The sequence below is a fragment of the Diplotaxodon limnothrissa genome, linkage group LG7 (assembly GCF_057381915.1).
Source record: "Diplotaxodon limnothrissa isolate DT_005_m linkage group LG7, D_limnothrissa_male_GT1.1, whole genome shotgun sequence".
NCBI lineage: Eukaryota > Metazoa > Chordata > Actinopteri > Cichliformes > Cichlidae > Diplotaxodon > Diplotaxodon limnothrissa.
In genome coordinates, this window is record NC_140602.1 from 68114016 (window position 1) to 68385209 (window position 271194).

At 42.9% G+C, this 271194-nt stretch overlaps 10 protein-coding genes across 12 annotated transcripts; 4 read left to right on the forward strand and 6 right to left on the reverse strand.

Moving 5' to 3' along the window:
- Positions 1–26468: 26468 nt before the first annotated feature.
- foxl1 (forkhead box L1) lies at positions 26469–27812 on the reverse strand. Its single transcript, XM_085358800.1, has one exon. It carries the CDS (start codon positions 27639–27641, stop codon positions 26469–26471), a length of 1173 nt encoding a protein of 390 aa, XP_085214926.1. The 5' UTR covers positions 27642–27812.
- Positions 27813–35827: 8015 nt separating this feature from the next.
- acd (ACD shelterin complex subunit and telomerase recruitment factor) lies at positions 35828–38351 on the reverse strand. The gene has a single exon (XM_085358801.1). The coding sequence runs from the start codon at positions 38176–38178 to the stop codon at positions 36499–36501; it is 1680 nt and encodes a 559-aa protein (XP_085214927.1). The 5' UTR covers positions 38179–38351; the 3' UTR covers positions 35828–36498.
- Positions 38352–39335: 984 nt separating this feature from the next.
- gan (gigaxonin) lies at positions 39336–56014 on the forward strand. The gene is made up of 13 exons (XM_085358802.1): positions 39336–39443; positions 40123–40346; positions 40470–40584; positions 40677–41027; positions 41261–41329; positions 43478–43629; positions 47751–47872; positions 47976–48088; positions 49033–49182; positions 50639–50775; positions 52181–52315; positions 53320–53429; positions 53518–56014. Exons 2-13 carry the CDS (start codon positions 40162–40164, stop codon positions 53688–53690), a joined length of 1812 nt encoding a protein of 603 aa, XP_085214928.1. The 5' UTR covers positions 39336–39443; positions 40123–40161; the 3' UTR covers positions 53691–56014.
- Positions 56015–64829: 8815 nt separating this feature from the next.
- cmip (c-Maf inducing protein) lies at positions 64830–114989 on the forward strand. 2 transcript variants are annotated; one of them, XM_085360198.1, is made up of 22 exons: positions 64830–65263; positions 65415–65761; positions 91651–91776; positions 94921–94971; positions 96141–96302; positions 96442–96483; positions 96853–96915; positions 97021–97101; positions 98035–98138; positions 100811–100915; positions 101923–102378; positions 102474–102539; positions 105954–105980; positions 106074–106122; positions 106240–106347; positions 106444–106560; positions 107590–107730; positions 109098–109145; positions 109237–109383; positions 109487–109592; positions 109684–109754; positions 111017–114989. In XM_085360198.1, exons 2-22 carry the CDS (start codon positions 65438–65440, stop codon positions 111068–111070), a joined length of 2448 nt encoding a protein of 815 aa, XP_085216324.1. In that variant the 5' UTR covers positions 64830–65263; positions 65415–65437; the 3' UTR covers positions 111071–114989. The 2 variants fall into 2 exon arrangements, with proteins under 2 accessions (XP_085216324.1, XP_085216322.1); XM_085360196.1 differs by having other exon boundaries at positions 64830–65761.
- Positions 114990–116543: 1554 nt separating this feature from the next.
- plcg2 (phospholipase C, gamma 2) lies at positions 116544–164684 on the reverse strand. Its single transcript, XM_085358803.1, has 33 exons — positions 164651–164684; positions 146455–146646; positions 145131–145280; positions 144709–144802; positions 143765–143812; positions 142892–142976; positions 142692–142772; positions 142555–142598; positions 142384–142456; positions 136674–136775; positions 136283–136401; positions 136084–136169; positions 134997–135114; positions 134568–134736; positions 134384–134479; positions 133891–133977; positions 133284–133453; positions 130816–131016; positions 129954–130076; positions 129484–129664; positions 128781–128849; positions 128572–128681; positions 126122–126218; positions 125955–126027; positions 125533–125705; positions 124526–124628; positions 122305–122508; positions 118977–119116; positions 118729–118837; positions 118073–118237; positions 117225–117313; positions 116976–117139; positions 116544–116603 (listed from the first exon to the last, which is right to left on the reverse strand). Exons 2-33 carry the CDS (start codon positions 146636–146638, stop codon positions 116561–116563), a joined length of 3750 nt encoding a protein of 1249 aa, XP_085214929.1. The 5' UTR covers positions 146639–146646; positions 164651–164684; the 3' UTR covers positions 116544–116560.
- A 9596-nt stretch (positions 164685–174280) lies between these two features.
- Positions 174281–187167, reverse strand: meak7 (MTOR associated protein, eak-7 homolog). Its single transcript, XM_085358804.1, has 9 exons — positions 187113–187167; positions 184601–184753; positions 184062–184325; positions 183840–183984; positions 183528–183739; positions 179595–179781; positions 177310–177428; positions 176286–176465; positions 174281–174412 (listed from the first exon to the last, which is right to left on the reverse strand). The coding sequence occupies exons 2-9, from the start codon at positions 184745–184747 to the stop codon at positions 174287–174289; spliced, it is 1380 nt and encodes a 459-aa protein (XP_085214930.1). The 5' UTR covers positions 184748–184753; positions 187113–187167; the 3' UTR covers positions 174281–174286.
- A 19187-nt stretch (positions 187168–206354) lies between these two features.
- On the reverse strand, positions 206355–219031 carry cotl1 (coactosin-like F-actin binding protein 1). The gene is made up of 4 exons (XM_085358805.1): positions 218623–219031; positions 217711–217793; positions 210842–210999; positions 206355–206482 (listed from the first exon to the last, which is right to left on the reverse strand). The coding sequence occupies exons 1-4, from the start codon at positions 218697–218699 to the stop codon at positions 206372–206374; spliced, it is 429 nt and encodes a 142-aa protein (XP_085214931.1). The 5' UTR covers positions 218700–219031; the 3' UTR covers positions 206355–206371.
- Positions 219032–221926: 2895 nt separating this feature from the next.
- On the forward strand, positions 221927–227040 carry klhl36 (kelch-like family member 36). Its single transcript, XM_085360201.1, has 9 exons — positions 221927–222156; positions 222608–222685; positions 223113–223307; positions 223463–223585; positions 224587–224808; positions 224894–225199; positions 225391–225618; positions 225709–225866; positions 225972–227040. Exons 2-9 carry the CDS (start codon positions 222608–222610, stop codon positions 226693–226695), a joined length of 2034 nt encoding a protein of 677 aa, XP_085216327.1. The 5' UTR covers positions 221927–222156; the 3' UTR covers positions 226696–227040.
- LOC146629693 (aldo-keto reductase family 1 member B1) lies at positions 223794–234287 on the reverse strand. Of its 2 annotated transcripts, XM_085360199.1 has the most exons (10): positions 233914–234287; positions 232708–232884; positions 231469–231585; positions 230750–230827; positions 230354–230470; positions 228601–228713; positions 227936–228023; positions 227763–227846; positions 227420–227502; positions 223794–227347 (listed from the first exon to the last, which is right to left on the reverse strand). In XM_085360199.1, the coding sequence occupies exons 1-10, from the start codon at positions 234001–234003 to the stop codon at positions 227314–227316; spliced, it is 981 nt and encodes a 326-aa protein (XP_085216325.1). In that variant the 5' UTR covers positions 234004–234287; the 3' UTR covers positions 223794–227313. The 2 variants fall into 2 exon arrangements, with proteins under 2 accessions (XP_085216325.1, XP_085216326.1); XM_085360200.1 differs by lacking the exon at positions 231469–231585.
- A 1503-nt stretch (positions 234288–235790) lies between these two features.
- vps9d1 (VPS9 domain containing 1) lies at positions 235791–262662 on the forward strand. Its single transcript, XM_085358806.1, has 17 exons — positions 235791–235895; positions 237808–237880; positions 239687–239884; positions 240049–240220; positions 240432–240543; positions 244521–244583; positions 245818–245870; positions 246539–246626; positions 247000–247082; positions 248019–248167; positions 248385–248753; positions 248856–248985; positions 251053–251258; positions 252377–252461; positions 256103–256207; positions 258169–258285; positions 262146–262662. Exons 1-16 carry the CDS (start codon positions 235803–235805, stop codon positions 258278–258280), a joined length of 2091 nt encoding a protein of 696 aa, XP_085214932.1. The 5' UTR covers positions 235791–235802; the 3' UTR covers positions 258281–258285; positions 262146–262662.
- Positions 262663–271194: the final 8532 nt, after the last annotated feature.

Below are 271194 nucleotides of genomic sequence, written 5' to 3' on the forward strand. Positions count from 1 at the left end.
TCCTTCTTCCCGCCCGGCTCCTCCAGCTCTTCTGTTGGAACACCGAGGCGCTGCAAGACCAGCCGAGTGACAAAATCTCTCCAGCATGCCTGGGTCTGCCCCAGGGTATCCTCGCAGTCACACGCCCAAACCACCTCAACTGACTCCTTTGGATCCAGAGTAGTGTCTATATTCTGAGCCACCAAACTAATGACCAAGGTTACCCTGTTTCTACAGAAGAGCCCAGACATCATTTGGTGGAAGCTTTCAGTGACTGCTCACAGCTCGTGACCACAGGTCGGGGTAGGACCGATCAATAGATCAAGAACTTTGTTTTCTCACAGATTGCTGCACCTCACCAATCCATCTGTTATTCTCCTGCTCCCTCATTCCCTTGTGAACAGGAGAAACTTAGTGCAACATCAACAACTGATTTACTGCTGGAAATGTGACCAAAGTTCTCACTCTGGTTGTACGGAGTAGGCCCTAACAAGAGGCCAGATACCCCAAACTCTGAAAGGACCTCCCAGAGGGAAACCTGAGGGACTCTCCGAGTCCACAGGCTACATGGAGGCTCTGGCAGATAAGCATACAATTAAAATTTTCTATTTGTTTTGGTTACAACTTCACCAAAAATGGTGCTGCTGTGTTTTTCCCTTTTCTGGAACAGTGTGATTTTAATATTTTAGTCATAAATTTACATCACAGCCATTTTCATTGCATTTATTACTAAGTGCTTTTGAATTGCTCGAGGTAATTAGACCCACTGAGACTAAGTCATTTAAGTTAATTACTCCACCATGCAGAGCCGCCCCAACCTCCTCAAACACATGTAGATGTATAACTTCCATGCAGACTGGTGACAGTTTAAGGAGAATGGCAACAGAAAGTGTTTTAGGGAGGCAGTGGTTCCAAAAGGTTCGGTAGGCAAGGGCAGAAAAAATAGAAAACACAAACTATAGAGTCTCTCTCTGTGTGTCAACACAAACTGAAGATTTATTGCAGAGCTGTTGTTGCACTGAACAATTTTCTCCATATGAGGGTACATGTGTGTTTGTGTCCGTGCTGTAAACAGCATCAGTCCTGTTCTGGAGGACGTAATGATGTATCGAGCCCTGTGCCAGGAAACCTAACTTGATTAGCAGCTAATGTGGCCAGAACCGAGCCCATCAATCTTCATCACGGCCCCGCCCTCCCCACGGTGCTGAGTGTGTATTTGGACAAGTGTAGCCGGTTTATGTAGAGAGTGAAAAAATATAATAAACACTTGGATTAAAAGGCCTTTTGAACTGGCGAGCCCCAAACCGTGTGATTTAGCACCGAGCTGGGACTTGATTGCACATGAAACAGAGATGATGACACTTCCCAGAGTTTCAGCCGTATTTCTCTTGGTGCGACTACAGAGGCTTGTCAGCTCGGTCTAAAAATGAAGCATCGTGACAATATTTAAAATTAGCTTAAAATGCTCCGAGTTAATCCACATTTATCCCCCAAAGTAGCACAGAGACTCCGGCACACTGACTGTTAAAATCACTGCAAGGTGACAGAAACATGGTAACAAGGATTTTAAATGATTACTAAAAATCATAACGTGGAATGTAAACAGCAGTGCTCGGCTTGGTTTAAGCTGCTTTCACACGTGCGCTCCAGCCGGGATGATGGCAGAAGCAAGACTTTCAGAAAATGTTTTAAACCCTTGTTTTTTAAGGAAATATATTTTAAACAGTTTTATGTTGCAGTGCCCAATCGAAGTTACTTCAGACAAGACTAAAAATATCCACACCAGCATATATCACATCCCCTTCACTGCATTAGGTGTTGTATCATGGACTGTGGTTCCCTCTTTGGGTTTTAAACTTCTTATTCTTGATGTTGTTCTCTATTATTATTGAAATGTACTTGACTGGTGTACATTCAGTTTATAAGAAGCACATTTTCCTTAATAATTAGTTATTTGTATAAATAAACCTCTAATTTAATTTATTTCAGCTGCATTTTACTCGAAATTATTGCTTCATGTTTACTGAAGGTGAAAAATTGCTTCTTTCAGTGCAGACCTGATTACTGCCAGACCCACTGAATCAATAAATCACTTAAATAGAACCTGTTTTGACAAAGTGAAGCACGCTAAAAGATCTCAAAAGGCAACACATCACGCCACGATCAAAAGAACCAGCTGAGAAACAAAGTCGGTGACATTTATCAATCTGGAAAGAGCTACAAAGCCATTTCTAAATCTTTGGGACTCCAGAGAACCACAGCGAGAGCAGTTATCCACACAATGGTGGAAACTTGGAACACTGCTGAACCTTCCCAGGAGCGACCGGCCTTCCAAAATTACTTCAATAGCGCATTGACGACTCATGCAAGGGGTCAGAAAGGAACCCAGAACAACATTTAAAGACCTGCAGGCCTCACTTGGTTCAGTTAAGGTCAGAGGTCATGATTCAACAACAAGAAAGAGGCTGGGAAAAATGGCCTGCACGGGAGAGTTCAAGGAGGAAACCACTCTGCAGTGGTTAGCCTGAGACTTCTGGGAATATATTCTGTGGACTGACGAGACAAACAGTGAGCTTTCTGCAAGGTTTGAGTCCTGTTACACCAAACTAACAGCATTTCCTAAAAAGATCATCACAGCAGCAGTCAGGCAGGACGACTCGCTGTAACTGATGGAAACATGATGTGAAGTTGGACCCTTTACACACGTACCAGACACGGACGTGGTGACAGCACTTATTCATTTTGACATTCGGTTTTACTGGTTTTACTGTGGTTTTACAGTTGGACACAGACACTCCCGCTTCGCTGTCACGTCCGCTCTCCTTCCCTCCGACTGTCACTGTGAACATATAAAGAGTCACAATCACATCCCAGCACACCTGTTCACCCCGCCCCTGCGCCTCCCCAGGAGCTCGCTGCGTCACCCCTCCTCTGCCAGAGACCACACCCACGCCACAAATGAATTCTGGAGGATGTCCGCCCATCAAGTGCACTTGGCTTATGCACGAGGACAATGATCTGAAACTCAAAGTGTGGACTTAAATCAAGTTGAGATGCTTTGGCGTGACCTTAAACAGTCGTTCATGCTGGGGAAAAACCCAAAACACTTCTGCAAAGACTCATTACCAGCTATCAGAAACACTTGACTGCAGTTCTCAGTGCCAACGGTGGTGCAACCTGTTATAAGGAGCAGTTACTTTTTCACACAGTGCAGGGGGATTCAGTTGTGTTTTTTCTTAATAAGGGAAAATAAATGGAATTTATTCAGGTTATCATTGTCTAACATTAGATTATAATTTGTTTGATGACCTGAGAGTATGACAAATACTAAACAATCAGGAAGGAGGCATACACAAATCATACATTAAAGCTTATGAGAAATCGTTATTCTATATATACACACTGTGATGGACCGAGCAGTGAAGGAAACTTAGGCACAGGCTAAAGTCCAAAACAATGATTTTTTATTTAACCCAAAAAACATAATTGGTTAACTCATGCAAAAAGAATCAAAATCTTGGGCCCATAAAAGAGGTCAAAACAACAAAACTCTACTCAAAGCTGACAACACAACTGATAACTCACACAAACTGACCTAACTTAATGAAGGGGAAACTTAAATAGTGGCTGATCAGCCCACAAAAACAGGAAAAGGGGTAAAACACACAAAACCTAACTAAACCAAACATAATGAACTCCAATTCCCCCCCATGGTCCTGAGTTATGGCGTGAACCAATTTGTAGTCTTCCTTTAAAGCTCGCTCTGCCCCTTTACCACCTCTTGGCTCCTTAATCAAGGGACTGGAACAGCTGCAACTACGGTAACTCAGAAAACAAAAGATTAATCATACATAACAGTGTAAACTAAAATGTGCGCACTTATTTTAGAATGCAGCGTTATGTGGATATGTGAATTAACTAAACCAAAACCAGTTATTTATTGTCCTGTAAATAAATTCCTATATTTAAAGAAAGAAATGTGAATGCAATGTTACTTATAAGCCTCTACACTAACATGGTGGGTATTACCACTGTGTGTCTGTAAGTGCAGCCATCACACACACATACAAACATTGTAGCATAGTTCACTTCAGTTGAGTTTGTCCTGTGATCAGTGTTGGTCAAGTTACTTGAAAAAAGTAATTAGTTACTAAAAACTGATTACTTCTCCCAAAAAAGTAATTTATTGATTACTTATTTTCAAAAGTAATTAGTTACTTAGTTACTTTTTAAAAACATGATACACAACCTGAATACGTAATAAAGCAACAGACCTTTCAGACCAATTCTACTTTTTCTGCATAATCCATCATTTAAAATGTAATCAAATGGAAAAGTCTCTTTTTAAAACTTGTTCTATTAGTTTTAATCTTTTAACTTTATGCATCAAGCAAAAATTAAATTATATGCACCAGTCTTTGACTGGAAGAAATTGTTTAACATTTCAACCTATTTCCTGCAGATTCCAGCACATAAAATAAAACAATGGTTTGTGTTTACACTCACTCTTTCAAATAGTTGCGAGTAAAATGAATAAAATCAAAGACTCAGCAGCACTGAGTCCTGTCGCTCTTAAATCTATTGTCACCTGTTTAGCACGAGTGGGACGGGTGGAGGTTTGCCCGGTGCAGCAGCCGTCATGTCAGTGGGGGGATCCGGGGGTTTCTCTGTGAATGTCACATTCCCGTGTTTGCTCAGATTTGAAGTTTAATTTTTCGCTGTAGAAAGACGTTTTCTTCCCACGCAGTGAACAGCAGACGCTAATGTTTTTGTCACTTTTTACGGAATCAAACTCAAAGTAATGTCAGTACTTCCACGCTGTAAACGCTGCATGGTCGTACTCTGTCCTGCACTCCATATTATCCGCTGGTGTTCTGCACGTTGTCATGAGACACTCTCACAAACAAAATCATGACGGTAACGCAGCGTGCTTACAGGAAAGTAGCAGTAATCTAATTACTTTTTTTGCAATAGTGATCCCTTACATTACTTGTTAGTTGAAAAAGTAATCAGATTACAGTAAGCCGATCCTTGTAACTACACAGCACTTTAGCTGTTACTTGTAACTAGGGCTGCCACGATTAGTCGACTAGTCACGATTACGTCGACTATCAAAATCGTCGACGACTGATTTAATAGTCGACGCGTCGTTTGAAGCTTTGTAAGATCCTGAAAAACGCAGGAATAAGTAGCAGGATTTAAGAGTGTAATAACGGACTGAAACAGAAGATGGCAGCACTGCATGTACAAGGATACCAGCTGCCGTTAAACCCCGAAGAAGAAGAAGCAGCGTCCCAGAATTCATAGCGCAGCTTCCAACAATGGTGGCAGCTAGTTAGTTTTAATATTGCTCTTATTATTCTTTCTGGGTCACAAAATAAACATTTAACATATTTTCAGGCGAGAATGTAGCTGTGTAAACCTCAAATATCTGCTCAGTTTATCAAGACACCGCATATTTTCAAAAGCGCTCCGACGTTTTCGGAGACGTCTGTTACCCACTAGCTCGATAGCTAGCCGGGGGCTAGGCTAACTAGAGCCGTGAGAACACCGGACTCCCGGCAAATCTTTTTCAAACCCACCGCCGTCTTTCGCTACTCAGGTTAAACATGATATATGAGTCACTTGGATAACTTAAAAATGTAATTGTTTGGCTTTTTTTAGTATTTTATTTTGTAACAAGTGTCACCTGGCAGTTTGTTGCTCTCTGCCAGGTGATTGGCTGAAGAGCTGTGAAAAGGTAGTGGGTGTGTGGGGTGAAGTCAGCGCTCTTCTGTGGAAAAAACCAGAGGCAATTAATTCACTCAGGTGCGAGTGGGTATACTGTCGGTAAGAGACTTTTGCCATTTTTTGTTTGGATCTTTTGCTATTGCATGTGCCTATTTTTTAATGTGTCATTGGACTTTTTTAGTGTGACCACGAATTTTAATAGAAGAATTGATCAAGCCCTAGATCGACTGCGCGCAGGGAAACTGATCAATATTGTAGGTATATTGAGTGTTTGTTTTAGTTTCATGATTTTGAATGGTTTTATAAAATTGCTATTTTATTGGGTAATATTTTAATTGATAATGTTGTTTGTTTTTCAGCTGTGCTTTCTCTGCTGTCCTTTTTTTTTTGTTGTTCTTTTGATTGATTTGTAATTTTGTTTTGGTTAGTCCGTCCAGCCGTAGAGGCGGTTATTGATTGAGAGTAAGTTTTGTAAGGGCGGACTAACCTCTCTTTTGTTTTTTTTTATTTTAATTGTTTGTGCCACTTCCCTTTATCTCTCAGATCACAGGCCATACATAGCACTGATTCCCAGCTGCGCTGAGACCCGAATTGTTTGCAGTGTGTGCCACGATTGCAGTGTCACTAAGCGGGGTGTGACGGGTTGTAGTGTTATTTTGCACAGTTTGTGTGGTAAGTCTCATGTGCAGCTGGGATATCAGCAGGATGTGTTGTAAGTCCTGTTTGGAAACGACTGGTAATTTGTATGTTTAACTCATGTAATAAATAAATGATCAATTATTTCTTTGCCCCGTTTACTCATCCCTTGTCCTCGGTTACATTTTGGCGTTGTCGACAGGATTCAAGGGAGTGGCCATTTTGTTTTGTTATTTTGTAAGGACAGCAGGGACAGGTTTGTAAGATTGGAGAGAAGGAGCAGCCAGGTCTCGATCGCCATCATGGAGGGAAGCGAGCAACAAACAATGGCCCAACGTATACAGGAGTTGGAGAATGAACTTAGAGACTTGAAAACAGCATCTGTGGGTACAGAGAGGCCCTCTACATCAACAGGAGCTACAGGAAGTGAATCAGAGACTGAGACCCAATCCTGTGGTATACGTACAACAGGATAGAAAGTTGCCAACATTTTCAGGGAAGTTGGACAATATGGGCTCACTGACTCTAGATGAGTGGATTGAGCAAATGAGAGACTTTGTGCGCACGAGAGGCAGAACAGAAAAAGAGCAAGCTCAAATCATTTTTAACCATTTAGAGGGTACTGCACGCACTGAGATAAAGTTTTTGCCAAAGGAACAGAAAGAAAATGTTGAGAAAATTTTTGATACACTGAAAGAAATGTACAGTTGCTTAGATTCCCACATTTCTTTGCAACGCAGATTTTTCAATCGTAAACAATTAGAAGGCGAGTCCTTAATTGACTTTTCTCATTCCTTGATGGCCTTAATGGACCAGATTATTAAAACGGATGAGGAAGCCGCAAGAAAAGCTTCAAAAGATCTGCGTGATCAATTTTGTGATGGTGTTAGAGATCTGACATTGAGGATCAGGCTGAGAGATTTGATTAATGCCAACCCACAGTGGACGATTCGTGAGGCGAGAGCCGAAGCGACCAGGTGGATGGCACAGTATGAGAATCAGCCTTTTAGGTCTAGATATAATCAGTCTGTTTCAGTCTCTGCAGATATGCAAGCTTCTTGTGAAAGTGTCGATTCTAGAACATCAGAATATGCTGAGTTGGTGTCCCTTTTTAAAGCCCAACAGACACAATTAGAGTTGGTCATTAAGGCATTAAACCCACAGGAGGTGGCTGCTTCTAGCAATCACACTTCTCGACGTAGAAGGACGGTGAATGGTAAACCCATTTGTTTTAGGTGTGAGCAAATTGGACATATTGCCCGATTTTGCCCGACATTACCCAATTCTGATGGAAATCAGCATGAAAGAGCAGCTAGGGCTGATGGCCAAACTACTGGGGCGGCGGAAAACTAGTACCCACCAGTGCACAGAGCCACACACTGGTGGGAGGGTTGCAAGGCTCCAGTAATGTAGAACTCGGTCATCTAGTTGGTGAATGCTTGGAAGGGGAGGTTGATTTGGGTGGGGTTATTATTTCATGTTTGCTGGACACAGGGTCCATGGTCACAACAATCACAGAAAGCTCTTTTAAAAATAACTTTTCTCATCTCAGTGATAAAAAGCTTAAAGACTGTGGTTGGTTGGGACTTAAAGCAGCTAATGGCCTACAAATTCCTTATTCTGGGTATATTGAGTTGGATGTTACAATCCTGGGAATTCACCTACCTCGTCGAGGGGTGTTGATTGTGGGAGATCCAACAGATAGCCACATGGCACAGAAAAAGACATCTGTACCTGGTGTGTTAGGAATGAATGTATTGAACCCCCTTTACTCTGAATTGTGTAAACAATATGGTTCTGACCTCTGGGAAGCTCCAGTTTTGAAGACTGCGCCACGTGGTTGGAGAAGAGCGTTGAGATACTGCCAAATGATGGAGGCCATGGCAAATTCTCCTGAACCCCATCGTGTTAGAGTACAGGGTAAGAAGTCTTTCTGTGTTCCAGCTGGAACGCAAAGTTATGTTCCTGTTACCTGTCCAAAGATGCCTGTGAATACACCTATTGACCTCTTGATTGAACCCCTCGGGCCTGATGATGGTTTTCTCCCGGAAGGCCTATTGGTGTCTCCTTCATTGGTAAAGGGAGAAGGAGGGGAGGCTTTTGTTCCAGTTACTAATGTTGGTAAAACTGATGTCTATTTGACACCTCGTCGGGTGATTGCTACAGTTCAACTGGCCAGTGTGCTAGCAGAGGGTAACTCTGAAATACAGGTCTCTGTAAATTCACAGTGTTGTACAGCTTATATTTCCAGTCATACAATGGCAGACAATGCAGCGGAATTGGATCTGCCTGAATTTGAAAGTCTTGAGGAGAGCGAGAAACGGCAAGCAAAAGTTTTATTGCAGAAGTATAGCGGCTTGTTTGCCAAGAATGAGTTGGATGTTGGTTGTAGTAAATTGATCACTCATGAAATTCCTTTGATAGATGAAACACCAGTGCGACAACCATACAGGCGAATCCCTCCGTCTCAGTATGAACTGGCAAGGGATCATATCAAACAGCTGCTGCAAGCTCGCATCATCAGAGAAAGTAGTAGTCCGTACTCATCCCCAATAGTTCTTGTTCAAAAGAAGGATGGAAGTCTACGCATGTGTGTCGATTATAGACAGTTAAACGCCAAGACCAGAAAGGATGCATTTCCTCTGCCAAGGATTGAAGAATCCTTGGATGCTTTGACTGGTGCTCAGTGGTTTTCCACTTTGGACCTGGCTAGTGGTTATAATCAGGTGGAAATGGCTGAGAAGGATAAGATTAAAACTGCATTTTGTACCCCATTTGGTTTGTTTGAGTTCAACCGCATGCCGTTTGGTTTGTGTAATGCACCCAGTACATTTCAGCGCCTGATGGAGCGTTTGTTTGGAGATTGCAGACATCAGTCGGTGCTTTTGTATTTGGATGATGTGATTGTTTTTTCATCCTCCGTGCAACAGCATTTGGAGCGGTTGGAAGAAATCTTCTCTCGTCTGGATGAAGAGGGGCTTAAAGTGAAACTCTCCAAGTGCCAGTTTTTCCAGAGGCAAGTGAAATATTTGGGGCATGTGGTGTCTGCCGAAGGAGTTTCTACTGATCCAGATAAAATAGCTGCAGTGCGGGATTGGAAAACGCCCAGCAATCTAGCAGAACTGCGTTCCTTTTTAGGATTTGCTAGTTATTATAGGAGATTCATAGCTGGTTTTTCACGCATGGCTGCTCCCTTGCATAGATTGGTCTCTGCACTCCTCCCTCCAGGTAGAAAAGGTAGGACCCCCCCAAAACCGTTATTGGATTCTTGGGATTTGGAGTGTGAACAAAGTTTTCATCAGCTCAAGGCTGCTCTGGTTTCTGCACCAGTGCTTGCTTTTGCTGATTTTCAGAAGCCATTTACATTGGAAGTAGATGCAAGCTATGGGGGTCTAGGGGCAGTGCTTTCCCAGGAGTATGAGGGTAAATTGCGGCCAATAGCTTTTGCCAGTCGGAGCTTAAAGCCTACAGAGAGGAATATGAGAAATTATAGTTCCATGAAGCTTGAGCTTGTAGCTCTCAAGTGGGCCGTCACTGAAAAGTTTAGGGAGTATCTTTTGGGTCATCGTTGCACTGTATTTACAGATAATAACCCACTAAGCCATCTGTCCACGGCAAAGCTAGGTGCCACAGAACAGAGGTGGGCATCAGAGCTGGCCGCTTTTGATTTGACCATAAAATACCGGCCTGGGGCTCAGAATGCTAATGCAGACGCATTGTCCCGCCTACATGGAACTGTAATGGAATTGGATGGTCCATTATCTAATGATATTGGAGTGCAGTGTGAGATGATTCCCAGTGTTCAGGCAGAGATAAGTGTTTTACCTGGTTGTTCTTTCTCTGATCTCTGTACGTTACAGAAACAAGACCCTGTGATTGGTCCCTTCTTAAAGTATTGGGAGGTGGCCAGGTTGCCAGATTCAAAGGAAAGAGATGGTCTTGGTAAGGGTTCGAGGGAATTGGTCCGTCAATGGGGGCGGATGAAACAAAGGGAGTCTGTGTTGTATCGCTGCACTCATACTCCTGATGGAGTGAGGGAGGTTGACCAGCTGGTGCTGCCACAGTGTTTACAGGGCCGCGTCCTTCGTTTACTCCACGATGAGCATGGCCATCAAGGGGTTGAGCGTACACTGCAGTTGGTGCGCTCGCGATATTATTGGCCGCACATGTATGCAGATATTGAGAGATGGTGCAGAGATTGTGAAAGGTGTGTTCTTTCTAAGGCTGTTGTGCCAAAGATTAAAACCTTTATGGGTAGTATTTCTGCATCTCGGCCTCATGAAATTTTGGCAATTGATTTTACAGTACTTGAACCCTCAACTGATGGTAAAGAGAATATTTTGGTAATGACTGACATCTTTTCTAAATATACTCAGACTGTCCCTACAAAAGATCAGCGAGCCAGTACAGTGGCAGAGGCTTTAGTGAAGCATTGGTTTCATTTATTTGGGCCTCCAAGCCGTATACATTCTGATCAGGGGCGAAATTTTGAAAGCGCTTTGGTGCAACAGCTGTGTAAAATTTATAAGATAGAGAAGAGTCGGACGACACCCTATCATCCACAAGGTAATGGTCAATGTGAACGATTTAATCGTACACTTCATGACTTGCTGCGTGCCCTGCCTCCTGAACAAAAGCGCCGGTGGCCGCGGCATCTCTCCCAAGTCACATATGCGTATAACACCACAGTACATCAGTCAACTGGTATGACTCCATATTATTTGATGTTCGGGCGAGAGCCACGGTTGCCAGTGGATTTTTGGTTGGGTGCTGGCAGTGAAGTTGATGAGGACGTCACTCTTGAAGAGTGGGTACAGGAACACCAAAAGTCCTTGGCTGCTGCATATGATGTTGTGCAGCAACGGTTAGAAAGGAGAAGGGTTCAGAGAGATTTGAATTCCTCTAAATGTGCTAGTCCTGATTTGGAGCAGGGCGATTTGGTGTATATGAGAAACCACTCTGTAAGAGGTCGCAATAAGATTCAAGATTTTTGGGATCCCACGCCCTTTCAAGTAGTGCGACCTCCTCCTGGTCATGGCGTAGTATATTCAGTCGCTCCTGCTGGGCACACTGGTCCACTTCGACAAGTACATCGAACTGAGTTGAGAAACATTCCAATCAGGGAATTGGATGGAGACCAAGATAGTGGCCTACAAATGTCAAAACAGGATGATCTAACCGGAATGTTGGCCACAAATAACAGTATGGTTGATGAAGTGGAACAGATGTTTACAGAACAGGGAGATGGAGGCGATTCTGCAGTGTTGGAGGAAGGGACGTTGAGTCCCACACATGTGGGGGTGCCCCATTTGGATTGTTCTGGGGACCTAGAACCTGGGGAGGAAGATGTTGCCAGCTTGACGCAAGGGTCTCGTAGGTCAATGAGGAAGACTGCTGGACAGCACTCAAACCCATTTAAATTGCCACAATCCATTATAAAATGAGCAAAATTTTAAGTGTGCTCTCTTTTCAGCTCATCGTCGGGTCGCCGATGCCCTTTGAAGGGGAGGGTTGTAACAAGTGTCACCTGGCAGTTTGTTGCTCTCTGCCAGGTGATTGGCTGAAGAGCTGTGAAAAGGTAGTGGGTGTGTGGGGTGAAGTCAGCGCTCTTCTGTGGAAAAAACCAGAGGCAATTAATTCACTCAGGTGCGAGTGGGTATACTGTCGGTAAGAGACTTTTGCCATTTTTTGTTTGGATCTTTTGCTATTGCATGTGCCTATTTTTTAATGTGTCATTGGACTTTTTTAGTGTGACCACGAATTTTAATAGAAGAATTGATCAAGCCCTAGATCGACTGCGCGCAGGGAAACTGATCAATATTGTAGGTATATTGAGTATTTGTTTTAGTTTCATGATTTTGAATGGTTTTATAAAATTGCTATTTTATTGGGTAATATTTTAATTGATAATGTTGTTTGTTTTTCAGCTGTGCTTTCTCTGCTGTCCTTTTTTTTTTTTGTTCTTTTGATTGATTTGTAATTTTGTTTTGGTTAGTCCGTCCAGCCGTAGAGGCGGTTATTGATTGAGAGTAAGTTTTGTAAGGGCGGACTAACCTCTCTTTTGTTTTTTTTTTATTTTAATTGTTTGTGCCACTTCCCTTTATCTCTCAGATCACAGGCCATACATAGCACTGATTCCCAGCTGCGCTGAGACCCGAATTGTTTGCAGTGTGTGCCACGATTGCAGTGTCACTAAGCGGGGTGTGACGGGTTGTAGTGTTATTTTGCACAGTTTGTGTGGTAAGTCTCATGTGCAGCTGGGATATCAGCAGGATGTGTTGTAAGTCCTGTTTGGAAACGACTGGTAATTTGTATGTTTAACTCATGTAATAAATAAATGATCAATTATTTCTTTGCCCCGTTTACTCATCCCTTGTCCTCGGTTACATTTTGGCGTTGTCGACAGGATTCAAGGGAGTGGCCATTTTGTTTTGTTATTTTGTAAGGACAGCAGGGACAGGTTTGTAAGATTGGAGAGAAGGAGCAGCCAGGTCTCGATCGCCATCATGGAGGGAAGCGAGCAACAAACAATGGCCCAACGTATACAGGAGTTGGAGAATGAACTTAGAGACTTGAAAACAGCATCTGTGGGTACAGAGAGGCCCTCTACATCAACAGGAGCTACAGGAAGTGAATCAGAGACTGAGACCCAATCCTGTGGTATACGTACAACAGGATAGAAAGTTGCCAACATTTTCAGGGAAGTTGGACAATATGGGCTCACTGACTCTAGATGAGTGGATTGAGCAAATGAGAGACTTTGTGCGCACGAGAGGCAGAACAGAAAAAGAGCAAGCTCAAATCATTTTTAACCATTTAGAGGGTACTGCACGCACTGAGATAAAGTTTTTGCCAAAGGAACAGAAAGAAAATGTTGAGAAAATTTTTGATACACTGAAAGAAATGTACAGTTGCTTAGATTCCCACATTTCTTTGCAACGCAGATTTTTCAATCGTAAACAATTAGAAGGCGAGTCCTTAATTGACTTTTCTCATTCCTTGATGGCCTTAATGGACCAGATTATTAAAACGGATGAGGAAGCCGCAAGAAAAGCTTCAAAAGATCTGCGTGATCAATTTTGTGATGGTGTTAGAGATCTGACATTGAGGATCAGGCTGAGAGATTTGATTAATGCCAACCCACAGTGGACGATTCGTGAGGCGAGAGCCGAAGCGACCAGGTGGATGGCACAGTATGAGAATCAGCCTTTTAGGTCTAGATATAATCAGTCTGTTTCAGTCTCTGCAGATATGCAAGCTTCTTGTGAAAGTGTCGATTCTAGAACATCAGAATATGCTGAGTTGGTGTCCCTTTTTAAAGCCCAACAGACACAATTAGAGTTGGTCATTAAGGCATTAAACCCACAGGAGGTGGCTGCTTCTAGCAATCACACTTCTCGACGTAGAAGGACGGTGAATGGTAAACCCATTTGTTTTAGGTGTGAGCAAATTGGACATATTGCCCGATTTTGCCCGACATTACCCAATTCTGATGGAAATCAGCATGAAAGAGCAGCTAGGGCTGATGGCCAAACTACTGGGGCGGCGGAAAACTAGTACCCACCAGTGCACAGAGCCACACACTGGTGGGAGGGTTGCAAGGCTCCAGTAATGTAGAACTCGGTCATCTAGTTGGTGAATGCTTGGAAGGGGAGGTTGATTTGGGTGGGGTTATTATTTCATGTTTGCTGGACACAGGGTCCATGGTCACAACAATCACAGAAAGCTCTTTTAAAAATAACTTTTCTCATCTCAGTGATAAAAAGCTTAAAGACTGTGGTTGGTTGGGACTTAAAGCAGCTAATGGCCTACAAATTCCTTATTCTGGGTATATTGAGTTGGATGTTACAATCCTGGGAATTCACCTACCTCGTCGAGGGGTGTTGATTGTGGGAGATCCAACAGATAGCCACATGGCACAGAAAAAGACATCTGTACCTGGTGTGTTAGGAATGAATGTATTGAACCCCCTTTACTCTGAATTGTGTAAACAATATGGTTCTGACCTCTGGGAAGCTCCAGTTTTGAAGACTGCGCCACGTGGTTGGAGAAGAGCGTTGAGATACTGCCAAATGATGGAGGCCATGGCAAATTCTCCTGAACCCCATCGTGTTAGAGTACAGGGTAAGAAGTCTTTCTGTGTTCCAGCTGGAACGCAAAGTTATGTTCCTGTTACCTGTCCAAAGATGCCTGTGAATACACCTATTGACCTCTTGATTGAACCCCTCGGGCCTGATGATGGTTTTCTCCCGGAAGGCCTATTGGTGTCTCCTTCATTGGTAAAGGGAGAAGGAGGGGAGGCTTTTGTTCCAGTTACTAATGTTGGTAAAACTGATGTCTATTTGACACCTCGTCGGGTGATTGCTACAGTTCAACTGGCCAGTGTGCTAGCAGAGGGTAACTCTGAAATACAGGTCTCTGTAAATTCACAGTGTTGTACAGCTTATATTTCCAGTCATACAATGGCAGACAATGCAGCGGAATTGGATCTGCCTGAATTTGAAAGTCTTGAGGAGAGCGAGAAACGGCAAGCAAAAGTTTTATTGCAGAAGTATAGCGGCTTGTTTGCCAAGAATGAGTTGGATGTTGGTTGTAGTAAATTGATCACTCATGAAATTCCTTTGATAGATGAAACACCAGTGCGACAACCATACAGGCGAATCCCTCCGTCTCAGTATGAACTGGCAAGGGATCATATCAAACAGCTGCTGCAAGCTCGCATCATCAGAGAAAGTAGTAGTCCGTACTCATCCCCAATAGTTCTTGTTCAAAAGAAGGATGGAAGTCTACGCATGTGTGTCGATTATAGACAGTTAAACGCCAAGACCAGAAAGGATGCATTTCCTCTGCCAAGGATTGAAGAATCCTTGGATGCTTTGACTGGTGCTCAGTGGTTTTCCACTTTGGACCTGGCTAGTGGTTATAATCAGGTGGAAATGGCTGAGAAGGATAAGATTAAAACTGCATTTTGTACCCCATTTGGTTTGTTTGAGTTCAACCGCATGCCGTTTGGTTTGTGTAATGCACCCAGTACATTTCAGCGCCTGATGGAGCGTTTGTTTGGAGATTGCAGACATCAGTCGGTGCTTTTGTATTTGGATGATGTGATTGTTTTTTCATCCTCCGTGCAACAGCATTTGGAGCGGTTGGAAGAAATCTTCTCTCGTCTGGATGAAGAGGGGCTTAAAGTGAAACTCTCCAAGTGCCAGTTTTTCCAGAGGCAAGTGAAATATTTGGGGCATGTGGTGTCTGCCGAAGGAGTTTCTACTGATCCAGATAAAATAGCTGCAGTGCGGGATTGGAAAACGCCCAGCAATCTAGCAGAACTGCGTTCCTTTTTAGGATTTGCTAGTTATTATAGGAGATTCATAGCTGGTTTTTCACGCATGGCTGCTCCCTTGCATAGATTGGTCTCTGCACTCCTCCCTCCAGGTAGAAAAGGTAGGACCCCCCCAAAACCGTTATTGGATTCTTGGGATTTGGAGTGTGAACAAAGTTTTCATCAGCTCAAGGCTGCTCTGGTTTCTGCACCAGTGCTTGCTTTTGCTGATTTTCAGAAGCCATTTACATTGGAAGTAGATGCAAGCTATGGGGGTCTAGGGGCAGTGCTTTCCCAGGAGTATGAGGGTAAATTGCGGCCAATAGCTTTTGCCAGTCGGAGCTTAAAGCCTACAGAGAGGAATATGAGAAATTATAGTTCCATGAAGCTTGAGCTTGTAGCTCTCAAGTGGGCCGTCACTGAAAAGTTTAGGGAGTATCTTTTGGGTCATCGTTGCACTGTATTTACAGATAATAACCCACTAAGCCATCTGTCCACGGCAAAGCTAGGTGCCACAGAACAGAGGTGGGCATCAGAGCTGGCCGCTTTTGATTTGACCATAAAATACCGGCCTGGGGCTCAGAATGCTAATGCAGACGCATTGTCCCGCCTACATGGAACTGTAATGGAATTGGATGGTCCATTATCTAATGATATTGGAGTGCAGTGTGAGATGATTCCCAGTGTTCAGGCAGAGATAAGTGTTTTACCTGGTTGTTCTTTCTCTGATCTCTGTACGTTACAGAAACAAGACCCTGTGATTGGTCCCTTCTTAAAGTATTGGGAGGTGGCCAGGTTGCCAGATTCAAAGGAAAGAGATGGTCTTGGTAAGGGTTCGAGGGAATTGGTCCGTCAATGGGGGCGGATGAAACAAAGGGAGTCTGTGTTGTATCGCTGCACTCATACTCCTGATGGAGTGAGGGAGGTTGACCAGCTGGTGCTGCCACAGTGTTTACAGGGCCGCGTCCTTCGTTTACTCCACGATGAGCATGGCCATCAAGGGGTTGAGCGTACACTGCAGTTGGTGCGCTCGCGATATTATTGGCCGCACATGTATGCAGATATTGAGAGATGGTGCAGAGATTGTGAAAGGTGTGTTCTTTCTAAGGCTGTTGTGCCAAAGATTAAAACCTTTATGGGTAGTATTTCTGCATCTCGGCCTCATGAAATTTTGGCAATTGATTTTACAGTACTTGAACCCTCAACTGATGGTAAAGAGAATATTTTGGTAATGACTGACATCTTTTCTAAATATACTCAGACTGTCCCTACAAAAGATCAGCGAGCCAGTACAGTGGCAGAGGCTTTAGTGAAGCATTGGTTTCATTTATTTGGGCCTCCAAGCCGTATACATTCTGATCAGGGGCGAAATTTTGAAAGCGCTTTGGTGCAACAGCTGTGTAAAATTTATAAGATAGAGAAGAGTCGGACGACACCCTATCATCCACAAGGTAATGGTCAATGTGAACGATTTAATCGTACACTTCATGACTTGCTGCGTGCCCTGCCTCCTGAACAAAAGCGCCGGTGGCCGCGGCATCTCTCCCAAGTCACATATGCGTATAACACCACAGTACATCAGTCAACTGGTATGACTCCATATTATTTGATGTTCGGGCGAGAGCCACGGTTGCCAGTGGATTTTTGGTTGGGTGCTGGCAGTGAAGTTGATGAGGACGTCACTCTTGAAGAGTGGGTACAGGAACACCAAAAGTCCTTGGCTGCTGCATATGATGTTGTGCAGCAACGGTTAGAAAGGAGAAGGGTTCAGAGAGATTTGAATTCCTCTAAATGTGCTAGTCCTGATTTGGAGCAGGGCGATTTGGTGTATATGAGAAACCACTCTGTAAGAGGTCGCAATAAGATTCAAGATTTTTGGGATCCCACGCCCTTTCAAGTAGTGCGACCTCCTCCTGGTCATGGCGTAGTATATTCAGTCGCTCCTGCTGGGCACACTGGTCCACTTCGACAAGTACATCGAACTGAGTTGAGAAACATTCCAATCAGGGAATTGGATGGAGACCAAGATAGTGGCCTACAAATGTCAAAACAGGATGATCTAACCGGAATGTTGGCCACAAATAACAGTATGGTTGATGAAGTGGAACAGATGTTTACAGAACAGGGAGATGGAGGCGATTCTGCAGTGTTGGAGGAAGGGACGTTGAGTCCCACACATGTGGGGGTGCCCCATTTGGATTGTTCTGGGGACCTAGAACCTGGGGAGGAAGATGTTGCCAGCTTGACGCAAGGGTCTCGTAGGTCAATGAGGAAGACTGCTGGACAGCACTCAAACCCATTTAAATTGCCACAATCCATTATAAAATGAGCAAAATTTTAAGTGTGCTCTCTTTTCAGCTCATCGTCGGGTCGCCGATGCCCTTTGAAGGGGAGGGTTGTAACAAGTGTCACCTGGCAGTTTGTTGCTCTCTGCCAGGTGATTGGCTGAAGAGCTGTGAAAAGGTAGTGGGTGTGTGGGGTGAAGTCAGCGCTCTTCTGTGGAAAAAACCAGAGGCAATTAATTCACTCAGGTGCGAGTGGGTATACTGTCGGTAAGAGACTTTTGCCATTTTTTGTTTGGATCTTTTGCTATTGCATGTGCCTATTTTTTAATGTGTCATTGGACTTTTTTAGTGTGACCACGAATTTTAATAGAAGAATTGATCAAGCCCTAGATCGACTGCGCGCAGGGAAACTGATCAATATTGTAGGTATATTGAGTATTTGTTTTAGTTTCATGATTTTGAATGGTTTTATAAAATTGCTATTTTATTGGGTAATATTTTAATTGATAATGTTGTTTGTTTTTCAGCTGTGCTTTCTCTGCTGTCCTTTTTTTTTTTTGTTCTTTTGATTGATTTGTAATTTTGTTTTGGTTAGTCCGTCCAGCCGTAGAGGCGGTTATTGATTGAGAGTAAGTTTTGTAAGGGCGGACTAACCTCTCTTTTGTTTTTTTTTTATTTTAATTGTTTGTGCCACTTCCCTTTATCTCTCAGATCACAGGCCATACATAGCACTGATTCCCAGCTGCGCTGAGACCCGAATTGTTTGCAGTGTGTGCCACGATTGCAGTGTCACTAAGCGGGGTGTGACGGGTTGTAGTGTTATTTTGCACAGTTTGTGTGGTAAGTCTCATGTGCAGCTGGGATATCAGCAGGATGTGTTGTAAGTCCTGTTTGGAAACGACTGGGAATTTGTATGTTTAACTCATGTAATAAATAAATGATCAATTATTTCTTTGCCCCGTTTACTCATCCCTTGTCCTCGGTTACAATTTGTTCCTGAGTAAATCGGTTTGGCTGAGATTAAAGTTATAGTTTTTACACAGCTGAATAAACGTCAAGCAGACAGCTGATCATCAGAAGTGTGAGATGCTCGAGAATTTACTCCGGTGTCCTGTTATATTTTAGATAGCAAGGAGTTTATTAAACTTCACCGAAACAATCTGCAAATTTCATTAAAATTTAATAAACTATCATCTTGTCTTTATTTTTAGTTAGCACATACCTTAAACAGTTAAAGCTGTAAGCTAATGATAGTTATATAAGAGCAGATGCTGCTGGTGCAATAAGCTGTACGTTTTACCTCCAATGGATGATGATCTGATTAGTCGACTAATCGCAAAAATAATCAGTGACTAGTTGACTATCAAAATAATCGTTTGTGGCAGCCCTACTTGTAACGCGTTACTGCCCATCTCTGCCTGTGATTAAGTTGAACTTTTGCTGGCACTGAAACCTCAGTGTTCACACACATTTGCCTCCATCCTGGATAACTCCTGCGCACATGTCAGTGTAAAGGTAATATCTGAAAATGAAACTTTGCCATGATGTTGGTAACAAACGTAATAAAAACTGTTCTTTTCAAGCAGCTGGTGCACACAAAGGTTACAGAGTTTCTCCATCACTGTGCATGTGCATTTCGAGATTCATTTACGCGCTAATTAAAGATGAATTTCTTTATATTTTACTATATGGTAGTAATATTAGTAAAACGCATGACACCGACAGATCTAAATATTGTTAGGCTGTGGAGGTTTGTGTGAACAGAGTGGTCTGTATTATTATTTGGGTCCAACCCTGCTTTGGTGCTTTGATCAGCTCTAATCCCCGTCATATTAAACACATTCACATATGGAGAGCATGCTTGTAGGGTTACCATGATATGCAACACAGAACTGTGGAACAACACAGAAATGTTCCGTGTAAGTTAGCAGATACACACTTCAGAAAAAGCACTGCAGCCTGAAACTCCAGAGAAATATGTATTATTTTATTTGATTGAGACACCTTTGCACCACATTGATTTAATTAAAGATTTATTGAACTAGATTATTATTTGCCGCAATAACAACTGAGTTATGCAGTTTGGCTAAAGTCCTGTGTAGTTAGTGCCGTGTGAATCACAGTGATTACAACTCAGCCGGAGGAGGGAGGAAGAACATGTGAACCAAAAGTCAGGTCAACGGTTTTATAGTTGAGAAAAATTAGACATGAGGCCAGGGCGAGCCAATAGAAAACAAAGAAGCATTTCATAATTTAATGAGAACCCTATTACAAAAATATGTTTAACACTGGAGAGCAAAGTTGCTGTTGACACATTTTACTGTGAGGCTAAAGCAAATGTTAACTTGTTGGTGGAGGAAAGGTTAGATTGCTTCTTCCAAGTAACAAGTTTGAGATGAAACAAGCACAGTAAACTCTGCATGCCCATTTGAAAGAGAACTCGCTCAGGCAATAAAATCATTTCTGTTCAGTTTTCAGCATTTGTAAATTTTGCACTCACTTTCCTTGGACGTCTTCGTGGGCCGACCTGAAACCCTTTCATATAAATATGAGTCCATTTTGCTGCTCTGTCCTGTACGATGGATTATTAAACAGAACAGTGATTCAACCTGATGAAAGCTTCTACATTTAATGTTCTAAACACACCAACGGTCTGGTGGGTGTTTCTGCTCTGTCAGACAGGAAGTGATGCCTTCTCTTCTGCTTTGTTTGGATTCAATAAAAGGAAAAAATCAGTCCTGACCAAGGAAACATGCATTACCTTTATGGCTGGTAGAAAGAAAAAGAGTGAAGGAAGAGGACAGATTAAAGAGATTTTGACAATAAGAATAGAAATGTGAAGAACAATGTGTGACATGACAACAATCGAAAATGATTTAAGGGTTAGACTGTTTTTATTTCTTAGAATACACAGAGACAAAAAAAAAACAGAAAAGGAAAAACAACCTCAGAAACAAAAAGGACTTAAAATGACACAAAACAACAAAGATGTGAAAACAACCACAGACACAGTGATCACAAAATGTCCACAAAGAGACAAAAAAAATGCAAAACCACTTGAAACTGATGTAAAACAAACGCAAAGACAAAGACAGGGACCTGAAAAAGACACAAAAAAGTCAGACATCAAACAACCACACACTGACCAAAGTTAGCTGCCAAATAAAGACATGCAGATGGATGAAATAATGTGATAAGAAGTTAAAATGAGTGAAACAATTACAAAAAAAGACGAGTACAAACATAAGCTCAAAAAGCAAATGCAAAACAGATGAGCAAAAGAAAACTACCAGATTTAGTCTCAGAATGACCCACACACCAAAATGAGACAAAAATTGACCAAAAAAGGACGTCATAGACAAACAAAAAGACCACAATGATGTACAAAACACATAAAAAGCCATAAAGAAACACAAAACTAGACACAGAAGATACACAAAAACAAACACAACGGTATGCAAAATGAGGCAAGATGCATTTATGGAAACACAGAGCCGCAAACCACATGGTGGGATGATTAGTGGGGTTTTTCCGTCTGCGCTGTTCTTCTGGACGGAGTCACGAATCCAGTCACGATTTTATTCAATCTAAAGACGATGTCACTTTGACTGAAGGATGACATAAAGGACAATGACGAGCTCCATTCAAAAGAAATGTGTCACATAGTTGCTCTGATGAGCAAATCCTGCATAGTCCACAATCCTAAAGCCTCTCACAGGAAGGGACTGGAAGCCACCTCCAGGTCCCTGCTGCAGAGTTCAGCCCGGTGCCAATGCTGGCTCCGTGCATGTTAAAGATCTGTGACCACGGCCCATCAGCAAAGTTTGTTTTCTCGCATAATAAATAGAAGCGACAGGATTTCCCTTTTGTCTGAGTTGCTTTCTCAGGAGGATCTCTTACTGTTCAAACACTCACAGACACCATCAGATAACCAACATTTATTAATCTGCTTTGTTTTCAGAAGACTTTGGAAATCGCTGGAGGACGAGGAACCAGCGGAGCCAATTACGCTGGTTTATGTGTCGGTATGAAACGCACCCAGACCTCGGAGAGCCCGAGCGTCGAGTCCAGTCACTCCTCTTCTTTCCACTCCTCTCTCGCCATCTTTCCCTTCTGGGGTTTTCATCATGTTTTATTTACACGTCCGACCAAAAGAATCCTATACACAGGAAATGCTTGTGATTGTGAGTTCCTCTCCTCAAATGTGGGCAAGTTTATTTATTTCAAGCAAACATTCCTGATTTGCACAGCGCTAGCCTCAAACAGTGCAGCTTTTTCAGCGGAGTGTGAGTCTGAGCGGCGGGCCTATATTTAGACATGGCTGCTCTGTGTTTGTAATGATGCTGTCAGCACAGCGCTCTGATTTCCTGCAGGTGTCATTCTACAACAAGTCGCTCACAGACCCTCGTTTGGGACTTTCAGCACCATCAGACCTTAAAAGGCTTCTCATTAGCTATTTATGACTCCCGGTCCAGAGCAAACGCAGGGTTGTTATTCAGCTGTTAGCATTAGCGGTGAAACCAGGAAACACAAGCTGTGTCTGTACGTTAAACTCGTCACTTCTTCCAGGTAAGCTGAGCCCTGCTGAGAAGTAAATCCAGAAAATACGGCCTCTGTCACCGCCGTGACGTTCCTTGCACCCACGCCACGCGCAGCTGTTGTAGGTAGAAGTTATCAGCTAATGCTAGCAAGCTTGGTTATCAAGCTACGATCATAAACTGTTTGGGGGCAACACGCGGACACAAATACCTGCACCTCACAGCAAGTCATTTTATTTGTCAGATAATTCAGTAAAATGGTCCAAAAGGCTCCGGCAGCACAAACACCTTCAGGACATTCAGTTCAGTGACTCGATGTAGTTTTTAATCCAGGCTGTAAATGTCTTTATTTCTGCTGTAAACATGAACATGTTACACGGGAGTTGCCTCATTTTTGAGGAGACGGCCTCAAGTGGACATTCGAGGAACTGCAGTCTTTGGCACTTACATGACCTTGTTGCTCCTGCAGGTATGAAGCCAGTGACTACGGTCAGTGCACAGTGAAGAAGACTTATGAGGTGATATTTCACAATAATTCTAACCTTATTTTAAATCTTAGATGTTTGCACGTGAGGTGTTTTATTTTTTAAAGGCGGGAATGCTAAATACACTTTGTTTCAGTCTAACATGGATAAAATCAGGCTGCAAGGATGAGAGATACTTGTGAGAAGTTTGAAATACAAGAAGTCTCTTTGTCTCCATAATTTAAAACGCTTCAGCAATAAATGACACTTTTGTTTCAAAAGCTGTAAATTTTCAAGTGAATAGCAACCTTATAAAAACGAGTGCGTCAGCCACACGTCACCCAGCAGACAGGAAGCAGGACAAATGCTGCGTCCAGCTTAGTCACTGTCGTACCACCTCTGAGTGCGCTACGGACTGAAGCGTTTAGAAAATCAAGCAGGTTGCATTTTAATAACCGATTGCAATCATGGCAGAAATGTGTTCGTTTCCAAACACTTTCCAGGATGTGTTATATTAGAAACCCCCCCCCCCCCTCCCCCCAACCACACACACACCAGAAAACGCCCTTCATTTTCTGTCATTAAAAAAAAAATACAGATCAAAGTTATTATGTTACAAATTGCAGGATTCCAAAGGACTGATGTCCTTATTATCTCCACAGAGGGGTGGAGATAACAGGGCTGATTCTTCTTCTATAAGTTTACTCAAAAAGTTCTTGATGCATTTGAACATCTGAAGCTGCTTTTGGAGAAATGTAGAAGTGATTAACTTTTGTTGTTGATCCAGATCCAGATTTAATTATTTTTGGAAGAATTCCTCCATTGAGAGAGCGCTCAAAATTTCTTGAATTGAAAGAAGAGAAAGTGGAAGAAATCATTTTGATATTCCTGAGGAAACAGTCACACTCCAGCCCGGATCTGTCTGGATGCAAGGAGGGAATTTACAGCCTGATGCAGACTGCTCCAGCTTGTGTATTAATGGAGCAAACAGACATAAGATAGATTGCAACAAATGATGATAATTGTTTTGTATAAATATAGAATTAAATAAACATGAGGCTGTGTGTTACATAATTCTATATGAACACATGAGCATGAATAAAATAGCTGGAGTGTGTTGAGCTGTTAGTTATGTGAATGCTTCAGCGTGTCGTTGCGTTTACCTGCATGGAATCACAGCTGCTGGTTTGGAGAGGAGTCATAAGTCATAAGTATTTTACACTTTTATGATTTAGTATTAATATTTCAGCTTTATGGTGAGAATTTGTTTTGTTCATTTGCCTTTCGTGCTGTTTGAAGTTTTAGCTTTAACTCTTAATGTAATAATATAAATGAGAAAAAGGTACCAGAATTAAAAAATACAAAAAGTTTAAACATGAGAAAATTATTATATAGGATTATTACTGTTTTTGTTGTTTGGTTCCTTTGAGATTTAGATTTTTTTATTATTATTTACTGTGATTTTTACAAACTCATTCTTGATGTGGAAACAGTTGAACCAAAAAACGTGTTTCTAAATGTTGTTTGCAGGTGACCTCAGACATGGTTAAAGGCCCAAGGAAAGCTGATAAATGGACGTTGAGTTTAGGTCATGGTCAGCGCTGCAAACAATAAAAACATGCCGTTTCTTTTTGTAGTCCTAGATTTGGTGAATTTGACAGCTGCAGCTGAAACTCTGGATTATGTGAACTTCAGTAAAACAAAGATTTTCCCCATTTTCACTGACGGATGGTTCCTGGTTTTCTGGGTGTTGATTAAAACACACTTTGAAACACAAACTTAAACAAATAAGCTCAGCAGAAAATAAAGCACTTAAGGTCTATGTATTTAACCTAAACTGTGCTAATATATCATCATCATTAGGCTGAAATGGTAAGTAAACTGTGGACTTTTGGGGGCGCCTGGGGGACCTGGTGTTGCCACCTTGCACAGGGTGTACCATATGACTGATTGCACTGATTTAAGCAGGTATTTAGGAGAACACCTTCACACACAGATCTGTGTGGCTGTGCCAAATATATCCACACGTACAGTATGTATAAATACTGGTAAATTACTTTAAGCTTCACCTTCACAAGGTCACCATCCAGCCTGGACTGCTCTATAATCAAACCCTTTGTGGGCAAAAGCTGAAACCGCTGGTTCCAAACATAAAATGATCTAAATGCTTCAGACTCTGGATGAATGCTGGATGTGGAAGAAACTATATGGATGTGTCTCTTACTGATCATAATCATGATCTACAATTGTTTTCTGTGCTCGGCACTGTTCATATGAATGCTTCCTCCTCCACCTGGAAGCCTTTTGATTCCTTTTATCACATCGCACTGCATTTCATTGCGGTCGATAATCTTTTCTCACCGTATGAAATGCAAAGGTGGGCCGGTCCTCCTCAACAAATACCAGGGAGCAGCACAGCATGATGTTTATTTATAAAGCTGCCCTCCAAAAACTGCCCGGCTGCCTCTGCTCTCTCATTCCACTGAAATAAAGCACCATCACCGCACATTCTTACTGCCGCTCAACTTGGAAAAACATGATTTAAATACTTTGCTGTGTTCACAAATATGAAGTTACATTCTCTGATTTCCCCAGAACATTTTCATGTTTTTTTATTAATTGAATTTTTATGAATTCTGTAAATGCACAATGTATCTCTCTGTTCTCAAACGGTACATGTTTTTGATTTCAATGAAACTTTGTTATAATTTTTTAGATAAGCATCAACTTTTAATAATGGAATGTCTGTCTGTCCTTAAACTACAAGGCAGTGTCCAGTTTTTCAGTTCTGTTGCTGCTGATGTTTCCGTTGGTGAAAGCCCTGATATGGGTTTTATTTCATTTTTTAAACTCATAAACTTTAATGAAAATGAACAAAACCAAACACGTCGTCTCATTTTTCTTAAAACAACGGGGGGGAAACAAAGGTGCAGTTTTCCAGCAGTGTTTCTATTTATTCTTTCGTACCACAATTTAAAATAAATCACGTCAACATTTTTGGCTAAATTTTATTTTGCAGTAAAATAAATGTTCAAATCCAGAGCAGAGTGGAAAATAATAATAGGTTTTGGTTACATCATTACTGAGTACTAAACTTCATATTGTACGGCATCTTCAGGCCCAGTCACGACAATTAAAATTCTTTTTTAAATTACGCACTGTTCTTGCTTTATGGGGTTTCACCATCATGAGTAAAGTGTAGCATATGAGAATATCCGTAAATATTTACATGGCAGGGACGACATCCTTTTATTGTACTGAGCATTATGTTTTGTGCAGCCATAATTTCTGAGGAGCAACAGATTTGGGAGGAAAAAACTGAATATAATCACAAACCTGAAAATGACGCATGCGTAAAGATGAAGATAAAAGTCTTCTTGACGCTCTTTGTTCATTTTTGTCCGAACTTTAAAGTAGATGATGGCAGAGATCTTGTTTCGTGTCTCTGCGTGTAAAGCTAAACACAGACTTTACACTTTTACGCGTTTGGTGCGTAAAACGCACGAAAGTCTGCCGGTCATTTAAAATGCAGCACTTTGTCAGGGTAGGACAGCGACAAGTAAGAGCAGAAAGGGAATCCCATCTGATACAACTGATGCTGACGCGCGCCGAGGACCACGGACGCGCTGAAAGCCGGATTTTGGCCCTGTGCGCATGTCTCGGCCGGCAGGCCGAGGATGCTGCCTCGTATTTCGTCCTCGCTCTTCGCTAAAATACTGTCTATGCTGAAACCTTTGGATTTGTCCCTGCTCAGTGTGTTCCCCTTCGGCCTGTCTGGCGCAGGTACGGCCAAGTTTGTGTTTCCTGCGCAGCTGACGGTGCAGAGAGGACCTCTTTCTCTTTGGCTGAACGCAGACTTCCTCTCCTCTGATTTCGGGTCAAGGGTCTCGTCTGGGAGATGAGCGTCGTCCGTCCACAGCGCAGCGCGTTTCGGCGCGGAGCACGGCTCGGGCTGTGGGGCGTGAAGCTCCCTGCCGGCGGCCTGACTGCTGTGTTGGTTGGGGGGCACTTTAAGTCTCTGCGTGGAGGGGCTCTGCGGCTGTTCCGCGTGATTCAACTCGCCAAGAATATGTTTCCTGTCTGCGGGCGTCCTCGCCTCCTCCTCCTCATCCCTCGCGGGTGCTTCTGTTACCCTCGAGCCAGCTTGATGTTTCGGGGAGGTCTGAGGGTCCCTAGGTTGCCCGGGGGCCTTGGTGCGCTTGTGCCCGGTGGCCTTGGAGTCCAGAGCCTCCTGCTGACACTTCGCCTTCCTCTTCCTCCGGCGGTAGTTGCCGTTTTCAAACATATCCAGACACTTGGTGTCCAACGTCCAGTAGCTGCCTTTGCCCGGCCGGCCCTTCTCCCGGGGCACCTTGATGAAGCAGTCGTTCAGGGACAAGTTGTGACGGATCGAGTTCTGCCAGCCCTGTTTGTTGTCGTGATAGAAGGGGAATCGGTCCATGATGAACTGGTAGATGCCGCTGAGCGTGGCGCGCTGCTCCGGTGCGCTCTTGATGGCCATGGCGATGAGCGCGATGTAGCTGTAGGGCGGCTTCTGCGGGGGCTCCTGGCGGGCCGGCACGAAGCTCAGGGCGGTGGGCACGACCCCGCCGCTGTCGCCTCCGTACAGGTAGATCAGCGGGGGGGCGGACAGGCTCAAAGCCGAAGATGTCACACCGAGCGACGGCAGACGGCCGTGGTAGAGAGTCATGACGGCGGGAAAGCCGCAGTGTGTCCCGGGGAAAGTTGAGCCTGCTCCCGCAGCTCCACTCCTCCACTGACTGACTCTCCAGCCTCATGAGGGCCCCAGAAAAATGTTAATAATTGTTGTACGTTTGCTGTGTTATGTTGACTTTGCACTGGGAAATAAATTGTCCATCATAAACAGTCGGTGCTGCTCTTAGCCCACCCACATTAATTAAAATTTCATTGCGCTGAAACTCCCTCATGTCCCCCTCCTCTGCCCAACAACCAATGAGGTGCCGGGTTATTCCCTCATCTGTTTATAGAATTAGTCGCTTGATAAGTCTGCCCACCCAGGTTGAATCAAGCTGTGTTTATTTGGAAAAATTTCCGGGCACCCAATACATAAACGCACTGATGTGCTGTTTGAAATATCACGTCCACCCCTGACGCTCAGAGTTGCTCACACAGAGAGAACAAGCAAACATTGCCGAGTCCTTTCTGGGAGTTGCTGTGAGTTCACTCGAATGAAAACAAAGTGTATAAAAGGGAAAATAACTTAAACAATTTCTCTTCACTCGTGTCAGACTCTCGTTTTGCTTCCAGTCCAACACAAATGACGCAGAGGGAACATTTCTGCAGCAAACTTCATTTCAAAGAATATCTGAGCGCATAAATCAGGCATGGCTGACAGTATAATAATAATGATCAGCTTAACAGGAATATAAGTACTTCAGGCTGACAGCTGCTCTAAAACGATTGACTGGGTTTTGTAGGTGGTGGCGTTAAAAAAAACAATTATATGATTAGCTCAAAATTTGCAACTTATTGCGATCAGCTAATGTTGAGATTATTTTTATTAAAACATTTCTTGATACCAAGCAGTAAGGTACAAAGACAATATTATTTTTATTTTTTTATTGATTGAAAGATGACACAAGAACATGCGGGCATGCTTACACAAACAATGCATAAACCTAGGGACCTTAATATATTACAAGATTAACTTATTACACAAATATACAAATCGCATTTCCCAAAAAGAAAAGGAACAAATTATTTTAATTTGCCTTTGTAATGTGTTCAGTTTTCAGTCCACTGTCGATTCTTCCAGTTCATGTCTGTCTTGTATAAAACCAGGGGCGATTCTAGAACCAAACTTTTAGGGGGCTCAGCCCCGGTCATATTGTCATGCATGCAGTGCCTCGCAGTTAATATAAACAGCACATGATGATTGCAAATGTAGTCAGCTTTTTTCACATTTGCAAGCTTCATTTCAACGAATCGTGACAATGTTACCATCAAAACAAGCATAATTACTTAGATCTGGGTCTAAAACTAATTCAGTATGAATAATCGCACATTTCAAAATTATACACCAGTTTTATCTCGTACCCTTTATTTACCAAACCTGAGGCAAAGGCTCAATCATGCTGACCAGAGCTTTCTGAAGTAAGTTAAAGCTGCTGTTGAACATTGACAGATCACATCCTCTGACTTACTCTCACCTGCACTTGGAGCTGTAAACGAACACTGAAGCTCAATTCGACCAAAATAGGAATAAAAATCGTTAACAAACTAAAATTATGAAGTACACCAGCTCCTTGGGTGGTAACTAGTGATGTGTCAGCAAACTAATGGCCCTAAAGAAACATTATAAGAGTTTGTGAAATGACCTCTTCATTTTCTTTCTGCCACAGCAACAAAAACCTCCCCCCAAAAAGTCGTATTTATTCCTGACAAACCTGCTGTTGAAGCAGCAGCACCTGTGTGTGAGTGCACTGTAACATCATTACAGCAGCAACACCGGACATTTAAACCTGTTTTTATTGGATCCTGTCTCCAGTAGACCAGCTGCCAAAATATAATATCAGAAGACATATAAGATACATTGTTATTATTGCTACTCCTTCTATTCTATTTTAATGGGTGGTATGATCAAATGTAGGGGTGCCTGAGTGTCCCAAAAAACATCTAAACTCACCTAAGGTAAAACTAAATTTAAAGCTCCGTGTTTGGTGAAGCCGCAAAACTCCAACGCTCGATAAAGTGTTAATAGCTACAGAAGTTAGCAAAACACGATAAACATCTGGCAGGCTAAAAGATGGGCGTGGCTTCGGGATCTGACGTTATAGAATGACCAGCAGGGGGCGACCCCCACCACCACCTCCAGTGCCAACCTCCCCACGTCAAGACTTTGTTATGTTAAATAATAATTTTAAATAAATGTGATGTTGAAAGATGATTTTGTACCAATAAATAGAATAGAATAGAATAGAATTCAACTTTATTGTCATTGCACATGCACAGGTACAGGGCAACGAAATGCAGTTGGTTTTGAAACATGTTAACATATTATGAATATTTTTACAGGTATTTGATCCATGTCAGGTCGCAGAAAAGCCGGTGCCGACCCCTGGAAAGATCAATGGTGCATCTCAGGGGCAACACAGAGACAGGCATCACACTCTGACATGATCCGACACTTGTTTGTCTTTCCTGAACAACTTTGCTTTTAAACTGAACTCCTTCCTGGGAGAATGGATCTTAATTTGCTTCTGCTAACAATCGTCAACTTTAATAGCAGGAAATGAACTCGGCATATCATTCTTTTCCGTCTCTGTGTTTTTGCCACATTTTCCAAGTAACTCATGTATTTAAGAACAGCATAATAAAACTGGAAATTCTGCTTTTCGTGTGCCACTCCAATATTTTTAGTGGCCCTCATATGGCCACCCCAATGAAAAAATTCCGGAGGCGCCCCCGATTCTGTTTCACATTTCTGATTATTTAAGTTCATCACTGTATTTTCAGCCTTATCATTAATATTCTTTTTTACATTCAGGTACATGTATTTCCTTTAAAATTCTAAATTTTGTAGCTAAGTGATAATTTTAACAAGTGAGTCTCTTTTTGACGTGAAGTAAAATGTAAATTTTGTAGTTCATCTTCTGGAAATTATCATTTCAACGTGTCAGACATCCGTCATCAGTTTAAGGAGGCCGGTGTAGGAGAACCACGGCTCGCTGTTCTCAGTCATTATGAGGTCTCCTTCACACCTTCCTCTGACCTCATAGGGTTTTCCATCAAGGAAACACTGATTAGGAAAAGGATGTGGGAAGATTTTTGTATCTTCTTTTCTTATTTCATTTATTTCTTTGTTTTGTTTTGTTTTGTTTTTGAGTATCTGACTATGACCCAAGACCCACGTGAAAGTCAGCCTTCAAAGTAAAACAGGAAGTAACCAAACGCTCACACTAAACATGAAGATAAGGGGAGGTGAACACAACGCTCAATGAAAATTTCAAATTATATAATAATGGATAAAGAGTGTATTAATTTAAAAAAATCTGAAGGGCTCAGAGAATTAAAATAGCAACGTATAATCATATAAAACAATTGTGTAAGTACTGAAATGTCTCCTACAGATGTGACCAAATCAACTCTCTGCTCTGTGGAAAAGTTCTGAATGAATATTTGTTTTCACATCGACTGCAGCTTCTTCAGGTTCTTTTCTGACCGTGTCCGTATGAAAGTGGAACAAAATGAAACCCGACTTTAATTGTCCTTGGAGAAGCTTCGTGGAGCCACTCGGGACTGTATTGCCTTACAAGGACAACATGGACAGTGTATTATTTGTAGATGTGAGCATGATGCTTTATATTATGTATTTTCCTGTTTATAGGTCAGAGGAGGATTATAACAACTTTACAAGTGCGCACAGCTGGCTCCTGCTTACATTAAGGCCTTGGAGCTTTCAGTGGATAAACTCAGAAGTTGGTCTTTTCTCTGTTTCTCTCTGAGCAGACGGTGATTCATTAGCAAATTAAACTAAACTAACATGAAAGTATGAGACGAGTGCGGGCCACGGCGAGCGGGATTCAGGATCTGACATTTTAGTGGAAATTCTGCAGGACGCATTTTGATATCTACAACTTTATGTTCGAGCAGCAGATGCACGAGCATGATGTTTTATTAACAGTGATGTCACCCAGTCGCCCAGCTGTTACAACCTTTATTTGAGAGTTCACAAAAACAGCACTGTGTGTCCAAAGATCAGGAGCATTGACTCCCCAAACTCAGTGTTGTAGGGTCGCTTTATTAGAAACAGATTATTAGACGTGAGGTGCCAGAGCGCTGACTTGTTTTTCCTTTCTGATTGCTTTCTGCTTTCTTTACGATCTTTTCCATGTCAGGATTGTCCATGACACAGTTTCAGCCAGTCTCCCAGACCTGGATTAAGCCTAGTCCCAGACCAAAAAGAGATTCCAGTGATGATCTCAGACTGAGATTAGCTTTAATCTGTATTTATTTGGGTTTTTGTAAAGATTTATTCTAGTGCATTTTATCCTTCATTGCTGGAGAGAACAAGGGGAACAACATGCAGGAAATGGCTTGTGTTGCTATGTAGTTGCATGTTCATCTTTGCTATAATATTGGGTGTCTTTGCAGACACTTTGTATCTGTTCGCAGCGGTTTTTCACCTGTAGGCTGATGAAACTGAAGGACGAGAACAGAAAAAAACTAGAATGAATCTGCAGGAAGTCAAAAAGCACCTTAACGACCACAAGATTTCAGAAAACACATCTTCAGTGGACAATTCCAAACCACAGGGAGAGCAAAGACGGTAGAAATGACAAAGACTGAGGAGAATGACGCAGATGAAATACTCTTCTCAGCAGAGGAGTGAAATAAGGAGTGGGTGAAGTCAGTCAGTCACTAATGAGGGAGGGGAAAAAAGAATGGAAGCAAAAGCACTGAAAGCCACATGAAGATCTAACCTTCAAATTAAAACAGGAAGCAAGATGCCAAGACCTCACAGACGAGGAGGCTCACGAGAGAAGAAACCATTCAGCAAAACAAAAGCTGTTGTTTTTACACATAAAAAAAAATCGAAAGCTTTTAAAACTTCAAAATGAGAAAAAGAAGCAAAGCTAATACAGGAAGCACCCAGAGAGGAGGCGCTGTCTCTTGCAGTATTTGCTTTGAAGGCTAGCACGGTGACACGGTGGTCAGCACTGCTGCACAGCAAGAAGGTCCTGAGTTCAATTCCACCATCAGGCCGGGGCTTTCTGTGTGGAGTTTGCATGTTCTCCCCGTGTTTGCGTGGGTTCCTCCCACTGTCCACAGACATGCAGTTTGTGGGGGTAGGTTAATTGATTAATCCAGATTGCCCATAGGTGGGAATGTGAATGGTTGTCTGTCTCTATATGTTAGCCCTGCAACAGACTGTCCAGGATGTAACCTGCCTCTCGCCCTATGACAGCTGGGATAGGCTCCAGCAACCCTGAAAAGGACAAGTGGATGGAAAAGTAAGTTTACATTTTTCTTTTTAAACGTACTTTAAGAAGTTGTACTTTGTAGAGAGGGGGAGGAGAGGTCAGAGTTCAGATGTTACATAATATTTGGGCTTTTTGCCCATTGTTGACCAATAAATCATTAAGTTGACCTTGAAGACCTCAGTGGAGTTAAGCCACATTTTAAAGCACAGGTAGTGAACTCCAGTCCCCAAGAGCCGAAACTTTTAAATGTCTCCCTGCAACAACACACCTGGATAAAATTAGTAGGTCATTAGTAAGACCTGACTGCATGCTGAGGTGGCAGTTCAGCCATTTAATTCATGTTACAGCAGCTCATGAATGAATGAATATGATGCAATAAAAGTACTTTTAGAAGTGCATTTTTCCAAAAACTTACATTTATGTAAATTTACTTGAGCAAGGTTAGGGGTTGCCACCTCAGCATGCAGCCCAGTCTTGCTAATGACCTCCTAATTTTATTCAGGTGTGTTGCTGCAGGGAGACATTTAAAAGTGTCAGGACATCGGCCCTCGACGACTGGAGTTTGACATCTGTGTTTTAAAGGATTGTTAACACGCCCCCATTCTAAAAGGTCATTCGTTCAAAACACAATGACGCAAACACAAATGCTACCAAATACATAACCTCCTCGGTGGAGCTAATAAATACCAGGATGTGTTGTGTGTCTTTTCTAGTTACTTTGCATCTATTTGCAGTGTTGCATTTGTGTCATTTTCCTCACTTTAGACATTTTTGTGTTTTTGAAAAGAAAACGTGACCATTCTTTACACAGTGGTTATACAGAAACTGCTGTTAATCTTCCTTTTGTTCTTTCTTTCTTTCACAAATTGCTGTAAACCAAAATAAATTGTTTCTTTTCTCACCTCTTATTTGCTTATACGAGCAAAATGAGCTTTTTATGTCGTCTTCAGATAATTAAAAACAATCTAGAACACTCAGTAAAGTTTAAAAAAAGGTGTTGATAAAATGCAGTTTACTGAATGGTTGTGTGCATAGCCCTCTCACAGTTACAGCCTCTGGTTGTTTGTAGACACCAGGGGGAGACAGTTATCTCTTTTTCATCATTTCAGTCTCTTGGGGGTCACATTGCACCTTTTTCTGATCATTTTTACTCTGTTTACACTCATTGGTGCATCAGCTTCTGTTAATATTTCTCCTCACTTTGGTCATTTTGAGGCTTTTTGTGCACATCTCTTTTCAGTTTTCTCTGTACCAGGGCTCCTTGACTTCTTGTGCCTCTGGGTCTGTATCCTGTTCAGTCATCCTTTCCTCTGTTGAAACATCCCATCATCTGATTTATTTGGCACCTGTTAAAATGAACAAAAACTAACCTCTACTGTTTCCTGCCGAGTTGGTCCTCATGCACAGTGCGATGTTTGGAGAAAGTCAAACACAGCTTATCAGCACAAACATATACCGACTGTCAGCACGGTGGTGGCGAGCTGATGATTTGGGCACCTTGATGTCACTGAGTCGACCACAAACTCCTCTGTATGCCAAAGTATTCTAGAGGCTGATGTGAGCCCGTCTGTCCCACAGCTAAAGCTTAGACCAGAAGAATCGACCTGCTGTAAGGGCCCAGAGTCCAGACCTCAGCCTGACTGAGATGCTGTGGTGGGCCTTCAGATGGCTGAAGCCACGATGTAAAGAACAGTGGACCAAAATTCCTCCACGATGATGTGAGCTGTGGTCGTGCAAAAAATGATTGCTTCAGATTATTACTGTCAAAGGTGGTTCTACAAGCTGCTGAATTGTGGTGCTTACTTACTTAGTTGTGTATGTTATTTATTTATTGGTTGTTCTCATTTCCTTATTATCATAAACTGTTCAGTTCCTAAAACTTCCATACAATGGCAACATTGTTTTCTTCTTTGCCTTTTCTTTTAGTGACAGTAAATACTCACGTATAGGAGGCACAGCTCTGCAAAAACTCAGGTTTAGTCTCGACTGAGAGAAATGTGAACTCCCTCCTCTGCCTACCAGCATCACTTTGTGAGGTTTTGATTAGTTCACTTCACATTTTTTGCTTTGACGTGCGCATTACTGAACCGCTGCATCAGCTCGACTTTAACAAGCACGGTCTTCAGCGACACCTCCTGGACAAATAAAGAACAACTCTTTTACCTTTAACCAGGAAATCAGAATATTTGATCAGAAATAAACACGGAGTCTGATTTTCAGGATTATGAGCCTTCATACTGATGAAGAACATGAAATATGGCTGCATGAGAGCCTGGATCGATACTGAAAAGCTGCCAAGTTTAAAAGAAAGAAAAATATCTACTAATGCAGCTTTACTAGTTTTTTGTTTTCTACAAATATGATGACTTTGACTGAGGTTTGGGTCCAAGAATTCTACTGCAGGTGAGATAATAAAGCTGCTAACTGAGCTTCTACTGTTAATACTGCTCCAATCATCTCCACACTGAACAATGAAAAAACACAAAAGCACAGCTCCAACGATGCTCTGAGACATGAGGCGGTTCTATGGAGAAAACTACAAACATCCTTTTCATTCATCTGCCAAGTTTTATTTTTCTTTTATCAATTTTGTCTGAAAAACAGAAAACTGAGGGGGGGGGGAGAGAGTTTAAAACGCAGATTTTTACTCAACTGTCACAAATATTCATTTATCAAAATGTGGAACAATCAAATATTTTACATTTTTGCTTTCATGGATAATCAAACAGCTGCTGATGACTTCTGACATCAAACTAATGTCAGCTGAATATTGCAGCGTGTGACATTTCCATTAATCACAGACAGGAAAGGTCTGAAATCACAAAAGAGAGCAAAGCCACAACCTCTGCACTTACAGAACATTTAACAGCAAATGATTGAAACGAGACTCCAAACGTGTTTTATTTGGACATTTTAGCATCTAGAGGCTGAGAAAATATTCATTTTTAACCCGTGACAGCGTCACACAGCATGAAACACAAGCATGGTTTCACAGTGTGTGACGAGTTTGTGCATCGGTGTAAGCACGGCGTTCCTGCTCAGGTGTAAAGAAAACTGCCGTTTGGCTTTATTTCGGTCAGTAATTGTATTTATTGATGATTTAACATTGTTATTTGTGTAGAGCTCACCAAAAATTGTTAAACAAACATCGACCGTGTGTGCAAAACATTTTCGGTGCGGTGTCTTTGGCATTGCTGTCATGTGCTTTTGTGAAATGCAAACCTCTTCTGTTTGCAAATTTTTATACAAAATATCAGGAAAAAAATAAATCAAATTAAGTTTTAACTTCCTACAAGCCAAGGTGATGTCTTATATGCTCAATAAACCAAAATCAGATCAGTTTCTCATTAAATTAGGAAGCTCTGACTGAAACGCCAGCACTTTGTTTTTATTTTGTTCTTGGAAAATGAGGAAATCTTCATAAAAGCTAAATAAATAACAGCTGTAAATTCCCTCATCAGCTGATGTGGACCTTCGTTTGATAAACCAAACCATCCCAAACAGAAATGGCCATCAGAGCGGCCTGAGGACACCATCATAACCGACAAACTGAAGCAATACCAGAACAGAACTAAAGACAGACGAGAGGTAAACTAGGCCCGCTCACGCTACGTTTGCAGGATTGTCTGTCTGCTTTGGAGTCACGAGATACTTCACAGCCCAGTGCAGCAGAGATTCAGTCATTCTGAAGCGACTGAAGTCCTGCAGATTCTGTCCACACACGCGGTACGAGTAAGAGAACGGCCTGCCGTCGCGATGAACCTTTGGAATTTTTCTCGGGACACTCCCTGAAGCCCGTTTAGGACTGCTGCCGTCTTCGGCACTGGAGCCTCCTACCGAAGTGTCAAAGAGCCACGATGGAGGACTGCTGCTCAGCTCCGCCTCCTTGTCCTCCGCCAAGGTGGAGGTGTCGAGGGCTTCTGGTGTGGACTCGCTTTGCTTTCTCTTAACTTTTCCGTGTCTTGTCAAAGTTGTCTCCTCCCTTTCTCGGTCCACAGGTGGGAGGCTCTGCTGTGCTGTCCAGGTGCGATGATTTTCCATTTCTGGAGCAATCATGGAGCCTGAAGCTGAACAAGAGGAAGTGGCAGTGGTGGGGAGGGCAGTCAGCTGTTTCTGGTAGGGTGGGAAGTAGCTGGACTCCACCAGGTGGGCAGGAAGCTGCGTGCTGGTGGCGGGATCAGGCTTGGATTCTGCAGCAGAGGCGGGGTGCGGCGAGATGCTTGGTGTAGCTTCTGGAGATGCATCCGAAGAAGATGAGGAGATACAAGGAGGAGAAAATATGTTCCACGGGTTGGACAAAGGCTCGTCAGTCCCACCTGTGATCACATCCTCGTGGAGCAGGCTGTCCTCCATTGGAAGAGATGAGCTGTCACTGGATGCACAAACTCCTTGTACAGCTGCTGGTTGAACTATCTGCCAGTGTGTATCATCAACAGAGGGCTGCGTGGTCTCTGGAGGGTTGCAGACTTGCAGTATATTCTCCTCCTCCATCCTCTCTGTGCTGCTTTCAGCATTTTTTAGAGTCTGGACCTGCTGAGAGTCTTCTTCTGGGATAAGGAGATATTTCACAGGGACACTGAAACACTTCTCTCCCTTATATCTGATCCTGTCCACATCCCAGCGTGTGCTAGAGCAGGTCTGCGTGGAGTGACAGGTGGAGGTGGAGGTGGAGGGCTGCAGGCTCGCGGCGCGTCCCCTTGTCAGCTTCTCCCTGACGTCCTCCAGCACAGCCTGCAGACAGTCGTGCTGCCACTCTCCCAGCAGCTGGGATAGGTCAAATTCACACTGGCTCTTCTGAGAGTCCTCCTGACCCAGCAGAGCTCTCCACGTTTTACAGATCTTCATCCTGACAGAGGACAGGGTGGTGCAGCAGGGAGTGTTGTCTTTAACTGGACCTGCTGCGGTTGTAGCTAGTTCTCCGACTGATAGGAAGAACCTGCATTTAGTCTGTTCTGAGGCCATGTGGAACTGCAGCCGGTAGTCCTGGATGCAAACCGTGCTGTTGAGTAGGCTGCTGAAGCACTCACGGTCCTCCTGCTCCTGCAGATGCTCCCAGGCTGACGCCGTGAGGACGGCTGGGATCTGGAGTACCCCATCAGACAGGAAGAGCAACCCGGTGGGGCCCTCGGTGTTCCCCGCCTGGGACTGGGACATCTGACCCACACCGATGACATGAGCCTTCAACCTGCTGCCCACCTCCTCCTGCTGCTCTTCCTGGCTGCCGTAGCTCAAGATGAGCCGCTCTATCCATGGAGACAGTCTGTTCCGCGGAAGCCGAGGCATGTCCGGAGTTTTAAACCGTACCGCAGAACAGTTACGAGACTCAGTCAGGAGAACACTCCCACCACATCCTCACTGTAGTGACAACTTTAGCAGGGACTCGGTGAAGTCCACACACTCGTCTCTCGCAATGTCGCCATTTATATTTTAGCCACGTTAGCTGGACACTCGCTTAGCTTAAATATTTGATCAGCGTTGTAACCTCTGTGCACTTCCGCTCTGCGCGTGTCTGCAGTCATGGCGGCGACAGTCAAGTTACCGACAGAGAACAGCAGCTCCTTCAACATAAAAGCGCAAAAGTTAATCGTTTTATTTTTATTTCGAACGATAACAAGAAGATGAATTATATATATTAATCATTAGTCATATTAGTTATATTAAATTATATTAAACCGTCGAAGCCAAATACTCGGGTAAAATAGCGAGTTTATGCCTTTAATAATATGTATAGAAACTTTGACTGACATCATTCTGTCGGGGATAGTTTTTTTTTTTTTTTCGACCATGAGCCACGTTTTACGACATCCGCCATTATGCTTTCAGGCATGAATCCAATAGCTGCAAAGAATTTCCAGCATTACCCTCCTGGTTTCGGGTCGCCTTCGAGCATTAAAACTAGCCGGCCGTTTTACACAAACTGAAGTTTTTTTGTGCTTCAAACTCGTAGTTATTGTGTGGAAACACGTGACAATAAGGGAATGGGTGTGGTCGTAAATTCTAAACCGACCAATCAGCGTCCATTACGAAAGTCAGAAAAAATAAAAGACATTGCGAAAACTAAAATAAAATACATAATGAAATGTAACATGTTTTTTGTCTTTAGAAACCAAATGTACATATTTATATCGGTTGTTTGATTCACAGCTGTTCTGTTGCTGCACACATTTTAAACTGCACGCGTTCCGCCCTGATGCTCCGTTCAGGTGGTGTCGCCAAAATACATTGCAAGCGGCTGTGTTAACTTTTTTTTTTATCTGTTTAAAGCAACCGAGGTGGTTTCTTCTTTATTATGAAAGCTTTCAAAACATAGTGGCTTGAAATATAAATAGATATGTTCTCCGTTGTACGTTCTCCATTATCGTCACATATATTCGAGATGGATGTCATATTTACCACATTTTCCCAAGATTTGAATGTAGCACAACACATGCCTTGACGTCTACTTCCAAAATTTTCGTCCTGAGTGATCAGAGAGGGTGGATGAGTAATTCATGTAGTGTAGGTACGCCCTGTGCCCAGAAGAGAAAGGTGCATTTTTCAGTCTTAAGGTGAGATACTTAAATTTGTAATCAGTAAAAGGAAAGGATGACACCTCAGGTTTTGCATGCACTGTAAACAGTCCATGTCGGAACCCCATGTAAACATATCTCCACAGTTTTCATTTACAAAAACATTTTGCTAAAATCATGTAACGATGTTACTTAAAAAAAAACGTTAATGGCGGCGTTGTCCTTCCTTTATCACGGGAAATCTTTATCGAGGAAATCTTTATCGACATGTCGGTTGTTTTGGTGCTATGCTAGCATTTACTGGCCAAACCTCATTTAGGAATATCAGTTCAAGTTTAGACTCGATACAGTCAAGATCGCTAACATATATAAATGTAAATCATTGGGTCCCATGGGTCCTCGGGTGTTTCCGTAATATTCGGCATTAAATTGATTCACTGAAAGCATGATATGTTTGCTACGTTTGGGTTTTGCTAACGCGGCCCGTTTACACTCGCTGTACTGGCAGAGGACTAGCCACTCCAGAGAAGTCCTTTATTTAAAAAAAAAAAAAAAGTTTCGCAATGAAGAGTTTATGTTGAGACTTTTAAAACTCGATTTTAAGAATGGACCACTTTTCTTTTACTTAGTGCCGTAAACTGTGCATTACTGTCATCGTATGTTCGACAACATTAGGTGGTACTGTTTGAAGAAGCTCAGTTTGACACTATGTTGGCAGGAGTGTGCTGTGCGTCCTCGGGCTGTCGCAAGCCTAGACATGCCCGATACTGCCTCCAATGAGCCCGGTTCGAAGGTTTCGGATCCACAACATTCCCAGAGACTCCTGAGAGTCCTTCGCACCTTTTGGCAGGAGCAAAGTTTCCACGATGCGCTGCTGGTGGTGGACGGAGAGGAGCTTCCTGTCCAGAAAAATATCCTGGCTGCTGCCAGCCCCTACATCAGGTCAGTCAGTCACAGCACATATCGAACTGTTTGTAAACACCAGCTAGGGACAACAAGGGCGTGTCCAGTTTTATTTAGTGGCAGTGCTATAACTCAGATGATTCTTGCTTTACTTCCTGTTAGGACCAAGCTGAACTACAACCCTCCAAAGGAAGATGGGTCTACTTACAGAATCGAGCTGCAGGGGGTCTCTATGGCCATCATGAAACAAATCCTGGACTATATCTTCAGCGGTGAAGTGAGTGGGGATGCTTTAAAAAGCAGAGTGACCTGCTGATATCCTAATAGCGTGTGGCTTTCATTGACTGTTCATATGTACCTCACACACAGATCACCTTGAGAGAAGAGACCATCCAGGACATGGTGCAGGCATCCGACCTTCTCCTCATGACCGACCTCAAGTCAATGTGCTGCAAGTTCTTGGAGAGCTGCATCACTGCAGAGAACTGCATCGGTATCCGCCTCTTCTCTCTGCACTATTGCCTCTACCACGTGCACTACGTCGCCACAGAGTTCCTGCAAACGCACTTCCGTGACGTGGCGCTGACTGAGGAGTTCAGGGAGCTGCCACCGGACCGGCTCTGCGAGGTGCTGTCCATGGAGAAGCTGAATGTGGGCAACGAGAAGCATGTGCTGGAGGCCGTGGTGCGGTGGTTCGCACACGACCCGGATGATCGCAGGGTGGGTAGCACTGGAAAATGTTCTCTTTTTTTGCAGAGATACCTGCAGCATTCAGAGGCGAGTCTCATTGTCCAGCTTTAGTTTCATATCAACAAAATACTGATGAGTGGTTTTTCTTATTAAATTCTAAACTACCTAACTATAAACACTTTTCTTTTTTATGCATATAAAACTGTGAAGGGCTGGCTCAAACTGAATAAAAAAAAAAACTGTTATCCCATATGAATTTGCAGGTACGCATGAAGGAAGTGATGTCTGCCGTGTGGCTGCAGGGTTTGGATCTCAGCTACCTGAGAGAGCAGGTAAACAGTCTAAATACTTCTTACCAGCTGCTACTGGCAGGCACAGGGAGACCGTGTTTGGATGTGAATGTTACACTGAAAACTGTTGTGTCAATTAGAGCAGGGCGATATGGCCAAAAATATTTATCACGATATATATTTGAAAATTTGCGATAACGATATAACTGACGATATAATTGATGCGAGACAAAATACAACTCCACAACATTACTAGCGCAAAAAGACAACCTTCCATTTATTTTCACTTAAACAAGAAGCTGGTTTTTATGTACATTAAAGCTTTATAAAAATGTAACAGTGCAAATGCAAATTCCTTGCTGAAAGTTTAACCAAAAGGCATTTCCAGTAGAAATGGGCTGACATATCCTGAGCATAACCATGTATAATATCCACTGAAGTTAAAAAGAGGTGCTTTGCAACATTAAACTGCAGTGTGCAGTACGTATTTTTCGCACCATAAGGTGCACGGGATTATAAGGCACATTAAGCGAAACAAAGCAGTCAGATAAATCAAACTTTATTAAACTCATTCTTCTTGCTTCCTCCACTTCTGTACCATTGATTCATTAATGTTGAATTCTCTGGCAGCTGCTCTATTCCCATGTTGTTGCAGTATATTAATGACTAACCTTGTATTGTGGATGGATTATCTCAGTTGTTCTTCTGACTGAAGTTTGGTCCGTTTACAGCATCCTGCCATGCGATTGCATTTGTCTCTAACTATCAGAAACCTTAACGTTAACTTTTTTAAGTGGAAAAGTGTTAGTGTTCGTCCTCCAGCTTCACTATGTTATGCTAACATAGCTGTGTCACTAGCGATCACGTAGCACATCATTATATACCAGCTAGCCCAACTTCAGTAACCCTACAAACGTCACTGCTGTTTAGTTTCCTGTCTTCATTTATGTTGGAAGTGATAGCAGAGCTGTACGTTTGATTTTTTTTCAGAAATCTCTCAGTCAGAACATGCTATATCATGCTTAGGTAACTAGCGAAACTAGCGAGCTAACTTCCGCTAGCTTCCTGCTAACTTCTAACTCCGTTAAATGTAATAACTTTTGTTTTCATGGATGCCTGGAAGTTAAACTTTATAGTTACACCTGGTAAAGCAGCAATGCTGATCGTTTTATTAAAGATGAAAGAATTTAGACAGTTTTTAACTCTCAGTGATGCTGCAGTGTTCGTTTGACCTGAAGGATACGGAGTTTAGGACCCAGATTACTCCCAGATTTAAGAGCATCTTAGTCCGACAATAACGACGGCCGCTTGCATGTTCTGCAAAAAAAGGTGCTTTGTCATGTATCTGACGGACAAACACCAAACCAGTTCCACATCACGGAAGTTGCACCATTTTTACAAACCAATTCTGGTTCATTTGTTTCACTCAACAATCGGCCATGTGCGTATGAAAACAAAGCCACTGCGCATGCGCGTTTTACTCATATTCTATCGCGATATTTCATTTTCCTATCGTTGCCTAACATTATACCGGTATTACCGTGAACTGTATAATATGGCCCAGCCCTAGTGTCAATGTAAATGTATGTCATGAAAACTTTAACAAGAATCAGGAAGTATATTCGATTTTATGAGCTAGGATTCTGATCCCAGCTTATCGTTTGGCTATAATGACAGCGTCACAGCTCAGGTTAAAGGCTGTAACAGCTGAAATGCAGGCTGAGGCTGCCTTTCTTCAACATTTCTCCCCGTGTTAGCAAGGCTAACTGACAAATGAACCATGGTTTTAAATCTGAGAAAACATCAAATGGCAGCAGAGAATTTCAGAAAAAAGTGGCTCCTGTTTTCAACATCTAACAACACTGAGCATTGATAACTGAGTATACTGATGAGTGCTGTGTGTGTAGTGGCTAAAACACACACACTTTGTCTCCTTCAGCCTCACCTGGTACATCTCCTCCACCTGCAGACATGGACAGTTTAGCTGTGTGTGAGCCAGTGATCCTCACACGCAGTCATTCACCATGAAAACTCTCCTGAAAAGCTTTTAGTGACATCCCAGTGCGGGAGGAACTGCTGATTACCACCTTTATGTGGGAAAGCTGTGGCTTACTCAGTCTGCTGTAAACATACAAATGCAATATAAGTTTTGAGCTAACCTCGCTGTGTGCTACCGTTGTATCCCATCAGGCCATGGGGGAGCCTCTGATGAGGGAGGTGATCAGAGAGTATTGTCAGCCGGTGCTGACGCAGGGTCAGCTGCAGGGGGAGGCTATGCTCGCTGCCTTCAAACCCAGAGGGTATTCTGAGTGTATCGTCATCGCTGGAGGTGAGGATCGCAAGTAAGTCGCACTCGCCAACTTTGTTTTGTTCTGTTTGGGCTTCATGCAAAGAAACAGAAGTTTATTTCATACATTTATTTTGGCTGCAAATACATTACCATTTATATGCTTTATTTATTGTACTGTATTCTTCAGTGTCGGCTGATGACGTCAAAACTGAAGTAACCTTAACTAACCGGCCTTAACTCGAGTGTAAATTGTGTAATTTTGTGCCATTCTGGAAGAATGACTCACGTGAAATAACCATGACGGTATTTTTGCCTGTGACTATGAAATGTTGGTTCCATGTGTCACAGTGTTCAACAAAGATAGCCTGGGACAAAATTCCGACACAGTCAGAATGAATGGATGACCATTTCACAGCTACAACCTGCGTCTACTGAGCGAAGAAAGGAAAGGTGGGGGTGGGAGGTATATCAGCACTTGTTGGAAGGAAATAAAAAACAGCTGACGGAGGGAAAAAAAGATTGAAGCAGTAAAACTGAGCTGAGCGCTGCAGCAGAAGCTTGTTTGTGTGCTGTGTCCTTCAGATGCTATCATGACTGACGCAGCATGGAAACAAAGCAGATAGCGTAGACTTTGAGATTCAGTTATCACCTTTGAACTTTGAATGCCTCTGAAATCTCACAGTGTGCTTCACTCTGTCCTGTAACCAAACCATCTCAGCTGAGATTAGTTCAGGTCATGGTGGAGGTGCGGTGGGTTGATGCAGTGTTTTTGTTTAATTACGTAAAAGCTCAGATACTTAAGGAAGCTAATAAATCTGATAAGACAATTTTATTGTGACTTTTTTTCTTTTTTCCTAAAAAACCCTGATCTGTACGACATCAGTGCTACTGCAGTGATTGATATGATGGCTGTATGAGTACAGACTCTGCGTGAGCGTTGATCAGAGTGAATGTGGGAATAAAAACTGTACAGATGTCTGCTTGATTTTGCATGCAGCGCTCTGCAGCGCCTACTAGAGGGAAGGAGTTGGAACAGGTTGTGTCTGGGGTGTGATGAGTGCGATGGCGTTGAAGGTGAAATAAACACTCCAGCTTCAAAAAGACTTTTCTGGCAGTTATTTCATGGTTCAGGCTTTGCAGGGTTAACCCCTCCTTAATATTTTGTGTGTGGCTCTATAGTGTACTGCAGGGGTGCCCAATCCCGGTCCTCGAGAGCTACCGTCCTGCAGCTTTTAGATGCATCTAGGGCTGCTCGATTATGGCAAAAATGATAATCACGATTATTTTCACTGAAATTGAGATCACGATTATTTGACGATATTTATTTCGTCCGCCAGAGCTTATATTATTTTTTTTTACATGCTGTAGTGCCATTTGTGGGAGCATTTCAAGTTGCTATACATCAATACAACTGTTATAGCCCATATTTTAAAAATGTGTATGCATTAAGTCCATAGTAACTACATTAATTGCAAAAAAGTGCAATAAACTACAAAAAAATTGAAAATCGTTTTTGTTTTTACATATATTTCTACTTGGAGAAATTTAAGAGGTTTATCCCTCAAAACTTTAAATACAAAAAAGTTGCAAAAAATAGTTTACAACAACAGGAAATTTATTTTGAGTGTCTTCATAGTTTTATTTTTGGAGATACAGCAATTTTTATATACTGCAGGAAAAACAAAAAAACAATCCTATGATGCAAATTTGCAAAGAATGTGCATGTGCATCAAAATAAACTATTTCCAGCAGTGCAATTCGAGTTCTAAGGCCTACAAGTAAAAAACTACATTTTCCGCAAAAATGACGTCACTTGCGATAGTTCACGTTGACGTCTTTTTCAATGTGGGAAGTGTTAAGAACAGCTGATCGGATCGGCAAAGCGTGTTTCTGGAATATTATGTTTTTGTTCCTGCAAGCTCTTTTTATGCAATTTTTGCAAAGCTATATGTGGAAGGAAACCGTGACCGAGGACAAGCTGATGGCATAAGATGTAAGTACAACTCCTCTGGTTTCATATGGAGAAAAATTTATTGTGCTAGCTTAGCGTTCAGGTTCTACAGGGATTTAAAAATAGTTACACAAAACGAGCATGCTGCTCTGACCGGCTTTAAAGGTTTAACAATAACAATGTATTGAATAATGACTTTAAAAAATAATATAAAATAGTGTGCAAATACTGATAACAGTGCAAATGTTTGCAATATAAGAAATAAATGAAAAATGTGAACTTTGCAGTGTTGCTCTGTGGTGCAGCTACGACACCATAGCAAAGTTTACACACTGTGTCTACTTGATCCACGTCTGACTCCGCGAAGCCATAATGTTTCCACACCACTTAAGTTTTTTTTTTTTTTACCTCTCTTTTCAACCAACGGCAGTCCACTCCTCTCCAAATAACTTCTGCTTAGCTTTCCGAGCTTCCCTCGGGTCCTCTTAATTGTTGTGACGCGTGTTCGAAATGCAGAGCAGTGCGCTTGATTTGCCACATGGAGCAGCGCGAGAGTAAAGCATGAGGGAGGGGCTAATAATCGGCTCAGTCATTTTTAATGATCGTTGAAAGCCCAGATCGTAATCGTGATTAAAATTCGATTAATTGAGCAGCCCTAGATGCATCCCTACTCCAACACAGCTGAATCAAATGGTTTGATCTCTTCAGCATGCCATCATGTTTGGCAAGGGCCTGATAACAAGCCATTCATTTGATTCAGGTGTGTGGGAACAAGGATGCATCTAAAAGCTGCAGGACGGTAGCTCTCGAGGACCAGGATTGGGCACCCCTGGTGTACTGGTTAGCACATTCAAATGGTTGATGGTTCGATTCCATCTGCATCTGACACACGGCCCTTTGGGGTTGTGTCCGGAAGGGGATCTGATGTAAAACCTTCCCAAATCCAGCGTGAGGTTTAGGGAGATTTCTATCTACTTGTATTTATATAAGTAGATATAAATACTTACTTTTTGTCTGGTTTCCTGAAAACTGTCAGAGATTTAATGAAAGTAAATACAGATTACTGTAACTTGTACAGGGAGAAGGAAATGATTTTCAGGCAATTCTTTTTTTCTAGTACTGGAGCTACAATTACTCTGCAACAGATCTTTCTGGCTTCAAACAAGAAGATCTAGTGTGTTCTCGTTAGTTGATTTCTAAAGGCTTTGTCCTAAGCACCCATTTAAAAGCTATATTGTTTTGTAGTTTTCACTTTGTTGGCCTACTTTTAAGATTAGGCTTCAAACTTTCCTTTTTGCTAAAGCATATAGTTAGGGCTGGACCAGGTGACCCTGAATCCTCCCTTAGTTATGCTGCAATAGACGTAGGCTGCCGGGGGATTCCCATGATGCACTGAGTTTTTCCTTTCCAGTCACCTTTCTCACTCACTATGTATTAATAGACCTCTCTGCATTGAATCATATCTGTTACTAATCTCTGTCTCTCTTCCACAGCATGTCTTTATCCTGTCTTCCTTCTCTCACCCCAACCAATCACAGCAGATGGCCCCGCCCCTCCCTGAGCCTGGTTCTGCCGGAGGTTTCTTCCTGTTAAAAGGGAGTTTTTCCTTCCCACTGTCGCCAAAGTGCTTGCTCATAGGGGGTCATATGATTGTTGGGTTTTTCTCTGTATCTATGAAGCGCCTTGAGGCGACTTTTGTTGTGATTTGGCGCTATATAAATAAAATTGAATTGAATTGAACTTATGCAACACAATCAATTGTTTGCAGAGAAATCATACTTTGACTGTAGCTCAGGAGGTAGAGCAGGTCATCTACTGATCGGAAGGTTGGTGGTTCGATCCCTGGCTCCTCCAGTCTGCAAGATACTAAAGTTGCCAAGTTGCTCTCCAATGCATCCATCGGGGTATGAATGTGTGTGAATGTACTTAGAAAGCACTAAGTATAGAGAGAGTGCTTGTGAGAATGGGTGTGATTGGGTGAATGTGGCATGTTGTATAGAGCGCTTTGAGTACTCCAGTAGAGTAGAAAAGCGCTCTACAAGTATCAGTTCATTTACCATTTAAAAATATGCAGTCTGAACAGGTCTGAACAGGCAGCCTGTTCTCGGTCTCCTGTGTGCACTTGGTCTTCAGTAAAAGTACCGGGAAGGCCGACTCACATCCTGTCTGAACAGAGTGAGGGGAAAACCTTTTGTCTGATCTGATGCGTTCACTCTGTGCAGAACCAGGAAGCCGACAGCTGCGTCGCGCTGCATGTGTCCTCTGTATGACGCCAACAGGCAGGCTTGGATAGAGTTGGAGCCAATGAGCGTCGCCCGCCTCGGCCATGGGTTGGTTGCTGCCGGTCAGTGCAGTCCACCGCACCTACATGTCTGTAATAAAACGCTTTGTGTTCAGTAAAAGACATTAGCAGGTGTGTCATTAGCAAGGCTGTCTCTGTTGGTCAGGGGGGTTTCTGTTCGTGGTGGGTGGAACAGATGAACACAACGCAGTCCTGGCCAGTGGAGAGAAATATGACCCCGACTCCAACACCTGGAGCCCGATTCCCCCAATGCTACAGGTAGGATCACGTTTCTGAAACAGTTACTCATGGAAACCCATAAACAGATAAACGGCAGAAGTAAACTCCTGTGTGAGTGTGCAGAAAAAGTGCAAAATAGGGATGCTGTATTAAAAACAGCAGAATGCAGTGTTTTGCAAATGTCATATGATACACTCTCTCCTTCTGCTCAGTGCAGATAGACACTAAACAGGTATGAAAACCATCATTCGTGCTGCTTGGCTACATAAATATTCAGTATATACCAGACGTAGAGCAGATATGTTGCTGCCATATTGTTTTATATTTGACTTCATGGCCATCAGGTGTCAGCAGTGCTGCAAAAATTCCCTGACAGCTGAAGGGTTAAAGGCAGATGATACACAAAGCGCACGATCGTTCTCCAGAAAAGTGATGTCATTCACTAATAAAAGTTTGCTGTCATTAGTAAGTTCCTGATATGAAGTAGCTGGCGGAAACATGCTGGAAGGTGAAGTTAGGGGAAGGGCCCCGACAGCTCCACCAGCAGATCATCAGCTTATTAAAGCTGCTGCACCGAGATGAATTTGGCACAGGAGCACTGCACACAGTCTGAAAACAATATAATAAATAATACACTTCAAGCCAGTCATGGGGTCTGATCCCACTGCTGCGTTTGTGTTGACACAGACAAACAGCTGTGTGAAAAACTGACGTCACCAGCGGTACTCTTCGTGGCTTTGGTATGCTCTAATAGCGTATCTGATTTAAGCTCAAGTCCCCCTTTGCAAACAAACCGGGCCACAGATCGCCCAGCTGTGCCCAGTTGTGCTTTGCACTTATGAAACATCTGAACTTGGAACTCAGACGTGGGAACACCCAGAGACCCCAGGAGGGTGTTTGTTTGTGGCTGAGCGCACAGCTGAGCTTGGGGGATGTTGTTGGCGGTGGTGGTTGATTATATTAACATCCGCTGACGTTCTCAGGCTCGTCAGAACTTCGGTGTGGTGGAGCTGGATGGTCTGATCTATGTTCTTGGTGGAGAGAGTGAAGAGCTGGGGCTGATCACCGTCGAGGTGTTCGACCCCTACTTCAATACCTGGAAAATGCAGACCAGTATGACCATGATCCGCAAGGTAACCCCCTCACCTATGCGCGCGCACACACACACACACACACACACACACACACACACCTCTACCTCGGGTATTCATATCATCTAATTGACATAATGCTTTCCCTAGCCCCTTACCCTAACCATATAAAACAAATGCCTAAACCTAACCACAACCTAACTATAACCCTGAAAAATGCCTTTAGATATATAAAATATCTAAATGGTATCAAATAAAATAAAAACAGACATTAAAATAAATAAATGTTGACGTAAGTGTTGAACAATTAATTAAACATAAAATTAACATGACAGAAATGCCCAAAAAGAAAATGTTAAAAGTGCAGAAATTGCATAAATAGAAGCAGGACAAATACTAAATGTTGTGCAAGCAAAGGAATAAAGTAAATACAGAAACAAATAAGGGTCTAAGGTGCTGCCCATGTAACTGCCAGGCTCAGGTTCTACTGTGGATTTTTGCTGCGTGTCATCCCGCCATTAAAACGATCAAAATAACACCATGAAATAATTGTAGACCACTTGTCTAAATGTGGGTTTGCTGAAGTGGTGCGACAGATCGAATCGATGCTTTTAGTGAGTTGGGTGTGGGTCTGGGTTATCAGTAGTTAGTTTTTTAGCATTTCTACAGCTTTTCCGTCTGAGCTCATCTGTTCTGCAGAACCGGAAGCTAACTGGCTGCTGAGTGTTAATGATGGGTGACAACGTCAGCAATTTGTCATCTTACACGAGAGTCTGAAACCACCAATCAGAGAGCTGCATGAGGTCAGCTTCTTGTTAAATTTGAAGGAAGGACCAGAAAAAGAGAACAGATGATGACAGTCTCACATTTAGCTTGGATGGGTTGTGAATGTTTCCAGTAACGTCAGCACTAGAATTCCCAGTACAATGCCCCTATCTATGTGTATTGGACTCGGTGTTTAGCTATTTTTGGAATAGGCTGGAATTTGACCCGTATTCCAGTTGGGAATGCTGTACCACCCGGAGCGCTTGGAACTACGGTTGTCGTCACTTGTGTACGCCAACGATTTATTGCTCAAGCTGGAATTCAACTCAAACTGATGGATGTCACTTTGATGACTGAATGTAAAACTCTGAGTAACAGGATTTGTCTATAAACTGTATATAAAAGATGACCTGCAGTTATGTCACGCAGCGATTCTGGACAAATTTATTTATATTTTTAAAGTGTGTGTTTGGGATTTGGTTTGGCAGCTGTATCCATACATGGGTTCAACACAAAGATCTCCTTCGATTCTCCTTAGATTAATGACTGGATGTTGGTGGTCTGTTATGACCCCGTCTTCAGCAGTAACTTCAGCAGAACAGCTCTCATTGTTCTGAAATGTTAAAAACAACAACAACATAAAATCAGTGACAGAAATATTTGGTTAGCTCGACGGCTGGACGACGCTTTGACCTCGTCTGATTTGTACGATCGTCTCCGTCTTCTCCTTCAGGTCGGCTGCTACGCCTCCATGAATAAGAAGGTCTACGCCATCGGTGGGGGCTCCTACGGGAAGCTGTTTGACTCTGTTGAATGCTTTGACCCCAAAACCCAGCAGTGGACGGGGCTGTGTCCTCTGAAAGAGAGAAGGTAAGCACAGCCTCTGCTGTCTGTGATCTTAAAACGTTAAAGTCGGTGTTTTCTCACAGTCCTGACGTTTTTGTTTTCTTTGCAGTCAGCTTGTTTTTTGGGGGGGGTTCTCTCACTGCATGCACACTTGCTGTGCAACACTTAACATTTAACTTCAGTGTTGTTGCTTTAATTTGGACTAGTTTATGTTGCACAACAGGAAATGAAACATAGCTCTATAAGTCACTGTCATTCTTCCCAATCTGGAAGTTTTATTTTCAGTTTGACTAACTTTATCTAACATCACAGCTTCACTGACTTGCTCAGCAAGTGTAGCTGTTGAGTCAGAACATTCAACACTGTGGTTTTTATTGTGCGTTAGTTGTGTCACACCTTCTCTTTCGTATTGCTGAATCCACACCAAGCATGCTAGACCCGTCTGTGCTACTCATGTGGATTTCATCCATCCACAGGTTTTGGTTTCATTATGCGCTGTTATGAGGGGTTTTTTTCTTCTCTGTGGGCGTCTGCAGAATTTCCTTATTGGTTTTTCTGTACTTTTTAAGCACCGCTGCTGCAACTGCGCTTTTGCCCACAGTATGTTCAGAATCTGCTGAGGATCCAACCCTCTCACAGCCGTGGCATTGTACTGAAATTCAACTAAAAAATGCTAAAAGGCAAAGCAATAAATTAAATAAATATATTTCAAGAGCTGGACCAGGCCTCTGCAATGTGACCCATGAGTTTACGGATTTTGGATCCTCAAACTTTTACCTGCCACCCTTTGGTTCCAGAAATGATTCTATGTAAGACAAAATGACATAAATATTTATTCATCCCAAAGTTGAGTGAGGGTCGAGTAATAAGCTGTCACTTAATGATAGCAAGCTGCTCGAGGCAAGCCAGGTTATTTGTCTCATTAAAAATGCTCCAAAAGGCAGCGATGGCACGAACCCAGTGTCACTGCGCTGAAACCACATTGGTCTCCCACCTTCCTCAGAACGTCAGTAAAGTTAACCACTGAATAAGTTCTGTAGTTAAAAACAGACGACCATAAATCCTCGAGTTGTGGAGAGAAGCAGTGTTTCTGTATTCTTGAACAGAGGTCCTCGAGGCTTCACGGGGTGTACGTGGTCACATGCATCCTTTTTTATAGCGTTAATTATTCAATTCAGATCAATTCAGTTTTATTTATATAGTGAAATATCAGCGCTTTACGTTTGTAAAGTAAAGACCAGCAATAAGATGACGCTCTGAGCCGGCACTTGGCGAGAGTGGGAAGGAAAAACTCCCATTTAAGGGAAGAGATCTCTCCCGTATGACCCTAATTTACTCGTTACTTATTATCTTTAAATGAATTGTTAAACTCATTGCATAGCGAGGAGCCCGCTTTACTGTCAACCCTCAAAATGTCTGTGCTGCTCAGGTTTGGCTCGGTGGCGTGCGGCATCGGTCAGGAGCTTTACGTGTTCGGTGGAGTCAGAAGCCAAGAGAACGACAACCCCGAGCAAAGACAAATGACGACCTGCAAGTCTGAGTTCTACCATGACGAGATGAGGAGGTGAGTCGTTAAACGTTAAAACCACAGACGCAGCCACAGTGACGTAAACTGTGCTGGCGCAATAAAGTGCTGTCATATTTCAGCGCTTTCCCAAGTGCTGTTAAACAGGGCAAGGAATTGTTAACAGTTTTATTTTGAATGCTTCCATTATTTAATTTGCACACAGAACTGAAAAGATTTCACAGAATTCTGGTTCATGGTTTCATTCAACGATCCGCTTTCGCCCTTCTCATTCTCCGCCATGTGCGTATGAAAACAAAGGCACTTGCGCGTTTCACCCATATTCTGTCGCCATATTTCATTTTCTAATCGTTGCCCAACATTATAGCGGTGTTACCGTGAACGGTATGATATGGCCCAGCCCTAGTTCTGTTGACCCCACAGATTTCTGATCGGGTCTTTGTGTGAGTCAATAACGTTCCCTTGTTGAGTCAGAATGACCCAGACCCAGTTTTCTTTCAAAATCTTCACGTCTTCCACCTTGATGAAATCCCCACTTCCACTGAAGCATCCCCACAGCATAATACTCCCATGACTACTACCGTGTTTCACTATGGGGACAGTGTTCTTTTTTTTCTTTGGCCTCTCCCTTTGGCTCTAGGTTCATCTCATAATCGTGCTTAATCGTTCTCCAGGTTGTCTTCAGCGCACTTCGTTCTGGTTTGAAGGCGTCTCTTCTGTTTTTCTTGCAGTCTATTCCTGTCCAGGAAACGCTGTGATAACTTTATATATCCATTTCCTGCTTTGTGAGCATCAACAATTATTTTCCTCAAGTCTAAATTGATTTCTTTTATTTTTGGCATCATGCTTTCTCCAGTGACAGCTGAAAGTCTTGTTGAAGCTTTTATTTTGTGTGTATTTGGACGATAGCGCTCCATTTGAACCTCACTTTTTAAACTTGCAGCACATCGTTGCACAGATGAGCAGAGCTGACCTTACAGTTTGCACGTGTGGCTAATCTTACGATTGCATTATTAAAAGAAAAGAAACATGTTCTGCTGCAGGTGGATGTTCCTGGATGACCAGAACCTGTGCATCCAGACCAGCTCCTCCTTCGTCTACGGCGCCGTGCCCATTGGAGCCAGTATCTACGTGGTGGGGGACCTGGACACAGGTCGGTGAAAACATTAAATACAGCTCTGCTGGGCTTTCAGGATGTTCAGTGTTTGATCCTGTTACCCTCTCGCTTCCTTTGGTTGCAGGCACAAACTTTGACTACATCCGGGAGTTCCGGCGCACCACCGGGACGTGGCATCGCACCAAGCAGATGTTACCCAGCGACCTTTCCAAAACGGCCTGTGCCAACTTGCGCATCGCCAATTGTCGACTGTTCCGCCTTCAGCTGAGTCAGGGCATGTTCCGGATCAGAATCTGAGCCGAGACGGCAGCCGGCAGCTCTGTCCCGGCTCCATGTGTCTCCACTTTTGCACACTGGTACGCTCTATCTGCTGTAGGTCTGAGTTTATATACAAACACTAAAGCGCTGTAGTCGCTACGCTTTGAAGATCTCGACTCCAGTCATTGGTTTATACTCACGACCCTTTTGATGTATATTTATTGTTGACCAAATGGGATGGACTTTAATCTGAACACATTTTTAGCTTTATGGGTTTTATGACATTTTTCTTATCTAAATCTATTTTCTTTGAAGTGTGGGATCCTTTTTTTACAACTTTCTTTTAAAGGACATTGCTCATTTTGAATGCTTTCTGGTTCTCGGTTACTTGGCGAGGGATTCATTATACACCAGTCACTACCCCTTTATTACACTAGAAATCACGCGGCACAGTTTTTGCAGAGGCAGCGAGGCCCGCTGTGGTGCCGCTTTATTAAAGGATCACTCTAGATCATTTCAAGGCTGCAAATATCCCATTATTATCACCGTTATGACGTTCCAGTTCATGATAACTTTGCACACGTCACCTTGTGGTAGAGATACGAGGGAAGGATGAGTCACACATGAAAGCAAAGTGAAAAGTTGCAGCAGGAATCAGCTGCCTTTTTGGTAAACGCATTAGACACTTGCCAGCTGACTCAGTCACATGCATATTAAGCCTCACACGCTGGTTTGTTTTACGTGTGTGTGGATGGATAATGTTCTGATTGGCATGTGCTGGTCACAGCAAAAACTGTGACCAGCACAGTTTGACAGTTTAGAAGAAGGAAGTAAAATGATTTTGTACAGGAAGCTGTAGGAGCACAGTTCTGAATCCACAACCAAAGATTTCACAAATGTCTCTTAAACTCCAGGAAACTGTCGACGTTACTGGAGGCCCTCGCAGTGCAGTTGTGTCCTTTAAAAACTATGGCGTGCAGCTCAGACGGTGTAGAAAAGCCACGTGGAATTCTCCAAACTATGCACGAACACGGGTGACTTGCTTTTGGCGACGGCACCTGATTTCCGTATATTCACAGAAACGTTCCCACGTGCTGATTTCAGCGTTTGCCTCTTGGAGCACAAACTCTTTAATGGATTATCACTTTTTATCTGAGCTGGTCCGGGCCGGTCCATTCTAAAACAGAGCACGTTACACTGGTGATTTACTGGATGTGCTGCAGCTTTGCTGACCTCTGACCTGGCTTTACAGTCAGGACAGTTTTGGCATCTCTTGACCCCGTTTGTTCTGTGCGAGTTACAGCTGCTGGTGTCTGTCCTGCACTCAGCGGCTGCGCTTACAAAATGCCCCGTTCATGCAGCGCAGTGTGCGTTAGGGCCGATCGCCCCGGGCCAAAACAACTCTTTCAATTTGAAGCGACGCGAGAATGTCAGGTTTTAAAGACTTGTGCAAAAACTTGCATTAGACTGCAGTTGGAATCACGTCTGTTTTATTTTGTAAGCTTATTATTTATCATAACATAAATATTTAATACTTCAACACCATAAATATAGCAACAGCATCAGTTCAAGCGGTAATTTGGTATAAACTGATATGTTGCAGCTGGTCGCCTTTATTTGCTGCACTGTTACTGGTTGGTTTGCTACACAAGCATTTGTAGCTCACCTAACAAAAACACTCCTGTTTTTTTTATTGTTATTTATTCCAAAATATATGCAAAATGTCATCTCATTTTTATTTTTGTTTGTTTTTTTGCTCTCTATTATTACCAAGCAGCAACCTCCAGGGCTGGAAAATGAAGCCAGTCCATCAGTATTACGAGCTGTGGTCTGAGGAGCTTGGAAGACTGAAGAAGCTTCTTGGAGGTGAAACATCTTCAGGAAACTTAAAGAAGTCCAAGCTCCTCAGACTACCGTGACCTGGATGACTGAGAACCTACACAGACATTAAGATCTGTGGTTCCTCGGATCAGTTCCTGTCAGTATCCAGACTCGCAGGTTAAACTGTCCCCATGCACAGCAGAAATAAATACGTTTACAGCCTCCTACACAAAGACAGTGTCTGTTTTCTATACAGGCGCGACTTCTCTGGCCCCCACACAGACCGACCTACCTGCTAGCTGTCTGCAAGGCTCCCCTCACCTGGAGCGGTCATGTTCCATGAATTGAAGCCGGACCTCTCGATGGAGGTTGCGGTGTCCATATCTAGACGTTCAGTTACCATTTATTTGCTCTCCATGTTACAAAAGTCTTCAGAGTCTGGGGGGAACGCTCTAGTCGCCTTCGTTAACACCTCTACACGTTTTTCTAATAATAAATTGTCAAACACAAGAGTTGATTGTTTCAATATGACAGTGATTCCAAGGGCCTAAATATTACATTTCGATAATGATCAACTATATGTAACAGTTGGCTAAAAATAGTTATTGGCTCAACAATAACGGATTAAATATCGAAATAATTTGCTACAAAATAATAAATAATGCACCTTCTGTCAATTCAAAGGGTTTACGTGTGAGGACGTCATAAAAATCACATTAAAAGGATTTAAACAGCCACAGATGAACAACCACACAGGGCACATTACATCGTGACATTATTTAACTAAATCTAAGCCAAAAAGCAGAAGCAGTGTGTGAAATCCTAAAGACGCCGTGATTCAGCAGCTTCTAGAACCACCTTTATGTCCCACCGCAACACCTCCGTCCGGTTGAGGTCTGGACTTTGATTGAATCTGCTTTCTGTGGCTGTAAAACAAGACCAAATCTTTATATGTAGAATTTTTGGACTTCAAATTGTGAAAAGTGAGAATGAAAATTTCCAAGAGAGACCTGCACAAAGGTTACAACAACTACGACACATAAGAAGTAAAAAACAAATACAATATTCCACACAGACAAGTGAGCAACAGCAGATCATTAAGAGCTACATTTCTGACAATGTCAGCTCTTTCTGTAGATTATTCCAGATTAAACGGGAATAATGCCTTTTTTCTCCGCTCTGTCCTGATTCTCAGGACGATCCTTTGTATGACGCTGTGAGAGCGAACGCTCTATTGGTTGTGGCTTTTGCACATATAAACACACAAATAAGAGGAAACCAGCACAGGCAGAGTCTGACCTCACAACCCAGGTCACTGCTGATGTCTTTCCTCCTTGGTATTGCGTTAACAGACCAGCAAACTGCCAAAGTTTGCACACTTGCAGATGATCAGTTAATCGAGTGCATCTGACTCTCAGTACCAGGCTGCTCAACCGCTTATTTCCCATGGAAGCAGTGAGGGTGCATCTAGTGTTTCACACGCTGCTTCTGCCTCAGGGTTTATTTTCGGTGAAAGAAACAACGACTCATTGTCACAACGTCGTGTATTGTAGTTTATCAGAGTTGGATTCATCAAATTTTAGGACCCGATAAGGAGCAAATGACTTTTATCTCCTGATATTTAAAACTTAAGAAGTGATAGAGGGTGTGCTTTCTCGTTACCATGACTAATTGCAAAATCGCTAAAAGAAATGGCAGGAAATGTGCAAACCTAAACACAGCTGGTGCAACAGGCTGTGAGGCACACAGACGAATATGAAGCAACAACTACAATGAAACGGTTTGTGTTTTGTGCTGTAAACGGATTGTTGACATCAGTGGTGTTAAAGAAAGAACGCGGGTTTATTTCGACCCGGACGTAAATGGGTCTGTTGTGGCCGCGTTTCTGCCTGTATAGACGTGAGGAAAGACGGAGCTGACAGAGGTTTTTAAACAGTCTGATTTTCATCATCTGACACATTTGTTTTGTTTTTTCACACTATCTGAAATTCATAAAAAGGCCATAATTGGACAGAAAGCTCTGATATGACAGCCCAGCTGTAACATTCCAGGGTGTCTTAACATTTAAAGTAAGTTATATGGTTTCCAAGCTGCTCCGTGTACGAAACAGCACTTGCTCTCGTGTGTTCGCACCTCATGACTGTCTTTGTTGTGATGTGCTGGAAAACATAAGGGAAAATAATGGCCGTCTAACCTGAAAATAACCAAAGCTGTGTTGTGAAAGAAAGAGGGAGTCTTGTTTCACTTTGTACTTTTGTAACTGGTGCATGAGGAAGTTTTGTAAGATGTTTCCCATGAGTGTCGTTCATTTACGTCAGAGGAATTAAAACTGTTGGTGGTCAAGCTGTATGTTTTTGTCTCATTTGCTTCTCTATTTCATTTCAGCCTCCAGAGAGAGCGACATGCTTAGTCACTTTCCTGCTGCTCATTTTGTATCGTGCAAAGAGATGCTGAAAGCTCCTTAATAACACCTTTTATTGCTTAGGTTGACTGCATTGCTCAATAGCACATTCGGAGTATTTGCATTGGTATTATAAGGCTGGTGTTTTTTCCTGTTCTGCATCCGATCTGTGCCTGACCAAGTTTTCTTACTCGAGATGTACGCGATGCACTAAAGTTCATTTCTAAAACACAGACGTGTGCGACGTGCTCAAATTTCAAAGTTGTCCGCATTCTGTTCGTGAGAGTTCTCAGTACAAACAAGCACCAAGGAGGACGGGAGGGTGAATCATGCCTGTAAATGTGCTGATTCAGCTGAGAAATGCTGGGAAATATTATTTGAAAGCAGCACAGAGAATCTGCAGAGCCTCGCTGCTTTGCGTACCAGCATTCTGTTCAGTTGCTACTCGGGGAAGCTCTCTGTCGGCAGCTTCGCTCAGAATCGCAGCCAAAGAGCGGAAGGTCTCATAATGTGGATGCTGCACCAAGAGCTGAGCATGAAAGCGAAGCTGTTGATTTACTGCTTGACCGATGGCCACGAGCTGTGATTAATGACCGAAGAAGATCGTGGGTAAAAGTGTTGGAAATGAGCTCAAAGTAGGCCCGCTACATCTGACCGCGATGCCTTCACGGGCACCTACAAGGTGAGCTGTTTCAGGCATGTCCACCTGGGAGGAGACCCCTGGGTAGACCAGGACACACTGGGGGGCTCGTGCCTCTTGGGGATGGCCTGGTGTCCCCCAAGAAGAGCTGGAGGAAGTGGCTGAGGAGAGGCAGGTTTGGTATCTCTGCTTAGACTGCTGCCTCCACAACTTACACCTGGATGCTAATGAAGGTAGAAGTTGATGCACAAAAATATGCAGGAAATGACATGTATGAGCTCAGAGCCTCTGTTTAATGTGCTTCAGCAAAACCTACACGCAACTGCATTTTATAGTAAACTCCCCAACTTTACATTGTTATTTATCTTCAGGCCACTGAATCTCAACTATTGGTACCTGCAGGGCTAGTTTAATTTAGGAGGGTAAAAATTACGTTTTCATTGTTTTGTTTTGTTTTTACTTTTTCACAATCTGTAATGACTGTGAATTTCCAGAGAAATGGGATAGTCTTACACGGCCAAGCGAGTAACCTGATCTCAGCCCAGTAAGAACATCTTTGTCAGGCATTGGGGAAAAAACGATCCTGAATGCAGTGAGAGCACAGAATGGCTGTAATTCCTGAAACAGTTCATGCGATTTCAGTGGAAACGGTCGTCAGATATTATTTCAAGATTATTTTCATTATTGCCGAGACAAACTCCATCCTTGATGGAACTTGCATCATTTCCTTTGTATTTTGTTTGAATTGATTTGATATACCTTTATTAGTCCCACAAGGGGAAATTATTTCCAATAAGACTACAGTAGACTCTGCCTGTTATAACTCGTCTCCTGAACAACACTCACCGGAGGGCCCGAGGTGTTGCAACAGGATGAGCTTTCCTTTTGAGGCACTGTTGGCAGTATGGTAGGGGTGGGGTCTCTACAAGAAAGGTGAGATGACCCAGGGGAAGCATGTGTAAACCTCAGAGGTGATACTGAGGTAGGCGTTGTGGTTTGGGACCTTTGGGAAGAGATTTTAAGCTCCTGCTCTCTCTTTTAACAGCCTTTCTCCTTCATAAGGACTCACTCGCTGCTTTGTTAGGTACACCATGCAATTATCTAATCAGCCAATCACATGGCAACAACTCGTATTTCAAGATTAAACCTCCTATCAGAATAGAGAAGTAATCTCAGTGACTCTTAACCTGACATGATTGTTGGTGCTAGATGGGCTGAGTGGTTCAGAAACTGCTGATCTAATTAATCATGTGTAGAGTTACCTGAGAATAATCTGAGAAATATACAGTAAGCGATAATTCTGGGTGAAAACCCTGCAAAATGCCCACTCGGGGTATGAACAGACCCCACTATGGCCCAGTACAGGTGTGAAATCTGTTTAGTGTGGACAGCCCACACTAAACAGAGAGAGGCTCACAGTGAGGGCCCGTGGCGTACCCACAGTATGCCCACATTATAGATGTGAGCTGCCCTACATTTTACACAGGTACGGAGGCCCAGACAAGATAACCCACACACAGCACAACTGTGGTTCAGATTAGTGGGGATATTTTTTTGGCATGCTTTGGGCCCCTCAGAAATAAATGAGCATAATTTAAATGCAGCAGCATGCCTGAGTATTATTGCTCACCGTGTCAGTCCCTTTATGACCACACTGTACCCATCTTCTGATGGGTGCGTCCAGCACACAGCGTCACAAAGCTCAAAGCATCTCAAAACTGGTTTCTTGAACCAGTTCTCTGCACTCCAATGGCCTCCACAGTCACCAGATCTCAAACTAGCGCAGCGCCTTTGGGATGTGGTGGAACGTGAGATTCCTGTCGTGGATGTGCAGCCGACAAATCTACAGCAACTGTGTGATGTCAACACGGACCAGAATCTCTGAGGATTCACCACCTTGAATCTGTGCTGTGAAGAAGGGCGTCAAGCCCGGCACTAGCAATGTGTTCATAATAAAGTATCTGTGGAGTGCATGTTCCAATCCTAATAAGGTTTTCTCATGCCCAAACCTTTTTTTTGTTCCCTGTGTATATATGAAGATGTGATCCCCCTTTGAAGTGTTTGAGGGATGAAAAAATGGTTATTTCCCACATTTTTAGGACATCTAACATCTTTTTTTTCCAGGTACAGGCTTGCACAGCCTATAGCTTGTTCAGTAAAATCAAACTTATGTCGGCAGAGTTTAAACGCTCTCTGAACCTTTGCTCTCACTGACACTTACATGTTTGTAAAAACACAGAAGCGACTGGTGTCGCTTTGTCTGTAATAACTTTCTGTCTCTTTGTGGTTTTTTGTAGCTCCTTTTAGTATCTTTGTGTCTCTTTGTGGTCACATTGCATCTCTGTGGGGTCGTTTTCTCTTTTGTCTTTGTTGTTATTTTAACTTTATGTTTTTTACGTGTCTGTTTGCATCATATTGCATCTCGATAGGCTGATGTTTTCTCTTTAAATTCCATCTATTTGTATTTCTCAATGCTGAAACTGAGTTCTGTCACTGTCCAGTAACAAATGCGTAGTTACTCTTACTTTGGAGCCTCATGATGTCATTAAGTACACAGAACACAATCGGGCTTGGCACTCTCTATTTTTTATGCCTTTTTTCTCATCATTTTCATCAGTGATATGTTCAGGATGTTGAATGTAATACTTAAGAAAAACCACAGAGATCACACTTAATCAAAGGGAGATTACCCATGATGGATAAATATCGCCACCCCCTCATCACCTGTGCATTTGTCATTCAAATACATGTTTGTATTTCTGCTGATTTGTATGATGCACAGATAAACGGCCTCTGTGGGTAGAAGTTCTGCCATGAATGTGACTAAACAGGTAACAGAGCTGAAATGCACAGAGGGTTAGGAAAATCAGCCATTGCCTTAATGTAAAGCATCTACCTGGGAAGCATTTTTTATGACCCACCTGTGTATGTGAGTAAGTGGAAACATGAGTCACGGTGACTGTCAGCAGTGGCTGGGGAGGCATGACTCCGGGGCTCGTATTGTTCAACATCCGCTTGGATGAGACATCTATGACGGACATTAGCAAGTTGTGGCAAGTTGATCTTTGCGATCCAAAATAAACCTGTCGGGGTCCAAAGCTGCTCTGGTGGCTTTTTTGATGGACGAGAGTAAAACCAAAGATATACAATATCCTCTGACGGCTGCAGCATTCATTACATTCCTTCGGATGTGGACATAATCCTGTTGGTTAGTCATTCTGCTGGGGCAAAAATATATTTAGTATTTTCATGACTAAATACATTTTTGAATGATAAAAATCATTATTTACTAATTTTCAAATATTAATATATTAATGTAAACACAGTAAAATAGCAATAAAATGTTTGGGTTTTGTTCTTAAAAAATTATGTGGAAATTCCGAACACAAAGCTTCCGGGAAAGAAAATGCAGCTTTGGGAAGCTGAAATAGGCACAATGCTACTTAAACCCTATTGGCTGGCATTTGCAAAGTGTTTTTAGGATGATACCTTAAGGTATATCTTCTGTTTGACCTGTTAAAACAGGCAGTTTCTAGCATTTTTAGACAGGTCTCACGTGTTCACGGTTTTAGTCCCTAACCCCTGCGAATACCAGGGGTCAACTTTAATTTGAGAAAGTCTATTTATTCTAGGCTTCTCAAAAAAACTAAGGGAAAACTTGATAAACAACAATAACTGGAAGCTGTCTTTTTGCAAACAATCAAGATGGATGATTGGATGACTGAGAACCGACACAGACACATATGTGCACTGAAGAAGCAACAATAAAACAACATCCAACGAGTGATAGTTTTGCAAGTGCTCTCCACGTACCATTGCTCTCATCTTGTCCCACCTCACTCATGTTTCTCTAGTTTTACCTTTTTGTCTGTGTCTTTGTCATATCGTAGCCAGTAGACTTTTATAAGATCATGCAAAGTTTGCTATGTCTTGCAGAACAGCCTCATATGGAAATTTCAAGTTATTTTCCGCCATGTGATTCAGCTAATAACAGAAGGATTTCATCATTTGTGAAGCCATGCTGAAAATACTCAGCAATTTGTGCATTCATGACCTGGTAGGTTAGTTGTAACATTTGTAGCTGAGGGCTTTAGCTTCCAGGTAACAAGGAAATGACATAATTCACGTAGATTACTGATTGGCAGCGCTAAGTCAAAATTTCGAGTTATGGATACTTTTTTTTAGTGGAGGCAACAGGCTTCCAAAGCCTCAAGAGTCTGGGAGAGATAATGGGAGATGGGCCGTAGAAGGCCATCAACCCAGCAGCAGGACTGGTATCTGCTCCTTTGGGAGAGGAGGAGCAGCGAGACCGCTGCCACAGCCCTATAAAATGACCTTGAGTGGGCTACTTGGATGCAGGTTTCTGACCAAATTGTCAGAATAAGACTCCACGAGCACAGGATGACGTCCAAACGTCCAAATGCCAGTCACACAGCACATGTGACAGATGTTATGGCACCTATGTAAATGTACATGCTTTTTGTAGCAGTTGGGTTTTTCAGTTCTCCTTTGTGGTGGCTTGTCACATTCTTGCTGATGAGACTCTTCGTCTGTCTTCGTCTGTCTTGCATGCTTTTGAGGCTATGCACAGATTTTAGATGAGGTTTCGGTTCAGGGACTCTTAGGGCCACAGGAAAGCCTTCAGCTTGCACCTGCTGACATATATAAATTCCCCTCTTGCCCCTGCAGGCAGTCTTTTATCCGTCAAGCTCGGGTCCTACCGGAGGCCTGGGAGCTTGAGGGTCCTGCGCAGTATCTTAGCTGTTCCTAGAACAGAGATCTCGGATGTTGTTCCCGCGCTCCGATTACCACTGGGACCACTGTTACTTTCACCCTCCACATCTTCTCCAGCTTCTCGTTTCCCTTCTTTCTGATGTTGCTGTCATCTGGTATCGCTACATCTATCACTACGGCCATCTTTCTCTGCTTGTCTACCACCACTATGTACGGTTGGTTAGCCATCACCAGTTTCTCCGCTCGATCACTCGAGAATGACTTCCATGTCATGGCGTTCCATGTATGCCCTGCCTGCTAGCATCTTGCACCCTGCTGTTATGTATACTTATTTTATGTTATGGAGCTTGTGCTCAGAGCTTGTTCCTGTGCTGCCATGATTAGTCCCTCTGTGCTGTCTTTCAGTTCAACTTTGTTCAGCCACTGGTAGGATTTCTCAATTATTAGCCACTTTAGTCACTTCTTCTATCAGATATGCTGTGCTCCCCTTTCTCAGGTTGCTGCTGCCTGAGGTATTCACTAAGCACACTATCAGTTGTGGCCATCTTCCAGATGTAGGCTACTCATGGATCTGTTGTTTCCTCCTGGACAGCGGCTCTGACACTCACTAGTCCTCAGCCACCTTTCTTCCACGTAGCACACAGTTTCAGGGTGCTGGATCTGGGGAGAAAGCCCCCATGTCAGTCAGAGTCAGTGGCTCCTATCTCCTCCTTTGGTCAGCTTATTATCCCAGCAGGGTACCTGATCACCGGCAGGGCTTAGGTGTTCATTGCCCAGATCTTGTTCTTCCCATGCAGCTGACTCTTCAGGACTTATCTGACCCTCTGCAGGTGTTTGGTGGTTGCAGCTTTCATAGCAGCCTCTTCATGATACTGATTCATTTTTGCAAAAGATTCAGGTTCAACACATACTGGAATATAATGCAGTGAAGCTCTCAGGCTTTATGTTCTGCTTTCAAATAATCATTCCCAGCTGCTGTCATATTATCATAACTGCTGAGTCTATACACTTAAAGGGATCATTTACTTTTCTGTCCGATCTGGTTTCAGAATTTATAACAAATGATATCCAACATATAGGCCTGTAAATACAAATTTCTTCATTTTATGTACATAATGTATATTACTTTAAAAAAAATCAATCCCTTTCCTTTCTGTTCCCCATTTCTGTTCACAAAGTTGTCTCTGAGAGCCACAGAAAACGAACCTCTGCCTTTGCAAATGGCAGATGCATCTAATCTGGCTGTGGGGGCAGATTTCGATCAGCAGCTCGGAGCTGTGTAAACTGCCCGTCGCCTGCACGCATCAGCCCGCCAGCGATCGTCTTTTCCTTCCCTGGAAAGTGACGACGCTGCATCATTTCCTCAGAACTGGGAAAAGAAAATGAGGATTCGCCTGAAGTCGCTGCGCCCTCCTCCATTTTTCTGCGCGCACGGGGGAGGAGGGTGAGCGAAGCTCGAGCGTGCGCCCTCGGCAGACACTCAAGCGCAAAAGACACACGGCTCATCCGCTCACCTCCCCATTGACGTCAGTCCGGTGTCACATGAACGAGCGAGGACCAATCGGCTCGGCGCTGCCGGAGAGTGCTGGCTGCTTTACACCAAGATAGGGGGAAAAGACTGAATAAAAGGAAACCGTGCCAGTTAGCTTGTAATGACCACAAAATCCCACGGAGGAGCCCACGGTCGCCGCCATTGGATACTCGTCCCGTTTCCTCGTGAATCCCGCACGTTTCTCGCTGTGGATTATTGCGTTTGGAGCCAGGGCGGACGGAATGGATAAGGCCATGGCCCTAACATATTGAGTAGCTCGTTGGTGGCGGTGGTGGAGGGGGAGGCGAGACGCGCACCGTGGAGACAATTTATGGGGCATTGTGCGGGGAGGAAAATGGTGGATTATTTGCAGTGTGTCACGAAAATCTCCCCACATCTGGATCTCCTGCCTTGAGACACTGATCGGTGGCGTTTCTGCGCCTGTCTACAGTAACCGAGGTCGTGTTGTAGCAGTTGGTTGGTAGGTAGGTACCCCCCTCACCCCCCACCCCCAAGCTCGATCTGAACGACCTCATTTTTAAAAAAAAATTATTATTATTAATATTGGTTTTTTACATATTCATGTCGGATTGTCGTGTCGTGGCGACGCGCTCACTCTCCCCTCCTTGAGAGCAGAAACTGTTGGATTACAGACAACTATGGATTTCACCAGCGGCGGCGGCGTTGAAGGCAGCGAGCCGCACAACAATCAGTTCTACCAGTGCGAGGAGAACAAGCCTCTGCTGGCGGACATGTCGGAGAGCAATAACAACACGAAGCTGGGCGCGGGGCCGTGCAAGAGGTCCCTGCATCACTGCAGCAGCAGCGGGATGCGATACAAGCTGCTCCATGAGGGGGACATCCAGGTGTGCGTGGTCAAACACCCCCGCACCTTCCTCAGCAAGATCCTCACCTCCAAGTTCCTGCGGAGATGGGAGCCGCATCACCTCACGCTCGCGGACAGCAGCCTGACTTCGGCCACGGTAAGGAACCTTCCGGCTCACTCACACACACACACACACACACACACACACACACACACACACACACACACACACACTTTCCTCATAATATGCTGCGTTTCACATTCCAGTTTTGCTGTTTGCCTTTTCGTGTCTGAACGCGCACCCAGATTACGCACAGTCTGCTGTTGACGCAGTTGGAAGAAGGCAGCCTGTCACTGCTTTCCCTCCTGCTCCTAATCTGGAACCCCTCCCCGCCACACCTCCATCACTTCTCCTCACCTTCCCGGGACCCTGCCGGCTTCCCAGGTGCCTCTCTCTCGCTTTGAGCTCGTCCTTTGACTCCGGGAGGGGTTGTTGCGTTTGGGTTTTAAATATTAACAGCTAAGATCTTCTTCCTTTAATGTGTTGGAATAAAAGCCATCTGTGGGGGAGGGGGGTTTAGGCTTTAGGTGTGTAACATGAAACCAGCTGAAGGTCTACTCCAGCAACCTGACCAAACAAAGCGCTGCTGCTTCCTGCCTGTCAGAGGGAGGCCAAGAGAAAGAGGATGCTCTGACGGGGTGACGTCTCTTTGGTCATGTGATCACATGGAGGCTCTTTCCTCTGCGGATGTGCAGGCCTATAGGTCCTGGTAATCAGCTGATTGAGCCAATGAAAACAGACCTGGATGGGATCTAATGGGATTGTTTAACCAGTAGACATAAAGGAGGAAATCCAGCAGCTTCCCCCTTTCAAAAGAAACAACATGGCCATTATTTTAGGAGCTGAAGAGCCTGGAGGAAACACACACTCTGTAATTACAGCATTAACTGCAACAGGACCCGCGTCAGTAGGGATCAGTTGTAATTGTTAGCAGAACAATTAAACCCTGTGATTTCCCCCTTCTGTTGTTATCATCTCGTGACATTTTCCTCAAAGCGTGTTTTATCAGCACACCTTGTTAAAGGCCCTTTGGACGTCTGCCTATCACACCCACGCTGGAGGAGTTTGCAGAACTGCTTGCTGCAGTGTGCAACACCTTGGCAGCTGTTATTATTTCAGAAAAGACTTTCCGATATAGTTGATGACTTTCTGAATTCATGCAAAATATCACATTCGAGAAATCGTAGAGCTTTCAGGGAAAATGGATATATATATATATACGTCACGGCTCAACTTTTGCCTTACACTGATTGTTGGTCGCCTTTTTGCATTATCTCATGGGCGTAACACAGCAAGTCCGTGACACCCTGAGATATGTGCGAGGAATCAGGGGTTATATGCAAGTGTTTTCATTTACAGGATGAGGTATCATGAAACTAGCTGATTAATAGAAAAATAACGTGCAGCTCTTTTGATAACGACTCCGTAGTTATTTGTGTAACCAGCCTCTGCAAAAGCAATTATTGCGGTTAATTCAAAGTTACCACGTTACTGTTAACATCAGAGTTGCCCCTTTCCAGGGCACCTATATGAATATGTCCTTAACGGTGTGCCAGGTTAAATACCCAGTGCCATCTTGTGGTTCAAAGTGGGATTACACAAAAATACATCCCATATTTTTTTTGTAATTATCATTATTTATTCATTGTAGCCTCAAATACAAGATTTGTAAGAACGGTACTGATGTATGATGATGAAATGATACGTTGTCCTTTTCTTTTCTTTGCAAGACACAAATCGCGAACACATTTTCCCAACGTTTGTTATGTGCAGATATTTACCAGTAATTAAGATATTTTGATCAATGCAGTTAAAAAAATAATTTTACTGTCACATAAACTTCCCTCTGTTCCTGACAGGGAAGTTGCAGAGTGCCCCCTGGTGGGCAAAAGATGTAACATCAACACTTACAACATGGCTGAAGGGTGTTTCTTTCATCTCTTCTTTACTTTTTACATTTTCATTTATCAGCTGTTATAAATGCAGATACTGATAGAGCGCTGCTATATTGGCCCCACTTGAATTATTTTAATTTAAATTGATATTTTGTTGGTATTTTGGATGTAAAGCCATAGCAGATGTTTCTTTAAAATCTGCTGATAACTTCAGAAAATGTTTGCAGTTTGAAGTAATTGTATAAACTATAATTTAGTAGCTGGGAGGTGTGTGGGGGGGATTTCTTCGGTTTTTGACTTTGCAAATTGTAAAGTTCCAACAACCCTGGGGTGCCTCTGTCAGTGCGCCCCAGGCTGGCTGTGGCTACAACGTAGCTGCCATCACCAGTGTGTGAATGTGTGTGTGGATGGGTGGATGACTGGATGTGTAAAGCGCTTTGGGGTGCTTAGGGACCAGTAAAGCGCTATATAAATACAGGCCATTTACCATATTATCCAATATCTTGTATATATTAATTTAAAGATAACAAAGACATTTAAACAACACTTGAAATCAAAAAATATTTGAAAATGAAAAACTAACGGTTTTTATAAATGTGTAGTACACTCTGTACTGGGCTCAGCCTTAGAGATGGGGTGAGGAGCTCGGCCTTTCAGGTGCTCCATAATGGGCTGGCTGTGGCTCAGCAGGTAGAGCAGGCCATCTACTAATCGCAGGATTGGTGAGCCAATTCCTTGGTTGCTCTAGTGTACGTGGCAAAGTATCCCTGGGCAAGAAACTGAACCCCGAGTTGCCCTTGATGCATTGATTGGAGTCTGAATGTTAGACAGTAAGCAGCTAGATGGAGAAAAGAAGTGCCTATATGAATGTGCGTAAATGGGTTCAGTCCATGTATCGTTATCATATCGAAGGGATCAAGCAGAGGCATCAGACTAAGATGCCTCCTGGAGGCCTCGTAGGTGAGGTGTTGTGGGCACCTGTAGCTGGGAGGAGACCCGGGACACGCTGGACAGGTGTCCCTCAGCTGGCTTGGGAACACCTCAGTGTCCACCCCAGAGGAGCTGGAGGAGGTCTGGGCATCTCTGCTTGGGTGGGTCTGGATATGCGTCAGAATACTGATTAAAAATAACCACACTGAGGGGTCATTGTCATTGTCTGTGACCCTCGTGCTTTGTGAACACTAGTCGTGAAACTATTGCAGCTGAGAATGCAAAAACAACCTGCAGGTATCAGTTAAGCCTCCACCTTTTCATGCAATCTTTTTAGTTTTATTTTCAAAAGCATTAAAAAACAATAATTTTCTGATTGAATCTTTTAAAACTGCAAACTAGAAGTCAGTTCATTTTGGACATTTCTGTCCTGCTCTGACAAACCTCCTGACTGCATGCTGTGTCGTCTGTTTTAATATGACATATTAGAAGCTTATTGGCTGATGTCTCATATGTTATCCTGTAAATCGCTCAGCAACAAACAGCCCTTCACTCAGCACCGCATATTTTCTTACCATACTGCAAATACCAAGTGGTGTCATTTATCACAAAATGTCTGTTAGCCTGCTTCGTTTCAGGAAATCTACCGTGTGACGTTAATGCTGCTTTGAATTATGTCACATGTGGCGTTTATTCAGAAATCCTCATGCAGCAGCGGTGCGCCTGCGAGCCGTCTCCTATTCTTTGCCCCCGTAGAGGCTGAAATCTGAGCAAACAGGGTTTTATTCAGGCCGGGAGCGTGAATGTGCACGTCCTCAGTGGAGTTTTTGTGCCCAGCGTCAAGCGGAGCCGGTATGTGGGCCGACGAACAATGCTGACCCATTTGCTCTGCGCTCTTCCAGCAGGGCCGCTTCCACAGAGCGTCGACTCTGCGTCTCCAACAACATCCCCACGCTCTGCAAATAACCGAGATGATTGTGAGGACAAAAAGCTCTGTGAAACTGAGCGCCGCTGCCAAGAGGGTTTCACCTGAATTAAATTAAAGTGGTTGCCATTTTTCTAAAATCCTTCTCATGCGTACACAAGTGTAGACAGTTGCAGTTGCTTAGGCTTTCACTCATCTGTTAAATGCTTTTTCTGTCTCTCGCTGAGTAGCAGGAGGGAGGGTTGTGACTCACTTTTCATTCCTTGCTTCGACAGACCTTCCTGCCACGGCTGTGCTCAGAAGCATAACCTACATCACATTTATGTAAGAAGGCTGCAAAGTGCAGGAAAGCACTTCCTATATCACGTCTCGCTCACAAAAGGCGAGAGATGAAAGGAACCTGATTATTTTGGGTTCATTTTAGATGGTGAGGTTGAACTTGGCATTTAAGAATCGCTATCTCGCATGTCCTGTGAAATAGGTGAAATATTTAGCAAGAAGCAACATCGCTGATCTATCTTGGTGTGCGTTGGTGTGACCCATGATGTCACTTTTAGAACAGATAAACTGGTTACATGGAACTTTATTTTTTCACAGCATTGTGCTGGACTGATTGAGTCGGAGCGTTGGAGACCATGTTTCCTTGATGGAACGAGAAAAAACAACAACAAAAGATGGAAAATGAACACAAATGCGCTCAAAATGACTGCACGAACACGCGACAAAAGAGCAAAAAGGACCGTAAAAGATGAAAAATGACCACAGCCTCAAAAAGACTGCAAAAGATGACCAAAAATGTTGTAAATGACATTTTTAGTCATTTTTAAGTGTCTGAAGAACAAACAAAAGGACAGAGGCAGACCTGAGGGACGTCCTGTTTCTCTAAGAGAAAACTAGTCTTGTAGGTGGTTTCAGGTGATTTGCTGTGTGGCGAATCCTAAAGTGTGAGCGGCTGAAGTCGCACAAACAGGTTTCACATTAATGAAAACACGTGCCTGTTATTCTCAGTCACTGTGTGGATGAGCCCGTGTGTTATTGTCACCTTGCTGAACGTGTTACACTTCGGATTAACTTTGAGTTGTAACACCTAACTCCTTCACGCCGAGGTGTCCAGCAGTGTCACGTGTGGGACGAGTGGGAGGCGTGGAAGTTTCACACTTGAGGGAGCACAGAAGAAACGGCGCAGAGCTGCATCTTTAAAGAAGACGTAGATCAAACTGATCCTCGACGACACAACTGCACTGCACGGAGCTGTGGGTGTGCAGCTCAGCAGCTGTTAGTGAGATGCTAACAGAGCTCTTAACACAGAGTCAGGCTCACAGTAAAGAAGTATTAGGACCTGCTGTAGCTTTACACTGACAATATAAATGATTCACCTCCATGAGTGAAGCAAGCCCAATTCCAAAACTCCTAAAGAGGACCTATTCTGCTGCACTCAGATCCATTTTACAGTGTAAAAGTTTAAAGGTAAACATGATTACATTTCACTAATTAGAAAACAGCAATTAGCTGCTGATTATACATTGAGAAAATATGCGTTCATAGTATTCTAGTTTTCATTTTCAGGACAGAAATTGTTTTTAAAAGTGTCACATCACTGATGCTTTTAGTTTCAGCCCAGCTGTTAGAACTCCCCTAGTTTCTTTAAAAAAAGGAAAGAAAAGTCAGCTAGACTTCCTGATGTGGTTGCTTAATGCGTCATTCAACTTCATAGAGCAGGCCTCAACGCCAAGCCACCTATCTCCACCATCTCTAAAGTAGGTCTAAGCAGCAGCTGATTGGTTATGATTTGTACAAAGACAGGAAACTCTGCTCTAGCCTCAAAAGTGATATCTTGAACCATTTTAAATGTGCCCCTGTTTTCAGAGATGCTTCTGCAGCGATAGATTTGATTACATCCAGACGCAGTCTTGAACTGCAGGACTGAAAATCCTGAACTTTTAATTGGATTTTTCCTTAAAAGTTAAAAAGTTTTGCACTCCTTTTCACGCAGCAACATATCGTACCGTCTTTAAGCTCTACACCTGGCTTGCATCCACAGCTGTGTCCAATTTAGAATCGGCGATTAACCTAAGAAGTCCGTGTTTGGTCTGTGGCAGGAAGCTGGAGTACTTTTAGAGAAGCCACCGAGGCACTGGGACATGCTAACTCCACACAGCAAGGCCTCCAGCTGGCCGGCAGTTTTGGGCCCAGATCCTTTTTGCTGTGCGGTGACGCTGCTAACCACGTGACCGCTGCCAATCCTGAAGCTTTTACTCTGAAGGTGGTGAAGAAAGCTTGTGCAGGAGAGTAGAGGATAAAAGTATACATCCAGATCAGCTGGTCACATGTTTTGCTCCCAAAAGCAGAAGGATCTTGTTTTTGCAGTTCTGATAATACAAAATGGCAAGAGAGTCCCAAACAGGTCTGAGCAGACCTCCCTGACAGGCCACCATACGTGTTCATACTTTAAAAAACGGATCCTCCCAGTCTGTGTTTGAACAATGCAGCCATTAGGCAAAGATCTGACTTGGAGTCAGGAATGATGGTGCTCCCTGCCATATTGATTTATGATATTTAGAATGGATTGGAATTGGACTCGTTCCCCTTATTCTGCCTTGTTATGTGTGTCAGCGAGTGATGGATAAAGTGAAGGAAAACAGAGAAAACCAAACGACAGAGTTTGTCAGGAGGGAGAAAAAAGAATGTAGACTGCAGCCAAGCAGCAGTTATTCTCTATTGTTTTTAGTCGTGTCTTTCAGGAAAACTGTGGGCTGTTTTTAAGGCAGCTGGGGAAGAAAAAAAAGAAGAAGCTGTAGTCAGTTCGGGCAGTGGGAAGTTGCACACAGTGCTTTTCTGTAGCCAAACGCTGTGAAACTTGTTTTCCACCTCAACTGAAATTTACATCCCCCCCCCCCCCGCCCGTTTGCATTTTAAGCTTTCTCTGATGTCACACAGCAGCGCATTGTCTAATCGTTTGCATGATTTAGTGGCTGATGCACAAATGTGTCACAAGATAACAAGCAAGAGCTAATGGATTGTTCATGTTGTGGAGGTAAGCATTAACGACACAGAGCTCTCAGTCCTCACTCCTTCTTTATTCGTCTCTCAACAACAACTGAGCATATCGCGCCACAACACACAGGAACACACTTCCTTTACACTGGGTGTGAGTGGAGCCCTCTAGTGGTCCACCACACATGCCCCCCCCGAACACCCAGCAGAACTAGTCCAGGATCCGGGGCTTAAGCAAACGGCCGGAACGGCTGAACTGGGGGGGTGGGGAAACGACAGAGGGCAACCCAGCCTGGGAGCGAGGCTGGCACTGGCGGTCAGAAAAAGCTGCAGACGACTCCGTTGATTTTGGGTCGCTCCTGGGGGGAAAAACAGAATCCATCAGCTCGGCGGCAGGTGGGCGGCCGCGGCGAGGGGCCTGGGCCGGGACCACCTGATCCTCTTGCATAACATATGCAGGCTTAAGCCTGTCAACAGAGACAACTTCCTCCCGACCGCCAAAGTCCAAAATGAAATGTTTGTTGCCTGGTTTAAGAACCCTGTATGGCCCGTCATATGGTGGACGCAGCGGAGTCCTATGGGCATCGTGCCTGACGAAAACAAAACGAGCAGAGTCCAACGAACTCGGAACAAAAGTGTCAGGCAGGCAGTGGTGCACAGGACCAGGAACAGGAAATGAGTCTCTTGGGGGGCGAAAAGGCAACAAAGAGGTATCGAAACATGGGGGAGGGCTCTCAGGTAAGAATTCCCCAGGGACCCGGAGAGGCTGGCCGAGGACCAGTTCAGCCGGGGAAACCCCGAGGTCTTCTTTAACCGCGCTACGCAATCCCAGCAAAACCCACGGAAGACGGTCGACCCAGTCGCCACTCGTTAAGGAAGCCCGGAGCGCGGCCTTAAGTGACCGGTGAAACCGTTCGCACATCCCATTAGCTTGCGGGTGGTATGCTGTGGTGCGGTGGACCTTGACTCCCAGGCCGTCAGCCATAGCAGACCAAAGCTCGGAAACAAACTGGGGGCCCCTGTCCGAGGTAATGTCAGCAGGGGGGCCGAAACGTGAAACCCACGTTGACAAAAATGCCCTGGCCACCGTCGCCGCCGTCGTGGACGCCAGGGGTACCGCCTCCGGCCACCTGGTTGTGCGGTCCACCACAGTCAAAAGGTGCGTGAAACCCTGTGACTGCGGCAAGGGACCAACCAAGTCCACATGAACGTGATCGAAACGCCTACCTGGGACACGGAAAGGTTCGAGGGGTGCCTGTGTGTGCCGGTGGATTTTCGAGCGTTGGCATGGGATACAAACCGCCGCCCATTCTTTCACCGTCTTGCGAAGGCCCGGCCAAACAAACCTGGCGCTGACCAGCTTGACCGAGGCCCGTACGCCGGGATGAGAGAGGGCATGCACCGAGTCAAAAACACGACGACGCCACGAACGGGGAACCACCGGGCGGGGGCGGCCGGTGGAAATGTCGCAAAGAAGGTGCGGACCGCCGTCCCACACCGGGGTGTCCTCCAGCACGAGGCCCGTTTTCGCTGACTGAAGGGCAAGGACGTCCGGGTCAGCACGTTGCTCGGCGGCCATGGCAGCGTAGTCGATGCCAACATACACCGGAGAAACCAACACACGTGAGAGACAGTCAGCGACGTGATTGGACTTACCAGCCACATGCTGAATGTCTGTAGTAAACTCTGAAATGGCCGCCAACTGGCGCTGCTGGCGTGCGCTCCATGGGTCAGAGACCTTGGACATCGCAAACGTCAAAGGTTTGTGGTCAACGTACGCAGTAAAGTTGCGACCCTCGAGGAAAAAACGAAAATGTCGTGTCGCGAGGTGCAGGGCCAGCAACTCCCTGTCAAAAACACTGTACCTGCGTTCAGCATCCCTGAGCGTACGACTGAAAAAGGCGAGCGGTTGCCAGAGACCTGAAACCCGCTGTTCCAACACCCCACCCACTGCCACGTCAGAGGCGTCGGTGGTCAACGCGATCTCTGCCGACGGAAGCGGGTGGGCCAGCAGGGCGGCGTCAGCCAGCGCAGACTTAGCTGCGGAAAACGCACGGACGCGTTCTGGCAGCCAGTCAACCGGATCTTTGGCTGTTTTACCCTTTAAGGCAGCATAGAGTGGCTGTAGCAGGTGGGCAGCTCTGGGGAGAAAGCGGTTGTAAAAATTTATCATCCCCAAGAACTCCTGCAGCGCTTTAACTGACGTGGGACGCGGAAAAACCGAAACGGCCTGGACTCTGTCGGGCAACGGAACCACACCTTCAGCGGAAATGCGGTGCCCGAGGAAATCCAGAACAGGCAACCCAAACTGGCACTTGGAAGGGTTGATGATCAGGCCGTGCGCTGCCAAACGCTGGAAAACCTGGCGCAGATGGGACTCGTGCTGGCTTGCTGAGCAGCTGGCCACCAATATATCGTCCAGATAAACAAAAACGAACGGCAGCCCACGCAAAACGGAGTCCATCAGCCGCTGAAAGGTCTGGGCAGCACCTTTCAGGCCAAACGGCATGCGCAAAAACTCGAACAAGCCGAAGGGGGTAATGACAGCGGTTTTAGGAACGTCTTCGGCGCGCACGGGAACCTGGTGATACCCCCGCACCAAGTCAATTTTAGAAAAAATCGATGTTCCCGCGAGATTGGCAGAAAAATCCTGAATGTGGGGGATGGGGTAACGGTCATTGTCCGTGGCATTATTTAAACGGCGAAAATCTCCGCATGGCCGCCACCGACCGTCCGATTTGGGCACCATGTGAAGCGGAGAGGCCCATGCACTGTTCGAACGCTGTACAATGCCAAGGCGCTCCATGGCTGCAAACTCTTCCCGAGCGACGGACAGTTTCGCGGGATCGAGGCGGCGCGCGCGTGCGAACACCGGGGGCCCGACCGTGGGAATATAATGCTCAACCCCATGCTTCGTTACCGTGTTAGAGAAATTAGGGACAGACAGCGATGGAAACTGTAAAAGCAAACGCTGAAAAGCATCCCCGGAGGTCACTACATTAGCTCGAATCAGGGGCTCGGCGGCCCGGGTAAAACAGGGTAGCGAAGAAAACGAAACAGCATCGATTAAACGTCTGTTAGCCACATCGACAAGTAGTCCATTAGCACACAGGAAATCAGCTCCCAAAATAGGTACAGAGCTAGCGGCAACAACAAAGTTCCACTGGAAATCCCGGCCATGAAAACAAACAGTCACCAACCTTTCCCCAAACGTTTTGATGGGAGAGCCATTAGCTGCAATGAGCTGCGGCCCACAGTTCGCTGCTAGTCCGTCGGCAGCGGTAGGGGGAAGGAGGCTCTTCTGGGAGCCGGAGTCCACAAGAAAACGTCTCCCGGAGCGCGAGTCCTCTATGAAGAGCAGCCTTTCTGTATTGCCAGCGGTCGCGGCCGCTACGGCGCGCTGGCGGGTCCGTTTCCCTGGGCCGTGAAAGCGCAAGGCGGCAGGCAGCGACGCGCTCTGTCGCCAAAACGCTGATGGTAGAAACAGATGCTCTTTCCGCGGCGACGGCGTGTAGCAATCCCTGCCGTCAGCAAGGGGGCGGATGCTCCGGGGGAGGCAGGTGGAGGCGTGGAAGGTGCCGCCGGCGTGTCCGTAGCCAGGGCGTGAACGTCGAAAGTGCGGCTAGCCAGGAGAATGCGATCCGCTTCTTCAGCCAGGGAGCGATAATCCTTCGCAGGCAGAAGTGGAGAGTTCGCGAGGACAGCTCTCACGGCGGCCGGTAGTTGGCGGAGGAAGAGGTGGGCGAAGAGGAAACCACCGTCATCTGGCCCGAGCAACGATAGCATGTTCTCCATGAGCTCGAGCGCAGTACCGCCACCTAAGCCTGACAGGTTGAGGAGCTTGTCGGCTCGTTCAGCGTCAGAGAGGGCATAGCGTCGAAGAAGCAGCTCTTTGAGGGCGGCGTATTTCCCTTGGGCGGGTGGGTCCCGGAGGAGCGCCATCGCGCGGCGGGTGGCCAGCGGGTCGAGCGAGGCCACCACATGGTGATACTTCGTGTCGTCAGCCGAGATGCCGCGAAGGGCGAACTGAGCCTCCACGTGTACAAACCATGACCGGGGGTCATGGAGCCAAAAGTCCGGCAGTTTCACCGCCACAGCGAACGTAGCTGAAACAGGAGGCGGAGGTCCGGCGGCCGCTGATATATCCATAGCGGGGTCTGTGTTATCTGCGGCCCGTTGCATGCTCGAGTCAGGGGTCACCAATGTGGAGGTAAGCATTAACGACACAGAGCTCTCAGTCCTCACTCCTTCTTTATTCGTCTCTCAACAACAACTGAGCATATCGCGCCACAACACACAGGAACACACTTCCTTTACACTGGGTGTGAGTGGAGCCCTCTAGTGGTCCACCACAATGTTATACTTTCCGTACTAGCATAGCTTTGTGTAGCAGCTGTCTTTAAGTTAACTCACTGAGCTGTCAACATTTTAGTCAAGTTTTCCTCAGCCTAAGTTTTTCATTAACACGTTTCCATCACACTTTTCACCGTAGCGCTGTTTGAGTAGTTTACCCAAGTTTACAACCAGACCATGAGTGCTGCTGGTGGCCAAAACCATTGTGAGGAGGTTCTCAGTGCAGCATCAGTTGCTAGCAATAAGGAAAATCACTATTGGCTGTCCTAAAAGTCGCTAGAAGTTGCTAAATGACCTCATCGCCTAATTTGCATAATTGGTGACCCGAAATAGGCACTGGCGGAGTTTCTTTTTTGAGTGCCACCTCACTGGCGCTCCTTACCATTGCCACTGGATGTGCGGAAGCGACGCAGGAGACGAGGTAACCGTGGAGGTCGCCTTTGTAATGTTCTTATTCCTCTATGAATAAAACATCAAGAATTGCTCCTGGTGCTAGCTTCAGCTAGCTGTTTATTATTCCCTCTACCACGATCACTTCTTCTTCTATTCTGTATATCTTATTGATTCCAGAGCGCCCCCTGTGGGTAGCTTCAACAATAGCAACTATCATTACAGCCTTGTCAAACTGAGACTCAGGATCTCTTGTTTTCCTCATGAGCTTCGCTCAATTTGTCGATCCTGCCCGCTACTCTTGGTGCCGTTGCGTGCTTTGGACCCGGTGGACTCCTGCTTGGTTCCTGTTGTGGGATCTCTCGAGAAGGGTTCTGCAAAACCCTCTCCTCTCCGACATCTGCGTTGGCGTGGAGTGGACCAAACAAACCTCCGACCTGTGGATCTGGTTGTTGCTGCCTCGGAAGCTCCCGAGCCAATTCCTCTCAGGTTGGGATTAATTAACGCCAGATCGGTGGCAAATAAGACATTCATTTTGAAGGAATTTTTCGCTTCCCATGCACTGGATTTTCTTTGCTTGACTGAAACTTGGATTCCACCCGGTGAGTTAAGTGCCTTTTCTGAATTACTGCCGGCTGGTTGTGCCTTTTTTAGTGTTCCGAGAGTTTCTGGTCGCGGAGGAGGGCTAGCTGTTGTTTTTAAGGCACATCTTGACTTTAAGCAGCTATCCCCATCAACACGCCACACCAGTTTTGAACTCTGTTTGTGTAAACTGGGCCACTCGTCTTCGCTGTTGTGTGCGATTGTTTATCGGCCCCCAAAATATAACAAGAAGTTTTTATCCGAGTTCTCAGAGTTTCTTGCTGACTGTGCATCACGGTATGACCAGATCCTTTTACTTGGTGATTTTAATATACACGTCTGCTGCCCGGGGAAGCCCCTGGCTAAGGACTTTCTGGACTTAGTGAACTCTTTTAACTTTATTCAGTCTGTTAAAGGTGCCACTCAAGAACGTGGTCACACACTGGACTTGGTTTTATCACATGGTTTATCTGTCCAAAACGTACTTGTCGAGGATGCGGTGTTCTCTGACCATATGCCTATTTTATGTGATATTGTTCTTTTTAATCCTGTTCTTAAGCGTGCTGTACCTGCTCGATGTTATCGTGCTTTTGGCTCAGATACTGCCGAGCGGTTTTCCATATTGTTTGACCAATTTATTTCTTATCCTCCTGAGTTGTCCATCTCAGATGGATTAGTTTCTTGTTTGGATTCTGCTTGTAAATCTGTCCTCGACGCTGTCGCTCCTTTTATATTCAGACAATGCAAGCCAAAGGCTAGTCCTTGGCTAACTGATTTTACCAGAGCCGCTAGAAAAGAATGTAGAAGATGTGAAAGACGGTGGAAAAAAGATAGGCTGTGCGTCTCTATGGAAGCTCTTAAGACTAGCTGGAAAGTCTATCAGAGAGCAGTAAAGGCTGCCAAGCACTCCTATTTTTCTCAACTTATTGCTGCCAGCTCGCAATACCTTCGTGTTCTATATAACACTATAAATTCTGTACTTAATCCGGAAGGCTATATTCTTTTGCACTCTTCTGCGGTTATGTGCAATAAGTTTCTTAATTATTTTGTGGAAAAGGTTGCTAGTTTGAGACCTCCGACTCTACCTATTGCTGACCCAGCCATGCATGGTTCTTGCTCAAGTCTGTTCTCTGCTTTTCTACCAATTGTTTTATCTGATTTAGAGAAACTTGTGTTGAATGCTAAACCGTGTGGCTCTCCAAATGACGTTGTTCCTCCCCGTTTTCTTAAAAAGGTATTTCCTATCATCGGACCACATATTCTGAACATTATTAATACTAGTCTTTTGTCTGGTCAAGTACCTAGGGAATTTAAGCATGCAGTCATACATCCTTTACTTAAGAAACCAGGCTTAGATAGTTCAGTCATATCAAATTTTAGACCGATCTCTAAGCTTCCCTTTCTTAGTAAGATTCTGGAAAGGATTGTTTATACTCAGTTGATGGACTACTTGAATGACTCTAAATTGTCAGAAATCTTTCAGTCCGGCTTTAAGCCATTCCACAGCACGGAGACAGCCCTCGTAAAAGTTATGAATGACATCCTGATAACGACAGACCGTGGTAAATATGCAGTGCTGGTCTTGTTGGACATGACAGCTGCATTTGACACTGTGGATCACGATTTGCTGATCTCCCGCTTACAGCACGGTGTGGGAATTACTGGTTCGGCACTTTTGTGGTTAAAGTCCTATCTTTTAAATAGGACATTTTGTGTTAAGTTGGGGTCGGCTTCATCCTCTGTGGCCCCTCTGCTTTGGGGTGTTCCACAGGGATCTATTCTTGGGCCGTTATTGTTTTCATTGTACCTCTTGCCCCTTGGCGCGATTTTCCGAAAGCATAAAGTGCCATTCCATCTATACGCAGATGACTGCCAGCTCTACTTACCTCTTAGTCATTCTGATAGTCTCCCAACTGGACCTCTGCTTGACTGCCTTACTGATGTCAAAGCATGGATGGCAAACAACTTTTTAAATTTTAATGATCGGAAGACAGAAGCAATTTTATTTGGCCCAAATCGTTCTTCTCATACTCTGGATGTTGATCTTGCAGCTTTGACTTCCCAACTAAAGAGTTCGATCACAAATCTCGGAGTTAAAATTGATTCTGCACTCACCTTTGATGACCATGTAAACGGGATGGTAAAATCAGCATTTTATCACCTCAGACGTTTATCAAAGGTTAAGCCCTTTCTTTCCAAGCGTGACTTGGAAAGCGTTATTCATGCCTTTATTACCTCACGTTTAGATTATTGTAATTCTCTTTTAACAGGGGTTGGGCAGGGCACTTTGTCACGCTTGCAATTAGTGCAAAATGCTGCGGCACGATTTTTAACTGGTAGAAGAAAATTTGATCACATCACTCCGATTTTGGCCTCTTTACACTGGCTTCCAATTGAATTCAGGATCCGTTTTAAAGTCCTTTTATTGGCTTTTAAATCTCTAAATGGTCTGGCACCTGTTTATTTGTCTGATTTGTTGAAGCCCCACGTCCCCACTCGTTCCCTTCGGTCAGCTGAGCAGTTGCTGCTTTCGGTCCCAAAGTCACGGCTGAAACTTAGAGGAGACCGAGCGTTCTCTGTTGCCGCGCCGATGCTTTGGAATAACCTTCCTCTCCATATTAGACAGGCTGCATCAGTGCCAGTTTTTAAGTCTTTATTAAAAACCTATTTTTATTCCCTGGCTTTTAACTCTGTGGGTAACTGACATTTTTATTTTATTTTATTTATTTTTTTATTTTTTTTTTTATTTTTTTATTGTTTTTTAACTTTATTGCTATGTCTATTACTATGTGCATATTAGTATTGTACAGCACTTTGGTCTACCAGGTGTGTTTTTAAAGTGCTATATAAATAAATAAATGATGATGATGATGATGAAGTAGTTTTAAAACTTTTGAGCCACAAAAAGTAACAGTGAAAGAAGACTATTTTTAACCATAGCGTTGTTAACAAACTACATTAACAATCAAAATGGTCATAGCAAACCTCACCAGAACAGCGTTAGTCGAAATCGGATGTACAAGATGGAGTTGATTTATTTTAGACAAAGAAAACTGTACATTTACTGCTGCTCCCACCCTGCATTACAATCAGCGCGGGAGCAGCGGCTTCGCTAATGCACCGTTCATTAGCGGTTTGAACGTGTAGGGGTGAACTCTGATGGCAGCTGGGGGGGGACTGCTGCCTGAGGACTATCTGCTGCCTTTGGTAAGGGCGAGGTGCCCACGGCAGCACCCGTGCTTGTTGAGTGTGAGAGCGATACTTGCTTTCACGTCAGAAAGTCGTTATAAGTCTCCAGTAACACCAGCAAAAGTCGCCAGATTTGTCGCTAGTCGCTTTTTAGAAAATTTTTGCTAAGGGGGTCTGAAAACTCACTAAATGTAGTCGCTAAGTTGGCAACACTGGTTGCTAGCGACCTCTAGCAACCACTCCCCAACCGGATAGGGAATGTGCATTTTTCCAACAGGGGGCAGATCCCTGCGTGACTGAGGTCTAATGTAACACTGAAGAGGCTAACACCAAAGAGTCAGCAGGTTGGAGCTGTTTCTGCTACCCCGGCAGTGTTTTTTCTTTTCATTTGCGGCAGTTTTTGACTGAACTGCCCAAAATTTGAAAAAGAAAAGTTCAGATGACATTTTCATCGACTTCATCCTCTCTTAAACGGTCGTGTGATTTAATGCACGTGTTGTTTTTTAACTTTATTCGTCCGTCTCCAGCTTCACGTGTGTGTGGAACATAGTAACAGCAGGCAAAAGTGGATTCAATGTGACGGTAAATGACAGGAGCATGCAGTAAAGACTCCCACACTGAGATGAAAGGAAACGAGTGCAAATAAATCAGCCAACGTATCCGTGCATCGTGTGAAGGTGCTGATGCAGAGTTTGTGCTTTGTAGCCTGGATTCCTTGTGCTGTATCTAATAAAACAAGACAGTAAAACGGCTAAATGTATTGATACGGACCAATAGGCAGATTGATAGACTAACCAGAGACAAGCCAGTCATTTCTTTGATTAATAAACTGCCTCTGAGTTTACTCTCTGCATCTCTTTACCTCGCTCGTACAGTGTTCTCTAGCTAAATAAAAAAAAAAAAAGAATAATGTAAAAATAAGCATGTGTTTTTAATGAGGGGGAAAAAAAACTCTGGAGTGCATTAAGATTGCAGTATTTTACCGTCAGCAGTGACCCTAGCTATTTGGAGCCAACATCAGATGAAATGACTGGTGAGAAGTCTGGTTAAAAGCCCAGGAAAAGGAAAAAAATCAGTTTTTCCATTCTAAACAGCTGTTGCTTCTTTGTGTTGTTTTTGGCTGCAGAAACCAGAACAGTAAGAAAAGCACGCATGCATACAGAATGACGACCAAACAAGCATTTGTTCGTCGAGTTGTAGGTCACGTGACCTCATGAACAAGTTTGTGTCAAACTCATAGAAGCGATGAGTGTCGTCTGCAGATGTGGAGGACGAGCTGGCAAAGAGGAGGCTGACGAAAACAATACTGGGGCTACGGTGCCGTGTGGGAAGCAGGAGTCACACGTGACGCCTTTAAAATGAACACACTGCCCTCCTCTCATTGGTGCCTTTTGACCTCATCTGCCATTACTTTACATTATGCTCCGCTGTGGACGTGAACAGCTGGAGTGACAAAAAGCTGCCCATCCAGAGCCTCACGCTCGCCGTCTAATGACAAAATTTGCAGACCTCAGTTCAAAGTTTCAACCGAGACGTGGGAACGTGACGCACATTTAGAAAACATTTAAAGTAGCGTTCAAGATTTATTTAACCTCCTTTTTATTTGTGAATGGCAGGAGGCAAGAAATCCCATTATTGTGCCGTCAACGCCAAATGCTTAGAATACGCAGGATCAAGTAGTTCACGTAGTGGTCTTGGAGCATCTTCAACAGAAATAAATGAGTGACTAAGCAAAAGAAAACCTCGGTAGTGTTTGTTGCATTGATGGTGCTGTGTACTGTACGTATTTCTGAATTAATAATACATTAATTACAAAGCTTCAACCAAGCATGTTCCTGTTGTTGAATCATCTGCACTGATATGAAAGATTTTTATTCATATAAGAAAAAAATCAGCCCTGAAACCTGATGAGTCAGAAAAACAAATCACAGGCTACACTTTCACAATATATGGCAACTTGATTTGAAAAAGCATATATTTAAACAAAAAAGTGGAGGGACGAATGCGTTTCAACACTGCTTTTATTCAGGAAGTGACTGCAGCAGTTTGGTTTAGTGTTTGGGGGGGTCAGAACCGGTGCCCGATGCCCCTGATGTATTGTCTGGCCTTCTTGCTGGTGACGTCTTGAGCTCATTCATCACCAGACCACAATGAGCAGTGAAGCCATGGCCTCAACGTCAGGGGCAGTATCGCAATCTAATCTTAAAACACAAAAACGCCACCAAGGGAACAAAACCTTGAAGGCTAAAGTGAATTTGAGTGTTGGTTCAGAACAGACTGTCAGGCAGTTAAATCGCTGCGTATTTATATACGAAATGACGTTACTCCTCAGTTTGTCTGCACGTCTTCAGATGCCATTAAAAGGTCATAAAAGAAGCTTCGAATCCTGTGTGTTAGGATATTTACAGATAAGTGTTAGGCTGGAATTCTAATGTGCTTGATCAGTGTTTAAGTTGTTGTCGTCATTAATGATATTACATTACTTGCCATGTTAGATTAGAGCCATAAAAAGGGATTCGGTTACACTGCTGCTTTACCTGCAGAGACGGAGAAGTCATCAGAGCATTTCTGCGCTGCCAAAGATAAACAGCCCTCTGAGTTCGGCATCCACATGCTGGTTTTGTTCATAGGGTGTGTAGCCTGCTGCACATTTACCTCAGTGTATTGACTTTACAGAGATCACTGTAGCATCTCCTCCACAACGTAACCAGCAACAAACTCATTAGTCTCTCTGGGTGACGGTTGAAGCTGCTGCAGTTTCGGAGCTTTAGCACTGACATTCAGCCAGAAATCAAAGTCGCTACAGGACAGTTTCAGTGCCACGTGAAGCCCTGTGCATTCATACAGATGGCATTATGTGAAAAGCGGCCCTGTACAAGAGTGCACCCTGCCTCCTGCGCCACAGCGGCTGGGATAGGCTCCAGCTGACCATGACTTGAGTAGGCGGAAGAAAGTGGATGAAAAGTATTTAGACTCTTTAGTGTGAGGAATAGCTGCTACATCCAGCAGGTAACGAGGTGCAATGATAGAAAGTTTGCAGTTTGTCGCAGGGATGCTGTGTGTGCAGTTAAGCAGGTCTTACATGTTACCTGCTAAACAACTTGTCAGTGAACCGTGCTGCGATCATATCTGCATTCTGACGTATCGCTCGCTCTGCTGCTCCAGTATTTCCATTAAATACCTGAACAGGAGAAGGATATTCAGCCACGCTTTTCACACTGTCTGATGTAACTGCGTGTCTGCGCTCAGGTCTGTTGTGTGTCACAACACCGAGCGTCGACCTGCTGCGGCGGGGAATAACGACAGCTCACGGCAGGCCTGTTTTCCACAGCAACCTTCCTCCACAGTCACAGCAACGTGTGCGTGTGCATGTGAGCTTCTCGAGTGTGATTTACAGTTTTGTTTGGGTTAACGTTCCGTTTGGAGCCGGAGTCGAGCCGCTCACGGAACCGCTGCCAGGAACCGCTACACCCATTATTACTGTGCTGTTTGTTTAGTTGTTGCTGCTTTTTGGTCAGTATATCCTGATGTCTCGCTGGTGTTAAACACACTCCCTAATACCGCTTTAGTTTTCAAATTAAAGGCTAATCATATCATTTGTGTGCTGAGCACATTCCACATACTGTTAGCGCAGGAATGAGGGTGAGGAATAAATCAGAAACAGCTTTCCAGGATCTATTTTTATCTGCTTGTATTTGAAAATGTGGCAACAGATGATGTTCTGGTCGCTGTCCCGTCCTAAAATGAACGGCTTGTAAAACTTCTAAACATATGCTCCAAACTTAAAGTGACACTAACCCGTTCCTGTTCTTGTAAACTTAAATATTACTGAAGAAAAAGAAGAGAATGTGCTCGTTTTTCTCTCTTTTTCTAAGAAAACTTGTGGTTTGTGGAGAATGTTTACACCCATTTTGTGCTTTTAGCCGAGCCTCAGGGGCACAAATGTGGCAGTAAAAACCGGTGTAGTTGTTTTGGAAAACTGACATTCCTCCTTTGACTTTTTGGTCTTCGAAATTATTTAAACTAGCAATTTATTATTTTTGTATATTGTATACTGAGAGGATATCAAAGACCTGTAAGACTGCAAATATATATCTAATGTAATACCAGGATTTGTTGCTATATAAATAAAACAATTAACATAAATGATGAAGATTTATGACGACTTGAATCAGTCATGTTTGTTAAATGCGATTCGTCTTGATGCTGGAAGCAGGAAGTGGACGTCCCTCTGTCTCCGTCCTCAGTCCTGCACATGCAAAGCTCTGCTCTTCTTTCTGCTGCAACACTGCGAGTTGCATTAATCAAGTGCAGCGTTAAGCTACACGTGTAAATATTAACATCTTCAGTGAGTTTGGTGCTGCTGTGTGCACACACTGTTCCCCCACATGCACCGTCCCGCGTTAAGTCTTTGCTGGAGGGGTTCCTCATTTCCTGCTGTAGCGACGCCGAAGCGCTCCTTGACTTTAAACGTTTCTTGGAACCGTGTCAAGCCGCAGCGCACCAAACGCTGGGGCGGCCCGGCCGGCCGGCTTGTTGACAGTGCGCCGCGGGTGTATTTACGAGCTGCAGTTTGCTCGTTCCTTCGCAAATGGAGAAGTGCAGCGGCTTATCGTTGAGGGAAGTGACTCTAATGCTTTGAGTCGAGCAGCTTTGCACGAGTTCTGCTGTGTGACTAAGCCCTTAAACAGAACACGTGACATGTTTATGTTAGCGTGTGATCAACCTGCTGGTCACGCTGAGCGGGGGTCTCTCCGTTACCGTAGCCGCCCCTCAAATCTGGGTCGCCGCTGAACGTCCATCTGCTCGGGAAAGGCTGTTATTGGTAAATAAGAGCACGCAGGAACACAGGATGTGAAAGGGTAATGTTTGCACGATGACAGGAACAGGAAGAAATGTGCAGCCCTCCAAAGCCTGCTTTTCCTCTTGCTATCTGTCTCCAGCAGGAGGGCTGCGGTTGTCAGTGTGTGTAGTGCACCAAATGGTGTTGACTGCAAGACGCCAATAAAGTTTCTCCAACCAGACTTCTCTCAGTTTCCTCAGTGTTTCTAGATACGGTGACATATCTGACATCCTGCGTCATTATATCCTCTGTTTGTCCTCATCTGTTGTCAGTACGCTCAGTGATATGACTTACGTGGAACAGCAGAAACATGAAGTGAAAAGAGGAAGGTGTGAGGGAGAGGGAGGAGAAGGTAAAGGAGTCAAAAGGAGGTGGTGAAAGTAGGTGAAATGGTTCCAATCCAGTGAAGAGAAAAAGTAAGAGGAAGCAGAGGAAGGAAAAGGAAGAAGGATTAGAAAGTAAATGAATAACCGATGAGAATGAAATCTGGAAAAAATGTATTGTGTCGTAAATGAAGGCAGAGAGAAAGGAGCAGTGGAGGATGTTGAAGGAGAGTTGTAAAAGAAAAAGGTGGTCGAGGTAAAAGGAAGTGGACAAAAGTATTCAGTCAGGGAGGAGAAATTAAAGATGGATGAAGTTGGAAAGAAAAGAAAGCAAAGAGAAAGTAAAGAATGAGATGTTAAGTGAAGGAAGTGTAGGAAGAGGGCTTTGTGAAGGAACTAAGAGACGGGGAAGGCTTTAGGAAATGAAAACAAGGAAAGGGGAAACAAGTTGGGAAACAAGACACAAGAGAAGGAAGTAAATTGGGGAAATGGTGAGAGGATGGGGGCATGAATAGGAAATATGTCAAATGAAAAACATGAGGATTTGTGGACTAAAAGGGGAGGAAAATACCAAAAGGTGAGGAGAACTGAAAAAAGAGTTGAAGGACGGAAGCGAGAAATAAGCTTAAGGAAGTAGGAGAAGCATGAGAAGGAAGGGGGGAAAGGAAGGAAGGAAGTATCGCTGGATGAGGAAGTAAAAGGAGTAAAACAGGAAGTAGATGTGTGGAAAAATAATGTTAGTCGACGTTAAATTTGCATCTGAGGTTTTTATCTAGAATTTTTCCTTTGAGAAGAGCAAATAATTTCCATTTTTAAAATAAATGGTTACATATAAAGTTACGTATTAATATCCTGTTGAGTTGTGGATTTAATTTGCTCAGGCTGACGACTCACATTAGCTTTCATAGTTCTTCCAGGGGTGAATGTGCTACAGTGCTCTGGCCTTTGTCATTGGCCTGTGAAACACCTGCCAGGTGACTCATCACACCCGTTCAGTCAGCTGTTTGAGTCGCCCGCAACTTCCTCTGTCACCCTCCTCCGGTTTCTCTTTCTTTGTCTTTCTCTCTGGCTGCTGATGCGCTTCCTGCTTTGACTCATCATTCACGCCGTTTAAAAAAAACAGAAAACTCCTCCTTCATGCGGCGCTTTGCAAACTCTACTCAGTGTATCGACGAGCTGTCAGGGCTGTAGAGGACTGAGTCAGGGTTTACAAATGCTGACACAAGGTCACACCACACCTGAAAGGTAAAGGAGGAGGCACGCCCCACACCCTGTGCTTATGTATACTGTTGCATGCACAGAAAAGCCAACGCTTCCATGCTAACTCGAGCCTTTACTTGAGCTGGCACGGATACTTGCAGAGGAGAAACTGAGATCATGTGTTATTTAATGACGTCGTCATATAAGAGAGCAAAGCACCTCCTTACCTGGTACTCGCATGCATGTACCCACGCCTCGCTACCGAAATGTGGGAAAGAGATGTGGTTCTTCACATGAGCGAGCATCATTTCATATCCACAGTGTTACATTTTTAGGGATGTAAAAATGTGGCCGATAGCCAGCTGTTACAGCAGAGCTTGTACCTGACGTTGCCGCACTCCTGAACAGTGCCACATGGCAAAAGTGACGCCACATCCGCCGTCACAAGCCACACTTTGGTCTCCTTTGAGCCACGCAGTCGTGCACCGCCTTGGTTTTGTAACCTCGAGTGGGTGCCGTGGATTGAAATGCAAAAGTATGATCGTTCTGGTTTTCGATGATACATCGGCACAGAAGACTTTCTGGAAAAATCTTTGGAGAGAAAAACGATCTTTGTTCCCGGTTTTAACTTCTCCTCCACCTCCTTTCCCAGTGCTGATGGGGAGGTTTCGACTGTTGTCTTTTTGTCTTGTTTGGAGCGACACTTCAAACATCCCTTTCTGCTCGTTCTCGGCCCCAAACACCCGTTTGCTCCAGTTCCCGTTCAAATTGTTTTTCGTGATCAGGAGTCTTTTTAAATGAGGACAGATTCAACATCGCCAACTCAAGGAACTGGATGCCAAAACCGATGGGAGACAACAGATCAACATCGACCGCTGCCACGGTGATGTCATCTTGTTTACTTATTTGTTGATGGCTGTAAACAAGACAAAAGCAGATACCAATGGTCAGCCAATAAACGGGCGCATCGCTACAAATGGTGTTTAAAGTCTACTGATTTACATTTTGGTGGTTTTGAATGGAAATCTGTCCATAATCCTGCCAGTGATGCAGAGGTGATCAGCACAGATGAGCCGAACGTTTTACTGTAAAATATAGTTCATGCGTCACGGTCTCTTTCTTTGTGTCTTATTTCCTCCGTTCTCCTTCCATCACTGCTCGCTGTCTGCTTCTCCCTGGAAACAAAAAAACATAACATACATCTCCATCCTCTTGTTTCTATAGCAACGCAGCAGAGCGGAGAGGAGATGAGGAGCCGTAGCCTCCTCCAGCCCTTCTCCGTGATGAGAAGCACAACAGAAAGAGACAGAATAAGCCAAAAAAAAAGAAAAGGAGAGGTTTGGGAATAAGATGTAAAAAAGAAAGAGGAGGACTGAAAGAGGAGGAGAGGGAGAGGAAAGGGTAGAGAGAGGCAATCAGTGCTCGCTCTTGTGCAGGAAGGAGTATCTATGGTAACCTCGGCCGGTTATCAGAAAATTGAAGTCTCCTCTGTTTGTCTCCGTTCTGCTCTCCCTCTGCCTATTCAGAAATGCATTTATCGTCTCCTTTAGCTCCCGGCTTCATATTCTCCTCTTAATGTTGCAGTTCATCTTGTTAGTGTGTCATGTGCGTGCAAAAAACCACCGCAAACACTATTTGGCAGCTTTGAGACATGCAGACGGAGAGGCGGAGGGATGGACAGAGGCAGGGGCTGAGGTTTACTCTTCCGAGGAAATGAGACATCTTGCCCAGAACCAATATTTGCCGTGGACGTCGTCTGTAATGAAAATCCCGCACGGGTGCAGGCGCACAACAGGTATCCTGTGTGCGGGGAGGCGGGGTTACACCGAGAAGCCAGCTCACCCATCGGTCGTGGAGGGAGGTGTAAATAAAGGAATAGCATGTACGTTCTTCACCGAGGGTGGGGTTGGCGGAGCTGTTTGTTTGCTCTATAGAGAGAGATGGACGAGAACCACCTGTCTGCCCGAGCGGGCTGCAGAGGGACGCCAGGCGTCTGCTGCTGCTGCTCTCGTGTAGCTGCTCAGATGTGTTTGTGTTTACTGGAGCTGCAGACGTGCTGTTTATCTGTGTGGAAGCACACGCAGGGAAGAAGATGCAGTGGAGTCATGGAAGGATGGGCCTTGTATACTTTTAAAGTCACTGTTAACAAATGTCTCTGGAACACTAAAAAAAGAGAGCGAGAGGCCCCACGTACAGAAAGAGTGAAAACACAGCTGCAAAGGCAAACGCCACAAAGCTACACATGTTCAGCTCATTCAGTCCGTTTTATTTAGACTGTGCCTGTTCACTGCAGCGCTCGTCCTTAGGTGCTTTAAAGACTTCAACTGGAGACAGAACCCAAATGAACAGGCGGGAAGATCCTGTACTGGAACCAAAGCAGGAAAGAGAACAGAGGAGCCAGACGACGGCACGCAGTAGTGCTTTGTAAAAGAACGAGGGGCGGATTGAAAGCGCTCAGAGCATCATGGGAGGTCTCACAGTGGCCTGGGCGTATGGTTCAAATTCACCTGAAAATCAAAGGATGACAAAAAAAGGCCTAAAGATGACTACAGGGAGGTTGATGACATCCGGAAAAGGCTTCTTTGTCACAAGTTGTTACGAGCACACTGATACCAAAGCATGTGTTATTGTAATCAGATAAGAGCAGATTTTCCTGGGATTTCATCAGAAACATTATCTGAGGGGCAGATGTGGCGCTCGCAGAGGCCTGAACTGAAACGTGTAGATTTACTCTTCCAGTGAGCGGCGCTGAAATGAAATGAATATAAATAATGCTTCTGCTGCCCACCAACGATGTCTGTTTATGTGGCGTTTCTCAGTTATGGTTGAATAGTTTAACTGCTGCATTATTTGTGCTTTAAAAGAAGAAAAGGTGGCTCGAGTTAAGCTTCCTGTATCTGCCCGCCTGCACTTTTATGTTATTAATACAATAAACAGGAAAAAAAGGAGGGGGTGTCCTTAACTTTAGCCCATCTCAGTCAGGTGGGCAGCTACATGTGTGCTACTATATTTACATTGTTACTACTGATACATAGACCTGGTTACTGCATTATTAAACCTACGTCTGACAGAGCAGATCAGCTGTGGTTCTTTCCCAGTTTCATTCTCAGTCAGCAACACGCCAAATAAAGCAGGTCAGCTACGACACTTTAGTCACTTCTCTCTTTAGATACCAAACTTCATGACGTTTTTGCAAACCCGGTGTTTTGCAATCAAGTCACCGCGAGAAAGCCAAAATGGAAGTTGTAATGTGTTATCTGTGTTTAACCACTGGCATAAAAACTCAATCTGTACAGTTTCACAGATTACAGAAATGGCTTTCAGAGCGGGACGTCCTGTATGTGTGACGAAGTTGCTCCCAGTGAAACTTTTCACACTCGCTCTGCCGCCCTGAGAGAAAATGTTGCCTCTCCACTCTGTGTTTTCCAAAGTTTCTGAAGGGAAATGGCCTCAGAAAAATGAAAAGCAAAATAAGGACGATAATTCCAGCAGAGCTATGCAGAGAAAGCCACTACAGATGATGTCCACTCGGGCCATTTGTGTGGATATACAGTTAATCTTGCCATCGACAATAATTGGTCGAAAATCACGCAGTGACGCCGGCGTCTGGGAAATCAGCTGATGATTCATTTGCTGCTGTTTCTGCAGTGCTGGCCGACACTCGTCTTATTTTAGAGTGGCATTAAACATTTCTCTTCAAGCTCCTCCTGCGGGTTAGAAGATATACAGGCTCGGTTTCCTTGTGGCTTTCTCTCAGCCTCGTTATTTTTATCTGCTTGGCTCCCCCCGCCTCCCTTTCTCTGAAGACTCTTCTGTTCCTGAGTCCGGAAACTTGTGGTCATTTGTCAGCGTTTCTGTAATCATTTTGAGACTAGCAAACGGGTTGTGGCGTGTTACTCGTGTGCACTGCGATGAGACTGCGATCAGAGCTCTGCCATCGCACCAAAGGGCCTTTTCCTGCATGCGCGTTGAGTTAAAGCTCCGCCGTCGTGTCTTTCTGGCTGATGTTTGTGTATTTGCGTGATTAATGGCTTTTGCTAAATTGATTTTCCACTTTGCTCTTGCATTCGGTGAATGTTTACTTGGAACTAAATCAAATGTCACCACAGCTGATAAAGATTACTCTGTGTACTGTTTTCACAGCATTTACCACTCGGCTGTATTTGGAGGTTTTGTTTGGCCTCGTGTTTACCCAGGGCAGGTTAGCCTGGGATATGTTTCTTTTTGTCTTTCCAGCTGACTGCCAGTAAAAAATAAATGCCTTTTTCTCCTCCTGCTTTGTTTAAATATACAATATGTACTGTAAATGTTAGACAGTGGCAGACTAATATCCTCTTGCTCTTTCCCTCTCTCCTCCCCAGCCCACCGGTTACATGGAGACATCATTGCCCTACAGCTCCATAGAGGACCTGCAGCTCCTCTCTTGGGACAATGCCCCAAAGTACTGCGTGCAGCTCAGCTTCCCTGGTGGCACCGTCCTGCTGCAGGTAATTCATTATCATTATTACGACTATTTTCGCCTCCGCCAGGGAGGTTATGTTTTTGGTAGCATGTGTGAGCTGTGAGCAGGGTCGTGTTAACGATCCGTCACACCGAGGGCTTCGAGGTCGGCCGAACGATTTGTTGGTCAAAAAGTGAGAAAAAGACTTAACATTTGGAAACAAGGTTGATGTTGTCAGCATGTAGATATACACTTCATATTTCTAACTAAACATTTAACCAGACTTAACAACAAGTTACCGACCTGACATGTCTTAAAAACGTACAGAGTGTATATTTAAATAGGTTTCAAACAGCAAAAGCGCTGCAAACTTTATAAATACTTTAAAAACAAAGACAACAGAATGAAAATGTAGAAAACTGTTCTCACAAATGTTAATGCTGTCCAGAGAGGTTAGTGGATGTTTTCAGTGTTGCACTGATTGTTGCTCTAATAATTTTAACCTCTTGTGTTCAGCACAATTAGTAAATTACTAAGAGCAAAGTCCTCCGTGCAGCTGAAGTCTCATGAAAACGTAACTCTTTGTCTCCTTCGGAGCGTATCTGTAACTAGACAGTTTCTGAAACTAGATCAAAACATTGTGGCTTGATTTGCACATTCCAGGAACTCACGGTCAAAACACACTTTCCACATCTGGTTGCGTCAGCTTGTCAAATCTGATCTGCCCTATCCTACTACAGATCCTTATTTAAAGGTTAAGTTTAAACTTGATCACAGCTGTACATCAATACAACGCTTACTTCACTAAATGACTACAAAGCGACACCGGTGACTCCAGACCAGCTACAGTGGAACAAACCTGGGAGCCGACACCTCTGTGGGCAGCAGCCACATTTAGAGGTGGCTTATGTGGCGTCCAGTGGATAATTGGATCAAGACTCTCTGCTCTGTGCTCTGGTCACTGTTGTTGTTAGACAACAGAACGGTAAAAATTATCATCAGGTCATTGATCCTTCTTCTTATTAGGCGGCCATGTTTAAAGCTGGAATAGCATCACTCTGTTTGCGCCCGTCACATTGATTTTCATTTATTTAGTTTCATTATTAGCAAGTATTTCTATGAACAGCTGGAATGTGACAAAAGGTTAAATAATTGTGTAAATGCTGTTTTGTTTGTAGCATTGTTAAATGAGTATTTTTACGGTTTTACGCAGTCTGAATTTACCTCGATCTTTAACTTATTAAAGCTTGTCTGTCTGCTTTGGCTTGGGACAACACAAGGTCCTGTCTTTGGCCTGTTGCTCCATGTACCTGCTGAACTCTGAGAAAATTTCATTTCAGCATTAACCAGAGCCGCTCAGGGGGCACATTTAGTACCGTTACCCATTAGCCCAATTACCTTGGATACACAGCTCGGCCTATGATTGGTGCTGGGGGTCAACAGTGAATGTCAGCCTCTTCAGCTGTGTTTGCTTGTGCCTGCTGGCCTTCTTTGGACCACCGCCCGATGCTCCCACTTTGAAGCTTTGCTGGTCGTGGAACGCTGGCAAACCTGGAATAAATCTTCAGCTATGTAAAGAACACTGACGTGCATTTAGTGTTTAATGGATGGATGGTAGATTTGAAGGTCAAGTTGATGACTAGAAACCCCAACCTGACGCTATATTGTAGGTTAAGCTGAAGCAGGCAGGTACTCATGAGCACCAAAGGCTGTAATTGTACTGTACTTTACTATATTTAAGTACTCTAGTACTTGACTTGCCCCAACATCTGCTTTTAATACAAAATCAACAAACTGAAAGCCTAGCTGTTTCACTGCACAGAAACTGTTCCTTTAACTGTTGTTTAGCATCTCTTTGTGGTCATGTTGCGCTGCATGCAGTGTTTCTGTGCGTGATCTTTTTGATTTCTGGTTGTGTGTGCGGTTGTATGTTTGTCTAAACATACAACCGCACACACGGTTGTATGTGGTTGTGGTTGTTCCTGGTACGTACTGTACCAGGAACAACCACAAAGGCAGTTTGTGTAGCACACAGCATGATAGCGCTGCGCAAATTAACAAAGTAGTTTGAAGTAATAATGTCGTAACAGTCGCTCATGGGTTGGGTCGGCACATTGTGTAAGTCGAATACCTAAAAAAGGTTTGAACTCTTTCTGAATCCAACGCCGGAGCTCATCCGCGTTCACGTTAAGCTGCTGCAAGCACGGCGGCGTTTCAACGTTTCGTGATATCCTGAGTATTTATCACCTTTTTTTCCTTTGACTTTTTTGTCAATATCTATTTTATCCAATAAGATAAAGTTATCTCACTGCAGTTATGTATTTCCTGTTAAATGAGATTGTCAGGCTGTCAACACTGTTGCTAAAACCTGCCATAAGTGTTGCCATAAGACAGAGTCAATATATCAATCTGTGATATCAGACTGCGATGGAATGGGGTTGGAAATAACATGCAATCAGTTTCTGATAATACAGCAATTAATGACCATCAGGGATGACAGCTTAGGCGACGATTCTTTGTGTCGTATTTGTTGGAGGTTTGTCAGTTGAGCTGGTTTAATGTGAGTTTGTGCGATGTGTCACGATGGGGGTGCACGAGATGAGAGTATTTTAATTTATTTAATAAAACATCCATATTTGGTGTCCTTCCACTGAGACGATATCACCAAGCAAAATATTTGCGATTTGAAGCCACGGCTCTGTTTCTAAAGACACGAGTGGAACGGTCTCACTGTGGACGCCATCAACTTTATCAGGAAGTCCGACATGTCCAGTTATTACATTTTTATTCTAGTTAAAAGACTTTAAATTAGACTAGATTACTAAGATTACAATTACTTTGATTACTTAGAGATTTCTTGGCAGATGCACAGAGTGGTTGTTATTATTAACTGTGCATCTGACAGTTGCAGCACTGCAAGTTTTTGATATTGTTTAGCAGCTCTCTGACCATCAGGTTTGCTTTCATGGGTGCATTAAATCTGTTTCTCTTCTTCACAGCGCAGGAGTCTTTAATAAAACTGTAGATCTGGTCATTTAGTGCTGGCTAAAAGGTGAACTTGTGACTTTTTGCACAGCAGCAAAAGTTTGTCTCAGGATATACTCGAAATCATTTGACATTTTGTGTGTGTGTGTGTGTGTGTGTGTGTGTGTGTGTGTGTGTGTGTGTGTGTGTGTGTGTGTTGCTGCAGGCTGCAAACAGCTACTTGAGGGACCAGTGGTTTCACTCCCTGCAGTGGAAGGTAAGGTCACTGTTTTTTCTTTCTTTAACTATGAATTCAATCATTTCTTCAGCCTCATTAAAGCTGCAGCCTTCACCCTGTCCTCCACTTTGTAAAGATTACCACACACGGTGACATTTACTGCAGAATTATCATCTCAAAACATCAGAAATGGATGTTTATTATTGCACACCTTTCCCCAACCCCACACAGCATTTTATAGCACTTCATGGACCTTTATGAGGACCAGACCTCTAAACCTGTCAGGTCTGAATCCATGCTGTGCTCACAGAGCTAAATAAAGCTGTACAAGGAAGTATGCCTTAGTACTTGCAATGACTTCTGCACTGTACAAATGTTTCAGGTTAGTGTGTGACACACACGTTTCCTGGGACACCTTTAAAATAAAAGTCCAACACAAACACGGAGGAAACTGTGACAAAGGAGGACCAACGAGACAAAAACCACTTTTATATTATTTCCTAATGATTTGTGTCTGCTTTGCTTATCATTGTCATACGTTTATTTGGCTTTTTTTTAGGTGTTTTGTACATTTTTTCCTTTTTTTCTTGGCTCCATCCAACTATGAGGAACTTTTTGTCTCTTTGTAGCTGTTCTGTCTCTCTTTGCGGTCTGTGTCTTTCCACAGTTGTTTTCTTTCTGTGTATTTTTTGTGTGTGAGCTTAGTTTTTTTCTTTCTTTGCATATCTTTGCGGTTCCTTTTGTCTAAAGGTGGATTTACGGTCTTGGATTTGTATCCATTTGCATAAGTATTTGCCTGCGGACAGCCTCGCGCACCTTCGCCAACATGTAGTAGCTGTTTGTTGTCACCAACAGTGGCACAAACAACCATCTGTGGGTTGGTGTCGCTTGTGCTTTAGTGGGTCAATAAGTTGCAGAAGAGCGAAGTTCAAATGTAGAAAAAGCTGAAGTTAAACTGAACATTAAAAACGATAAAAAGCATTCGCTGCTCTGTTGTCTGTGCTAAACTCAGCTGTCACTCAGCTACATCATCGAGCTATGTGGCTGTTTTTTCTTTGTTGGAGCATTGTACACAAGCAGTTTTCCTGGGCCCTCCAAAGGCAAATACCTGTGCAAACAGACACAAACGCAGCACCCTGATGTGTCATGTGCAGTCCTGCGGCCTTTGGGCCGGTGCTCAGCTGTTCATCGCATCGTTTCTCCTGCAGAAAAAGATCTACAAGTATCGCAAGGTCCTAAACAACCCGAGTCGCTGGGACGTGGCGCTAAAGGAGATCAGAGCGCTGGTGGACATGGCTCTGACCTCACCGCTGCAGGATGAATCCATCCACCAAGCTCCACTGCACATCATCTCCACCCTGCTGGCTGAGGTAGCACACTCACTCGTGTTGCGTGACATTGCTGTGATGATGTCGTTTCCTTTAAGGTGGAGAGCTTCCATCGTTAGACGTATTGTTAACTCCGTACTCATAATTAGTTCTTCCTTATTTTTGATTTTTTCCTTTGCAGAACTCAAACCTCAGTCCTCAGGATCATGAAAACATCATCGTGGTAAGTTTGCTGTCACTGTGCACTAAACTGATATTTAACAAGTTTACTAATCGTTAACAAGCTTCAGTTGCTTTGCTCGTTAGACTGAAGAATATAGATTGTCCCCGTGTCTCTCTTTATGCTAGATTTTTTTTATTTGTGTGTTTTCGACCGTGGCGGTCGATACCCACGCGGTGGTAACTGGGCAGAGCAGGGGGAGCTTGATGCTTAGGGAAATTGCAATGTTTGTGTAGCTCACCTGTGGCCTGTTTTCACACAGCTCCTTCACCTGACAGCATGCTGGCTCTGGGCCTGTGTAAATAAGAGATATGATATGGAAATAGTCACCTGTATGTGTGCGTTTGTGTGTGTACATGTGTGTTTGTGCAGGCCATCGCTCCTCTTCTGGAAAACAACCACCCTCCACCTGATCTGTGCGAGTTCTTCTGTAAGGTGAGCTCTTGTGCATCGGATGCTGAACACGTTTCTTCTGTCGTAAATATTGCAAATAATTAAAAGCGCTTCCTTGTTGACGCCCGTCGATCTCGTGTGTTGCAGCACTGTCGGGAGCGACCGCGGTCGAGCGTTGTGATCGAAGTGTTCACTCCTGTGGTTCAGAGAATCCTCAAACACAACATGGTGAGATCGGCTGAGTCCAGTACCGCTTTTCTGCACAGCGCCGTTTTTATCTTCTTCTTATTTTAGAATTCTTAAAGTAATTTTTTAGGAAGCAGAAGATTTTGCAAGACCAGTGATTCCCAGCAACGATAGATCTGCTGTAAAAATCTTTACTGGTTCCACGTAGCCCACCTCCCCTTTTGATGACTGTTTATTGCAGGCAGTTTTGTGTTTTTGGCTGCAAATGCCACATTCCTGTGGCGTCTTAACCCTGGGAGCTTTCTGTTAGCTGTTTGGTGCTGTGTTGTAATTTAACGTCGTATCACCCACCAGATCATCTGTGACCCATCTAAGGTTAGGGTTGGACTGTGTTTTGACGTCATGCTAAATTGGTAAATATTGAGAAATCCCTCAGAGACCGTTAGCTTTCAAATTAAGGGTTTCTGCAGAAGCATTTCCATGCAGGCAGAAATATATTTCAGACTTTGTAAATGTTAAAAGGTTAAAGTACTTTGTTCTCTGTGATTTTCTCTGTTTCCACTGGAAAAATCTGATCTCAGTGGATGACGACGCGCATTTTGCTCAATGAGAGAGTTTAAATCCGTCTGCTGTCTTCAGTTCTGTGAGAATTTAAAAAGCATGAATGAATGAATTGCCATGTAAAGTTCCCACAAGTGTCCATAAAGTCCTGTACAAGCCCTTGGTTCATGAGCAGCAACTTAATAGATAGAAATGGTGATTAAGTAGAAAGAGCACGAGAGATGTAATCAGTGTGAGTCTCATCTGTCAGTGGCTCTCATAGAGAAACCTAAATTCTAGTTGTCTTTAATAAACGTGTATGCAGTAGCTAATGAGAATAAGAAAAGTTTTTATTTCTGCATATCCTTTATTCATCATTCAATTTTGTATTTTGGATGATATATTCCTAACTCTGCTTTTGGCTGTTGCTGACAGGATTTCGGGAAGTGCCCTCGTCTGCGTCTCTTCACTCAGGAGTACATCCTGGCTCTTAATGAGCTCAACGGTGGAATGGAGGTGGTCAAGAAGTTTATTCACAGGTGAGCATGTGCTGCTATAAATCTGTAATCCGTGACTCAATAACTTCAGACTACAGCCTCTATTTAAAGATGCAGTGAGGTGGGATTTAATTGCTCTGGAGGCCACAGCTGTAGCTCGCGGTTAGGATGGCAGGATGTTTAAAAAGGGGGAAAAACGTTTTTGGGGCATTGCCTTCAATACTGGGTAAACATGCTGCGCAGACCAAAGCCAGACCAGTCTACTGGAAACCAGAAATAAGGCTACGGCGAGCCTGAGAGAGGCCGTGTGTTCAGCTGAGCTTTATTGAGATGAAAGTTTTAAGAAAAAGAGAAAAATGTTGCCAAACCATCAGATTGTAATTTGCCTGAACACTTGGACAGTTATTTATTTATTATTATTTATTTTATCAATAATATAACATCGAGTTTGATGACACTGAGTGTGTGTGAGGTGTGTGTTTCTTGTCCACTTGTCCTCGTGGTAGGAACTGGGCACCAACTCTACAAGCTCTTTGAAATCTCATAATAGACAATATAATAACACATAAGTAGCACATTAGTTTTTTATTTGAATGATTCACAATCCAAGAGGAAGTGAATATAATTTGAAGCCAAAGGCTGTTGGATAAAATGCAGCACACTGCAGATATTTCCCGTACGCAAGGAGGAACTGAATCTGTGTGAAAACCAAAGAGCGGTAGGCCAGCAGTTCAAAGTAACAGGCCAGCATGACCTTTCTCCTCACTGCGTGAGACAAGCCACTCACTTTTACCAACCTCTACACTTCCTGGAACTGCCGACTAGTATTTTGAGCCAAATCGGTAGCATTCCTGAGCTAACACCGTCATTGTCTTGTCCTTATCATCTCCAGCGTGACAGGTGTAGCCCGCTACACTCATAGTAGAATCACTAGCATTCCTAGCTATCCTTTACAGGTCACTAGTGACTGGCATTCCTAAAGAATTCAAGTATACAGTGTTTTGTTTAAGTGCAGGTGAGGCTGTACCCCCAGAAAGCTCGTACACAGTTACCATGTACAGGGAGTGCAGAATTATTAGGCGAATGAGTATTTTGTCCACATCATCCTCTTCATGCATGTTGTCTTACTCCAAGCTGTATAGGCTCGAAAGCCTACTACCAATTAAGCATATTAGGTGATGTGCATCTCTGTAATGAGAAGGGGTGTGGTCTAATGACATCAACACCCTATATCAGGTGTGCATAATTATTAGGCAACGTCCTTTCCTTTGGCAAAATGGGTCAAAAGAAGGACTTGACAGGCTCAGAAAAGTCAAAAATAGTGAGATATCTTGCAGAGGGATGCAGCAGTCTCAAAATTGCAAAGCTTCTGAAGCGTGATCATCGAACAATCAAGCGTTTCATTCAAAATAGTCAACAGGGTCGCAAGAAGCGTGTGGAAAAACCAAGGCGCAAAATAACTGCCCATGAACTGAGAAAAGTCAAGCGTGCAGCTGCCAAGATGCCACTTGCCACCAGTTTGGCCATATTTCAGAGCTGCAACATCACTGGAGTGCCCAAAAGCACAAGGTGTGCAATACTCAGAGACATGGCCAAGGTAAGAAAGGCTGAAAGACGACCACCACTGAACAAGACACACAAGCTGAAACGTCAAGACTGGGCCAAGAAATATCTCAAGACTGGTTTTTCTAAGGTTTTATGGACTGATGAAATGAGAGTGAGTCTTGATGGGCCAGATGGATGGGCCCGTGGCTGGATTGGTAAAGGGCAGAGAGCTCCAGTCCGACTCAGACGCCAGCAAGGTGGAGGTGGAGTACTGGTTTGGGCTGGTATCATCAAAGATGAGCTTGTGGGGCCTTTTCGGGTTGAGGATGGAGTCAAGCTCAACTCCCAGTCCTACTGCCAGTTTCTGGAAGACACCTTCTTCAAGCAGTGGTACAGGAAGAAGTCTGCATCCTTCAAGAAAAACATGATTTCCATGCAGGACAATGCTCCATCACACGCGTCCAAGTACTCCACAGCGTGGCTGGTAAGAAAGGGTATAAAAGAAGAAAAACTAATGACATGGCCTCCTTGTTCACCTGATCTGAACCCCATTGAGAACCTGTGGTTCATCATCAAATGTGAGATTTAAAGGAGGGAAAACAGTACACCTCTCTGAACAGTGTCTGGGAGGCTGTGGTTGCTGCTGCACGCAATGTTGATGGTGAACAGATCAAAACACTGACAGAATCCATGGATGGCAGGCTTTTGAGTGTCCTTGCAAAGAAAGGTGGCTATATTGGTCGCTGATTTGTTTTTGTTTTTGAATGTCAGAAATGTATATTTGTGAATGTGGAGATGTTATATTGGTTTCACTGGTAAAAATAAATCATTGAAATGGGTATATATTTGTTTTTTGTTAAGTTGCCTAATAATTATGCACAGTAATAGTCACCTGCACACACAGATATCCCCCTAAAATAGCTAAAACTACAAACAAACTAAAAACTACTTCCAAAAACATTCAGCTTTGATATTAATGAGTTTTTTTGGTTCATTGAGAACATGGTTGTTGTTCAATAATAAAATTATTCCTCAAAAATACAACTTGCCTAATAATTCTGCACTCCCTGTAGTCCTCTAGCATCAGCTTAGAGGACGAGTATCGTTAGACTCACACTGGATTTAGATAAGTTGCAAGTCGTCCTCTGACCTGCACGTTTGCTTTGCAGCATGCACGGGCCCACAGGCCAGTGCCCTCACCCACGTGTCCTGCCAAACCTGGTGGCAGTGTGTCTGGCTGCCATTTATTCCTGTTATGAGGAGTTCATCAACAGGTCAGTCACGCCCATATCCACACGCAAACAGTATCTGCTTCTTCTTCTGCTTCTTGTCTTTTCCCTGAACTCATTTAATAAACGCTTACTCGTCTTACCACCTTCACATTCGTCCTTCTCTTCTTTCCAACTCTCACTCAGCCTGTACGCTTGTTGTTGCATCATCTCAGAGTTTTCATTTTGCACTTTTTATACTAGAGAAAGCTCACTGCACAGCATTCATCGAGAGTATTTACACCATTGCTTCTAAGGCTCCTTTTTGCTGCTGTTCCGGCAGAAGGGTTATTCTGTTGTTTGCCTTCACGTTGTCATTGATTAGACAAACACATGACTGGTAATTTCCCACATCTTGTAGGACTAATATGAAGGAAACGATACAAACACCAATTTGCAGATGTTACCAGGAAAGCAGACGGTAACTGTTTCGATCATCAGACCACATTATGCCATTTATAGCCCTAAACTAATCTGCAATGTTCCAGAGTGCCACAGAAATACATGAGCAATTATATACAAAAGAATAAATGGAAAGTAATTAAATACATAAGCTGATTATGTTTATTAAGAAGAATAACCTGAGGTTTGTTGGGTTCTTGCAGGACTATTCACAGTTTCCAGTTTTGCTTCTTATTAAATGCAGCTCAGTGCTTGTGGATGCTGTGGCATCAGCCATTGGTGTGTGGATTTAACATTCAACATCAGCATTTTGGACTTGGTTTTTATTTATTTTAGAACTATTTTTTTGAAATGTGTCTTTCTGGTGTTTCCCATCTGGACTCTTTGGTGGTTTGACGGGCCCTCTCAGCTCATTATCACCATCCCTTTAGCGCTGTTCACCCCAGAGAGGAGCCACTTTTTCCAAAGCACTAACCCACGAAGGAGCTGTCACTCCAGGAAACATCGCTTCTGCCTCCAGCTGCACCTCACCTGCGTCTCTCATCTGCGCTTACGCTTTTTCATGCACGCTCTCCAGCATGACCGATGTTTTCCTCTCTTGCTCGTTGCAGTCGGGACAACTCCCCCAGCCTGAAGGAAATCCGAAACGGCTGTCAACAGCAGAACGACCGCAAACCCCCGATGCCGCTACGCCTGCTGCGGCCCGAACCCCCAACGCCACCTCCTGCCACCATCCTACCGCTCTCTACCACCCCCAGTCCTCCTCAGCCACCTCCCCCAGCCCCCACTAACCCCGTGGCTCCAACCATCCCCATCTCCTCTCCGACGTCCTCCCTGCCGCTCTCTCCTCCTCCCTCCGTCGTCAACTCCAGCGAGATCCTGGTGGAGCTAGAGCGGAACAACAATTCGGCAAACACCAAGCGGAAGGGCGGGCCGACGAGGGGCGACAGCGAACCCAACCTTATCGACTGTCTGCTGGTCAGCCCGGCCGTCAACACGCTCTCCATCCAGCTGCCGGCGCAGGCTGACCGAGTGCTGGGCTGCTTCGCTCTCATCCTCAAGATGCTGTGAGTTAATGCGTCAGTGCTGTAGCACGCCAAAACCATTTTTCTCCGGGTTGACAGGGTGACACTGACTCTGTGTTCTTGCTTTGTGACTGTAGGTCAGACTATGACGACTGGAGACCTGCTCTGGCCAGCCTGCTGCAGCCCATCCCCTTCCCTAAAGAGTGAGTGTTCATCATAGATAATGTAGCATATGTTGCACGCTGCAAATATAATAGGATATGCAAATTTAAAAAAACCAGATAAATCCACCATGATGTCACCCAATGGCTTGAGCAGGCTCCATTCATAAACACACAGACACATATTAGCTGAGTGGGGCTAAATGACAGACTAATAAAAAGGAATTTAACTTCTTTTATGTGTGGAATTAGCGATGGTAAGACAGCGTAGACAGTGAAGACTACACTTCCACATTTCAGCAGATTAAAGCAACTTTAGTATCCAGTTTGATGAAAACACCCACCATCACTTTGCCTTCAGACACCAAACCTTTTCGTACCAGAGCATTCATTTTTCCTCTGTTTTCACATATTCACATTTACTCACTCATCCAGTCATTCATCTTAATCTGAATGACCAAGAAAAAAAGGACAGAACTCGGATTTGGAGAAAAATCTCCAAAAAACGTCTTTTTCTTATTAAAAATGTGTCGAACTATCAAAAAGTATTGTATGAGTTAGAATGCTGGATAATATCATTTATGTTATTAATGATGAAAGACCAAAAAGCACCTTGTGTTCATTGAGGCCACTGAACCTGCGGTCCCCAACCTTATTTGTGCCACGGATAAATACAACAAAATAAAACGATACGACCGAGACAAACTGTGGGATTTTGTAAATATAATAATAAAAGTGAATTCACTGTGTAATTGTGTAACTTTATTAGCAGCGTCCTCCTGAAAATGCGCCAACGACATTCAGAGTAACATCCTCCTCTCTGGTCGCTATGGTAACGCGTAAATATTTCTTTCAAAATAAGACGCGCAGCTACAACAGGGGAAAGAGCCAGGCAAAGCGAGTTAACGATAAAAACGCTGAAAACCATAAATTTCACACCGGAGCCTCAACTCTCGCGGCCCGGTACCAAACGACTCATAGACCGGCCCGGGCAGTGGCCCGGGGGTTGGGGACCGCTGCACTACACAGAGCACTGGGGACTGCTCCAAACAGCAGAGAATTTGGGGTTCCTGCTGTGGGAACGTCAATTAAAACCAAACGTGTGCCTCTGGGGCTGAACAGTGAAGCTGTGCGGAAGCCCAACAAAAACTGCAGTTCCTGTTGTGGCCACTTGAGCCTGGTTCCAAAAACAAGCCAGTCCCCACAGACGCGCTGTCGCTGTCTCTCAGGGTGTGCACATATTTCTGATGAGGACCCGTGGGGGTGTCACTGCTGACGTGGTGAGGTACATTACCGTGCTTCCCAAAGGATCGCAGACTAGGGTGGGGGGCGGATTCCTACCCCCAGCGAGCCCGCTGTTGTTAGGCATAAGTAGCCCAGAGCTGTCTTTGTAATTGGCTGCCTGATCCCGAGCTTCATTAATGGCAACTAGACAACAACTTGTTGTTTCGTTAACTGGGGAACCCACCTGCGCCACTGTTACCTGGCTGATGTCTTCAGGCGTCATTAGGAAAAGCAACAATATTCCCCAGAACCCTTTAGCTTTGGACAGAGTGAGTCATCTCGTACAAAGTGAGAAGCATATGCATGCAGAGGACTAATTAACACATGACAAGTTGTTATTCACACGTTAATGATTCCATAATTATCATCCCATACTACATGAATAATGCCACGAACAAAGAGGGTTTTTTAATAGCTATATGAAGTCTTTTTAAATAATACTTTTAAATGATATTTGAACTGCTTCACTGTGGGATCTTCTTGCTGTGTTTTCAGTCGTGCTCCCACCGTTTCAAAACGTCTGGAAACACCGCGGTCTGCCAGCCAAAGCTTCTGTGATAGACAAACGAAGCAACGGAAGCTGTTTGGTTAACCGGTGACGCTTCTTTCCACTCGACACTTTTCAGTGACCAGCATCGAAATTCTTTACTGCTAGCCAAAACATGTTTTGTGAGGTCACAGCAACCTTTATCTTTGACCGCCAAGATCTAATCGTTCATCCTTGAGCCAAGTGAATGTTTGTGGCAGTCTGGCAGTCACAGACATGACTTAGATGAGAACGAAACATTCTCTGTGAAATCTGTTGAATAAGGTGGAAACGGGATGTTTTATGCTGTAAAAACTAACAAATATGTAAACACGAGCTTTCGGTGCATTCCATGTTATTGTGCACCAGCTAATTATAGTCATGGCTATAAGAAAAGACTGTCAGTTGTAAGGATTTATGTATCAGGACATCAGATGCACTTGATTAAGGCTCCATTAAAGCAGAGGCATCGGCAGTTTGCAGTTCTGGAGCAGTCAGGTGTGTGTTAACGTAACGCCAAGGAAGAAAGACATCATCTTAGAGGAGCAACAGTTGCTGTGCATCAATCTCAGAAAGGTTATAAGGCCGTTTCCAAACAATCTGTAATCCATTGTTGTACAGTGAGAAAGATTCATGACAAAAAATCCAAGGCAATCTTCAAAGGCTTAGATAAAAGGTTAAAATACAGTTAATTGAATAAGTCGGGCTTCTTTGGAAGGCCTGCAGGAGAACGCCTCTTCTCTCTGAAGAACATGGCAGCATAGCTCAGGCTTGCAAAGCTACATTGCAGAAAATGATTACATTACTACATTACTAAAGCATTTGAATTAGATTTTGTTTAATACATGCTGGCACAGTGTAACATGTCAGGTTTTCTTGGATGTACTTTCCTAATTTTAAGACCCGTTAAGGATTAGATCATTTATTAAGTGTCGATATGTAAAAATCTTCCAATAGAAAGTTTGTGCTTTCTTTTTACTGTGCTTGTATATTTACAGTGACGCACTGATGAGCACCAACATGGTTTTTCCTAGAAAAATGGCCCTCCGTGTCTTCCCTGTACTTTCCACCCATGGTTGCATTGTTATGACAACAGTGGGGGGGACGTTCAGTAGCATTGCTCCATCTTTTACAGATGGTCTCTGGTTGTCATTGGCTCCTCACAAGAATCTGATCCACTCTGCAGATCAGAACCTGTGGCATATTTTTATAGAGGAAACGAGTGCGAAGTACACACAGAGTCAAGTAATTCATTCATGACTTTCTGTGCAGTTGTGCATTGTAACAAAAATGCACAGTTGTCCCAGAATCCCTGGATTCATCTCCCAGCTCACCAGGGTGTCTCGGCACGCAATTTGGGAATCGCTGATAACAAACAGTTCATAGAAGTCATGCGTACAAGTGCAGGGAAAGTCCTAATGAGCTCTGCACTCCCTCTGCATGTGGACCGTATCCACCAACACAAAGTAACACCATGCCTCTGTGTCAGCAGCTTTACATCACCGTTAGAGAAAGCGCAGACGTGATGTCAGCTTCCAGAAAGGCACGGATGTGCCATAAAGATCAGCTCTGAGTCACGCTGCATGTAAAAATGCGTTCCTGTATTTAAGGCTGTAACACCTCACATATCTCTGTCTTCTCTGCAGGGCTCTTGCACATGCCAAATTCACAAAGTAAGTAACCGAGACGTGCTCCTGATAAATGAGGTGAACTCGAGCTTTCAAACAAACTGACCTTTGTGTCTTGATATTTCTGTCTCTAAACAGGGAGCTGAAATATGTCATTCAGAGGTTTGCAGAGGACCCTCGGCAGGAGGTGTGTGTGTGTGTGTGTGTGTGTGTGTGTGTGTGTGTGTGTGTGTGTGTGTGTGTTCAGGTTGATCTCTGCTTTAAGCCTAAGAAAGGAGAGTCACCCTGTATGTGTGCTTTCCAGGTCCACTCCTGCCTGCTCAGCGTGCGTTCAGGGAAAGATGGCTGGTTCCAGCTCTACAGTCCAGGAGGCGTGGCCTGTGATGACGACGGAGAGCTCTTTGCCAGTATGGTGAGTGTATGAACACACATGCACACACGTAAGCATCGACACAGTCATGCTGAACTGTAACGTGACCCACCTCCTGCTCTTCCTTCTATCCTCCAGGTTCATATCCTGATGGGCTCCTGCTATAAGACCAAGAAGTTCCTCCTCTCTCTGGCTGAAAATAAGCTGGGCCCCTGCATGCTGCTGGCCCTCCGTGGAAACCAAACCATGGTGGAGGTGGATGATCTTTCTACCTTATAACCATGAATTATGTCCTGCTCTCCTAAATATATACACATTTTGCAGTTGTGTGTCTTTTTGTGGATTCTTTGGGTCACTGTGGGGTGTTTCTACACTGCTCCGTGGTTGTTTTTATTCTAACCTTTTTGGTCTTATCGCATCACATCTCTGTAATTTATCACTTTCTGGTTGTACGTTTTCACATTTTGGTCATCCTGCTCATGTGGTGGACACTTTTGACCACATTTCTGAGGCCATTTTTTATCTCTTTGTTTTTGTTTGTGGTCATTTAGTGTCACCGCAGTAGTTTGTGTACAGATTTTATTTTAGTCTTTATCACTTTATAGATTTTCTGCATCACATTTGGTTTGTTGCTCCTCAGCCTCACTTTCCGGTCGTTTCCTCACTCTAGTAACTTTTTTTTTGGCCACACTGTGGCCATATCTGTCTCACTTTTAAGTCACTTTACCTCTTTATGTGGATGTTTCCAGTCTCGTTTTAATCATTTCTTCTTTTAAAATTAGTATTTATTGCTATATTGTCTTGTTTTTGTTCATTTCTCCACATCTCGCTTTCTGATCATTTCATTATTTTGGACATTTTGACTCTTTGCGGTTGTTTTGCATGGCATTTTGGTCATTTTATTCTCACCTTAGTCTCTGTTTAGTCCACCCATGTGCAGTTTGGGAGTTTATTATTACTATCTGGCATGGCTGTAGCTCAGGAGGTAGTTTAGGTCATTGACTAATTGGTGGTTCGATCACTGGCTGCTCCAGTCCGCATGCCAAAGTATCCTTGGACAACATGCTGGATGCCAAGCTGCTCTAAAAGGATTAATTGGAGGGTGAATGTGAGTCTTAGACATAGAAAAAAGTACTTGTGTGAATTTGTGAATGAGTCAGGTTGAGGTGATTAAGAGTAGAAAATCCATTTACCAACACTGGGCTGCACTACGTGTTGGTTTCATCGCATGTTCTGGTGTTTCAGTATATCAGCAGCTTTAACTTGTGCATGACATGTTTCCAGATCCTGTGTCTGATGCTGGAGTACAACATCATTGAAAATAAAGACACCCAGCTGCAGATCATCTCCACCCTGGAGAGCACCCAGGTGGGGCTCCGCATGTACGAGCAGCTCTGCGACCGACAGAGAGAGCTCAAAGAGCTGGTGAGTTCCAACTCCACCTCTCACTCCCATTATTTAGTAGGAGCGCCGAGGCCTGCAGCCGCTGCTGCCGGCGCACTGCTGCGGCGCACTGCTGCGGCGCACGGAAAAATAAAGTCACCAGCTTCTCATTACTGCAAATTCATGTGTCGTCAGTAACGCATGTGACCTGGCTGTAGATAATTGTCAGTCTGCAATTCTAACACACTGGTGATGGTTGTTGACAGTCTGAGAGGTCATGCACACATTAGGGACAAAAGGAAGACATAAGGTGCATTTACACGCATCCACATGTCAAATATTATGTGTATGAACACGTTTGGATATAAAATCCTGCCGTTTACTCTAAAAATCTTTGGAGGTTGTAGTTTTTTCCTTCCTTCAGAGCAGCAGCAGAGACGGGTGATGGAGAACCTGATGATAATAATAATGATAGCTAGAATCTGGAGAAAATACATGCATGTGAAACTGCCAGTGTGCTTACAATGTATGGTTGTCACACACTTTTCAAATTCACAGTAAAGTTTAGACTCTTGTACTCTTCTCCAATTATAAAAGTTTGTGTTTTTTAGTATATATTTGATATGAATGTCACTACATTTCCTGAGACGATTTACACAACGCACATTTTATATTTAAAAATCTGAAAAAGACGGCATGTTATGGAAGCAAAGCAGTCTAAATCTGTAAAATTAACAACTTTATATTAAAAAAAGCGTCTGCTTGTTACTGCTGCCATAGTTGTTAAAATAAGCGATAAAACAACACATTTATCTAATATTTGCTTAACATACGTCATTTACGCCGATATGTAGACTCCATTTATTTGCAATTCAAATAAACATGTCTATATTCCATAACTTATCTCGCCTCCTATTTAAAAGGCCTTCCCAGTAACCAGCTGTTTTCTTTATCACACCAATACAGCGGTACACCGTTATCTCTCAATAAACTCGAAATGCAGTGTTACATAATTGAATAAAATGGATGTAAGGAGAGTTTGTGAGTGAAGGAGAGAGAATAGAGCTAAAACAAAATGCCGTTTAAGATTAAAACGTAATAATCTGTCTCCCAATTGATGACGCAGAACTGAATTTCATCAGCAGGTCATTACTGTGCAGGCCAAAATCTTGCCCCAGAAACACCACGTTTATGTTTTGTAGGAGAATAAGTTTTTATCAGTGGTTCTAACTGAAGCAGGATGGGAAGCATTTTTAAAGCATCTTATTACTGAAATTAAACACGAGGTGATCATAGACGTGCCTCAGTGGGAAACGCCTGCAGCTGCTCACACGTGCCATCTACTGTTAGCAACGATTCCTGCAAGGCCTCAAGCTCAGACGCCATCTTTCTTTCTATTTTCTCCTCAGCAAAGAAAAGGAGGCCCTACCCGGCTGACTCTGCCCTCCAAGTCCACGGTGAGATCACACCGCTGACACAGACACCATCTTAGAAAAGAAGCAAAACTCTTGATTTGACTCTTACAATAACCTGTCATCACCTCTCTAGGATGCGGACCTGGCCCGCCTGCTCAGTTCAGGTTCTTTTGGGAACTTGGAGAACCTGAGCCTGGCTTTCACCAATGTCACCAGTGCCTGTGCTGAGCAGCTCATCAAGCTGCCTTCACTCAAACAGCTCAACCTCTGGTCCACACAGGTAAACGGACCCAACACAAACAGCTGCACAAGGAAATCATGACTGTCTATGAGTCTACAGATGCCTAACAGCTGCCCTTTCCTTGCTTTGTTCCATGCTTCAGTTTGGGGATGCAGGACTGAGGTTGTTATCCGAGCATCTGGCCTGCCTTCAGGTTCTGAACCTGTGTGAGACTCCCGTCACTGATGCTGGTCTCCTGGCGCTCAGTTGTAAGACATCTTGCATAGGAAGCATTTTTATGACACGGTGAATGTCCTTGATAGTGTGTGTGTCAACTCTAAGTGCAAATGTCTGTTTCAGCCATGAAGAGTCTGTGCAGTCTGAACATGAACAGCACCAAGCTCACAGCAGACACATACGAGGACCTCAAGGTAATTCAGTCAGTGTTAAAGGTTCTTTAAAGGTTCCTGCTGTTCTGTTTCTGTGTGGCACCTAATGCTAAATGAATGGAAAAAAGCACGCCTCGGGACCTTTATCGCTTTGAAGAGAGGTCTTATATCTGATGTCTACACAGATAAATTTTGAATGGACTGATAGATGCATATATATATTTTTTGTATTAATACAGTGAAAATAAATGGTTTTGACAAAGCCACCAACACCTAACCCCATGATGGCTAAACTGTGCTTAACTGACAGCTAAAGTCAATTTGATCATTTAACATTAAGCTGCACAATCCCTCGAGGCGGTCGAGGCAGTATCGTCACATAATAAAACTGAATCTGAGGAATATTTTGATTTTGATTCTTGGCTGAGCTTTTTAACCAGCTGCTTAAAGCTCTGCTTTTCCACTATGTAACTGCACCAGAAATTTCCATCCACTGTTTATTCTTCCTCTCACATGGAGTGCAGCTAGCGAGCAATAACAATGCTCGGAGGGGTCATTTGTTTACTTTTGGGCAGCACATCAGCAGCTGCTAGCATCTCCTCCTTGTGTGCCTTCATATCCTGGCTGTACTCAGCAGTGTGTTTTTGTCACCAGTGGTGAAACGAGTTGTTTTCACCTTTTAGTAGGAACAGTTTTCTTGCCAGTGATTGTGATGCCGTGAAGGGTGTTTAGGTAGCTTAGTGTTTACGTGGCTCTCGCTCTTAGACATGTCTGGGCTTGCGTTGTTGTTGTGCATGCTAAGGAGCTTAAACACAGCTTTGTCGATGTTGCTGGCTCACCTTTATCACTGGGACTAATGCTAAAATATTGACAAACAGTAGTTGTTAAAATAGTTGGTGTACTACTTCCTGTTTCCGTGTTTCACAGCTCTCTGAGCTCAGCTGCACTTATCGCCATTAAAGACTGCTCTCTGCTGGTGTTTTTCATGCAACACATCAGTGCATCTGCATCAGTTGTTTGGTGCTTTAGTTAGTTATTGTATGCCCTCCACTGAATCTTTAAGCACAGTTATGAATGAAATCCCTCCCTGAGCCTGGTTCTGCTGGAGGTTTCTTCCTGTTAAAAGGGAGTTTTTCCTTCCCACTGTTGTCAAGTGCTTGCTCATAGGAGGGTTGTTTGATTGTTGGGATTTTTTCTTTATTATTGGGCCTTTATCTTATAATTTAAAGCGCCTGTTTGAATTTGTTGCTGTTTAAATAAAACTGATCTCAACTGAAGTGTATATTGTTTGTGTTCCTCTCCAGGCCAAACTGCCTAACCTGAAGGATGTTGATGTTCGGTACACTGAAGCATGGTGATCGGCCAAGCTTTCAGCAGCCCCTTTACATGCCGAGACACACACAAGCACGATCACACACAAACTCACACATTACATCGACGCCATCATTACACCAGGAACCCTAACATCACCCGGCCTGAGGATCACCCCGTCTGATTAGACGCTTGCTATGAGGAGGAGCCGTCACCAGTTTCATCACCGATCCCACAAAGTGACACCGTCACCGGGAAGGAACTTTGTGAAACTCATCGCTCCTCTTACCTCGAAGGCCCTTGTTGTTTTTTTGTTTTTTTACAAACGACATCAGAGAACGAGAGGACCCGATGTACTGAAATACTGGAACCCTGCTCTCTCTGTCCTTACCCTTTGCCTCGTCCTTTCATACGTAGTCTCTCAGTTTTCATAATCACTCTTGTTTTTTTCCCTCTCTGCGTGTGCACCTCATAATGAAATCCAGAATCGAGGAAGGCTCCACCTCCCCGGAGCCTCTCGCTGGCGTTTGCCCCTCATGGAACGAAGGCCGGACGCAGCAGCTCGCCTTCCAGTTCGTCTTTGATCCGATCCACGATGTAGCTCTCCCGACGGACGCGGTCAACTGTTATCGAGTCCTCGCTCTCTCTTTGCTGTCAGTTTTCGGGATCAAATTCCGGCCTTTTCCAATCTTTCACTGGGAAAATGAGGTGCTACCTCAGAGAAAAGAAGACTGTGCCTACTCCTCATGTACAACTCGCGAAAAGGAGAAAAAGAAAACAAAAACGGTTTTTATCAACTTGAATTAACATATTTTTCCAGACATCTGTGCTTTCATATATTGTGTCTTTCTATAGAAAACATAAGGAGATGCCCACCTCCCTCCCCATCACCTCCCCAACGATGACATTTTGGGAGCTTTGCAGGAATGTCAAGGGTGATGGCAATATTTGGTCCTTTTTAAATTGCCTTCAGTGTGCGTGCTGAAGCTCTCCTGTTTCTATTTAATAGGACAGTTGTGTAGCAGTAGCTGGGTGGTCTGGGACTGACTGATATTTATAAGTTGTCTTTAAAACCTCTGACACATTGTCTTTCCTGGATTTCGTTGGGAGGTATCAAAGTACACAGCTTTTTGGGGTTTTTTGCATCGCATTATCCTAGAAGCCCTCGCAGGTCGCCGCCGCACATGGACGTCCATGTACCAAAGCCGCGGTGGCAAACTTCAGAGTGGACTTCTGAAATCGGACCTGTTTGAACCAGACCCATCACCAGCTGAGAGTTGTATATTTTCATATCCCCCTCTCGTTTTTGGTCCCCGCCGTGCAGGTGCTTTGGGATGCTTTTGAAGCAAAGAACTCGCCAAACGTCTTTCCTCTGCTTTGTTTTTTTTGAGGCAAACCTGAGCGTGGTGTCGCCCCCCTGATGCCGTTTGCCTCTCCGACCCCCTGTCCTGAGCGGAGGAGTTGCAGTGCCTCTAGCGGATGAGTCACTTGTCTTTTTACCTGTCCCACGACCTGTTTTGAATCACTCTGCTGTATTTATATTACGCCATATCACGTGGATGACATTTTTAGGCTAATTCTTATCAGAGGATGGGACAAAATTCTTGTACATATTCGATCACAATAAGGGACGAGTAATCGGGGAGGGTGGGGCACCTTCTATTTGCCTGTGTACATTCCCTCAAAGTGTTGCCTGTTTGTTGTGGCAGCGTTTCATACGATGTGGTAACTGCCCTGACACACTGCAAGTCTGTCAGGATCTATTCTCCCCGTGTGCGCGTGGTTTGGGCGGATTTGTCTTGGAAACTCAAGGCAAGCGCAACTGCATCCATCCATTTTATTTATTCGTGTCGACCTGGGCAACGCTCCAGATGCTTGTTGAATCAGAGGACAGGACGCCGTCCGCTACGAAGCGCTTTGTTTCCTATTTATTGGGTGCCACGACAGGTTTCTGTTTGGCCTGTAGGTGCGGTTTGTGTACGGCCATCTTCGGGTCTAGCTTTAGGACATCGTGCTCTTTTTCATATCCTGTATGATGTACATATGAGTGTATATAGTCGTCTCCTTCCTTTCTCTCTTTGAACCATTTTTGAATCCTCGCCCTTCTTCATCTCCTCTCTGTTTTTCTCTCAGCCTCCTTTTCTTCGGCAGGCTGTTGTTGCCTTCATCTTAATGTGTGTGGTTGTTTTTGTTTTGTTTTTCTTCTTTTCACACAAAGTGCTCTGTAATCTAAAAAAACTGTTTTCAATGTGTGTTATATTTTATGTTTCTCTCATTCGATCACTTTAATCAAACATTTGTTTCCGGTGTTTTTGTTGTTTAAGGTTTTTTGCACGTAAATGTTGCCGCGTCATCGAATATGTTTTTTCGTTATTTTGTAATTTTTGTTTTGTAAAAATACCATAAAGGGTTTGATCACTATCTCACCAGGCTGAGGACTGAAATGGAGAGATCCCATCCGGCTGTTTTGTGATTGGTCGTAGCCAGGATCTACCCACGAGCCTGCTGTTTGAGGCAGTTAAAGCTTTATTCATGTTGATTTTCTAAAACAGCCAATGACACTTGGCGCCTTTGGACTGAAGCCGAGATTTAATCATTTAAACGATGGCCATTTTTTATATCACGAGTCGTATCGTATGAGGATCACGCTGACTGTGGTCATATTAAATAAAGTTGGTGATTCCACACATCAGCGACCCGATGATTCAGTCTGATTTTACTGCAGTTGTTTTTATCCCCGATGGTTTTGAAGGATGAACGGTTTGACTCTATTTTAAGAGTGACATGAAGAATCCTGATACCAATATCACGTTTATCTGGTTGACGTGAAGCCACAGCCATCGGCTGCTTAGCTCAGCGTATCAGGAGAAATGGTTACCTTGACTTTATCGAAAGGTAAAATAGTCCTTCCAGTACAGAGTTTCAGATAATGAGGTATGTGCGAGTAATCCACGAGTTTCTTTTTTCTGGTCTAGGGTCTTTATGATGTCATGCTGGAGGAGGGAGGAGCTAAAACAGACTAGAAGGGTTTTCTCGCACTGCTTCCAAGGCACACAAAGGGCGGGGGAAGAAGTCTAAATGGATCAGAACTCCAGCTACGCTATTATTTTAAACATCCTTGTTGCTAGACCAGTGTGCTTGTGGCCTTTATGGGGGTTTTTACAGGGTGTATGACTAATGCCATTAAAATAAGAAAGCAGAAAAACAAACATCACCTGGTGGTCTCCAGGTTGTGATGCAGCTTTTAGGCTACAAGCAACCTGCAACACAACACTGAGCTTCAGTGCAGCGTAGCATCGTTTTCCTCCAGAGACTGTACTAGTAGGGAAACTGGCTGAGGTAACGAGCTTGGCTGTAGCTTCACCCTTAATCCCAGAGGTAATTCATCAAACTTGGCATGAAAGCAGATGAGCCCATTTCCCACAGTGGGCTGTTTTGGGCCACGCTGACTTGTCCAAACTGTGAGCCTGGGGTCCAGCATGTTGAGATGATTATGTTTCTCTCTCTCTTTTTTTTTTTTTAAGTGTTACTATAGAACGTGCTGGTTGAAAAGTACCGTCTCTCCTGTTCGGCCATGTCTCCTGTTTCCTGTGGAGCTCACTGAGCTTTCCTCCCCGTTCATCTGTCACCTTTTTTAAATAAGAAAAACATTTTTTTGTAAAGTTTCTACCACACCTGCGTCATGTACAGCTGTGCTCGAGTCTTAACCATTGTTATGGAAGGAACAGGGTCAGACAAACCTGACAGACTGAAAAAATGCAACTACTTCAACTTTATTTCCCATTCCTTGTAGTAAAATCATTTTGTTGGCAGCTGGAAAAGGGGCGCCCATCATGTTTCTCTCTCTTTTTCAGTCTTTCGGTCGCATTGATCTGCTTCTCCTGCCGAGTTGTTATTATTATTATTGCTGCTGCTGCTGCTCTGTGGCTGTTGTAATAAAAATACAAAAGATCTTCAACAGGAAAATAACAACTATGATGTGAAATAATTTCAATCAAAAATAAATTGTCTGTGAATATGTTATCAACCGGGTGTGTTTTTTCTTTTCTTCATGTTATTATATCAGTGTAATGGGGGAAAAACATGAAGCTTTAGCTGTTAGTGAGAAAACAGAAGAAACACAAATGGTTTTGCAGGTGGACACGTTTCCCTCATCTTTTTGGACAGTTTCTTCTCATTTAGCTGGAGTCAGAGTCACTGCTGCTTGCATGAGATGATACCTGGACGCCACAGGTTTGCCAGAAGGCCATTTATTCTTCTCTGGTATATCTCTTCAGCCTTTTTCTCAGCGCTTGCAGCCTTTGTTTGGTAGCATCTAGAGCCTGTGTTATGGACAGCTTGCTGTACCTCATTTTGACACCCTTCTGCAACTCGCATCAACATCTTTCCAGCCTTTGTCTTCCTCTGCTTGCATCCTTGATCTTATACCCAAGTGGTTGTAGAGCAGTAGTGGTTTCAGTGATGCTGGTAGTGGAGATGGAGCACAGGGCAGTGTTGCAAACATCTCCTGTGTTGAGACGAGCTGGGGACTCGTTCTCTGTCTCGAGTCCAGCCACACGCTTCATGCTCAGTAGATGCATCTGTCATTGGTTTAGCTGCACTGCTCTTGTCTACCAGGGTTACAGGCTCATTACTTCCATATTTCTCCATGCTGTACTTCAGCCTATGAGTCTTCAGAGAAGCTGGAGATCCACAGGCTGAAGTATATTCCTTTATGGAATATGTTTTGTTAAAAATTGTAAGTGAGCAAACTTACAGGTAATTATTTCCCCAGTGTTTGATGGAGGACTTGCTCTTTTGTTCGAGGCCTCTCTACGCTCCTCACTTCAAGCGTTTGGCCTACTGCTGTCCCTGCAGCCTACTTTAAAATGCGGTGGAGCAGAAAACAATGCAATAAATACAGATAAAGAATGTCGTTCACCAAGCATACTTTATTGACTCGATTCATGAGGAAGTCAGAGGAATTCTGGGACAGCTATAACCACAATCTGCCTTCATATTAAATAGAGGAAACACTCACTGCATGAGATTACAGATCGGATTTCCATATCAAACAAACATTGAAGAAAAACGTCACACTGGTGAAACTGCACAGCAAAAAAACACAAAAAAACCACATTCAAAATGACTAAAATGAATTAAACACAAGCTCCCTGGCAGCAGAACAGCCACTGCAGTGAAATCGTCATTATTTCAGACTCCGCTCTTTAATGAAAAATAAATACCATCAGTGTAACACGATGCAGTTTGATAACAGACTGAATGCAAACATATCAAGCACAACGCTGGCTACTTGGACCGTTGTAACGGCCTCTTACATTTCCTCCAGCAATTCCATATTTCAAAAACTCCAAAACGTTAGGAACAATTTTTTTCCAATCTTAAATAAATAGAAAACCATTCGGGATACTGGAATGTTGCCATCTTCGGTGGAAAGATGGCAAAAAAAAAAAAGCTCTTCCAGATCACAGCTCCCATAGCAAACATTGATACTAGATTTGAAGCCTGCTGCTCACACAGGTTAGACAAATGAGTCCTCAGGAGTAAAATTTACTGTTGTTTATCTTCTTTTCTTTTGACCTGGAGAGAAAGACGGACAGATTGAGAGCAGAGAGTAACAAGTATCACAAATTAGTTGTCATATATTACAGTATATGTACATATTGCAGTATGCACCATGAAATGCAAATTAGATAATCCACCAAAAAGCTGTTTTATGGATGGAATTTCCTAATCAGTTTATTCTGAGCTCGCCACTGAAATTTGGAAGCTGTGGCAGCCTAAGGACCTCAACTGAAGTGAAGTGAATAGGCGGGATGTTAGCAGCAGCAAAATCAACCAAAATATCACTAAGCTTGGCAAAAGACCCGAAGACGACAGCAGCGGACGAACGGGGTCCTTTCCGTGAATAGACTGTCGCTGCTAGAGTATTCCTGCACTTTTCAGACTTACCTTGGATTTTCACCAGTGCTGCCCTTCCTCATGAGGTTGTTGGTGGGCTGAGCCAGGGAGGATCGCTGAAGGTTGCTGTGTGTGTCGTACAGGAAGGGTTCGCCCAGCTCTGCCTGCTTCTTCTTCAGCTGGCTGGAAGACGAGTACAGCTCCTCCTCCGCTTTCTGAACGATACGTGCCGAGTCAGCAGATCACAGAAATCCCGCCACAGTGACATAAACGTCGATGCGCTCCTGGTGCGTTACTCACCCCGGCCTGCTGCACACTGATGTAGACCAGAAGAGAAGCTAGCTCCAAGTCTTCACTGTAGCCGTTCTTTAGAGGGACAGAGCGGTAACCTGTGGAAGCAAACCCAAAACAGTTCATTTCCTTCATTTATTCACATCACCTTGATTTGTGTTATAACCTGATTCATTCGTGTTCATTTCGACTTTTAAAATCACTTTTAAAAATTACATTTTTTTTAATCTTAAGCAGTAACGATGGACCTAGTTTAGTTTTTACAGAAATACAAAAAAACCGTTGTTTTCAACGTGACTGTGTGAGTTGTGTTCCCTCTAAACTTAAAAAGTCTTAAAATGAGTCACAACCTAATTTCACTTCCAAATGAGGTCACTTCAGTGTGTGGTGTCAGTCTTTTGTGGAATTTCAAAATACTAAAGCCTGCTAAAATTAGATATTAAAGCTGCGTCACACTCAGAGTGGAAACTCCCCGATTACGAAGAATCTAAAAGTTTACATTAAAGTTTGGCCAGGATACAAGAGACATGAGCTAGCCACTGTCTAACATTACTTAAATATCAAATGATTCAGGATTGTTTCACCTCTTTCATTATTTATAATTTGAGACGTGGAGTGTCTCTTCTTATTAAAATATGAGCCCCATACAAAAAGTTAATACAGCAAAAGCGAGCACACCTGTGAGAAAACTGGTGAACGAGGAAATTAACTTGAGCTCCACATGATATAGTTCTCAGGTGAAAGTATTCTCAGTGTGCATTAAATCTTGCTTCTAAGTAACATTCAGTTCATGCAATAATGATAACGAGCACTACCTGAGAGTGACGGTAACAGAAGCTGCGTGTATGAATTCCCACCTGAGCGAAGGCCTTTCACAGGAAACGTGGCCTGAGCTAGAAAGTTGGGGTCTGAGAACATGTCCTCCTCGTTGACGATGAAGCGCAGGAAGGTGAGTTCAGGCTCATACACACTCAAGATTATGCGCTCTGAGCCTTTCCACACTGGGTTCAGACCATTGTCACCTGCAGGGGGCAGAAACATGCAAAGACTTAACCTGTGAAGCCTCAAGTCCCCATTAAATTAAAAGTCCCCAGAACCTCAAGCTGAAAAGAATAAAAGTTCCCGCAGAATTGCAGCTAAGGCCGAAGCTGCTCGAGCTCTGACTATTTTAAGGTTTTTCATTATTATTATTATTATTATATTTTGTGATGGACGACTTCTCCCGGGTCGTCCCGCCTTTTGCCCTGTGAGAGGTGGGACAGGCTCCAGCCCCCCACGTCCCACAATTTTTCCACTGTGAGATCGAAAGCCCCACAAAGACGAGGCAAATCTCAGTGTTGATATAGATACACAACAAACACAACCTTATTACAATTTTACCATCGATCTTCTTTCAAATCTCTAATTCCTGCAGAAAGCGTTGAAACAACGAACACAAGCTACATTTTTAATAGTTAGAGAAAAACTAGATGAAACAGAGGAAAATAGAAAGGTTGCTGGAGAATCTCCTTACGATAGACGATGGTCTTGTACTTCTCCTCTGTGTGCCCGCACAGCTCGATCTCCACAAATGGACTGGCGATGCTGCGGCCTGGCTTCGGAAGGTGCCTGGCACCAATCACCTGCAAGGGACGAACACAACTGCTCTTATTCTCTGCACACAATCAGGCCCAAAGTGCATTTTTGTACATAAGTGGACCCTGAACGTGACTCATAATCATGACAGAGGCACAGAGAGTGTGTGTGCGTGTGGCGGCACACCTTGACCACAATTTTGTATTTGACTTCCTTCTTGTCCTGATGAGGGTCGTAGCTATCCATACGCATGAACTCCGGCTGCAGCACGTAGCCCGTTTGTCCGTTCAGACTGAAGAGGGCGTTGTTCAGCTGCATGTATTTATCTGGGTGGACACAAGAACCTGAATAACTTCACAGTGTCACTTCTCCTTCAGGCAAATCCTGATAATTTTCTAACAGGTAGACTCGATAGTGTAACCTGTGTTATTTTTTCAGCTGGAGTAGACAGATATCCCCCAAAGACATGACAGACAACATAAAGAGGGCAGTTTGAGTTTAGCTTTAGTGCAGAGTGATGCACTGGCAACCCATCAGCATATCTTTAAATATCAGGACATAATAAAATGACCTGGTCCTCAGTAGGCCTTAAAATGAGGTAAATGTAACTTTAAATGAATCCCAACACGTGACACGTTGCACTGTGCCATTATTTATTGAACAAAAACTAAGACAAGGTGCTGACGTAACGTGTGAAAAACGTTGAACTCCTTGAACGCCTTTCATGTATTCTGGAGTCAGATGTGAGCCCATCAGTCCCACAGCCCGACTGAGATGCTGTGGACAAACGAACTGAAGCAACACTGTAATGAAGAGCAGGCCAACATGTTTGTTAACCTCACACAGAGAACAGGTATTTGAAAGACTGCACAGGCTACAGAACCATGGGGTGGACGCACTGCTTCTGCATGTTGGTTTAGCCCTAGTTAACTAAATAATGACACAGCGTCAGGTGTTGTTGTTCATCTCAGCTCATACGAACCCAAATGTACGACCTGCTAAAGACTAGATTTTTTTTTTACTTTGTCCTGACACTTAAATTCTTAGTAATGTACAGATAGTGTATTTTCTCTTTACCGTGACTGTAACTAAGCTCAAAAGACAAAGACATAGTGTCTCTAAACACATAATATATGGGTTTATAAAGCTATTCATAGCCAAAATACTACATATAAGTGGAGTAATATACTGAAATAAGCTTTCAGATACTACAAATAGAAGATTTCTTGTATTAATGGGATGTTAAAACCCGGGAGAGCAGCCAAATGGCTTTTAGCTAGGCTTTAGCTTCAGCCAAGTGGAAGCTAAATTGGCTAGTCATTCATATGTAAATTGGGTTGTTACCTGGGAATTCTGGAGGGAGGGGAGTGGGGGTGTGTGATTGAGGGGGTGGGGGAGCTGCTAAAAGCTGTGCACTTCCTTTTGTGTTTCATCTTGATGCATTCTCAATCCTCCAGGGAAATAAATCTCCAAAAGTCACCAACTTGGAGTGTTTCAGTTTGCCATCTTAGGGAGAAATCAACACACATGGGTGTAGGTCCTTTGTTGCTGAGATTTATTGATAAAAACAGTACAAAAAACCAACCATTTGTACACATATTTACAAATAATAATAAAAAGTGAGTGAGTACATTTCAACATTATACCAGTGGTCTGATTGATGCCACAATGGAGCAAATCGAGCAAAGACTGATAAGTTTGCTGCAATTTCCAGTGTGTGGGGATCATTGGTCACCAACTGCATCACGTGCTACAACCCTGGTCTACATATCACCGTTGATGAACAGCTTTTCCCATCAAAGACTCGGTGCAGTTTCCTGCAGTATATTGCAAGTAAACCGGACAAGTTTGGGATCAAGTTTTGGGTGGCCTGCGACCTAAAATCCAAGTACATTTGCAATGTCTTCCCATATCTTGGCAAGGACCCCAGTCGTCCCACTGGGGAGAGACTTTCTGAAAATGTAGTAATGAGGCTGATGGAACCATTCCTAGACAAGGGCAGAAATGTTACCACGGACAATTTTTTCACATCGCTTTCACTTGTGCAAAAACTTCTTAGACGGAAAACCATCATCCTCGGCACAGTCAACAGGATTCGCAGGGAAATTCCTCAATCCACTAGACAGACAGATCGCAATGAATTCACCACTCAGGTCTGTTGCAGGTCTTTTGTGGTTCTATGTTTATGTGTTTCATTGTGTGTAAAAGGGCTATGGAAATAACAATTTATCTTATTTCTTAGGTGTTTTCAACCTCTGCTGCCACGCTGACGGCGTATGCGGCCAAACGGAAGAAGACAGTCTATATTCTTAGCAGCATGCACAGCGTGGTTCAGACTGATAACACCACCAAAAGGAAGCCAAACACTGTCACCCTTTACAACAAAACAAAGTGTGGCGTGGATGTGATGGACCAGATGGTTCGGGAGTACACTGTCCGCAAAGGAACACGCCGCTGGCCAGTCGCCGTGTTTTATAACATGATTGACATGGCAGCACTGAATGCACATGTGCTGTATCAAGCATGCACCGGGACGAAGGAAAGACGGGTGGACTTCCTGGTGGCGCTTGCAACAGAGTTGGCTCACTCTCATGTAGCTGCGAAGAAGGCAAGAAAAGAACAGTTGCCTTTGACACAACCCTCCACACCTAGTCCTGGAAAAAGAGCCACGTGTCAGGTCAAACACAACTGCAAGAACAATCATGCCACTGTGCGATGTGTTCGCTGCAAAAGATACACATGTGGTAAATGCAGACTACAGATACCATGGCAGTGCCAGGATTGTGAGTGATTGCTGAAAATGTTGAATTGTACTCACTCACTTTTTATTATTATTTGTAAATATGTGTGCAAATGGTTGGTTTTTTGTACTGTTTTCATCAATAAATGTCAGCAACAAAGGACATACACCCATGTGTGTTGATTTCTCCCTAAGATGGCAAACTGAAACACTCCAAGTTGGTGACTTTTGGAGATTTATTTCCCTGGATGATTGAGAATGCATCAAGATGAAACACAAAAGGAAGTGCACAGCTTTTAGCAGCTCCCCCACACCCTCAATCACACACCCCCACTCCCCTCCCTCCAGAATTCCCAGATAACGACCTAATTTACATATGAATGACTAGCCAATTTAGCTTCCACTTGGCTGAAGCTAAAGCCTAGCTAAAAGCCTACCAGCCAGTTGGCTGCTCTCGGGTTTTATAGGTAGAAAGGTAGAAGCCTGGGGGATGCTAGTGTTAAATCCTCTATTATTTCCCATTTTCACACTTTTATTTCCTCAGACTTATTTATTTCTGCATTTTCATGTCCTTTCAATGTGCCGATCCTCGTGTTGCTCAACCTACAGGCGGAGGTTTATTCTAAATTTATAATTATATTCTGTCACAAATATTTTAGCGTGTTTTTGTACTTTGCTTCACTTGAATGTTTTCTTGTCATAAGAAGATAAATATAAAGCCCTCAAAACTGTCTCCTTTGTCCTCCGCTGTGTGATAAATGAGCACTGCTGTACCTGCTGTTTGGAAGTTGAGAGCCACCATGTGACAGCCGAGGGCCCACATCGGGTAAGGGTCGTAGTTTGAGGACTCGACGCGCTGGCCTTTCGGGTAGATACGACTCAGAGCTTTGCGGTTGTACTGCAGGAAGTCTTTGGTGCGGCTCTTCCCTGGAAGCTTGTTCTCCACGAAGGAGCGGACCTCCTTGTAGCTGTAACTGTCTGCAGAGCAGGAGAGAGGGGAGGAGTTCAGTGGTTCAGCCACCTCACCTTCGCTGCTTGCTAAGAGAGGGAGCTGACATTTAGTTAAAGTGAGCTAAACAAATTAACTGGATTTATTTCAGAGGGATGGTTGTTTGGGGACTAGACTGTGAAAGGATGCATGTCTAAACTGCATCTAAACCCCACCCTCTCACACATTTTCACTCAGACAGTCAGAAATATTATAATTCTGATCATTTATCAGCACAAATCCATATTTTTAGATCTTTGTATAAAAACAAAGCTGACAGTTGTGAGACTTTATCAGAGGTGGAAGCATCACAGCAGACGCTTTTCTGTGGAAGTAACTGAGAATAAAACAAAAACATGAAGCAGATTTTCCTGTTCTGGCTTTTTATAGCAGATAACCTTAAATATTCTGCAGTAGATCAAAAACAGAAGAAAACCATGAATCAACATATGAACATTACCTGATGCTGCTGAAGTGAAGCAGAGCAAAGTTACAGAGGTTTTATTAGAGACACGGCTGAGAGCAGTTTGGCATCATTTGTAAAAGTTTACATTTCTGGTCTTGAAGTACACAGAGACAGAAAGAGCTGCACAGGAAGTGTGATTTTATCGTGGTGGAAGCAAAAGTGCCAAAGTAAGAAGGACTAAATGATGTTGTTTATCAAACGAGAAGCATAGTTTTGATCTTCTTTTGCTGCTGGTTCAGTCAATTTTGATCAGAGAGTGACAAAAACCGCAACTGCACACTTTGTGTTTGCACAGTCTCAAGAACATCGGGCGAGTTAGTCCGCTGCCATATAAAAACTGTAATGGCCCTCGATTACTTGTCGATGTGCAATGCTGCTGAATAAGAGGAGCCAGAGAGCTGTCTCAGGCTGCTGTGTTATAATTCACTGTTCGGTGACTTTATTGATCCATTAAAGGTTTATAGACGCTTTCAGATTTAACCGCGTTTTTTCCCTTCAGATGCTTATTTGGTTTAGAAGCTGATATTGCAGATCTGTTATTTGGAAATGTCACCGAGTCATTCTGAACCTACAGAAATCAATTGTGGTGCGAATGTAGTTTTAGCATCTATTTCCAGATTGAGACAGTGCATCACAGGAAACCGTCTGTCTTTAGATCTTTCCTCTTGGTCACATCCTGTTTGTACAACAACCTGTGGCTGAACACGACGAGTTTCCTCAGCTCAAATAATTCCTCGGCTAGAAGGACTCATTTAAATCAATGTTAGAAACTGTGTAGTTACAGGAGTCACGGACGTGCATTTCAGGATGGGACCAGCTCTTGAGTAAAAGCATCTAAACGCTTTTGTGACTGCAATTATATTTTTAAAATTGTGTCATTGAAAGGAAGTTTAGACGCCAACTAACATAAAAAATAACATCTAAAAGTCAGAAATGAAGAAGAAGGTATCTGCTTATTCATTGAGACACCACAGAGACTGCACCTATAAAAGGTAAAAATGATACCTGATTGAAATTTGGCAGCTGGCCCCGTAAAGGTCACCTCCCTCTGTTTGCCGTGTGTGGCCTACATAACAGGCCCAGCACACCAAACACAGTAACCCCGATTAGCAGCGGTCAGGCACTTTTACAGTTATGAGCACCCTGTGGCACACCAAAGTCAATCAGTGACATTTACTAAACAGATGAGTTATCAATAAATCCACCGATCAGGACAATGTTGTTGCAAGCTAGACAGTTTGTCATTGCCGGCTTTAAACATGCTTTTTTAATCCTGCAAGGCTGGGTGTGAGTATTTGTGGTTTTATTTTACACTTTGTACAATAACTACGTTGCTTTTATAACTGGAGGTCTGGAGAAAAGCGATTCAAACACAAAGCTTGAATTCATCTTACTGTTACATGGAGTTACAAAGGTAACACCGCATTCACCAATGATTTCGATTCTTAACCTCAGATTAAATAAGTGAGGCAAGGTTTCATTTTAAAGCAGCGTGCAAAAGCTTCAAGCGCAGCCTGTCATGTGAGTTGACACGTATTTACCAAAGCGGTCCTTCTCTTTGCTGCGTGGCTGACAGTAGACCACCACCTCCGACATCTCCGTGGCGACCACTGCCTTCTTCTCCACTTCCACCTGTTGTTTCATCTGATATCGAACAGAAAAACAAGTCACTTCCTGTTTGCACTGTAATGTGGACAGACCACCTATGAATATAGACGCCGATGTGGTTTTGCATCTTGCACTTTGCTTCGGTCAATACACAACCTTCCCGTAAGCTCACACAGATGATGCTCTTTTACATCATTTCTTTGCAGTTATAGTTTCTTCAGTTATTAGTTTTTACATTAATTTTGTATATTTTTAAATGATTTCAAATTACAACAACATTTGTCTTAAATTGCCCTACATCGTATCTGTGGTATCAGATAAGATACCACATGATCCTCTGTGAGCAAGCACTTTGTGACGGTGGGAAAGAAGAACTCTCTTTTAACAGGAAGAGAGCACCAGTAGAACCAGCCCCACTGACTGAACGGAGCATTTTGTGTCTCCCTGTAGCAGTTTTTGTCGTTGTAGTTGTTAGTAAGTAACTTTGTATTCACTTGTAGTCACTTTGTATCTCGTTTAAAGTCACATTCACACAAGCCTAGAGAACATTGGTTGACACCCCAGTTGCTAGGGACGGGTTGGTTGCAAAGATGCATACACTGCTGCACCAAAGACCTGCTTGTGATTGCTTTGGTCGCGGGCAGATTCCTCCCATCACCAGTGAGATTTGCATTGGTTGGTTTCAGCATTAAAGGCAGAACTTTGGATGCAAACGTTCTGTTTTGTGCTGCAGTTTTTCCAGTTTCACTAACGCTTGGTGGTTAGTTTCCAACTGTTTGCATACAAGTTGATGTCTTCCATGCAATCTACAGGCAACCATGGCAATCAGCAGGTGACCAAAGTCTGTGGTTGCTGCTGGTTTTGCTGCAACCTCCAGCAATCGCATCCCAACAGGTTTTATGATGCGGGCTCTGCTTCCACAGAAGCATATCGCACTCACCTGTTGATCCTTGCTGTACTGCTGGTTCGCCGTTCTCTGAATAATGTCCCATGCCACCTTGTACCATTCAAACAGCTCTTCCAGAGAACCTGCAGTCAAGTCAAACTGCAGACTGTCTTCATCCTGGTCCTGCAAGGTCACTGCGTGGGGCTTCCCGTATTTACCATTCTTCACTACAAAAAGGAAGACAGAGAGGCCCAGTGATGTTTGACTCCCAAACTTTGTGCAAACTTTGAGGAATCAGGATTTAGTCGACGTGTATACAAACCCTAACGCAGTAATGACACATTTAGTCCAAACTGAGTTAAAGCCACAGAAAAATGCTCAGGACTGAACTAAACTGGACGACGCTGCTGTGTAATGTATATTAACTGTGCTTTTCCATTGTGACTGTGTGACACACCAAGATAACGAGTACTCACAGTTTTGAATGTTGCATTTGGAGATGTCCACGACGCCCTGACATAGTTCACCTAGTGGGTTATCTTCCATTTCCTGTTTTAGCAGACATCACAAATAGAGGTCGTTTTCAGTCACTTTCCACACAGATACAGTACAGTTGAACTCTGACCTGACTTCTAATCTTTACCTGCACTCTGATGACAGGTTCGGTGTTGCTGGACACTGGCTCCACGTAGTTAGCAGGAAAGAATAACTGTAACTTGCCACCGTGGTCTCCTCTGCACCTGTAATGAGCAGAATGAGTCACTTCAGTTCAATTTAGTTTGATTTATATTGCACCAACTCACAACAACAGTCGCCTCAAGGTGCTTTATACTGTGAGGCAAAGAGCTTACAAAACCAGACGACCCCCCTATGAGCAAGCACTTTGGTGACCGTGGGAAGGGGAAAAAAATCCCTTTTAACAGGAAGAAACCTCCAGCAGACTGAACAAGAAACACTCAGTGCATCACTCAGTGCTGTGCAGCGCAGCAAAGGGAGGATTGAGGGTCACCAGAGCCACAAGTAAGCCCGCAGTGTGAGAGGGAAGTGCTCTAATGGAGTGATACGGTACGACGAAGTCTTTAAGATAAGACGGGGCCTGAATATTCAAGACCTTGTATGTGATGAGAAGGATCTTACGTCACTCTGAGACAGGATGGTTCTAATTTTAGAGATACTGTGCAAGTGGAAGAAAGCAGTCCTACATATTTGTTTAATATGTGCAGTCTTAGAACATTGTGCTCTGTTAAGACAATAAGGTGCTAAGATCTTTAAAATATGATGGGCCCTGATCTTTCAAGCCTTTGTTTGTCAGGAGAAGAATTTTAAGTTCTGCATTCAACAGGGAACCAGTGAAGAAAAGCCAATATAGAAAATATATGGGCTCTATTTTTAGTCCCTGTCAGTATTTTGGAGCAACTAAAGGCTTTTCTGACAACCTTCAAAACAACATGAGAATAAAGGAATTACAGCAGTCCATGTAGCTCATGTCTGACACATAACTTCTGCGAGTGAGGAAGACTCATGAACGCATTGGAATCTGTCAGCTAAACACTATTCAAGCCAGCACAATACATTTTGATGATGTCTTCTACACTGTGTAATAATCAGTCAGCAGCATCAAATGCTGCACCGAGGACTCAGATCTAACAATAGAAGCACACAGACAAGTCCACTGTCAGAGGCCAGCAGAAGGAGATCGTTACTTAAAGATTGGTCTCTAATTACGAGACAGCTGCACCAAGAAATGGCTTTCTAATTATTTTATTACATCCACCCTGAAAGTCCGTTTGTATGTAGTCTGTTAATAAAGTCAAACTAATCAAATTTAAAAGCACTAACGGTAAGACGTGGAGTCTAACAGACTCAGAGTTCATTATTAAAGTTAGTTTAGAGCTCAGTAGGAGAGAAAGAGTCTAAATAATAAAGTTGCTGTCCTTAATGATACTTCTGTGTAAGTTGATGTGAAAAGTCCCGTGTTTGCAATTAGCCATGTTTATGTAAGGGTTACTGAGGGTTTGAAGTAACTGTTAGAATCATTTCATTGGTAAATTCAATCAAAAAAAACAACCCCCCACCCCCCCCCACACACACACACTATGAGATAAAGGAGAACAACAGCCTGATACCTGCAGGCCTGACAACAGGAGATGTGTCACTGCTGTAACACCTGTAACATTCAGCAGTTTCCTCATTGCTCTGACACACACAACAAAACTATTGACCACACTACACACTAACTACACACTAACTACACACTAACTACACAAGATTTGCGCTAAACGTCGCAAATCTCTCACGTCTCAAACACGCCGTCACTCCTAAAACTTCCCCCTCCCTAAACATCTAAATGCCATGTTGCCATATCATTTTTTGATTGGTCGACATGGTACATTTTTCCACCAATAGGAAAGGGCAGGGGGAGGGGTTTGGTGTTGTTTTTGCTCTCACGCTTTCGAGCGTTTTCCTTATAAAACGCCGTTTTTACCGTTTCTTCCCGCAGTAAATATAACCAACGACAGTATTCAGGAAGAAAACCAAACATATACGAATGTGAATCGCATCATTGGCTGTGGGATAAGGCGGCATCGTTCTAATCCCATACGGGAGCAGCCAGTCACTCACTGACTAACACTGCAAAACAGAATTGTTAAAGTTTTAATTTTAATTTCAATTCAGGTCAGATTATTTTTGTGCGCAACACAGATTTTGTGCGCAGAGACCGTGCCAGCAGTGCACAATTGTGCACGCGCGCAGCTTAGGGGGAACATTGGTAAATACCACAAATAGACCAAATGGGCTACAATGAGACACAAAACATCTAAAACAGACACAACAAGAAAAAAAGCACAAAAAGACAGAAATAAGAAGACACCAAGATGCCCAAAGAAATACACAAACTAGCTAAAAATCAACACAAAGTTGTTACATTAAGATACATCAGCAAAGACAAAAAGCCACTTCATGTCACTTCTAATTGGAGTCCGATCTCTACTGTTGAGGGCGGAGGGCCTTCTCCACATCTGTGTCACTAAATCAGTCCGTGGCCATGCCAACCACGTACATGCAAAGACACAAACTTGCGTGTGGACTCACCATCCATCAGCCTCTTTGGACACGTTGTGTATCAAAGCTCCTTGTTGAAAGCTCAGCTCATCTGGCCTCCTCGCCTGGTAGCTGTATAATGCCTTGACAGTATTTTTAGGCTAAAGGAGACAAACACATAGAATTGAGAACGTTAAAGGAACGATAATCAAAGAATACTCGACAACACACCACATGACCAAATCTGACTGCATACACACCAGCGAGGGCTCGATCTCATTGGGCTCCACATACGTCTTCACATCATATAAAGAGGCACAGTTCTTCTCCTGTGAAACACAGCGCACTGTTAGGAGGATATCATGACCTGACGCTGACCTGAAATGTTCTGTAGTAAACTGTACAGTAAATGTTCTGAGTTTAAAATGATAAACCTTCCTCAGACTGATCACCATGTATTTTGACACTGAGGAATTTACTGGCTTTGCCACAAACTTTCCTAATTTACAGTCAGAGACGAGCAGGAACTCTACAACTAACATGGCAGTAAATACAATAAGTGATCAAATACTGATTTTTGTTTCTCCTTTTATTTGTGTGTGTTTTGTTTTTTTTAGAAAATTCTATGGTAGCTCAGAGAGGACAAGCACAGTCTCCGGAGTCGCACGCAGTGAGGATGTAACACTGCAGACAAAGATGCAAGGTAATGAGTGTTTTAATCACACGATTCATAAAATACTGCAGAGACATGTTTGCTAACAGCCATTTACTCTTAGCTTGTCACGTCCGCAGCTGTTCCGTTGCATTATTGCAAAAACCAAAAACAGTGAGTTTCCTTGAGTTTTCTAGCTGTTAGTGTGTTTGAACTCTTGGGGCTACCATAATTACCTGTTTCTCAAGCGCAAATGATTCACTAGTTTCCACAAACTTATTGCAACAGTGGCAGAATCTCTTGAAACTCACTGTGCTGAAGCGGTCGACCAGCTCGGGCGTGACCGGGTAACGTAGCTTAATCTTGCGATACAGCGGTTTCTTCCTAAAGTAGTTGACCAGCTCCACGAGGCTCTCGAACTCCGTAGTGGTGCCCAGCAGATACATGTTGCCCTCCTTCTGGATGCGGCAGTGTTTCACCTTACCGTCACCTCTGAATGACAGAAGTTGATAACAAATAGTTATGTTTGCAGTACTAAACCCGTTATGCAGATGCTCACGGTGGCAGTGTGTTCTGGCTCTGTCACCCCGATCATCAGATTTAGGTTGGAAAACACACATTTTAGCCCAACTTTGTCACTAATGGATCAGTGTCTGAATTAATGGAAAGTTTTTATGGAGATTACAGTTACATAATGAGGGGTCATCAACTTTATTTCACCCTTTATGAAATGACACATTTCAGTGGAGACACATTTGTTGAATTTCCTTTGGCACGGTACCTGAATGTGATGGCAAAGGAGTCTGGTTCTCCTTCTCTCTGCCGGATGAGAAAGGCTCCATCTCTGGGAATCCTCATTAGGTAATCCTCTGCCTGACCTCTGCTCAGGTTACTGTAGAACCACCTGCTCCACACAAACACAAGGAGGGTTACACCCTTACACATTCACAACCACTAGCACTTTATATAGCCTCTGTAGAAATTATCCACATATCTCACTTATCTTAACTGCACTACTGTAAATGCTGTATAAATAATCATTCTGTACAATACGATCATTTTAATTCTACAACTGTTTATAACTTGCATAGTTCATATTTCTGTATAGTTTCATATTTAGATCCTGTTCATAGCCTGTACATACTTATAGTGATAGGAAATTGTTAATGTATCTATCTCATGGCTAAAGCACTTCTGGATGGATGCAAACTGCATTTCGTTGCCTGGACTTGTGACATGTGCAATGACAATAAAGTTGAATTCTATTCTATTTATGCGGCATGTCTGTTTATCAGATGATGGCTTGGCTTTGACAGAAACAGGAGTTTTCTTTCTTCCATGCTCTTAAAAAAAAGGCTGAAAGAAGTGAGAGGGCAGTGACTACCCGTCCGTGGGTGTGCATGTGTGAAAGTGAGAAACAGAAGCTATGCATATGTGTGTGGGACTGAATGTGAGATGTAAGCTTAGCTACAGTAACACAACTAAAACTGGACATCGATGTGGAGCCCTGCATCAAACAAGGGTTTGGTTTTTTATTATAAGCTGAGAAGTTGTGAATGATTAACTCGTTATTTCTCACCACACTGCAAAATGATTCAGCACCCTGTGATGTCTGTGATGCATTTTAGCACTGTGGAACAAACCCTTCTTGCAGATGTGAGTCGGGTTTTGGTACGGCATCGGTGAGGCGCAGCTCAAAGTCCTGGCAGCGCAGTGGGTTGTCTCTGTAGTGCTGGATCAGGGCGTACACGCTGGGAAAGTGCAGGTTTGCCGTCATGTAGAAGGAGGTGTGTCCGCCCTCTGTGACGGAGCGAATGCGACAGTGCTGCACCCTCCCGCTTCGCCTGAAACACGTGCAAACAAATGACCGAAATGATGACATCGACATCAAGCTTTCTTCTCCAGTGTAGCAGAAACATGAAGCTACCAAAGTGTTTACAGCTGACCTATTCAGCTTCTAACCCTAACTGAATTCAAATTGAATATATTCTAGTCCGAGTTTCCATTTGAGTTTAAACGTGTTTTCGGCCTTATTTTGATAGATGCAGTGAAGCCTGACAGGAGAGACATCCAACAAAGGGCTGAGGGTCGTATTGGAGCCCAGACCGGCTGCTTATCCCACCGAGCTGAACCGGCGCCCTCAGTTTGTATTTTCTGTTCAAAAGTGTAACGTTTGGATTACAGTTTTTATTTCGTTATTGTTCTACTGACCTTATTTCCTTATTAAATTACTGAGTCTGGTTTGTGTCTGGTTTCTGTTTACGTCGTGATTTTCTAGGAATGACTTCAGTCCGTTGTGTTTTTTGGTTCTTGTATTTGTAGTTATCTCCTACGCGCTCCCTTTTCCATGTTCCTCCTCTAGAAGTTCATTCATGTTTCAGCGTTTCCTTGTTTCAGTTATGGCTATTGTTGGTTTCCTGTTGTCTCGTTGTCCTTAACAGTTTCATTTGTGTCTCCAAACTCCTGTGTTCAATCCCCACTACAGAGTGTGTGTGGGACGATCGTGGCTCAAGAGTTGGCAGTTCGTCTTGTAACCGGAAGGTTGCCGGTTCGAGCCCTGGCTCGGACAGTCTCAGTCGTTGTGTCCTTGGGCAAGACACTTCACCTAACGCCTACTGGTGATGGCCAGAGGGGCCGATGGCGCGATATGGCAGCCTCGCTTCTGTCAGGGCAGCTGTGGCTACAACTGTAGCTGCCTCCACCAGTGTGTGAATGAATAGTGGAATTGTACAGCGCTTTGAGGGTCTCGAAAAGCGCTATATAAATGCAATCCATTATTATTGTGTGTTTCCAGTCTTCCCCGTGGTCTCTGTTGGATGGTCTGTTTTCACTGCTGTGAGTTTTCCCTCATTATCCTCAAGCTGAGGAATTTTGTTGGAATTTCATTCCCTGGATTTTTCACCCTTTTGTTGGGTTTTTATAGACATTACCACCAGCTTTTCAACTACGCTCTCATTTTGTTCTTTCCTTTCCTCTCTGGTTTAAATTTAGGTGCAGCTTTAATGCAAACTGTGACACACCAGGAAGTAGACACTTTATTTTTACTCTTGGTTATGTATGATAGAGAGGATCTCTCCAGCATCATCTATCTAAGGCACACAGCTCTGGCTGTGAGCACAGAAGCCCCGCCCATTTGCTGTTCAAACCTTCCATTTGTGAAGCGCAGCCAATCAGCTAAAACTGCTTCTTTCACACAGAGGATGATTTCAGTGCCTTACATTAATGTCACATTACATTAAACTTTAAATTGAGGAAAGGTAGATTAAGTACAAGAATAAAAATAATAATAGATCCTTGTTGAACCACACAAATTGAACACAGCGTGAAGCTAAGCTCAGTTAGCTATCCTGGCAGCTGATATAGAGTGTGCCAGTTAAACTGCTTTAGCCTGCTAACAACTGCTGTTGCCTCTGCAAGCCGCTTTGAAACCCACCTCTGTGAAAGCGCATGGAAGGACAGGGATGTGTGATCTCACTGCTGGCAAACAAATTACTGCAGATAATCAACAATCCTATTTTAACTAAAGTGGGAAAATTTGAATTTTCTGTTTTTCATATTCCTTCATGTAAATGATGATTTTATTAGTGGAAATCATTTAGTGGGTAAGGTCATTAGTTATGTTGTATAAAGTCAATATTCCTATTCATCATTAATGAGCACAGAAACCTCGAGGAAGGTTGTTTAAGTGCAAAAACTACTGAACACAGATGCCTCCTATGAGCCCTAAACAGGAAGAAATTCTTCAGGCTTATCTTTATTGTGTATTTCAGTGTTTAGTTATTGTTGATTTACTGACTGTTTTATATAGTGCACATTTTTATATAATTTCTTAATATTTCTTAAAAATCCCACACAGCATCTGTGCTTTCCACCATGGAGTAGGAGATGTGATGGTCAGATAGTAGTATAGCACACACTACAAGACACATTCTCACAGCAGAGCAAACTTTACATTTTTCTGAGCCCCATTCTCAAATCTCTCGCCCTTCTCGTTTCCTATACTACATGACGCCAAGGTCCCACCCTTAGAAAGCGAACACAGAGGGGGAAGGACAAACAGAAATTAGTGCTGGTGTGTAAATCTGATGAAAAAAAACATGGGACACTGTACCAGAAGGAGAGCGTATAGTCTGTAACGAAGGTATCGCTCTGTCGGACCAAGAAGGTGCCGTCTCGTCCGCTGGTCTCTTTGCAGTAATCTTGGATCAGCCGCTCGGCCATCTGCCTGCCTTCCTTCATGCGACCGTGGAACCACGGCTCCGAGCAGTGAAGGTCCTGATACTGAAACGTCACAAAAACAAAAGTTCTATCAACACTTTTCTAAATTATTGTAAAAGTTCTGTTAATAACTTGGAGCTGAAGGAGTCAGGGTTAGGGCTCCAGCATTTCTCGCTAATGACGAGTGAAATTATCACAAGATGAATATTACAATAAACTCGAGCTTAGTCATCTATAATCATAAAATGCTATTTTTTATTACAAGAGTAACAAGAATCAAATGAATCAGGAGGAGCTATTTTTCTGTTTTAAAACCATATACTTAGTACTTTCACTTTAGTATCGTTGTACTTTGGAAATAATAACTAATCTATTGAAATTTTAATATAAGACATCATTCAACATCCCCTTTTCGCTTCTTTACAGCTCATTGCACCACATGTCCAAAAAAGATGCATAAACCTGATATTTGAAGTTTGCTACTAAACTTTGGTTTTTACCTTCCTGGGATCCTCTTCCTCATCCTCGTACTCTTCTGCATAGTACAGCTTGTCGTCAGAGATCACACAGTAGTGCTTGTTCCAGCGCTGACAAAGAGAAATGAACATTTACATTTCCACCTTCCCATGCAAAACATGCCACTTGTTCAGGAAGCTTTTCAAAGAGCAACAGGGACACAAAGCGTCGGGCGCTGCTTTCGCTCAGTGAGGTCAATGAATTACAGAGAGATGACAAAAAATTGCAGACGCACATGAGCACCCAGCATAGCGCAGACACGAGTCCGTTTGTTACGCTACAGTACTAATGCAGCTGTTTAACACTATATTATCATAATAGAGGCAAAAAGTGGCAAGAACCGTCAGCCCTGAATCCAGAGAAATTCATTGGATTTGACTGGATTTAGCTACATTTAAATGACATAACTGAACACATTTAATCTCAGAACCTCAAACCTCTCTCATCAATGGCACACACTGATATGTGGGGTAATACCTGATCCACAGGGTCCCAGATCTCCAGGTCTCCTTCTTTCTGTCCCTTTCTAACATCCTTGACGGTGAATCCTCCCTCCATGTTGATCTTCTTGTGCTGCTCAAAGAAAACAAGGTGAGCACCGTTTTCAGGAATTATGACAAATCGTTTCCACTGACGCGCGGATGCGCTCAGACCACATTACCTTGAGTATGATCTTGCCCTTCAGCTGCGTGGGTGAAGGCAGCTGCTCGGCCAGGTGCTCCACGGGTTCGATCAGCAGTTTGTCTCCAAATACTTCTCTGAAAGTACGAGCCATCTGACGCTGCTGATCTACAGGGCAGTGCTCCTCTATGGACAGAATCACCGGGAACCTGAGACAACGAGACGTGGTTACCGAGATGTTCTGAATGGTCCAATGAAAAAACAGAATCCTTCCCAATGAATTAAGAGGCTGACAAAAAGTTCTTAAATCATCACATTGAATCGCTGCTTCTGCAGTTTAGCTCAGATCTTTGAATTCACAGAACTGCAATGTTGATTTATCTGGATCCATCATCAGCTTATATTCAGATCTAACAGCAGTCAAAGGCAGCATTTTTTGAGTAACACGTCTGGTTGTTTTGATTCTTACTCTGAGGTGACAAAAGCGTGCTCGTTTATCGCTCTGACCACATCCTCAAACTTGATCTTCGTCGTCCTGCTCCAGCCATGGTAAATGATTGGCTCCCCGGGGCCCTCCCAGCAGTCCACTGTTTGCATTCAGTAACACACAAAGAGACACTGTGAACACACTGAGTGAGCAAAAAAAACTCTTATTAAAAACTCTTGTTTTACATGTAATGTCCAAAGTTAAAGCAATCAACTGTGGTTCTGTGACATTTACGTCAAACGTTACTAAGCATTAAATAAGAGTTTGGCCAAATTAAGCTGAAAAGCCCCAAAACATCGAGTGGACGGGGTGGTTAATTTATATGTTAGAAACCATATAAGACAGACAAGAGTTAAAATAAATCTTATTTCAGTCACTGATTTTTGTTCTGCCTACATTAACATGTGTCTTGAGGGAGCCAATCAAAAGTGGACAGCTCAAAATCAAAGTTCTGCTCTCACATCTCGACGAGGGCCTGCGATCACTTCTTGCTCACTTTGATACAAACTAGCATGCACAGAGTTTCCATTTTCAAAGATCAAATGTGTAATCAGCAGCCGTGCACTTAGAGAGAACCGACAACTTAGAGACTGTGACGTTAACCGCGAGTTTTTGGGCAAACACGTGGAGACCCCAGCAGTCGCTCTGACCTGCACCAGCCAACTTTCTTTCGTTTTTTTTTTTTGGAAGCATATTTGATGAATGAGATATTGGGGCAGGAGCATTACTGAGTGTTAGAGCTGGCTCGCTGGTCTGTAAGGCGTACAAAAGACTTTATCGACTATTCAATACTTGTTAGTGTCTTTTACACTTGGACATTGTATTAAAATCGGCAGCCTTGCTCAGGACACATCTACACACGCTGGTAAAAGCATGCGGCCGTAGCCCAGTCAGCCCAGATTACGCTGAGACGTTGGTTTGAATGATCAGACGTCACTGCTTGCTTCCTTCCTTCGTCACCGTCTTTGAGCTGTCCACTTGCAACAGAATCACTCAGGATGCATGCTAATGCCGGGCCCGAACAGTGGCGTCATTCGGGTGCAGCACACGCCGGGAGTTTGATACTAACATTCGACGCAGCGGCATCCCAGACGCAGACAGCGGACATAAGCCTCTGTGGACGACTCGCTGCGAATCTGATCACCTGTCAGGTAGCTGTTGAAGAGCAACAGGAGACATTTTATCTTTCACACATAGAGACATTTAAACCAACAGTATGTGGAAATATTACTGAGCATCATTAGTATGTGTGACGGAGTCAAACTGACGTGTTGTGTGAGGAGTTGACCCAGTAATGCGACAAAGGGTTGTTCATGTCCACGTTGCTGATGTCTGAGAACTTCTCATCCCAAATACAATTCTCCTTGGAAAACAGGAAGCCGAGGAACTGGAAGAGGAGAAACGCTTCAGATTTCAGAGTAATCTAACCCGTTCCCCCAGCCCCGCCCCTGCAGACTCCACAACGCTGTAGAACTGCTACGGGATGATTGTGTATTCACTTAAACACTCCAAAAACTTAAAGACTGCTTTCTGTTGATCAGAATTTCGAGCAAGTTTTTTAACACAACTGCATTCCTGCCAAAACTCAGTTTTAGCATCGATTGTCAAACTTGGTGCAGAAGAAGGAAGATGGTGTCCACTCATGTTGGTGCTGAATACCTCGCTCACGGTGAACTCCGGGTCATTGGTTTTTCTCATGGTGTCATCAATAAAGGTTGTCATCAGCTCTCTGACTTGGTTCAGATCATTGGCCCAAGTTTCCTGATGGATGAAAGGGCCAAAATAAATAAATAAATAAATAACTAAAAATCACACATCAGACTGCGACGGTTCATTTCAAACACTTTTTTTCTAGTCCCAGAGCTGTGTGATGTCAGCGAAAGAGGAAATCCATAAACATGCTGCTCTCTGTATATGAGGAAATCAGATGAAAGCCTTAGCAGACTTTAGAGAGAGGAGGGGAACTACATGGCTTGCTTTAGATAGAGTGTAAATTAAGTAACCGCACCACAGTCAGTGGCGACTAACGGAATAAATGTACCGCCCTTACGTATTTAAAATGCAAAATATGAGTAACTGTATTCTGTTAGAGTTACTGTTTGAAAAGGTGGTATTCAGTTACTTTGTTGAAATAAATAATTTCCCCCAGGGATCAATAAAGTATTCTGATTCTGATAAATGGATTGCACGGCGGTCTTTTCCTGTTTCATATGTTCAGCTTTGCTCTCTCTAGTTTTGGTAATTCCATGCACAAAACACGCATTAAGAGGCTCTAATGTCTGTGTCTCAGTCTCGCGGCCCATGTCACCCCTAGTTGCACGCCGCATAATGACTTGAAGAAATATTTTAAAAAATTATTCACAAAATGATTTAATATGAAGGCAATAGGCAGAGTGTTACAGGCATCGGCCCAAAGAATGTAGCCTGATGGGCAGTGTAGTCCGTGCTGCAGGGAGAATGGACCCGTGATGTTTCTGTGAGCGAGGAGGGAGAAAAAGGAAAAGTACGAGCTGTCACCGAGCAGAACCAGGAGCTGGAAGCATGTAAATATAATAATAACCACTGCAGCCAAGAAGAGTGCCTGACGAGCCCAGCTGTAAGTAAGCTATTAAGACTCGACTGTACACTGTGTTCGTGTTTGTAAGCAGCCTTTCAACGCCTCTCTCTGTCTCTCGCTAGCAAACTTGACCCAGACAACAAAGTAAAGCTAGTTTTCAGCTACGAGCCCGAGACGAACCGGACGTATTAGCCAGAGGTCCCTTTACTACAGTTCGGAGCCGCGGACCTGTTTTATATACGAGATCGCTGCAAAAAGTGCAGCCTTACCTAATGTCCACCTACTGTTACTCATTTATATTAAGATTTAAACATCTAGTTGGTGTTGGTATGGAGAGTAACCGTCAGCAATAGTAATAAATCACACAGCAATAGTTCATTCATGTAGTTGCAAAAAGCATGATAATATATTAAGTAATCCAAAGTATTCAGAATACATTGCTCTCATTGAGTAACGTAACAGAATATGTTACAAAATACATTTTGGGGCATGTAATCTGTAATCTGTAGTGGAATACATTTTAAAAGTAACCTTCACAACACTGGCCACAGTACAGTTAATTTAGGTCCTTTTAAGTGTGAAGGGGAGTGTTTTTAATCTGCATATCGGTCCAGCGAGCACACTGAACTCTTCTGCTGTAAGAGCACGATAAATGAAAAGGAAGAAAAGGAAAAACAGTAAATTCTATAACTGGTCCCAGCTGTTGATGACTGCACTGTGGTGAATCTGGGAACCACCTAGTCAGCAATCTACAAACTGTCTTTGGGCCAAAGCTGACCAGGGGGGCCAAGCAGGCTCCATCTGAGACATTCAGCCCTGTGCTGACATTCAAAGAGACCAGCGGCAGACAGCGAGACACTTCGGTCATCACTCTGTGGCCTTCAGGTGGCTGCTGTTACAGCCAGATTACAAAACAAATTGATGCACAGTTATAAAATCTACCAAATCAAACACACACCGATTCTGAACCATTTTAGTACAGCCCAAAATAGCTTCATCAGCCACATATATTTCTGTAATATACAACTGTCGACACAAGAGTTACATTTCAGTGTGCGTTCTGTTAGCAATAAGCTAATATTGCTAACATATAGATTTAAGTACTGCAGCTCATTTAAAAATCAAACCAGAGGCGAGTTCAGTGCACAGCTGCAGGGCTAAAACAGGGCAACAAAACCAAGATAAACTTCTCTGCACAGCGAGGAAGTCAATAATGAATGATATCATATCACTGTTCCCCTTCCTTATAAATAAGAACTGAACATAAGCTAACCTTCCATCATCCGCCAGCTCACTGGTGACTTGTTGGGGGTAAACTTTGCTAGTCTGCAAATCTTTTAATGAGAAAATCTGTAATGCCGAGATGAAAGTAAAAATGAAAGTAACATTTTCTAGTTTCTGAAAATGTGCCCGTTTAGAAACCCCAACCTTACCCCTACACCTGGACGAGTCGCTGGTGACCTGATATCATAGTCAGGGCTGCACATAAGTGGCCCGTAGGTGCGCATTCGCTGTCAAAATAAAAGATGCGCACCAGATAAGAAGTTGCAATGTGCGTTTGCGTCCATATAAAAGGCACTGTTTTCGTCCGCTAGAGTGGGATTTTCACAGCATATTCCGCACCACATCTTTGTGCGTTCATCATTTGTTTGAAGCCAGCTCACCTCCTGCAACCACTTTTCCGAGAATATGCGCTTCTTTTGCGGTTCGGACTCCTGACATTTCTTTGGAGGTGGAGGAACACCACAGTAATTGCTTAAAGGAGCTTCTTCGACATCTTGAGGAGTTCTAAACAAATGTCTGTCCTCCTCCAGAAAATCTTATGTACGCAAACGTGCGTTGCAACTTCTTATCTGGCGCGCATCTTTTATTTTGACAGCGAATGTGCACCTGCAGACCACTTATGTGCACCCCTGATCATAGTACCACCCTATTAGAGCACTTCGCTCTCGCTCTGCAGGCCTACTTGTTGTTCCTAGAGTATTTAAAAGTAGAATGGGAGGCAGAGCCTTCAGTTTTCAGGCCCCTCTTCTGTGGAACCAGCTTCCAGTTTGGATTCAGGAGAAAGACACTATCTCTACTTTCAAGATTCAAACTTTCCTTTTTGCTAAAGCATATAGTTAGGGCTGGACCAGGTGACCCTGAGTCCTCCCTTAGTTATGCTGCAATAGGTCAAGGCTGAAATCAGGAAACAAAATCCAGGAGCAACAAGAGGTGATGAGACAAGTGGAAACAGGTGGGGAACACAGCAGGAAGTAATGAGAGGACAAGACAAGGGAAGCAAAACTGAAAGCAAAGCACAAGGAATGGCTAACTATCAAAATAAAACAGGAAGTGAGAGAACACAGACAAGAATGAACTTAATACAGGAGGACTGACACAAGAGGACAGAACAGCGGGGAGAACTCAAGTCTGAATGAACTCGGAAACTAGTATCCGGCATAAATAAAGGAGGAAATACATGAAACAATATTGAAAAAGAAAAATATTTCAATAATCCAAACTCTGGGTAAGATGACCCAGGACCATGACAAATGATGACATATATGTCCTTTAAGTGGGTGTAACTGTAAGCAAAGACCTCAGCAGGCATGTTAGGATGAATCCAGGCAATTATTTTACAGCCTCACGTGGAGTCATGAGTCTGATTCATAATATGACTTAAAGCTGCATGCATAGAATCACCAGAAAATTCTAAAAGCTTCAGAAGTTTTGTTGACTTTGCCTCCAAATAACGTTTAAACGTTTTTATCCCTGCAAACTGTCGTTCTCACACACATGTGCACTGCGTAAACACATTACAGCTTCACTTAAGTACCCATCAAGACATGTACAGTATCCCTGTTCATCACACCAGATGAACCAACGCCACACTAGTTACAATTATAATAAATAGAAGTACATTTACCCATATCTTTGCTATGACAGTGAAAAGAAAGATGAATTCCACCACTCAGCTGGTCCTGGACGTGTGCTGGCTGCAGTATGATTGGCAGTGTTGGGACTAACGCGTTATTAAGTAACGCGTTACAGTAACTACGTTATTATTGTGGTAACGAGCACGGTAACTAGTTATTATGCCAAAATCAGGAACGCGTTAGTCGTTACTGGGATTTAGATAGGGTCGTTACTCGTTACTTCGTGTGGTGGCATCGCAGAGCTTCCACAGATTCAGTAACATTAGCAAGTGGTGGAGGCAGCAGGTGGATGAAGGAAAGGGGACGCAGAAGGAAAAGAGACCCGAGGCGGCCGCCGGTCCAAGTGTGAACTGAACTTCAGGTAAGAAGTTATGACCTGCAGTCTCTCTGGGTCAGATATGAACCAAGTTTAGGTGGAGTTTATTTTCGTTATTCTGACTTTTTCGTACTGCGTGCTAGCTAGCATGACGGAGTTTCTATACAGCTGGGTGGGTGCTATGATGTTAATGATGTTGAACTTTATTTTGTTCATAAGTTATTAGAGTTGCCAACCGTCCCGTCTGGTATTCAGAGAAAATATTACGCGTTTCTTATTGAGGTGAAAAGGAACAGTTTGTCCCGGACTTCAGCTACAATGAAAAAGGCACAAAGCTGGAGTTATTCTGTGTTTACGCTGCACAGCTGCCTCTTCTTCTCTCATCCTCTCACCCTCTCTCTCTCCTGTTTCTACTTCAATCATGAAACTGATCAATGATCAGCTGATCGGCTCTCTTGTTTGTTTATTGCCCACTTTGCACCGAAAGAGGAAACCAGTCGCGCTAAACAACAGCAGCACGTTTAAGCTTGATCAGCTATTGAGAAACAGGTTTACCTTTTAGGTGACATGAATGAGTTGAAGGGAAGTTATGAACTGTTTCTGAGAGACAAATAACCCCAGGATCCTTTTTTAGGTAGCTGACAGCTGGTAACTGTGCAGGTGCGGGTCTAGCAAAGTGTTGCCAGGGGTCCATGTAGGGCATTAACGGGGAAAGGGGGGCACAAAGAAATACTTTTCTTTCTTATTCTCATTTAAAATGCCTAGCTTTTAAAAAATAATTATCTGAATCTTACAAACGATTGATAGATTGATGCATATATACCATCAAAACAGTGAACATCACTGTCACAACAGTCAGTGTTTATTTTCATTCAAAGGCTTTATGATTTTTCCTATAATGGTGGGCCGGTCTCTAGTCAAAATGCCCGGGCCAATTTTCTGTCCCAGTCCAGCCCTGTATGCAGCTCATCTGCAGTCTGGTGTTACCTACATCTTCCTATTCAGAAGGCAGAATTTCCGAGTTCTGAGTACAATCGAAAGCACCACGACTGCAGTTTTTGCGTTAGATGTAAAAAAGAGCACATGACTCTGTGACGTAGGCTAGAATCATGGCAGCAGTCAATGACGGTCCAGGCGTGGGATTTCTCTCGTGGAAATGTGCACATTATTTTTTCCTTTCTATTGGTAGGTGGCACAGTGCACTGTGGCAAGTAAGCAAGCTAGAAGACTGCAAAGTTATGGAAGCAACACATTAACAAGAGAATTCTGAGTAAAACCAAAGTTACTTTGCCTAGTAACTAGTTACTTTGAAAGTAACGAGTAACTTGAAGTAACTGAGTTACTTTTGAGAGAAGTAACTAGTAATGTAACTAAGTTACTATTTTAAAGTAACTTACCCAACACTGATGATTGGTTATATTTAATCTGTTTGGCTCTTTTCCACCTTCAAAGTTTCCAAATTCTACTCAGGATTCCTCGAGTGCCAGGTTTGCTCCGTGTCTGCTTCCTGCATAATCCTCACCCTAAATATAGTCACGGCTTGTCCGACATGCTCGTTATTCCTTGTAGCTTGTTTACCTGTTGCTGATAGATGAGAAATCGTTGGAAATCGTGCAGGAGAACGGCCGAAGCATCCGGTTTGTCTGTGTTACTGCAGGACGGAGGAGAGAGGGAACACACATTCACACGATGCCGTCAGAGCATCCTTCATCAGATCGCTATTATTTACGAGAGGAAACGGGATCTCACCCCAGAATGAAGGCGCAGGATTCTTTCTTGAACTCGTCAAGAATCTGAGAAAAAACAAACCCAGCATGAATGAAAGGGCTACAAAAACAAGAACCTGTGTCTGGTGATATTATGTGATGTCATTCATTCATACAAACCTCATTCTGCTCAAACATGAGAAGGTTGTAAAATTTATGAAACTGCTCAAAGTCCAGGCGATCCTTCTTCGAGCCCACTTCCTGCGAAAGCAGAGCATGAAAACTGTGATCAAGCTGACGGGAGCAGCTGCAGACGACTGTTTTGTGTTCTGAGGGGGTTTAACTATGTTTTTAAAAATGCATCCGCAAAGTGGAAATACCTGGAACTTTTCTTTCAAAGTGCGAGAGCTCGGCGCCTTGTAGTTCATCAAAGGAAGCAGTGCCTTCAGTTCCTTCAAGGAGATGCTGGATATGAGACAAAAAACCCAGTGTGATCAGACTGGAAACCATTTATTATTACTGGTTATAGCATGTTCAGACACTGTCCTGTGTGCAGAAAAAAGCCCACTTAACATCAGGTATAGAACAGATTTTTTTACAAGTGTACGCAATGTGAAATTATTCTGAGATCCAGATTACATCCACAAGAAATTTTAAAGTTTCCAGGGTTGAAAGGCGCAGCATCAGTAACACAGGGTAGTACTATCTGTGACGCATTGCAGAGTAACAGAAGCTTGCATCGCTAAGTGCATTATGGGTAAACTTTAAAGGGTCGGATCAGCATGAACAGGTTTACCAGACTTATGTCCTGCCGTGATTTCAACTTTGTTCCAATTAATTTCTCATCCTGTTACATGATGAACACAGTCAAGTGCTGTTTATGTGTTCCATACAACAGTTTGGACATTCAGTCATTTCACGCTCTGAGCATGCAGGAGGGCGTGGACCACAGAGTCGCAGCAACTGAGCATGCTCTCTCCACAGTTTGTTGCTTCACTAACTCTTCAGCTCGAGACATCTAGCTACATGTTAAATATAGCCAGCTGGAATATTTAGCTTCTGTTCATTTTTAAAGAATCCATATTAAACACAGCAGGTGGCTGAAGGCAAACAGGCGCTAGTGCTGGTGGGACCAGAGATCGGGGCTGCAGCACACTGGTAAAACCACTGGATTTATTTTGTAAAAAAAAAAAGAAATATTAGTAAGTATCATAAACTAAACAGTTAGTAGGTAATCTTTATATTCAGCATACCTGTTTGTCTTGGTCTGATTAACAGAATACATCTGCTTCCTCAGCCAGCTGGAGGGGCAATAACACAGAGAGAGCAATGATCAGAGCAGCACAGCCACAAATAACTATGGAAGTGTGTGTGTGTGTGTGTGTGTGTGTGTGTGTGTGTGTGTGTGTGTGTGTGTGTGTGTGTCCTGTTAAGTCATGGAAACACAGCTGGGTGTCTGTGTGTGTCTGTAGGTGTTTGCATGACTCATATTGTTAGGTGCATCCTAACAGTATGTATAATGTAACATTTGAAAGCAAAGACTTGATAAAAGTGTAGTTTATGTTTAGATCATGGAAAAACAAAGACCTCAAACAGTTCACATTTTTACTTTTAAAGCCCGCTTTGTTAAGTTAAGTGGGCCGAACATGTGAAACTTCACATTCTGTCGCTCTAAAGATGTTTGACTGCACATTTAAACCCTGAAATATCTTAATATAAGATAAAGAAGTGGAGCACCTCTCAGTTTTTCTACATGATAAGGTTTCTGGTAGCTCACTGCCACAATGTGCTGTATTTGCAAAAAATTTTTTCTTTTTTTTTTTAAAACCACAATTTATATAGTAGACAGTGAAAAACAGGAACTTTCCTGTCATTTAAATGTTTATCTGTCACTTAAATACTTCGGTGTCAGATGAAATGGCTCGGGGGAGGTGTTTATCAGCAGGAAAAGCTGCAAAACATATAAAAATACAGTTAAAAGTCCAAAACTTTCTGCCATCTTTTACATTTTCCAAAGCTGTCTGGCAGGCTGGTCTTTTCCAGGCCAGTTCTGGCCCCCAGGCCACATGTTTGACACCGCTACCTTAGGGTAATGTTTTGCTTTAAATTCGAGGCAGCTATGGTTGGAGGACATCTTCACAGAATGAATAAATGTCAGTGTCTGAGGTGATGTAAACACTGCAGCGTGCACGGCTACCTCTCTATGAGCACCGGGGTTGGTGATGCCCGAGTCTCCTCCCTCAGCATTTCAAGTCCCACCAGCCATTTCTGCGCCTCATCCACAGAATCAGCTGCACAGTGAGAAAAAAAGACTCATTACTCAAAGATGTGTTCGTGAAAACACCAGTGGATTTGGTTATATTACATAGGTAACACCAAAACTACCGTTTACCCCTAAAACAAATTAGCCTGCACTGGGCACTTCCTGGAGCAACAGGTGCACTTATGCACTGAAAAGCTTCAAAAGAACTTAACAGCAAGCGTGGGAAATGAAAAGAAGATGCAAATACATCACGCAAATCCACTTGGCAACTACGAGTTTGTTGTGCAGCAGATACATATTTCTGATGCTACTAAATTCTGTTATAAACACTGCATGGAACATCCATAAAGCTTCACCTCCCAGACTGAGGGTGCTGAGAACAAACTGGGAGCCGTAAAAGATGGTGAAGCAGGTGCTCTCATCGCGCTTGTCCTTCCCATCTTTGAAGCGTTCAAAGTCCTTGGAGTTCCTTCCCGGACGGATCTCCCGGATCTCAGACAGGTCCACTGAAACGCAGCACACGTGTTTCTTTAAAGCAGCTACAGTTTTTAAAGGATGTGATTTAACTATACAACCATCATCATTCCCGAAGGAGACCTTTAATGCATATTTCCAAACTTAGACTTTATTCATAGACTTTACTAAAGTAGAAATGTTTGATTTGGACTAACACTGGGCCCCTCAGTTCATCCTCCCCTTTATCAAACCTACTACAAACAGGGGGTGGAGCTTATGTGCACATAGTATCTTGCTCAAGGATATTTGGCATGCAGACTGGGTTCGAACCACTAACTTTGCACTTAGTAGCTGACCACCTCAGTTACAGCCACCCCATTTACCAATTATATCGCACAAACAGGATAATTAACTCATCTTTTCCCCAGAGCCATGTGATGAGATATCAGGCCTCTGTGCACAGATATGATAAACTCGTTTTTTATTTCCTTTTTAAAGTGGAGTCACCCTGTGTTCAGCAGGTGACCCATATGCCATAAGGATTCGAGGCTATGTTCTGTGTCTTTCTCCACTGTCCCATCAAATAAAGGTTAAAATACCCCAAATGCATATACAAGAATAAAGTGAAATCACACAATCAAGGAGAAATTTAGACAAAACATGCACATTGTTTTATAAACTGGAGTATATGATGTATGGTTAACTTCCTTTTTTAGCCACAGTCATCTCTGAAGCTTCATGAAGCTGATATTCAAAACTACACAATGAGCAGTGAAGTGCAGGAGATAACAGGTACTGTTCTATGTGCTGTGGTACCTCTTATACACTAATGTGCCTCCTGGCTTTTTGAGGTGTGGTTTGATATTTGTTTTTATAGGGATGTTGTGATTAGTCATAGGGTCACAGAAAAGAAACAGAAATGAGGCAGTGACCAAAATGGTAACACTGTGGCTTTAAAATGCCCAAAACACTGGCGGACGTTACCGTGGTTACATACATCCGCTATATAGATACTAGGAAACGGGAAATAAGGTCACAGAGAAAGGAGTGTGGATGGTGTGGTTTAAAACATGTCACATCCTGCTTCAGATGAACCCATTTTTGAAAGTTGTGAACCAAACCTGACAGATTCTGAGCTGGAGCATCACGGTGTATGACAACAAGCCTTACAGAGGAAACAACAGTGGGACCCTCAGGTCGTACAACTGAGACTCAAATACTTACAGACGCCATCGGTCTTGTCCGCGGTACGTGTCCACGCCACCTGACGGGTCTCCATGATGACCTGCACAGTGAGGCGCTCTGCCTTCTGCCGAAACACCGTCATGACCACGCCCATCTCCAGGTCCCGCTTGATCACGATCTTCCTGTACTCAGTCATCTCGCCCTGCTGCCCCAAACGAGCCATCTCTGCAGCTGACACAGGGTGGGAGAAAGCCGAAGCGTGACTTTTGAATAATTAGGAAAACGTGGAAACATGAGTTTTTGCTGGCTGAGACTATTTTAAACAACAACTAACCCATCAGTCATCACAGGCACCTTGCAGCTGGTGCATACTAGAGTAAAATCCTCCCTGTTGTGACACATTTATGAATCCTGCAATAGCCTTTAAAGCAGAGCGTATGTTTTTCCCACAAACTCACCGAGAAACAAACCTCTCCTCCTGCTCCATAAATCATCCTTTACTCCAGAAGGCATCACTCAATCAATCCTGCCTTTATTTAAGTTACGAAATACGATGATGACAGGAAAAAAAAAAATCATGTTTTATTATTAATGTTGTGTTTATTCAATACATTTGGTTGCTGTTTTACTTTGAAATGTGCAGGTCTTTAATTTGAAAATGTCTGCCTTTAGAGAAAAAGTATTGTTTGTTTGTTTCAATCATGTAAACAATAGACAGAAGTTCATTTAGAAAAAATGCCACAAAAATAGAGCTAATATTTGGATACGTGCACACGTATCTAATCCCACCCCTTCGCCAGAAGTTATCAGTCAACATTTAATCAGCTTCCTTACTGATATAATCTGCAGTAAACTGTGACTCCACACAACAAAACCAATACCTCCACTTCATCCATTCACTTCCGCTTATCCTTTTCAGGGTCGCGGGGGGCGCTGGAGCCCATCCCAGCTGTCATAGGGCGAGAGGCGGGGTACACCCTGGACAGGTCGCCAGTCTGTCGCAAGGCTAACACACAGGGACAAACAACCATTCGCACTCACATTCATTTGCACATTCACACCTAGTGACAATTTGGGTTATCCAATTAACCTATCCCCACAAGCTGCACGGTGGTTAGCACTGTTGCCGCACAGCAAGAAGGTCCTGAGTTCAATTCCACCATCAGGCCGGGGTCTTTCTGTGTGGAGTTTGCATGTTCTCCCCGTGTTTGCGTGGGTTCCCTCCGGGTACTCCGGCTTCCTCCCACCGTCCAATACCTCCACTTTTTAAAGTTAATTGCATAATACAGTAAGCATAAGCTAAACAGAGATATTCACTGAATTTCAGCATTTTTCTTTCTTTATAACTCTTTTTAAACTGCTTTATGTTTGGACGTTGCCTCAACTCCACACTCGGACTGGTCCACAGCTTCACTGCACGCACAGAAACACAAAGACTGTTCCCGGTATCACACAGTCACAGCTTGAAGTTACAAAAACACCTTAAGTTATAACTTCCTTCTCTCAAAAAGAACAGTGAGAAAGTAGTGAGTGTGTATATAACCTGTAACCTGCAGTGTGGATGATTTGAACTGTAAAAAGAGTAAACAGTGAATGCAATGTTGTTTTTTAGTTATTGCCCCAGACCTCTGCACAATAGCTTACGTAAGGTGAAACCAGTGAACAGTGGAAAATATGAAGTCCAGTCTAATACTAGCAGCATTGGACTGGATTAGTATTGCAATGCTAGTAATGCAACTAGCATTGCAATAGTATTACTAGTACTGCAATGCTTCTTGATACTTTGGAATGATTATATGTTATATATCATATCTTATTCTCTCCAGTTAAGTTTTTCATCTATTATTACCTCAAGAAATGTATTTTCACTCAGTATCAACTTCATTCATTTGAATGTTAACATTTGTACTTAAACTGCTATTACCAAATAACACAGTTTAGTTTTATTCAAATTTAATGACAATGTGTTTTTGTAAAGAACTTCATTTATTTGGTTAGTTGTCCCAGATCATCACCAGAGCAGGAAATGTTTGTATCATCAGCAAAGAGTGACATTTGTAATACTTTGAACACTTTAAAGGTGTCATTGATGTATAAGTTAAAGAATTATGGGCCCAAAACTGAGCCCTGGGGTACACCACAAGCAATGCCCATACATAAAGAGCAATAACCCTTTCATTTCACAAACTGCTTCCTGTCTCTTATATAATTCAGAACACAGTTTAAAACGACGCCTCTGGCACCATAAAGTTCCAGTTTTCTTATTAATATATCCTAATCTATAGGGTCAAATGTTTTTCTCAAGATTATGAACAACCCGGCCACATATTGATTTTTGTCTGTGGAATTTGTGATGTATTCTGTTGGATCTAATAGTGCCGATGATGTTGATCTTCTTCATCTGAAGCCGTACCCACTCTCGGTGAGTAGTTTATCTATACATTTTCCAGTCGGTTGTTAAACAGTTTTTCAAGTATTTTTGAGAACTGAGGTAAAGAGGCAGGCCTGTAGTTTGTGAATCGGTGTTTGTTGCCCAAGCTGTAACTTTTTATTTTCATTCGTTCTGAAAATCGACTAGTTTGAAATGTAAGTAAATGGTTTTAAAATACCCTCAAAGAATATCAGTATCATTACAATCCAAGGATTTCTGATTTTCACATTTTTTGACAATTTAAAAAACTTTATTTTCATCGGCAGCTGTGAGAAATATTGAATAAGGATTTCTGTCTATCCTCTGCTGTCCCAGGATCAGTGATCGTTCTTGCTAAATTTGCTTCAGCAGTTACAAAGAAATGATTAAAGCTGTTTGCTACAACATCCATATTATATTCTTCATATTCATTGAAACACTGAAATACGTGGGATGGTTGTTTAGTCCAGCCCCATGTTTTATAACACTGTTCAGTATTTCCCATGATCTTTTAATATTATTTCTATTATTACCCAATTCCTTCTTACTATATTTAAGTATATTCATTAACTTATTTTTATATCTTTCATATCTAATTTCAGTATCTTTGGTTCTCTTTCTTAAGAAATCTCTGTATAGTGCATTTTTCCTTCTTTTGCAGACCTTTTGTTATCCGTGGACAGTCCGTATATTCATGTTTTCTACTATATTGCTTTATTGGACAGTTTGTATTATACAATAATGTAAATATTCTAAGCAATTCATCATAAGCACCATTCGCATCCTGTTTCTGAACACTTCATCCCAGTTCTGTTTCATTAAATCGTTTTTAAAGACATTTATTGTTTCCTTTGTTTTTACTCTTCTGTATTCCTTTAACAGGTTCATACAGTACAATTTTCTGTGAGCCATTTCTGTAAATGAACTTATTGTAAGTAAGTGTTTTTCAAAGTGATAATAAATGCAATTAAAAGATTAGTCTTTAGCAGGTATCATTTAATGTAAAGACAATAATAATGGACCCAGGATTGAACTCTGTGGAACCCCTCGGTTTAGGAGTGGCATGAAGGGGGTGCAAGGAAAACACAGCAGATCTGCAGGTAATGAGAATACTTGATAGGAAATAAAGACCCTCAATGACACAACACAAGAGCCTAAAAATAGTTTTGAACTACACAACGGTTTCACAAGGAGGCGAAACAGATATTTAGAGTCTATTCAGAATCCCTACTGATGTGTCCCTTCTTCAGACAAGAAATGTATGATGCTTTTTACTAACACATACGATTAAGAAAAAATAATAAATGCACATACTTGATCTGAAAACAGTGAATAAATGCACGTGTGGATTACTGCCCAGGACAACGAGCCATATAGTGTGAACTTTTACTTCTTATTCAGGTTGGGAGATGCAAAATGACCACAAAGATAGGAAGAGATGCAAATTGGCCATAAACAGATATAACACAACGAGTGAGAGTCACAAAACAACTACTAGGAGATGCAAAATATCTGCATGATACATAGCCGGTGAAGCAAAACGACTATAGCAACATGACCGTGTGGTTTGTGGTAGTTCTGCGTGTCTTACAGTCATCTGGCTGCTTTGGGAGACTTGCGATAGCCACATGTCGCTTCAGACCCTTCTGGCTGACACGGTGCTGACGACAAACAACAGAAATCACTCATTTACATCTCATCCCAGTTTTCAGACTTTATGGTTTCACTTGAATCCAGGTCACTGCACAGGAATGTCCATGTTCTGAGCCGTGTGACGACACGTTAATTCTTTCACTATATCTGGATTCTACTTTAGCCTGAAATGGGAAGCTGACCTCACCCACGTCTTTTCTGACGAGTGGGTCCACGTCCAAACTCCACATCTGGCACCATTTCTATTTTTGCTTTTTCATATCTTCATCTCATTTGCGGGGTGTGCTAACAGAAAGGCAGCAGAATACAAAAGGAAGTGGAAGTTGAGATCACACATGCTGCAACTCCGGTCAGTGTGTTGACATTTCAACCCATGTACATTATTACATAAGCACTCATGTCGCAAAGTGCAAAAAGCTGCAGTTTCTCTAGCTGCCTCTTGAGGCTGACTCCAAAGTGAGTCGGCCACAGATCCCCACAGTTAAATGCTTGGACTTGCAGCACAAATATGCATGTTTGCAGACTAGTATAAAAAACTGACCTCTGCCGAACATTTCCCCCTTCCTAACAACTGTGTTAAGTTAGGGAGAAGCTGCTTTGAGTGGCATGTGTGCTGGTCCAGGCAGCTGTAGCAGCTAGCGCGCCGCTAATTCCACTCCTGAAACTCGACTAGCAGGCATATGTGTACCTGTGTGTTGCACCTGTACGCCATTACACTCATCTAGTGTCTACTTCTAACTCAAAAAAAAGAAGGTCAAAGTGTAAACCCCAAGCCTCCAGAAATCACTGTGTGAAGATGCTGTGCCATCTTAAAAATACAGTCTATAAACTGTCCAAAATCTGTTCGCTTTCAATTTGATTCGATTTTTAATCACAATTATCTCAGTCCTGCATACCAAGGTTACGTCTTTCAGTTTTAACTCAAGACGCCTGCAGACGGACAGACAACATCTACATACCATTACCCTCAAAAGCTTTAAAATGACATTTCCATTTAAGAAGCAAACTACAATTAGAGTTTGCATGCCTGGGCTGCAGGCAGCATCACTGACACATCAGAGAAATCACCAAACTGGGAGGGTGTGGTCAGTATGAGAAGCATGAGGTTTGTTGGTGTGCATGACACAGTGCAAACTTAGACAAGCTTGAAAGCTTTTGTTTGTTATTCTTTTTTGTTGTTGTTATTGTCAGGCCAAACAATGTCTCCAAGCAACCTAATTTCACGGGAAAGCACGTAACAGACACGCCGGTCCAAGCAGCCCACCTGCAGGGGGAGATGATACATTTAAAGCCAAGAAATCACTAGTGAACAAGGAAGGTATGAAATACATGCCAGGAACGATTAAGCTAGGTGGCTAATATGCATTTACATGTGTTAGTAAAGTCTGTTTAAACTCATTATTTTCATATCGGCTTAAAATAAAATATCTCCCTCTGCTGGTACTGCAGCTAACTGCAACCTACTGTAACGTCGACAGGCTTCGCTGTTACCAGTGCTGGGACTAACGCATTATTAAGTAACGCGTTACAGTAACTACGTTATTATTGTGGTAACGAGCACGGTAACTAGTTATTATGCCAAAATCAGGAACGCGTTACTCGTTACTGGGATTTAGATAGGGTCGTTACTCGTTACTTCGTGTGGTGGCTGTCGCGGAGCTTCCACAGATTCAGTAACATTAGCAAGTGGTGGAGGCAGCAGGTGGATGAAGGAAAAGGGACGCAGGAGGAGGAGAGACCCGAGGCGGCTGCCGGTCCGAGTGTGAACTGAACTTCAGGTAAGAAGTTATGACCTGCAGTCTCTCTGGGTCAGATATGAACCAAGTTTAGGTGGAGTTTATTTTCGTTACGCTGACTTTTTCCGTACTGCGTGCTAGCTAGCATGACGGAGTTTCTATACAGCTGGGTGGGTGCTATGAAGTTAATGATGTTGAACTTTATTTTGTTCATAAGTTATTAGAGTTGCCAACCGTCCCGTCTGGTATTCAGAGAAAATATTACGCGTTTCTTATTGAGGTGAAAAGGAACAGTTTGTCCCGTAATTCAGCTACAATGGAAAAGGCACAAAGCTGGAGTTATTCTGTGTCTTTGCTGCACAGCTGCCTCTTCTTCTCTCATCCTCTCACCCTCTCCCTCTCCTGTTTCTACTTCAATCATGAAACTGATCAATGATCAGCTGATCGCTCTCTTGTTTGTTTATTGCCCACTTTGCGCCGAAAGAGGAAACCAGTCGCGCTAAACAACAGCAGCACGTTTAAGCTTGATCAGCTGTTGTTAGAATATATTTAATATTAATTTCTAGTATCAGCTGATGTTTGCTGGAGCCACAGCTGTAAAGCTGCTGGTCATGATATGGTTTGGTTATCTGGTGAGAGGGAAACATGAAGATGAAACCAGGAGATGTCCTTACTGGATCATCAGAGCTGAGCAGGTGATGGAGAAACAGGTTTACCTTTTAGGTGACATGAATGAGTTGAAGGGAAGTTATGAACTGTTTCTGAGAGACAAATAACACCAGGATCCTTTTCTAAGTAGCTGACAGCTGGTAACTGTGCAGGTGCGGATCTAGCAAAGTGTTGCCAGGGGTCCATGTAGGGCATTAACGGGGAAAGGGGGGCACAAAGAAATACTTTTCTTTCTTATTCTCATTTAAAATGTCTAGCTTTTAAAAAATAATTATCTGAATCTTACAACAAACGATTGATAGATTGATGCATATATACCATCAAAACAGTGAACATCACTGTCACAACAGTCAGTGTTTATTATCATTCAAAGGCTTTATGATTTTTACTATAATGGCGGCCGGTCTCTAGTCAAAATGCCCGGGCCAATTTTCTGTCCCAGTCCAGCCCTGTATGCAGCTCATCTGCAGTCTGGTGTTACCTACATCTTCCTATTCAGAAGGCAGAATTTCCGAGTTCTGAGTACAATCGAAAGCACCACGACTGCAGTTTTTGTGTTGGATGTAAAAGGCGCACATGACGCTGTGACGTAGGCTAGAATCATGGCAGCAGTCAATGACGGTCCAGGCGTGGGATTTCTCTCGTGGAAATGTGCACATTATTTTTTCCTTTCTATTGGTAGGTGGCACAGTGCACTTGTGGCAAGTAAGCAAGCTAGAAGACTGCAAAGTTATGGAAGCAACACATTAACAAGAGAATTCTGAGTAAAACCAAAGTTACTTTGCCTAGTAACTAGTTACTCTGAAAGTAACGAGTAACTTGAAGTAACTGAGTTACTTTTGAGAGAAGTAACTAGTAATGTAACTAAGTTACTATTTTAAAGTAACTTACCCAACACTGGCTGTTACACAGATGTTACAAAGATCCAGCAAACACCTACCAGGATGGTGCAGTAACATCTCCACTGTTGCCACAACTTTCACTGATGATGCTGACAAATGCCAAGTGAATGATGTTAGTTAATGATATCACAAAGTTTTTCTCTTATTTTTGTTTTCACGAAGGAAATAAAGCAAATTTATGACACGGGGGGATTTTCTGTCTTACTCTCACTGCAGAGGATGGGACATGCAGCTGTACGCTACTGAAACGGTTGGAGACACACAGGTGGAGACAGTTATGGTGGTGAGGCCTTTCGAGGATATTGTTGCTGGTGTAACAAAACTCAAAGTTGCAACAGCTAACTCTGAGCTAAAGAAGTCACTCTGAGGGAACGTAACAAGCTTATTATTATGTAGCGGAGAAGCTATCAACTCACTATGCAATGAGGTGAAGTCAGTACACTGTGAGGTAAATGTGCACTAGGACCAAGTACCCAAATGAAGGTGATGCAACAGTGCTCTAACAAGTTTCTCTCGGGAGCTAAAACTGCACCGTAAAAGAAAGGTTTTTAAGGCAGCAACCTTGTAATATGCAGCCCTGTGAAAAACTAATTACACCTCATGATTCAGCAAGAAGTAATTGTTTTCTGTATGACTTCATCAGTCTCACAGCTCTCTGAAGCTTTCAGTCAGGCTGAGGTCAGGACTCCACCACTGCAGCATTGCTGCATCCTGCTTTATTTGTCCAAAGGACATATTTCCAGAAGTCTTCTGGTTTGTTCAGATGCAGCTTTGCAAACCTGACTGTAGGGCTGCTCGATTATGGCAAAAATGATAATCACGATTATTTTCACTGAAATTGAGATCACGATTATTTGACGATATTTATTTAACCCTTTAAGACCTACTATAGAACCAAGTCCACCAGAGCTTATATAATTTTTTTTTACATGCTGTAGTGCCATTTGTGGGAGCATTTCAAGTTGCTATACATCAATACAACTGTTATAGCCCATATTTTAATAATATGTATGCATTAAGTCCATAGTAATTACATAAATTGCAAAAAAGTGCAATAAACTACAAAAAAAATTGAAAATCGCTTTTGTTTTGTTTACATATATTTCTACTTGGAGAAGTTTAAGAGGTTTATCCCTCAAAACTTTAAATACAATAAAGTTGCAAAAAATAGTTTCCCACCACAGGAAATTTATTTTGAGTGTCTTCATAGTTTTATTTTGGAGATACAGCAATTTTTATACACTGCAGGAAAAACAAAAAACAATCCTATGATGCAAATTTGCAAAGAAAACAGCAGGTGCATCATTTCACTGTGGGAAGTGTTACGAACAGCTGATAGGATCGGCAAAGCGTGTTTCTGGAATATTATGCTTTTGTTCCTGCAAGCGCTTTTTATGCAATTTTTGCAAAGCTATATGTGGAAGGAAATCGTGACCGAGGACAAGCTGATGGCATCAGATGTAAGTACAACTCCTCCGGTTTCATATGCAAAACAAATTATTGCGCTAGCTTACACGGTTCAGGTTCTACAGGGATTTAAAAATAGTTACACAAAACGGAGCGTGCTGCTCTGACCGGCTTTAAAGGGTTAACAATGACTTTAAAAAAATAATATAAAATAGTGTGCAACACCACTGAAGTTTTTTTTTTTTTAAACTCTTTTCAACCAACGGCAGTCACTCTCCAAATAACTTCTGCTTAGCTTTCCGAGCTTCCCTCGGGTCCTCTTAATCAGCGGTCTCCAACCTTTTTTGCGCCACGGACGGTTTATGCCCGACAATATTTTCACGGACCGGCCTTTAAGGTGTCGCGGATAAATGAGGGAGGGGCTAATAATCGGCTCAGTCATTTTTAATGATCGTTGAAAGCCCAGATCGTAATCGTGATTAAAATTCGATTAATTGAGCAGCCCTACCTGACTGTCGTTTTTTCTTTAGAGTGTAGAGGCTTCCTCCTCCTGGCAACCCTTCTGAGAAAGCCGTACTTCAGTCCTTTTCTAATGGTCCTTTCATGAACTTTAACACTTAGCCTGCCAGCTGAGGCCTGTAGAGTCTCAGATGATTCAGTTTTTCACAGCACTGCACAGAGACTGAAAACCTTTCCACAAAAACTTAACACTTTGAAAGTTCCTTACACTGTGACTATCATGCACTTCAGCATAACATTGTTAATGTGTCTAATATTTTTGAGCTCTTTGAGTAGAAGTAGTTGTAACAATTGTTTGTCAGGGGTTGGGTGAAGAGAAGGAGAAAAAAAACAGAACAAATAAACCGCTTGGAGACTGAACATGCCTCCAACATGAAAGATTTCACTTTGAGCTGCGTAAACTTTGAGTTACCTCTTGTGAAGTGTGTCACAACACTGAATACAGTACATTAAGAAATGTTAGTGAAGAGTTACAGTCAAAACAGAGCATAGATTAAGAAGAAATGCCATTTTTATCTTTACATATGATTAAAAGTACGTCTGTATGTGTAAAAATCCAGGATGTGCTTTCCTGTGAATACGGCTGAAACATTAAACACTGAGCATTCTTCAGTGTTCTGAGGAAAGGTGAATAATTAACTGACATAATTACAGCACTATGCCCCTGCTTTTCCTACTGAAGTCCAGTGAGGGACAGTCCCTATTAAGGATCTTATTTACATTAACAAATTTCCTCATACTTATTAAGCACAAACTGAGGCCTTAGTCAGGTGAACATCCTGCACGACTGTATGGAAAACATTTCAGGAAGATTTGTGTTTATGTGAAATGAGGATGTGATGTTTCTTTCAGCCAAACCACCTTTGGTGCCAAAGGAATGCATTCATAGAAACACAAAGCTGCTATTTACAGGGATACTTTGCATGTTTTTATATTTGGGTTGTATGACATGCTTCCATAGCCAGTGTATTGGCTAAAGAGGATGGTAGGCAGCTAAGCATTGTACTGCTGTGAATGGGGTCAGCAGGTCATGGGTGGGGTTTGGGATTGGTTAACCCAGCGGTCCCCAACCTTTTTTGTGCCACAGACCAGTTTATGTCCGACAATATTTTCAAAGAGAAATAAAACCAGTACTGGTACCAAAAAAAACCAAGATTTATTAATAACACACGGGAAAAGACTCAGGGAAACCAGGTTAATGATAAAAATGGTAAAATAAAGAAATAAATGAATAAATAAATGAATAAATAAATGAATAAATAACGCTAAAAAAACCCTGAAAACCATTCATTTCACACCCGAGCCTCAACTCTCGCGGCCCGGTACCGGTCCATGGCCTGGGGGTTGGGAACCGCTGGGTTAAGGTCCCCACCTTTTTATAGAATTTATACCTGTTTCAGAAATCTCTATAGAAAAGATTTAAATTTAAAAAAGCTATAATGCAACAATAGAGTCAGACTTTCTCTTCTTTATCGCATTTAACTGTAATTTTGAGCTGAAAACAATATAAGTACATGTGAGGGAGGCCATCAGGCTGAAATACCAAAAATAAACCGGTTAGAAAGATATCAGAAACTGACCATATAAACAATCGGATTCATTCATAAACAGAAGGAATGCACCGACAGACTGAAAGACCAAAGACTAAACTAAAGTGGATGACAGGATTATTTCCATGGTTAAGGAAAAACTATTTCACAACATCTAACCAAGTCAGGAACACTCATGAGGAGGAAGGAGTATCGCTGTCATCAAGAGATGCCCAGGCTTTAAAAGAAGCAGATTAAACATCCAAACAAGCCTCTTTGAACTAACTAAACCGAGGTTAACCTGTTTTTACCGACATAACGACATGACAAAAGTATGAAGTAGGTAACGAACAGGTCATGGAGGCCGTGTTACTGGTGTTTACTGATGATGTGACTGCTCATGATGAACTGTGGACAGGACTGCACTCTGCTCAGATTCACACAAATGCTGCAAAACCGTGTGGACAGACTTCAAAGTTCAGATGGACAATGAGCCGAAAGCAACCTGTGCAACAGATGAAGCAAGAGAAGTCAGCCACAGCAAAAGCCTGGCAGAGCATCTCGGGGGGGAAACGGCATGTAGGGATGTCCACGGGCTCAGTTATGAACTGCTAATGATTTTCATCCATTTTTAAATTGAAAATGATGTTAGTAATTTACTTTTAAGCCTCTGAAAATGAGTGGCCAGTTAATGAGCCCTTGTATTTAAGACTTAAAGCTGAGCGTCTACACTTTCATCACATATCGATTGTTTGATTTAAAATCCACTGCGGTGGCGCGAAGAGGCAAAACTACAAAAACAACAAATCATGTATGTGTCCTTCGTGCAGTTTACGAATGCAGCTTCTGGCTCCAAAAAGTAACAGAGCAGCAGCCAGAACAGCAACCGCCATGTCCCAAAACCTATATGTGGCTTTGTGTCGCTGTGCCCATCTTTTATATACAGTCTGTGGTTGTCTGTAAACTAGGCCACTGTGGCCTCAGCAACTCAGAAAGTTGCTGAGTTCAGCACGTGCACTGAAGAGGCTGAAGGATCCAGCTCATCCTCAGCAAAGACGTGTTGGTTAATATCAATATTTGCAGTGAGGTACCAGCTAAAGTCTAAAGCAACTTGTTTAAGATGCTGTGGAACAAAAGAATCATTTACGGGTGATTAACAGCAGATATACAGAGATGCATGTTACAGAAAGAGCATGAAGATTTGCACCTTGAAGATGACACATCAGCCTGAGGTGCTGGGTGAGGTGCAACACGCGCTACAGCTCTTTAAATCATACAGACGTCAAACTTCCTTTATGCTTTTTTCTTGTACTCCACAAAAGGATTGTTGTCTCTGTAACAGTTTCATTTTTGCCTGTGCAACGTTTCGCTTCAGAAGTGTCATTTAGAATCTAAAAAAGCTTCAGTCTATTTTCTTATTTGGTGTTTTTCTGCTCGTAGTTAGAGTGCAGTTTTGTTCTGACCGAGCTAACGCTGAGCCGTATGTATGTATGTATATAGAACAGCTGGTTGCTTAATGTGCCACACTCTCAAATCTAGCAGTTTTTTTTTAACTTGGCTGCAGGCTGAGAAATGCCTCCTCTCACTTTCTAGCAGCAACACCTGCAGGCAGTGAATGCGCCGCAGCAGCAGAGGAAGGAGGACAGATGTCCGTGTCCGTCGGTCTTTCTAAGCTCTACACTCGGCGTTTTTACTGGATTGAATTATCCCTAACATGAACTGTATGGCTATTGTCTTAATATTTGGGTATTTATCACAAGTCAAATCATTTCTGCAGTATAGGACAACGTTATCTCACATCTTCCTCAAAACCCCACAGGCCTACGCAGAGGTGATGCATTCATAATTTGGCTGCATTACTGAGTCTGTGGCTCACTTTAATCCACTCACTTGTGCCATAAAAGAAAGTTAGAATAATGAGTCTGTTTACATGCAACCCAAATATGAATGAAAAGCACCAGAGAAACAAAAACCCCATTTAAACAGTAATGAAAACAACTTTAGCTACGCATGTTTTTAAGAAAAGAGTAGAACAAACTGACATCTTCAGCTTGTTTAGTCTGAGGACTAACAGTGCAGATCTAATGGCATTCGCTTCACTGCAGCAATATATATGAAACCTGATTTTAAAGAGCTGAAGCGGCAAAAACAAAAAAACTTAATTTCGACTCATTTATTCAAATAAGTTTAACTGTTGAAGCTTTACGATAAACACATGAAAGAGATTTGATATTATTATTATTTATCTCCTCACACAGTTGCTAAATTGTTTAGGGCTGTCAAACTCCAGGCCTCGAGGGCCGGTGTCCTGCAGGCTTTAGATCTCACCCTGTTTCAACACACCTGAATCAAATGATCAGTTCATTAGCAGACTTCTGGAGAACTTCAGGACATGTTAAGGAGGCAATTTAACCATTTAAATCAGCTGTGATGGATCAAGGACACATCTAAAACCCTCGAGGCCTGGAGTTGGACACCTGTGGTTTAGCCTCTTTTAGCTCATTGCTTCTTTAACAATTACACATATATGAACTTTGGATCAAACAGTTTTAAAATGCATTTAAAAAAGAAAAGAAAAAAAACCCCACCAAATATGCAGAATGTTACTTTGCTCTTTTCTTTTTGCAAACATCTGTATAAATGATAATAAATATGTGACATCACGCTACCAGCTGATACGAGATTTAACAAATTATTTACAGTTTGTTCATTTTGGGGGCTTTTTTCTACATTAACGTCCTTAACGAGTTTGTAGTGCAGTTTGAACAGTTATTTACCTTATTGAATTACATTTTAATATTAAAAATTAAAAAGTGTATTTTTCTTTTCTAAAACTAAAAAAAAGGAACTTTTTCAGTAATATTTCACATGTATTTAAATTGTTATATATTTGAACAGTAATAACCTGTTACTGTAAGGTGGATAACAAAGTCACAATAATAAATTAATCAGCTGTACTCAGTAAGTATCCCATGCTAACACAATCTGAAAACGTATCTCCATATTAAAGAGCTCCAAACAGCATTATTATCACTTTTAGATCATTCTTTTAACCTTGAAGAAGAGGTCAAAGGTCAAATATGACATGCTATGTTAAATCTTTTTATGGTGCTTCCTACATGTTGCTCTGTCCACGCAGTTTTGATCTTGTAAGGATCATAGTTTCTAATTTAAAAGGCTTTTTGTAAATTTTCCACCAATAAATCGTTGAGCGGGCCGTGAAGATCTCCATGGATGGAAGCCAAATTTTATCAGAAGTCATTCAAAACATTTCATGGACTTGCACGCACACGTGCGAACACTTTCAAGGACAGGACGTCGTCGGCGTGGGTAATCGGGGCAGACCGGGGGACTGAAGCCTGGCCTCTCTGTTCACGCAGAGAACAAATGGTAAGCGTTAAAAATTCTATTTTTCTTGCAGAAATCTTTTGCAGAGCCATTTCCTACGGCTGCCACACAGATTTGAACTTTTCAAACAGCAAAAAGTTTACTTTTTGACAAATTTAGCTACAACACTGAGATTAGTCAGTCTGCTTAAACTTTCCAGTTAACCTGATGAAACACTTTACATTATGTTGTAAGTACTGACTCAAGGCGGCTGTTTTACTGCTCATCACATATTTGGGAAATTATTTGGAATATCAAAAAAACTAAATATTCCAGTTAATTACTTGCTGCAGTATTTACAAACCGATTGCACACACTTACACACACACAGTTCACAGGACGGTGTCAGTGAATAATAAGGATCAATATTAACCATTTAAGCAAACACTGCCATAGTGAAGTAAAATGATTATTAGCAGCTGGAGCAGCGTGTTTCTGTGAACATCAACAGTGAGTTTAGATCCACGAGGTGGACGCGAACATTACTGTTGGTGTTTGTTTGCATTTCGCCATCTCCCTCCTGCCAGCCAACAATGTATTCATTCAACTTCAACAGACATCTACGGCCAAAGGCTGTGAGAAAAAAGGAACAAGAGAACAGGCTAGACCCGTTAGCCCCATCAATACGATCAAGAGGACGTGCATGAAAATGTTCTCCGCATATCTGCCCTTAAAAGAAGCAGCGATACAGATACGGTGACTCTGGGGTCTGTCGTTTAGTTTTAACGTCTCTGCAGGTGCTTTACTTTCACAGACGGCTGTGTTAGCGCTCCACAGAGCTACAGCTACGTCGTTGCATTGGTTTTTCAGTGAAATGAAAAGGACAAGGAAGGTTATGAGACTACGAGCTGTAGGACACACGTCTGCTGAATGAAGGCAACGTGCAGCTATTTATGGTCCATTTGAGTCTTTTTCTGGTAATTTGGTGTCTCATTGTTTCTCATGGCAACCCAAACAGAAATCTTATTTTCAGTCCTTGAATTTCTTTAGAATTTGTTCATGTCTTGTTGAAGTCATTTGCCTCTCATAGAAGATGATTTGTGTCTCCATCTGGATATTTATACTATATTTATACAAAAATAGGCGCGCTATGAGCAAGAAGAATGAAAGACAAAAGACTCAAAAATGACCACAACGCATGCACAATGAACAAATAGCATAAAATACATAGCAACTCTGCACATAAGGCCCCAAAAGAGAGACACGAAATGAGGAAAAATAGACTAATATGACAAAAAAGACAAAAGAAGCAAAACTGCAGAGACACAGGACAGACAAAATCATTAGGAGGCAAAAAGACCCAAACGAAATACAAAAAGGGCAAAAGGTGACACAGTGTGGCAAAAAGGACTTCAAACCACAAAAGCAAGAGACACAAAATGACAAATGATACACAAAAAGAAACAGATGCAAAATGACCCTCAAAGAGCCAAAGAATGACCGTAGATGGACACAATAATTAAAGCAATACACAACAACCAAAAACAAAACAGACACAGTGTGAACTCAAACTGATCAAAAGCAATGCAAAGAGGAAGAAAAGGAACCAGGAAATTGAGAAACAATTTGAGACACAAGATGATGATCAAGATGCAAACTGAAGAGAAAATTATGTTTAGAGATTCCTGAATAAATGTGACAAATTTGTCTGTGATATACTTCACCTCTGCAGTCAACAGAATGGAAGAAAACTTCAGTTGCTCAGAAAATCCTTAAATTACAACTCCTCATACAAACGTTGGTGATCATAAAGGGGAATCTAGATGTCGCTGCTCATCTGGCTCACGATCCGTGTGTGAAGCACAAACAGAGAGTGATGCGTTCTTTAGGTTTGGTGAGAGAGAATGACAGAGACAAACCGGTGACCTCGTGTTAGACCCATTACATGAACACTGAATGCAAACTTGATTCAATTCTGACCCATATTGTAGGACAAATAACGATTCTTGTGAGTTTTGGACAGGTAGACGGCATCTGTGATGAGCTGAAAATGTGCAGTAGAACTCACATTCTGGGGTTTATTGTGTTTGTTTTTTATCTTTTCCCATGCAGGAAAGCCTTTATTCACATAACTCTGGACAAGATGGACATTTGAGTGCAACACCATCAGGGGTAAAATGGTCCCAGCACAACTGGGATTTACAGAAATACGTCTACATCTTGTCGCTGTGGACAAAGGGGCAGAGATACAGATCTGAGGGACAGCTACTAACGTGAGAAACTCGTGTTCGTGCTGTGCACTTGTTGGTCCTTCAGCTTCATCCCTGCCACAGAGAAGATAAATGTCACGACATACAGAGACCTTGGTGGTGTTGTGAAACTGAAAACAGTGGAAACTGTCCACCGTCTCTGCTTCTAACCATGCCTCTTTGATCTTTGTTGTTTTTTGTGCTTTTTTATCATTGTGGTAAAGTCTTCTATGGTCGTTCCCTTTCCTGTTTAACCTTTACAGCCAATCAGCGTTTAACGAAGGCAATGCTGCGCTGGCTTTTTGGAAGAGTGTGTGCAAGTATTTCCCGCAGCTTGCGTGCTGGTTGAATTCCTGTAATCCTTCACTCCACGTAGCCAAAGATCTCCAAAACAGTCTTTGTAAGGAGCTCCCTCTGCATCTACAGACCCCACAGGTTTGCCAGTAAAAGTCTGAGCACTGATTCTGAACAGTTCTCTGGTTTGAATTTGCACCGCCTCAGTGATGCTCTTAGCAAGTTCAGTCGCCCATGCCTGTGATCAGCCAACCACACCAAGCAGGGGCCATGTTGTCTGACACGAGTGCCTTGCACAGCTGGAAATTCAACATTTTTTTTTTCCATTTAAAATCAGAAATCGGCCCTAAATAGAATAAAACTTGTTTAGCAGCAGTGAACGTGCTGCTGAGGAAACATCTAATGCAGAAAACACAATCCTGTGCCAAAGACCTTTTCAGAAAAGAAAAAGCACACTGCTCCTGGTGTGGTGATGCCAGTATTGCCACACAGGCATGAAAAGACCTGAATTGTGAATTAGTTGTTTGAATGGTGAAGATGTAAAGCTTTGTGCCTTTCCACTGAGATCCAAAGACAGCAGAGTCACTGAATGTGGGAAACATAGACGCTATTACTCCTGTTTTAAAGATGGATTGCTAACTTGAGGAGGAAAAAAAACCAAAATAATATTTTAGTTATTTGACAGTTTTTTAAGGACGTATTGTTCTCATAATGTGCTTTACTTAAAGATACTGACATTACGGGTTATGGTGCTGTGATTTTAATGGTCTGGCACACTTGAGAAAGAGGCATGAACTAAAATAACGTGCACACCCTGATTTAAATCAGGTCTTCTGCACAGATCACTTAAAATTGCCTAAAAATACAACCACATTATGAGATAATCTCATTACAGTTATTCATGCAAGACATTTTTAGCAGAGCAACTAATCTGCGACCTCTTAATATTCAATAACTAACCTTCCAGCAGTGAAACTGACGTAAAACGACCAACAAAGACAAAAAGCACACAAATAACCCCAAACAAGGCAGGAGAAGAAGCAACAACAAGGAAATGCAATATCACACAAAAACGACTTTTATGGAATAGAACAAGTCTCACAAAAGTGGCGCAAAACTACAATAAAATGGCACAACAGCTACACAAAGCCCCACACTAAAGCCGCAGAGGGCCCCGTGTCTATTATCCTGACCAACACAGTGAAGTTTGAAGTATTGGAATTAAATATGGGTGAAACTCTTCCACGTGGACCCAACGGTTCACCTCAAAACTAGTTCCCCATAGAAGAAATGTAAAGTGCGCCGTGCGTGAAGGCTTTCGGAGGTACCGGTCCCGCTCTGACACGGAGTTGCCTCCACGCTGAGCCGCCTGGTCAGACACATCCTCTGCAGCCCCGCACACACTGCTGCAGCTGCCGCCAGCAAAAAGCGGATTTCCCCTCAGCCAGCTGAACTGTGTCACACCGCGGTCGCTAGAAAACTGACACCAAAAACAGAAAAGAAGGAAAAAAAATAAAGAAAAGTAAAGTGTCCGGCTTACCTTGTGAGTGAAATCGATTCCTTACAGCTCCCAAAGTCGCCGCTCGTTTGTTTTCTATCTAATCATGATTTGAGAGTTTTGAAGTGAAACAGGAGAGGATGTAGAGCGCTGACAAAAAGGCCACCCGCAAAACGGCCAGTTCCTCTATCCGCGTGTGTGTACAAGGAAGTAAAAGTTAACTTGCATTATAGCCCGCAAGTTATAAAAAAGTCCGGAAGCAAGGACGGTATCTATGCAAAGTACGAGAGGGCAGTGAGCTGCAGGATGAGCGCTTCTGATGCTCAGGCTTGTGTTTTCACATAAAAGTCGTAAAAGGTCGTTTATAACACGTTTCTCTGTGTGTTGGAGTCTTCTCACAGTCTCACGCGCTCATGTAAACACGCACACAGCTGTTTGACCTACGAGTGTCAACTAACAGGGGCGTTTCCAGGTTTTTTATTAACGGGTGGCACAACAGGGAGATGCGCGGGGGGGGGGGGGGGGGGGATTAATTATATCAGAATAAATACAAAAACAAACAAAGTGGAAACTGTTTAAAAATTCACAGATTTATGGGAATAATAATGAGAAGAAAATTACTGCGCTGGGATTACCAGGGCGTAACGGCAGGAAGGCACCTAGCAAGCCTTTGTTTTAAAAAATTAGCATCAGATTTCAATTGTCTGGATACACTTATTGGGGATTGAACTTTAATTCCAGACAAAATGATTTTGTCTACTCTGTACTACGGGCAGTAGTGGTTTTTAGGCGACACGGGCGGTTGCCCAGGGTGGCATCGTGGTGGGGGGCGGCATCACGGGCATCGGCAAAAAAAAAAAAAATGCTCGTACTTGTGCTGCCCCGACGTCAGCCAGTGCATATTGGGAATGGCATTGGCACCGATCAGTTTTTGTCAGGTTAGGGCTGTGTGCAGACAGGAGTGGTGGTAAGGAGGACCCAAAGCGCAGACGCTCAGAGGCAAGAGTGTACTTCAAAACAGCTTTAATGCTAAACTCAAACAGTAACAAAAACCGAGACGCCAAAATAAACTTACACAGCAAGATGACGGTAGATCACCAACCAGACACAAAGAAACACAGGGCTTAAATACACAGAGGGAGCAATCAGGGAATGGGTAACAGGAGGGAAACACAGCTGGGGCAAATCAGGCAAAACCAGACGCATTTACATGAGAGACAGACTTTCAAAGTAAAACAGGAAACATAACACAGACTGAGCTAAAGACACAGACTCGCATGCAGGCACTGCAACAGAGGGAACAGAGGCATGGGACCAGGGCAGACAGACACTGACTGGACACGGGGTTATAGCAACTAAGGATACACAGAGACGCCAACTAGACAAGGGGATACAGCTGACAGGGGAGACAGAGCAACTAGAGAAGACAGAGACATAAACCATAAGACAGAACTCAAAGAAACCAAAGACTAGAAATGATAAATAATATAATAAACTCAAAAACCCTGGGTCAACGACCCAGGCATCCTAACAGTTTTCTATCGCCCTTTTGCTGGGAGTAAGGGCGCCCTCCCGTTTGCGAGGTGCGCCTGCTGCTTGCAGCGCAGAGAGGAGAGGGCGGGGCGGCGGGGGATTCTCTGACCGGCTGGAGCAGCATCTAATAACCAACTCGCAAAATAAAACAAAATAAAAACAAACCAACAAACACGAAAACACCAGACATCATGATACAGACTTATCATTTGCACCGATGTTTTTTTGAAACTCTATACACAAAAAGTGAGCGCGAGAGCCCTCGGTGCGCCTGCTCGCTGCTGAAGTCAAAGTAAACTTTATTGTCATCTCCGCTACAGTCCAGTATATAGAGAGACGAGATGACGAGGCTCCAGTTACAGCAGTGCAAGTAAACAAACAATAAATATAAAATGAGTAAGAAAATAAATATACACTTTAGGACTCGGGGTAAAGGGATCAATAACAATTTAAAATTCATAATTTACAGTTTGATGATTTAAAGTCTCACACACAACCTGTCGAAAGGGGAGGGGGGCCGGCTGCTTCCAAATAGAGCACATTTCATTCATAATGATGTAAATCCAAGCCCATCATGTATTCATGATTTGAATCCTGGGTTGTGTGAAATCTCAGAAATGCACCCAAGAAAAAGTGAATCTGTGAACTAAGGTGTAGGTGTGTTAGATCATGTTGTGGTGATGCTTGGGTTGGGGGATCTGTGTTCATACTGGAGTGCAAAATTAAAACCAATGGAAGATGGACAAGAAAAGTTCAAAGCCATCAGGTGCTCAGTTTAGAAAAAAGGCTGTGGACCATTAACCAATGTTCGCCCTTGATGGCAGAGTGCGGCACCTGGAGCCAGGAACAAGCTTGCAAAGAGCATGCACATTTTTTGCCGCCTGGGCACACACAAATTAATTGGGAGACGCAGACTGATGCAACAAAAACCAGTAAGCAGGGTGTACACTATAGTCTATATAACACAGGAGTGTTAGGCTATTATGTACACGTTGGCAAGTTGTCTGAAACAAATGAGCGTGCTGTGTGTGCAACAGTGCGGCAAACATTACTCGTCCTTTTATTTAATGCACAAGTAGTGCTGGTCATTATCTGGTAGCTAACTGGGTAAGGGTGCCATGGCTCTGTAGCTTTGTCTACTGTTATTGGGAACATATTTAGTTTCAAAGGAAGTTACGGGGCTTTCCCTCCTTTGTAGAGGGCTTATATTTCACCAAAACTATCTAATATGCATATTCACACACATTATTATAATTATCATATTCTTTTTTTTCTTTAAAAGAGTGTTTTAAAGAAAATACATTAAGAAACGGATTATTTTATATATATATATAGATATATATATATATATCTATATATATATATAAAACACCCAGCACGCCCCTGCGGGCGGTTTATCCTTCAAGCTCGGGTCCTCTACCAGAGGCCTGGGAGCTTGAGGGTCCTACGCAGTATCTTAGCTGTTCCCAGGACTGCGCTCTTCTGGACAGAGATCTCCGATGTTGTTCCCGGGATCTGCTGGAGCCACTCGCCTAGCTTGGGAGTCACCGCACCTAGTGCTCCGATTACCACGGGGACCACCGTTACCTTCACCCTCCACATCCTCTCGAGCTCTTCTCTGAGCCCTTGGTATTTCTCCAGCTTCTCGTGTTCCTTCTTCCTGATATTGCTGTCATTCGGAACCGCTACATCGATCACTACGGCCGTCTTCTTCTGTTTGTCTACCACCACTATGTCCGGTTGGTTAGCCACCACCATTTTGTCCGTCTGTATCTGGAAGTCCCACAGGATCTTAGCTCGGTCATTCTCCACCACCCTTGGGGGCATCTCCCATTTTGACCTCGGGACTTCCAGGTTATACTCGGCACAGATGTTCCTGTACACTATGCCGGCCACTTGGTTATGGCGTTCCATGTATGCCTTGCCTGCTAGCATCTTGCACCCTGCTGTTATGTGCTGGATTGTCTCTGGGGCATCTTTACACAGCCTGCACCTGGGGTCTTGCCTGGTGTGATAGACCCCAGCCTCTATGGATCTTGTGCTCAGAGCTTGTTCTTGTGCTGCCATGATTAGTGCCTCTGTGCTGTCTTTCAGTCCAGCTTTGTCCAGCCACTGGTAGGATTTCTGGATATCAGCCACCTCCTCTATCTGCCGGTGGTACATACCGTGCAGGGGCCTGTCCTTCCATGATGGTTCCCCGTCTCCCTCCTCATATATATAAGGACGTATTGTTCTCATAATGTGCTTTACTTAAAGATACTGACATTAGATTAGATTAGATAGAACTTTATTACGGGTTATGGTGCTGTGATTTTAATGGTCTGGCACACTTGAGAAAGAGGCATGAACTAAAATAACGTGCACACCCTGATTTAAATCAGGTCTCCTGCACAGATCACTTAAAATTGCCTAAAAATACAACCACATTATCAGGTTATGGCGTTTTGTCATCAGCATTTTGTCATATATATATATATATATATATATATATATATATATATATATATATATATATATATATATATATAATTTTTATTTTATTTTTTTTTAAATATGACAAAATGCTGATTTTACAGCAGCAAAATTATTTAATCTCTGCAGTTTAAACATTAAATAAGCTTTCTGCCTGCATTGAGTGGCTAGTCATACAAGTGGAATCATTAAAAATGCTTCCACTTGTATGGTGAGTCTGAACTTTGTTTTTCAACTCGGTCCATCACAAAAGGTAATGCAGCAAATTTATTTTGAATTGAATGATTTATATAATTCAGAATTAACATTATATCAATATATCAAATAATACTGCTGAAATATAATAGTGCAAAAGTAACACGACAAAACTCTGCTCAGACTGTGAATCTTATATAGTGATTTCCCAGAGCACTCTATAGAACATGCCCTAGTCACTTTCTCTAAACTGAGTGCTTCCTAACTCCATTCACACTCCAACGGATGCACCAGAGAGCAACTGGGGTTAGTATCTTGCAGGCATGCAGACTGGAGCAGCCAGGGATCGAACCACTAACCTTCCAATCAGTAGGTGACCTGCTCTACCTCCTGAGCTACAGCCACCAAGTGGTAAACATGAGTAAACCGTCACTAGGTTTTGGATAAAGTGTGCACTCACAAACCTGTCAAAACTGAATTTGAAACGTTGGCTACCACAGCAGTATAGTATTGCAACATGGCATTTGGGTCTTCTAACTAAAATAGGAACATAAATAGTGGAGCATTGCCAGACCTGGCCCACATCTGGTTGACATACACCCTGCCATGACACCAGTCAGTCAGAAGTGCCAGCTTGATGCCGGACCCGAACCAGACCTGTTTTCTATGAGCCTGGGCTACATAAACCAAACCACAATCAGGCCAGATGTGGCATACGATCACATAAACAGTGCCATCTACACCAGGCCTGGCCCATATCTGGATGACATATCACTTACCATGCCACCAGTCAGCCAGCAGTGCTGGCTTGACACCAGATCCGGGCCAGGCCTGTCTGCTATGTGGGATATAGTGCTGCAGAACTGTGCACCTCCTCATTCTTTTCCCACATGTTTGCACTGAGTAGGAGATGCTCTGTATCCCATTGTACACGTGTACAGTGACAATATTATTCTAGCATACATTTTTAAAATAAAAGTGGAATCTAGCCACAACAGTCTGATTGTGAAATGCAAAGCAGGCATTTTTTTTTATCATCATGAAAAATCGTTTTTGACTGTTTCTGCAGCTACAGACCACAAATCTTACTCTTTATCTAAACCCCTGTAACTCAGATCCTACTAAAGTGAAAGTACATTCGTTTTTTCATTTCTTGCTTTAAACATCTTATATACACGCTGGCCACACGTTGGGCTGGTGTTGGAAACACAGATTTGGGTCCATGTTGCCATGTTAGCATCACACAGTTGCTGCAGATTTGTCAGCTGGACACCCATAATGCAAATCTCCTATTTCAAAACATCCCAGGTTTTCTGCTGGACTGATCTGAGTTCAGTGAACCCAATGTTGTGTTTGAGGTAGCTGAGCGCTGTGACACGGTATGTCATCCTGCTGGAAGCAGTCATCAGAGGACACGGTCGTAGTAAAGAGATGGACATGATCGACAATTCTCAGGCAGGCAGTGGTGTTTGAACGATGCTCAGTTGGTACTAATATTTTACTGAAAATGTGCAAACTGTAGTCTCGGTTTCTCAGTTTGGTCTTCTGCTGCTGTGTCTTGTGCATTCAGAGATGCTCTTCTGCACATCTTGGTTGTAAAGAATCTTTATTGGTGTTATTTTTGCCTTCCAGTCAGCTCAAAGCGTTCTCCTCATACATCTGACATCAAGGTGTTTACACCCGCTCACTGGATGCTTTTACCTTCTTCAGGTGATACTCTGTGAACCTCCTCTATAAAAGAAGGATGTGAGGAAAAATCTGGCACCAACACTCATGTCACATTTTGGTCACCTTGACCATGTCAGCACACCTGAGTTGCTGCGATGTGATTGGTTGATTGGTCGTCTTAAAAAGCAGTTGAACAGGTGTATCTGACGAAGTGGCTGCTCACCGGATGTGAGTGAAAAATTATTAAAAACCCGGGATGTCGTAGGCATTTGTTTCACCTGCGTTAGTCATAGTTCCAAACTCCAAAGAAGGATCATGAGTATTTTCACTCGCTGAAACGTCCTGGAAGCATTTGTTCATCAAATGTTTTATAAATATCTTTTAAAAAAGGGCAGCACAGCCTCATTTCCTTTACTCTGCATTTATAGTCGGCCTATTTTCAGAGAGGAAATTTCCCGCTGCTTCTTCTGAGCAAAGAATGATTATTTACAGCTGAATTTCCTTTTAAGTGAATAAAACAGTAAATGTAATATGTCCTTTGATAGCAAGTTAAGTTTGAGGTTTACTAGGTGACATCAGAACTATAGAAAAGTCAGCATGTGTGCGGATCAGGATGAAGAGAATAAAAACCCTGCTCTGCCAGACAAAGAAGAAAAAGCTACAAAGATGAATATTTTAGAAAATATGACGACACAGTCAAATATTTTACAAAGCCTACAGGGACATTTTAATCGCCCAAGTTGGAGAAAATATTCCAAAGAGTGTAAAATATGAAATGATCCCAGATTACGTTCATTTCTGGGAATATAATATTTAAATCTTTTCCTTACACAAATACAATAAACATAAATGTTTATGGGCCCAGAGCCGTCATGCTGCTGTTTGAAGTGCTGTCAGATTATCTGATAGATTTGCATGTGTAACTTGTCTCAGTAATTTGCATGATAGCGAGAGAGGAGCGGGCGAGATGGGAGGAGGTGAACACAGAGCCACTGATCAGCTGTTTGTATTAGCAGTTATTCGTCTGTGCGTCGTGCCGGCGGACATAAAGTCACATTCGAGCAAAAGTGAGAAGTGGGTCAAAGTAGCTACAATAAAGTGTACATACAGAAAATAACCAATAAATAATGAATACACCAGATTTCAGAGCTCATGTTGCTAACACTTGCTATGCTAACTCACACAGTCTAATTTGTTCCAGCTGAGTGAACAAAATCTGCACCGTGCACTTTTTTAACAGCTGACTGAACTCTGTGGTCACTAATAAAGAAATAACATTAAGCTGCTTTTCTGTGTCTTCACATCCATCAACCGTATTAATGCAACATTACCGATTTCCTGTTTGTGCAGCTGAACACATGAACACATTATATTAACACATATACACAGCATATCGACTGGTGTGTAACAGAAGTGGATTTCCTAAAGCTGCTCGTGGATCAAGTGGCTCTACAGCGACGAAAAGACAGGTTGTGTTTGTCCTGAGCTGAAAATAAAAGGTTGAGGGCTGTTTCCCATAAACTGTTCAGTGAAGTGAGATTTACAGAGTGCTGGGACAGAGGAAGGCTATCAGCTGCACCTCTGTACAACACGTCTGTTAGTTCTTCAGTTACTGATCCCTAAAGGTTATATTGGGGGATGTTTTTAGGGGAAGCATTTGCCTACATTTACATGTAAGGCTGAGCTGTGACACACTAGACTGTGGTTACAATTGTGGGGTGTGGCAAAAATAAGAGGCCTAAAAGAGGCCTGTGTCTACAACTGAGCCAGATGTCTGGCTGCTGATGGTAAGACCCAGCCATTTTTTGGGAATGTCAATTCAGTTAAGCGGGTGTGAATTAACTGGCTCGCTTAACAAACAGCTGAGCTCAGTCAGTGGCTCATTTGTCTTGTGGGCCTGATGTAGAGATCCCAATAGTCTCTCAGTTTACACCACCTCAGCTCAATGAGCTGGCGGCGACGTGAAGAAAAGGTTTCCTGGACTCTGCAATCCTGATCTTTATCAGCGTAACCACAGAACGAGTCAGTGCCAGAGCTGCTCAATCAAAGGTCTGCAGCACTGCCTAAATATGGATGATGGAAGATGGATGATATGTCACCACTTCCTTGCACTGTGCCAAAGAGAAGCTAGCGCGTCTTGTAAACGGGCGACTTCAGGTGATATCGGCTCAAACCTGCAATCATTTTGGTTGCAGCTGACATCACAAGCATGACATTGCAGGACACATGTCACTTCTAGTTTTGCTCCATCTTTAGACAACCTGAACATTTACAACGCTCGCCTTATTCTGCAGCACATGAATGAAGTCTGTGAGCAGAACTAACAAGCTCCGCCCACAGGACTGATAAAAGAAGCCAGAATGGAAACGCCGAAAACTCTCTGCTGATCCTCTCGTGGCCCCTCGAAGATGGCTCCAATGGTGAGTCTGAACTTTGAAGCCTCAAAGCCTTTGTCTGCTGCCAACTGTGGGTGGAAAGATAAGCTATCAGCTAATTCTTGGATAGCAAGCTGCACCCATAAACCTACTTGTGGTGTGGTCGTAATAACTGACTATCCCGACAGTCCTGGGACTAAAATTTATAGATGTCTGCCAAGTGGCAACCTCTGAAGAAGCATCTTAGTCACATGGTAGAGTGCACCGTACTTTATTATTCCTTGCGAGCTTATTGGGAACCATGACTGTGCTTTATTTATTAGGGGCTCAAACTAGTGACTGAGACAATAAATACACATCGGAAGTGTTTAGTAAGGACACAGATCCAGGGAGCTGGAGGATGTTTTCCCTCTACAGTCTGCAGACGTCATTCTGAGACTTTACCCTGCCCGGCCATCAGACAGAATGCAAGGTTAACACACTTCAGCTACATCTATCTTTTAAATACAGTCGAAGAATCAACCATGGAAGCATTTAAAGTAGCGAGCAGCACCCATCTTCACACACTGCTTCACCTTTCACACCGGAGCAGAGCAGCTGCTGCTGTAAACTGCTGCAAAAACAGCCTTTTAAATGAATAACAGCCAGTTAGTGCAACAAGTAAAGTGCTGCAGCTTCTCTGGATCAGCTCACTCTGCTGTTCATATGAGGAAGAAGGAAAATAACACCAAAAAAATCAAAAGTAAAGCATAAAAAAAGGCTTGAAATATTTCACTTTATAAGTAATATAATACAGATTAAATAGAGATTTATTGATCCTCTTGCTGATCAACCACAGACCTGCTCATCTGTCTAAAACACTGAAGCATAAAATCACACGCGACTTAAAAGATGAAATTCACAGTATCACATCTGCACAGACGCTACAGGCCTGCTGTGATGCAGCATTCCACAGTCTTTGTTTAAGCTGTTAATTACTCAGCTTATCTGCCCAGAATCCAAGTCAGGATTTGGACTTTGTGCTAACTGGTAAGGAATAGTAAATCCAGGAATGTGTCCAGTTTGTAAGACAGGTAATCAAAGTTTCTGTTTCTTGTCTTCATGAACTTTACTGGAAGGAAAAAGGAAGGAAAAAGAAGCTGTGATCGCCAGTGTTGTAAATTCCCTGAATTATTCCTCCAAGCTACGTCTCTTCAGTCTGATTCTTCACTCTGTGTTTTTTAATAGTGATGAAATGAATTCACTCCAGTGCAGCTCAAATGTGAACACGTCCATCGTGCTCTCACTGATGTAAAGCAGGCCTGAAACCTGCACACTGGTGACAAACCACACTGTGCAGACCACCTTTAAGCTTAATCCACATGAATTAGTAACTGGGTAGACTGGGGGGGGGGGGGCATGAATGGAAGCGATATATAGCTGGGTGTGTTTACAGTCACTCCTGGTCATCCTCTGGTTCTCTGAGGCCCTGACTGTGCATGGTCTTCCCTGTGATCTCCATCAGGGCCTGGGCCTCTGGATCCACATCCAGGATGCTCTTCTTAGCTCCGCCCTCCTCACCCTGTAAAGCAAAATAATAGGTACAGAAAATAAAAACACAGTTTTTAAAGGAAACAGCAGGTTCATGCAGAAGAACTGCAGCTCTCGTGGTGCAGTGCATGCTCTGTGCATGCACTGATCAGCATTAGAGTGCAACAAAATCTCCTCAGTGTGAGTTTGCCATTAGACAAATTCTGCTGTGTGAAATGTTGTACTTTCATATATTATTAATGCAATATACAACTGCACAAAAAGTTAGTGCTCTGTGCATATTAATTACCTTGAAAAATAATTTAGGAAAGTAACATAAAGTGAGATTTGTGGAGTACTAGCACACTGGGCGATAAACTGGTCTGTCTGCTAAACCTGCAGAGTTACTGATCCCTAAAGGTTATTTAGGGGGATGTTTTGATGGGAGGTCTTTGCATACATTTACATGTAAGGCTGAGCTGTGTTGTGACACAGAGACTGTTGGTTACAGTGGTGGGCGTGGCAGAAATAAGAATAAGAGAGACCTAAAAGAGGCCCGTGTTTATGACAAAGCCACCTGACTAACAGCTGTTTGGGTATCACCTTGTTGCTGCACAATATTATTTTATTTCTGTCAAACTGTGCTATCTTTGGTATTACTTGTAGATTCAACAGAAGTAATGGGAACAAATGATGTGTTTTATGACAGGCTGCTAGTGGCAAAGTGCCTAAAAATGTAATTTAAGCATTTAATTTGAAAGAAATCTAAAGAATAACTGTGAAAATGATCAGGTACAGGGAGTGGACAGAAAAAGCCGCCAATGTTCAAAGAAAACATTTGAAAGAGCTTCAAAAAGCCTGGAGAACGATTGCTCGGGAGTCCTTTGAATTTAAAAGGAATTGCTCCTTGGAAATAAAATATGAAGAAATGAGGGGTGGCTCAAGACTTTTGCACAATATTGTATGCAGGGATACTAAAGAGGAGATTCTGTCTGTTAGTCAGGAACTTTGAAGGAATAATGCATGTTTCCTCTTTGTCCTCTCTGGAGCATCCGAGTGTGTGTGTCTCTGTCGACTTTCTGAAAGTCAACAGAGCCCCTTATAATCCTGTGTGCCTTATGTATGAACTCTGGTTGTGTTACTGACCTGGAAACGATTTTATGTGCACGGCGCTCGAAAATCTGTCAGATGTTTCAGTACGACTTTGCTAAGCTACGAAGCCGCACCGCTTGATGGATTGTCGGAGCATTACGGCTATCGTAGGCGGAGCGATACGTACTGTGCTTCAACATAATGTTACCATATTGTGTGTGTATAAGCTCTTTTTAAGTTTTGTGGATATTATACATGGTTATGCTGAGGATGTGTCGGCCAGTTCCCACTGGAAATGCCTTTTGGTTAAACTGTCAGCGAGGAATTTGCATTTGCACTGTTAAACTTTTATATAACTTTAATGGACATAAAAAACAGCTGCTTGTTTAAGTGAAAATACATTGATTTTTTTTTTTTGCACTAATAAAGTTGAGGAGTTGTAAAGTATTTTGTCTCGTGTCAATTATATCGTCAGTTATGTCGTTATCGCAAATTTTCAAATGTATATCATGATAAATATTTTTGTTCATGTCGCCCTGCTCGACTATCCCAGCAATTTTCTTTTGATTAGACATAAAAGCTGCAAACACTAAAAATGGGCTCTAAAGAGAAACTTTAGTTAAGGCCCAAATCACACAAAATGCAAACATGTATTTCTTTGGTTTTAAACTCAACGTTTGACGGAGATGTTGTTTGGCTGTTTGTGTTCAGACAGCCACACATTGTTGGCTCCAGGTACACCGACTAACACCCAGTGTAAACCTTCTGACTCTAGGTCAGCACGGGTCTTTATTTTGCCGAGTTTATAGAAGAATTTGAACAAGTACTCTGACCTCCTCGGGCTCTGGGGGTTTTCCCACAGCCCACACTTCCATGGAGTCCAGGGTGAAGTCTTCGTCTCCAGAGAGCTGAGGGCTGCCATACGTGGTGCACTTGGGTCGTGCCCGGCTATGACCGCGGCCAAAGTCACTATCCAGCCACAGGCCGAAATAGCCGTGCTGACCGCCCATCCCCTGATGAACACCAGACAACACATCTTTATGTCAGTTAACACAAGCAGGTCACACAAAACAAATCATTTTCGGGGGCCACTCAGGGGCAAATAAATAAATATCGTCTCTTTAGCCGCTGTGTTCAGGAAACCAACCGAGTACTTTTCTATGCTGAAATCTAACCAGCAGGTGAAAGTATGAAATGTTCAAATGATTTCTAAATGATCAGAAGATGTGCTTAGTTTGTCAGGTCAGGCTGAACATAGCTGCTGTATGAGGTACAGAGCCACATGCTCCTGAGTATTACAGCCTGCTTACTGCACCGCTGAGATGATGATGAGATATTCCTGCACTTCTGTGGGACTTTCTGTTGAAACTCTTCTGATTCTGGACAAAATCGAAACTTTTACTCTTTTTAATTCTGCTGTCCAATTATTCGATTCATAATTGGCAGATTTCTGTTTACTATCATCTGTAGACCCTCAAATGTCAAAGACAGCGCAGCTCTACATTACACCTGAAGCACAGATACTACACCATCATTGCACTGTGACAACAACAGGTGACACTGATATCACTGAGTGTAGCTGTTGGATCAGTGAGCCAACACTGCTACCATCAGGTCAGAGATAACCAACATGCTCAGCACACACCTCAGGAGAATTCTTAGATAAAAGGGTAAAAAACAAAGCTTTTTAAGATTCACTTTCACACAGTCTGCTATGTTCCCTAAATCACATACAGCTTCTCTAAAGATATTAAGGCTCTGGTAAAAGTAAGAGGTCATGTGTGAGGATATCTGTGATGAGCACAGGCCCTGAGGAACATTAATAAGTTCTCTCCAGCTGAACGAGTGTGGTCTCACCAGTCCGTTGGGCATGGTCTGCTGGTTCTGATTGAGGTACATGAAGTGTTGGTTGTATCCTGTTGCTGTATAAACTCTCAGTTTGGGGCTCACAGTGAACAGGAAGCATCTGGAGTCACCTGCGCGCGCGCGCGCGCACACACACACACACACACACACACACACACACACACACACACACACACACACACACACACAAATATACAAATTATGAAGATGTGAGAGGAAAGTCAAGGGACAGCCCACAGTATTCAAAGCAGTGGTGTTACTTCCTCAGTGTTTCATTTCATCCGTGTTTTCAGATGAGTCTCTACCTGCTGCCTGACATATTTGTATCTATTAGAGCCGACACACTTTCTTTCTTGTGGTTAATCTTTTACTGAGCTGTAAATCTCATCCGATTACGTACTGCTGTGGAGCGCCTTAGAGAAAAACCAAATGATGCTTCAGTGATTTGACATTTACAGATGTCTCAAGATATGCACGGAAAAAAAGTTTTGCAAAGGATGAATAGCAAAGAGGTTTGCGTTTAAAACGCAGCCACGGCTCAGAAGCATAAACAGTAACGCAGCGATTTATTAAGAGCTCTTTGCTCCAAACGAGCAGCAGCTTCTGGGTCAGAAAAATGAAGCCAATGCAGAAGAACTGCAGCTCCTCTCGTTAATGCAGACTTCAAAATGAGTCGAGGCCCACAGACTGCCCAAATCCACAACATTTAAAATGCAGACTAAAGAAATAATTTCTGTAATGTTGGTGCCTTCTGGAGCTGTTTTACTGATGACAAGTAATACGGCTCGTTGTTTGATACAGCACCAATGGTTTTACCAGAGAGAAAGTTATGCATCCATTTAATCCACATTGTCATTTTGATGCTAAAATCCACACGCCAGCAGAGATGTGTTTGATATATTTACATATAAAATATTAAAGGAATATAACAAAATATGTATAAATATTTGTAAAAATTATCTTAGGTGCTTTTTTTTAACGTTTTATAATTTTTAGATTTGCTGTGTTTTTTTCAAATATTGTATCAGTCCAGTTAAGATGAGATGAGATAAGCTTCACCACACATGAGAAATTTGTTTTGTTACAGCAGTAAGTGAACAGTGCAAAGTTACATAGCAAAAATAGAAAAACCCACTGGAATAGGATGAGATGATATGAATAAGAATAAGATACTGTACACAATAGAATAGAATAAAATAAAATACTATATACAACTGAGTAAAATACAACGTTGTTAAAAAAGAATTGCACCTAGTGTTATTGCACATACGGCAATAACACTGTTGTGTGTGTTTGGTCAGCTGTGAAGTCTTTGTTGTGGAGTGTGACAGCAGTGGGGAGCAAAGACCTGCAAAATCAGGTGAGTCAGTGCACTGAAACGTAATTCTAATGAATGAAATATACTTGACAGAGAAATCGACATCATGCCTTCTGGCTGGATGGTGTGGAAAGTTGTGGTGTGGGCTAAGAGGGGTTACATCTTATTAAGTCACGATGTAGATCTTCCACAGATATCTAAATCACGCTTAATATGCACTAACTGGTGTATGCTCTGAATGACAATAAAGTATCGATTCTAATATATTCTATTCTATTCTAGACTAGAGAACAGGGGCTTCAGAAAGATGAAGAAATTCAGCTAGAAACAAAGTTTTTATGTGTGGCTTGTTTCATGTGAATCGTGTCTAAACCACAGCATCAAAGAACTTTTAGTTTTCTTTTAAAAAAAGTAACTTCCTGTTCGGCCACTCAAGCCTGTGCAACAGACAGGTATGACTCGAACCCGCGAAGTTAAACACTCACTGATTTTTCTTTTAAATCTGGATGTATTACTTGGTTTTACGACAGTGCCAGCAGCTCTCAAAAACAGGTCACTGTGATTTGTGCGGTCCCTTCTTGTAGGACCACAATCAGAATGATTTATTTCACTTGGCTAAATGTTAGAATAAAATATTAAAATATTCACTTTGTGGCCTTTTTTTACATTTTAGAGGAAACAGGAAAGCTTGGAGAAAAAAATGACATTAATGAAGTAACATCGTGGCAAACCATATATGCATCTGTCCTTTTATATGATTCTGATTACAGAAACTCCCAAATCACCACACTGTTAAATTCTCCCTGAGCGGCTGCATCAGACAATACCACTTAAAGAAGGATCATTTCGAGCTGTGAATCATGCAAAGCTACCCAAATACAGTGCAAGAATAAAAATGAGCACAACAGGTGGACTTCAGCTCTTTTGCAGTGGGAGCACTAGTCTGTGGCATACTTACCCTGAAACTGAGGTTTGACCTCCCAGGTGTGGGAGGCGAAGCCCCCAAAGACCTGCCCCTTGGTGTCTCTGATAAGCAGCAGGGTGGGCCCCTGCTTCATCAGGCCGGCCACCATCCTGGTAAAGCTCTCCCCGTGCAGCCGAGTGGAAAACACAAGCCTCCAGGGGGCGCTGTAGCCATCTGGCAGCTGGTGAGATTAAAGTGACGTGTGGAAGAATATGTGTGACATCTGATGAATGATTTGCTGTTATAATAAAAATCACACTACAACAGAGGAGGTGGATCGGGAGTCTGAAAGGTGACGGAGAACCTGTTCCCCTCTTGTTACTCAGATCACTGAATGTCTTGTTTCGCCACTTTGCATGACTCAGTGCTTTTAGTTCTTGTTATCCCACTAACACTCCCCCTATTCTTCGCAGCTCTCACCGCACTCTGCATGTGCGCTGCTGGAAAGACGAGTAAATGCTGTGCCAAACCCACTGACCAACCCCACTCAAAGACAGCAACTACTGCCCGCTCCACTCTGTTTGTAGTAGAGTATATAAATACAAAAGCATGGTTGCTTGGCACATTCATTTAAATTAATGCACTCCCAGCCTCTCCCTAACCTAAAATTAACTCTACCTAGAAGTTAAAACCAAGTCTTAGCCCTCAAACAGGCCCTTCAGAAGGCGTGCGAACATGAGAGTTGATCGAATTTCTTTTACAACATTTCATATCTTTGATTGTCTGAAGCTCAAACAAGTTCTCAGAGACACAGGTTCACACACTTGCTTTTGTCTTTGGTTTCCTGTGACAAACTACTTCAATCGCTCACTCGTGAGCAGGCGAGCAGTTCTTGAGAAAGCTGCAAGCCACAATCTCTCCATTCTGCACGGCCAGAACAACACACATTCAGCGAGTACATCTTTTATTGTAAACATTTGGACAGTGATGCACCTTTTGTGATTTTGCCTCTGCACACAGGCCTCTTTCACCTGCATCGATCTCTGTTTGAACCCCCCATATGGAAAAGACTCAGATGTGGCCTACTTCATATAGTGAATCATATAAGGCTTCTATGATTTACTCATGAAAGCGTTCATATATTGTTTTAGTAAGTATCCAAAACATACAAGTTTCATTTATATAATTTTTCAAGGGATCTTATATCTGTTTTCACTCTTGTATGCTTTTCATACAAGTTTCATACAAGACAGATACAAACTTCATAAGATTTATATATATCTTTTCCATATGGGTCGTAAGTGTTAAAGCTACATGTTTACCTCTGATCAATATCAGTAAAAGCAGTAAAACAATACAAGACATCTGAGCAAATTCTGATAGACTGGTGGTGATAAATGTGTTGCAATAGTTAGTCGATTCATTGATTCTGATTACAGATTCTGGTTAATTACAAGGAACACTATGTAGGCAGCTACTTTCTGTTTTAATGGTTTAAAGAAGGCTTTTCCTTGTTTGAACATGAAAGCACCCTGAGCTTTCATAAATATACCAGAGACTCATATTAGAGTTGCAATATTTAATCAAGTAATTCCTTCTCCGATCAACAGAAAAACAGCTTGTAAAAGACTTAAGAGAATAAAAAGGAAGAAGCCAAATGTCAGAGCTATTTGCTTGTCTTGGTCTCTAAACTTACTACTTGAATGTTTTTCCCGTTTTACTAACATGAAGAACAACATTACAGCAAAATATGGAAGATGCCAGCATGTCTGCAAACACTCGCTCCTGGTCGGTGGCTCGGTCTCAAGCCCTGCGTGACTTGACCTTACAGCGTCTTAGATGCAAACAGGCAAGTTAACGTTACATGATTAGCGGTCATGTGACTGCAAAACCTTAATGGAAGTCTATGGCAAAAACAGCGATCCGATTCGATCTCTAAAAGCTGTCATGACACACTAACAATAACATTTTGTAACTTTTTTTATCAGTCTCGTCTAAGAGGAGACTGATAAAGAAATCGACCCAAATGGCAGATGGCCCCGCCCCTCCCTGAGCCTGGTTCTGCTGGAGGTTTCTTCCTGTTAAAAGGGAGTTTTTCCTTCCCACTGTCGCCAAAGTGCTTGCTCATAGGGGCTCATATGATTGTTGGGTTTTCTCTGTATTATTGTAGCGTCTACTTTACAATATAAAGCACCTTGAGGTGACTGTTGTTGTGATTTGGTGCTGTGTAAATAAAATTGAATTGAACTGAATTAAGACGAGAGGATTAACCAGGTAAAGATTGGCCATTAAAGAGTGTTTAGTTTCACAGTTCGCTCGAGCCTTTGCTCTGTTTTTTTGGTTGCAGACCTGTGTTATTCAAGTCAGCAAAGTTTCAAGAGTTAATTATCCAACTGACAAAAGCAACTTGAGAAAAATGAAAGTTTGGAGAAACATCTTTGGATAGTTGGAGCCTTGTGAACGTTAATTTGACTTGGCTACATTTGATATGAGTTTGCTGATTTAGGATGACAAAAATCCTAAAATGAGAGAATAATGTCTTGGTGTTGCTCTTACTTGGCACCAGAGATGGGCAGTAACGCGTTACTATAATCTGATTACTTTTTTCAAGTAATGAGTAAAGTAAGGGATTACGCTGCGTTACTGCGTTACTAAAACCGTGATTTCGTTTGCGAGAGTGTCTCCTCACAATGATGTAAGCGAGCGCGACGTTCGTGACAACAGCTGTGTGCAGATCAACAATGGATCATATATCGAGTGCAGAGAGAGTATGAGCATGCAGCGTTTAAAGCGTGGAAGTACTGACCTTACTTTGGGTTTGATTCCGTAAAAAGTGACAAAAACATTAGTGTCCGCTGTTCACTGCGTGGGAAGAAAACTTCTTTTTACAGCGAAAAAAAACCCCTAAACGTCCGAGCAAGCACCGAGTAGCTACGACGTAATGGGAAACTCACAGAGAAACTCGCGGATCCTCCCACTGACATGACGGCTGCAGCACACCTGCACCAGGGCAAACCTCCGCCTGCCCCACTCCTGCTAAACAGGTGAAAATAGAGCAACAGGACCGCTGAGTCTTTGATTTTATTTATTTTCTGCTGTGAGTGTAAACACAAAAAATATTTTATTTTATGTGCTGGAATGTGCAGAAAATAGGTTTAAATGTTAAACTAATTTCTTCCAGTCAGAGAATGTTGCATATGATTAAATGTTTGCTTGATGCATAAAGTTAAAAGATTAAAACTAATAAAACAAGTTTAAAAAGAGACTTTTCCATTTGATTACATTTTGTATGATGGATTATGCAGAAAAAGTAGAATTGGGCTGAAAGATCTATCACTTTATCACCTCTTCAGGTTGTAAATCGTGTTTTTAAAAAGGAACTAAGTAACTAATTTCTTTCTAAAACAAGTAATCAGTAAAGTAACAGGATTACTTTTGGGGGAAGTAATCAGTAATTAGTTACTGATTACTTTTTTCAAGTAACTTGGCCAACACTGCTTGGCACCCACCTGTACAGACCACATCAGGTGCAGCCAGTAAAAAGACCTACTTACTGAACATACATACATAGACTGCAAGTGTAGCTACAGCATTACACTTCGTTGTACATGTACTGTGTACATACATGTGCAATAAAAGGCTATTCTATTCTATTCTATTCAAATAAAGGAAAGATTTGTCGTCTTCACACCGAGAAACAGCTTATTAATGTCACACAGGTATGAGACATCTGAAGCAGCACCAGATAACTGATGTCAAGGTGTAGGTCTCATGTTGGAACTAGAATCGGCTGGATCGCTGCGTTTCTAAAAACTAGAGCACCTGAATACAGTTTATATGTTTGCTGTTCGCACTGCAGTAACACAACTAAGTTCTCATTAAGCAGGCAAAAACAGAAGTGTAACACCAAAATGTTTCAGGGTGTCTGAAAGTTTTTTGGTTTTTTTGACTCCATAAAAAAGCAAAAATATGCTGGTATATACTGACCTGTGGAGCCAGAAACATGAGGGTGGGGATGTCCAGTAGACACTTCAGTTCATTCCAAGGCGTCTCCCTGCAGGGGGGCAGCAGCGTCGGGGCTGGCCGGTTGCTCAAAGACACACTCAGTCCCTCAGCTACCAGCAGCTCCAGGTACTGTGATACCTGCTGTACCCTGAAGATCCAGTCTTCCAGACAGGAAACATCACAATCCCCCTCATCTAATGAGAAAAGGGGAAGTAGTAGATTTAAAGTAGATTAAGTCAGAGAAGTAGAAGTCAGAGTTTCTAAAATATTCAAGAACTTCCAAATCAGCTCTACCTGATGGTTTGAGCTCAGAGCACATCTGCTCTGCCAGGAGTTTTACACCCAGGGAGATGTCACCCATCCTCTCTGGCTTCCAGCCCTGCAGGCGTCCTCTGTGGACCAAAATCTGAACTACAGCAGAGACCAGGTCCTGGAGGAACTTTAGTGAAAGAGCAGGAGTGCTGTAAGAAGCACAGACAACAAATGCTGCAGAAACCAACACTACACTCTACTCACCTCCAGCACCTGCTCACATGTGACAACCGCTGCCGCCCCTGCCGCATGCTGGGACATGGCCATGACGAGGGGGGCACGTTCTTCTGCAGTTCCCCGCAGAGTGTCTGCAAGGAAGACGATCAACTGCTCTCGGCTGACTCCAGAGGGGCCGGCGTATCCGGCCTTCCCCGTGGCTGCTGGAGCTGCCAGTCCAGGGTCGATGCTGGACATGCACCGGTAGACCCTCCTCACCATCGAGCCTGGTGCCACGCTGCCCACTGTTGACTGGGAGAAACAAAATGTTTAAAGAAACCCGGTGACAGAAAGCACCTCTACACCAAGTAGTCAAAGCATCATAGTCACAAAAACAAATCCTGCCTGATAGGAAAAGTTTAAAGATGTACAAATGGAAAACTGGACTTCTTAAAACATGTGAAACCTGATGTAATGAAGTCGTGATGTTACATAGAAACTATTATTCAGGCTTTTACCTGTTCCATCTGCTGACACACTTTTAAGTCTTATTTTGAAAACATTTAGTACTGCTTCCACAGTCACACCTGCAGCATCTCCAGCGTTATGGTCTTCCCTGCGGCGCCCCCAGCACCACCCTGGAGCTTGTCAAAAACCCCCTCAACCACGGGTCGCTCCTCGGGACGGAAACGGGCCAGCCGCTTCTGCACCACCACACTCTCAGCGTTACCCATGATGTTCTGCAGTCACACACAAAGTACAGCAGAATGGAAATCATCATTGTGTGTACGTACTGCCAGGCAATCGAATCCAATTCAAAGAAAAGCAAAGCAATATTACATTTGAACCAACCTAAAGATAAATCGATATCAATGAAAAGAGGAGCAACGGCTAATTTTTTAACCACTGGGCGAGAGGCGGGGTACACCCTGACAGGTCGCCAGGCAGTCACAGGGCTAAAAGTCGAAGAAGCGAAACCAGGTGATGAGTTTATGGGCTCGCTTAAAGAAGCTAAAATGAAAAGAATTCGATGATAAATTTTTTAAACCTCCTGTGAGCTGAGCAAATTAATCAAGTTTAGAAATTAAGAAGAATACATACTGTACCAAAGACAAAAATGTAGCTAAGCCTAAATAGTGAAGCAAATGTGCACCTGCAAAGGCGGCAGGGGCGACTCCCATGGTTGCAAAAAGACTTCTGGTTGCATAGAAGTCTAAGGGAAAATCATACTCTGCTCCCTTATGAAGCCACCTGATTAAACACTTTCTGAAGAATTTATGGGCTCAGTCTTCAGAGGCATCATAAAAGGGGGCAGACTACCAAGTTAGGTGGGAGGGGACTGGGCAAGTTCCTAGTTCTTTCTAAGGTATGGACATCCAAGGTATGGACATTGAGGCTGTGGACAGCTACAGGTACCTTGGTGTTCATCTGAACAATAGACTGGACTGGACTCATAACTCAGACGCCCTCTACAGGAAAGGGCAGAGCAGGCTGTACCTGCTGCGGAGACTCAGGTCGTTTGGAGTGGAGGGCCCACTCCTGAAGACCTTCTATGACTCTGTTGTGGCTTCTGCTATCTTTTATGGCGTGGTCTGCTGGGGCGGCAGCATCTCTGCTGGGGACAGGAAGAGACTGAACAGGGTGATCCGAAGGGCCAGCTCTGTTCTAGGATGCCCTCTGGACCCAGTGGAGGTGGTGAGTGACAGGAGAACGGCGGCTAAGCTGTCATCCCTGTTGGACAACATCTCCCACCCCATGCAGCAGACTGTGACAGCACTGAGCAGCTCCTTCAGTGGGAGACTGCGGCACCCACGGTGTGGGACGGAGAGATTTCGCAGGTCTTTCCTCCCCACTGCTGTCAGACTCCATAATAAAGACTTTAACTGATCAAGCACACACATCCATACATATGCAATAATACTAAGTGCAATAATCTTTTCTGTCATCGTTGTATTTTTACTCAGTTGTATATAGTATTTGTATTCTATTTTTATCTTATTGTATATTTATTTTATTTTATTCTACTGTATATAGTATTTTATTTTATTCTATTCTGTACAGTTGTGTACTGTATTTATTCTTATTGTATTCTAATTTTTGCCTCATAACTTTTGCACTGTCCACTTCCTGCTGTGACAAAACAAATTTCCCACGTGTGGGACTAATAAAGGTTATCTTATCTTAACCAGGATGACCTCTGAACGGTGAACATCGACACATGTGACAGGCATGTCTGGACCCGGTTTGCAGGGCTTTGGGACACAATGAGCAGCAGCATTTAGATGCTTTATGATGAACTTAATTGTCTGATTAATAAAACATTAGGTTCAGCTGCTTCACTACAGCAGCGTCTCCTGAGATCTCTCCTGGTTAGGCAGATGTGAAAGCGCCACTGTGGGCTCACTAACTGGCTCAGTGAATACGTTGCACTCCCAGTGCTGATTAAGCTTTATCATTTAGTGGTGACTCCATAGTGGCCTGTATATTATGCCCCTCCGATTAATATGAATGGAAAGGACACAACAGCAGAAACGCTAGTTTTTATAATGTAGTCCAGCACACATGGACGGATGGCCCTATATGTGTTTTCTTTCTGTCTTAATCAGCTGCTGATGCCTGAAAACACGTTTAAAATCTTTGTCTTTCTGGAGGCGTTTCTAGATTCCCGAAAAACTCATCCAACCATCCGAGAATAAAAAACAGCAGCTTCACCGAGTAACCTGCGACAGTTTTAACTTCTTTCTGTGGACGCGGCCATCTTTGTTTGGACTCAGGAATCGCAGGTGCACCCGGGAAGGAGGACAAAATTACTCTTTATCGTTGCATTGACAGGAAAGTTTTTCCACCCGATGATTAGAGGCGTCCTTGGCTATTCTAAAGATACACACAGAGGTGATTTAGCGTTTAAAACGAAGCTAGCCAGGCTACTTTTCATCAGCGGTTAGCTGACACCTGGATGAATGCTGGGGTTAAAGTAACAGAGCCCAGCACTGCTTCATGATTATCCTTCGCCGAAAACGTCGTGTTTGATTAGCGAAGACAGATTTTATGCACCGCGATCTCTGACAATAACAGTAAATGTGTCCGTGAGGCGCAAACCTTTGAATGAAAAAGCTGCTAAAAGCTTTCCATCCTGTGACAGCAACACTTCCGGGTCTTGCAGGAGCAACAGCCAATGAAGGAACGAAATGTCCACGCGCTCCAGGGAGGGGGCGGAAACAATGCGCGTGAGCAGCCTGGGCGCGTTCAAAGCGTCTCAGGTACAATACTGAAATACCGGAATACCAGTTGTATTCATACAATATTTCTGAACATGATTATCAGATAGATAATACTATATACTCAAAAATAAATGGTATACTATAAATACTATTCGAGCAATTTGTACGACGTACATCATTTTTTAATATTTACATAAAGTGACATGGTATAATAATATTGAAACATTTATTTTTAGCAGGCATTTGTCATATGTGCATATGAAGTGATAAAGTGTAAAATTTGTATGAAAAACCATGTGTGGAGTTTTAAAAAAATATCCAATGAAGGCCATATTTATCCTTGAAAAAACGTCATAATTTCATAGGCAGGAGATTACTGTGAATGTGACTTTATCAAATGAAAGGAAAGACTTTGTAATACCACATAAATCGGCTTGCATCATATCTCATTTCTTTCAGCACACTCAGATCCTGGGGCCCGTCACATCAGAGGGCTCCTGGTTTTTAGAATATACATGAAGTAACACAGCTCGATGACAAGACACAAAACAACTATTAAAATTGATAATCAATCCCATAAAGACAAAAAAGAACCACAGGAAGAAGAAAAACAACTACAAAGAGACTCTAAACTCTCAAAATACCCACAAAGAAAATGATACAAAGGTCTCAAGGATATATTTTAAAAAAAAAGAAAACTCATTCTGCAGTTTCTGTAGTTTCCCTCTTCCTGAAAAACTGAAACAAATAGTAATTTATTGTCCAGTTTTCGTACTTTTGTCTCAAACCTGAATGTGTGACTCATACACAGTACAGCCCTCATAAAGAGCTTGTATTGTTTTCATGCTCCCGTCCCCTCTTTCGCCAGTAGAGGGGCCACGAGAGTAACTAAAGACAGACGGGAAGGTCCTCTGCAGAAACAGCAGGCAGTTGGAAAAATGCCTTTTAAGGGCATAAGATTTGCTGTGTGAGTGCTCGGAGTTGGATGTGTCGCATTGTAATGAGGGCTTTTGAATATGAAGGTGACGCATTGCCATCTGCTTGCGTCACATAAACAGGATATGGTGGCAAAGCAGAGAGTGCAGTATAAGAAGAACCTGAGAGTTAGAAGACCAACCCCGGAGTGCATCCACTGCAATAAAGCCACAGATAACTGGGTCATAAACCTGAATGACTCAGTGAAGTTTTGGTAGCACGAATACTAAATGGAGTTATCATCACTCTTCTGAAGCTCAGCAAAATGAATTAAAGTGCTTCTTAGGCACATTTTCTGGTGGACCTCCACCTGCCTCCATCTGAATTTGAACCTCACTGCCTCTAGGCTTTTGCTTAGTCCTAGAACCACACCTTCCAGATTTTTAGTCTTTCTGCAAGTTTGCTCTCATGTCTGCTTGATTCTGCATTGCTCTACTTCATAGTAAAGACCTACCCACACACATTCACAGTGTGAACTTCTGTTGACTGTAGTGGAACTTAATGGCACCTGCCATAAAGTGTTTAAAGTTGCAAAAACACATTTGGGAAAACTCAGCAGCGAGTCTTTCTCCAGAAACTGTGTCTGGGTTTCTCAAGAACAGGAAAAAAAATCCAAAACCCTTGGTGTGAGCAGTTTCAAGTAGGAAGTATTTGCTTTCTAGTCTCTACATCGACCAATCAAAGGAAGCATGTAACAAGCTCACATTACAGCTCAGCCGAGGGAGACGCCTACTTGTGTAATGTCTATGAGGGCGAGCTTCTTTCTAGGCGGGCGCAGTTCAGCAGAAAGAAAACAGTTTGTACTTCAAAGTTAACGGGGTCTGTGGATCTTTTTACAGTCATGATGTTTGGAAAGAGAAGTTTGATTTTGAGGTGAACTTCAGTCAGGAAGACTCTTACAAATAAACATATAAGTATTAATTATAAATTCAAATAATCTTTGGACGACATGATCCATGTTTCTACAGGGGAAACCAAAAACTGTATTATACCCCCTGTAGCTGCAGCTGATTGATCAAGTAGGGCTTACAACATGTGTATTGCGTCATTCTTTATTGTGTTTCAACACAACAGTGCAGACAGAGTTCTCTAAATAATCCTCTAATAAAGGGAACAGTGGCAAAGTCCAAGTCTTGTTTAGAATTTATACAGCAGCTATTTAAGGCAGCAATCTGCAAAGAGAAATACTACCTTAAACTGTGCAAAGGCCGTAAAGATTGTGTACTCTTATATGCATGCTCATGTACGCATATATGTACTCATAACAGAAGCACAAACACAGACAGAAAAGCTGCAGGAATAACTGTCTTTTGGAAAGTTTTCAGAAATATCTTCTTGGACCTAAAAGTGTTTTTGTGATTGATTCTTATAGAAATATATGAAATATAATATACAGACATTTAATGTGATGCAGGATCAGGAGACATTGTAGGCCTGGGTCATGAAAGGATAATACAAACAATGACGCATTTAATAAAAAAAAAGAAAAAGAAAAAGTGATTTGCTTAAGCAAAATCACTTCATGTACTCATTTGTTTCAGTACGACCTGTTTAAGTCAGGAAGTCTCAGTCTGCGTCAGACTTTACAGAGCATTCTTATTCCCAACGCTCAACCATTTATCACATGCGAGGGGATGTTACGCCGTGGGATGAGAATGTGTTGTAGTTTAAGGAAACAAGCTGAACATAAAGTCGCAGTTTATGGCTCGCACTTCTCATTTCTCCTGAACTGAGTATCAAACAAGTCTGTACACTTTCTCTGTAAACTCGTGGCTGTTAGTGGTTCGTACCAAATCAATCCTGCCAAAGAGGGACACTAGACAGAGCAGGCCTCACTGGGCTGAAGGGGATGGGTGTGATAGCAGTGGCCTTTTATTTTTTAACAGTTTCATTTTCATATGTTGACAGAAGTTTTCATTTTCCCCAAAATGACTGTTGTTGTCCCCCACAAGCTGCTGTTGGGTCTAAAAGTAGACTAGGAGGCCGGCCCTCTCCTTTGGAACCAGCTCCCAGTTTCTGTACTTTGAAGATTGGATCTAAGGAGCTGGACTTCTTTAAGTTTCTTGAAGAAATGTTTCACTTTTCACCCGAGAAGCTTCTTCGGTTCTTAGACCAAATGGTGGAGAGTCCCTGGTATTTAAACCCTAGTGGGAGTTGTCCCTTAAGAGGGTCGTTGATCCACTGACTCATTACAATTTGAAGATTAAAACTTTCCTTTTTAATAAAGCCAATAGTTACAGCTGGATCAGGTCACTCTGAGCTCGGAGTTAAAACATGAAGAGCGATTTCAGTGAACTCTGAGCTGTAGGGCCTGCAGGTACAACCACACCAATTACAATTTATAATCTTGGCTCTTTTTATTTTCTGTTTTGTTTCCTCATTTGTCATACTTCATCCGCCTCATACCTCAAGCAGGTACGAACAGAACCAGCGAAACACACAGTTCATATATTTGCACACATTCCGATAAAAAAAAGAAAAACATGGCTTGATCGCTATCTCTGGCAGCCTGCGTGTTCACTCATCTGTACTGATTCAGCTGTCAGCAAGCTCAGACTTGAGAAGTGAGCCTCATTAGTTCTTCTTTTCTTTTCCCTTTACCCTCTACCCCGTCCTCTGAGCTCAGTCCCTATATGGTAAAAGCGTCACTGTCGAGTGACTGCACGGAAAATCTATCATTTGACTACCAAGTTAGAAAAAAAGAAACCACACACTGTACACTCGCAAAGACTGAAATTCTCAACTTTATCTGCTGTTCTGCGCTTGTTGGATTCGCTTGTACTTTGTGCAGAAGTTACAGCGCTCCCATGAAGTTTTCATTCATACAAGCAGGAAACAGTCGTCACCTGAAGAGGTTTTCTGTTGAGGTTTAAACACAAAAGGGAACTGTGTGTTTGCCGTGCAGTCTTCTTGATTGCTTTGCATCCAAAGCATTTGAATGAGATTTTGGTTTGTTTCTGACAGCTTCCTGTGCGTGTGTGCACGGACCACAATGTGCCAGCTCAGAGCTGTGAGAGAAATGACACCTTGGCAAAAATGTCACTTATGTGAGTATTTGCGTTAACACCAGGCTAACATACCTACACATTTATGAAGAATCGTATCTCATTGCAATTACAATCAGCTTCCTCATTTCGGTACATTCTGGACTCAGCAGCTCTCGATTCATTCTGAGAGAATCAGGATGCTGCTGAGTCTTTTATGTGGCGACTTCTGCGTGCCGGTTTCACTGTAAAATTTAACCTTGTGAAAAAGCAGAAGAAGAAGAAGAAGAACACCGGTTCCACGAGGCAGCAGACCTTTCAAGGGGACAAAAAAAAATCGCATGCTTGACTTTTGCATGTTGAACTTGTTTCCCTTTACTCTCTACCCCATCCTCTGAGCTCAGTCCCTATATGGTAAAAGTGTCACTGTCGAGTGACTGCACGGGAAATCTATCATTTGACTACCAAGTTAGAAAAAAAAGAAGCCACACACCATACACTCGCAAAGACTGAATTTCTCAAATTTATCCACTCTTCTGCGCTTGCTCGTGTAGATGAACTGACCTTGTCAAACACAGGTGTAACTAGGTCCAGTACTCTACTATGTTACATAAGCAGTGTGCAAATTGGCTGTAATTTTTCATCCTACAAGACTAGCTATGAGCCCAGAGTCACCAAACGGCCTTCAACTTCTTTACTCTGGAAAGCGAGGGGGATTCACACGATTCCAGTAGTTTCTAAAACTAAAGACGAAAAAAGCTAAAAGAGAAGAAGAATTATTTTCATGAAGTAGCAAAACAACTACAGAGAAATGTGGATACATGAGTGTAATTAACCACATACAGACAGGACGACGGTATCAGCGATGTGATGGACAAAAACCGCAGATTATCAACAAGATCCGGCAACTCAAACAGCAACAGGCGAATGCAAAGCAGGTTAAACTAGTCTCAGCTTTCAGGTGAGTAACTGAAGCAACTACCTACCCATGCTGACTAACACATGACCAGGGTGATCAGATGTCCCTCTTTATGTGGGACTGCACAAGATTTTTATGCCTTTGTCCCCCTGCCCCCATATATCAAGACAGTGTCCCACATTTCACCAGCTCTGCAGGATGTGCACTTTTCTGGCTTTTACCCGGTGCATGTAAAGGAAGCAATACAGTCGGTCTAATGGGAAAGTCACCAAAAGTCACAGGTTTGCAGTTTTTAATAAATAAGATGGAAACAATCACAAAGAAATGAATCAGCAGTTTACACTGGCAAATGCAGTTTTTGTCTCTACGGTTTCACACAAGGCAAAAAATGGCATGGAGTAGCAGAGCACATCATAGCTGGCTGAAAAAATGCTGAAATTGTCAGATATGGCTTATAAAATATACAACAATGTATGGATTCATCCATATTGAAATCCAGCGATGATTACCAGACAGAAACGCAGCTGGAAGAACTGAAATAAAAGAGAATACAGGAGCGTATAAAGACCATACTTTAGTTTATCTTTATGTTAGCATAGCATGCTAGCATTGCTGACATGTCCGATGTTGTCCCACATAAACATCGTGTTTGCACCCATTTCTTTTTTCTTTTTCTTTTCTTTTTTGGGGGAATCTGATCAGCCTACGCACAACAGATTGGGAAATATACAAGAAAGTTACCTGCACAACGTATTTAAACAGTGCATTGAAACGCCAACATTTTCCACACAGGTAAGCATTTTAATGCACCTGAAAATGGTGAGCATTCATGTACACTACACTCATGTGTCAAGCGACAACTCTGTCCCTGTCTGCACGATCCGACCAGGCCGACATTAGGCAGCATGGACATTGTTTTCCCAGCTGCGTGATGCATCCTAAAAGATGTAGCATTATCTATTCAGTATTGAAAAATTATCCATCCATCCACATTGCATATACTCATTCCAACTGCCTGCTTCTCATCAATACATCTTACTTACTCAAAAACTGACACAGACCTTTTTAATCCCGGCAGCGTCCAAACCGGTATGCTTCATCCTAAAGACTCTTATTAGATGTGTGCCCTGGTCAGGATTTGAACCCCAAACTCTTGTGCCAAAGATACTTTCCAGATACACTACTCATGCACCCAAGCAGAGATGGGCAGTAATGCGTAACTGTAATCTGATTACTTCTTTCAAGTAACGAGTAATGTAAGGGATTACTATTGCAAAAAAGTAATTAGATTACTGTTACACTCCAGTACATTTCCGTAAGCATGCTGCGTTACTGCGTTACTAAACCGTCGTGATTTTGTTTGTGAGAGTGTCTCATGACAGTGACGTACGAGCGTGCAACGTCCATGGTAACAGACGTGTGCAGATCACCAATGGATAATATGGAGTGCAGGAGAGAATACGACCATGCAGCGTTTACAGCGTGGAAGTACTGACATTACTTTGAGTTTGATTCCGTAAAAAGTGACAAAAACATTAGCGTCTGCTGTTCACTGCGTGGGAAGAACACGTCTTTCTACAGAGAAAAATTAAACTTCAAATCTGAGCAAACACGGGAATGTGACATTCACAGAGAAACCCCCGGATCCCCCCACTGACATGACGGCTGCTGCACCGGGCAAACCTCCACCCGTCCCACTCGTGCTAAACAGGTGACAATAGATTTAAGAGCGACAGGACTCAGTGCTGCTGAGTCTTTGATTTTATTTATTTTACTCATATCTATTTGAAAGACTGAGTGTAAACACAAACCATTGTTTTATTTTATGTGTTGGAATCTGCAGGAAATAGGTTTAAATGTTAAACAAATTCTTCCAGTCAAAGACTGGTGCATATAATTTAATTTTTGCTTGATGCATAAAGTTAAAAGATTAAAACTAATAAAACAAGTTTTAAAAAGACAATTTTTCATTTGATTCAATTTTAAATGATGGATTATGGAGAAAAAATAGAATTGGGCTGAAAGGTCTGTTGCTTTATTACGTATTCACCCCGTGCCTTCTGAGGGGTAGATCTTAGCTATGCAGGGGTTACCACCACCCACACAGTGCACAAGGGCTATACATTACTGCGCCGTGCTGTATAGAGTCACATTTACTGTCCATTTACTGTCCAGGAACATTGCAGTGGTCAAAATGATAACTGGGGGCATCAGAATACAGTCAGTGAGCACAATAACAAGGGCTGTAGCCATCTTTTGTATACAGTTTGTGTTCAAGCCCGAGAGACTTTACAGCAGAAACTATGTCTACAGCCTGATTTCAGCAGCAGGTGTAAGATCTGCAGAGTGAGAGAGCAGCAGAGCTGCAGGATATAAAGAACATATTCGACTCGGCTGGTTATGCACGAAATGATCAAATGCTCCTTTTTAGAGGCTGAGATAAGGCAAGGCAAGGCAAGTTTATTTGTATAGCACAATTCAACAACAAGGTGATTCAAAGTGCTTTACAGAGACATTAGAAACAAGAACAAATAAAAAGCATGATTTAAAATTGAGAGGTCTCTACAACAGATCACTGTGTGAAGCTATGAATGATTTTAACATAAAAAAAAAACGAAAGACAAAAAAATTCATCTTGTAATCGATGTGGTTTAAAGAGCAGAGCCACTCCCATCCGTCTCATAAAGAGCACAGAGGCAGTTGACCTTTCGCTGTGACCTCTGTGGCCTTCACAAATGAATAACTGCTTTAGCAGATGTCACTGATCCACGAAGAGGCGAGAGTTATGGTTTAATTAAAAGGAAATAGACGTGGACGCCACATGAGCGACTGGAGCGATAGGAAGAGGCAGAACCGAGGGAGACGGCAGAACGCGGGTCAGCAGCAGCATTATGTAAGATGATGCTGTGGTTCGACACACTGGAGGGGGAGAGATACGTGTTGCCTAAATACAACTTGACTCGTTCACCCATTCACACAGATTCACACATGCACAAGCGTTTTTCTATCTGACGTTGCCCAAATGCTTAGCCGTGCACACTGGAGCAGCCAGGGATCGAAGCACCAACCTCCTCTACCTCCTGAGCTACAGCCACACCTACACATACTCTAATTGTTATTGGCACAGAGACCCAAGTAAGTGGATCTTGTTCTTCATGTGAATGACAACAAAGAGTCCCCGATATCCTCGATGTCCTCGGAGCCTCTTTTTGTCCCGACACATTTGAACCCAACGACAGATGAGCTTCGTAACAATTATTTTGAAATCATTTGAATAGCTTTTAATCTCCCGCCAGAGGCACAGGCATCCACAACCTTTTCTGATGAAGGCCCCGATGAAGACTTTCACATCTTTGCATGCTGACTCCACAGTCAGCAGCAAATACAACAGAAGAGCCAATTTGTTAAAGGCTTAAATAAGACACGCTGTACCTGCCACTCCCTCAGGAGGTTCAAATCACTGCCACAATTCTTAATGTATGAGTTCACAAAGCTACTTTTCTAATGTGTTTTATTTAATCAAATTATAAAACATAAATACTTCATTTCTTTAGGAACTGTTTGTTGAAATCTGAAGAAAAGTTAACACTTTTTCACATAAATGTTTCAGAGATGGGTTTGTTTAATTGTCTTTTATGAGCGCTGTGAGCTTTCATTTTCATAACGGTACAGTTTGTTTTCAGTCTCTTTGAATCTGTGTTGGGCCTTTAGACTGGAGATCTGACTGAATGGTAGCACTTGTATACAGTAAACAGTGACTTCAGCATTTGAAGTTCTGGAGAAGAATTCCCCTTATTTGTTTTGGATGCAAATTGTTTATATAGGGTGGCTTAGAAAGCTCGACACTCTGAAATGAACACATGCAAATAGACAAAACACAAGCAAGTCAGGAAAACAGCTTTACTAGTTTGGGAATCCAGCTGAATACAGGGAAGAGCAACATGCCGATGCTTCCTGTTTGTTTTAATCTACATTCCACAGCATCCTCTAGGATTCCCGGGAGATTAATATTTCGTGACTTTTCTTAAACTATTTGAAGACTTTGTAAAGTTTAACCATTTTAACCTCATCAGATTTGGGCTTTTGCATCTTTGCATCTCTTCCTCTGCTCGGTGTAGATCGGTCAGCCTTCTTTGAAATAGCGTCTCCAGCAGGAAGCCAGCTATATATTTCAACTTCCTCACACACAGGCACAGATAAGGACTTCTGCTCAGTTTCAATTCATGTTCAGCTGTTAACAGGGGCTTCCTAGAAATGCAGCAGTGGAAAGAAAAACTGAAATGACTCTCTTTATCATAATCTTTGCCATATCTCTTGTTTATTGCTGGCTGTAAGTCTTAATAGTTGTTTTGTATTGTCCCCGTGTTTCTGAGCCTCTTCAGCTTCTACATATCTGCTCTTCAGTTTGCTTCCTGTTTTGTTTTGGAGATTAGTTCCTCATGAGGCTTTCTGTGTTTATACTTCCTACTTTGTTCATTTCCTGCCCTTATTAGAGTCTGGTTAGGTTTACCTGTCCATTATTAGTTATATCCTCTGTCTTTCTTGGGCTCTTATCTCTATTCTTGTTGTTGGACTCGCCTGCTTCATCATGCAGGGCTGTTTAGGTAATATTTAACTGAGTATTAAGAAAAACATTCTGTATAGCCACCCCGCATTTCTTTATGTTTTACTAGGAAAATGGGGAATAGGTGCAATAAATGAGAAAAGATACACTGAAAAACAGTTTGTAAGGCAAACACAGAGTTCAGTATTTGGTATGACTGCCTGGGGAGGCTGGAGCCTGTCCCAGCTGTCTTGGATTGAGAGGCAGGGGACACCCTGGACAGGTCGCCAGTCTGTCGCAGGGCTAACACACAGAGACAGACAACCATTCGCACTCACATTCACATCTATGGGCAATTTAGAGTTTCCAATTAACCTGTCCCCACTAACTGCATGTCTTTGGACTGTGGGAGGAAGCCGGAGTATCCAGAGAGAACCCACAAACATGCAGACTCCACACAGAAAGATCCCAGCCTGATGGTGGAATTGAACTCAGGACCTTCTTGCTGTGAGGCAACCATGCCGCCGTGCTGCCCTGATTTTAACCAAACATGTCAAATTTAAATTCATCGCTCTGTCAGACCTGCTGACACTGATTTTAAGTCCAGTTCTTGTGTAGTGAGGCATACCTCAGCATTTTCTCCCTGTTTCCTTCTTTACGAAGGGTCAGTGTGTCTTTGTCCCGTTTCCCTCCCCTCAACTCCAGCTGGTCGTGCAGGCGGCCGTCCCCCCTGAGCTTGGTTCTTTGGGAGGTTTCTTCCAGTTAAAAACAGTTTTTCCTTCCAACTATTGCCAAGTGTTTGCTCAGAGGGGATTGGTTGCTTGTTGGGGTTTTCTCTGTATTATTGTCTTTACCTCACAGTATAAAGCACCTTAGGACAATTGTTATAAATAAATAAATAAAATAAAATTGAACTGAACTGAACTGAATCAGCTGAGAGTCCAGATGTATCTACTGTAGATCGTTTTTACACCAGCTGCTTCTTCTTTTGTCCTTCCCTTGTTCAGTTTTCTGCTAACAGCTCTTTGGGAATCACCTCGTTGGTGCAAAAATACTATTTTATTTCTGTGACAGTGTGCTGTGTTAGGTGTTTTCTGTAGAATCATCTCAAAATGGGAACAAATGATGTGTTTTTCAATTTAAAATTGATTTCTTGTAGGTTTTCACATTTTCATCCTTTGTTAGGTGCTTTTCTTTCTGTTTTTACTTGAATGATTCGTAGGTCAGTAGATGGCTTAACAAACAAAAGAAGACATTCCTCTGCAAACGAGGAACGAGGTCTGGGCTGAAAATCAGTAAAAAAGCAGCTGATGTCCAAAGAACATTTTTGAAAGACCTTCAGAAAACTGGAGAACTGTTGCTCGAGGCCGCTTTTTAAAAACATTACAAGAAAGTCTGGCTCCTTGGAAGTGAAATACAAAGAAATGAGGGGGTACCTAAGGAGATTTGGACAGTGCTGTTCGTTTCTGTTTTTCACCCACCAGCCTTTCCTCGGACCTGTTCCAGAAAGCAGAAGCAGTTTACTGAAAGAAGTAGCGCTAACTTAAATCCCAGGTCAGTTGCCAGGGTGACAGACTTTGTGAAGCTAACCTGTTTGCTGGCAAACTCAACAAGATCTCAGCTTCTTTCACACTCCTGCCTTCCTGCGGAGCCTGGTGGAGTCGTCTGACACATACACTTGCTATTAAAGCACATACAGGAATGCATGAAGCTGAAGAAGCTTCATTACTCGTGCACTCGTAAATTTTTAACTCAGATTCAAAACGTTTTCCTTCAGTATATTTTTTAGCCTGATTAAATGTTCATACAAAAGGTCTTTTGGAGGCTGATCAGTGATCCAAAATTTGCATCCAGACTTTGTTTATAGCGAGGAGCAGCGCTAATCCACACATCTCCTTACGTGGAACGCCTGACTCCAAGCAGCTTTGGTGACAATGACAACAGACATTTGCTTACTTTGCCTAGCTGTCTACTGTGGCTGTCTTTAACTGTGACTGAGATGAAAAGCAAACTAAATTTTATAAGAAACAAGTGTAACAAATCTGCACCTTTTTCTTTAGTTTTCTGTAAATCAGACTGGATTTTGCTCACATTTTGCTAGTGAGGGAGGATTCAGGGTCACCTGGTCCAGCCCTAACTATATGCTTTAGCAAAAAGGAAAGTTTGAAGCCTAATCTTGAAAGTAGAGATAGTGTCTGTCTCCTGAATCCAAACTGGAAGCTGGTTCCACAGAAGAGGGGCCTGAAAACTGAAGGCTCTGCCTCCCATTCTGCTTTAAGTTCATAAAGATGAAATGAATATTGACTATCTCCATCGATAACAACAATCTGTTTAAATTTTTCCTTTCATATATTTTGGTTTCACCACCTTGTCTTTGTGTCATGACTTGTGCTTTAAGCTCTATTTGTGTAAAGCAGAGTTGTTATATCATAATAATTACTGGAACTGTATTTTTGCCTGTCATGTGACAGGTGATGAACTGATGATCGGTGGTGATAGAGAAGCAACAACAGACTGACATCACAGCAAACAGACGCCTGACTGTCAGCCTGTGTTCAGTGTAAAGGCCCTCTGTAAACAGATGCTCATTTGAGGTGGGAGAATGAAGCGGCCCTCAGCTCGTTAGTCTCTGACAAAGATGTCTCTGTGCCAACGCCGCGCAGCGCTGGCACACAGTAGGTCTGAGGACAGACTCATTCACGCTCGCATTCCCCCCTCTGTCTCCCTGTCTTTGCTTTTCACATGGCCTGGAAGAATCTGAAAAGAGAACCGCCCCACCTCCCACCCCCGTTTGCTTTGCTCACTCGTGTAAATTTCGATCTCCATGCTCCCCTCACCCCCCTTCTTCGGCCTCCCACCAACCATTATCTCTCTTCCCTCTTTTCGTCTCAGTATGATGAGGTTTCCAACATCTTCCTGGTCTATATTTCATTTACGCTTCCAGAAAGGCCGTTCTTGGGTGACAAGAAACCAAAAAGAAAAAGAAAAGCTCAGAGGTTGGAATGTCTCATGTTTGTAATCTGAAATTCAAATAATAGTCTCGGACATGCAAAAGTGATCACTGGGTATAAGTAAAGGGCTGCACCACCTGATCCAAGACCAAAGATTGTCTGTAGACCGCAAGCAGGCATTCGTCAGCTGTTAGATGTGGTCGGCTGGAATTACTTACATTGGCCCAAATGTAGCCCAGCCACATCTAACACCACAGTTACTTTGACTGAGGATCACTCATCAGAGTTCTGCAGAGACGCAGACTTATGACCCTCAGGGGGCTGAGAAAGTCTCCGAATCCTGAGCCACATATCCAGTTTCTGACTCATCCCTGCAGTGGAACATCTCATATTTATCATTTTTGGCACTGTCCTTAAAAAAGCTTTTCAAATGATGATTACATTTTTAAAATCTGTTAATTAACTGGTATTCCAGCTATGGAACGCTGGTTGGTTTCCGGTGTTCCTGGGAAATACTTGCTGGCTTCTACAATGGGAACATGAAAGTGACAGAGCTGTGAGGATCCTGCTGCTAATAAGAGTTATCACTACACTTATTACTGATTGAGGCTACATTTGGAAACACTGACACCACTTTAAAACGATGGAAAGCATAAAACATGTGGTGTGGCAGAAGATGAGTTGAGATGAGGATTTGTGTAGAGCAGATGAGTTCATCGGGAGTAACACGAGCTCCCTCTCTCTCCCAGGGTCCCTGCCTGCCTCTTTCTCTCAGATGTTATCACACAGGCATCTGAATCTGTTTGGATTTAGGCCTCCGAGCTGTGACGAACCAAATGTTCAATCAGTCCAGCAGCACTTACAACAAACTGGGACAAAAGGAGCCAAACGTTAAAAGCTTTAATGGAAAACTTCAAACTAAATGTCTCGCAGAGTTTCTCTGAGTCTGAGATCCGCACTGATGCAAACCGTCTGAGCCTTTCAGTGTTCAGAGACGCTTGTGGTGTGTTTAAATTTAAAGCTGGGTTGTTTTTAAGAGCAGTCCTTTAAAATAACCAGCAACCACAGCTACCTGGGAATAAGCAGGAAACAAATGAGAAACTTCTAGTTAATTATTAGTTAATCAGTAACTGCTGATAAAAATGTATCCAGATGTAAAGTAGCTAATCATTAGTTAAGGGGGACCTGTTTAGCTCTGTACCTTTGTTCTTAGTGGTTTCACATGATACACTGTAACTTTCATATGCAGGGTCTTGGTGCCTCAGTCCATGTCTGAACACACTGCTTTAGCTTCCTTCACCCTCACGTTAAAACAACTTTATTCTGAAGGGCTCCCACTCCACACTGCAGTTCCCCACATAACCACATCATGGATATCTCCCGTCCCGTCCAAAAGGAGAAAAACCTGTCTGAACAGAAAAAGAGGCCGAGGGATTACCCGCACAAACGGTGACCTGATTCCTTATTAAAATATGAGCGTGACAGAAAACAAGGAAACACGCAGTAAGTTCCCTTTTATGATTACGTAGTTGTTAAACAACTTCAGAACAAACTGGGAGCTAGTTTGATTCCTAATGGATAACTACACAGCAGATAATGATGATTTACTACATGAGACGAATTGACAGGCACTATTAACTTATGACTCATTCAAAAGAAACTTTATACGCACATTATGTGTTAGAGACAGATCTCAGTTGTTCTCACTTTCCTGTTTAATGTGCAGTCATGTTAAAAATAAAAGTTTCGATTCTAAAGTTTTACATATAAGGACAGAAATAACAATCGTGTGCTGCAGGTTTGTCACATGGTTGTGGAGGATTTTTGGCCCACTCTTCTTTACATTGTTGGCTCAGTTCACTGAAGGTTGCAGCACACAGCATCTCAGTCAGGTTGAGGTCTGGACTCTGGCTCCACCATCTTTTCTTTTTCAGCCGTCCTGTTGGAGATCTGCTGCTGAGCTTGGATCACTGTCCCGTTGATGACCCGGTTTGGTCTGAGCTTTAGCTGCGGGACACGCGGCCTCACATCTGACACTTTGGTATACTGTGACTGCAAGGAGGCCAACTCATCATCCCTCCACCGCCGTGCTGACAGCTGGTATGAGGTGTTTACTTTTCTCCAAAGGGACAAAGGACATTCCGAAGGACATCTTCCTGGTAACCCTTCCAAACAAGCCATGTTTGTACAGCCTTTGTCTAATTGTACTCTCATGAACTTTAACCTTTAACATGCTAACTGAGGCCTGAGATGGAGCTCCTTGCACAGGCCGACCTTGGGGTGAATTTGCTGGGACGTCCACTTCTGGAAAGTTTGCCAAGTGTCTTGAATGCTTGGACATGGCCTGCTTCTGCAATTTGATTTAGTTTTTGTGAAATACATAAATAAATATGTAATGTGTTGTAACTCGTCTGAGGTTGTTTTTATTTATTATGTTCCAAAACATAAAAGTATGAAGTGTTATGACACTGGAATAGTCTGAATCATTGCTTGAGCTGTTAAAAGGCAGGAACTGATGTTTAAGAGGTGAATAATTAAAGAATAATTAATTTTCAAAGAGACAACAGCATCATGACATAAACATTTAGATATGTGGGGTGAGTGGAGGACAATTCCTGCCTCTCTCTCTCTCAGAGCACATGACTTGTGTGGGCTGCTGTGTTGAGGAGGTCTGAAGAATGCAGGAAGGACTGGAGTGCCAGCTCTGCAGGGACTGAGCTGACGGTCCTTGTTCAGACTCCTACAGTCCTGCATGCTGGTACAGTGGCTCAGTGCTTAGCAGTTTGCTCACAGTAAGAGAGAGCTGCGTTCAAGCTCGACCCGTCTGTGTGGAGTTTGCAGCTTCTCCTGTGTTTGTGCAGCTTTTCTCGCAGAGCCCCGGCTTTTCCTGTTATCAAAAATATCCTCAGTTAACGCTGCTTGTCTTGGCCAGGCACACTCCAGAAAAGGAGTTGTACTTCCTGGTTACAGGAACATTTACACACACGCACAAAAAAAAATCCCTCTCTGAAAGAAAGCGATAGATGCTTGTGCATGCTTTTACCTTTGGCCCCCTCCGCTTGGAGCTGTCAGAACATGTGAGACACAAAAGTGAAAGGAAGAAGAGGCCAACAATCGCAACACCACTGTGGAAGTCACTGTGCACAAAACTGAACCAGTGCAATTCTAACAAACTGTTTTTCTTTTTTCATTTGAGCGTTGTTAATTAGTCGGACTGAAGATTTTAATTAAAAGGGAATGGGTCATGGTTCTCGTGCACTGTGGGGGAAAAGTAGGAGCTCTCCGGAGGAGTAAAGTCCATAAACGCTCCGGTCCATGATCCGGTATTTGTGCATAAAGCTGTGCTGTGGGTCTCTAACAAAAGCTCCGAATGAGAAATGTTTGACTCATTTCAGGCTTGTTTTATTTATTGCTGTGTTGGTGTGAATGTTCCTGTGGAGGGGTCATCTGCAGCCGAGACTCTTTTACCTACATGTCTGGAAATCTCTTGGGGGTGTGGGGATAAACATAATCCAGCAGCCGAGGATCAGAGGGGGAAATCCCCCAGCAAATCAGCAAATACCAAAATCACCTTCTTTAAACCGCCAAACCAAACCAAAACCTTTAAACCAACCAAACACACAGATCCAAACTGTTTTTTTTACTCTTGGATCTGTATGGTGTCACTAAGAGGTGATTTCCTGTCTGTGGCACAGAAGCCCCACCCACCCTCTTCTATTTAAGGGCCCTTTAAAGAGGGAGGAGCTCGAATCGCTTACGTCAGACACAAGAAGAACTGTGGGGCTGCACCCAGCACCAGCATAAGATTAAACTAAACTATGAATTTACAAAACTAGAAGAATCCCTGTATGGAGTTAGCGCTGAGCAGAGCGGGTCCTCTTTAAAGCAGCGCCACAGCCTCTGTGTTGGGTCTATTTTAAGCAGCATTCACACAGAGACGTGGGGAAAACGCTGACAACCGTTTAAAACCTTGTGGGCAAGAGAACTGAAAATAAAGGAAGAAACTTTATTGCACTACACAACAGACACATGTGGTTCCTCCTTGTATGACTTCATTGACCTGCTGTAACAAGTCTGCTGTGATAAAGGCCCATCCACTCATTTTTAAGGCAAATTAATCTATATCTTAAGAGCATCAGCTTCAACACTGTGGTCCCAGCATGCCTGTCTCAACTCGCCCAAACTCCCACACACACTGATGGTGAAACATCTCAAATTGCATCCACTACTCACTTCCTTACAGCTCTGTCATTACGAAACCTGCCATTAGTCTTTACACACTGCTGCAACCACCCAGCAGGCAGGCACCAGCCTACTGTATGCACAATCACTCAGTGTTTGATCAGCAGCAAACAAACAGTCATCCACTCAACAGGGAGCTGTAACAGGACAAACAACACACACACACACACACACACACACACACACAGACAGTGTTTGGGCTGGAACAGCCGGGAGCCATCGACTGACCTATTACACACCAGCAGCTGTCACTCTGGCTGCAAACCTGCTTTTGAAAGTGATAATGTGCGAATGTGCATCGATATTCTCCGTTAACATGCTGACTTACTAGATGTGACCAAGTCATGACTGCAGACTGCGAGGATTGAATCAATACGAAGCAATGTTCGATAAAGAGCAACCAATACAAGCGGAGGGGGGAGGTGTGTAAAACTTATATAAACATGATGATTTTTAAATCATTTAAACATCAAAAGTTCAAACTGGGAAAGCTCATTTTGATTGAGGCAGGAGCATCTTTGGACTGTGTTGCGTTACCTCAAAGAGTCTTTGGGAACTGGGCAGACTCATTACAGCATTTTTGAAAGAATAATATTTTCCCATTCTTGCATCATATTATATTTTTGCTGTTCAGTTGCCTTTGCTCCGTTTTGTCTTTTTAATTTCATAATGTGCCGGATGCAGACTGGTATGGACTGCAGGCACGCCGGGTTAGCCTACGTAGGCTAACGGTTCACGTGCACGGAGCGCTTTAGCATCATCTTGCTGAAATAAGCAAGACAAAAGGAGGCCACCTGAACGGGGCAGATGTGTATCATTGAGGAAACAACCAGGCCTTCACAGATGTTGGTGCTGGTGACACATGGAGGAGGATGCAAAGTTGACGAGTGTGGTCTTGCCCTCCACGCACAATCCTGTTGCTGACCCACACCTACCGACTCTGGGCCAACATAGATGTGTTTGCTGGGTTACTGTCGTAATACAAATGGAGGTTAAGAGACACAAAAGACACTTTGGAGACACTAGGTTTTGGAAAAAAACATCAAATTTTATTTTGAAATGACCGGTCTTGTGCCCATTCTGTTTTATTTCAATTTCGCATGATTTTTTTTTCCTGTTCCAATGTTAAAAAAAAAACAAAAAAAAACAAAACAAATGATCAAGTAAAACTTTCCAGAGAAAATAAAATTCATCTCAAAAGCAAGAAAAGTACAAAGAAATACAATCCTATTTTATCCTTTTTAGCAGGGGGGGGAAGGGAGGGTTGAACCTAAATAAAAACAGATGCTACAACCGAGACGTGGCTGCTCCTGGGTCGGGACGACGGGCTCAGACCCACATCCCGCCCACATGTAAAAGAAGACAGCCAATCACAGTGTAGTGTCCACAAGCTCCCATGATGACCCTCTCTCCATGGGAGACTAGGGCAGTCAAACACAGTAGGTTACAGTATGCATGGATACCTTTCAGTGGTAGATGATGAGATGAGACACCAGAAGAAAAGACCTCCATTTTTCACTATCCTCTGAGGTTGAGGCGAACAGGCGATAGCCGACTGCAACGGATGCTTACAGATCAATATATTAGTCATTCCTTTGTGCCTCTATAGCAAAATACAGGCCAAAGCCACGAACATGGTTGTTTGCCATCTCAGCTGACACGGATAAAGACAAACAGAAACTAGAGGGACAAGAAGGCTCCACAGCTCAGAGGAGGATCAATTACAGTGAACTCTGAAGCTGTAATCCAAACACAGCTGTCTGGCTGGAGATGAAGAGGCAGTTAAATGTGCACTCAGCAGAAATGCTAAGCTTGCTCAAAACAAGCCGCCAACCATCACCGAGGATACTGTTGGGAAAATGGAGATCTCTTCCACCTGGAGGTACAGTGTATTAAGACTACGAGCATGCTCTGGTATCTAACACATGCCTGCAAGCGAGGGGTGTCTGCTGTGCTCTTATCGGTGAACAGTCTTAATAACATGAGCCGCTCTCAGGGCATCTTTGAAGTGAAGCCCTCCAGTTTTTCCACATTTTCCTCCTTCGCTTTCAGTCGGATGGCGCTGAAGCCGGACGACAGCTGAGACAAGGAGGAGCGCGAGATGATGACGCACAGCACAGTAGATAACCAACCATGAGCTGACTGGGGAGAGGGCAGGGTGTCAGAAAGGAGAGGACACCTGTAAGAGTGCTTATATGCTTGCTTTAAGCACACGTTTGTGGTGGTTAACCTGTATATTCTGTTATGCAGCTGCATTGGTTCCAGCTGTTTATCCTACAAATCGAGGACAGAAGCACCCTGATACAGATGTGGACACATCCAAAGAGGCTTTTCCTCAGTAAGCTGGTTCAGCTTCCTGTGACGGTCTACTTGTCACTAGTGCCCTCTCCATCCTGCCCTGCCCTCTCCCCGAGAGGTAGCAGCCCAGTCCCAACACTCCCCGCCCCCCCATTTAGACAACCCAAGCCCACCCCGCCACCCACAGCCGCTCCGCCCTGACCCGACCCTTCCAGTGGCACTTCTTTACTCGGCCTGGGCGTCGTAGTTGGCTCCGCCGGCCTTCTTCAACTCTGTGCGGATGTAGTCCTCATCCAGTTCCCGCGGGTCACTGATCATGAACTCCTTGGCAAAGTTCTGCACAGAGAGAAGAGAAGATCAGAGAAGACCAGCGATACCAGAATGCATCTACATGAGAACACTCAAAGCTAACAGGACTTTACTCGAGCATACTTTATGACCACATGTATACTTCTCTCTGCTCAGTCCAGCAGTTAATCCAAGAGACAACTTTCTTTAAAATCTTCTAAAAACATGAAGCTTCGATTGTGAAATTCTGCTACGATACTGGAGATGTCTAAAATAATTTTGGCGATAGCCCACATCATACATATGACCTGCTGACAATAATGAACACCATATCATCTGCCTAATTACAGGCGTGCATCCCTACGATAAGCAGCCTGTATTTAGATGCGCATTATGAGGATGCTTTCAATAAACTCCTTCACAGTTTAATACAAATTAAAAGGTAAACTGGAAATAGGAGGAAAAATTAAATTACATAATAAGTTAGTGACAAATTGATTGACATTTGCCCCTCCATGAAGATGTACTGAATGCATAAGCGGAGGGAAAGCAGCTGCTGTTAATCAAGTCTGAGACAGCATTTAAAGGAGGTTCTGGGGTGGAGGTGGGTTGCAAAGCAGCTTACAGCAGCTGCAGACAGGCTACCGGTGAGTTATCATCAGCTCCTGTGTAGGTGGGCGAAGCTACGCTTCATTTCTTGCAAGTGTCACCAACAACTTTAATTTAGGCACCGATATTATCTGTATTATTACAGCTAATACAGTCTTCTGCATCCAAAACCCGTCATGCAGCATGTTCCACTGCTGGAGCTCATCAGCACGAGGTAGTCACATGTTCTAGCAAGCCATATTATTTTTGAACCGAGGTGTTATTTCAACACTACTTTGTTGGTTTTAATCCTGTAATTCTTCACCTCCTCCGCAGTAATAACCACAACTGAATCGACTTCCTGTTTGCCAACGAACTGGCTGCTCGTCCTGAGCAACCTGCCGCGTTTTATCAGCTCAGCGTGAATTCAAAGCTAAAAATGTTTTGGCCACTCTGACGTTGTTAACACCAACATATAAGCCTCTTTGGTAATTTGGTAATTGGTAAATGCAGCCGCGCTCTTTAAGCTCATGTTGTGCTGTGTTGTTGTGCTGCAGGTGAGTGCAGCATTTCTAGTCCACTGGATTTCTTTGTTTTTTTTGTCACCATTGTCACGTTGAAACGGCCGTTTCTTAAGAACTCATGAATGCACGGATAGCTTTAACTACACTAAATCTGATGGCAAGAGCTGAATTTCTTCTGTGGTTTATAAAAGTTTATGCAGACTTCATTTATTTTTGCATATCCCTTACAGACCGTATCCTGTAACCTCATCGTTTGTCTTTGTTTTGTGTCATTTTCCTGATTTTACTGTCATCACTTGGTTTTCAACATCATTTCATTTGCATGGACTGACTGTCATCCTGCTCTGGTGGGAGGTTTCCCCACAGAAGTGATCTTTAACCCCAATGACACAAGCCGAATAAAGGTTACATTGAAAAACAGTCAGAGACTAGAGATGGACCGATCCGATATTACGTATCGGTGCGATACTGACTTAAATTACTGGATCGGATATCGGAGAGAAATAAAAAAATGTAATCCGATCCGAAGTATCACAAAATGACCTCACAAAACGCGCTACTTGCCGTAACCCAGCTTGGCGCATCGGGGCAGTATGTGTCACGTGATAGAGCGGCTGTTGTCTGCGACACCTGTGTGGTCTGTTGAAGCATTTGGAGCCTCGCTACATGCTTCCTAACCGCAGCATTTCATCTCGGCGAAAACTATCCCAGAGAAGTAAAGCAAGTGTGTAAGTTCATCCCTGAATGTTTGCAGAGTATTTCCATGTTAAGCTTAACAACTGATATATTGAGCCACAGCTGGACTGGCCATCGGAGTTCCATACTGAGGTGAAAAGGAAGCGATTTGTCCCGGACTTCAGCTAGAATTAAAAAATAGACAAAGCTGGAGTTATTCTGTCTTTGCTGCGCAGTTGCATCTACTTCTCTCATTCACTCCCCCTCCCTCTCCCGTTATTACTTCAAACATGAAACTGATCAATGATCAACTGATCGGTTTTTCTGCCGCAAATCCGTCTTTCTTTTTTGTTTATCGCCCACTTTGCGCTAGAAAGAGGAGACCAGCGGATAAACAACAGCAGCACGTTTAAAAGTGATCAGCTGTTGTTAGAATGTATTTAATATTAATTTCTAGTATCAGCTGATGTTTGCTGGAGCCACAGCTGTAAAGCTGCTGGTCATGATGTTGGTTTGGATATGTGGTGAGAGGGAAACTTGAAGATGAAACCAGGAGATGTCCTTACTGAACCATCAGAGCTGAACAGGTGATGGAGAAACAGGTTTACCTTTTAGGTGACATGAATGAGTTGAAGGGAAGTTATGAACTGTTTCTGAGAGACAAATAACACCAGGATCCTTTTCTAAGCAGCTGACAGCTGGTAACTGTGCAGGGGCGGGTCTAGCAAAGTTTTGTCGGGGGCCAGGTAGGGCATTAACAGGGAAAGGGGGGCACAAAGAAATACTTTTCTTTGTTATGTCATTTAACAACTTTGAATAAATAATTATCTGAATCTTACAACAAAAGTGGTCATCCGATTAAATGTATAGAAATCCATTATTGTAGATAGTAACTAATAAGTCTAATATACACCCAGGTAAGCTATAGTACTTTTTCCTTTGGTACCATCTGTGCAGTCTGCAATTCTGTTGAAGAAAGATGTTGAATCTATTTAAATATTGTAGAAAAATAATTGATTTCTGTGCATTTGTTTTACACATGCATTAAATTAAAGTTGATTACATCGATTAAGGGCGGGGGGTGGTTCCCTAATATTTTTGCTGGGAGTTGGCAACCCTATTAGTGAGGTAGGTAAGTACTCTTTAAAATACCAGAATAGGGAGGATGGTGTAGGTTTAAATTTATTAGAGTGATCAGTGTTGCTGAACTATGAAATGTTTTGGGTGCAGTGTATTTTTTGCATACAGGTATAACAGAATAGCTTCAGTCTCCTGTTTTTTTAAAACTTGAGTATGAACTTATACAAAATGCAGCAAGATATTTACAAAAAACAGTTTTATTGATTACAAAATGCGCTGTATCGGATTCATATCGATAGCGGCAGATATCCAAATTTATGATATCGGAATCGGACATTAAAAAGTGATATCGTGCCGTCTCTATCAGAAACCAAACCTCCACATGTACCGTTAATTATGTCCAAAGGTCACTTGCTAGGCTTCACCACCGCTAACTCGAGCTAAATGCAAGAACTTAATTAGTCTGATACTAATTAAATGGTCATTAGCGGGCATCCAAGGTTTTCACGTTGCAGCCGTATGTCATGTTTGATAGTCTCACCTAACAACAGTGTTAATTTTGTTGACCAATAATTCATCATAGGACCCAACAGGGCACACTTTCTTCTGACACAGCTAAATAAATCTTATGCATGAGGACAAAAACTATAATGACAAGTACTGACACTTTGTCAATGATTCAAATATAAATCAAAGCTAATTAAGTTAATTAGCTTAAGTAAGTTAGCACCCATCTTCCCCGTTTCTCCTGACAACACAACAAAATGTCAACACATGGGAGGAAGAGATGTGTGGACAAGCAAAATAAGACAATCTGTAAACTGTGACCTTTGTAAACTCTCACCGTACATAATAAACTTTTACACCTTTTTTTTTTTTTTGAGCTGAATCAACTTTAGACTTGGACGACTGCAGTCTCATGCCATTTAGACCAGCAGTCTCCAACCTTTTTTGCGCCACGGACCGATTTATGCCCGACAATATTTTCACAGACCGGCCTTTAAGGTGTTGCGGATAAATACAACAAAATAAAACTAGTACCGGTACCGAAAAAAAGAAGATTTATTCATAACACACGTGAAAAGACCCAGGAAAACAGAGTTAACGATAAAAACGATAACAAAATAACGCTGAAAACCGATAAAAACCCTGAAAACCAGACATTTCACACCTGAGCCTCAACTCTCGCGGCCCGGTACCAAACGACTCACGGACCGGTACCGGTCCCAGGCCCGGGGGTTGGGGACCGCTGATTTAGTCAACTGAAGCAAAGAGACTTCAGTTGTCTACATTATGACTGAAACTAAAATCTAAATATCTGTCAAAACGGACACTGGCTGATAAACTGTGGGGCGCTGACCGATGGGTGACCTCAGAGTGCCTGTGTCCACCTTTAAATATGGCCTCAGAAATACAAAGAGTCCATAACACATTTATCCTTCCGTTGTTTTTGTTCTGAATCCAGTGTCGTGCGAATGCAAAGCCACCAGTTTCCCCAAAGGAACCATTACTTTAATTGCTACTTTCTCCAGTCACTGACCTGCACAATGTCTTTGACCAGCGTCTTGTCCGTGCTGATCTTTGCACGCTGCAGCCCGCTGATGCTTTCCCCGATCCAGGTGATGAGGGTGAACTTGGCTCGTTTGCTCATGGCATCTCCCGTCGTGATCCGGAGGAAGCCAAACAGACGAGCGTCGTCTGAGGGAAGACGGGAATGCACGAGTCAAGACAGATTAAAGCCGAACACATCGACTAACCAATCAGTGAGGAAGAAAGGATGGCACCAGATGGAGTTATAAAAAACACTATCAAAGAAATACAACACATTAAGCATTAATTGTCTTTAGATTTTGGGCTGTTGTCATGCGGACATAACTTATTGCTATTTTCATATTTGCAAACACATCGCTGGATATTTATTTATGCAACCCAATGCTATCCACTAAGTTTTATTAGTCTATTCAGAACTGGCCACCATCGATCAGTTAAAACTGTAACTGTAGAGTTTGTGCTTTGATCACCAGTTTTACATTTTAAGTGTTGCTGTGCAGAGTTGTGTGCTTTTGTCCCAGTGGCACAGTCCCAGCACTCCAAACCAGAGGGACGCTTTGTGAGAGCGCGTCTGTGCAGCCGGGGAGTATTCAGGTCAGTAGACTAGATGAGTAAAATCGTTTGTGAGCCCTGCGGTTGTGTCGCAAACCTCCCAGTGACCCCGCCCGTCACTGTCACGGTGGTCCACTGCAATCTGAGAATAACGCCCGAATACAAACAAGTGCGCCGACATGAACGAACAAACATTTCTGCTGCTTCTTTTGACCGACTCGCGCCGCCTCGGGATCCTGGGTTTCCACTCAGATGCAGCTTTCCACCAAATCTTAAGAAAATCATGAATGTGCTCTTCATCTGCTAACTCAAAATTCTGAGTAGAGATTAAGGAACAGTCACTTAATTTGAATAGATGGATGAATAATTTCAGCCATGCACCAATTCAGAATTTCTGTACTAAGAATAAAGATCAAGTATAAATGTTGGTGGTTAAAATCTTAACGAAATTGACTGACCTGTTTTTTAAGTCTTCAAGCTTTTTATTCCGTTGTGGTCAGCTCTTTAACTTTATATAGGCAGTGTGTTATCTGTCATATGTACAGATAGATATACAGAGACTAACGTTTTGCTCAAAACCTCCAAATCCTTCCTAATTTCCTTCTTTCCTCAGCTTCTTCATTTGAGGACTTCATTGTTTTCTTTTCCTCAGAGGATATTAAACTGAATACATTTGAACTGTTTGGACTGATGTTTGACATCACCACAAGATGTGCTTAATTACAAGCAGCGTCTTTTATTTCTTTTTGGCATCTGACAGACAAAATGACGAATCAAGAACTTGATAAAATCATGGTCGGTGTCTTTGCCATCCATACATTTACTCTTGAATTCTATTCATAATTCAAAAATGGTCCTTATTCATCTTTTGATGGGCCTTGGTGCTACCCCTCAATTCATTCTGACTAAAACAGTTTAGCTCCTCCCCCTTCTGTTAAGCAAACTTTCTTCTGATTGGCTGCCCCTCCAGAGAATTTTGAAAAGTTGGAGGTTCAGTTTTACCAAACCTTTCAACAACTAACAGTCCAGAAGCCGAAGATGTTCAGTTAAAGTTGGTATATGAAGAAAAGCATTTACATTAGTGACAGTGAAACACATATTTGGCACTGGTACTTGGAAAATAAGTGAAATGGTTAATTCAATCAAAAACCACCTATCAGAGCGTAATCTCTCTTGATAAACAGACACCGTAACTGCATGGAAGCTTAGTGATTTAAATACAAAGTTAAACCTATTTAAACTCTGAAGACACCAACTGAGAATGACTGCTAGGACTCATTGTTACCTACAAAATGATTGCAGACAGCTGATGGACAGAGACCAGTGATATAGCTACATGATCTGTAATTTTCACAGGAACTTCTCTGTCCTGGTTTATAAATCACAAGCATCTGAAGACTTCTACAAATATCGTTTTTGGAGATGCTTCCTTTGCTTTTTGGCAGAAGGTGGTCTTCTCTGTTCTTACCACAAAAAATAGCAAAACCTAAATATGGAGAAGACTAGTGTTTTTCCTTTGCAAATCTGCATGCTGTAGACCAGAGGTGGGGAACTCCAGGCCTCGAGGGCCGGTGTCCTGCAGGTTTTAGATCTCACCCTGGGTCAACACACCTGAATCAAATGATTAGTTCGTTACCAGGCCTCTGGAGAAGGTCAGGACAAATTGAAGAGGTAATAAAGCCATTTAAACCAGCTGTGATGGATCAAGGACACATCTAAAAGCTGCAGGACACCAGCCCTCGAGGCCTGGAGTTCCCCACCCCTGTTGTAGCTGTGGGACCCACATCTACATGTTGTAGGCGTGTGCAGTCAAAAGGGGACAGCATCGAAAAAAAATGTGGAAGAACCACTAATGACGACTAATCTTCTCGTAGTCCCTTTGTTCTCCATGCTAGTGGCTAAACTAAAGCATTCAGAAAGTATTAACAACTTGTTAGTAGTGAAACATGTCTTTACGTGCTTAAAGAAAAAGAAAAAAAAAGCCTCTCTTCCTCTTTGTGGGGAACTAAATAGTCCTCGTTTGCTGTTCAAAGCAACTTTTCAAACCAATCAGCACCACAGCATCGTCACCGTCAGCTGACCTGCTGTTTGCTTTTTAGAAATAACTGCACACCAAGCGCGTCTGTGCAGCAACTGCTTTGGTTGAATTCCCACAATGCCTCTCTAAGGCCCAAAGAGCCACAAGCGAACACCAATGCAGAAGCATAAATCCAGCATACCACTCTGCTGGAGCCTTGTTTGGTCTAAGAAGTCAGAAAACGTGGAAAGGACTTATATTTGAATTTTAAGGAAAGTGCAGATGCCTTATCACGCCTGCAGGATGTCAACACATTGTCCAATAAACACACTCCTGCCCGCCCTGCCTTCAGGTGCTCCACAGATTACTCATTACCATCTTCCAGATGTTGTTCTCTGTGGGCTGCAGGGCAAAGAGCCGTTTCATTTTGGGAATAACTGCACTGCAAACATACAGACTCAGCTGCAAACCAAATAAAGGCTGAATGAATACCTCTAATGTTCAAAGACTTATGGAAGCATTCGATACACAAATCTCAGATTATGGCACAAATACAGCCAAAATATTTCAGTGTCACATTAAAAGCTCCACCAGGCAGCATTTAGATGCAACACGGCCCTGAAGCATCAACAGCACCGTCCCTCCACCCGGGTCTGAGTGCCGCTGGCTGCAGGGAGGGTTTGGCTCGGGCTCCTCGCCTTTCACTACAAGTTGTTTTAACGTCACCCCTTTCTGTGACGACCGGGCACCGCATCTGTACATGTGCCAGAAAAGTAAAGGTCCCTAATATTTCACAGTGCTTTTGAATTCCACATCCTCAAATTTCACTTTAATTTCATCATTTCCTGTGGGATCAATAAAGTTTTCTGATTCTTTCAACTTCCCGTTATTGCAGCTCTGCCAACTTTCCACTCTCCACCTGTGATCTATTGGTTTGGAAATGTCACCAGTGGAGTGGAGTATCGGATGCCAACAGCTTTATAAAAAAGTCTCATCAGGAAAAAAGCTAAACTCTATTTTCTATTCGAATGAAAAGTTTAAAATGGGTCATTAAAAGTCCTGACGTACACCTCGGTTCTCTGAAAGAAGTTGGAGAGTAAAAAGCTGCACTGATATATTGGCTGAATGTCACACATGTTGGCTGATATCAACAAATTCACACGTGGTGCTTATAACGGCCTGTGTGAAGTTATTGTGACAAAGAGCTGAAAGGTCATTCTTCACTTCCTTGTACTGCTGGGATGCACCATTCCTTTATTTAGGATACGGTTATTTTAACCCACGTGCTGGGAAACTGTAACTGCACTTGAATGTGATTATGTCCTTTTCCATATTTATTGCTATATTTTGCTACCTTATATATAAAAGAATGATTTCCAGTGAAGGACATAGTTTAGGGTTAACACTGGTGCCTGATCAGTATTCTGTATCGACCCAAAGCCACAGTACAGACATGTGAATCCAATCCAAGTGGAAAAGGTTGTTTATGTGCATTCTGATGTATTCAATCAACTATTTGGAAAAACACAACATTAAGCGATTTTATCTTAGGTTTATTAAGTTGTGATGTCCTGACGAGGAAGCATTTCAGCAGGAAATTCAGTGGCTTTGGTTTGAAGATGTAAACTGGCTTATTTTAAGTCTCTGCTGCGTTAAAGTCTTCACAGTGAAACGTCTTATCTTTACATTGGAGCAGCTGATACAGGCTGTCAGGACAGGACCAGCCACTATAAACAGTCTTATCAGCCACAGAGGACATCCCTCGTGTCAACACCTCACTGCACAAGCAGTCACCTGACTCAGACATGTCTGTGAATCAATCTCTGTCACATCCAAATATTGCTATATGCGATTAATGAACTCTTTGTCATGGCTCTCATCATTGTTTGAGCCACCAGAGAGAAAACCAGTACAGACAAATCCTCACCCGACCTGGCGCTGAACCACACCCTCCCACTTCCTCCGTCTGCCTTTCTCTTCCTGGTTTATCTTTCCTTTAAAGCCATGCTGACTCTGCAGACAAATCTGCACTGAAACTACAACACGATGAGGATGCAGAACAGCGACCTGTCGGCACAGAGGTTGTTCTGCATTAAGTGCCTTCATTTCAGCAGTTGTCGGGCGACACCCTGCCTTCCCGAGCACACCCACCCGTCCCCTCTGAAAGCAACCAGAGCCGTCTCCTGTGGACGGTGTCAGGTGGATCAGGCAAGGAGTGGTGTTACCAGCATGTCGACTGTGTCCAAATTTGGTGTTTTTAATCTACGCTAACAGCGAGGCCTGAGGGCGGTGAGGTCAAGGCAGCTGGATTCCTCCTAATGAGCTCACACCACCTTTTATAATTAGCACTTTAAGCTATTTGTACACAACTGATTAAAAAGATCAGACCTCAGGTTTGGAAATTGCTAAAAACGTACAGATGTGCATCTTCGTTTATTTCCAGAAGAAACGTGGCAGCATGTGGGGTAGGGCATCAAAGGGCCATCACAGAGAGAAAGCAGCATTCATACCCACATCCACACTCACCAGTTAACTTCACATTCATGCCTACAGACTGTGGGAGGAAGCTGCAAGCTCGTGCTTAGCGACAGATTTGAACCCACAGCCTTCTCGTAAAGAGGCGACACCGCTGCACCGCCGTGACACAGGTGGAAATATATAAATAAATAGATTCTTTATTTTAGTTTTAAAACAGCAATCCATAAAAATCCATAGACGGATCAAAGGTCCAGAAAACTACAGGGAAATTCTGATTCGTCCCCTGGGGGCTATGAATGTCTGCACTAGACCTTTTTCCGAGTTGAGTCAGCAGGTCTTCAAATATTTTAGGGCTATGTAAAAGTGTTGGCTAGCTGGAGGTGTTACAGTAAAATCTGGACATTAAACCCAGTAAAATGTATCCTCTGAACTATGTTTTATGGGAATGCATCCAATATTTAAACAATTTATGCCTGGGCACAGATCACCCTGTGCTTATAATTCATCCTGAGGGGAACCTGACAAGTCTGAACCATATTTCATGGAAGTTCACCTAACAAGCTGGTTAGGATTCATCTTCTGAAAACAAGAACCACCTGAATTTAACTGCACAGTAACGCACAGAAAGATGAAAAGTCGATACATCTCTGAATCATCCAGCGTCTGGTGGTTATATGGGCATTCATTTTGGCTTACAGGTGATTGTTTTTAAAATATACATTTGGACGACTTAAAAAGTGAAAGTCTCCTTTACAACATGGTGAAGAGTTTACTCAATAATATATACCTCTAAATAAATAAGTCATTGATTGCAGTTACTTTTTAATCCTAGTTTCTTCTAAGAAAATGTCTTAAACTACATTAAAAAATGAGGAACCAGATCTTGGTGAAACAATACCCCAGCATGCAGCATCTTCTTTTTTCACTTCCTGCTGCAGTATAAGTTTAAGATCAATATTCTACAAGAGTTGATCTGAACTCACTAAACTCAAGTCTGCGGCAGCTCCTCCCACGCACGCACGCACGCACGCACGCACGCACGCACGCACGCACGCACGCACGCACGCACGCACGCACGCACGCACGCACAGGGGTTTTTTCTGCAGGTTACAACTTCACTGCTAAATAAGGCAAACGAGCCCACAGAGGGAGATGTGCGTGTCATCACTGAACAGGAACTAATAGCGAACGCAGCAGCTGAGCGGTTACATGTAAAGCACTGTTGTAAAGGAGTGATTTCAACATAGGAATGTGAGCTCTAGACATCAGGAAGTAGAGAGACACAGGAGGCCCTGAAGCTTTAAAGAGCTTGCATTAGCAGTTGCCACACCCATCATCTGAGCAGATGCTTCGCTCTCTCTAAAGGGGAACCGGAGTGAGATGGGTTTTTTGAAATCTATACATAAAAGGTTTGCGCACTGGAAGTCATTACACCACAGCGGCCGATGGGTGCTTTGGAGGCTCTCTTGTTAGAGGCAGGTGAAATATTAATGAACATCAGCTCGTTGAAGGAGTAAAACTAAAAGTTAACATATTTCCATTGTAGTTTGCACCAATAGACAAATGTAGGCCGCCCTGTAGTAAAAAAAACTTGAGATATTGTGAACCAGATTATGCAACACAATGAATACACAGCTAAGTCCTCTGACAGCCTCGTCACAGGCTCAAGGCTCATTGGGTGATGGAGCACAGAGTCTTAAAAGATTAGTGTCCCGCCAAGTCAAGCTGCCTGATATATAGGCCGTTTTACAGAATCTACAGCAGCCAGCTACACAGCCACAGCCCTGCGTTTAAAACTGATCCAGTCTTACCTGTGCACAGCATCTTGAAGTCCTCATAGTCAGTCCCTTGTCCTCCAGGCACGATGATGTTGTTCTCATATTTAAACACAGCCCTGGAAGGAGCACAGTGGGTTAATTACTGTTGGATCACATGAGTTTGCATAATGCACACACGCGCGCACACACACACACACACACACACACACCATTGCAGAAAAATGCCTGAGACGCCCATGCAAGGTGGCAGCTGTGTATCAGCCATCTGCAAGTGTCACCACTATAACATTTTCCCCATTGAATACAGGACAAAGGAAATTACTTCTGCCCCGCCGGGCCTGATAACAGTGCGCCGTGTGACCGCTGAACAGTCAGAATACAGATCAGCCACATCCGAGGGACAGGACAGCGAACGCTGCGTGTATTTTGGCCAGTTTTTCTAAAGAAACAGTCCGCAATGTGCCGTTCTGACGCGTTTTCGCAATGAGCAGGCGTAACTGCATAGGAACATAGGGTAATTTAAAGTTCTGGTGCAGAAATGCACAAGTAAACGCCACCAAACATACAGCTGATTACATTTTATTGGCCTTTATTAGTTAGTGTGCTATTCGGCATGTATCCGCTTATTCAAACGACGCTTATTTAAACACAATTTCAACTTTTTCAAAAGCAAGTCCGTCTCTTCATGTTGCGCTCTTCCTCATTGAAAAGACGGAACAGTGGGCGGTAACAGACAGAGAGAAATACATTTTTAACTAACACCACATCAAATAAATACTCTATTTGGTGTTTTAATGGTAGCCGAAGTGGATAACTGCTAGAATACCACCAGACAGATGCAGGGTTATGCACGCGTGTCATTCATTTTCGGTAATTTTAGCGTTAATATAAAACAGTCACAATCTTCAATGGAGTATGGGTTAGTAACCGTGCCCGCACACTCACCAATTGATGTCAGTGTTATCGTCCCTCACTTGGTTGTAAGCCTCTCTGCAAGCCTCTTTATCGATCTGGGTTGCCATTTTTCGGATTGAGAAGTGTTAGGCAGGCAAAATGAGCGTTGAATGGGTCCGAACCAGGGAGGGCCAGCTACACGGTACTAAAGCGGCTAACTTGCACAGTGGATGCTACACATCAGACCTAGAACCGATAGCGTTTCACGGCGGGCTTCAGTCGGAAATCACGACCACTGCACTGGAACAATCAAGCCGGTCAGACTCAGCGGGAAAAGACGGCTGTTCTTCTAGCAGCTCGGTTCATTTCCTGTATGTTACCACTTTATGGGCGTGGGTGATGTTAGTCAATCAGTTTGCCAGCAGACAGACAGAGAAGCTCCCCCAGACGCTGCGTTCACCTCCTCCTGGTCAATGAGCGTTTAGCAAAAGAAGCGCTGTCAAGGCAACGGCGACAGGCAGCGACACTTTCCGGCAGGGATTTTCTAAACAAAATCAAAAGCAGCAAGTTCTCAAAAGTGACTTGAAACCAAATTTAGCCATTTTACATTCTGCATTACCATGAAATGTTATTATTATAAATAATAATATTATTATAGGTTTCTATTAGTAATCACTACAGGTAAAACGTCCTTTTTTGTGGACAAGAGATTTTCTTTGAATTTCTTTGAATTAACAGAAACTTTCTGTTTCTATAATTCTGTATATTTCAGGATCACGTGGGCAGTAATCCTGGTTCTGAGCCTGGTTGTGCTGAAGATTTCTTCCTGTTAGTAAGGGAATAAATAAATATGAATTCTCTTTCTCTCATTCTAATATTACACATTATATATCTTTTAGCGATTTGATTCCAGATTGACATTTCTTATTTAATTGCTCTTACAGTGAATGATTATTTTTATTGGCTCTGTTTATCAATACTGACAGCCAAAGTTCTGTCAGAAACATGAAAAAAGTAAAAGTGTATCAAAAATGATTCAGCAGAATAAAAATAACTTTCACAAAGGAAAAGGTGTAAAAATGGAAGCAATACATATGCCATATGTTATACAATAACATGAGAATGAGCGCAATTGTTTTGCTTTTTTTTGGCATTTGCTCATTTTTATTTTAATTAGATACTTTTATTCTTAAGTTAAAACGATCAACTTCCGGTCTTTCTTTTACCTGCTAGCGCAACTTTACACAGCAGAGTGCAGATGAATTAATTTGAGGAACAGGTACTAGTCTGACACAAAGCCATTGGTCATTACACTCACATAAACTACACCGTAAACCCACGAGGTGGGCTTAAAACATCCACTGATCAAATAGGCTAGCTAGAGGTCAAAGGTCATCTCCGTCCTCTTTGACACTGGCATAAGCCCAACTGAGCTGTACCTCCTGGTTTGTTTGTGCCTGCATCATCCTGCCACCTGCTGGTCGACCTGCTGTCGGTCACAAGCTTTCATCAATCTTTCCTGCAAACTTAGACTCAGTGGTCCGCAATAACCACACAAATAACTATGTTAGACTGCAGGAGGGGGGCTGGTTATGTCTTCTGTCTCTCCAGCCTCATCTCCATCTGTCTGCCTCACAGTCTGCACCTGCTGTTACATGCAGGCTGCAGAGAGAGAGAGAGAGAAGATGTTCTCTCCTTATTAAACATCCTAAATATGAATATGACAGCTTGATAAATGTTGTGTCCTTACTTTAATCACAGAAAGGCCGTGCTTGTGGGGCCTTCTGACAGAACTGCTTCCTTCCATTTTTTCCACTGCAAAAGAAACTGTATTTAAAGTCCTCTGTTCTCAGAGCAGCTTTTCGACTAAGGAGCTGTCCAAACAAAATGGTGCTTTGTTCATAACTTTTGTCTTTTTTTAGCCTTAACTTCAAAACATCACAGTTCGGAGAGTTTTCTTAGATTCGCATTTCACTACAGAAGCTACTTTTTGCACCAGAAACACTGAGTTAAAAAAAAAAGAAGTGGCTGCTGTGGACAAGGAAGCTAGAGTTAGCATCTCTAAACATTATTGCACAAGGAACACTGCTGCCGTGATGGGAGTTACTCCATCACAGTAATCGCCACACCGAAGCCAGGAGCCAAGTTTCTGAGCCAAGCATTCCCCACAGCATCGCACTTCATCCACCTGTTCGTGTTCCTCCCATAGGGCACCCTGCTCCTACCTGGTCTCCAGTTAGCTCATGTGCAGTCAACTCTATGACGTAAAAGAGGCAAACTTGCTCCATGTTTTAACTGTGTACCAAACATATTCAAAATAAATATATTACTCATAAAAATAAATGAATAAAAATAAATCATCTTATCATGTCTTTTATCAATAGCTTTTGGGGCTTTTCATAGAAGTCCACTTCCTTTCTCTGTGTAACTCATTTTCCCTGAACGGGACAAACTTTATTTGACAAATTTAGGAGGCAAGGTAAACCCTGGACAGGTCACCAGTGTGCTGCACTGGTGACCTGTCCAGGCCCACATTGTTTAACTAATATTGTTTTCTTTCAGATTATTAATCGAGGTTAACTGTATCATAAAACCGATAGGCCTCCGTTTATCTCTTTAATATATTCATTCATTCATTTAGCAGCTGTTTATCTACAGTACCGTGCAAAAGTCTTGAACCACCTCCTTTTGTTTCAAAGGAGTCAGACCTGTAATGTTTTTGAAGGTGATCTTTAGCAACGTTGTTTCCTTTCTTTCTATTTCCCGATATGCTCGTATAACGTAGAGAAAAGACGGGTGGCGCAAGACTTGTGCACAGTACCGTTTGGCGTTGTTATTGGTCACTCAATGGCCTTCATAATGTATTGATGTAAATAACAACATCCGGCCTAAAGTCGTTGACTTCAAAATAAAACAAAGCCTCGAGAAGTTATTTTTGAACACTGCGTTTAGCTTTTAATCTTGTCTGGTAAATCGAACTACTACTACTACTACTACTATAATAATAATAATATTATTATTATTATTGTTGTTGTATTATTGTTATTATTGTTATAGTTTCCAAAAATTTCAATATCTATTCAGCTTCTCAGAGACCGTTGGTTTTTCAATACACAAAATAAGCAAATATTTTCCTTCCAACAAAAATTAGCAAATGTTTATAAACATATATTTTCTATTCATCTGTAAGCTCATAGCTTGTAAACATAACCCCACCAATAAATAAACATGCAAGAGTTTATTCTGAAAACTCAAACCGGAAGTTCAGTTGATGTTTAACCTGCGGCTAAGCTAACTCCACCTGGCTGCTTGCTCCAGCTGTTTTTGTGGTCCAATACAGCGTGTGTCACCGGTAATAAGTCTCTGTAAGAAGACGGCGGACGAAGAGCGAAGTTTGAAGAATTTTTATTGCTTCCTGGACAAAATGCAGCAGTTTGTTCTTCGGCTGTCTTGCGGGACCCTTAGATGCTGCTGCTGACGGAATAACAGAAGAGCCGCCTTCTGACCCGCCTCAGGTCCGCCTGGAAGCGCTGCTGTCAGTGGCTCTGCGGCAGTGACACGGTTTCTCGTCTGGGCTTTTCAGCTGTATGTACCTCATCTCGCTAAAGGCCCGAGAGCCGCGGCTCTAGCTTGTCTCCTCTTCCTGTGTTTAGGAAGGGCCGTGAACCCTCAGCTGAATGTGGTTCATAATATCTGTGATCTAAAGCATCAGAGCTCATATTTCAGATGAGACTCAACTCTCACACCAAACACCAAAGACTTGTTGATCTCATGAACTGTTACAAGTCCTGTACCAACATGAACGATTTTTATTTTATTACTGGGCAATAAATCAAACATCAGAGTCAAAGCTGAAGGGAATATCCTCAGATCTCTTGTTTTGTTTGACTCTAATAACTCCAAATAGAACATTTCTTCCAGTTTTTCTTGAAAATAACTGAATCAGTTAAACAATGTGATGCATTATTTGAGTAACTTATTAATTAGTTAATAGTTGTGAGAGAATTACAGTAAAACCTGTGTGCGTGTGCTTTAGATGATGCCTTCCTGGGGGGATGTAATGGACAAATCGAGCCGAGTGTGTCGACCCCAGCGGATTGGCGAATCGTCTAAGGTCAGTGTTATTATTGTTAAAAATTATCGCATGGTCTGTAAAGTAGCTTCAGGTTAATCGACTAATAGTTGTAGACAGTTGTCTATCCAAAGTGCAGAGGATCTGGGGACTGTTTTCATCCCTCTGGTAAGTTGAGAAGTCAGCTCATTTCTAGCATGAGAGACAAAATCAGACAATGAAAATCTCTGCAGATCTCTCGCTACTGCTTGTACAGTAACACTGCGAGTGCCAAGAACTGAAGTTTGGCAGCAGTTGGTTTTATCTGGGGTGTGAATCAGGAGGAATGTGCAAAAGTAAGCAGGCAAAAAGAAGAAGAAAGGCAGCCTGGTTCTTATCAACAAGGTTTCTGAGGAGGCTCCTGGGAGCGGGCACACAGCCGTTTGGAGTAAGGAGTTGTGGTCAGGGTGATGTTGTGCTGTGTTTGCAGGTTTTCCGCTGCGTGGATCATGCTGCTGAACTGCTGCAGGGCCTCAACGAGCAGCGGCAGCACGGCCAGTTCTGCGATGTGGTCCTCGTGGCTGAAGACGAGCGCGTCCCCGCTCACCGAGCCCTGCTGGCGGTCTCCAGCCCGTATTTCAATGCTATGTTTACTTTGGGCATGAAGGAGGAGCACCAGCAGGAGGTATGCAGGCAACGCTGTGAAATTAGCTTATTTATGTACGTAAAATAATATATTAAAATCAATGTGGATCGTTTGTGGGAGCCTTTGTTTCTATCTTAGTTGTACTGAAGTTGTAAATGGAATAGAGTACACGCATGTGTTCTTCCTATCTGCAGGTGGAGCTGGTCGGGATGTCCTTCGTGGGTCTGAAGGCGGTGGTGGACTTCCTGTACAGCGGCGAGCTGCCACTGGACGGAGGAAACATTGACTATGTGCTGGAAGCTGCTCACCTCCTGCAGGTAAGAAACCAGCGAGCTGTTAGGTTTAACGATGCAGGCCAAGCGGCAGCTTCTGGGGCTGATGAGGGAAAGGGCCAGAAACTGCACTTCCTCTGATGGCCACTTGGGGCTGACCCTAAAAGTGAGTCAATCTCAGTAGACTCCCATATTAAAAAAATACTTTACAGCCTGTAGCATTCCAGCCGGACTTTATTCAGACGATGCACTCAATGATCATTACGGATGGACCATGGTGGGGTATTCCAACCCATTTATTCACAAATTGCCATAGACACATCGTAAGAGCTGTAATCATAACATAAAACAAATAAACATTCACTTGATATAACCACGTTTCTGTTATGCTAATCAATTCACAGAAAAGGCACAGGAGGTGCTAGCATCAGCCTGCTAGATCGCTCATAAACTTATTAACAATCAAGTAATACATTTACAAATTGTCCGAAATGTAAACAACAAGTACAACACACAAACATACCTGTTCGCCTTCCAGCTAGATGCTAATTTTAAGATGGATGGAAAACGATAACCTTCTCATTAATCCTTTCTGCGGCAAGCAGTTGCGGTACGATCTTCCTTCCCGGAAGTTGCCCGTTCCGAATTTCAAAATAAGAGTCTAATCTATATTATAAGGTATAATTCGTTCAGGGATTTAACTGTTTGAAAAATATCAAATAAACAAATAATCTGGGTCATTTACACAGCCTGATACAAAAATGGTTTTCATCTCCACGAGTAGTTTTCTCTTCATGAAAAATATACTTTTTTTTATAGCTCATCAGTTTAGATACTGTTAAGGCTTAAAGTTAGAAGGGTGACCTGTTTGACTGAACTTCTCCTTTTGGAGCATTTAAACTAAATTATCAGGAAAATAATATTTCTAAGAATTTCTGTTTGTAGTGCGAGAGGTTTAATCACCTGTTAAAATCACCTGTTTAACTGTTAAAAATCAATCGGTGGTGATAATTAATGTTACCTATAAAAACTCATGCATTGTTCAGGTATGGCGAGCGGTGGATTTCTGCTGCCAGTTCCTGGAGACAGAGGTGAGCGAGGACAACTACCTGTACCTGCAGCAGCTGGCGCTGCTCTACAGCCTGGAGCGACTCAGCGCCTTCGTCGACCGCTTCATCCTCAAACATTTCTCCATGCTCTCTTTCACCCCGGACTTCCTGCGCGACATTCCTTTCCACAAACTCAACTCCTACCTCTCCAGTGGCCAGGTGAGACGTCCTCACCACGGCTCAGCAGACGAGCTGAAATCAAAAGCACGGTTAGCATTCTGAGAGCCCCTTTCTTCATCGCCAGGTTCAGCACGACAGCGAGCAGGCGCTTCTCCAGGCCTCGCTGCAGTGGCTCAGCCAGACGCCCGAGCGGACCTCCCACGCCAGGCAGCTCCTCTCCCACATTCGGTTCCCTCTGATCCCGGTGGCAGACCTCATAAGCAGGGTGCTTCCAGATGTGCGAGCTCTGCTGCCCGAGGAGGCCGGCTGTGAGGCCCTGGTGGAGGAGGCGCTGGCATACCACGCCAGGACCAGCGCTCAACCACTCCTGCAAACTGGACGCACCACAGTGAGGGGGGGAGTGGAGAGACTGCTGCTCATTGGAGGAGAGGTACAGAAGCTGATTTCATGATTTCACGTGAACATCATGTTAAACCTGCTTTAGATCTGATGTCTTCACACCTGACACTTACTGTGATATGATTTCAGTGTTAGTATTTTAATCTTGAGGCTCGTGTCTCCACTGCTGTCTGAAAAGTGAAACCTGGAAGCTTCACAGCTAGACTTCTCTTGTTTTTTGAGGTTTCCGAGCGTGGGGAGGAGCTTAGCGCTAGCGTTTCCTGTCTGGACGCTGAAACAGGGAGCTGGAAGGTGGAGACTGAGCTGCCGGCCCAGCGGAGTCACCACTGCCTGGCGGTCCTGGGAGGTTTCATCTTCACCGCCGGCGGGAGCTCGTCCAGGGACAACGGTGGAGACGCTGCCTGTAACCTTCTGTACAGATATGACCCCCGCCACAACCAGTGGACCAGGGTAGAGTGTAGAAAAGTCCCCTCCCTCCAGCCGCTTTGATAGTCTGAGGTCGTTTAGCAGCCCAGACTCACGAACAGCGTGTTTTTGCAGGGTGCCCCGATGAACCAGCGGCGAGTGGACTTCTACCTGGGGACCGTGGGAGAGTACCTGATCGCTGTGGGAGGGAGGAATGATACCGGAGCTTTGTCGTCAGTGGAGGTCTACTGCCCTGCTGAGGACTGCTGGTCCTACGTGGCAGGACTGCCCAGGTTACTGCTGACTCCGCCTCTTTGATTGAGGAATATCTCTGATAGCTGAGCTGTGAGGACTGCGTTTACACTCCACACATGTAAAAAACTGTTTGTGTTTTGCAGGCTTACTTACGGTCACGCTGGTACAGTCCACCGTGGCGTCGTCTACATCTCGGGCGGTCACAACTATCAGATCGGCCCATACCGCCGGGACGTCCTGAGCTACAATCCGTTGCGGGATGGCGATGTGTGGGTGGAACGCCAACCCATGTCTCTGGCCCGGGGCTGGCACTGCATGGCCTCCCTCGACAACCTAATCTATGCCATCGGAGGCAGCGATGACCACGAGGACACCTCGGAACGCTTCGACATCCTGCAGGTGGAGTCCTACGACCCACGCGGCGACCAGTGGACCAAGATTGCGCCGCTGCTGCTGCCCAACAGCGAGGCGGGGCTCGCTGTGTGGGCAGGTAGGATCTATGTTCTCGGGGGCTTCAGCTGGGAGAGCATGGCGTTCTCCAGAGCCACACAGGTATACGACCTAGACAAGGGGGCGTGGTCCAGAGGGCCCGACCTGCCCAAATGTATAGCAGGGGCTTCGGCATGCGTGTGCACCGTGAAGCCTCCGCCGCTGTCAGCCTCGCCACAGAAGCTCAGAAACCAGATGGAGGAGCCATTATTCTGTACTACGACTGACACGGTGACCAGCGGATCTGCGACTCTCCAGTCTGTTTACAGTGCAGGCAGGCCACAGAGTCAAGCTCAGCCACAATCCCAGCAGATCAGCTACTCTCAGTGGCAGCCAACACCTCCTCATGGTGCAGCTGACGCTTTTATTCACATGTAATAGATCTCTGAGTATGGATGCCGCTTTGCAACCCTCCTCCTTTTCTTGCTGCATCTGACACTTAATCAGTGTTGTATCTGTCGCTGCCACTGACTGTCTCATAACTGCATAGCTGTTTGGTGCTCTGTAGTTTCACTGAAATGTGGACTGTAAATAATGTGAGTGCAGCGTGTGGAACAAGACGTCAGTCGTCTGCTAATGAGCCTGATTTGTTGACATTTAAGCTGTCGACTACTAAAACAGATAAAACTGTGCACGGTTAAGGTTCTCTAGAAGTTGCGTATTTGGGAAGAATCACAGATTTGATATTCCTCTAAATACAGGAAACAGAACAAGCTGCATTTAAAAGAGGTTTTTTTTGTTCTTGCTTTTAGGATTAAACGTGAATGTTTTTAAAAGATGTCATCTCTGCCTTTGAAGCAAAAGCTGCATTCATTACTACTGCATTTTTCAGAAGTATTCGTCTGTGCATTTGTACATTTTTTCTTTAATTAAAAAAAATATTAAAAGAGAAAAGCGAGCTTATCATTGGCTCTTATCATTCTAAACATTTCATCGTTATTAGTAAACAGGTCACTGATGGATGCTCCAGCGCTGGTCGTTGTGGCGTCTTCTCTCTCAGGTGAAGGGGTAGTACGGGTGAGACTTGATTCTGAGAGACAAAAGAGCAATCATTGGTTTGATGCTGGAGAATGCAGCTACAGCAGGAAGGTGGTTGACTTACTCTTCAATTTCACAGGCCTTCCACCCTCGGTTCAGTCCCTTCAGAGCACTCAAGTCTTCTTCAGTCAGACTGAAGTCAAAGATCTGCAGGGAAACCGACAACGAGGCTCTAAATATACTTACACTACACTCCTGAACTAAAACTATACAATTGCTGAGGCGCTGTCAACTGAAATTGAACTGGGGCCTTTTGTGTAATAACAATTTGTACCACACAATGGTGCAGTGAGTCAACCAGAGGGCCTGCCCCCTAGTGGTCGTTAAAAAGAGTGCAGGTTTAATACCCCCACCGAGAAAATCGTGGTAAGCATCTTTGTCTCACCAGAGCGACAATGGTTTCTTACCTTTGTGTTTTCAAGGATGTGGTGAGGCTTTTCACTCTTGGGGATGACTGCAACACCCTGCTGCACGTGGTACCTCAGCAGGACCTGAGACAAGTTCACTGTTACTAACTAATGAGTGCACACACACACACACACACACACACACACACACACACACACTTTATCAACCTGACCTGTGCAGGACTGCGTTTGTGCTTCTTGGCGATATCAGCAATGACTGGGTCCTCCAGCAGCTTATATGGATCTGTGTCTTCTCTTAACCTGTGACACGGAAGGATTTATGAAGACGGGTTAAGAGATGAACAAGGCCTCTGTTGGATGTAGCTATTAGCTACTGTTAGCTGCATATATCTAAAAGATGCAGACCACAAAGAGACATAAAGTTAGCTCTACCAAATGGAAAGAGACAAACTAATATGGGGACACAAAAGAACCACTGAGATAAAATATATCTGCAACCTAAGAGGACCACACCATTATAAATAGTGCATGTGTTTATGTTTGTGCCATGAAAACCATCCTAAATATCAGGATATATTTACATCTATTTTTCCCTACCCCAATAGTCGAATTCCATAAAATAGTTTGTACTTCATCAAAATGAGATCCAGAGTCTGCACAGCAAGTTTGTTATGACCTTTACTTCCTATGAGTCAGTTTACTGGCCGAACTTTTAAAAATATTCAAAAAACATCTCTTTTTTATCGTCTCAGCCTTGGAGATATGTTATATATCTGTATATATAATAAAGGTTTCAAACATTTAAAGAACAAAAAGTTCTTCGTGTCTGTTTTTCTGATTTGGTTGTCGGTGTGGATCATGAGGCAAGACCTCGTACAGTTCTGAGGGTCTCCCAGGTGAACCGAAGGGGCTGTAGGCTGTCAAGGCAATGTTCTTGGATTTGCAGAACTCCATCATATCTGTCTGGATCAGGTAAGGATGTAGCTCCACCTGTGGACGACATGTAAACGTACAACAGTCGAGTCGAGACTCTAAAACGTTTCAGTAGCTCACAATTTCTCACTTTACAGAAAACACATGTGACATTATCACAAGAAAAAGAACACGACACCGGAAGAATCTGCACAATCATAATAATTCAGCTCCGGACTGATTCACCAATGCAGGAAAACAAAGTCCAACTTTGAGCAACTAAATTGAAAATAAAAAATGTTTACTAGTCCTTACTAAACACGGCTTTCCAAAACTCCGCACTGTCGTAAGAAGTCTGACAACTTAGTTCAGGACTGATAGTGACTGACTTAAACAGGACTGATTTCTGGAGAAACTGCAGTGGGATTGTTGCTGCTGCTGGACCTAGCCTGTTATTTGGTGGTTGGATTGGTCAGCTACAAAAGCTAATGGTGTTAGCAGCTGATACTGTTAAAAGGCTTTAAAGAGTGAAATAAACGTTTTTAGGCATCTTAGCGCTGATCAAATTGAATAACCCACTGATGACTTTTTTTCTTTTTTCAAAAATTCTACAAAACCTGAAGCACTTTTGTCTTCCATTAATAAAGTGGACAACCCTCCACTTTATTAATGGAAGTCCCTCAAGTCCCTCCTGTCACTGTCAGGAGGGACAGACTGTCTGAGAGGACAAGGCAGAAATTTCAATGCACCATATCTCCTTAACTTTAAATTGCTTCCATCTGTGTCATTAAAAGCAGTTAAAGTTACCACGATGACTACATTCTATATACAGCTAGCTGAAAAAATAAGAGATGTTAAATCATTTATTACCCCAAATTCTAGGAAAGTGTGTTACAACAGTGATGCAAAATACAAAAAAATGAAGAGCTCTGATTTAAAATAAATGCAGGGATTGTGATGTGAGGAGGCAAACAGCACTAATGAATTTCCTCAGCAGCAGTGTGCTACCACTGCAATGATCTGAACTTGTTCCTCACACACAAAGGACGAAGGCTATGTTGGTCTGGATAGGCTGAAAATGAAAGGAAATCCAAAACCACCAATCAGAGTGATCGATTTCAAATCAGCTATCAGTTAAGCAGCTGTTACACTTAGCAATTAATAACTGGCTCAAACAGACTGACAATGAATGGAAATGGTACTCATAAAATGTCTTACACAACCACGTGTGTGTGTGTAAATATTTAGACTTCTTTGTGAGGACAGAAAATTGGCTACTAAACTTGTGGGGACCAGCACTTTGGTCCCCACAAGTTTAGGCATTCATTTTTGATGGTTAGGGTAAGTGGCTAGGGAAAGCATAATGTCAATGAGATGTCCTCACTAAGATAATGAGTGTGTGTGTAACAGAGAGAGATTAACCTATGCCAAAACTGTAGAAGCACACATTGTGCAATCAAGCCTCGTGTTTCAGACCTTAAAGCTGTGTTTCTGTGATGAACCGTCTGAGGCTAGTTAGGTGCAAAAGCTTTGGAAAAGTTTTTTTTATCTATAACATATAATGGGATTGATTGTAACCGTAGAAACAAACCTCTGGGAACATGCTACATCTTTGTACAAACACCAGTTAATTACAAAATGAACTAGGAGATGTTGTAGAGCTCGTGGAAATGAGCCTTCACAGCTTCAACGAATGTAAATGGACGCATCTGCAGTACCTGATTGACCGCAGGGGGAACCCTGCACAGAGCGAGGAGTCTCTCCAGCTGCAGGATGCTGAAGTTGGACACACCGATGCTCTTTACTTTCCCCGAGGCTTCCAGTGCTTCCATCCCCTGCAAACACAAGACAAGTTTTTACAATTTAGTTTGCCTGAAAAAAATCAGCTTTTAATATCAGTTAGATCACAGATAAAAATGTAAAAGATTGTATAAGAATTTAGTTAAATGATGCATGGAGCTGTATTTATATGATTCACAGTTCACATCTGGGTCATAACTATTTACTTTGACCATTTTATTATCATTTATGGTTCATTTATCTGTCATTAACATTTACTCATATGATTATTCAGTGCTGTTATTCAAACAAGCATACAGTCTGTATCTTCTTACCCTCCACACATCTACGTAGTCTACGTCAGAGGTCACCATCTTTCCATCCTTCCTTGGGAAAAGCTCATCACCCATTTTCTGCAGTGAAAATAAAAGTCCATCAGACAGATGGCACATCTTTCCCCACAGTGCACCCTCTTTCAGTTCTAAGGCTTTCATTCCTTTTTTTGAGCAGTGTATTTTTAAATACAACCTGACATGAACAACAACTCCTGACACATTACACCGTGTCGATTTAACAAAACCTAAGCCAGGATGCAGAAGCAGAAAAACTGCATCCAACGTTTCAGAAGCTCGTTCAGCTGTTTTTAGCAGCAATGACCTTCCCAGATCGATGGGTAGTTCCTCCTCTAAGATCACTGCCGATATCTTTCCTCTTTGGCATTTGTTAAAACACACACCTGAATATTCTAGACCAGCACACTTCCACAACGTCTTCTTTTACAGAGGTGCTCATGCTTGCTGATTTGGTTACCAGCACCTAGCTCCTTGAATAAATTTGCCTAGAATGTCTTTATTGTTAAAGTGAGTTTAACAGATGGATACTGCACTGGAGTCTCTGCTTTTATCTCCAATTTGCCTGAATGGGAATTGAATACAAGGTTGACTCCTGAAGGTCGACTATTCCAGAAGATGAACTTATTCTTAAGTCAAAGCCAAATGAAGAATGGCAGAATAAAGGACAGTGAAACTGTCAGAATTGGAAATCTCTGCTCAACCTTTAGGCCAACAGGGAAATGCACAAGATAAAGATCCAGGTAGTCCAGTTGGAGATCACTTAGGGACTTATTGAGGCACACAGGGATGTCTTCTGGGGCATGATGGGTACACCACAGCTAGAAAGGTTAAAGCACAGCGAGATAAACATTAACATACAGCAGTGTGATGCATAAATCTGGGTACTTTGAAATAATAATTCAATTCATTTTTACAGACAAAGAAAACCCCAACAATCATATGACCCCCTATGAGCAAGTGCTTTGGCAAAAGTGGAAAGAAAAACTCCCTTTTAACAGGAAGAAACCTCCAGCAGAGCCAGGCTCAGGGAGGGGCGGGGCCATCTGCTGCAACTGGTTGGGGATAGAGGGGAGGAAGATGGGACAAAGACATGCTGTGGAAGAGAGCCGGAGATTAATAATAACTAATGAAATATCAACTCAATGTGGGTCCAAAAAAAAAGGTGACTGAAGAAGAAACACCCAGTGCATCATGGGAATCCCCCAGCAGTCCACACCTATTGCAGCATAACTAAGGGAGGATTCAGGGTCACCTGGTCCAGCCCTAACTATATGCTTTAGCAAAAAGGAAAGTTTGAAGCCTAATCTTGAAAGTAGAGATAGTGTCTGTCTCCCGAATCCAAACTGGAAGCTGGTTCCACAGAAGAGGGGCCTGAAAACTGAAGGCTCTGCCTCCCATTCTACTTTTAAATACTCTAGGAACAACAAGTAGGCCTGCAGAGCGAGAGCGAAGTGCTCTAATAGGGTGATATGGTACTACAAGGTCATTAAGATAAGATGGGGCCTGATTATTTAAGACCTTGTATGTGAGGAGCAGGATTTTGAATTCTGGATTTAACAGGAAGCCAATGAAGGAGAAATCTGCTCTCTCTTTCTAGTCCCTGTCAGGACTCTTGCTGCAGCATTTTGGATTAGCTGAAGGATTTTCAGGGAGTTTTTAGGACATCCTGATAATAATGAATTACAGTCGTCCAGCCTGGAAGTGATAAATGCATGAAGTAGTTTTTCAGCGTCACTCTGAGACAGGATATTTCTAACTTTAGAGATGTTGCACAAATGGAAGAAAGCAGTCTTACATATTTGTTTAATATGTGCGTTGAAGGACATTTCTGGTCAATCTAACAGACAAAAAGTAAAAGAAAAAGATTGGAAAGGACAAATAAGAAGTTCGGACTCTTCCTCCTCATGCTGTCCCACCTCTAACACCAACTACTTTCCCACCTTGCTGACAATAAACATATCTTCACGTCGGATGATACCCTGCTGCATCTTGGAGCGCAGAGCCTTTCCAATGTCCACCTCGTTTTGATAACTGTAGGCAGTATCTATGTGGCGGTATCCAGCCGCGATGCCAGTCTCTACTGCACCCTGGATCGAGGTCGGGGACAGATGAGAGGACTGCAACAAGCAGGACAGTAGAGTTAGTGTCTGCTAACCTTACTCTTGGTTCCTGGGCACATTTACACCAATGTAGAGAGAATTTGTGTGAGATAGATAATACAACAGATAATACAAAGTTGAGAGGGTCAAAATAACATCACAGATGTGCATGAAGTCAAGCAGCACCATTGGTGACAGTCATGCCAATGTCTGATAGGCCTCTTCTCAGCAGGTCACTAAACTGAACTTCTCTACTGTGCTTTTATGGGCATTTTCCATTGATTATCTCACACATGATACAGCATGATACAGCATGCTAAGCGGTACAAACAAACCAAGAAGATTTGGCTTCAGTTTTGGTTTGGACTACTTTATTAGTTACTTAGCACCAATTGTCTCTACCCGTGCATTGCACCCCTGCTGTTTATCAGCTTGCTAACTAAGCATGTTAACATTAGCTGATAACTTCTTGTTAAGATACTAATAATGGGTGACCTCACGCCACTATGTGTCAGATACAGCAGGATGGAGGATCTGGATTGCTGCTTGATAGCAAAGTGGTGTGCAAATGTACATCAGTTGCTGATAACCATAGTTAATGGTTCAAATCATATAATATAAGAATCATCAGTTTGCTTTGTAGAAATGTGTCTGTTGAGCCACTCGATGACGGCTGAGCTTGGTGTTTGCCTGATGTAAGGCTTTTTTGGATATGTGTTAAATCACATGTAAGATAAAACTTTGATCCAGTTACTGGCTTCATATGTAATTATAAAGTCCGAATATTAATTTCGACCTCTAAAGTTTTGAAACCACTGTTTGGATGCATGTGTCTTATTATTAAACTTGACTCTGCCACCTGAAAGAGTGATCGATGTCTGCCAATCACAATCAAGTCCTTCTAATCACCTCCCTTCACAAATATCAGTAAGTATGCCTTTAAATGCATGTATTAGAAACATATAGTAACTCTTAACAATACATGAGAAAACACAGTAACACTGAGCAACTTCTCAAAGTTAAATGCAGATGAAGAAATGGGGCTACCTTCCATGTCCCAAGACCCAGCAGTGGCATTCGAGAGCCGTCATTCAGCTCAACGTTCCTGGCCACCTGTGTGTCCTCCACAGAGTACATTTTCCCCACCGTAAGAGAAAAACAACAAAAAAGCCTCTCAGTTCACAACCGCGCACTGTCACGGCTTTCTTCTTCCTCTTTCCCCCTCAGAGTGCTTCTGCTGAGTCAGTGTCCTTCCTTTTTCTTTGCTGATTTTACTTTAGCTCATGTTTCTGACCTTCACTCACTTGGTTTTCTTCTCTTCCACCCACTCATTTCCTTTTCTTTCTGTGCTATCAGTCCACAAGTTAATTATTGGACAACATGCAGAGAACTTCACTAGCATGTAGTATTTATCTGTAAATAGTAAGTGAGGAGGAACGTGTTGCAAAGGTCACTTCTCCCATCGTGATAGCAATACAAACACGCATGCACACACATGCACACACGCATGCACACACATGCACCTTGCCTTAGTTGCACTAAAACAAATCCACTGTAATGTTCCCGCTTCCACATTAGATGGCGATCTTGTATCACCGGTTTGTGCAGCCACATTTTTCAAAATGAAAATTATATATATTTTACATTTCTTAAGTCATTTATTGTAAGTTCAGATTTTAATGTCATTTTGTATTTAATACAATTTGTCATCGTATTAATTCCTCACGTCTGTGCTTGTTTCTTAGTGGTTCTCTTATTTTAAAATTGCTTGTATTTTTTTTACATTTATAATTTCACTTTTGGATTAAACTGATTTTATGACACCAACTTCATGTTTTAATATAACTTTTGTTTTAATTTCATGATGTAATTTTTGTCTAATTACATTTGCTGTACCTGATATTTCAAACCCCAGTTTCAATCCTGTTTCTAATCCACCTCATAAAAGTTGTTTTTGGAAGAGTGGTCAACATTTTCAGAAACTGATATCTGAGCCTGTATGCTAAAGAGCCTATAGTAGTTTCAGAGGTGTACTTACGTTTACTCAGAATTTTAACACCTGACAGGTTTTTGGTGTTGTTCAAGTAAATCAAACAAGTAGGTTCTGTTTTAAAGAGGCTCAAATGTTTGCTTGTTTCAATATGATGAAAACATCTGCTGTGCTTTTTGTTTTTACATGACTGCACTCCGCATGGTTTCAGTTTGCTTTTTATGTTTTTCCTATTCAAAAACCAAAACCAAGCAATGCACCCAAGCTCTCGTTTGGCATGCAATTCTAATTTCTAAATGCTTTTTGGTTTAGTCTAACCCGATAAGCACAAAAAAAGGAATTCTTTTTAAACGCATGTTCCCATATGGGGACGATGGGTTTATTTTATGGCGTAAAGCAATACAATCACCACAGTTTATGTATAAAACACTTTATCGAGCAGAATGAAGTTTAATGTGTAGATAAGCCAAAATATAAAAACTCTGTGTTTTACACTGAGGTGTATTACATCTTACAAGCATCAACAATAATTGGGCCAGTACTGGGCAAACGATGATGAAGATGGAGCTGAGAGGCAGGAGGAAAAGAGGAAGACCTTAGAAAAAGGTTCATGGAAGTAGTGAAGGTGAACATGCAGAGGGCTGGTGTGACAGAGGAGGATGCTGGGGTGAGATGAAAGCAGATGATGCACTGTGGCGACCCCTAAAGGGAGCCGGAAGAAGAAGAAAACTGCGTCCTTCTGCAGACTGTTTGTCTGATGCAGAAGGACACATTCGTGCATAGCCTTGAACACCAGGAACTATGTCCTGGTCTCACTAGATAACACTAACACTGAACTGTGCCTAAACAGTCTGAAGCGGTAGAGGGCGCTGTGTGGCCTACCCAGTAAAAACGAGGAAGAAGAGGCGGAACCAACGTAAAACGAAGAAGGGGCACCAGGGTAACCATGGCTAAAGTTGACAGCGGAGCGAAACCACTACAAAATGCCATGAAAATGGCCAAAGTGGCAATACAGCTGGACGGAGGGAACAGACACAAGGTCAGTGAGCCCCGGGGGCCGATAGCACGGACACAGCAGCGGGAAGCGGACAGGAAGCGGCGGGTGGGGATGTAAACAGAGGGAGGGGGCGGAGGCTGTCAGTGGTTAGCCACATAACGTTAACCTGCTCGTTAATCTATACATGCAAAACTACCTTTAATTAATAATGATATTTATTCACTGCCATCCCGAGACTCACCTCAGTGTTTTGTCCTATGAAAGCGCCTTTTTGCTGCATTGTCATCAAGTTTATTGTACACGCATAACACCAGTGTTTACGATGCGTTATAATAAAGAATATTTGCGTCTAAAAACAGAGACAAACCTGGCATTTTCACTCATGTTATTCAAAACACGTCGAGCTAAAATATGCAGAGGAAACAAACACTCTTCTGTGGATTGTGGTTTCTTTTTCGTTTTCCCATCACACTGTGACCACCTGCGTGTGGCCCCCTGACCCGTCGAGTAGACCCTGAAGCTGGTCTGCACTCTGGTGTCTGCACCAAGATGTTTACAACAGATCTTTTAAGTCCTGTAAGCTCTTCGGTGGGACCTCCGTGGATCAGCCTTGTTTGTTCACATTCCACAGATGCTCCCATCTCAAGTCAACACTTTAAACTCGTTGTTTTGCTCCAAATCATTGCTGAACAGTTTCTGCTTTGTGACAGGGCGCATTGTCCTGCTGAAAGACGCTCCAGCCATCAGAGAGTCTGTAGGGCAGGGGAGTCCAACTCCAGGCCTCGAGGGAGGGCCGGTGTCCTGCAGGTTTTAGATCTCACCCTGGGTCAACACACCTGAATCAAATGATTAGTTCATTACCAGGCCTCTGGAAAACCTCAAGACATGTTGAGGAGGTCATTTAGCCATTTGAATCAGCTGTGTTGGATCAAGGACACATCTAAAACCTGCAGGACACCGCCCTCGAGGCCTGGCATTCCCCATCCCTGGTCTACATGATCTGCAACCGTGCTCATGTAGGCAGTACCTGTCAAAGTAACATCCATGTGGATGGCAGGATCCAAGGTTTCCCAGCAGAACAGGCCAGCTGTCACTCACGCATGCATCAGTGAGCCTTGGCCACCCATCACCCTGTCGCTGTTCCTTCCTTGGACCACTTTGATAGATACTGTCCCCCCGATCCCTGCAGACCAGGAACACCCCACAACAGCTTATTTGTTTTTAAATTTAAAAAATCAGAGAGCTGCTCTGGGTCACAATTTGGCCCTTCGCTCAAATCTTCACATTTGCCCATTTTTCCTGCTTCTAACGTCACCTTTAAGGACGAAATGTTCACTTGCTCTGTAATATATCCCACCCACTAACACGTTCTTTGATGAAGAGATAATTATTCACTTCACCTGTCGGTGTTTATAAAGTTGTGATTGATCAGCGTATATATTTTCCTCTATGGTGATGTTCTCAAACTCGGGTCCTTTACAGGAAGCCTGCGAGTTTGAGGGCTCTGCGCAGTATCTAATATGTTCCTTGGAGTCTGTTTGTGTGCATGTGATATATTTTTCTATTGGCAGAACAAAATAAACGCTGTTGTTTATAAGTTTTGATTGGTTGGGTTGAGGTGACCCCTGACCATAGCTGGCAGTGACCTAATCTGTAGGCACTGTCTGTCTCTGTCCTGGTGCACAGAAACAGTAGGTGTGAATTTAGACCCAGGGCATCCTTTGTACTGGTTAAAGTGCAACTATGTTTCCTCTAAAAACAGATTATCCTCAGCACCACATGTAACCAGTCCAAAGCTGAACTGCTTTCCTGAGTTACAAAACTCTTTCTTTATCAAAGTTGGAGGGACTAAAAACTGCAACTAATGTGTTAATGCGATGCATGCCAGTGTGTGAGGTTATCAGCAGCCTGTGTACTTATAACAACTGATGGCCTGTTTGTGGTCTCTCTGCAGGAAGCTTACTGTGAATACCTCCGGACCATCCACTACATATCACATGCACTTTTGGAGGAAGCTGTTTCACAGAGTAAGAGCTGAAGGAAATGTGTGACTGATGATGAAGGAGCATAATGGTATAAGGTCTCTGCTCAGTTTACCTGTTAGTGTGCGAACAGTCCAGTGCTTGTTAAAGCAGACACTGAACACGGAACATGAACCAGTTTACAAGCAGAACTACCCTCCTGACCGTTTCCTCTGTTCCTTTAATACCTTACGAGAAGCAACCTCTGACAATACAGACGTACCGAAAGTTCCTGGAGCAGTGCTTCCTCGAGTGAGTCAGGCCCACAACTTCAGAGCAGGAAAAAGCATTGCTCACTTCCTGATCCAAAAATCAGTGCTGTTTGTTATTATCAAAGAATTCCCGCAGTCCCGCACTTCAGAACTCTTTAAAATGTTTGTATAGCAGTGGACTCATAAGGTGCACAACATGTGAAAGTGGCAGCTCATTCAGAGTATGAAATGTAACTGCATTAATGTTTCTTAAAGGTACTACATCTTTGATGCTCAAAAATGGAACAAAAATGTTTCAGCATTTGTTATTCATGGATACATCCGAGCAGTTTCATCGCTGTGCGATAGTCCAGATTTAATAGGGGACTATAGGGCTACAGCCCAAAAATGTACAACATGAAAATGGCCAATAATTGAATCTTTTATATGGAGTCTGTTGGTAAATCATATCCTGTGGCCGCCACAGTTACCAAAGCTCTACTCGGTTTAACATCTGTGGGTTTAAAGCTGATTGTTTTTATGAGGCAGATAGGCTCATCTGTTCATCATCTCAGGCTACGTCCACATGAAAACGGCGTTTTCGATCACTGAAAACGGAGATTTTTAAAAACTCCTGCCAGGGTAGAGATTCTCAAAAAACTCTGTTTTTGTGTTTACATGTGGACGCAGAAAACGGAGATTTACTCACGCAAGCTCAAAGGTGTGCACCTTGTTTGACGTGACGCTGTGCGCCATGTTATTGTTTACATGAGATGAATTTCTACAATGAGACAAAAAACTGTTGCTGTTACTCTGTGTGCAGTTTTTACACGCTTACACATGCAGTTACTGTCCATCCATTCAGAAAGGCAGAGGCGTCGTCAGTTTTGAATAAATTAACAAAAAATGTAATTAAAATTTATGCATGCTGTATGCATTTAGTTCATTCCCAAGTTGTGAGTCTACACCAGCCGAAATCCTGTTTCTGGTTATTAACATTTGAAATGATGAAGGTACTTGAAAAGTAACACAAAATTAGCTGCCTTTCCAGAAAAACACAAAGCTTTTGTCCTGAAGGTTTGCATAAAACCCTGTTTACTCTTTCCCTCCCAGGCTTCTAGACTGGCCAACATTTCTGCACGGCTAGGATTTGGCACGTTCTTGACAACGTTTGACTGCGTTTTTGGCGTTTACATGTGGACGGAGATATTTTTCCAAACTGCACGTGTGGACGGGATTTTTAAAAAGAAAGAAAATGGAAAATCTCCGTTTTCAAAAACACCCGTGTACGTGCGGATGTAGCCTCAGTGTACCAGCAATCATGGCACCATGACCTGTTTGTGTGGCTGCTTTGATCAATCAAAAAGCAGTGTTATCTGCAAGCCATAAGGGTACCACCTGAATGTGAGCGTGTTGGACTCGATGGATTTGTGACCCGGACCAATCAAGGGTTGCTACTCAGTAATCCTCTTGTTCCAACACTGTTAATCATTCCGATCAAGGCTTGAACTAATCAACCATTTGTGAAATTCAATCAGCTTTCTCATGCCATGTGATGACCTGTGTATAGTAGAGAGATTAATCCCATCTCATGGCGTGATATGTGTCTTTCTGGCCTCAGTGGAAAAGGAGATGGTGTCAGTGGAAGTGGCTCGGATGTTGACCCTAGCTGAGCAGTGTCTGGAGCGAGCCAAGTCATTTGTAGGGAAGAGCACCGAGCCCCCCGACCTGTCAGCTTCTGCTTTCTCTTCGGGTTCACCTGGCCTACCAGAGCCCCATCAGACTGCGGTCGTCCCTGCCTCTCACACTGCAGACACTGGTGAGTACGTTCTCCTCCAATCAGAAGCATCTCTTCTGTAAACACACTGGTCAGTCACTGCTAAGTTGGAGCCAGGAGTCACAAGTGAGATGTCACCTGCTGCACAGTGTTACGTCATCTCATTGTGTCTTTAGCCTGAGCTCTTGGTCTCTGTTTGACTGCAGTCACAGTACCTGTGGGTGGTGCTCCTGTGGCCACAGACCATAAATCCTCGAGTCCCAGAGTGAGCGGTCGCAGCAGGCTGTTGTCAGACGAAGCCGAGGAGCCCTCACCTTTCCTGCCTCCCGAAGTCTTCCACAAACTACAAGCAGAAGCGTCGCAGGACACGGGCAAAAAGTAAAGACTGGTTTTCATCAAGGAGAGGAAATATTGCTCCAGTGATAGAAGCTGGACAAACAAAGAAGAACAGACTTAGTAGTTGCTCTGGATTCCTGTAAAAGCACAGTGTTTTCAAGTGAAACAGCAAACGTGTTGCAGTCGATTTATTATCTAAATTGACGCGCGCCGTGAGTCATGTATTGTTTGTTTATGCGTTTGTGCGCTGCAGGGAGCTGACACCCATCGAAGAAGCCTCACGTTTGAACCAGAAGCTGAAAGCTAATTACGAAGCTCGCCTGGCGAGACTCACACCTGGTCAAGCCTACCAGAAGACATCTTTGGTAAGTTTGGGAAATGAACTCGTCTCAGTCTGTTGTCACATACGCTACTTTGTTGTCCTTGTTTGAGCACAAGTTTATTTAAAAATGTAAAGACGTGACAACTTCTGTTAAAACGATTTCCAAAAATGTTACATTTTTTTATTTTAGTGATATATAAAAATTTGTTTAACAGTATTTTTTGTTTGCACCTTTATTTTGCATGTGGAATATAACAGGTAGATGATTTTTCTTAGCCAGAGGACAAACTTCCTGAGGAAGAGTTTCACCTGAAAGAAGGGATTCAATTATTGATATTATTCCTTCCAGTTTTGCAGCATGTGTATACATATTTGGTCCGATTTGCCTGGATATTCAATCACACTTAATCTTTTTTCCCCCTCTAAAGCCACGAGGCTGCCGTGATGTCATCTGACAGAGTTATCATAGACATAACTTAATGATAATGGTCGCGCTCTGATTGCTACTTTCTGTCTCCCGTACTCGCTGAAGTTTGTTGTTCCCTGTCACTAAATGACCACAGCACACTCAATTTGCATGTGTGTGGCACAAATGAAACAAAGGGGGGCTTTTTTTGGAAAAGGGTCTAAAAATTGGTAGGTAAAGTTTATTGAAAACACTTCAAATTTGGGCAACAGTAAAGTTTTAACTGAAGTGTGAGAGGGAGGCCAGAGCCCAGCCTGTGACGATATCTAAAAACATGTAAAATTGTGTTGTTGTTGGGTTTTTATTAAGCTCTGGTTTTGATGGCAGTGTCGCGATTATGTGAAGATACTGTTGATGCTGAGGAACATATACAGGTTTTACGCTTTCATGCAGACTTCTATATTTCACATATTGAAACCTTCAGTCCCAGAACTTATACAAGGTGTTGTTAAAACAGGAGGCGATTCATAAATGTGCTTCAACTTTCAACTTCAACAAAGTTAAAAATAAATAGAATTTTAATCACTTTTATATCAATCTTAATATAACCTTTTAAACTGTAAAACCTTCATTTTATGCTAGCATATTTACCCAGTCACTTCCTCATAGTAACAGTGAAGATTATATTTTGATAAAAGGGAAGACAAAGAAAGACAAACGGTTTTTATTCTAATTAGTTTCACTTTGCGGTTCTGAGTGTTTCCTCTCCTACTGAAAAGATGGCCTATGCTTGACGGACGGTGCAGGTGACATATTCAGTGCGCAGGATTGGTCCGTCTTTCCTGACATCTTTGTCACTGTCACCAGTATCAGGCTGGGCGTGTTTTAGATGGATTAGCTCTTGGTAAGTGCATTGCTCACACTTGTCTATAGTGTGCATCAATGAGAGAAGAGCCAAAGTTTCCATAATGAACCAGAAGAAGGCAGGCCTGAGGAGGCAGTACAGGGCTCAGTGTAAATCTCAGAAATTCACCTTCATGTTGATGCTACTTCAATATATTCCCGCTTACTAAACTCCTCCACCTTAATGTAATGCCCTCATCAGCAATGGGCTCTTCAGCAGGGTGCTGCACCCTAACAGAGATGTGAGGAGCATGCCAAAGAACAGGTCAGAGCTGATGGCAAGCAGCATTAGAGTGGTGCTTTTTAAGTATTTAACATTAACATATGAGCATGCTGTGAATGTACATTCAAAGGTAATTTAAAGATAAGAACACACATATTCACATTTTACGTTTGTGTTTGATTTGATTTTGTTACCTGTAAATGAGGCAAAGAAAGAATTTATCAAAATAAAAGTTTAATGTTGCACAAAAATAGTGTTTATTTCGGTTATGCGAACTAAACGCAGCTAGCCGAGTCAAGTTTCATCGCAATGCCAGACTCACTCACCATCTCATTGTTTTCCCAGCATTACTCTTCACATTCATAATGCTCCATTACATCATGTATTTCATCAGCTCCAAACAAAAGCTCAGGCAGCAGCCAAAATGTAAATCCTTAAATGACGTGTATTAGTGAGTGTGGGAACGGTTGTGGGAAAACAGTGTTTATGTGATTGCTCTTTCTTTTTTGTCTCTGCTCAGCCTAAACAGAAATTTGACACACTTTTTCCCTGACTGTGGTCGCTCACCCTGTCAGTAAAATGTTTTTCTGCCTTTGCATTTGTAAATTAAACTTTCTTTGACTGCCTGGTAGACATTAGTCTCATGCACTTTGAATCTTCTTTAAAAGGACCTGTTATTCTCATTTGTTTTGTCTAAAACTTAGATTTAGCTCATTTCTTTTTAAGGCTTTCTTCTGATTGGCTGCCCCTTGCAGACAGAAGTTTTCACCAGCTGGTGGGTGAATGTACAGGTGGATGTATTACTACCAATAGTTTTTACATTTTGGTGACCATTGAAATTAAAGTTAATGCTTCAAATAAGTTGGTAAATAGAAATATGAATTACATAGGGGTGTAGATACTTAATCAAAGCCTCTCTGTGCTGCACCACCTGGTTTGTGGATACTGACATCTACAAGTGGTTTATATTAATCTAAGATCTAGGGACATTTATCATACTAATGCAATTCTACTACAGAGATGTGGTAAACATTGATTAAGTGCTATTGATTTAGAATAAAATATCCTCAGTTTCTTCTGTTATTCGCCTAATAGTTGTATTTAATATGTATTTAATGTCACAAACTTTGACCTCAGTTTAAGTACTGAATCATTTTCTGCGATGGTAATCAAAAATAATGGAAACTCTGGTGGATTAAAGCGCGCTACCTGTGCTTTTATTTTGTATTCTGGTCTTCCGGTTCGCGGTTCCGCTGCTGTTAATGGTGAGTGTGACGGGCGGAGGGAGCAGGCTACCTGAGAGCGTTTTATTTTAGCCGGGTAACGTGTGAGCTACAAAGCAGAACTTTCTCTCGTCGTTTTTTATAATTTTAGTGGGAAACTCGCTACATTAAAAATATATAATAAATAATGGTAAGCAAAATGCCGCCAAGTTTAGCTTACATCTGGTTAGCTCGCTATTTTCTTAATTGGCTCGGTTGTAGGCTAACACTTCTTTTTCTGTAGAGATCTTTTTTTATTTTGAGCTGTAGGTTTTTAAAGTAACGTTAACTTGTCAGTTAGGTGCGGAATATGTTTCGACAGTCTGCGGAGCCTCGTGTTTTCTGGAGGAAACTGAAGGCGTTTGTAAAGGTAAAGTCATAATGGCTAATTTTGTTAGCCAATTAACGCCACTGACGCGTCCCCCCCACAAGCTTTTAATGACACTACCGTGGCAAATAATTAGGGCATTGTGTTTTAAAATACACAGTATAATAATTAAGTCAATATATATAAACTGAAAATGCTCTGTGGTTTATGGAAAAAGGTGAAGTATTTTCAAGGTTTGCACTTTAAATTGCACATCAGGGATTCCCAGTATATTTAACGTTTATTTACAGAATGGTATTAAAACTACGTGGGGCGTCTTAAATAGTTTTTAATGTAACTGCTATTACAAAACATGTAAACCAGGAGATATCCTTTTAATACAGAACCACAACATGATATAGTTGTTAAGTAAAGTAAGAGTTTTGTGGCTGCACACTTGGAGTGGAGGGAACTAGTTTGTGTTGGTATCACCAACAAATACTTTACTTTCATGTTGTGTGGAACTTGGATGATGCATCCTGTAGTTTTTTAAGTGGTGGTTGGCAGTGTCATTGACATTTCTGGTGTGGATTTTGTCCCCTGTTGGCCCATATGTGCCTCCACATTTCTGAGTCAATGCAGGAAAAACCTTTATTTTTCTAGTACTTAGAAATCTGAGTTTAAGGTATGTGTGAGTCGCGGTTGTTTTATTTACAGAAAGATTCATCAATGGTTGCTATCATTTTTTTTTTCTCAAATAGAGGAAAGGCCGCATTAAGGCCCAGGGGAATATTTTGAACTTTGATTTATGTTAAGCTTTTTTAGTAGAGTCCAAGATTAGATCTCATTTTATTGAACAGATGCATACAGTGAAGTAAAGTAATAAGTAAATAGCCTTCTCTCCATTTTCCCCATTCAGACACTCTCTCTCCAGCGGCAGATGATGGAGAACCTCATCATAGCCAAAGCCAGGCAGGATGCTGTATCCTTTGAATATGGTAAACAGTTGGATTTACTGCATGGGGCTTTAAGGTTTGTAGCAATCCAAATGCAAAAAAACAAAGATGTGTATTAATTTTGAGCAACAATCCCCGCCTTGATGCTTGCATTATGTTCAAATGCCAATGAAGTAGGTGGTGCATTGCTGGGAATTGGGCCAGGAGAAGAGAGAATGGTTAAAGCGGAAAAGGACATTAAACTTCGGATTTCTGATTTAGGAATGTTGATTTTTGCTTTTTTTTTACGTTCATCCTTTAGCTGAATAAGCTTTGCTTTTGTTGTTTGATGTATCCTAAATTTTATGCTCTCTGAGTTAAGCGGTCCTTTTTGGATCGCCTTGTTTAAATTGCAGAGTTAGTTGTGGAAACAACACACTAAGAAAGAAATCACTCTTTGCAGAATCACCCACTCCACTGGCATAAACAGTACTTTTAGATTCCAGCCACGGTGTGGCTTCAGTGCTGTGGATAGTTTGGATCCACACTAACACTGCAAAACACCAAAATCACACAATAGCAAACTAACTTGCTGAGCCAAACTCTGTGTTGTGTAAGGTGATTTGAGTGTTTTTTTTGTCAGTGGAGGCTGGTGGAGTGTAGTGGCTTCACTTTCCCAGTGAAGTTCACTTTCCTCAGTCAGTGATGCTGACCCACAATCGTTGTTGTTATTATTGTTAGATATTAAATATGCTTTGACAAAGTTTATTGAAAGATCTGAGTAACCAGCTGCTTTTAAATGACTTGTAAAGTTGACCTGTTGCTACAGCAGAAAATGCAAAGATGTGCATTTTACATTCAGACTAAAAACCAACAGATTTTTGATCCATATTACTCAAATGAGACTTCCCAGTGTGTTGGAAATCTCTCTGGTTAAACGGTCGTACAAATGTAAAACGTGGTGACACTGATAATGCAGCTCACCTGTGTTTCATCAGCTGATCTGTAGGTCGTACAGCTTTTTGTAAAGCTCTTTTACATTTGCTTGAAAAATGACTGAAGCTTTTAATCAGTTACTGATTGCTGATTAAGTTTATACTTGTAATACTAAAAAGTTGTTACAAGCTTCTTATCAAAGAAAAATCCATTGGTTTGGACATTAGTGGCAACATGTGAGTAGTATAACTCTCTAAAGCTTTAATGAACTTTATAAGATTTCCCAGGATATACTCACGTCTTATCCACGCAATGGTTTGGAGATTTCCTTAATGTTGACATTAGCTACAGCGGAAGATGGAGGACAGAAGACTGAGGCTGCAGGAAGAGGCCAACAGGTACAGTGAGCTTTTCATTAACACAGTGAATTAAACTAAAGCATCTTTGTTTTGGTCACCTTAAATGTAAATGTATAAGAGCTGTGCACTCCTCTTTGTGCTCATGCCTGATGCAAGCTGGGACAGGAAGTTATATTTCTAGGGAGGTGTTATATGATGACCGATAGGTTTGCACTGTGAATTTCATACAGAAGTATAAAGTCCCTGCAATAAATCACAGATGTCAGGAAAACTGGACACACTTTTGAAAATTATTTTTTAAAAGTTCTGTAAATAACTTATTTTTTTTAATGCACAGATTGAACTCTGTAGCTATAAATAGGTTTCCATAATATTTCTCATTTCTTTTCTTCACACCTGCATGTAATTAATTCCTTCTTCTATTTGCACATTTGGTTAACCAGACATGACAGTGATCCTGTATTAAGTATAACTTCTGTGCTGTTATTTATAGCATTTATTGACCAAATTACAGTGTTTATAAACTGTGTAAATAACCTACTGCATAATAAACCAGAGATTGCAGGTTTCTTGCTGGGGTTTTGCAGTCAGGACAAAAACATAGTGGCTGTTGGAACCTCAACAAGGGGATCTGCTTCCAAAATTAGCGATCACTGGCAGGCATACAATTTCAGTAACCTCTCCTGTGTGTGCGTTCGTCATTCCAGGAGATTTGCAGCGTCTGGGGCAATGACTCCAGAGGAGCGAGAGCAGCGTATTCTCTACACCAATGTTCTGGAATATGAACAGGACCATGTAAGTTTAAATGCTATTAAAAAGTGTTGGCAGGTGTAAATGAAGATTAGAAGACTTTGCATAGCAGCAAATAATTCAAGTACAGTAAACAAGATGGCAAACTCTGGACCTACATATTTATTTCCTCTTCAAATCTCCAGTTTCCAGCAAAGTATCTTAGTTTGTTCCAAATCACACAGAGTTGCATGTTGTTGTTTTTCTACTGATGCAGTGTCGATGCACAGCAAGTTACAGGCAGCCCACGTTTCAGCAGTCCCCTCTGTTTTCTTTCACAAGTTCTCAAGTATTGAGTTTTATGTTGGTTAATTAATGACTAATCACTTAATAGACCTTTATATATGTGTTTATGACGTTTTTGTTTTGGCCTCTTTAGGATTGGCCCAAACAGTGGAAAGCCAAAATGAAGAAGACTCCTGATGTCTCGTTAGTGTCAAATCTGGTCTCCTACCTGCTCAGGTAACTGACAACAAGGTGGAAAACAGTTTATTTTTCTTGTGTGGAGAAATACCTGTGCTATTTATTTGTGCTTTTTTTTTTTTTAACACAACAAGACACAGTCAAAGCATTCAAATGTTGTGACTGCTCAGGATTGTCCTTTCTGGGTTTTATTCAAGTATTGGGGTGTTTAAGTGGTGTTTTGTCAATCAGAAGGGTAGTTTGGCTTGAGTGTCTGGAGAATTGCAAAGAGACGAAACCAGGCAGTAAGCCGAAACTAAAGTAACGAATAGGGAAATATGCATAAAGGCAAAAAACTGTCTGCCACGACTTCAACAACACCAGAGAAATTGAGCTGAATTCGAGGATTGATTTGACTTTCTCTTTGTCCTTTGGTTTGACATGTAGTTAATAAAAGTTTCACTTATTATTATCAAATTTACAGTAAAGTTAAACACAATAATAAATCATATACAGCACAGATTTTATAGAATATGCATAAACGGTTGTGTATTTGCTTCAGATGGTTTAACTGTGCTACAGAATTAGGCAGTCCTAATCCTGCATGTACTTGTTTCACTGAGAGTAGTTTGGACTTCTGGTAGAGGAGCTCATATGCGTGTACACACACAGCACCGTGCGATGACAAAGCAAACACGTTTGTCAGAGTTTAGAACGAATGCAGTCTGAAGAGAGCTGCATGCCTTTAATGAAGAAACACTCAGCTCTAATCCATTTTAAGACAAGTGAAACACAATGTAGTGCAGAGTATTTACAGATGAATGATAATGAACCTTCTAAAAGATGTTCAGTCATTTAATGATCTTTAATGATTTCTGGAGCACAGTTTGTTATTAATCTGTGGACTTGGAAAGTTTTTAAATTGTGTTATCCCACAGCCGTTTCTGATTTTGCATCGTCAGTGGATTCTGTTATCGCTCTTAACTGTGTCCTCAGCCGGTCCGACCACCCAGTTGTGAAGCTGCTGAGGAAACATCAGTACCGAGTTTACAACCGGCTGTACCCCATCGTTAGTAAAGGTCTCCCTAAGAGTCCCGCCATGCCACTGAGACCACGTCACAGCATTCACAACCCACTTCATCCAGGTAAGGGGTTGGTTTGGAAGACAGTGGGTTCATATTTATGTTCTCTTGGCTTCTTTTTTGTGCAAACTAGTTTAAATTTTTGTTAATGAGGATTTGAGACAGAACACTGGATTCAGCTCTACTCTGTATGGGCAGCATTTAGAGGTTCTGGACTCGTGATGCTGTTAATTGGAGTGAACCAAGTTACGTTAATGGTGACATGTTCTGAATCACACAGAGACTCCGAAGAGACCAGTCAGGACAGCATGTAGTACCCAAAGTGTAAAGAGCTTCAGCACAGACTCCTTGATTTCTCCCTCGCGCTCCCACAACCTCATCCCTAAATATGAGGAGGAAGAGGCGGAGGAGCCCAGCGAGCAGGGGACAATGGACCGGGAGAACTCATTTGAAGATCTGGAGCAGTTTGTGACTCAGATGGATTGGGTTCAACCCCCCAGCAGCACAGACGACACTGCCTCGGATTCAGATTCGGTCTGCGATTTTTCTGTGCCGCTGGAGCAGGATGAGAGCCACGTCCAGGAGCTGGAGAAGAGAGCGCTTAAAGAACACCTGAAAGCTGTCGTCAAGGACGTTCATATTGCAATCGGTGAGCACAGCTTGTTGTTTTGGAACAGCAAACTCTTCTCTTGTCATGACATTTGCATTCATTGATGGGAGTTAAATGATACGGCTGTGTTCTGTCTTTCAGATCAGCTTCTGTCTTTGTGTTTGCTGTCCTTTGAGTGCCTAAACACTGCCAGCTTTAAGGACCTGTGTCTCGCCAGCATTGAGGAAGCCTTCTTCACACCTCTGTGGAGCGCCCTAGTGGCTCTTTTCAGGTAGTGCACCTGTAATCCTCAGTTCTGTGCCAGAGGCACAAAGGTGCCGAAACACCAATAATCAAAGAGCTGTTTAGATAATAGAGATCTTATAATCCACTATGGCCAAATGTAACCAAATTCTTGAGAAATATAGTGCATAGAAACTGCTTTCCTATTAAATATTAAATTATACGTACTATTAAGTAACTGCCTTACTGCTTCTAATAGATTATTCATCCAGATTTGAACACCCAAATTTAAGCTTGGCTTCCTGCAGGTCGTTAAAAGTCTGAGTTCCCATAAAACAGATATTTTTAAGGTTGTGAAGAAAAAATAAGATAAAACAAGTTAACATGTTTCTAACATTGTTGTCCCTTTATCACCCATATTTATTAAATTTAAGTTTTAGTGTGGGACGAAACACTAGGAGGCATTAATTAGTGTTGGTGACATCTTTAAATCCCCAACAAAATTCAAAGAGTCATTTATTGTCACGTAAAAGAAATGTGACAAATACTGTATAGTAATGACTTCACTGTTGAGCAGTCATGCAAACTGCTACTTAGTGCAAATAATAATACACAATTTTAGCTTTTTACAGCCTTAATTAAACTCGCTAACTTACTGTTAGCAAAATGTTCTTCTGTCACAGAGTGTAGGGTGTGAGACGGTGCTCTTAGGAAAACACAGGTGCAGTGCACGTGCCGGTTCAGATCTAGAGGTAATTTGTGAAAACGTTTACCTGAATTTAAAAGGTTGCTGCAGAGTAGAGAAATGGATCAAAACAGGCTGCATGCAGAGAGAAATGAGTCTTAGACGTATGTTATGCTGTCTGCTTAAACTGGATGGAAAAGGCTGCTACAAATGTAGCTTTCAGACTGTGTAAAAACACTTAAAAAGTTCATTTAACCAGTGGGTCAAGGTCTCTGACCAGCATGGGGCAGTGCTGCTCTTGTTTTTGCTCAGCTTCCCTCATCTGCTGTTCTCTGGTTGGGTTCTCAACTTGTTTGTGTTGCAGATTTCGCTGTAGTTGACTGTGATGGTACTTCTAACATTATTGTGGTTTATATTTGATTCCCAGTTGTGTGCTGTGCCATTAATTTTCCGCATTTCCTATACTCAACCTTTAGTTTAGCTGGATTCAAACAAATTCAGTGGTAGTTGGTGTCGTGGCACTGAAGTGAGCTGGGTGATTTAGATAATTAAGATAAATATAAAAAATATGTTTAAAATAAAATTTAAAAAAGCTCTTGCAAGAAGCCAGAAAATTAGAGTTTAAAGATTTTATGTCGGAAACAGCTTGAAAGAAATTTGAGATCCGATCTTCAGCAGTATCCCTGTGTTTGTCGGTCAGACCCGCCCTGCGCTGATGCATGATTTCAAAACACGAACGCTCAGCTGGAGACTTCAGAAAGGTGACATCACCTGCATCACCATGGCTGTGTTCATCCTTTATATACAGTCCACTGTTACCACATGGAAGCTGTATCGTTTCTTGAATGACGGAGGAGAATTTTAAGTTTTATTGATACTAATAATTATGCATCAACTTGCTATACTTTTTACTTTATTGCAGAAATAAGAAGTGGAATAGCAAGAATTCTGCTCTGCAGTGTCTCGTGGTGATGTGCCCTAATTTTAGCTAGAAGCTAAAGTGGAACTATTTTTGTTGAGTTTTATGTTAAGCAGGTATGAGGGTGTCAGACAATGATCCTGTGGAAGAGCGATGTGTTGTGCTCATGTTCTAAATATTAACAACCACGTCAAGAAATAAGAAAAGCTTCTTGATTCTGGGGTTTTTATTCCACTTTAGGGTATGTTTTTAATCAATTAGACAGCAGGAGCTCAGTCTGTGACAGTTATCCAGCTTAGTTTCCAGGAAAGCTTTAAAAAATTATTCCTCATTCTGCCATCGACTAGGAATAACCTGGAGTTTAAATATCCAAAATGTACCCCCTACACAACCACTACCAGGTTTTCATGTGACGCTTCCCAGACTTGTATCATTCTTTGCTCCGTTTCCATCATTTAGTTATTTGTCCGTTTGTTGGATTTCGCTCTGGAGCCATATGTCTTTGATTTCAGGAAGGTGTATGTAGAAAGGGAGGAGGCCTACGAGACCAGTGTGAAGCTGTACAGCGATGTTTCACCTAGAGATATCGGCATTCCCTTGAAACTGTTTCCCCAAAATACCGGTTCCCCACAAGGTTCCTACCCCTACGGATCTGCTATCCAGGAGCTCAAACTTCTCATTCATGACCGATGTCCACAGAGGAAACTGGAATGCATTGGTGAGTCAGATTGTGTTGTTTTTATTCTCGTTTACACAAAGGCAGAGTTTTGGGATGGAAAGCTGCTCTTAAGAGAGGATTAATTCCAATTGAAAGAAGAAATACACCCTTTTCTGGCAGAAAACCATGGCCTGAGGCTTGGTACTGCTCTGCCTCTAACCTCCTCACGCTAATTTTTATTTTAGTATTTGCAGGTTTTGAAAGGTACAAAAAACATTTAATTTTGCTTCGTTAGAAGGGTTTCATGTTTGTTCGAAACTCTTTGGTGACTGGTGACGTGTCCTTTTGAATTTTAAATTCAGTCTGTTTTTAATCATAAGACCTCACATTTATAGAAAACTAAGTGTTATTATTCATCAGCATTAAACTTTACTAAAAGCTCTCTGCATCTGTAAAGTGTGAGGGCAGCCAGCCGTTAGGTGCACGTCCTCAGAGTGAAGAAGGCATAAGTCAATTCTTCTTGTGAGCTTTAAAGATAAACAGTTCTTGGCCAGATGGTCTCTGATGTCACTCTAAACCAGCATTTATGTATTTGCACTAAACCCAGAAAAAAACATTTTGTTCAGTAAATGATTGAAATAATAATTTTGTACCTTAAACTTTGCTTTGAATCCATTTTTGTCAGTCTCACAGACCTTTGACAGTCGGTCTGTTCTCACAGCAGCTGAAATCTAATGACTGTGTGGGCTGACTCATTATAAACAGAATATCAGCCTACTGCCTGCTCCTGTCACACAGTCTGCTTTAGGTCATTGTCCTGCTGTAGGGGGAAATAGCCTGCGAGGTCTATGGCCGTTCCCTCCACTGCAGCGCCCGAGGCGTTCACACCTGCTCCATGTAACATGTCAGATATTTCCGAGCACGTTCTTTCTCATCAGAACACCTCAAACTCCAAATAAGATTCATCTGTCTGTAACACTTTGTCCCAACGCATCTGTTTAATGTCCCAATGTGCCCTTTGTTTTTTTCTTTCCTCTCAACTTTGCATCCAAACCTGTTTCTCTGGCTGCTATCTCTAATTACTGGGTCAATACTTCGATATCTTATATTATATTTGAAGCATTCAGTCTGTATTGCAGTGCTCCATGAGTTTTATCGTTTCTTGTGTTTTGTTCCAGTGAGGACGTTACGCCTGATCTGTGCCTGTGCCGAGGATTACAGGTGTCTTCATGAAGGGGACGCGACTCCCAAAACAGCGGCCATGTGAGTAAATGATCAGCTCCAGTAAGTATCTGGGCCTTTACTGTGGTACTGCACTGACCAATCTTTCTTTTTCACTAACACACAAAAATGACAAATGTAACTGAGAAACAATGCAACAGTTATACAACACAGTGGTGTATTGTTCTTTTAGTTGAATTGCTATAAAGTACACCTCATTAAACTTAAATGAAAGCCCTTTCCTCATTGCATATTCCTCCTAATAGGAAGGGAAAGACTCTTCCGAGATCCGCTCATAAGTACCCAAACATCATTTAAGGGGTCCCTGCCTTGGTAGCTGCCCTGTCAGCTCTCATCACTGCTCATTTAGGTCTGGCACAGCAGGCGCTGTCTTGGGTCTGTTACCCTCCTGTAGAGCGCCTCTTCCTGACCAGGCCCAAAAGTGGGTCGTCCTGGCTGAGCCTGGAACACACCATGGTCCAGTGAGGAGGTTTGGGGAATAAATGAAAAGGGATGGAGTTTTGTGGACTGAACAGTGATACCCAGAGACAAATGCTCAGTAGGTTGTAGCATGCATAGGGTTCAGCAAATTAAACGCGTTCTTTGTTGACAGAGTTGGACCAAAACTTTGTAAAATAAATGGCAGCCGAGCTCTGCATATTTCTCATCGTGGCTTCGTATTATCGCTGAACTGTATCCGCTAGAGAACGTGTTAAAATCAGCATGAGTTTGGGCTTCATCTGTAATTTGGGCTGACAGTATTTTGGCATTATTATTTATGCAAACAGAGACTGAGACTTCTAGTGACCGCAAGTAAACAAACAGACGCTGGATTTCCTTTACTGAATGGGTGGGGATCATAGTCCTAGAATAAGAGCATTTATGAGGCTGTTAAAAGGACCACACTTAAGTTAAGGTTAGACGTTTTATAATAGGACTCGTAACAGTCGACTCAAAACCTAGGGGGATATGTCAGCAGCTTTTAAATGGGTTTTATGTGTGATTAATGCTTGTAAAAATCCTGTTTGCTCCAAGAGTCAAGGGGGAAAACATCTTCCTCCTTCAGAAAGCTCTTGGATACGTTTTCTTCTTTGTACACTCCAGTTGTTGTTGTTGTTGTTGAGCGGCTGAGGCAGTGTCTCCTGCTCCATATCTGTCTCTTTGCATCGGAGCGCTTGTGACGTGATGAGACACGGCAGTGGAAGAGTTGATTGGGCGCAGCACTTCTCAAAGCTTTTGATCCAGAAAAGTTGTGACGTTGAGGGATTTTGATGTGTACCCTCACGACGCTAAAAGAAACAACTGGGCAACAAATGTCTCTCCAAGAAATGCAAACCTAATCACGCTGCACTTGTTATGTGGAAACACGAATCGCACTGTGTCCTGCCACAGCAGACATTTCAATCGGTGACTATTTTAGATTTCACAGAGCTTTGTTACCATCTTATAGTAAAGATGAAATCTCCAGGTTGGACTGGACTTTGGCCCCAGACTGCCAGCGCTGGCATGTTTTTCTTTGCTGGTTGCAGCTCAGTGCAGGGCCATATGTGACTGCTTTTCTTAGTCCCTTTTAAATACAGGTTGCCTTTGTGGATGTCACTGTGACTCACAGAGTGGGTGTTTTTAATCCAAGGCCTGACTCAGATTGGAAAGTCGTTTTTTAAAAATCTAATCAAGATGTTTCACAGACAGAGTGTGTGTGTATGTGTTAATATTTATGTTTATATTGCATATTTATCTCTCCTTGTGTATATCGAGTACACCAGTGCAACAACACTGAAGCGCACTATTTATTGTTCGCTGCGTGTTTCCGTATGGATTGATCTGCTGCAGCGTTTCGGTGCCTGACTGGTCCCCCAGCTTTGTCTTCCAAAGATGCATCTGGTCAGGATTTGTGTGCTTTGGCTTTAGCTGGTGTTTCGTTGTTCAGTATATAGAAAATTTGTTTAAGAAAAATACAGCGACAAAATGTAATTTAAACTTCACATCACGGCGCTTCCTGCTTTACCTTAAAAATTAATATTTTTATATCATAGCCATTTTGTCCTATTTCACCCAGACTCGCACTGGGATTAGGGTTGGGACTGTTTCCCATTTCCAGTGTGATAAAGGCGAAGGTGTGCTATACCAACAGAGTCTCGCTCACATATAATAAAGGATCTAGCCTAACAGTTTAAGTGCTAGTACCTCGCAACATTTTCCAGGCTCTTCTCTACTTTTGGTCCACAGTTACCTGAAGTGATTCAGTCTGATTTTACTGTGTATTTGTAAAATTGCTCACCTGCCTCTCTGATTTTTCACCATACCCACCCCTTGCACACAGTGGAATCTCTCACCAGTAAATCTTGGACAAACCAGTGTCTCTGCAAGTGAGGAGGCCCGTTAAGCTCTACTTTAAAATCAAAGCAGACAGAAACATCCTCATTCTGTTCTTCTTGCTTTAGTTTTGAGATGCTGATGATGGACTAATGTAGCTGCTACCCACACATGGATTAATTTCAAATGGTGCCGTGTGCGCATTTTGGCTCACGTCTCCTTCACTTATATTACCAGACACGACCTGAAATGTTAGTGTGGCAGATATATTTAAAAAATGATTCTGGCTGTGATTCAGGATGATCGTTAACAGGCTGTTGGAGATCCCTCCGAATGTTGTTGGTCTTTTCATTGATCATTGACCCAACAACACTAGTTCAATTAAATATTCCCTCAGAATTTAGACGGGTTTCCTTTGGGGTATTTTTTGCTTTCACTGTAAAATAAATTCTTTGTATAACCAAATTAGAATTATTTTTCCTGGCCTTTACCCTTACTCTTTAGAATCTAGTTTTAGTTGGTGGTTTGTTGTTTTGTTTTTTGTACTAGTTGTCGTCTTTTTATTCTGTGAAAAGCCATCTAGTCCTTTTTTTTCCTTCCTCTTCTATTGTGATCCTCTGTATTCCCTCTACATCCGTTTAATCGGGAAATTTTCTGTCTTTCTGCTTCTGCCGTTTGCATTTTTAAACTTGTTGTCCACTAAAGAGCCCTGCAAAGCCATAATGTGGCCTAATCTTCCCTGAGAGATCAGTACTTGTGCATGTGGCTGGACTGCATTGTATCCTTGGAATGCAGAGACACCAGTTTTCGTGTGAGCGATCGATGTGTATGTTTACAGTAGTGAACTCTGAAGATTAGAGTTCAGGGCTTGCGATTGTGTGAGTATGTGAGGTCCGGCTCCCAGCGGTTACATGAGCTCGTCCACACCTTCCAGAACCCGCAGGAGGAGAGTATCCAGTTGCATGTGCACCGGGTCAGTGGAGGGCCAGCAACCTGCCTTCTCACGCAAACTAGCAAACGAGCAGTTAGCCCTGCGTGTGAGTCCTGATAAACAAATGGTCACTGTCTGCACACAGGGAAAATGCTATCAAGCTGTCATCATCTCCCAGGCTGCAATTTGTCCTCCCAACAGATCTCAGAAAGGGAGGGAAGGAGGGGGGAGGAAAAAAAGCTTTATCATTTCCATCCCCGAACAGGCATCCCGTTAAGAGCTACGTTTGATTTAGTTTCCTTTCAGTCCCCTGGAGAGTGCATGCAGTCATACTCTGTGAATGTCACTCTTTTTTTCCCCTTCATCTTTATTTATTTGCTTTTGTTTTTCCCTCTTACTTGAACTTACCGCCTCCTTCCTTCCTTTCCTCTGACAGCGGTGCAGACGACCTGTTACCCATCCTGTCCTACGTGGCTCTGCGGTGTCAGTGTCCTCAGCTGGTGTCTGAATGCGCTGCTTTGGAGGAGTTCATTCATGAAGGGTGAGTCATCCGCATGGAAAGTGATGATGTCCCTGGGAGCAGATAAACTTACAGTTTGGTGCATAAATACATAAAATAACAGTAAAACGTGAGTATTTTGTTAACATGCTGCCGCTCAGTAAAATCTTATTTATTCCCAAGTTTAAAATTAAGAAACTTTTTGTCTGAAAGGCTGTAATGAGACCTTCCTCAGCTCTCTTAGTTGCCTCTTGTAGTGATTCTATATGAAGGACAAAACTAAAGCTTTGCTTTGCGTCGCGCTTCCATCCAGCAGTGAGCAACAATGGCTAAAGGTAGATCAGAGTCAGCCAATCACTGACGACAACCAGCACACCACCGCAAAAGGACAAGAAAACACTGTGGCTTCAGGTGGTGCCAGTGACAGCGTTAGTGAGCAAACAAACAGGGGCTGATAGTTGGCTGTAGCGTTTCAGGCCCTCGGGTGAAGACTGCAGTCGGCATCGGCTGTATATTCTTTATGTGGAGGGAGAGTTTGGATTTTGGAATCAAATCTAAACCAAATTTCTTTCTTCTAGCTAATGATACTGAAGACTAGCTAGCCTGCTAGTTCATTCAGACTCATCTGAGAAGTTGCTGATGGTTATTTTAAACTGGGCAGCTAACGTTGGCCCTGTTTGTGCAGAGTAGCTAAATTAGAGCTAGCTGGCTAAAAATATCCTTACTTGAGAACATTATTGTTATCGAAGTCACAAAAATTTCATCAAATAAAACGGAATTCAGAATTATGTTGATTAGAATCTGACTGCTCGATGTCTGCTGGAGACACAAACGTGACAATAAATAGCAAACACACTGACCATGAGAAATGATGCTGACACTGGGTCTTCTGTGCAGATCTAAATAAACACAAAGCAACAGCAGTGCTTCCAGTTTTCATCTTTGTCAGGGTTTAAAAATCCAAATCAAATGTTTTTCAGGCTGAAGTTTTGTTCTTTTCTGATGATGATCGGTGCAGAGCACGCTCATGTCACCAGAAGCAGCTAAGTGCTGTTCTGCTTGAGCCATACGTCTTTGGCAGAGTAGCATGTGAGTTTACACACCACACCCAAAAGGTCTCGTCATATCTCCAAAAAGAGTGGATTGTAAAAGCCGGTTGGTTAGACTGGCGTTGGCTGAGGAATGTCAGGATATTTGGGATTTGGTTTTCTTCTCTATAAAAGTGCAAATAAAGTCCTTGAGTTTAGATCATTCATGTTAGAGGAGAGACTCCCGTTCTCACAGAAATGCGTTGAAGTAAAAGCTGCATGAAAAGTATAGAAAGATGGGTTTTTAAAAGAATAACTGACCTCGAATCACAACGTACACTTAACTCAAATCAGAGCAGTAAAAAGAAGTTTGACTTTAAACTCAGCCACAAATGTCTCTGATATTTTCATCTGAGGGAAAAAAAAGCTGACTGTAAATTCATTAATTAAGGAGTTAACTTAGTTTTTAGTCTGCAGTGTGAAGGATTAAACGCTGTGTTCACTGATAACATGAAAGTGCAACTGTTTGTGCGCCGCTACCCTGATCAGTTTGTCTATGATTGTGACTTGGATAAAGATCGGAGAGCATTTTATGAGTAATTGATGCAGAAATCCCGCTAACTGTAGTGGCTTCACAAAATGTTTCTTCTCCTTTTTTCCTTCAAATGCACGTTTTGTTCAGAATTTCCAGATAACAGCTGAGCGATAAGCATCTTATCGCTTTCCTCTTTCTGTCCCCTCTCGTGTCTCGATCCTCTTAGCCCCGGACTCAGAGTTGAGTCCTGGCCTCGTCTGCATCTCGTCTGCTGTCTCTAAAAACCTCCTTGGTTATGACTTGATCTTTTCATATAGCATCCATGACTTTCTTTTGCTCAGCCTGCTCACCGTGTAATGTGTTCATAACTCCAAAAGTGGAGAAAAATTGTTAGTGTAAAACTATAAAACCTTTTACTATCATCCACTTCTCTGTTTCAGCTATTTGATAGGAGAGGAGGGATACTGCCTCACCTCCATGCAGAGTGCTTTGGCCTATGTTGAGTCTCTGCAGCCCGGCGTAGCTCAGCTTCCTGCGGGAAAGCTTATATGAAACAGGTAAGGGGATATCCATACATAACATGGATGCTTTGAAGATGAGCTTTTCTGTAAAGGTTATTGTGACATTCGTGTTATTGCACAGTGACTTAAACATCCTGCAGAGAATAAGCTTTTCATTACCATCTACCTGAGGGATGCATCAGTGAGATTAATGGGTCAGTGAGGTAACCTGTGAACGCAACCTGGTCAGCTGCAAGTAAAACATCAGAGCCTGACGTGCCTCTGACAGTCAGACGTGTTTGGGCTCGTCTCATTGTTGTGTGCATTAGGGAACATAAACACATAGTGTTGGTATAGCAACTTATTAAAATCATGTAAAAATTTATCTTGGTGTTATCACACATGTACTGTTGAGCCATGCCTGACTGATGCGGCCAAATGAAGCCCAGCTGTAAAGTTACAGCAGTGCAAAGTGTCACTGGAATTTGCCTCCATTCAGATGGTGACGCTAAAACAGTTCGCTGACACTGAATCTGACACTTCTGCTGTGGCAGCTACAAGAATACAGATTAAAACACACAGTCTGGTGCAGAATCGGCGCTGAACATACTGAGTAACCTTTAATGTTGAACTGCGTGCAGTTTATTTGCAGCTGTCACTGTAAAATAAATATATTTGCCCCCTTTTATGTGAGTGCACGCAGAGGCTGAACCAGAACACCTGGGTTAACAAAAAGTTAATAACCACGTTATACCTGTGACCTCTGACCGGTGTTTAGAGTTTGAAAAACAACTGGTTTCTCTGATTAGTTTAATCACAAAGTTGAACTCAAATGCAACCTTGGATAGCTAGCCAAGTTACAACTAACTGCCTCCAGCTTGCATAGCTCGTACTGCAGGAAGTTGTCAGCCTGGCAAATTTACAAGGCTGATCAAACTTGTGAGTTTGGATGAATTAGCTCAAGTCATCCAGTCGTGACAGAAGTTTTCTGCTTTAGATAGCTAGCACTTCATCTGCATTAGAAGCCATGCAAACACTGAAAGAAGAAAAGTGGATTTATGGAGTGCCATGTCTGTGTCTATTATGGCTCATCCTCAGCGTCGTGGCTTTACCAGGGAGTCAGCCTTTACTGCTAGCCCCTCTGCAGCCCTCTGTGAGAAGTCCTTTCTGCCTCACTTAGCCTTCACGTCCCAAAACTGAGTAAAACCTGAGTCTGTAGCAGGAGGCCCTGCAACCACTCGGATGAACAAATTGACTCCAGTCTGTTTATTTTTTGTTTTTCTTCAACCAAATCTCCTTTGTGCCGTTTGTCTCCTGCTTACCGTGTGCTCTCAGGGACTGCGTGTCAGCCACCAGCAGAAGTCTGGTTTGTAAACAGTTTTTAAAAAATTATACACAAACATTAGAGAAGTCTGCTCTGACAGAATTCAGTGCTGTTGGTCATGGAAAAATGAGAACGCCGCCAATTTCACAGCAAAATGCTGCAGCACGACCCGTCTGAGTTGACTGACACTGGAAGTGCCGCACACGTGCAGATCCTGAAATATATGATGCAGTTTCATCTGAACGAGCAGACCGATGGATACTACTTGTTGTGTTTTGATCTGCTGTTAAACGAGCGAACACATTTCCAGTTTTGGCATCGTTCTGAAAAGCTCATCTGGAGGAAGGTTTGAAGTGTGGATGCAGTTGTGAAAAGAGGTCGTTGAGATGGAGCGATAGCCGGAGTGAAGTAGACTGAGACTGATGCATTACACCGAGGGATGAGAGTGTCACTGAATGGCCTGTCTGGCACCCAAGGTGCTGCTCTGCAGGATGGGGCGTGATGACACTGCACGTTACAAAATGTGACATTTCTCAACTGGCGTCTCCCAAAACTCCCAGTGACACAATCATTCCACTACAGCCAAGTATTGAACTCTGCGGACTGCTGCGCTGCACAGAGCTGTCAGCAACCGCAATCAGCTCTGTGCCGGAGAAGCAGATTTAGGTTGAATGTCTGGTTATATATGCTGTGTAGATGCTTTTCCGTGGCTTTGGCTTTAAAGATGATCAAAGTTCAGATTGGTATTTGAATGCTTCTTTTTAATAATGTACCATAGAAATCCCAGACCGCCTCTGAAGTAAGAAACAGTCATCAAACACGAGTCGACATGCGTTATGTCTGACTGTCAGCAGTTATTCTTACTGCGCATTTAATCCTAGTCACTGAAAGTTACCAACACTGACAGTGGAGCAGAGACACGACCACGAAGCAGACTTACAAGTCATCAATCTGCAGCAAAATGCTGAAAAGGTCAAATGCCCGTCTCTCTCTGTACTCAGATATGACCTTCAAAACATCAAGTGCAGGTGAGAGGAAACTGGAGGACTTATCGTTAATGTGCAGCGAGTTTAGGCGACTGTTGCAAGAAGCCTAACAAATTACAATGTTGGCTTACCAAAAAGCAGCTGTTTGACACATTACTGTAGCTGGGCATGCCACGATGTGTTAGTGGGTACCAGTACATTCATGGTTGTCAATACCTAATAGTTTGATTATGACAGTTTTAAAAAATTGTTAAATACTTGTTTAATTTGCTCACACGGCAACGGCAGACGGTTGATTTAAAATGGTAACGTCATGTTTTTGACCCGGACTGAAATGTTAGCGTGGCTGCAGAGTAGCTTACTCATGTTACTGCAACATTACAAACATTTTATCCTGTGCAGCAAAGTGAATTTCACACGGCAGCCGTCTCAAAAATCTGTAACGTGCATTTCAAAATAACAATGCAGAGTTCCTTCATCCCCGAGTCTTACTGCTCCTCCTATCGACCAATCACTGCAGAGCTTCAAGTCGCAATCTTCCTGCATTTGCAGGCATCACCCAAGAGCAGCTGTACCACCTGTGATTGTTTCCACCAAGCTGGTAAAAACATCAGCAACACAAATTGGCTCAAAGAAACTTCCATAACAAATAAGCTTTGATATATTTGTGAGTACTGTGCACGTAGTTCTACCCGCAGCTAATATGCAGACCTTGTCCTTGGTTAGGCTGAATAACCAATCAGTACCAATATGAGATCAAACAGTTGGAAACGGCAGCAAAATGTCTGAAGACGCAAGCATCAAATGAACAGTGTGTTCCAGATCTGTGGACTTCAACAGACGACCGAACCAACGCTTTTTACATCGTGATGACTTGCAGTCTGCATTGACAGCTCCCCTTGTGGTTACAGCTTTACGCCTGAATTATCTGACTGAATTTAAACGTCAACTTAAAATAAAAGACTGCTTGTAGTTACTTGCAGTACTTTTTCCCTTCAACCATAAAAGGCCGATGGGGTATTGTAGTCGCTCCTTTTCTGGATTATCGAGGATGCGTAACGACGTGATGGCTCTACTTGTTGCCGCTGTCTGCTCTGAGGCGCTCAGAGTAATGAAGAGTCCTTTTGGCCTTTCCTCACCTGGTTGTTTCCAGTCACTGTGTTTGGAGCAGTCGGCCCCTGATGAAAGCAACAAAACAAGTTTCGTTTATTAGCTCATCAGTGTGAAAGATGAATCTGTGTTCATCAGAAGACGTCTGCTGGTCCTCTAGTGACCCGTTTCATGTTAGGCACACGCTTAACTACTAGTTTGTTTCCTTGTGTTTTTTAATGTGTATATTTAAGCTTTGTAGCTTTGTTTTTTGTATTTTAATCTAACCCTACCCTGAAAGTACTCACCGCTGACCTGGTTGGTGTTCAGAAGGTGTATTATGAATTTTGGTAATACCCACCACCACCCAAACCCCCTGCAAGATGGGATACTTGTTTCCTTGATCCTCTTCAATAAGATCCGGGAGGATACAGAAATTGCCTCATGCAGCTCATGCAGTGTAGATATTATATTATAAATGTATTGCCAGTAAAATCTTTCCCCATTGTGTGTTGTAGGCTGCTGCACATCCTTCCGTTCACCCCGTGACCCCTGCTGCAGTACATAAAGGCTCCAGCTGAACCTGCAGCTCCCTGAAACTGCATATGCATATTTTCTTGCACACATACAGACGTACGTTACATTTAACCAACCAGAGGGACTAAACTGGTGCCGGTGAGCCTTTTTGACCCCATCAGCGCCTGCTTTGGGACCTGTTGTGTTTTCAGACTGGTTGAAGTTGGACTTATCCAAGGATTGCTGTGTTTGCTGTCCAGACTTCTTCTGACACGCCTTTCTCTGCAGAAAGGATTGAACTACTACTTCTCTCCATCTCAAATGTTTTTGACCTTTTTGTGTCCGCGACCTGAGCGCGGCACGATGACCGCTTCCCTGCAGGGACTGACGGGCTCCTCCAACTATGTCTGAGGCAAATGCTGTAACAGAAGGCAAATATTCATGTGTTAACATGTTACTGAGAATAATTAGCGTGGGCTTCATTTACTCTCTCCAGCTGATGAAAGAAAACAGCGTTGCTAATGCTGATTTCCACCTTTATTGGCACCAGTTGGACTAATTGTTGCTCTATTTCAAGTATGTAGTTATTAAAATGCAGTTTAATAAGAGCAGTTGCTGTTTGTAGCTCACATTCCAGTTATGCATGAATGACTTTAACTTCAGATTTCCTAAACTCATCGACTTACAAGTCCCCAGCACAGCTGCACGTTGGTGTTTCAGCTTCCTCTGCTTCCAGAGGGGAGGGGCTGAGCATTTATCCACAGGAGGCTTGGAGTGAAGTGATGTTTACGTACAGTAAGACGAATAAAACTGTCGCATCGGCATCAAAGAAAAGCAGTGTGAATGGGGCTTTAATGAGGAAAAGGGATAATGTGTCAAAACTTAATCATCTGATTCAGGAAACGATTAAAATGTGAAGGAGTTTGATTTGAAAAGCACTACTGAAGTTTACAGTGTGGGGTGTGCGTGCTTAGACTGAGATTTGGAAAGTCATCTGTTCTAGAGAAACTCTTTTTAAAGGAATGATGCACATTTATAATTTTTGAATGCTTGTGTGTGTTTTTGAGGCATTCAGAGGTGAGGTTGTGTTGGATGTTCAGACGGACTCAGTGATTGGTGGAGATGTAGTGGAGGAGGAGCTCTGCAGTGTTTAGGTTGGGTTTTACTAACTGCAGGCACTCGGGTTGCTTTTCTCCTCATGTGGATGTTTTCCTGCACACTCACATTATCCAGGTTATTTCATAGCTTTTTTTGTATCTTAGAGTTTTAAACCTTATTTTGACTCCTTCCTCCCCTCACATCTACACATATTAGATACTTGTCTTTTCTCTGGAAGCTGAGTCTTCAGTGCTGGGATGAGAATCAGTTGGGTCCACTTTCTTTTCTTCTTTAGATTAATTTCCTGCATATTTGGTGGAAACCAGTAGCTCTTTAAATCCCAGAAATCCTCAGTGCAGGTCAAATAACGTGAGCTACACTTCAGCTGTTTGAATCATTTACACTTCAGTTTACTGGATGTATCTTTTTTCCCTTTTTTGTATTTTGGGGAGAATTTACTACTGCCTACAATTTCTGACAATTACATAAAGACTTGCCCCTGTAACGTTTACACAGTTAATAAAAATGTCAGAATGTGTTTTGTAAAGACGACTAAGGCGTCGATTTAATGTAAATGATTTATTGTCCACTGAGTCACGGTTTTATTGAACTGCTGTACTGTGAAACTTTAAAAATGATGAATGTGTTGGACAAATTAGACAATAAAGAGAAGAAATGTTGATTTGTTTTGTTTCCTTTTCTTTTTTGTTCCTGTAGAGGGAAAACTACATTTCAAATGAAATGGTCAAAATGCGTTTGACTTTGAGTCATGATACCCCGAGCCTAGCAACGATGTCAGACTTTTATCTTAAGTGTGCCAGACGAGTGAAACTTCCCTTTCTGTCCGTGTAAAGATGTTTGACTGTGTATGAATACAACATGTTGAAATTGTTGAAGTAAAACTTCAAAAGATCTGAAATGTATAAAATTTCAGGAGAAGCTGTAAAACTTGCAGTTCCTCTGATGACCACTGGAAGCAAGTTGGTTTCACATGTTCAAGTATCCAAGTTTACAACATTAAGTACATTTGCAGTCTGATAGAAAAGAACCTCTCTGGAGTTCACGCGTTTGTACGAACCCCCCTCTCCCTGACCTTAATCCAATAAAACACCTCTGGGACGTTATCAGTCAGGTTGCACCTCAGCTCAGTGATGCCCTGGTCCACACCTGAGAGGTGATCCCCCAGGATACCATCAGTCTCCTAACTAGGAGCCACGCCCTGGCATGCATGCAAGCATGGCAGAGCTATTTTGAGTTGCTGCAATTGCGTGTTGGCAAAACGGACTAGCCTACCTACCGCATCTTTCTTTTTTTTTTTTCTTTTTTTTTTACTTTGAATTCTGGGCCCTCTGTAGGTTGATAATTTTCATTTCCATCAAGTGATGTGCCATCTGCTCATCCCTAACACATCGAGTCCATATCAGTAAAGATGGCCAGCATGATTTATTTTTTCATCTCCTAAAATGTTCCTTTTAACTTCTTTAAGCAGTGTGCATGAGCTCAGATGATTATCACAGCAGGTTCAAAGTGTAGCTGAAAGATCAGTGTGTTTTCATACATCTGGTCTATTGATTATCGTGCAGGAGAGTTTCCTGCTTTTGCAATTTAAAAAAGAAGCCATATGGAGGTTGGTAACCTCTAATTAGTGATCCGTTAATCAGTGATACATCCTGGAAGATGTCTGGTCTTTATTAACAGAGGGAAACAAAAGTCACTGATGTGTTTTTCCTAGTTTGGTTTTTAAGTCGCTCGGTTGTTCGGGTGTCTGTGTGAGGATGAACCCTGGATCGAGCAGGAGGATGTGATGGGCACATGGCTGAATAACAGCAGAAGCCTGTAAACTCGAGGAAAAAACATGCCACTCCGAATCAGAGGCCGCTGCAGCACCCAGCATGCCCTCCATCCTCGCTCCGTGTCTTTTGTCCCTTTTCCAATTCATTTACAGAGTTGACCCAGGACAAGTGGCTCATCACTGACGCTGCTGCATGAACCTGAGCGCATGCACTCGCTTTAAGTTTTCTCTCTTGCCGGTGTTCTGCTGTTTTCGCTCTCACTCAAGGTGTGGAGAACATTAAGATCAGAGCAGCGTTTATAAGAACAGCAGTGTTACACACGTCGTGTCTGAAAAAGTTTGAACCTTTTGGGGATTTTGTTCCCATGAAGAGCAAACAAACACGACTGTCAGCATAAATGTAGCTGAAGCTAAAAGGCTAAAAGGGAGACGTTAGTGCTTTTCCTTTTTCTGCACCCTTCCCTGGTTAACTAACATTGTTGGTGGTGGAATAACTAAAGCATGTGTGAGAGAAAACAAAGTGAAATTATTTATTAGACCATTTTAAAGTGTCCAGATTAAAGAAGGTAAATGATAAACCAGGGTCGAATGTCAGGGAGGCTTTCAGAAAGGACCAAGAAAAGAGAGGACTGCCTGTGCATGTCGAGGGCTGGATGTTACGGGACTACTCTCTTCTTCTTTTAGCTGCTCACCTTCCTCCTTCTCACCCTATCCCAGCTTCCTCGTCCATCTCGCTCTGCACGGCCTCCTTCACCGCATCCATAAATCTTCTCTGAGGTCTTCCTCTTTTTGTCCTCCTCCCTGGCAGCTCCATCTTCAACCACTATCCCTCCTCTGCACATCTCAGCTTCGCCTCTCTAACTTTGTCTCCAAACTGCTCGGCCTGAGCCGTCCCTCTGATATTCTCATTTCTAATCTGCTCACTTCCGCTATAAAGAATAAAAAAATCAGAACATGAATCGTAACTTTTACTCTGCAACTCAACAAGACAACAAGGGCAGCGAGCTCCTCGATGAAACAATTTGATAAAACAAGTTGAGTCAACCCCGTAAAGAGTGCCAAAGGCTTCAGCAAATAAATGTTTTAAGAAGAGTTTTAAACTCAGAAAGAGAAGAGGCCTAATGTGCACGGGCAGATCGTTCCACAACTTTGGAGCAGCTACAGCAAAAGCACGGTCACCTCTAAATTTATACTTAGTAATGTGCTCAGACTTGACGTGCTGCAGCATTTTGCACAACCTGCAGACGCCTAATGGACGCATCTCTAACCCCACAATACAGTACGTTACAATAATCCAGCCTAGATGTAACAAAGGCATGGATTACTGTCTCAAAAAGCCGCTTTGATAAGATGGGCTTTATTTTGCTCATTGCCTCAAATGAAAAAAGCGAAATTTTACAACAGCTCTGGCCTGGCTTTCAAGTTTATATACGTTCAGATTTCACCATAAAAATCCCAAACTTGAACAGGAGCCACAAAACAAGAATCCCAAAACATAACCAGGTCCAGGGACCGATGCACCTCGAGTCAAAGTGCGATGGTCCCAAAGCAAAAGATTTTCTCGTGTGAATGTTTTACTGAGTAAAAACCCGCCGTGATCATTGTCTGTGGTCCTGATACAGATCTGGGTCTAAGTGACTCCACCAAACACGGCTGCTGTCACGAGATGTTCTCTCAGTCTGTTGTCACGCTGTAAACCGCTTTAACAATCCACATTTTGAACCAATGAGTTCATAATGGAGACGGTTAATATGAAGCGCTGCCGCGCTGCAGCGTCTGCGTCCTGCTGCTGTGGAGCACGCTCCGGTGGAGACAGCACGACTCTGCGCCCCTCATCTCAAAGCTGGCCGCCGATACGACACGAGCTTCTGCAGTGAGTAAACCGATATTAATCACTTCCAAAGTATCGAGCATGCTGACAGCTGTTGTTGCACAGACACTGTGTTTATGGGCTGGTGACTTCTCTGACCCTGTTTTCCACAGTGCCTCCTCAGGCAGGGAGAGATGATATGTCAGGAGGGAAAAACCTGCCTCTCCAGCTAAACTATCAGCCTACGGTGTCGCCCCATGAGTCAACATGCGGTGTGTCGGTTTGTCAAAAATGGAAAGTTGCAGCGCTGCTTCGGTGAGGTCTCGCCGCTCTCACGAAAGGCAGAGCAGCGCGCTGCCAAGATCGAGGCTTGTTTTTAACTTCTGATATAAAATTTTAATTCCTCTCGTCTCAGCTGCTCCAGTGTTTAATCAGAAGCAGATGGGAAGTTTGACACACGCCACCAAACTGCTTTTCTGGAACCATTTATCCTGCTCAGCTCAGCATTATTGAAATAAATCTAATTATCCGGCATTTATCATTCAAACATTTTTATCCTCAAAAATGCAAATGACTGTGTGGACTGGTGCTTTTCTGCTCTAGCTGAGCACTCAGAGGGCTTTTACTAAAGCAAGCTCACCCATTCCCGTCCCTGCCTGAAGTGCTTCTACACCACACACTCTCGGGGATTCATCGGTGCCGGTGTTTACAACAGGAACCGGGGATTGAACCACCGCCCTTTCACTTAGTACCTGCTCTACTTCCTGCACCACAGCCAAAAAATAAAAATCCCTGCAAATACTGTAGCGTGTTGTGGTTTATAGCACATCCTCTGACAGTGAAAGGGTTGGATGGGCTGTGATTTCATGTGCCCTACAGAAGGAAGACTGTTTCCGACTTGACTCGAGGATAAGAATGTTGGTGGTGGGTGGATGATGAGTTGTGGACCATGAACTCTGTCCCACAGCTGAAGCTTGGAGCAAACTGAAGAAAAGAATCAAAGTGCTGCAGTCAGAGTCCAGACCTGACCTGACTGAGATGCTGTGCATAGATTAATGTCCCCAAACTCAAGTGAACTTAAGCAAGAGGTCTCATCATGAACCACATGATTGCCACTAAAAGTGGTTCAGCTCCACCGCTGAAATATCTCCTTCATTAAATTTCCTCATTTCATCTAATCTTTACCCCCACATTTCCATTCTGCCCGCTCCTCAGTCCAGAAGACTGTGACCCCTTCGTCCCCCTAAAACAAAAGCCGGTTTTCTTCTTCTATTAGATTGACGTGAATCACCGGCAGAGCAAACGTGGCCGTTTGCGTTGGCGTATTTGACCGTTTTTGTCCTTTTCAGAAGGGAGAGAAAAGCAGGGAGCTCAAAGAGGAGATGGGGCCCAATGAGTTTCCCTTTGATTAATTATAATTTGGCCTAATTGGGCCGTCAGCCGACAAGTTCATGACAAAAACTGTGGCGCACTGGCTCCCCGCCCCCTCCAGAGGCTACTACTACCCTACTCTCACTTTCCTCTCTCTGCTTCCTGGTCCAGTTCCAGTTATCCTTGGCAAAAATCTGTTTGCATGAGAAGTTTACATTCTCGAGCCAGCATGTCTGCGTGACGACATACAAGACAACAATGCCATCTCGCAATCCGCTGTTTATTTAAGGGACACACTGTCTGGAATAATGGCTGGCAGATAAAGGGGCCACAGGGGGTCGAGCCGGTGCTTGTGAACGGGACAGAGAGTCACGCTAGGCCTGATGTAAATATGTCCTGTCCGCCCCACCCTAGCATCAACTCAAATGCTTTGAAGTACTTGCATACTTCAGTTTGCTCACTTACAAAAGACATGAACAGTCTCTAAATGTTATGGTAGTTTCATTTTAATGGACGGAGGCAGAATCTCGACCCAAAATGCTGAAAAGCACATTACATAAAGGTTTTCATGCTTTCAGATCATGCCACGGTTCTGGCTCCCACAGAGTGTGTTCGTGTGGAAATCAGTTACAGATTCTCCTGATCTCAACTTGTTAGATGTAGAAAGCACACCTTTGCACAGAATCTTCCATTCCCACCTTCCCACCACCGTGGAACCTCCATTCCTCAGCCAGGACACTGAAGATGGTCATGGATGGGTGTTCTGGCATGAAGCACATTAGGGTCATGGAGTGGACTAACCAGTCTCCAGACATCTATCCTTTCACACATCTGTGGAAGAAGCTGAAAAGTTGAGTCGCCAAGCAGCAGCCAAGAAACCTGAAGGATTTAGAGTTTCTGTAAAGCACCAAACTCCCTCCTGAGATGTGAACCGACCTGCCCCCACTACAAGAAACAAACACTGCGCTTTCCAACAATGGTTTTTCCAACAAGTACTAAGACAGGTTTTCTTTATCGAACTGAGTGACATGAACAAAACTTTTGGTTGATATTCTGTGTCTGTAAATTAAAATGAAAAAATATTCTTTTCTGCTCATTTTTTTGTCTCTGGCAGTTTTGTTAATGGTGTTGACAATTAGATGAGAGTTAAGAGTAAGAGGGGAGAATAAGAAAGACACTGGACACAGGAAGTTACTTTTGTTTTTTAAGTTTTGCACTGACAAATCTAAATGAGAGGTTTTTGGACACAAACATTTGTGATTTCGAGCCAGTTAAAACGAATAAACCAGATGGGTGTGATGCCATCTCACCGATCATGGTGGACAAATGTGAAAAATGCTGCCTTAAAGGTCTAAACTCATCATCGTTGATGAGTCCAACCCCAGGCTTAAAACTGGTTTGTTTTACTTTACTGATTTTACCCAAGTCAGGGTTCAAAGAAAATACCAATTGTAACCAACAGAAAGTGTCAGAAACTATTCATGATATTCCCCAAGAAGTCTGTTCAGGTCTTCTATCTTCCGTCTACGATGATTTGGTTCATGGGAGGCTTTAACCTGTCCCAGCTGATGCTGGACAGGAGGTGGGTACACCCTGAGCTCCATATAATGACTAACAGTGAGTAAGAGGCAACCACAGGTCACACCTACAGCAGTTTACAATAACTAAAACTTGCTGTACATGTCTTTGGACTATGGGGTGAACCGGAGAGTTTGGATAAGCAGAACATCCTACAAGCCACAATGCTAACCAGTGCTGAGGGAAGTTTTCTAGGGAACGCCACGCCTCTGAGCAGTGATACACCTGAAAACAAAGTACACAGGGTCAGCAGTATTGTCTATATCTTGTTTATTTGTGTTTGTAAAACGTTATTTTTGCGCTACAAAGAGGCTGAAATTGCTCAAGCTGCTGAATCTGTAACCAGGCAAATGTTGCAATTTTCATCCAGTTTAGCTGCTATACTTGGATGGATCATCTGACTGTATCTGAGCTTTCCAAAACCAACAGTCTGACATGTTGTATGAACTTGCTCATTTGAAGCACGCTGCAAACAAAGCGTCTCCTCGATGATCTAAAAGCTTCTGAAATTATTTACAGAGGTGGCAAAAAGATGTGATGTAACTTTCTCTCACTCCTTTAAAACAAATGCAGAAACTTCACAGAGTGAAGTGCGATTACACCAGCGGGAAACACTGAAGCTCTCAGAGAAGCGAGAGGGAGAAAGTGGATGCAGCGATGGTAAACTTTTAACGCCAGCACTGGGATCATGTAGCAACACGTTCTCTTTAGTCGTGGATGATAAATTTCAAGCATACAGAACTCCTAAAGTCTATGGAAGCCCGTTTCCGCCACTAAAAAAAAAAAAAAAAAAAGGATCCATAACTCAAAATTTCGAGTTATTTTCTCGAAATTTCGACATATTAACTCGAAATTTCGATTTATTAACTCAAAATTTTGAGAAAAGCAACTCGAAATTTCGAGTTAGCGCTGCCAATCAGTAATCTACGTGAATGACGTCATTTCCTTGTTATGGATACTAGCTTTTTTTGTTTTTATTTAGTGGCGGAAACGGGCTTCCATAAAAGTCTGTCAAGATACATCCACAGCTGAAGCTTTTTAACTGTACCGGGAGGTGTTGCCATGGAAACACAGTTACATTTAGTGCTTCTTTGAGGCCCGGCGACCTCGTTGAAGACAAAGAAGATTTTTGTCTTGCGCTATTTGCATGTTTGCGTCGATTTCCTAAGAGCTATGTTTGGACATTGGGGCGTTGTTGGTAGTAACAGCCACCTGCATGCTGCTGTAGAGCTAGCTTATTAAAACATTATTCTGTTAAACTCGTAGTGGTCAAAACTTCCACTCAGTACAGTCTCTGTCTGTAGATATATTTACATTTTGGACCAGTTGTTGCGATCTTGGCTAACTTGGCTACAGTCGTTATCAATGTGAAGTCATTCTTTACCTGCTCTGTCTGATTATT

Bases quoted from the DNA above. Each gene is read 5' to 3' on its own strand.
- foxl1 (XM_085358800.1), bottom strand. From the start codon at position 27,641: ATGACTCTCTACCACGGCCGTCTGCCGTCGCTCGGTGTGACATCTTCG.
- acd (XM_085358801.1), bottom strand. From the start codon at position 38,178: ATGCCTCGGCTTCCGCGGAACAGACTGTCTCCATGGATAGAGCGGCTC.
- gan (XM_085358802.1), top strand. From the start codon at position 40,162: ATGCCCGATACTGCCTCCAATGAGCCCGGTTCGAAGGTTTCGGATCCA. The intron at 47,873-47,975 runs GTCAGTGCAGTC...TCTGTTGGTCAG, and splicing joins CCATGGGTTGGTTGCTGCCG to GGGGGTTTCTGTTCGTGGTG. The intron at 50,776-52,180 runs GTAAGCACAGCC...TGTGCTGCTCAG, and splicing joins TGTCCTCTGAAAGAGAGAAG to GTTTGGCTCGGTGGCGTGCG.
- cmip (XM_085360196.1), top strand. From the start codon at position 65,438: ATGGATTTCACCAGCGGCGGCGGCGTTGAAGGCAGCGAGCCGCACAAC. The intron at 106,561-107,589 runs GTGGATGATCTT...ACATGTTTCCAG, and splicing joins GAAACCAAACCATGGTGGAG to ATCCTGTGTCTGATGCTGGA. The intron at 107,731-109,097 runs GTGAGTTCCAAC...TTTTCTCCTCAG, and splicing joins AGAGAGAGCTCAAAGAGCTG to CAAAGAAAAGGAGGCCCTAC.
- plcg2 (XM_085358803.1), bottom strand. From the start codon at position 146,638: ATGGCTCGTTTGGGGCAGCAGGGCGAGATGACTGAGTACAGGAAGATC. The intron at 134,480-134,567 runs GTAATGTGGTCT...TTCTTTGAGCAG, and splicing joins AGGGCAAGATCATACTCAAG to CACAAGAAGATCAACATGGA. The intron at 128,682-128,780 runs GTGTGTATGCAG...TGTCTCCTTTAG, and splicing joins ATGAGATCGAGCCCTCGCTG to CCTAAAAATACTGTCAAGGC.
- meak7 (XM_085358804.1), bottom strand. From the start codon at position 184,747: ATGGGTAACGCTGAGAGTGTGGTGGTGCAGAAGCGGCTGGCCCGTTTC. The intron at 183,740-183,839 runs GTAGAGCTGATT...TTTTCTCATTAG, and splicing joins CTCTGAGCTCAAACCATCAG to ATGAGGGGGATTGTGATGTT. The intron at 177,429-179,594 runs GTAAGTATGCCA...GCGCGCGCGCAG, and splicing joins GGTCAAACCTCAGTTTCAGG to GTGACTCCAGATGCTTCCTG.
- cotl1 (XM_085358805.1), bottom strand. From the start codon at position 218,699: ATGGCAACCCAGATCGATAAAGAGGCTTGCAGAGAGGCTTACAACCAA. The intron at 217,794-218,622 runs GTGAGTGTGCGG...TGCTCCTTCCAG, and splicing joins GATAACACTGACATCAATTG to GGCTGTGTTTAAATATGAGA. The intron at 206,483-210,841 runs GTCAGTGACTGG...CTCTCTGTGCAG, and splicing joins TGGTCAAAGACATTGTGCAG to AACTTTGCCAAGGAGTTCAT.
- klhl36 (XM_085360201.1), top strand. From the start codon at position 222,608: ATGATGCCTTCCTGGGGGGATGTAATGGACAAATCGAGCCGAGTGTGT. The intron at 223,586-224,586 runs GTAAGAAACCAG...TGCATTGTTCAG, and splicing joins AAGCTGCTCACCTCCTGCAG to GTATGGCGAGCGGTGGATTT. The intron at 224,809-224,893 runs GTGAGACGTCCT...CTTCATCGCCAG, and splicing joins CCTACCTCTCCAGTGGCCAG to GTTCAGCACGACAGCGAGCA.
- LOC146629693 (XM_085360199.1), bottom strand. From the start codon at position 234,003: ATGTACTCTGTGGAGGACACACAGGTGGCCAGGAACGTTGAGCTGAAT. The intron at 228,714-230,353 runs GTACTGCAGATG...TGTCGTCCACAG, and splicing joins TTCCCCCTGCGGTCAATCAG to GTGGAGCTACATCCTTACCT. The intron at 227,847-227,935 runs GTCAGGTTGATA...AACTTGTCTCAG, and splicing joins ACAAACGCAGTCCTGCACAG to GTCCTGCTGAGGTACCACGT.
- vps9d1 (XM_085358806.1), top strand. From the start codon at position 235,803: ATGGCTAAAGTTGACAGCGGAGCGAAACCACTACAAAATGCCATGAAA. The intron at 240,544-244,520 runs GTAAGTTTGGGA...TTCCCCATTCAG, and splicing joins CCTACCAGAAGACATCTTTG to ACACTCTCTCTCCAGCGGCA. The intron at 244,584-245,817 runs GTATCCTTTGAA...TGTTGACATTAG, and splicing joins CCAAAGCCAGGCAGGATGCT to CTACAGCGGAAGATGGAGGA.